Source organism: Lissotriton helveticus, chromosome 6, assembly GCF_964261635.1.
Source record: "Lissotriton helveticus chromosome 6, aLisHel1.1, whole genome shotgun sequence".
Classification (NCBI taxonomy): Eukaryota; Metazoa; Chordata; class Amphibia; order Caudata; family Salamandridae; genus Lissotriton; species Lissotriton helveticus.
The window spans coordinates 499168247-499456604 of record NC_136067.1 but is presented as its reverse complement, the minus strand read 5'-3'; positions in this window follow the sequence as shown (position 1 = coordinate 499456604).

The window sequence follows — 288358 nt, the reverse complement described above, 5'->3', positions numbered from 1 at the left end:
TACAGAAGTGATGACTAGGAAGTAAGAGCATTCAAGATATTGAAATTAAGATAAAGGTGTAGGAGACAAGAATTAGGCTGAAAGACAGTAGAAGAAACAGACAAAAGATGGAGCTGAATACAACTGGGTCAAAGGCCAGACAAGAGAGGAAAACACTTTTCTTAAAGGGTTTTTCAGGAGAAGAGTGGATAGTAAAAATGTGTTAGAGGGAGCTGCAATGGAAGTTATGATATTTCAGACCTCACTTAGAAAGAGAAGCAGTGGTAAGCAAGAAAGGATTGAACCATGATATGCACTTATTTGAAGGCTTCTCTAGTTCAAAAATAAGAGAGTCTGTGCTTCAAAGAAATTGGTTTTCTCCAGACAATGTCATCTTCCTGGTCAGGTAAATAGGAGGCAATGAGTGCAGGGCCTCATGAGTGATGCATGTCCTCATATAAAGAGATCTAGTATCCTTGGGGAGCACCTGGAGCATTCGTTGAACAGCAGTGATGTGATCAAAATATGTGTTTCCCATTACAAAGCAAACGGCTGCATATAGAACAGCCCTCAGTAATGCTAGATGCACTGTTAGAAATCAAGTCTGAAGAGTTTTCGTAATCAAGCCATGAGTGAACAATGGCTTGAATCCACTTCGAAGTGCACACTCTTTGCCATAGCATATAAGATGTGCTTGGAGGTTCAATTTTGTCACAAATGATGTTCAATAATTTTGCACAATTCATGATATCATGATAACAAAGAGGAATACTGCAGAATTCTGTCCAGGATTGGAGAGGAATGGTGAAGTGAATAGGTCAGGTGGGAAGATAAACTCAATTTTAATGGGAATATATAGCTGGTGGGATGTCATTTTGTGGGATAGACAGAAGGGTCTAGACAAGGTGAGAACAATTTTTGTGTAAGGAAATCTTAACATACAGCTGTGCATTAACATTTTGGGGTGAGGAAATCTTAACTACAACTGTGCATCAGCAGCACATCGATGTTACAAGATCCTGAAGTTTTGAGGTCAATGCCAAGAGATTAAAGGTACAGTTTGAAGGGGGATGGGACCAAGGTGGGCCCTCAGGGAGCTCCTAGAAGCACATTGAAGGCATTTGAGCAACAGTCAACATTGATCTACTGAGATTGTTCTCTCAAGTATGATAAACACCAGTTAAAGGCAACACCATCAGTTTTCACCGCACTCTGTGAATGTTAATAAAAATGGCAAGGTTGATTGTATTGAAGGGAACGGAAAAGTAAAGGAAGACATGAAGATAAGAGTTTCCATTATCAAGAATGTGGAGTGCATGATCAACTACTTGAAGCTAGGTGGTCTAGTCCTCCACCCTTTATAAAGACTGAAATCATTTTCAGAGATATGGAGTTCGAATTGAGATTTAGCACAGCTTTCAAGTTCATTTGTGAAAAATTGTAACACAGATATTGGGTGAAAGTTGTTAAGCCCTCCCACATCAGTAGATTCTTTCTTCAAAACGTGGGAAACTTGACTTATTTTAAGTGCATGGCACCGGATTATCATGGCCTAAATATCATAAGACAAACATAGTGTGTAATAAATATTTTTTTACAAATATTTATAACTGAATTGGAGTTATCATCTGTAATCCACACTCAATAGAGCAATAATTTTGTAAACAATATTAAGGCCAAGATATTTGTGTTGACTGATATTTTTGTTGTCAACAACTAGCATACAACTTAATTAAGCCATTTTAAATAGGCAATTTAGGCCATTTTTGGTAGTGTAAATTAGAGCTTAAAAGTGGAAGACTTGCCTTAAAAACGTGCCTCTTGTAAAGTATTTTATCAAGGTTGGAAGAGGAAAGAGGATGTCCCCATCATTCCCATTGAAGCAATGAGAAACTAATGTTATCATATATAGAATGACACAAGGATCAAGGGTCTGATGTCCAAATAGTGGTTGCAAATTGCGCACGGGCTATTTGAGGCCTATTTCCAAATTGTCATTGCAGCCTATGTATGAACAGGTCATATCACAAAATCTGCAGTCACAAGGTTGCACAATGACCATTATAAATAGGTAGGTCACAATTTCAGAACCCCTGTGCTTGATTACAAACAGAGGGATGGTGGTCCACAAGGGACAACAGACCACTATTCCAGTTCTTTCATTCTCAAAATGGGAAACTTTTATTTAAAACTTTCTGGATTCTTGGAGGGGACCATTGTCATTTAAAAAAATAAGATTCTCTTATTAGAGGGATGGAGGCAATACGCTGTTTGAGGATGCTAACACCATTAATAATTGTGAACGTTTCCCAAAGGGACACCTTCCCCTTCCATTGTGAATCAGTTACCTCTTCCTTTAAGGTGTCAGTATCTGACCAATGGTTTGCAACTGTAACTGTGGTCGCAATCCGTTGACACATACAATGCTGAATCGCAATTAGGAACAACGCTTTCACACCCCTTGCTAATTCTGATTCGAGAAGGCTTGGTAGACTAATTTTGTGAGATTGAGATGCTTCTCTGACTCACAAAATGAGTTTCACACATACAAAAAAGCTATTTGCGATCTTAATCCCTGTAATTTTAAGAGTCACAGGGTTTGTGGCTGCAAAATGGCTTTGTACATCTGGTCACTGGTGTTTTAAATTGGGTACAGTAGTTACATTTATTCTGCACACTTAGGGCCTGATGGTGATGTTGTTTGAAAACTGTCCCGAACGAATCAGTTCTGGAATAGTTTACAAATAGAGTCCTGTGAGTCCGGATGACCGATTACGATGCCTCCCAACATTGTTTGGTCGAACTCGCATTGAATTCAATGGGAGCCTGTGTTCTGAACGCGAACACAGGCTACCATTGAAAAAATGGGTCGTTGGGGAAACCCTTGCACCCTGTGGGTGGAACCCCATGGTGCCTACCACATTGGGCACGGTTTGGAAGAGGGTTCCCTTGGGTACCCCATGGGCCCCATTCGGATGACTCCGGGTAAATGGGTACCCTCAATGGGCCCCCAAAGACCAATTCCGAAAGCTGCTTGGCCTCTGCAATGGTGGCTGAAACTTTAGGCTTCACTATCCCTCTTCGTTTCTGTGGGACCGTGGTGCATTTGTATGGTTTTTAACATAATTTATTGCAGGATGGAACTGTTTCAATGCTGGCTCACTCACACTGTTGGATATTCTTCTCTTCAGCAATTTGTAGCTGCCACTACCAGATATGAATTGGATGCTAACCAACAGGTTCAGTCTTAACATTACTGACAGAATCCAGGCGAAACGGCCCAACATTTGTGTCAACCAACTTCAGGCCAAATACCCTTGTCTTGTGCTTTCAAGACATCCAGTACCTATTCCAACAGCAAAATTTGTTAACTATCACTTTGACCAACATATGTGCATGTATAAAGAGGTAGCAGGTGATGTTTGCAACCAGAACAGCATAGAAAGTCACTATTGTTTTCACACAAAACACGACTATCTGATTTTGTGAGCAGCATTGATAACATCCACTTTTCTAGCATCGAAATATATTACTGAACCAGTTTTGAAAATATTAAAATTACATCTACAGCACACTGCCCAAGCACACCCTACAGCAGCAAATATATTTTGAACCTTCGAAGACTAGATTATGATGCCTTCGGGTTTCTGATGATTATTACATCGTGTACTCCAAAGAAGTGTCAAAGCTTTATCTTGTATAGTTCATTATGAAAACATTGTCTATCAGTATCTGAAAGTAAAGGATTAGCATTGATGAAAATGACGAATTTCAATGTACATGAACAGAAAAGCTACTCGTTTACAAGAAAGGAGTGTGGTAACACAGGTTTATATAACCACAGCTAATTTCATTGATTGTCCTGACATTTTTCCTTACAATTTGTTGTAGAACATTAATAATACCAGTATAGCATGCAGTCTTTGTGTTATCAATCCATTATGTAGGGGGTTTGTCACTTTTTCAGACTTCCTCGTCATTGTACTTACCTATAATTTTTTCCAAAAACACATGCATTTAGTTCTTCAGCTAAATACACTTTCATGTAAAACGAAAACCATATATTTATATCAACTGATTTTTAACTCCTGATTATAACTGCAGCATGTTACACGTCAAACAAACAACAGCTTGACAAGTAATGCTTGTGCTAGACTCTTGAAAGCATATTTATCAGACTCAAAAGAGAGAATTTATACCTAGCAACATCCTAGCAATCAACCTTCCAACGCAACAAATCAATAGATATTCCGGTAAAACGTTGTTCGTGATTGCTATCTGTGTATTTTTATCTACCCACCGAACGCGCAACTCCAAAGCAGACTGCTGTAAATTATCACTGCCATTAAAATGTCCTAGGATTTGTGGGGTTTGAATCTTTTTAGTTACGTCATGACATTATGAGAAACTCAAGCTGTAATCTCCCTCTACGGCAGTTATTTTGTAAAATTGATACATTCCAGAGAAGACCGTCTAACTTCCTACGCAGATAGTTTGCCTATACTGCATGTAAAACAGAGCAGCACAATAGTGCACGTTTGCCATTTGAAAGATGTGTATGCTTGTAGTACAGGACGTTAATTTTCAAATCTGCCTTTTAGGATTTTCCAAAGAAGATTTATATCACCCCAAAATGTACGAAATCTGATGAATATTCGTCGTCTACAGATTCTGTTTCCCTCTGTACCTACTGAAGACTTACACCACTTCAGACTATCAACAGGTACACATGTACAAGCATGATTGTCCAGCAGAGGGACACGTTAGATTTAAAAAGTTGAGCAACCAATAATTGATCTGCTGTAGCTCAGACAAGTGGCCCATGGTGATTTAATCTACTTGTTGCAAATATCATAAGCACTCACAACTCGAAGATCACATCAGCACCAACCATCTCCTGCATTACTATCTATCAGTCTCCAGATCACACTGCAGCATGGAGACCGCTATATTAAACATACCCTCCCGACTACTGACAAAGGTGACCCCCTCACTCCTGATATTGCTGGACCTCTCACCTGCCTTAAAGCCTTAAAGACCGTTAATTAAATTACCCTTAATCACACCTTAAAGTCACAATTGAGCTTCACTGGCTGTGCTATTCACTGGATATCTCCACATCTATCATATTAACATCAGTCTGTTCTCATGGCATCCAAAGGTCCTAAAACATCAGTATCACCTGTGGAGTCCCTCAAGGTTTCATCTTGTGCCCCATCATCTTCAGCCACTACATGGAGCTGTTTAGAAGTCTGCTTACAGATAACATCAAAATTCACCAATATGCAGAGGACACACAATTCTTCTTGAATGTTTACTACATTCCAGACAGCCAGTCTCTCCAACACTTCGAGCCTCTTCTAGATCAGGAAGCTCAACCTATCCAAGACAGAATTCTAGCTATTCACCAAGAACACCAAGCAACTTCTGGGACAAATCTTGCTCAGCAATATAAACCTGTTGGACTTGGCCCTTTTTGCAGGGTCATCCCTGAACTTTTTGCCTTCCTCCTGTACTTTCTCTGACCTGTTTTTGTTGGTTTTATGACTCTGGGCACTTTACCACTGCTGATCAGTGATAAAGTGCATATACCCTCCCTATTGTAAAATTGATGTATGGATTAGTGGCTCCATGATTGGCTGCTTGGTGTACCTGTCAGACACTAGTACAGTGCACCAGGAGTGCCCAGGACTGGTAATCTAAATGCTGTTTGTGGGCTTGCAGCACTGGTTGTGCCACCCAGAGAAGAAGCCTGTAAAAGTGTGTCTAAGGATTGCCATTGCAGCGCCTGTGTGCAGTCTGGTACTGCCATTTTGACTGGGCAAGTGCACCCACTTGCCAGTCCCTTACCCTTCCCTTTTCTTCATAGCAGACACCCCTATGGTAGGCCCAAGGGCAGGGTGCATTGTAAGTATCAGGTAGGACAAACCCTGATGTGTGTGGCATGTCCTAATAGTGAATTACAGACATTTTCGTTTTACACTATTGCAAGGCTATCTGTTCCCCATAGGCCAGAATTGGCAGTTTGATTATTACATCTTATAATCCTAACTGACTCAGGGAACTAGGTAGAAATTCGAGTTTAGTACGCCTGAACTCAGAATGATAAAATACATCTTTTAGTGAAGTTGGTTTTAACATCCTGTGTTTGAAAATACCACTTTTAGAAAGTAGGTATTCTCTTGTCTATCTATCCAAGCCTGCCTCTGCTAGGTTGTGTATTCCTTGTCTGGAGTATAGGCGCATGTGCAGAGGGCGGAGCTCGCAGTCCTTCGCCGTTCACGAAGTTTGTGTCCGAGTCGACCGCGGCCGCCGTTGCTTCGCTGTGACCCCTGGTAGCTGCAGTTAATCATTGGCGGATTTCCTGGTGCAGCTCTGGGTCCGTGGCGGCGGTGTGTTTAGCACCCTTGCAGAGACACCGACAGCGAGAACAGCCCGACGGCGGCGGGAGCCACCGCAAGCAATCTTGCGGGTTATCCTGTCGGTCCCCCCCCCCGGTAAACATCCGGTAAATATCTGACAAACCTTCCCGAAACTGTTGTCTGTGGAGGAGCCTCTAATCGCACCTTGGGGAGTAGGTGAACAGGCGAACAGGCGCCAGCAAAGTAAGAGGCAGTGGCTGGAGGGGAAAGACGAAAGCATGCGCGGCAGCCGTTAGAGGCGGCTGCAAAGTAAGAGCCGGGGGTGGGACCCCGGGAGGCTGGTCGACTAGGTCTTCACAGCCTGTGGCCCCCCATGTGCTCCGCTTGCCTGCTCACCACTGGCTGATTGCCACCTGCCGCTTGCGGCCATTCCCTGACATTTTTTCACTCTCTGCCACTCTCATCACAAGCGGCAAAACAAAATAGTTGCAAATCAGCAAACAAACCAAATAAACCAGCAGACAATCCCGCAATATTACTCACTACAAACTCACAACAAAAGTTAACAGAGTTAAAAAGTTACAAAGAAGGTGAGCACTGTTTCACCAACGCAGCCTGCACACATTGCCACCTTATTATTAACCAAAGGGTCAATTAACACCGCTCACCTCGAACCAGCATGAGGTCGGGGAAATTACGAGGCGAGGACGCCCTAGCAGCTAGACCACAGGGGAAGATCAAGAAGGTCAAGGGGGCCCCCCATCCATGTCCAACGAGGTGGAGGAAGAGGTGGAGGAGGAGGAAGCCGAAGGGACAGCCGTGGGCAGGGGCAAGACCCCCACAAAGTCAACCCAGGAAGATCAAGGCTTTAGCATAACTGACCCTGCTACTGACTCTGTAGACCTTGCAAAAAACCCCCAAGGCACAATACAACAATTCGACAATCCTGGTTTACTAAGCTTGGACGAGGGAGCCAAGAGGATCAACAAGGACAGCATAACCAGCAGCCCAGTAGTGAGGAATGAGGAAAATATTTTGAGAGACGAAACACCACTGCCGGCACACAGTGAACAGGCCCCGCATTTAAAAGCAAGCAAAAGGGCTTTGATCACAGATTTCCTCAAAGTCTGTCAAAGACTTTCCACTGGGAGTGGGAGCGGGAGCGGGAAGGCAACTCCACCATATGATTTCCAGCCCCAAACGTAATAGCATACAATACAATGCTTACATGGAGGGTATAAATAAGGGAGTCCTACGGTCCGCATCACCACCACACCATCCAAGGTGTTATAGCGAATCCTGCAAAGCCCTCACCTCAAAATCAAGAAGGAACGCCGGGAGTAAGGGGTCAGGCCCTCTCAGGTCAAAAGATCCAACAGCTTTAAAGCTACAACAAACAACTCGCATATTACCGGCGCGTGCCCTAGTACACTGGGCCCCGGATGCAATTGATGACTTGGTTTTCCTAGAGCAGAGTGCACACCTAATTCAGAATATGTCCCCGACCACTATTGAGGAATCCCCTCTGCAGTCTCAGGTGCAATCCTGCGCGGAAAAGCCGTGTTCATCGCTACAGGCAAACTGCCACAATCCAACGCCCAGTCAGCTCACGCCGGGTTGGGAAAAAAATTACCGCCCTCCTTCCACCGGACGAGCTACTGAAGATACTGATACTATCAAAGATAGTCAGACACTAAAACCTCAGGAACTAAATTTAACAGCAATTGAGACAGCAAAACTCGAACGAAGCACACGCGAGTTATCAGCTCAACACCATCAACGTTCTGGGAAGGAAGAGAGCACCGACAGAAGGCCAGGGAGCGACCAATTGCGTGCGCATCTCACCCAATCAGACCCCTTTGCCCACTCCGCTATCTCACCCATTCCCATCCACAGTCACCCTCAGGGGGAAACTCCAGAGAACAGTCAATCGGTTTCCATTTGGCCGCAATTATTAAAGACAATGGAAACCATAGGAGCCGCCATGTCCTATCACGCTGACAAATTGGACACACAAGTCGATCTCCTCAACCTCCTGGCATTTCACGTCCAGGGGATTGAAGCAAACCTACAAGATTTAAACAACATGATCACCAAGGTTCAATTAAATAAGGATCATACTTTTTACACCTGTCACTGCTCTGACATAATAGACAAATTGGCTACAGTACCCAGTCTGATGACCCAGATACTGGGGGCCGTTAAGTATTCGTCAAAAGACTCTTCTACGGAAACATCCACAACAACAAGTGAAACAACCGTCAATAAGCATTCCAACGAGGGCCCAGGCAGGCTGACCAGGCCGACCAACGTTAGCAGGGGTGAAGACAGCCTGGAATTCCAAGATCATCTACACTCTCCCCCAGCAAAGGAAACAACGATGCCAGGAAGCCCAGACGAGCACAATCCGGTTAACCGCATAGAGGTAGCCGAGCTAATTCAGGGGCCAACTGCTAATGTCGCGCCAATCTGTAATTACATCAAACAGGCTTCAACGCTCACAAAGAGAGAACGGAAGCGACTAAGGAAAGCCAGAAATGTAAAAGCACATAACCGATGGGTCCCACAATCCTCTGCGGAAAACTCCGTAAACAATCTTGAGATCAATAAAGTCAAACAGCACCCAGCGAGCGTCTCACTCGAAACTATAACCACGTCATTGCAAGGGTCCAAGCCGACTGTTCACGTACCCACTAAGGTACCCTCAATTTCAAAAGGAGCAACAGATCATACAAAGACAAATCAGAACGTAGTAAAAATGTTTAGCATCTTCAAACCTGTGGGAGAAAAACCAGATTGTAATGCACCAATTCAAGAGCCAGGAACAAACATAAATACCAATCATAGGAAGGATTTGAGCAATAGTAACTCACCCAGTCAAGCCCCAAACATCAAAAGTCAAGCCAACCCAGATAATGCCGCGAAGATCAAGGGAAACAACTCACGAGACACACAGGGCGGAGAATCTCATATACCATCAGTTCCAGTCCCCAACGGGCAAGATTTCACAAACAGTACACAGATGGCTAACTCGCACACATCAGAGCTAGAGGTGGACCGGGCAGGAACGGCCACTCAACTTAATGAAGAGTGCAGACGACCAAAAATCCTAAAGTGGCCCACATTAAGCAAAAAAATCGAGTTCACTCCACATTACTGCTCAAGAGGGTCCTATGACATCTTGAACAGAGGGGCCATTTTAAGACTTCTAGAAGAGCTACCAGGCCTGCGACACTTAAAATCAAGTGATCTTGAATTAATAGAGTTCAAACCAAACCCTCTTCAATTAGGCTCCGACTCGACGATCACAACGTGGACTAATCATACCATCACAGATTTATTCCTGTCTCACAGGGAGGTTTTTGCCGCATGGGGCATTGAATTAAAAAAGGTGGAGCCCGCACGATATCCCAGCCCGCTGCGGAAACAAAACGCTAAAACAAGCCTTTTAAAAAATGCCAAAGGGCCAGATTCAAGAAGCAGCATTGAAGTAGAAGTACAGTAATTAAGGCAATTTACAATCACATTCACTCATCAGGAGGCAGACACGCCCGAAAGGCCCCAACACGCTACTCTGGCACAATCCCTCAGGAATGCAGCTTGAACAGAAAGCAGACCAACGACGGGGGAAACGCAGGGCTGTATGATCTGTTCATGGAACATCAACGGTTTAAACGCGAAGCTGGAGGAAGACGATTTTATTGAGTTTATAACCCAATTTAAAATTCTATTGTTTCAAGAAACATGGCAGACCAAAAACTCGCCGCTAGTGGGATACAAAGAATTCTTCGTCCCAGCCCAGAAGGACGGATGCTCTGGCAGGGCCAAAGGGGGCCTATCCATCTTCACATCAACAGATCTCACCTGGTCACCAACCTGCATCAACTTAGTCTCTTCATGGATGCAATGTATTAAAGTGGAAATTTCCCCTAACTTGGGTCTCCTGATCGTGAATCTCTACATGCACCCCTGCGGAAAACTTAAAGGGAAAAGGATAAAACAACTAGTCACCACAATCAAGTCATTGAAATCAACCTACCCAAGCGAAAACATGATTATAACGGGAGATTTTAACCTGAACCTAATTCGTGGACAAGAGGGGATCCTCCACACCCACATTGAGCCACGGCAGGGGAATCAATGCAGACAAAGTGCATTGGGAAGGAAATGTGCTTTAGAACTGGAAGCTCTTCATCTGTACACTTTAAATGGGAGAGGCCATCTGGACAGACCAGCCGCTTTAACGAGGGTATCTAAGAACTCAGGTTCTACCTTAGATTATACCCTGGCCGACCCCTACCTATTCCATCATATCAGCGATTTCCAGATTCAGGAACGTGGAGAAAGTGACCACTTTCCACAGACCCTCATCCTGACCATTCAACCAACAAAGTCGGAGAAGGCCCGCCTTTGTCCTTGAACACAAAAATCTTTAACCTACAACGGCTAAACTGGAACGAGGGTAATCTCTCTATCCTAATGGCGTCATGCCACGCGTTGTTCCAATCATTTGAAACATCGAGGGACATAGTAAAAAATTGGGAAAACCTCGTAATGGAGATCAATAAGACACACCAATCTAATAACAGAGGACACAAATCCATAAGAAATAGAGGGGGGGAATGGTATACACCAAAACTGCGTCAACTAAAAAGGCAAATAAATGCATTCCTCAGGGCCGAACGTAAAAAAGATTCCCAGTTATCACAACCCACGCTGATCACAATTGAATCTCTAAAAAAAGAACTAAAAAGAGAAATCAATCTGGCCAAGCGAATGCACAGGGAAAAACTAGCGTGCTTCATACTCCATGCAAGCAAATGCCAGAATTCAAAAGAATTTTGGGCAAAAATAAACTTTATGCTCAATGGCAAACACCGCCAGTTTAACTTAGACATGACGGACCAGCTCTGGAGTAGTCACATCGACTTATTATATAATTCTTCGCATAATTCACTCACGGATAACAACGCTGAGCGCCCTGAAGAGCTTCCCCGGTCTAGCCTGAGCACAAAGCCAGTTTTAAAAATCACTGGCAACCTACTGACATCAAAGAACACAGGAGACATGGAATTATTCTCACTAAAGCAGGTCTAAACCACCATAAAATCATTGAGAGCAGATGGAGCGCCCGGGCCAAACGGGCTTCCCAATGCCTTATTTAGGAAAGACCCAACGTTCTGGGCCAGCCAATTAACACCCTTATTTTGTCACAGTCTAAAGACCGGGAACATCCCCGAATCATGGAGAGGTAGCATTCTTCATCCAATCCACAAATCCGAGTCCCGCTCAGACCCTAACAACTATAGGCTAATTGCCTTACTAGACGTGGAGGCCAAGATTTACGCTTCCAACCTGTTGGCAGAATTGGAATCTTGAGTGAGCAGCACAGGGATAATTCCCCGGACACAAACAGGCTTTCGGCCAGGACTGGGCACCCTGACCAATCTATCTGCCTTAACCCTCCTTGTTAATAAAGCAATTAACAACTCCACCCCGCTGTATACTCAGACACCTGGGTTCAAGTGAAAAAAGGAGATGGCAGACGCCTGACAAGGAAATTCCATACAACTGACGGCTTAAAACAAGGCCCCAGCCTTTTCAACATCTACACAGCGGATCTAGAAAGCGACCTACGTACCATTCAGGGAGATCCACCAAAACTGGCCCACTCACCTATAATAAGTCTACAATACGCAGACGACATTGTGCTGCTCTCATAAACCCCCATCGGTCTACAATGTTTGATCTCCAAACTGTCGCAGTACCTCTCGAACGCACAACTGACTATAAATCTAAAAAAAAAAAAACATCGTATGCTTCTGCGGCTCTCGAAAGAGAAAACAAAAATTTGTCTGGAAGATAAGTTCAACTTCACTAACCCAGGTAGACCAATACAAATACCTTGGAATCTTACTGAACTATCAATTAAAGTTTAAACAACACCTGGAACAGGGGAAATCTAAAGCCAAACAGCTTCAATTTGCTTTTAAAACTGTTCAAAAGCAACTAAGCGGACACTCCACCGGCCACATTCTTAAGATTGTAGCCGCTAAATTTTTGCCATCACTAACATACGGCTCCGAACTACTGGCATCCCGGGATTCTGCAGCGTTAAATCTTGCCCAATCCAGGCTGTTCAAAAATCTTTTTTCAATCCCACGTCATATCTCTCAAGCTCAAATTCGTTTGGAGTTTGGTCTCACTAACCAGCTCCCGGCAAGACAAGGAGCACTCGTCAAATATTATTGGCGTATGAGGGACGCAGCTGACGAATCCCTGGCCCACCTTTGCTGGTCAGAAGTTGAAAAACAGGCCGGGCTATCAGACTCAACATACAAGACTTTGAGGCAAGCACTTGAAGCACTAAAACTGGAAGAATCCTGGCTTTTGCCCATGACATATTTTGCTTTCAAGCTGATAACCAAGAAAGCAATTAAACAAGCATCATTACTCATGGATAAAGCAGCTGTGGCTGGCAAAAGTCATGCCTGGATCGTTTTGCCGTCATACACCTATTTAAAACCACAGGAATATTTGAAAGACTGCTTCAGGGACCACTATAAAAGGAAACTGAGCCTTCTAAGGCTGGGCTGCGTCTCGTCTAAAGATCTCACTCCCAAATGGCTACGGTCGTGGGCAACACCCGACTGTCGCCTCTGCGGCAACGGCGCAGAGTCTTTACTGCACCTCATATGCATATGCCCAGCATTTCAGAATTTTAGAAAAACGCTCCTTCTACCACTCTTAAGAGAAACCCAGGTGAGAACTTGCAGGGCGGCGGTGATAAGATGCTTAAGTGGATCTTGGATAGAACTTTCATGTAAAACCATAACATTTTTGAATCTCGCCGCCATAGAGCTGGAAAACAGGGCAGGAACTAAAGAGGTATCCGGACAATAGGCCAGGCTCTGGCCGGACACTCACACTATTTCCTTTATTCTTTTTCCTTAGACCTTTACCTGCAAACTGTGCACATTTTATGATATCAGTTTTTTATCTGATTTAAAGTCGATTTTGTGTTGTTTTTATGATGTAAATGTTGTTTGCATGGTGGTAAGTCCACCCTTTTATGATTTTTTTAAAATCAAATAAAGTATCTATATTTATTTATCCTTGTCTGGAGTTTGAGTGACAGCGGCTGGGGGATTCCAGGAGACAGGGTGAGTCAGCACGGTACTGAATAGAGAGATTTGCATATAGATGGGTGGGAGGAGTTGCACCTGGGACCCGAATAGGGCTGTGCCTGTCTTCCACAATGCCGGCTCCACCCCCTGTGGTGTATCTGATGTCCCTGGCCCACACTGTCGAAGGAAAGAAGGAGTCATGTAAACAGAGTGCTCCAGGACTGACCTGAACTGGTTTGGACTAGGCAAAGACCTCTCTGACTTCAGAGAACAAAGAGAAACTGTGTATAAAAGAGGGGACCCAGACCCCGGAATTTTAGATCACTTTGGGAAACAAGAAGAAACCTTTGCTGAGGAGCGCAAACCAGAAAGACTGAGGAGAGACTATCCCTAGGCTGAAGTGCTGCTTGGGGGATTGGCCTGCAATGGTTGCCTGACTGCCAAAGAAAGGAACTTTGTGTGCTTTATTGATCTTGTAAAGGATCTCCAAGGGCTTGAGAGAAGAGCTTGCCTCCTGCTGAAGTCTCAGAGACAACAGACTTCAACCACCAGCTCCCCAAGAGTTCTTTGTAAATGCCTGCAGATGTTTTGGGCTTCTGAGGGACTGCGTGTCACAAGGAGCTTGAAGCGCGACTCATGAAGAAGAAGCGTGTCACCGTCGCAGCCGCTGCCGTCGCATCACTGAATAAGGATGTCGCCGCTGTAGGTGTCGCATTGCATCGCATCACAGGAAATGTCTCGCAACATCGAAGAATCGTGTCGCCATCGCAGGCGCTGCCGTCACATCACTTAGTAAGGGTGTCGCCGCTGTAGCTGTCGCATTGTACCGCAGAAGCGCCTCGCATCCTCGGAGCCGTCGCAACCGCTGTTATCGCATCACTGATCAAGGGTGTCGCCGCTGCATCTGTCGCATCGAGTCGAGAGATCTCGCAACATCGGAGGAGCGTGTTGCATCAAGAAGAAAACGCCATCTTTGTTTCTTTGCACCAGATCTTCAACGCATCACCGTCTTTGCGTGTAAGGAACTACTGCATCACCATCCCTGCAACACTTTCGTTGTAGAAGCGTTACGCATCTTAAGGTACATTGACTCAAAGTGTCACATTTTAAGATCTAAAGAGAACTAAGCTATTCTACCCTTTTAACTACAGTATTGTGGATTTTTGTTGTTTGTGGTCTTGTGTTAAATTTATATAAAAGAATACTTATTTTTAATATACAACTTGTGTGGTGTCCATCTGTAGTGTTGTCACTTGATTACTGTATGCGTTCACGAATGCTTTACACACTGCCTCTGAGATAAGCCTGTCTGCTCATGCCAAGCTACCAAGGGGGTGAGCAGGGGTTATTTTAGGAGTGTACCCCCTTACTCTGAGTAGACGCAAGGGTCCCTATTTGTCACAGGTACCTACCTATGCCAACTAGAGACCCCCAAATCTAACATTGGTGGTCAGCGGTGAGGATTCTAGACTTGCACTTGTCTCATTTACAGTGATTGGTGAACACTACTAGTGAGTGCAGACCAAAACACAACCACATACTTTTGGTATATATCTTTTCCTGGGATTTTCTATTATTGCCAAGTTTAACCATCATGGAGAAAGCAGAATCAATAGCATCTGTTGATTTTGATTGGGAAGAGGAGAAACTAGAATGCTACAATGTAAGGCAACTGGAAGGGTCATTGGGCCCAGGAGGGAGGAACGCACCTTCCCCAGCAGGTAGCAGTGTTTCTGTCCAAAGTCCAAAGGGAAAGGCGTGGTGCCAGGGCGACTGGGGCTGGAATCTGGGGATCACTGTTCGATCCCTGGCACCGGCGGTAGATTAGCCCAGCACCGTGTGACTCTGGGCAATAGCTTGCTTAATCTTCTCAATGGCCCTCAGCGCCTGGAGACCCTTAGGGGTGATTGTTTGCGCTTTACAAATGTGGATTATAAAGTCTGTCCCCAGAGGAGCTGGAGGACAGAGAGAGATGTAAGATGCACGAAATGAAGCTGGCCAAGCTCAAGTTGAGTGGACAACTAGAGTTAGAGAATTGGAAATTTGCCCTCGAGGAAAAGAGAATGCAAATGGAGCATGAGTTGAGAATGAGGGAACTTGATTTAGAGCTTGAGAGGCTTGAGGCCTTGAGTGTCTCAGCATAGCAACAAGAAATGTGTGTAGCTCAGAGATTGAGGTTTGCTGAGTTTGAGGGGGAGTCCAGCTCATATAGTGGCAGCAAAATTGAATTTTCTAGTGCTGAGGGACCAGTACATACACCCAGAGATGTGACACCTGACTTGAAGGAGGGGTTAACATACACCAGGAGGTTCTCCAGTGGTGCGCAGTGTCCCCTAGGAGAATGGGGAAACTGAAGCAGGGGTTCATGGTCCTAGTGGTGGGAGGGACACTCTACTGACTCTAGATGAGAGGTGCAAGGGGAGGGGTTCCCCCATGGTTGAAGTCCTGGTATGTGAGTGTGAAGACCGCCCAGAAGAGTATGGGTTTAATGACGGAGACAGTCAGATACTGTCTTGCCAATCTCAGGAGAGTGGTGTGGAGTACGTGTGCGAGACACTAGATGTTGAGGTGAAGGATAGTTTGGTTAACCCCTGTAGGGGGCGGTGTGATCGAATTGTGGGAGAGCATATTGTAAGTCCCTGTTTTCCAGAGCTATGCCAACACCTGTGGGAGAGTGAGTTCTCTGACCCCAAGGAGCTCACATTGGAGGCAGACCTTTTGGTGGATTCCAGAGGGTCTGGAGAGGCATTGGGGAATGACTCTGTGGGGAGTGGCTCAGGTATCTTCCAACCCAGAGGGGTGGAAGTGGTGCAGAGTAGCCCAGCTAGGTCCCATGGTAGTGGGAGGGGTGTAGGGGCTCACGTCCTGTCTCAGTGGAGAAGGAGTGAGTGTGGGGCTTTGTGTCCCCAGGTGCCCAAAACCCAGTCTCAGAGCCTGGATGGTTCTTTAAGGGAGCACCAGGTGGGAAGCCTAGGCTGTCCTGATGGGCCGCCCGTTGAGGGGGATCTCCTAGTGTCTGGGGACTGGGAGTGTCTGTTCTGGTATCTGGCAGTGCCACTCCTAAGTGGAGGGTGCAGAAATCCAGATTGAGGGGTGAGAGGAGAAAGAGTCCCCAGTGGAAGAACGGAAGGGTCAGGGGCCAGCCAGAATGGCTGAGTCACCAAGGAATGACCATGGTGACACCACGTCTGTAATGGGGGATCTTCACGTGCTGTCAGATGGACAGGGGTCGGGAGATTTGCACCGGGCAGACTGTCACATGATACATGAGCTATGTGTCACCCTCGGGAAGGGTATATGCACTCCCCAGAAAGTCCTGGTCTGCCAGGCAAGTGCTCAACCACAGGGTTTGGTCCCTGGGTTGGGAATCCAGGTTCAGGTGTTGTCTGACCTGGAGGAAGGAGAAACTGTAACCAGTGTCCTGACCGATGTAGCTTCTAGGGGTACCACTCCAGTTGGAAGGGTGCAGTGCTCTGTAAAGGAGTGCAGAGGGAGGGAGTCGTCACCTCTGACCCCGGTGACGCCTGAGGGTTTAGACCCTAGGTTGGAGGGCCAGGTTTAGGGTGTCCCCCCTGACCTGGAAGTCCAGTTGTACGGTAGAACCCCTGAACTGGTGGTCGAATTGTGCAGGACACCTGCTACAGGCACCCTGATAATTCTGGAAGGGGGTACCACCCCAGGTGGGAGGGTACAGAGCCCCAAGGAGGAGGACGGGATGTGGAAGAGCTCACCCCATTCTCTTGTCCAGCTGCCGGGTACAGGCCTGGGGCTGGTGAGTCAGTGTCAGAGTGTCAGGATGTCATACCTCACCTGACAGGAGGGAGAGTGGACAAAGGGTGCCAAGCACCTGGGGCTACTGTCCCACACTCTCTGATGCCACAGAGGTTTGAGAGCTCTGAGAGCCATAAGGCCTGGGTCTCATCACTGACTACTGTCTGTGGCCACTGTGGCATGCTCTCTGTTTGTAGGGACACACATGTGAGCAAGCTAAGGTTAGGTGCTGCACAGAGGGTGTTCACAGGTGGGGAGAAGGGTTCCCCATGGGTTAGCAAGTTGGGCCCTGAGAGTATAGACAGAGGGATCCAAAAAGGTTCAGATTGGCGCAGAACTGGAATATGCCCCGGCTGTTGCGGGCCAGGGTCCATGTTCTATCGCCCAAAGCAGAGAAGCCCATCAGGGTAGTGATTGGTCTCCTCTGCGTTTTGGCTGGAAGGGGGTTGTGTTGGACTTGGCACTTTTTGCAGGGTCATCCCTGAACTTATTGCCTTCCTCCTGTACTTTCCCTGACCTGTTTTTGTGGGTTTTATGACTCTGGGCTCTTTACCACTGCTGATGAGTGCTAACGTGCATATGCTCTCCCTATTGTAAAATTGATGTATAGATTAATGATTCCATGATTGGCTGGTTTGGTTTACCTGTCAGACTCTAGTTCACTACACCAGGAGTGCCCAGGGCTGGTTATCCAAATGCTGCTGGTGGGCTTGCAGCACTGGTTTTGCCATCCAGAGAAGCAGCCTGTAAAAGTGTGTCTAAGGCTTGCCATTGCAGAGCCTGTGTGCAGTCTGGTACTGCCATGCTCAGTGGGCAAGTGCACCCACTTGCCAGACCCTAAACCTTCCCTTTTCTTCATATCAGATACCCCTATGGTAGGTCCAAGGGCAAGGAGCATTATAAGTATAAGGTAGGACAAGCCCTGATGTGTGTGGTATGTCCTAATAGTGAATTACAGCCATTTTCGTTTTTAACTATTGCAAGCTCCCTATTCCCCATAGGCCAGAATAGGCAGTTTGATCATTACAATTTATAATCCTAACTGACTCAGGGAACTAGGTAGAAATTCTAGTTTAGAATGACTGAACTCAGAATGATAAAATATATCTTTTAGTTAAGTTGGTTTTAACATTCTGTGTTTGAAAATACCACTTTTAGAAAGAAGGTATTTTCTTGTCTAACTATCCAAGCCTGCCTCTGCTATGTTGTGTATTCCTTGTCTGGAGTTTGAGTGACAGGGGCTAGGGGATTCCAGTAGACAGGGTGAGTCAGCACAGGGCTGAATAGAGAGATCTGCATGTAGATGGGTGGGAGGAGTTGCACCTGGGACCAGAATAGGGATGTGCCTGCCTTCCACAATGCCGACTCCACCCCCTGTGGTGCGTCTGATGTCCCTGGCTAACACTATCAAAGGAAAGAAGGAGTCATGTAAACAGAGTTCTCCAGGACTGACCAGAACTGATTTGGACTAGGCAAAGGCCTCTCTGCCGTCAGAGAACAAAGAGAAACTGTGTATAAAATAGGGGACCCAACCCCAGAACTTTAGATCACTTTAAGAAACAAGAAGAAACCTTTGCTGAGGAGCGGAACCAGAGAGACTGAGGAGAGACTATCCCTAAGCTGAAGTGCTGCTTGGGGCATTGGCCTGCAGTGGTTGCCCGACTGCCAAAGAAAGGAGAAAAGAACTTTGTGTGCCTTATTCAACTTGTAAAGGATCTCTAAGGGCTTGAGAGAAGAGCTTGCCTCCTGCTAAAGCCTCAGGGACAACAAACATCAACCACCAGCTCCACAAGAGTTCTTTGGAAGTGCCTGCAGATGTTTTGTGCCTTCTGAGGGACTGCGTGTCACAAGGAGCTGGAAGCATGACTCATAAAGAAGAAGCGTGTCGCCGACGCAGCCGCTGCCGTCGCATCACTGAACAAGGATGTCGCCGCCGTAGTTGTCGCACTGCACCAAATCACAGGAAACGTCTCACAACATCGAAGAAGCGTGTCGCCGTCGCAGCCGCTGCCGTTGCATCACTGAGCAAGGGTGTCGCCACTGTAGCTGTCGCTTTGCACCGCAGAAGTGCCTCGCATTCACGGAGAAGCATGCCGCCGTCGCACCCGCTGTCGTCGCATCACTGAACAAGGGTGTCGCTGCTGCAGTTGTCGCATCGAGCGGAAGCGTCTCGCATCGTCGGAGAAGAGTGTCGCCGCCAAATCCGATGTCGTCGCATCGTTGAACAAGGGTGTCGGCGCTGCAGCTGTCGCATCGAGTCGAGACATCTCGCAACATCGGAGGAGCGTGTTGCATAAGAAGAAGATGCCAACTTTGTTTCTTTGCTCCGGATCTTCAACGCATCACTGTCTTTGCGTGTAAGGAACTACAACATCACCATCCCTGCAACACTTTCATTGTAGAAGCGTTACGCATCTTAAGGTACATTGACTCAAAGTGTCGCATTTTAAGATCAAAAGAGAACTAAGCTAAATCTACCATTTTAAGTACAGTATTGTGGATTTTTGTCATTTGTGGTCTTGTGTTAAATCGATGTAAAAGAATACTTATTTTAGTGTACAACTTGTGTGGTGTCCATCTGTATTGTTGTCACTTGATTACTGTATGTGTTCACAAATGCTTTACACACTGCCTCTGAGATAAGCCTGTCTGCTCCTGCCAAGCTACCAAGGGGGTGAGCAGGCGTTATTTTAGGAGTGTACGCCCTTACCATAACTAGACGCAAGCTTCCCTATTTGTCACAGGTACCTACCTATGTCAACTAGAGACCCCCAAATCTAACAGAACCTTTCACCCAAGGCCAAGTCACTTGGGGCCATTTGTATGAAGCGAAAATCCTGTCGCAAACACTGTGAATTGCTAAAAATAGCGTTTGTGCCAAAACAAATCGCTAATCCCAATGTATGAAGGCAAAAATGAATGCAAAAGAAGGAATCGCTATTTAGCGAGTTCCAAACCTTGCGAAAGTGTTAAATAGCGATTTCCATAGCGAATTTCAAATTTGCGCTGAAACCGGATAGCGAAATTCGCTATTCTGGAAATCGCAATTAAGAATTCGCAATGGTATGTATCAACCATTCGCTAATAGCGATTTCAGGGAAATCGCGAATTAAGGAATCGCAATTACCATCAAGTGGGAGCAGGTGGTAACCAGGTGCAAAGTATAAAATGAAGCCCAGAATGCAACACACTCTTTTCCACAATGTCTGGCCTCTACATGATACTGAGGAGGCGAAGACTGAGAGCTGTGGCGCAGAGGAGGAGATGGCAGGAGAGGATATTCCGTTTGCGCACCACCATCTTCCAGCGCACTGAGGAGGACATCTACACCCATTACAGACTGGAGGAAGAGAGCATACTTGATTTAATTGAGGAACTCATCAGGCCCCACCTAGAACACCCCACCTGCAGGACACAAGCCATACCCACACACATCCAGGTCCTGTGTTCACTACACCTGCTGGCCTCAGGTAGTTTTCAGGGGGTCATAGCCTCAGCAGGAGGGGTGTCACAAAGTGCCCTGTCGCGCTTCTTTCATGCGTTCCTCGACGCCATGACACATAGGATGCAACACCACATCCACTTCCCCAGCACCCCACAGGAACTAGCACAGACCAAGCAGGGCTTTTACAACATTGCCCAATTCCCCCACGTAAAAAGATGTATAGATGGGACACATGTTGCCATTTCACCCCCCTCAAACATAGAGTATGTATTCCGGAACAGGAAATGCTACCACTCGATTAACATACAGATGGTGTGTGATGCCAAAAACATAATCACCGACATAGTGGCAAAGTATCCTGGAAGCACACATGACTCCTTTATATTCCGTCACAGTGGCCTATACCGTAGACTCTCAAGAGGTGAATTTGGAGAGGGATACCTACTAGGTAAAAGCACACAATGACAGGCCACATGTCTAAAGACTAGCATGTGCATTACAGTGACTGACCTTTAAACCTTTCCACCCACGGGGGACAGTGCCTATGCAGTCCGGGATTTCATCCTGACACCCTACCTAAATCCTGCCACTGCTGGGGAGCGGCGCTACAACCGGGCACACATTTCAACAAGAGGAACCATCGAGAGAACATTCGGCATATTGAAGAGCAGATTCAGAAGCATTCATAAAAGTGGAGGAGCCCTCCAATACAGCCCTGAAACGTGCTGCAAAATTGTAGTAGCTTGTGCCATGCTGCACAACATTTCAACCAGGAAAGGGACACCAATGGAGCTGAGTGACTCAGAATCCTCCGACGTGGAGGGACCTGGACCTGTACACATGGAAGCTGGCGTAGCTGTTGCTGCAGCTGGGTGACAGAGGCGTGATGAGATCATGCACAACTACTTCTAGGTGAGTAATAATGATACAATGACAACTTAAGCCTTTGCTAATGTGTTTAATTCCCAATAGCAACAATGTCACACATCCAAATAAACAAAAAAGAACTCTCCCAATCCAATGCACATGTTGAAATCACAGTGCAACAATTTTCGTGTGATAACAGCAAAATCTACACTGTTGCTGGCCCTATTCCTCCCCTGTGAGTTATTGTCATTTGGCAGCAGTTCCTATTGGTGTGTGGGAGGCCTGTTGCTCCTGCCACTACGGCGCCTCTCAACAGTGGGTGGTGGGGTGTTGGAGCTCCGCACTGACTGGGAGTCCTCCTCACTGGGGGGGTCAGAACCCCTGGACCAGCAGTATGCAGGGCGCGCAGTTCATCCAGGGCAGCAGTTGACTGCACTACCACAGTGGTAATATCCTGACTTCCGTGAGAGAACTCACGCTGTGTCTCTATGGTACGCCTTGCCAGCATATTGGTGGAGGAGGCCAGCCGGTTCATTGCGCGAGTGTAGTGGTCCATGCGGGCCATCTCTTTGCGCCTGGCTGCACGTTCTGCACGCAGCTCGGCAGTCATCTCCTGCACAGCCCCCCTGATTTCTTGGCAAATTGCCCTGTTCCCTGCCCTGATCTCTTGCTTGCTGAATTGCCTTCATATGTTTTGCTTGTAGGCGGTGTACCTGAAGCATGTGCAGTTCGAGTCCAGCAAAAACAGAATCATTCTGATGCTCCCTGGAGCTGAAGCCCGTGCGGGGTCTACGCCTGCCTGTGCCCTGTGGTCTTGACTCCTGCTGCTGGGACACTGGTGCTTAAGACTGCACTAACTCATTGTTGTCCTCATCCTCTTCTTCCATGATTCGCAATGGCCTCACGATCCTCCTTCTGTGTCCCTGTGGTGGGGTGAAAGGACTGTCCTCCCCATCTGTGTCCTGGCCCTGGCTAGCTTCTCCAGAGGCTTGGGGTCCTGTGTCACTTGCACTGGCTGTTGCCTTTCCACTTGCAGGTGCTGTGGATAGAGGAGCAGACATCAATTTTTTGTTCCTGTCATATGATTTTCAAATAAATTATTTCACAGTGTTCCCTAACTTTACTTGTGTCATTCACCTTCCCTGACCTGCACATGTGAAAATTGCATTAGATGGATGCTACTTCCGACATTACTGACTATTGTGACTACATCTCCCATAATGCATTGCTGTGACTGCCTGTGTACTTGCTCTAGGCTGACATGTGGTTCCCCTTATCTCTAGGTTGCAGCAGGGGGTTGCTGGGGGTGGTTTAGGATGGGAAGGCATGCTTCTTACCTGGTCTTGCAGCTGGTGGGGCTGAGCAGTCTAGCACGGACACGCCCGCAACACTCTGTAGAGGCAGTGTGCCCTCTACCAGTTCCTCCAGTGGTGTTGAGTCTGTGACATTGGAGGTTCCCCCACCGGTGAGCTGGGACTGCTCCAGCCTGGCAGCCAATTTCTCCTTGGAGCGCTGGCGCAGGTCGTACCAGCGCTTGCGCAACACTTCTACAGTCCTGTGTGTCACTCCAAGGGCATTTACTTTAGCTTGAATTCCTTCCCAGATCCGTCTCTTCCTGGTTTCAGGCACCTTGTGGGAGCTCTTCCCAAATAAAATGTCATGGTTTGGCACCATATCTGTAATGAGGGTTTCAAGTTCTGCCTCAGAGAACTTCAGCTTTCTCTTCCTGGCTGCTTCCCCTTCTTGCTGCTCCTGCTGGGTTGCTGGAACATCCTTATTTCCACCTTCTGCCATGGCTCCTGAGTAGCAAACAACACTCTCCCACTCTCTCCCAATCAACACTGCAGACTCATGGGAAATCACTCACTTCCTGGATGGTGATGTCATCAAAAACCATCCAGATTGCGATTGGAAGTTTCCCGAAAATTGCAATTTAGCGAATTTCACGCTGCGATCTCGCTATTTTGCGATTTTCACGGTGCGATCTCGCAATTTAGCGATATTTTACATATTAGGGATTCGCTATTGTCCATCGCGCAAATATTTAGCGATTACGGGCGAATCGCTAATTATTTGCGATTGTCTTGATACATGCCGATTTGCGATTCTGATTTTGCGATTCGGTAAAAATCGCAATTTTAGAATCGCAAATCGTGTTCTTGATACATATGGCCCTTGGATTCATGCTTGGCAGGTCACCTGCAATGAGCACATCATCAAGAAAACCAAGATATCCTGGTACCAGCTCTCGCTGCTGAGGAAAGTGAACAATTCCTTCCAGAAAGATACTTCACATCTATGGTTCTAGCCTACTTACCCTCATCAAGATAGTGTCACTGACATGCTATAAGGCCTCACAACAATCCCATCTTACAAGGTGTTGCCTCATAAAGAACCTAAGGAAATATGAGAACATCGTCCCTAACTTGAAGAAATTCTTCTGGCCCCCTTCACCACTACACATATCATCAAAACCAGCTGCATAGTAATTTACGAAGCCATCACAGTCAGCACCACTGCCTGTCCAGCTAACAAACACACTGCCTGCAGTGCACACCCAGAGCCACAATACTGTCAGACAAGAGACAAAGAAGTGAAGGAAAAAAACATAAGGACATAAGATCATGAGCGTCATCCATTTATCCATCAAAACTTCCCCAAACCTGCTCCACATAACGAAAGAACTGAAGACATGCCGCTTTAAAAAACAGTGCACCATAACGAAGTTGCAATCTACCTCCACCCTTAGAAACCAGCTTCTGCTCCAGTCACTCGTTGACTGTATGTTTGCCCATAGCCTTTTACAACGCCTTGCTACCTTTGGCTAAGTTTATACAATGTAAACACAACCTACATACATTCATACACAGTAATTCTGCCTTTCTTTCTCTGTTTTCCTAAGTTCTCAAAACACACAAAGTTACCTAAGGGAGTACAGAAATACCATGTTACCTGTATAAATAGGATGCTTTACTGTGTTAGCCTTGCTTCATTATACTTGAGAACCAAAAGGGATTTTCATGGTATTTCCCTGCATTTCAACGATAATATGAAGGCATGCTACCTTTGCCTCTTTCTCTTTGTTTTCCTTTTTACAAGGGTATCTATTACAAAATCTTACTTTGGCTTTCAGGGACAACAATCAAGCTTACATCTTTGTAAACCATGTCAGACATTTATTTTACTTTTTGGTTGAATTTTATTTTTGTTAAACTAGAACATTTCTTAATGAGGCCCACATGGTGAGTTTGCACTTTGTCATGGTTAAACCCATTCCACACCTAACTCACTAACATCTGCACTAGTGTGGATGAAGTTCTCCTTCTCTGAACTAGTTTCCAATCTACACGTTAATGGCGTTAACCCCAGCTCCTAATTTGCCAACATCTGCTTTATCAACCCATTTAGGTTAAGTAAAGGTATATAGCCTGTCATATCCTACTAATGAGCCACTACATCTTCTCTGATGGCACTCAGCTATTTCAAAAGATGCAAGTCGATCTATGAATTGATGCCCTCACCCACAACAAATCAAATTACATCAGATTTTCAATAATAGGAAGTTGCAGCTGGTGCTCGCCTGTGATAGCCGCCTTCTAACAAGACTCTCATGCTGGTTTCTTACAGGATAAGTCTCTTTGATGATCCTGCCTCCTAGTATGCCTCCAAATTATTTTGCCTGATTACTGATGGTGGCAGTCCTTTTAAAGTGATATTTTATTAAGACCCCTGACCTGCATTGAATAGCCATTACCGGAAGCACTGATCTGCCCGACGAGAGATTAACTGGATGGGCCATCACTGCTGGGAGGTGGAGGCTGCCGTCTGCGGGGACGGTGAGCCAAGTGTGTGTTGGTGCTGCAACAATCCCAGACTAGTTAGCGGTAAGCCCCTCCTCAGCATTGCTCTGCCATCACAATCTCCCATGACTTGTCTGTGCTGCACCCTACTGTGGCCTCCAGAGGAATTTCAATTACTGTGAGAGGGCTGCATTGAGACCATGGGGGCATTGTATCCATGCTCTGAAGAAAGCCATTTTGGCTTAGGCTTGGCACAAACTGATGACATAACTCAAAATACTGAGAGCTGCCATCTTCTCTGTAATCAGAGGATCTCCTCCCACTGATTTGCATTGGTGATACTCATCACATTGGGCACTCTACAATTATCTACTGCCTCCATTATTAGAGCACTGCTTTTTGATGTATTTATTGTAGAAAGATGACCACTACAATGCTACCCTGATTTCAGAGTCTGTTGAAATGCATTCTGAATGATGACTAGAGACCAACATCATATCAGACAAATATACATTCCTGGAACAAGTGTTTTCTCTGACACTCTTACTAACTAATCTTCTCTGATGTAGTATATTGGGCAGTAAATCCTCACTCTATTATTTTCTGATACCGTCTCTGGCAGGAAGCAAAATATTCATACTGAACCCTCTGACACTATGACTACAGTCACACTGAGTACCCTGATGGCTGAACTAAAGTCTATCAAGGTCTCAAAATCTGCAATGGAGACATCAACTGTGGATGCTAGTAGGAAATTAAAATCCATGCACTCTGAGGTGTTCTCACTTGAGACAAAACTGTAAGTATCTGATAGACTTTTGGATGACTTGGAACAAAATGTAATGTCCAAACCAGATTGGAGTTCTGACCTCTAGGACCTTTAAAGGAAAATCATCAAATCAGAAGGCATGAGTACAAGAGACAGTATTCGAATTTCCAGTTTTTCTTTTATAAAAGAAGAAGGGGAACATAGGATATCCTTCCAGACCTCATTCTAACTGACAGTTATTAAACTAGATTTCAATCCTCCATTTGAATTTCAGGAGTTGCATAGATTTTTGTGGAAGATGCATGGAGTCCAAGTTGAGTGAACAAAACTGATGCACAGAGACAAATTATTGCACACTTGCAGCCCCCCCCCCCCACGAGTCACAAGTCAGGCACATTATCCTAGCATCCTAAATCATGCTCATATCAAAACAAAGACCAAAAAACATGATTCTCTGCTGACTTTTGTCAAGAAATTAATATACTTTGTAAGACATTTCTGGTACTGAGGCCTACAATGCAAAAATGAAACGGTTGCAGCCCTACCTGTAATCAACTTCTCCAGGTCCATGAGAGCAAACGATCACATCATAAAGACTATGACATATCAAGATCTCCACTGAAGGATCAATAAACAGCTAAGATAGCCTGGCTGATGAAGGGTGTTACCCAGAAACCGGTCCCAGGATGCTGGTTTCCGGTTCAGGAAAGACCTGGCTTGGCAGTTCGGGCTGGACTGTTCTCATGAGGCACAGGGTCAAGTCTGATTTGCATGTAGCTGGGTCTGAACTGAGGTGGCAAAATGTGCTTCTAAAATACCCCTCATACACTATGAATCCCATAGTGTCATGCTTCATCATCGGGGTCTTCCCGTCCCTCTACAGGGAGGGGCGTGCTGCGACCTACGAGCTACGCGGGAGCACTTTGAGTAATTGACGATAGGCTATGTGTGGTGTAAGGACAGTAATTGGTGATAGGGGTGTAGGGACCTATATACGTGAATGATGTGAAATATTAAAAATAGTTAAAAAATCCCTGGCTAGTCGAAAAAATTGATTTAATGGTTTCGCTGGCTGGAAAAGTTAAAAAGGGGTGGAAGAGTAGAACAAAGAATATTGTCTACTTGGTCGACATGACATGTTTGGTAGGCAGACCCCTTCTGCCTACTCCTCAGGACCTCTGTTAGTCCCTACTGGAAAAATTACTCAATTCTTTGCTAACAATTGTATGCCTATTGTCCTAAAACCTGGCAGCAAAAATCAGTTGCCTGGTTTATTCCCCGGGGCTTGAGTGGGCCCAGTGAAAAAAGTTCATCCTAAATTGCCACGTGTCAACTTGCCACCTGAGTCAGTACCATATACTATTATCCTAACGGGAGTGGTCCCTTTGGAGGAGGGGAAAGTGGAATCACATCGGGATCTATACAATAAAGTAAACTTTTGGCTTAATAAGAATAGAACTCTTCCACCTATGTCCAAAACAGAGATCCTTAATGTTGGGAGAGTAGACTGGGTGGGCCACTGTCAATAGATTTAGAGGGGGACTGCATTATTGTTAATTTCAGGGAGTCTTGGGTGGTGGACTTCATTCGTAGAAAACCAATATTTGGAAAAGTGGGCGAAGTCCAAACGCTATCGTTACATTACTTTTATCCACAACGAGATAGATTTAGTGACCCTCCCTATCAAACACCATCATAGCACAACAGTAGATCGAGAGGGAGACATCTACCTGATTTGGCTATACACCCCCCGTTCTTTCCCCAACTTTTGAATCGGTATGCACCGCTCAGCGGCCTGGAAGGGGTCGACTGACTCTTTTGTGAGTCAGCCGACAATCATAGATTCTCTAATACAGTTAGTTGTTTGGAGGATCTTAACTCTTCCTTTACAAATGGGGAGGATAGTTGTATTCACACATCGTGCAGCACAGAGGAAGTATTGGGGGGGATACACAGGAGATGATCCCAAAGGTTATAATGTGGCAGATGTGCCAGTACGTGGGCAGTTGATAGGTGAGGAAGCGAGGGGGACTATAGACCTAAATCCTAACAAACCATCAAAACAGGAACCAAAAATAACGATAGCTTCATGGAATATTGCGGGGTTGAAGGGGAAATTAGATGGAGCAGAATGGAGAGAATTTATAGATCAGCACGATATTTTAATTTTTCAAGAAAGCTGGGCAATAGATCCTGTCTTTCGTACAGGTTATCTTAATTTTTATAAGCAATCCAATCCAATCCAATCAGAAATTTGTATAGCGCGCTACTCACCCAGAGGGTCTCAAGGTGATTAGGGGAGGGGGGGTCCACTATTGATCGAACAACCAGGTCTTGAGTTTCTTCCTGAAGGAGAGGTGGTCCTGGGTACGACGGAGGTGGGTGGGCAGGGAAATCCAGGTTTTGGCCGCCAGGTAGGAGAAGGATCTTCCTCCCATGGTGGCTTTTCGGATGCGGGGAATCGCGGCGAGGGCTTGGTTGGATGATCGCAGTTGGCGGGTGGGGGTGTAGAAGGTCAGGCGGTTGTTAAGGTAGCTGGGTCCTTGGTCGTGGAAGGCCTTGTGTGCGTGGGTGAGGAGACAGAATGTGATTCTCTTGCTGACGGGGAGCCAGTGCAGGTCTCTCAGGTGTCCGGAAATGTGGTTGTGTCGAGGTATGTCCAGGATGAGTCGTGCGGAGGCGTTCTGAATACGTTGGAGTCTTTTTTGCAGTTTGGCTGTGGTTCCGGTGTAAAGGGTGTTTTCGTAGTCTAGCCGGCTGGTGACGAGTGCCTGGGTGACCGTTTTCCTGGTTTCGGTGGGGATCCATCGGAAAATCTTTCGGTGCATGCGTAGGATGTTAAAACATGATGATGAGACGGCCTTGACTTGTCTGGTCATCGAGAGGGAGGAGTCAAGGATGAAGCCCAGGTTGCGTGCATGATCCATTGGTTTGGGTGCGCTGCCTAGGGCCGGAGGCCGCCAGGAGTCATCCCAGGCAGAGGGGGATGATACCAGGATGAGGACTTCTGTCTTGTCTGAGTTAAGTTTTAGGCGGCTGTTCTTCATCCACTCTGCTATTTCTTTCATCCCTTCGTGTAGGTTGTTTCTGGCGGTGGTTGGGTCTTTGGTGAGGGCGAGGATCAACTGGGTGTCGTCGGCGTAGGAGATGATGTTGAGGTTGTGTTGGCGCGCGATGGCTGCGAGGGGGCTCATGTAGACGTTGAAGAGGGTGGGGCTGAGTGATGAACCTTGTGGTACGCTGCAGATGACTTCGGTGGCCTCTGATCTGAACGGGGGGAGGCGGACTCTCTGGGTTCTTCCGGCGAGGAACGAGGTGATCCACTCCAATGCCTTATCTTGTATTCCGATGTTGCTAAGGCGTTGTACTAGGGTGCGGTGGCAGACAGTGTCGAACGCTGCGGAGAGGTCCAGGAGGATGAGGGCTGTTGTTTTCCCGTTGTCGAGCAGGGTCCGGATGTCGTCTGTGGCTGCGATGAGGGCGGTCTCGGTGCTGTGGTTGGCTCGGAAGCCGGACTGTGAGGGGTCAAGGGAACCGTTGGATTCGAGGAAGGCGGCAAGCTGACTGTTGACGGTTTTTTCGATGACTTTGGCGGGGAATGGGAGGAGAGAGATGGGGCGGTTGTTCTTGAGTTCGGTGGGGTCTGCTGACGGTTTTTTCAGGAGGGCGCTGAGCTCTGCATGCTTCCAGCTTTCTGGGAAGATAGCGGTGTTGAAGGAGCAGTTGATGATGTCCCGGAGTTGGGGTGCGATGACGGAGTCGGCCATGTTGAAGATGTGGTGGGGGCATGGGTCGGTTGGTGATCCGGAGTGGATGGTGTTCATCATGCGTATGGTGTCTTCGGTGCTGACCGGGGTCCAGGCGCGGAGGGTGGTGGTGGGGGGCTTCGGATCTGTGGTTGGGGGTGAGGTCGGGTCGCCGAAGCTGTTGTGTATGTCTGCGATCTTGCTGTGGAAGAACGAGGCGAGAGAGTCGCAGAGTTCTTGTGAGGGAGTGATGTCGTTGTTGCCGGCACTGGGGTTGGTGAGCTCTTTAACCCCTTCAGCGCTAATGACAAGGGTAACTCGTCATGGAGTTTCCATTGATTTCAATGGAAAGTCAATGGGCATGATCGGCATGCCTTAGCATCCAAGTGGTTAATGATGCTGAAGAGTTCCTTGCTGTTGTGGGCATCGTTGTCTAGTCGATCCTTGAATGCAGACTTTTTGGTGGTGCGAATCAGCTGGTGGTGTTTGCGGGTGGCGTGCTTGAGGGCGGTCATGTTGTCTGTGGTCGGGTTTTTTCGCCAGGCTTTCTCGAGGGTGCGGCAGTTCTTCTTGGAGATCTTGAGGTCGTCGTTGAACCAAGAGGCTTTTTTGCTTCCTGGCTTGCTGGGATTGTTTTTCAGGGGTGCGAGGTCGTCAGCGCAGGTAGAGATCCACTGTGCGAGGTTGTTGGCTGCTTGATTGGGGTCCGTTGATCTGGCAGGAGGGTTCTGGTTTAGTGATGAGGTGATCTGGTCGGTGGTAATCTTGTTCCAACTTCTGCGGGGAACCTGTTGCGGGTGGTGGTGTGTCGTGGCCTTTTTGAAGCTGAAGTGGACGCAGCTGTGGTCTGTCCAGTGGAGTCCCGTGAAGTGGTTGAAGGAGATGTGCTTGCTGGAGGAGAAGATTGGGTCGAGCGTGTGTCCGGCATAGTGGGTGGAGGTGTTTACCAGTTGTTTGAGTCCGAGATTGGAGATGTTGTCCAGCAGGGTGGTGGTGTTGTTGTCATTGTTGTTCTCCAAGTGGAAGTTGAGGTCCCCTAGGAGGATATAGTCATCGGAGCGGAGGGCGTGTGGGCTGACAAAGTCAGCGATGTCTTCGCTGAATTGTGTGCGGGGTCCTGGGGGTCTGTAAATGAGTGCGCCTCTGAGTGTGGTCGTGGGGTCGGTGTGTATCTGGAAGTGAAGATGTTCGGCGGCTGTGAGGGTGTCGTCGGAGCTGGTCGTGATGGGGATGGTGTTACTGTGGACGATGGCGATGCCTCCTCCTATTTGGTTGATGCGGTCCCTTCGGATGATCTTGTATCTGTCCGGGATGGCTATGGCGATGTCGGGCGCTGATGAGGCGTTCATCCAGGTTTCCGTGAGGAAGGCGACGTCTGGAGTTGTGGTGTCGAGTAGGTTCCATAGTTCCACGGCGTGTCTGTGGACGGAGCGGGTGTTGAGCAGGATGAACTTCAGGTGGTTGAAGTTGGTGCTCTGCTTGGCGTCTGCGGGTGCAGTGTAGGTCCTGATGCAGCAGAACTTGCAGGATTGGCAGGTGAAGGGTCCGTGGGTGTGTCCTAGGGCGGCTCGGTGGCAGTCAGGGAGTCGGCCGGTATTGAGTGCGGTGAGGGTGGCGGCGTCGTACGTCCGGCGGGTGGGATGGCCTCGGCGGGGGCCAGGGGGTCTGGTGCTGGGCGCGGTCCAGGCGCGGATGGGCGTAGACCGGCTTGCCTTTGGCGTGCCTTCGGCGCTCATGGGGCGCACCCGCTGCGCGTGAACGCGGCGCGTTTGCCACTCTGCCATAGTGGAGAGTGGAGGGGGGCGGAGCGAGGGAGGAGCAGCTGGGAGGCGGGAGCGGGGTGGCGAGTGGGGAGGGGAAGGTAGATGCTGGAGGGAATGGGGGTGGGGCCGCGGAGGAGCAGCAGCAGGGAGCGGGGTGGGTCAGCAATAGAGACGGCGGTGGGGGCGCAGGGCGAGCAGGGGCACAACGATGAAAAAATAAATAAACAGAGCACAGGCACAATGCAGGGGGCAGAAACAAACAGGGTCCAAGAGACAATAACGGGCACAATGCAGGGGGCAAAGCAAGCTACAGCAGGGGCAGGGGCACAACAGAGGATAACACAGCACAATAAATTACCGGCACAATTCTGGGGCAGATACCCACTTGGCAGCGGTGGTGGAAAGCGGAACCGGGCACACTCGAGGCGGGAGGAGCGACCGGCTCTGACCAGCCAGCAATCAAGGGAAAAAGGGGAAGACCGTCAGGTGGGCTAATAATCTGGATTAGACGATCCTTAGGATACAGGCCACTGGAATTGATAGCCCAAAATAATGACATCCTTGGTTTAAAACTTAGCAGAGATAAACAACAGGATAATTAATATCTACGCTAGGGGCTTACCAGGAGGGCGGAGCCCAGTAATTATAGATGATCTAGATCTTCTATTGGACTCAATTGGGAGGGATAAGTGCATAGTAGTGGCAGGAGACTAAAACTGTACTTTTGAACCCCTGCCTAGTGTTTATGTTTATGTTTATGTTTATTGATTTCTATAGCGCTGAATCACCCATGAGGGTATCTCGGCGCTTGGGACTAAACAGCATAACAGGACCAGAAGTTAGAAGAGGTAAGTTTTTAGCATCTTTCTGAATTGGGTCAGATTGGAACAGGCCCGTAGATATAACGGCAAATGATTCCAAAACACTGGAGCCAAATAGGAGAATGCTTTGCCTCCACTGCGCTCCTTTTTGATCCTAGGAATGGTGATCAACAGATCCGAGCTGGATCTGAGTGAGCGCATGGGGGTGTAAGGGGCTAATTAACAGGTCAAATATATTGGCCCTAGCCCTCTGAGAGCTTTATGAATGATACATCCTATTTTGAATTGTATTCTTTTTATTATAGGGAGCCAGTGGAGTTGATTCAGAAGAGGTGCTGAGGGCGTTCTGGATGGTGCGTCAACCGTAAGGCGAGCAGCAGTGTTCTGGACTACCTGTAGTCTCTTTATGGCAACTTTGTTGGCTGAGAATAGTAGGGCATTGCAGTAATCTATTCTGCTAAGTACCAAGGCCTGCATCAGCGTTTTCGTGGTTGAGGTGGGAAGGAGGGGGAAGATCCTGCGCAAGAGGCCAAGTATGTAGTAGCAGGACCCCGCCGTGGTGTTAGCATGTGTCTCTAGAGTTAATTTACGGTCGATTCTGACCCTAAGATTTTTACCGCGTCTTTGGGGGTGGGGGCAGTACCTAGTTCCTCCGGCCACCAGGTAGTTGTCCAGCAGATTTCAGCTCCTCCAAACAACATGATCTCCGATTTGCCTGCATTAAGTTGCAAGACGTTGGTCTGCATCCAGGCAGCAATAGATTTCATGCCTTCAGAGAATCTGAGTTGGATGTTGAGATTCTTTTTATCAAATGTCAGGAGGAGCTGAGTATCATCTGTGTACGAGATCGGGGTGAAACCTAGTGCTCTCATCAGTTTGGCCAAGGGGGAAACATAAATATTAAAAAGGGTTGGGCTTAAGCATGAGCCCTGGGGGACCCCCTTACTGACTTTAGTTGTGCCAGATTTAAAAGTGCCCATGGTGACGGTCTGTGTCCTATCTGTTAGAAAGCTAGTAAGCCATTGTAAGGCCAATCCTCTGACGCCTATCCCCTCTAGTCTCTCCAATAAGATCCGATGGGAGATCGTATCGAATGCCGCTGAAAGATCAAGCAGCACAAGAAGTGCCGCTTGACCTTTGTCCAAGGCCATCCGGATATTATCCGTGACTTCAATGAGGGCGGATTCGGTACTATGTTTGAGGGAGGGAGAAGATTGTTATGGAGAGGTTGACCTACTATGGAATGTCCCCTACCTTGCCATAAAACCTATTAAAAAGGTCACTGAGGCGGCACTACAGTGGCTGGGTCTGTGCCTGGAGTGGGGCTTTAGGGCAGCCAACGGACGAGCAAATTCAGACAGGGCAGGTCAGGTTACATTCGATAATGGTTTTAGCACTAGTAGAATAGATTATTTTTTAATTAAGCTAGAGTTCTGGGCCCTACTAGAGGATATGGTAATCTTAGCGAGGCCAGAGAGTGACCATAATCCCCTGGTATTAAAGCTGAAAGTTGATAGGGAATTTGTTAGATCCAACGCTACAAATTGTATTACAGCAGAGGCCATCCTCCCAAATGATTGTCGTAGGGTTCATTGGTGCAGGGTCCTGGATGACCCAGTCACCCTCGATAAAATTTCCCATGAAGTGTCATCTTCGGTTAAGCAGGCCATGTCAGTGATTGGAAACTCAGGATCACCCGAGCAGATTTGCACTTTACATGAGCAATTGTTTGATAAATTAAAAACTCTTTTTACGAAGCCAGGGACGTCTGGGAAAACAGGTGGAGATTTTTCTGGTACTAAATGGTACGACAAAACCTGTCGTCAGGCCATAAGCTCCCTGATTAACGCCATTAAATCTAGAATGACTTCAGTTATCAAAGCGAAGCGGTCAAATTATAAGAAGGTCCAAAAGATTGCAAAGCAATCATGGGACGACTGCCGCTGGCTGGATTTGTACGAGGCCAGCTTGTCTTCCAACCAGATTAAATTCTGGCAGGTCGTGAAATGGGGTGGGCCTAAGGACTCGCAAACGCCAGTCAATCATGTTTCTGCTAAGGATTGGGTGGAGCACTACTCAACACAGTTTTGTGGTCTGGTGATGGCAACGAACGAAGTGGAGAGAGGCTTGTTGTCGCCAATACCTAAACCCATAAGTAAGCTTTTAGTGTTTGAAAGCACTGAGGCTGAGATGGCGTTAAGTTTGGTCCAAGCGGGTAAAGCGCCCGGCATGGACTGCATTCCAGACGATCTTTTCAAGTGTGATCAGCAAAATTGGGTACAATATTTAACGACTTTATCTAATGCCATTGCCAATGGGGCTAGGGTTCCAGAGTCATGGAAAGGGGCTGAAATCCTACCTGTTTTTGAAAAAGGAGATCGGTCTCTTCCAGGGAATTATCGCCCTATAAGCCTTAAAGACGCCCTGCAGAAAGTTATAGCAAGAATGCTTCTGGCTAAAATCCAGGCATGGATGAGTGAGGAAAATATTCTATCCCCGATGCAAGCAGGCTTTAGGTCAAGTACTAGCACAGTCGACCAAGTGTTCAGATTTAATCTGATATATTGGAAGGTTGTGCTTTTAGGTGGGGGTACTATCTATGCAGCATTCGTGGACCTCAAATCTGCGTTCGACCTTGTCCCTAGAGAAAAGCTGTGGGTTGCTCTGAGTAAAATGGGAATGCCACCAGAACTTTGGAGTTAACTATAAGGCTGCATGAGAACAACTTTCCTAGAGTAAGATGGGGTAGGCAGGGGCAGGTGACAGAGCCTTTCCCAGTGACCCGTGGTGTAAGGCAGGGTTGCGTCCTGGCACCAACCCTGTTTCTCCTATTTATAAATCAAGTAGTGCAGTTTCTAGCAGATACTCCAACAGATGCACCAGTTTTAGGCGGGAGAAAGTTTCCCCTTCTTATTTTCGCTGGCGACACGTTGATCTTGGCAAAAACACAAATGGGACTACAGACCGCAATTAACAAATTTGTGGATTTTTGCAAAATTAACGATCTCGAGATCAACGTGTCCAAAACTAAATTTATGGTCCTAACGAAAAACAAACCACAACGGAGTCAAGTTAGTATGAATGGCACCAACTTAGAACAGGTGGGTGTCATGACCTACTTAAGGGGGGTTATAGATTATAGGCTGCGATGGAAGAAACAGATTGAGGCCCTCTGTTTAAAATTTGCTCGTTTAACAGGGTGTCTTATAAAGGAGCAACGATGTTCGCAAACTAAAAGGATATTGCCAGCATTAAAAATTTACAATGCAAAAATAAGCTCTGCTATCCTTTATGGAGTGGATTTATGGAGTTTTGTGGATCTTGCACCTTTGGTAAAAATTCAAAACAAGTTTTTGCGCAGTTTGGTTAGTCTTCCACAATCTACGCCTATCATCCCCCTTCTATTAGATATGGGCTGTCACTCCATTAGAGATCTAGCTCGATATAGGATGGTTGCCCTGTGGAGATGTATATGGTCCACCCCAGAATTGATCTTATTTGCAAACGAAATTTTGGATCTGAGATCAATCATAGGGTCAGGAGACCTTCCGTGGTTTCGAGACGTGAAGTCCATCCTTGAAAATATGGGCTTGAGTTTATTGTGGTCAGACCCGGCAAACAATGAATTCCCGTCGAAAAAATAATTTAAGCTTTTATATTGGGCAACTGTAAAGGAACAACATGTTCAGTTGTCACAGTCTACAAATCTGACAGGTCTTTTTTTGCTTCACAAGGTTGACATCCGCTTAGAGCCTTATTGGGATAGCATTACCAAAAGTCTAGACAGAAAACTCTATCATCAGTTTAGAGTTGGTACGCTACCTGTAAGGGCGTTTACATACAAATGGCGTGCTCAACAAAATGAGTCCTGTCCTTGGTGTAACGGGCAAAGGGAATCCATTGGCCACCTCTTTTTTGTCTGCCCTGCCTACTCTGCCCCGCGGCGCAAATGGCTTAAACCCATTTGCAGGAGGATTAACTCACGGGTGTGTATGGCAGCCCTCTGGGTCTTAAGATCCAATACCTCAGAGTGTGTGACCATAGGCGTGGCCAAATTCTTAGGGTGGGCATGGATCATCAGAGCTAGGCACCCATTTGTCATTTAATCAGATGAAGATTAACATGTGTTATTTTATTCAATTAGATGAAGATTAACATTTCTTATTCTTGAATGAATTTCTAAACGTCTTTTCGAATATATTTAATCCAGTTTTAGTGGACCCTTGATGTTTCAGAGGACATTACGGGAAATTTCTTAAAATTGTTAAATTAATTATGTTGTGAACTGAACTTTTATGAAGTATGTATTTTATATGATGTCTTTTATGTGTAATAATCGATATAAAGATGTATGAAACTGAAACGTAACTCATCCTACCTCCTAGAAAGCTTGAGCAGCATTGAACTCATATAACTAGTCATCAACCCCACATGCAGCGCTGGCAACACCCTGGACCTGATCTTCACTGCCAGTAAAAGAGTCAAATACAGTCATGTCACTGAACTCAGCTGGACTGACCGCAGCATTGTTTACTTCACAATCACATGACCCTCCTGTACTACCCACATGCCCCCAGCTCTTCTCACCATTGCTGGAACAAAGTAACCAAGAACCAATGGTTGACACCCTCAACATTATCTAGCCCGAGTCTACACCAAACCTCAAACAGGCTGTCCAAAATTTCTCCCTCTGGATTACCAACAGCGCCAACAGAGTCACCCCATCAAGCCAGCCAGGACCAGCAAAAAAAAACAAACAAGGCAGTAGGTATACAACAGTATGATGCACAAGGTATAGTTGTATACTTGTAACTTCAGTTCTCAAGTAGGGGTATTTCCATGATGGAGTCTGGCAGATGACATACACACACAACTAACATACCACAAGGAGCAGCTACTCTGCCCTCACTTTACTGATAGGATAGGGACCTCCCATCATGTTAGTTCCCTCACATAGGGGATCAACTTTGCCCTGAAGAAAGTCCTGGACCTTTACGGCCACCACGGACAGAAACATGTCGGCACTAAGGTCTTAGGACCATAATACTCTGATCAAGACCCTTTTTTACTTATTTTAATTACCCAGACAGACCCAAGAATAAAGGGAAACCGGGGATCTGCCTGAGGTATTTTATCTTTAACCCCCCTTGTCTTGCAACTATTCAAAGAGCTCCCAACACTCTGGTCGAGCCCACCCCGACTTGTAGGGGGCAGGGTGACCCGATGATGAAGCATGACACCACTAGGGTGTGTGAGGGTAATTAAAACAAAAATAGTATTTTTCCCACATTCATTGTTGGGTTAGGTACAATCTTTCACTAGAGAGTTCTTCCCCCACTTCCCCCTTTTTGGTTCCCCTAGTTCGGGCATGGCTAGTTCTCTAGCACCACCGACCATTACATGGTCAATTGGAGTATTTTTTGTGAATCATAGACTACATAGGGAGGACATACTCCAGTATTAACCCTCTCGAACCCCCTTAGGTGTTGGGATTTTCCTAGCACCTTAGTGTGTTTACAGTATTTCAATGATAGTCATAGGCTTAGAATATTCCCGCCCACTTTTGGTGGACCGCGGAGCACTTTTTCTAATATGTCTTCTTAAGTGCTGAAGTTCTCCTTTCTCCAGGAAGGCCTTGAATAGTCACTTAAGACATTTAATATGCAGACTAACAGATAAGCTTACAGCAGTCAAAATTCGTCATCTTTACATAACAAAAGGGAGATAGTCCAAGGAAGAATGCAAAATGCATGTGAATTTTGAAGAATAATTGGTAAAATGTTTCACAAACCCTTTTGTAATGTCCTAGAAGTATGAAGAAGTGCATAGCAGTTTAGCCAATAGGCTGCCATTATAAAGTAAAAAAGGAGAATGTACCTTTAAGAATCCTAGGACATCCAGTATATCAACATGCTCAGGCAGGGGCAGTTACCTCAGGTTTTTTTTCTGGCTCCTGCTGACCGGACCCTTGGAGCATTGATTGTACCTTTCCTTAGGTTTTTCTTCATAAAATTACTTCAGATATCAGTGACAACTGTTTCACTCAATGTCGTTTGTCTTTTAGTGTCAGCTTTTGATTTTTTCTGACAGAACACAGGCATTTTTTTACTTTAAAATGCCTTCTCTTGTTGATAAATGTCCTCACTGTGGTAGGAAAAAGGCCAAGACAACAAGAAGCCAGTGGGACCTCTGAGCAAGGGAAGGCAATTCTTCTACCAGTCTTCTTCTCTCAGCCTCCAGTGGTCGTGGAAGGTCTGAGAGGTGTTTTTTAGGACAAAAACACTATTGGTCCCGGTCAATGTCAAGGAGATCAATGTCAAGAGGTAGCATGGCGCCGACACGCTCATCATCTTGGACTGGCTCAACGTCGCACAAACGCTGTCGCTCTACGTCTAACCATACAAAAGTTACGTTGAGATGTACTGCACCTCTTCTGGAACCCCATCAGGATGGGGAGAAATCTTTTGATAACTCTCCAAATGCCTGCTGAAATTGCTGTGGTTAAATTTGCAGCACACCAGAGTGGCAATGGTTACTTTGCAGTCAGAAATAGTTATGCCAACAAGATTCCACGGTATTGTGTACTAGTGCCCAGGAAACTTAACTGAACTTTTGTATGTGATTCTGAGGAGGACACTGTTTTTTCTATGTTGATATCAATAGTTGACACATGGGAAGAATACAAAAAGGGTGCTATAAAATGTTTGAGAAGCAGAACAGCAAGGTTGGCTCAGAGCAGGATTTGAGAAAACATGATATTTTAATGTCAGCTGATGGGAAACCTGTGTTTCCTGATAGTTATTTCCTGATAGTTTGCTGATTCCAATGACACCACAGTTCCACAGGCCCACACATTTAGCAACTGATGCCATAACAAGGTTATTCAGGCACAATTGATTCAATCCCAAGTTTAGGATGCTTGCAGAAGAGTTGTGCCATAATTGCATGACATGTCAACTAATGAATGTAGGGAAAAGAACTCACATAGGGAGGGCAGGTGATCTCGTCAACAGAATGCAGGTGGACTTTATTTAGATGCCTGCTTGAAACAGGTTGAGATATATCCTGGTCATTGTAGTTATCTTCTCGCAATGGGCAGAAGCCTACCCACCCAGAAGAACTGACTGCCTCTGTTTAGCAAAACACAATACGGTATGACGGTTTCTCTTGAATCAGATCGAGGAACGCACTTTAATAATGAGGTCGTAAGGATGAAATGTACTGCACAACAAATTGAACAAAGATTGCACTGTAGCTATTGACCTGAAGGTTCTGGCATTGTAGTGCAACTAAATGGCACCATTAAGCCCCGCTTGGTCAAGGTTTGTGCCTCATCCTCACTAAAGTGGCTTGATGCTTTGCCTTTGGTACTGATGAATATTTGAAGTATCCAGGATTGAAGAACTGGTTTATTGCCACATGAGATTCTCATGGGATGAACCATAAGACTGCCTGCTGGACCTGCAAATGTGCTTGTGAGCATCACACATGATATGGTTGATGATATTAGCTGATGTGGTACGTTCTGTCTCTCACCAGGTTGCAGCTGCTACACAAGCTTCACACTGAGAACAGTGCCACAACCTAAATCCAGGGGTCTGGGTCGTGATCAAGAAGAACGTTTGGAAGAATTGTTTGAAACCGAGATGGAAAGGCCCCTTCCAAGTAATGTTGTTCATTAACACTGCTATCAATTGCACCATACTTCTAACCTGGGTGCATGCATCGCACACCAGAAGAGTGGGAAATCCATATGAATACACAGTTGGCCCGATGCACAAAGGTAACGTTAAACACAAGTCTAACATTTTGACTTTCGGTATTCACAAAGCACATTTACTACTCGTAAATGCCCTTTGTGAATACTGAAAGTCGTAAAGTTAGATTTTCGGTATTCACAAAGGACATTTATGAGTAGTAAATGGGCTCTGTGAATATAGAACGTTGTAAAGTCAGACTATCGTCTAACTTTACCTTAGTGAATCAGGCCCTCTGTTCTTTGAGACTGAACAAAGAGCACTGGTGGTTGCACCACCACAACCTAAACATCAACAAAGAACAGAGTATTCCAAGATCACAACAGCAACAGGGTGAAGAAAGGGGTGAAGAACTGCAAAATGCTACACTGAATCAAGTACCAGTTGTCTCACAAAACGGCATAGAGGTCTCCGATGACAATAGTACAGACAGGAAAATAAAAGCAAGTGCATCAGTTGATCATTTATTCATTTATTGTTTCGGCTCACAGCCTTATAATATTTTTTTTAACAAATGCAATTTAAGAGAAATTCAATAAGGACATGAGCGCAGCAATCTATCAATAAATTCATTAAGAAAACTCTAAATACAAAGAAAAGAAAATGCTAGAAATGTGTTTTTTCATCGAAGTCATACAACTTGAGAAGAAGAGCATGTTTTGAATTCTAAGGATACAGTAAAGTTCAAGTGCAATGGGAAAGGTAGATATTACCGTCAGAGGCTGCCTCCTGAACAAAAAACATGTGTATCACTATTAATTAAAAAACATAAAAACTGTTGGGAATTTTCTTCTTTTCAGTTGTAAAAAGTTTGTCAACCAACCTAGGATGTCAAAGTGCAGTGCATAGAAGTTGTGCAAAAGTGTTCAACTTATGCTTACAATAACATTGTGTTCCGTAATAGGAAACAACCAGGTTCATAAACTTACCTACTTAAAATTAATCCTATGGTGGAGGGCAATTCTTTCAGGCATGGCCATGTAACCCATAAATATGACGCTTCAGAGGTAACCACATTCATATCATCTGCTGTAATACATAGCACTATTGCTGGTTTAACACATCCGACCCCATAATTATTTAAAAGGGGATGAGTCATCTCTGCCACCACATATTTATCACAAAACAGCATAAAATGGGTTAGATTATCCAGACCACCAGAGCTACAATCACAGCACTCTGATCGGCCAACAAACATATGTATACATATAAGGAAATCCCTGGTTGGGAGGATACCTAGCCGGAATCTTTAGTACAATGTCAGCTCTAATTCAGGGTATAGCATGTCCAGGTATTCTGGAAACGAAAGGTCATAGGTGTTATTGAAGTAATTACTCATTAGCGCCCAGCATGTTTCTATCTGTATACATTCATGATACCATTCTTTAATCAGAGCTGGAGTATCCTGTCTAACACTTCCAGGAGCTTCCCACAAAGATATTAACTGTAATTCCTTTAAAAAATGTTGTACATGTGATGACCTTATATGGCCTCGATGGGAACAACTTGCTGTGACTTCCTCAAGGGTTTCTAAAAAAAACTGTGGTCTTAGGGTTTCCTATCAGTCTTACCCAAAAAGAATTGGCCTGAGAGCAATATTTTCTGATATAGGAATAAAATTAAGCACTGCGTACAGTGCTGCCAGAGGGGTACCTGGCCCGAGACCCAGCAAATTACGAAGGACATTATTCTCAACTACTTGGAGTGGGCGGGCTTTCCCATACCCCCATAGTTCTACACCATACGGAGCATGTATGGCCATTACTAACGAGGAGTCAACACCCAAATACATCAGTGATCTCCACGACTTCTCTCTGTCTACTAAATCAAAGGTTGCTTTTAAGTCCACAAATATCAGGTACAGCAATATCTTCCTCACCACCGACAACTTGTAGGAGATCATATACAACCGGAGAGCCTGATCAATGGTCCCAATGCAAGGCCTACATCCAGCTTGCACTTCAGTCAAGATGTTGTGAGCATCAACCCATCCCTGAAAGCTGTTGAGCAGAACATTCCCCAGTATTTTCCTGTACCGTTTAGAAGAGAGATCAGGGTAGTTGGATGGGCTGGATCATTTGCCTTTCTTATGGATCAGCACAATAATGACTGAAAACCATTAAGGGGGTATTGCATTTCTAGCAAGTGCCGAATTAGACACTTTAGTAAGGATGATGCCCTACAAGTATGGCTCTTCACACTATATATCGATGGGCACAATATCAGGGCCTGGGGCTTTGTGTTTTTTTGTATCAGTCAGGGCTCTCACCACTCCTGGTAGTAAGATTTCAATAACACAAGGCCCGGAGCAAATGTTCTCTAGGGATGACAGGGGGATGATGGGGTTGACACTATATAAGTTCCTAAAGTGACCAGTCAAGACAGATGGCCCAATAGGGGATTTTATAATGAGCACTGAGCCCCTCTCAGCCCGTGATCCCAATTCCCAGAGTTGATTGAATCTCATTGACTATCAATGAGGAGACAGAGTCGAGGGGTGGAAGTGACACAGAGTAAGATCAACAAAGATTGAGGAGATCAGAAAGGGTAAGAATGCTCACTCGAAGGTGTTCTGCACCTGAATGGTCATACTACGTGAACAAGGTACAGAATCTATCATTGGATGAACTGTGTGATGTGAAATTTTTTTAAACCTCCATGACATCACTTCGAATACATTTGGGTAGAATCTGCTGGAGAATACTGAGAGTCTTTCAAAAGATGAAAACTGCTAGAGAAGTGCTAATGGATTGAATTACATTTTCATTTGTTATTTTAAGAAGGCTTACCTTGGCCCAAGGTTGCAGTAGAAGTGTAGGTATACAATTTTAGAAGAATACAGAGTGGGCTAAGGATTGTCCATACACAGATTCTGGATTAAAAGAATTTTGGAAAAAGAAACTCTTTGGAAAACCTGCATTTGGAGAAAACTCTGAATTGAACTTTTGAGCTGTTGCTGAATACTTTTCTGTAAATTATCTGATTTTACACAAACAATTGTTACCTTAGAAATAGACGTAATATTATTATGTGCTCAATTTTCAAAATATCAGTACAAAGTACTATAATAATGCTTGTAGGGTTCTATTTAAACCCCAGGAAAGACGGTGGATCTACTAATGCAGCTACCACATTTGCACATACAACAGATAAAGAGCAATTGAAAGCATCATTTGCAGGATACATGAGGGATGATTATACTACAAATGTTTTTCAAGATTAGTGCAAGAATACTCACAAGCTATGGATGCAAAACATTGCTATATTTGCTCCCACCTACCTTCATCAGAAGCAGAAGTCACATGTCATCAGAATCCAATATCTTATGCAGTTTCATGTAGTATATTGCTCACATTGTATATAGTCAAACACATTTAGAATATTTTTATTCTAATTATGATATAATACTTTCAAGAGTAACCTTAGTATAAAGCATAAATATACACCCACAAGCAAAAGAAATGGACACAGCTTGGCAATATTTTAGACTGTCCTTGTCCGTAGATAGTGTGAAGGCTTATCAGAATAATCCAACCTGTTTGACGAGACCACTAGAGGAAGTCTTTATTAGGACATTTGAAGATAAAAACACTACATGTCATAAGGATAGAGACAAAGATGTTTTGAAAAGTGTTTGGAGGAAAGGGAAAGATGATTTTAAAAAGAAAATGGTTTACCCAAGGCAAAAATTAGACAGATGACAAAAAGGAAAAAATTTTGTTTTTGAAAGGAGAACACACAAGAAAACCAGCCAAGTGGGAATCAGTAGCTGTGGACATACATTTTAATTAATTCGAGGAACACAGCAAATTTTACAAGGGGAAGAAACCGCATTTCCAAGGATTTATTTTGTTTATGGAAAAGAGCTTACTTCAGGTTCCCTGCTGATTGGGTGAATATTTGCTACTTTGCTATGTTTTTTCCAAAGAAATATCATGTAATCAATCAATAAATCATAGCGTTTGTAAAGCGCAATACTTACCCGTGGGGGTCTCAAGGCGCCGGGGGGTGAGGAATGCTGCTATTGCTCAAAAAGCCAGGTCTTGAGGAGTCTTCTGAAGGTCAGCAGGTCTTGGGTCTGCCGTAGGTGGATGGTGAGGGTGTTCCAGGTCTTGGCAGCGAGGTGGGAGAATGATCTGCCACCGGAGGTTGCTCTTCGGATGCGGTGGACTGTGGCGAGGGTGAGGTCGGCTTGCAGGAGGGGATGTAGAAGTTGAGTCGGCTGTTGAGGTTCGCTGGTCCGGTGTTGTGGCGTGCCTTGTGTGCGTGGGTGAGGAGCTTGAAGGTTATCCTCTTGTTGACGGGGAGCCAGTGCAGGTCTCTCAGGTGGGGTGTGATGTGCCTGTGGTGAGGGGTGTCAAGGACGAGGCAAGCTGAGTCGTCTGGATGCGTTGAAGCCGTTTCAGGAGTTTGTCCGAGGCTCCTGCGTAGAGGGCATTTCCATAGTCCAACCTGCTACTGATGAGGGCCTGGGTGACCGTTCTTCTCGTTTTTGATCCACGTGTAGATCTTGCCGAGCATGCGGAGGGTGTTGAAGCAGGAGAAAGAGACGGCGTTGACCTGCTTAGTCATGGAAAGGGTAGAGTCGAGGATAACCCCTAGGTTGCGTGTGTGGTCGGTGGGTGTTTGAGCTGTTCCCAGTGTGGTCAGCCGCCAAGTGTCATTCCAGACCGAGGGGGTGGATCCGAGGATAAGGACCTCCATCTTGTCCGAGTTCAGCTTCAGCCGGCTGTTCCTCATCCATTCAGCGACGGCCTTCATTCCTTCGTGGAGGTTGGTTTTGGCGGTGTGGGGGTTCTTAGTGAGAGGATCAGCTGGGTGTCATCAGGGTAGGAGATGATGTTGAGGTCGTGCATTCGGGCGACGTTGGCGAGTGGTGCCATGTAGATGTTGAACAGCGTTGGGGTGAGGGATGAGCCCTGGGGTATGCCGCTGATGATCTTGGTGGCTTTGGAGTGGAAGTGGGGGAGGCGGATGCTCTGTGTTCTGCCGGAGAGGAGGAAGGTGGTCCAGTCCAGGACCTTCTCTTGGATCCCGGTATCGTGGAGATGTGTTCGTAGTGTGCGGTGGCAGACCGTGTCGAAGGCGGCTGACAGGTCCAGGAGGATGAGTGCCACAGTTTGTCATTGTCTAGCAGGGTCCTGATGTCATCGATGGCAGTGATGAGGGCAGTCTCGGTACTGTGGTTTCTGCTGAACCTTGACTGGGACGGGTCCAGGATGCTGTTCTCCTCAAGGTAGTGGGTCAGTTGTTTGTTGAGGGTCTTTTCAATTACTTTCGCCGGAAGCAGGGCCGGAAGTTCTTGAGGTCCTTGGGGTCCGCCGTGCATTTCTTGAGTAAGGCGTTGATCTCGGTGTGCTTCCAGCTATCCAGGAAGGTTGCTGTCTCGAAGGAGATGTTGATGGCTTTCTGGAGGTGGGGTGCAATGGCGGTGCTGGCTTTGTTGAAGATGTGCTGTGGGCATGGGCTCGACGGAGATCTGGAGTGGATGGTGTTCATGGTCTTGATAGTGTCATCGTCGTTGATATTGGTCCAGGAGATCAGGCGGTTGGTGTGGATTGTGGTCATGGGGTTTGCGGTCTCAGTGGTTGTCGGGCAGTGGTGGCATTGAAGCTGTTGTGGATGTCTGAGATCTTGCAATGGAAGAAGGTGGCGAGCGAGTCGCACAGGTCTTGCGAAGGTGGGATGTCGGTGTTGAGGTTGGAGAGTTCCTTCACGATGTTGAAGAGCTCTTTGCTTTTGTGTGCATTGTCTAGTTGGTCTTTGAAGGAGGCCCTTTTGGCTGATCTGATGAGGTGATGGTGTCTGTGGGTGGCGTTCTTGTGGGCTGCGTAGCTGTCCAGTATTCGGTTGCGGAGCCACTTCTTCTCCAGCTTTCAGCAGGTTTGCTTGGAGGTCTTCAGTGAAGCAGCTGGCTTTCTTGTATATGTATATGTTATAGATGCATTATCATTGACACCAGCACACAGACACACTTGTAATGCAGAAAATGGAAATCACTTATTGGGAGATATTTTTGGCACAAACATTCTACCTGTAGGAATCATACTGAATGATGAGAAGATTAGAAAACTGTTGACAGTTGTCGAAAAGCTGGCAACTAGTACTTCTGGAGCTTTATTAGTTGTGAACACTGAGCTTGTAGCAATTAGATCCCTAGGTTTACAAAACCACTTGTCAGTAGGCATTTTACTTGCAGAAAAAGATGGAATATGCTAAATGCTAAAAAATTAGCATTGCTGCTCGTACATACCTGATGAGAGCAAGAAAATTCAAGAATTTGCAAAGAACATTTTAGACCTAAAACCTGAATTAGAATAATTAGAAACATCTAGTTTTTTGGAAAACTTTGGAAAGGGAATATACACAACTGTAAACTGGTTTGCACCTCCAGAGGGAGGAATCCTGAAAGCAATTTTGATGCCAATAGTAATTTAGGCTTTGTTTGCCTTTTCTATTAGCATTTTTCAAAGGCTGTAGATCCTGCATTAATAAAAGAAGGAGTAGAAAAATTAGCAAAGGAGTGGAAAAAGAATTAGCATTAAAATATTGTCTTAATGACAAATATAGAAAATCATTACAATTCAAAAGTTTGAAAAGAAAAGACTTAAGTGATGATGAAAGTGCCCTCTGAGCAGAAGACACATGCAAAATTGTGATGCTTAAGATAACCATCAGATTGGGGACAGAGAGAACTTTTTATGAAAATGCAAAATAACATAGTTAAAGAGGCATGTGCAATATTAACATGCAAATTGATATATTGATATTGAAATGACATATAGTTAGGGATTAGCATTTAAAAAACCTTAGAAATTCACTGAAAAAACCATAGGTTTTAGGGGTGTTATAGTTAGCTGGACATTTCACTTGTACAAAACCATTGAAATTCCTCCGTTATAGTTAGTTGTACTAACTATAACTCGCGCGCCCGCAATCCACTGCTGATGATGTCATATATTACATCATTCATGACATGGTCAGTGACATCACTGATGACTTCTCAAATGACATCACTGATGACATCACCAATGACATCATCGGGTGAATGTGGTATGCTTCCATATTTAAATAAGTATTATATATATATAGCAATCTGTATTGAAGACTCAGTGGACGTATAAGTGTGTAGATGGAGAGTTTAGTACCACTACGATTGACTTTGTAAGTACCTAATATAAAGTGTGTCACTGAACATATGGCATAGTGATTAAACTGTCTGAATATATGTATCACTTTCTCTCTTGTTCTGTAAACTACTGCATAAGTTGGTTGCTTCCTCTGTGAAACGCTATATTAGTTTTTTATTAGTTAAGTGAGTATTTGTATGAGAGCATGAATGTGTGTGGTTGGGTGGAAGGTGTGTGACTGTCCAAAGATGTGTTAATAGTTGTTTTAGTAGGTATATGATGTTAAGACTGCATGTCGAAACTGTTGTTTGGGTGAGTAAATCTCTTTATGGGTGTGGTGAAGAGTAAATATATTTCTTAATGATACATGTCCAAGAATATTCAAATATAAAAGGCACTGTATGTTATAGTTAGTGCACATAAATAAGTAAATATAAGAATCAGTGGTTATCTGCTTAACTGTATGGTAAACTGTATACTTATAATAGTGATTTTATAGCTCACTAAGTATGAGTTACTTTCTATACCAATAAATAAAGTTATGTTTATTTAAGTGTGTTGTTTAGTAAATGTATGTATGATCAATTGTTTGCATAAGTAAGTAGAATGACTGCATAAGTGAGTAAGATATGTCCTGCTGTGTAATGTTGATATATGTGTACAAGTATATTTAATATTGTTCTATTGATCTTTGTCAGCATATATGAGTGAATGTAGAGGTAAGTGTATAGATGTGTGTGTAGATGTACAAATTAGTGAGTGGGTTTTAGAAACTTGGGTTTGTGTGTGAGTGGTTTTAAAAATGGCAGTATATATTTTATAGTGAGTGATGAAAGGTTATACTAGTGTATGATGAGGTGTATCTAATTGTCACGTGGATGATGTCATCAGTGATGTCATTTGAGATGTCATCAGTGATGTCACTGACCATGTCATGAATGATGTAATATGTGACATCATCAGCAGTGGATAAGGGCGCGCGAGGTATAGTTAGTACAACTAACTATAACAGAGGAATTTCAATGGTTTTGTAAGAGTGAAATGTCCAGCTAACTATAGCACCCCTAAAACCTATGGTTTTTTCAGTGAATTTCTAAGGTTTTTTAAATGCTAATCCCTAACTATAACATGTCTGAAACCTATGGTTTCTTCAGTGAATTTTAAAGGTTTTTTAAATGATAATTCCTAACTGTAACAGGCCTCAAAACTATGGTTTTTTCAGTGAGTTTCAAAGGTATTTTTAAATGTTAATTTTTAAATATATTTATTGTTCTTTTTGTATATTCTTTTACTACATTTTTTTAATCTATTTATTTTTAGATATCTTTTTTATATAACATTACACATATTTTTTTTTTAATTAAAAAAATAAAAAATATATATTTTTAAAATTATTTTATATTCTTTTAAATATATTTATATATATTTTTTCTTTTTTTTTTTGGAGTCGCGCACCCAAAGCGCACCCTTCTCGATTATTGCGTGGAACCTATCCACCATTTTAGGATTGCTGTGTAGGATCCACGTAGGGTGTGCGATGGATACGGCTTTCCCTACGCGAGCGCTATCCGACTGGTACGCGACTCCTGGCGCATACGTGACATGTACGTATTACGTTACGCGACACTCGCGCGGTTCCGCGTGACATCATATATGTGTTGGACTCGTGTGTGCGCGACTTCCGCGAAATGTCTAAAAACACAAATATATATTTAATATAAATATTAAGGCAAGGCATTATCTGAACTAATCATAAAAATAATATTCTTTTAGTTTTAATAAACTTATATTACTTTTAAATGTAATTTTGCGCTGGGTGCGTGCTGCCTGTGCTCTCCCTACGCGGATCCCATGTGACCAGAAAAAAAGAGATTTGATTGGTTTATAACACTTCCTATTCTAACTATTGAAGGACCGCACCCATTTCAATCATTCTTCTTAGAGCTTCTTTGGAGCAACAACGCTGCTAGGAAGAACCTGATTTTTTGGTGAGTGAAGACTTGATTTTGATATTGATTAAAGAAGAATGACTTCTGGACAGCTTAAATCATCTGATTCTGAAGATTCAAACAATGAAGGATTTGTACAGGAGCCTGCACGTCCTGGGAGGTACTCTTCCATTGTGTGGAAATATTTTACATTTCCTGCTGGCCAGAAAAAAATGAACGCAACCTAGGTGACTTGTAAAGATCTGCAAATCAGTACTCTCACGTGGAGATCCGAATAAAAAGTATTCTTGGGGGACCGCAAGCATGCTTGAACATTTCAAATTTTTACATCCAATAAATCTAGCACACGAGGAGTGCCGAAGAATCTGAGAAAACCCACCACCACCACCGGCAGTAGCAGGCACTTCGGGGACGTCTCCGTCAAGCCAACATCTGGATATACGCCCCCAATTCGCTAATGCAAAAATACACTGCATTAAGTGTAATCGTTTGCTGTGCTATGGAGAGCAATCTGTGGACTTGGTTTGCCGGGCTTTAGACAATCATCAGTGCTAGAGTTTTTTTCCCCATTGATTTGTTGGTCCAGTTCTGTTTTTTTTTTTTTTTAAATACAAAAAAATCACAAAATCGTTCAGTAAAACACAAAAAAATATAAAAAACCAAAACCAAAAAAAAAAGTTCTTTTCAGAACTAACTTCTCTGGTTAAAAAAAGAGCTATATTTGAATGATAGTGTGTGAAAGTTTAGTTGAGTGTATGAGTAGTACATAATTGACTGAAAGAATGCATTAGTACTGTATGATGAATGTGCAGAATTATAAGGAAGTGCTGCAGCATGACACTGTAAGCTCTTTAGCTGCAGTCTGCTTTGGTACTTCCGAAGCATAGGGATGCAACATATGTACGTAAATATGTTGCAAGTCAATGCTTCTCGCTGCACTGCTGCTTAAATTGCAGCAATGTGGTGACACAGGCACCCTTGCACCATGGTGCAAGGATATCTGTGTCGTGTGGAGTTTGTTTTTGTGCAGGAAGATACAACTTCCTGCACAAAAATAATCAGTGAAGGCGTTTTTCTCCTTCAATGTATGCTGTGCATTATAGCATACATTGAAAGAGAAAAAATGAGGATGAATGAAAACAATTCTCTCTGTTTTGCCTTGCTACACCAATTGGAAAATGGTGCAGCATTCACACACATGTCCAGATTTATGATTTATGATGAATCTGGAGATGGGTCTTGTTCTATGAGCGTTCTATGAAAACACGCACAGCAACACCTATAGAACGCCCTTTCAACGCAAAGTGGTGTGTATGATGAGGTCATATTTACATGGAGAAAAAAAGGTACACAGAGTACCTTTTCCTCTCTTTGTAAATATGAAAGAGTGTCTTGGGCTATGATACAAAAAGTGACATATTGTTGGCACAGGATGTTTATAAATTTGCCCCATAAGTGCTTAGGTATTGGCCGACTGTTACAATAAGAACATATTGCTAGTTGATTCATTGAAAAATTGCATGAGAGTGATAGGAGGAAAGCACAGACTTATGTCTGGAAAGATACTCAAAGAAGAATGATTGAAATGGTTGCATTCCTTCAATAGGTACAATGGGAAATGTTATGAACCAATCAAATCTTTTTTTATCAGGTCACACAATATCCTATGACAGTGAGATTCCAAAACTACAAAGATATAAACTTGGTGTTTTCAAGACTGTATTAATACTTTGTAGCTTCTTCCAGATCTGTTTGCATAGTATATAAAGAAATTAATTTGTACTAGGATTAATGGTTAGGCCAATCCTTAACTATACGAATAATAGGTACAATAATTTCAGTACTGCAAACAGAAAACAAGATACATTTAAAAGTACTTACATTTTGACAAACTGATAGGACACGTTTATAGATTAGAGAAGAGAAGGGATGGGGCCTGATGTAACATGTGCAAACACACTCTCTGATGTGTTTTAAGTTAAGGAATTTTGTCTATTTTAATCCTGAAAGTCCCTCGGCCCTCGTAGCCCACCATTTCTTCCTATTAAATACCATACAGGTGCGTTGCAGAGAGGTGCTCTGAAGCCGTGTCCTATTTTATACCTCTCTGCAATGCAACTCTCTGGCAATTTCTGCACATATCTGGTGGGTTAGTTGGCCCCCAGTGACACTCAGTATTCATGTTAAGTTTATCCTGTAACTTAAAACTAAGCATGGGCGGATTTTGCGAATTGGCAATCCGCGAACTTGCGTATTTACGGATTCGCAATCCGCAAAATCCGCGAACTCTCGCGAATTTGCGGATTTATTTTTTTTGTGTTCGCAAGGGTTTCTGCCAGTTCGTGAGGTTTGTGTACCAGTTCGCAATTGCGAACTTACTTGTCGGCTCGCAACGGCCGCGACTATGTTGTTTCTACGTCTGGTTCATCATCACAGGTTCACAGCACCCTCTGTTTCACCACTGCCACCCTCTGGTACACCCGTGCCACCCTCTGGTACATCACTGCCACCCTCTGGTTGGTTTATCACTGTAGATTATGGGGGTGAAAAAAAGCAAGCACACCTGCCCTGCTTCAACTGACATGAATTAATTTGGGGTTGATTAATGTGTCACTGAATTTAAACTTCCAGTCTGTCTGGCACCTGCTTCCTTATCTGTAATTTGCTTTCTGTTGCAGTGCAATTTTTTTTCACAGGACCTTTGTGGCCTACTTGTAGCTATTCTATGAGCCTGCTGTGAGGGTCAGAGCAGGGTCATAGAATAGTTGCAAATAGGCAACGGAACTCTGGAGGGGCCCCTCAGGAAGCACTAGAGTGAATGGTTACTAATGTTAAGAATGAACTTTTGCACCTGCTTAGTGCTTTCAGTTTTGCAAAAATCGTTTTTCTGCAATTTCGCACGATTCGCGGGGCGCGAATTCGTGCGAGATCGATTTCGGAAGGCGCGAATTTGTGCAAATACACAATTAGTTTTTTTTGCGGCGTGTTTGTTTGCGTGATTTTGTGTGTGTTCGCAAGCCGCTTGTAGCGCAACTTTTGCGAAGTTACCCTAGCGGTCGTACATGGGCGCGGCCATCTTGTTTGCGTGACGTAATTACGTTTCCGGGCGCTATGTGTAATCTCGCAAAGTGTGCGGCTCGCTAGTACAATTTCGCGTGTGATCGCGAGAAAATTCTCGTGCGAACTTACCCACGCGGTCGTGAACGGGCGCGGCCATCTTGTTTCTCATTCATTGCTATGGTTCTGGGCATGCTTTCTGTATCCTCTCTGCATCTCTGCCATCCTTTGCTTGTTTGAAGTTTTTTTTGATCTATTTTACTTATTATCTATCCCTCTATTTTTCTAGCTCTATATTTTTGTGTTTTCTGCTACTTTTGGTTAATTTTAAACTACTTTTTTAAACTCTTTTCTTTTCTTCTTCCCTATTCTATTTCTTCTTTATTATTTAGCTTCCTTTCTGCCCAGACCATGGTAAAGGGAGCCGGGAAGCATCCTGAGAAGGGGAAGGGTCCCGCACCCCGTGCCCGGCTCCCGTGGGGGCGTTTTAGGGGGGAGAATGTCCAACCCTGGGAGATCTTCAGCACGGAGGAAGTGGGCGCACTAGTTTTTTATGTTCAGCGCCGCCTCCCCAGGACCATCATGGCAGGCGGCAGGATCGCTAGCGGGTACGGGATCCGGGAGTGCCGGAAGCGGTGGGAGAAGGTGTGCCGGGCCATGTACCAACACTCTCGGGTCCGGCGCACCTACAACCAGGTCACCCACCGTTGGACGGATATCCTGGGCCAGGAACACGATCTGCTGGACCTTCTCGGCCTTGAGATCCCCGGGCTTGGTGAGTAGTAGTAGCTATTTCTTTACTACTCTGTTTTCTCCTGCTCTGTGTGTTATTATCTTGCAAATTTTTGTTTTTTACCAAGAGCAATATTGCTGCTGATTACATTGTAGGTAAATTATATTTCAAAATCTTCTGCGCATTTCAGGTGCACTGCTCTCCTTCTCAGTAGCGCTGCTACTATGCTTATTTGTTTTCGATTTTGTGTTCATTTCATTGGCCTGTGAAATTATGCATGAGTGTAGTTTAAAGAACTGCGTAATGCTAGACACTAAGGGTCAGATTTTTAATTACCGGCGCATCCCTGCAAAGTAGCAGGGATGCGCAAGTAATTGTACGCCACGCCACCACCACCCATGGTGCGCCGTATTTACAATGCGATACAAAAGGGGATGATGGACGGAGCATTTGAGCAAATCAAACACTCACCCCCAGTCAACTGATCTGGGTTTAATCCATCACCATTCTTTAGCCCACTCAGCCACCCCATTTCAGACATGGCTATATGCAAATCAGTCTGACCCTGTGCCTCATTGGAACAGTCCAGCTCGAACTGCCAAGCCATGTCTTCCATGGACCGGAAACAAGCATCCTGGGACCGGTTTTGGATTCATAATCCTCATCAGCCAATTTACAATGCGGCGCACCATGTGCCCAAAACGTCACCGAAGGCGGCGCATTGCTGGAGTTGCGTCACAACGATGGTGCAGCTCCAGCAATGCTCTGGGGTGCCCTATCTCCCCAATGCTGCGTCAAGCCGTACGTCTGCTTCAAGCAGGCGCAGGGTTTGAGTCACGCATCATTGTCCTCAAAGTGACTGATTGAAATCTTGTAGATGTCCCTCAGCCACTTTTAGGATGCGTTCCTGCGCAGGAACGCCCTCCCTTGCGCCGGAATGCCCCCTGATGGCGCAGGGCTTTACAACGTGATGCATCTCCCATATGCGTCACGTTGTTAATATACGCCGCACCATGGCGCCTCTTTTGTTCTGCCGCTGTGTCACAAAAGTCACGCAACAATGGAGCAAAAGAGCCGCAAGGGGCTTCTAAATCAGCCCCTACAGACTCAAGTCCAGTCCTTCCTTTGTACACATGGCGATAAGAAGAAATAGTGGTGGTGGATTGATAGTTTGAGTATTTTAATGACTGGTTAATGTAGTAGGAAACTTTTTAGTGTTGTCGCTGATCTGCAATCATGATGGACTTTGTCTGTCACTTCGCGTGCTGCGGACTGCTGCCTGCCAGTCCTAGGCGAACCTTTTTAGTAGTTTGTTTAGTGAGTTACATAAGAACTTTCCAAGTCGACGGTCCGCAAATCAAGCAATACTAATAACGTATTAGACCACATGAGATCGGTCAATGTATCCCGTGGAATAGTTGTCTATTTGCTATTTCGCCAAAATATTTTGTTATTGTTCTTTTGAAATGTTTGATTTTGTTGACAAATATCATCCATGTTTTCTGGTCTTTCTTTCTTTCATGTTGTACATCAGCTCCCCCCAGGGGCAAGAGGGCATTGGAGAAGGCTGCTGCTGAACAGGACCGGTCAGTCGAGGGCTCCTTTGCTGGCCCCGGTAAGTTTTAATTTTAATATAGAGTACCTATTTTTTCCTAGCGTTCCTCATTCGATTTTTTCTAAATCGTCTTTGATCTTCTTGTAGACTGTATCTAAATTCTTATCCTGCCTCGACTATGACTCCCTGTGGTATAACTAGATTATTCTTATTAGTCTGTCTGTGTAGCTAACTAAGATTGCACATTTGGCAATTCCATTGGACTCCCATTCTAGTCAGCAATAGCTCTATGCACTGAGATTGTCCATAATGTCTTTTCAAGTCTTCTAAATGTTTATGCTTTGACAATTGCCAACAATAAAAAGGTGAATGACCACCAAGAAAGAATAAGATACTACTTTACTTTTGGTTTGGATAGGAGGACAATCCATTCTACTACTGTTGCAACTGTTGCAGGGACAAATCTGCACAAACAGAACTATGGACACTAAATAATGAATAATGCATTGCTTAGCTTATCAATTATAATAGGCGCTGTTAGACTTTCCACATACCTCAGTGATAACAGACTTTGTAGTTGAACCCCCAATCTCCTTACTGACTAGATAGTGTGGCAGAGTCATTTAGCTCCCAAAGTCACCGATGATTGATCCCCAATGATGATTATCCAACGCAGGACAAGAGTACGGAGTCAGAGTCAAGAAGTGTCAGAGGCACGGACTCATGCTTGCAAAAATTGCAAAACCTTTAGCTCAGCCACTCTAGTCTGGAGGACTAAAAACCACTATTTAAGTTTAAAAGCTTTATTAAAAATAAACACATTTATTAAAATCAAGTTTGTCATAAAAGTAAACGTTTAACTGAAAATGGAAAAGTGCTTAGTGCTGACGATTAATTGAACACATTTCTTGTGGTCGAGCCGAGCTCTCACCCGGTTTGAACTTGATCTTGCTCGTGTTCTTAGAAGTCAAGCTTCTGTCTGTTAGGAGAAAAAGTGGTGCGTGTTAAAAATAAAAAGCAAGCGTTCATCAGTTGTGCCAAAAGTGCAGCAAGACAACAGCCTTCCCTGGAAAAAGGGACATTTTTACTTTAAAGTAGACAGTCACAAATTATTACATTGTTTTCTGTTTTTTTTTCACATTTCTTTATTCCTAGACCAAATATTATATAGTAGTGAGTGGTGTATTCTAACATTCTTAAATGTACTTTGAAGGTGGAACATCTGGTGGCGGGGCCAGCGCGGAGGTGGTGGTGCTGGATGAGGACAACACTTCTGGGGAGGAGGCGGTGCAAGTGCCGGACGACACCAATGTGCCTGTGAGGGTTCACACGGTGGTGGCGGGCAGAGGAAAGCTATATATTCCTTACTTATTGAGATTGAAGACTGCAGAGTGTGCTTTCTGCACGGGTGTATTATAAATCAACCAGGTAGTAGCCTCCTCTAAATGTACTTCGACTTAGCTGTGAAGTTTTTGGCGAGAAGAATCCCAATCAGATCTGAGATGAACTTGATGGATGGGATGAACGAAAAGCGAAAGAAGGGTGTAAGTAAGTGTGGAAGGACGAGAAATTTAATGATGACTGGCAAAGAAGAATGATATGTGTTTGCTTGGTCCCCGAGGTGGCTGGGAAGGAAAGAATATGGTATGGTGCATGGCTCGGTGAATGATGAAGCAAGGATGGGTGGAAGGAAAACAGCCTGGTTGGGTGAAACAGAAACTGTAGGTGTGCATATACTTTGAATGGATGGATGCCTGGATCATGGTACTATCTCACTCTTAGATAGCATATGTGTATCTAGAGAGAGTAGACGGTCACTGGATGAACTAAGTGTTACTTTGAAGAGCATGTAACATCGCACCCGCACGTCCGTTCCAGTGTAGGAAAGGCAAGGAAAAGAAGTTGTAATTTTGTCCAAATACTACCATGAATAGTAGCAGTAGTTTGTATTGCAACTGCAAGCACAGAATATATCCGGTTACTACGGTGGACACTCCCTACCTCTCTTAATAAGTTTAGTTTAGTAGTAGTACGTCATTCATGTGTGGGTGTATCACTGTTCACTCAATAAAAAGCAAAGCACCTAAAGTCATCCCATATGTAATCAAATACATCCCATGTGAAGTGATAAATAATCAGATTATTTAGCTTCTTCATTTTCCTTTTCTAGTACTCATTTGCACTGTAGGGTGAAAGTTAAATTAATTAAGCAGTAGCCCTTTTAACAGAGTATTCTCAGTGCCACCCGTAATAGAAAAGTAAGAGCTTCACAACCTGCATGTACTGTACCGGTACAGTAACGCAAGTCTGTCTCACTCATCATGGTGTGCGTCTGTTTTTCTCGGGTGCAAGTTCACTGCGCTGGCATTATGCCGGCTTGCATTAGATAACGTACCAATTTTCCTAGACAAGAGAGAAGAAGAAGAATAAGACTGGTGTACTGTCATAGTCGACTGTAATGGAAGTCCATAGTGCTCGTAGAATTTGTTCCTTAAACTCCCACTAATGTTAGAGCAAGGATGAAGAAGTGGGAGGTTAGATAGATACTGGCCTCAATAGTTATGTACTGTGCTTAGTTTCAAGTTGCTAGTTGTACTGTGACACAACTTTCTGCTCAATCATTTTGTGTTAATCTTAAGGAGCGTTGGTTACAGACTATGTCTTTCTTTCTTCATATAGTTGCTCCTTCCAAATCAAAAAAACCAACAAGGAAGGAGCTGGCTCGAATGGCCCGGCAATGGAGGCTGGATGCCACTGTCGCCGAATATCGGCGGCTGCTGGCCCTGGAGGAGGAGGACACGCAGTCTACTGGCACATCCACTGCGACAGCTGCATCCTCCTCCGTGCCCCCACGGGCTGCCAGCCAGCGCAGTGCTCCAGCGGTACGGAGCCGGGCTACCAAAGCCAACCGCCACCGCCGAGCAGCAAAGACAACAGCTGCCCCCCACAGGAGTTGCAAGGCACGCCAGCGCTGCTTATGCCTCAGAGTGTCCTACCTGGAGCAGGAGGTCCTAACATATAAGACCTTGGTGGAGGGCCTCCTCTCCGACCATGCCACCCTCCGCAAGGAGTATGATGCCCTGGCCGCTAAAGTGAACAGCATCCTGCCGTAGTGTCCCTTGCCCCTTTTTTAGAGACTTTTGGGGGGTGGGAATTGGGAGTTGGGTTGTTTTTGGGACTTTTGAAGGACAATCGTTGGGGTTAGGGAGGGTCTTGCGGGAGATTATTTTGTTAGGGCTACACAAATATACTTTTTGAAACTTTATCTGAGCATACCTGGTTTTTACTGCTTTTGAGTCTGGTGGGTGGGGGTTTAACAGTAAGTTTGTTTTCCTGAAACTTAAGTCTGTGTCATTTTCTTCCTTTAAGTGTAAATGGCTAAATGTTTTCAACACTAAGGGCCTCATTAGGATGGCGGTTTTTCCGCATCCTCCGGGCCGGCGGAAGTGTCCGCCGGCCTGGAGGATGCGGAAAAACCGCGGCGGAGACTCCAAAGACCCACCGCCAAATTAGGATGGCTGGTGGGTCTGGAACTCCGTCCGCCACTTTTCCGCCGCGGTCGGCTTCCGACCGCGGCGGAAAAGCTATAACATGGCAGGCGGTGTCTATGAGACACCGTTCGCCATATTATGATGTTTGTGTAAATATGCTTTTCCACGGCGGCTTTTCCGCCATGGAAAAGCATACAGACATTCACTTTGGGGGCCCGTTGCGGGCCCCCTGGGTGAATGGGGGGTGGGGGGTGCACATGGGGGGTACCTATGGTACCCCCCTGCATTTGCGTACACAAAGCAGCAGGCACCGTGCGGTGCCTGCCGCTTTGTGCATGTAAATGCAACACATGCATTTTTAACATTGCGGCGGGTGCAGCTTGAAGCTGCACCCGCCGCAATGTTAAAAATAGAGGATATGACCGCCACCCTGGCGGTCGCATCCTAATTGCCATGGAGGGACCGCCGCTGCCCATGCGGACGGTCCCTCCTACTCAGGGGTGGCGGCCGGACGCAAGTCCGTCCGCCATCCTAATCGGCCCCTAAGTGCCTCTCACAGAGTAAGTGAATTCAAGAGTCCTAGGACTTTAGTAGTACTACCGTCAATCTCTCGTCTCTCCTAATACTCCATTATACTACCTCCCACCAAACGCTTATCTTACCTGTAATTTGTGTTTGAAAGTAGGGCTAGGCCCATGGCTGGCTCCACGGGAAATGGCGATTAAGGTTGGCAATCCTGGGCGGATGAAATGTCCTTATTGCGGTGGTAATAGTGGTGTGACACAGTGGCAGTTGCATGCCTATGCAAAAAAAGAAAATGAAACCTGCTTTGTCCTTAGTGGAGCATTACAACGGTACGATAGAGAATATAGCAGGTGACAGTACACTAGAACAGTGCCACAATGTAGCCTAACAAATGGTAAAGTATTGAAAGTATAACTAGTACTTGCGTTGATTTTCTTTGACATTGGCTACTACTACAAGAAATAGTACTGAAGCTGAGTAAGTCTAGAATATATCCTCGGATTCCTTCACCAGCCTGTTGCTATGACCTTATCCTCCCCAGCAAGTGTGTGGAATTATTGCTGTCATTTAGTCACACATCAATCAAAACCACACAGCCCGGGGAAGAGGGTTAGGGTTTGGAAAATGGATGGGAATGGGGTTTTCTTTTTGGGTAAGTTTTGTTGAGAGAAGAAAAAAAAAAGCATGGACAAACAATAATTGCAGATAAAGAAATCTTTGGGTACAAAGCTAACCATAAATCTTTTAAGTGACATAAAGGAAGTGCATGCACGAGTGCATGCATGGTTACTAAAAAGTAAGTACTATTTTCGACAACCGTGAATGACAGAATGCGACAGTACAGGGCTGCAGCGTTTTCACTTGCCTATCTCTGCACTCATAGCAGAAGTAAAACCTATAGAATGGCTGTAGGGATGAATTTAGAAGCAGAGAATGGAGATCCAAGAAATGCAGAGTCACACTCATAGAAGTTCACAGCAATAACATTACTTTAAAGATAATTAGAAAAGAACGGATACTGTATCTGTATGTTGTTGTAGTTGTCCTGTTGAATTTGGTAACTTGCATGCATCAAACCATTCCTCTTATTAGCGGGACTCCTCCATTCCAGCTGACGCTCCGTCCATCAATGTTGGTGACCAGAAGACACCCTGTCCACTGCCTGCCTGGCGGATGCTGAATTGCGGCTCGCTAATGTGAAGCCTGACTTCATCCTTTTTTTCCCATTGCACAGACTGAAACCCGGCCTGTAATTATTGATGGAAAAACAGGAAGTGATATTAGAACACCACTGACAAATAAATATAAGGTTTGTAAGCTGTGTAGTGCAAAAAGTCACACTTTGAGTTTCCTAATAGACAGTACAATATTTTTGAAAGTGCATATTCTGTCTGAGTCTCCTTTTGAAGGATAAATAAGTATGGGCAAATTAATTTAGCGGATCTTTCCCCTCAAGCTAGGTGTACTGTAAACTGTGTTTTAGAACAAAATTAGACCTTCCCAGCAGTGCTCCCACCCAGACCCTTACTAAAGCCAGTCGCAAAAATGTAGAAGACCCCCAATCAGATCTCAAAAAACGAGGCCTAGTAGAAAACTGGTGACAAAACGTACTTTGAAAGTAAAAGTAGGCCCAAATCCCCCCTTACCCACCGTGGATTGTATTCAAAGCACTTACAAGCAAGCAAAAGTATCCATACCCAGCATCGCTCCAAGACTCGCAAACCCCCCACAAACAGGCCCCCAACCAAACACATGCAATACAAATACTGCTAACCCTAACGAGCCCTAAGTTAAGAATAGTGGCAAACGCTTTCTTTAACTATGCCAAATCCCACCTTTCCCACCATGGATTTTCTTCAAATCACTTGCAACCAAGTTTACACATTCCCACGAGTGCTCTAAGACCCCAGAACTCAGTTGCAAAAATCAAAAACACCCCGAAACACATGCAATCCTGCTGCTAGGGCTAACCCTAACGAACCCTAAGTTACAAAAAGTACCAAAAGGCTTTTCCACATGGATTTTGTCCAAACCAGTTTTATCCGGTATTAGACCTTCCCAGCAATGCCCCAAGACCCGCCAACCCACCCGCAAAAAAGCAAATGCAATCAAAACTAGAAAGTGCCAGCAGTGCTCCCAGACCCCAAAACCCACCCACAAACACCCGGAACCCCCCCAAAGAGCACCTCAAAGACAAGCAAGTCAGCAAAAACACAAAAAAAATGTTGTCTCCGGTTTGGTCCAAACCAGTTTTATCCGGTATTAGAGCTTCCCAGCAAAGGCCCCAAAGCCGTCAACCCAGGAGAAAACAAGTAGAAGACCCCCAAACAGCCAAAAAGAAAAAAGTACAAAAATGGGGACTTTGTCACTTTTGGTGAAATTTCCAAAATCACTCAGCGCGCGCTCTGCAGCTAGGCCCTAACTCCCCTCTGCCTCCATGGATTTCCTTCAAACCTCTTGCTATCAAAACTATCCATACCCAGCAGTGCTCCCAGACCCCGAAACCCACCCACAAACACCAGGAAGCCCCCCAAACAGGCCCCCGAAAACGCTACATTGAGCGAAATGTCAGAAATGCAAAAACCTTTTCCTCATGGATTTTGTCCAAACCAGTTTTATCCGGTATTAGAGCTTCCCAGCAATGGCCCCAGAGCCGTCAACCCAGGCGGAAACAAGTCGAAGCCCCCTAAACAGGCAAAAAGCAAATATACAAAAGTGGGGACTTAGAAATTTTCAGGAAAATTTCCAAAATCACTCAGCGCGCGCTCTGCAGCTAGGCCCTAACTCCCCTCTGCCTCCATGGATTTCCTTCAAACCTCTTGCTATCAAAACTATCCATACCCAGCAGTTCTCCCAGACCCCGAAACCCACCCACAAACACCAGGAAGCCCCCCAAACAGGCCCCCAAAAAACGCTGTAGTGAGCGAAATGTCAGAAAATGCAAAAACACTTTTCCTCATGGATTTTCTCCAAAACACTTTTATCCGGTATTACACCTTCCCAGCAATGCCCCAAGACCCGCCAACCCACCCGCAAAAAAGCACAACACCCCCAAACAGGCAAAAAGCAAAAATGGAAAATCTCATACTTAGAATATTTTTCGGTCTTCTTTCAATTCTGTCCAAACGCGCTGTGCAGCAAGGTCATAACTCTACTTTTCCACCATGGATGTCCTGGAAAACAAATGCAATCAAAACTAGACTGTGCCAGCAGTGCTCCCAGACCCCAAAACCCACCCACAAACACCCGGAACCCCCCCAAAGAGCACCTCAAAGACAAGCAAGTCAGCAAAAACCCAAAAAAAGTTTGTCTCCGGTTTGGTCCAAACCAGTTGTATCCGGTATTAGAGCTTCCCAGCAATGGCCCCAGAGCCGTCAACCCAGGCGAAAACAAGTAGAAGACCCCCAAACAGCCAAAAAGCTAAAGTACAAAAATGGGGACGTTGTCACTTTTGGTGAGATTTCCAAAATCACTCAGCGCGCGCTCTGCAGCTAGGCCCTAACTCCCCTCTGCCTCCATGGATTTCCTTCAAACCTCTTGCTATCAAAACTATCCATACCCAGCAGTGCTCCCAGACCCCGAAACCCACCCACAAACACCAGGAAGCCCCCCAAACAGGCCCCCGAAAACGCTACATTGAGCGAAATGTCAGAAAATGCAAAAACCTTTTCCTCATGGATTTTGTCCAAACCAGTTTTATCCGGTATTAGAGCTTCCCAGCAATGGCCCCAGAGCCGTCAACCCAGACGGAAACAAGTAGAAGCCCCCCAAACAGGCAAAAAGCAAATATACAAAAGTGGGGACTTAGAAATTTTCAGGGAAAATTTCCAAAATCACTCAGCGCGCGCTCTGCAGCTAGGCCCTAACTCCCCTCTGCCTCCATGGATTTTCTTCAAACCTCTTGCCATCAAAACTATCCATACCCAGCAGTGCTCCCAAACCCCGAAACCCACCCACAAACACCAGGGAGCCCCCCAAACAGGCCCCCAAAAACGCTGTAGTGAGCGAAATGTCAGAAAATGCAAAAACACTTTTCCTCATGGATTTTCTCCAAAACACTTTTATCCGGTATTACACCTTCCCAGCAATGCCCCAAGACCCGCCAACCCACCCGCAAAAAAGCACAACACCCCCAAACAGGCAAAAAGCAAAAATGGAAAATCTCATACTTAGAATATTTTTCGGTCTTCTTTCAATTCTGTCCAAACGCGCTGTGCAGCAAGGTCATAACTCTACTTTTCCACCATGGATGTCCTGGAAAACAAATGCAATCAAAACTAGACTGTGCCAGCAGTGCTCCCAGACCCCAAAACCCACCCACAAACACCCGGAACCCCCCCAAAGAGCACCTCAAAGACAAGCAAGTCAGCAAAAACCCAAAAAAAGTTCGTCTCTGGTTTGGTCCAAACCAGTTGTATCCGGTATTAGAGCTTCCCAGCAATTGCCCCAGAGCGGTCAACCCAGGCGAAAACAAGTAGAAGACCCCCAAACAGCCAAAAAGCTAAAGTACAAAAATGGGGACGTTGTCACTTTTGGTGAGATTTCCAAAATCACTCAGCGCGCGCTCTGCAGCTAGGCCCTAACTCCCCTCTGCCTCCATGGATTTCCTTCAAACCTCTTGCTATCAAAACTATCCATACCCAGCAGTGCTCCCAGACCCCGAAACCCACCCACAAACACCAGGAAGCCCCCCAAACAGGCCCCCAAAAACGCTACATTGAGCGAAATGTCAGAAAATGCAAAAACCTTTTCCTCATGGATTTTGTCCAAACCAGTTTTATCCGGTATTAGAGCTTCCCAGCAATGGCCCCAGAGCCGTCAACCCAGACGGAAACAAGTAGAAGCCCCCCAAACAGGCAAAAAGCAAATATACAAAAGTGGGGACTTGGAAATTTTCAGGAAAATTTCCAAAATCACTCAGCGCGCGCTCTGCAGCTAGGCCCTAACTCCCCTCTGCCTCCATGGATTTTCTTCAAACCTCTTGCCATCAAAACTATCCATACCCAGCAGTGCTCCCAAACCCCGAAACCCACCCACAAACACCAGGGAGCCCCCCAAACAGGCCCCCAAAAACGCTGTAGTGAGCGAAATGTCAGAAAATGCAAAAACACTTTTCCTCATGGATTTTCTCCAAAAGACTTTTATCCGGTATTACACCTTCCCAGCAATGCCCCAAGACCCGCCAACCCAGCCGCAAAAAAGCACAACACCCCCAAACAGGCAAAAAGCAAAAATGGAAAATCTCATTCTTAGAATATTTTTCGGCCTTCTTTCAATTCTGTCCAAACGCGCTGTGCAGCAAGGTCATAACTCTACTTTTCCACCATGGATGTCCTGGAAAACAACTGCAATCAAAACTAGAGTGTGCCAGCAGTGCTCCCAGACCCCAAAACCCACCCACAAACACCCGGAACCCCCCAAGGAGCACCTCAAAGACAAGCAAGTCAGCAAAAAAAAATTATAATTTGTCTCCGGTTTGGTCCAAACCAGTTTTATCCGGTATTAGAGCTTCCCAGCAATGGCCCCAGAGCCGTCAACCCAGGCGAAAACAAGTAGAAGACGCCCAAACAGCCAAAAAGCAAAAGTACAAAAATGGGGACTTTGTCACTTTTGGTGAAATTTCCAAAATCACTCAGCGCGCGCTCTGCAGCGAGGCCCTCCCTCCCCTCTGCCTCCATGGATTTCCTTCAAACCTCTTGCTATCAAAACTATCCATACCCAGCAGTGCTCCCAGACCCCGAACCCACCCACAAACACCAGGAAGCCCCCCAAACAGGCCCCCGAAAACGCTACATTGAGCGAAATGTCAGAAAATGCAAAAACCTTTTCCTCATGGATTTTGTCCAAACCAGTTTTATCCGGTATTAGAGCTTCCCAGCAATGGCCCCAGAGCCGTCAACCCAGACGGAAACAAGTAGAAGCCCCCCAAACAGGCAAAAAGCAAATATACAAAAGTGGGGACTTAGAAATTTTCAGGGAAAATTTCCAAAATCACTCAGCGCGCGCTCTGCAGCTAGGCCCTAACTCCCCTCTGCCTCCATGGATTTTCTTCAAACCTCTTGCCATCAAAACTATCCATACCCAGCAGTGCTCCCAAACCCCGAAACCCACCCACAAACACCAGGGAGCCCCCCAAACAGGCCCCCAAAAACGCTGTAGTGAGCGAAATGTCAGAAAATGCAAAAACACTTTTCCTCATGGATTTTCTCCAAAACACTTTTATCCGGTATTACACCTTCCCAGCAATGCCCCAAGACCCGCCAACCCACCCGCAAAAAAGCACAACACCCCCAAACAGGCAAAAAGCAAAAATGGAAAATCTCATACTTAGAATATTTTTCGGTCTTCTTTCAATTCTGTCCAAACGCGCTGTGCAGCAAGGTCATAACTCTACTTTTCCACCATGGATGTCCTGGAAAACAAATGCAATCAAAACTAGACTGTGCCAGCAGTGCTCCCAGACCCCAAAACCCACCCACAAACACCCGGAACCCCCCCAAAGAGCACCTCAAAGACAAGCAAGTCAGCAAAAACCCAAAAAAAGTTCGTCTCTGGTTTGGTCCAAACCAGTTGTATCCGGTATTAGAGCTTCCCAGCAATTGCCCCAGAGCGGTCAACCCAGGCGAAAACAAGTAGAAGACCCCCAAACAGCCAAAAAGCTAAAGTACAAAAATGGGGACGTTGTCACTTTTGGTGAGATTTCCAAAATCACTCAGCGCGCGCTCTGCAGCTAGGCCCTAACTCCCCTCTGCCTCCATGGATTTCCTTCAAACCTCTTGCTATCAAAACTATCCATACCCAGCAGTGCTCCCAGACCCCGAAACCCACCCACAAACACCAGGAAGCCCCCCAAACAGGCCCCCAAAAACGCTACATTGAGCGAAATGTCAGAAAATGCAAAAACCTTTTCCTCATGGATTTTGTCCAAACCAGTTTTATCCGGTATTAGAGCTTCCCAGCAATGGCCCCAGAGCCGTCAACCCAGACGGAAACAAGTAGAAGCCCCCCAAACAGGCAAAAAGCAAATATACAAAAGTGGGGACTTGGAAATTTTCAGGAAAATTTCCAAAATCACTCAGCGCGCGCTCTGCAGCTAGGCCCTAACTCCCCTCTGCCTCCATGGATTTTCTTCAAACCTCTTGCCATCAAAACTATCCATACCCAGCAGTGCTCCCAAACCCCGAAACCCACCCACAAACACCAGGGAGCCCCCCAAACAGGCCCCCAAAAACGCTGTAGTGAGCGAAATGTCAGAAAATGCAAAAACACTTTTCCTCATGGATTTTCTCCAAAAGACTTTTATCCGGTATTACACCTTCCCAGCAATGCCCCAAGACCCGCCAACCCAGCCGCAAAAAAGCACAACACCCCCAAACAGGCAAAAAGCAAAAATGGAAAATCTCATTCTTAGAATATTTTTCGGCCTTCTTTCAATTCTGTCCAAACGCGCTGTGCAGCAAGGTCATAACTCTACTTTTCCACCATGGATGTCCTGGAAAACAACTGCAATCAAAACTAGAGTGTGCCAGCAGTGCTCCCAGACCCCAAAACCCACCCACAAACACCCGGAACCCCCCAAGGAGCACCTCAAAGACAAGCAAGTCAGCAAAAAAAAATTATAATTTGTCTCCGGTTTGGTCCAAACCAGTTTTATCCGGTATTAGAGCTTCCCAGCAATGGCCCCAGAGCCGTCAACCCAGGCGAAAACAAGTAGAAGACGCCCAAACAGCCAAAAAGCAAAAGTACAAAAATGGGGACTTTGTCACTTTTGGTGAAATTTCCAAAATCACTCAGCGCGCGCTCTGCAGCGAGGCCCTCCCTCCCCTCTGCCTCCATGGATTTCCTTCAAACCTCTTGCTATCAAAACTATCCATACCCAGCAGTGCTCCCAGACCCCGAACCCACCCACAAACACCAGGAAGCCCCCCAAACAGGCCCCCGAAAACGCTACATTGAGCGAAATGTCAGAAAATGCAAAAACATTTTCCTCATGGATTTTGTCCAAACCAGTTTTATCCGGTATTAGAGCTTCCCAGCAATGGCCCCAGAGCCGTCAACCCAGGCGGAAACAAGTCGAAGCCCCATAAACAGGCAAAAAGCAAATATACAAAAGTGGGGACTTAGAAATTTTCAGGAAAATTTCCAAAATCACTCAGCGCGCGCTCTGCAGCTAGGCCCTAACTCCCCTCTGCCTCCATGGATTTCCTTCAAACCTCTTGCTATCAAAACTATCCATACCCAGCAGTGCTCCCAGACCCCGAAACCCACCCACAAACACCAGGGAGCCCCCCAAACAGGCCCCCAAAAACGCTGTAGGGAGCGAAATGTCAGAAAATGCAAAAACACTTTTCCTCATGGATTTTCTCCAAAAGACTTTTATCCGGTATTACACCTTCCCAGCAATGCCCCAAGACCCGCCAACCCACCCACAAAAAAGCACAACACCCCCAAACAGGCAAAAAGCAAAAATGGAAAATCTCATACTTAGAATATTTTTCGGTCTTCTTTCAATTCTGTCCAAACGCGCTGTGCAGCAAGGTCATAACTCTACTTTTCCACCATGGATGTCCTGGAAAACAAATGCAATCAAAACTAGAGTGTCCCAGCAGTGCTCCCAGACCCCAAAACCCACCCACAAACCACCGGAACCCCCCCAAAGAGCACCTCAAAGACAAGCAAGTCAGCAAAAACCCCAAAAAATTTCGTCTCCGGTTTGGTCCAAACCAGTTGTATCCGGTATTAGAGCTTCCCAGCAATGGCCCCAGAGCCGTCAACCCAGGCGAAAACAAGTAGAAGACGCCCAAACAGCCAAAAAGCAAAAGTACAAAAATGGGGACTTTGTCACTTTTGGTGAAATTTCCAAAATCACTCAGCGCGCGCTCTGCAGCTAGGCCCTAACTCCCCTCTGCCTCCATGGATTTCCTTCAAACCTCTTGCTATCAAAACTATCCATACCCAGCAGTGCTCCCAGACCCCGAAACCCACCCACAAACACCAGGAAGCCCCCCAAACAGGCCCCCGAAAACGCTACATTGAGCAAAATGTCAGAAAATGCAAAAACCTTTTCCTCATGGATTTTGTCCAAACCAGTTTCATCCGGCATTAGAGCTTCCCAGCAATGGCCCCAGAGCCGTCAACCCTGGCGGAAACAAGTCGAAGCCCCATAAACAGGCAAAAAGCAAATATACAAAAGTGGGGACTTAGAAATTTTCAGGAAAATTTCCAAAATCACTCAGCGCGCGCTCTGCAGCTAGGCCCTAACTCCCCTCTGCCTCCATGGATTTCCTTCAAACCTCTTGCTATCAAAACTATCCATACCCAGCAGTGCTCCCAGACCCCGAAACCCACCCACAAACACCAGGGAGCCCCCCAAACAGGCCCCCAAAAACGCTGTAGGAAGCGAAATGTCAGAAAATGCAAAAACACTTTTCCTCATGGATTTTCTCCAAAACACTTTTATCCGGTATTACACCTTCCCAGCAATGCCCCAAGACCCGCCAACCCACCCGCAAAAAAGCACAACACCCCCAAACAGGCAAAAAGCAAAAATGGAAAATCTCATACTTAGAATATTTTTCGGTCTTCTTTCAATTCTGTCCAAACGCGCTGTGCAGCAAGGTCATAACTCTACTTTTCCACCATGGATGTCCTGGAAAACAAATGCAATCAAAACTAGACTGTGCCAGCAGTGCTCCCAGACCCCAAAACCCACCCACAAACACCCGGAACCCCCCCAAAGAGCACCTCAAAGACAAGCAAGTCAGCAAAAACCCAAAAAAATTTTGTCTCCGGTTTGGTCCAAACCAGTTGTATCCGGTATTAGAGCTTCCCAGCAATGGCCCCAGAGCCGTCAACCCAGGCGAAAACAAGTAGAAGACCCCCAAACAGCCAAAAAGCTAAAGTACAAAAATGGGGACGTTGTCACTTTTGGTGAGATTTCCAAAATCACTCAGCGCGCGCTCTGCAGCTAGGCCCTAACTCCCCTCTGCCTCCATGGATTTCCTTCAAACCTCTTGCTATCAAAACTATCCATACCCAGCAGTGCTCCCAGACCCCGAAACCCACCCACAAACACCAGGAAGCCCCCCAAACAGGCCCCCGAAAACGCTACATTGAGCGAAATGTCAGAAAATGCAAAAACCTTTTCCTCATGGATTTTGTCCAAACCAGTTTTATCCGGTATTAGAGCTTCCCAGCAATGGCCCCAGAGCCGTCAATCCAGACGGAAACAAGTAGAAGCCCCCCAAACAGGCAAAAAGCAAATATACAAAAGTGGGGACTTAGAAATTTTCAGGAAAATTTCCAAAATCACTCAGCGCGCGCTCTGCAGCTAGGCCCTAACTCCCCTCTGCCTCCATGGATTTTCTTCAAACCTCTTGCCATCAAAACTATCCATACCCAGCAGTGCTCCCAAACCCCGAAACCCACCCACAAACACCAGGGAGCCCCCCAAACAGGCCCCCAAGAACGCTGTAGTGAGCGAAATGTCAGAAAATGCAAAAACACTTTTCCTCATGGATTTTCTCCAAAAGACTTTTATCCGGTATTACACCTTCCCAGCAATGCCCCAAGACCCGCCAACCCAGCCGCAAAAAAGCACAACACCCCCAAACAGGCAAAAAGCAAAAATGGAAAATCTCATTCTTAGAATATTTTTCGGCCTTCTTTCAATTCTGTCCAAACGCGCTGTGCAGCAAGGTCATAACTCTACTTTTCCACCATGGATGTCCTGGAAAACAAATGCAATCAAAACTAGAGTGTGCCAGCAGTGCTCCCAGACCCCAAAACCCACCCACAAACACCCGGAACCCCCCAAGGAGCACCTCAAAGACAAGCAAGTCAGCAAAAAAAAATTATAATTTGTCTCCGGTTTGGTCCAAACCAGTTTTATCCGGTATTAGAGCTTCCCAGCAATGGCCCCAGAGCCGTCAACCCAGGCGAAAACAAGTAGAAGACGCCCAAACAGCCAAAAAGCAAAAGTACAAAAATGGGGACTTTGTCACTTTTGGTGAAATTTCCAAAATCACTCAGCGCGCGCTCTGCAGCGAGGCCCTCCCTCCCCTCTGCCTCCATGGATTTCCTTCAAACCTCTTGCTATCAAAACTATCCATACCCAGCAGTGCTCCCAGACCCCGAAACCCACCCACAAACACCAGGAAGCCCCCCAAACAGGCCCCCGAAAACGCTACATTGAGCGAAATGTCAGAAAATGCAAAAACATTTTCCTCATGGATTTTGTCCAAACCAGTTTTATCCGGTATTAGAGCTTCCCAGCAATGGCCCCAGAGCCGTCAACCCAGGCGGAAACAAGTCGAAGCCCCATAAACAGGCAAAAAGCAAATATACAAAAGTGGGGACTTAGAAATTTTCAGGAAAATTTCCAAAATCACTCAGCGCGCGCTCTGCAGCTAGGCCCTAACTCCCCTCTGCCTCCATGGATTTCCTTCAAACCTCTTGCTATCAAAAGTATCCATACCCAGCAGTGCTCCCAGACCCCGAAACCCACCCACAAACACCAGGGAGCCCCCAAACAGGCCCCCAAAAACGCTGTAGGGAGCGAAATGTCAGAAAATGCAAAAACACTTTTCCTCATGGATTTTCTCCAAACGACTTTTATCCGGTATTACACCTTCCCAGCAATGCCCCAAGACCCGCCAACCCACCCACAATAAAGCACAACACCCCCAAACAGGCAAAAAGCAAAAATGGAAAATCTCATACTTAGAATATTTTCCGGTCTTCTTTCAATTCTGTCCAAACGCGCTGTGCAGCAAGGTCATAACTCTACTTTTCCACCATGGATGTCCTGGAAAACAAATGCAATCAAAACTAGAGTGTCCCAGCAGTGCTCCCAGACCCCAAAACCCACCCACAAACCACCGGAACCCCCCCAAAGAGCACCTCAAAGACAAGCAAGTCAGCAAAAACCCAAAAAAATGTCGTCTCCGGTTTGGTCCAAACCAGTTGTATCCGGTATTAGAGCTTCCCAGCAATGGCCCCAGAGCCGTCAACCCAGGCGAAAACAAGTAGAAGACGCCCAAACAGCCAAAAAGCAAAAGTACAAAAATGGGGACTTTGTCACTTTTGGTGAAATTTCCAAAATCACTCAGCGCGCGCTCTGCAGCTAGGCCCTAACTCCCCTCTGCCTCCATGGATTTCCTTCAAACCTCTTGCTATCAAAACTATCCATATCCAGCAGTGCTCCCAGACCCCGAAACCCACCCACAAACACCAGGAAGCCCCCCAAACAGGCCCCCGAAAACGCTACATTGAGCAAAATGTCAGAAAATGCAAAAACCTTTTCCTCATGGATTTTGTCCAAACCAGTTTCATCCGGCATTAGAGCTTCCCAGCAATGGCCCCAGAGCCGTCAACCCAGGCGAAAACAAGTCGAAGCCCCATAAACAGGCAAAAAGCAAATATACAAAAGTGGGGACTTAGAAATTTTCAGGAAAATTTCCAAAATCACTCAGCGCGCGCTCTGCAGCTAGGCCCTAACTCCCCTCTGCCTCCATGGATTTCCTTCAAACCTCTTGCTATCAAAACTATCCATACCCAGCAGTGCTCCCAGACCCCGAAACCCACCCACAAACACCAGGGAGCCCCCCAAACAGGCCCCCAAAAACGCTGTAGGAAGCGAAATGTCAGAAAATGCAAAAACACTTTTCCTCATGGATTTTCTCCAAAACACTTTTATCCGGTATTACACCTTCCCAGCAATGCCCCAAGACCCGCCAACCCACCCGCAAAAAAGCACAACACCCCCAAACAGGCAAAAAGCAAAAATGGAAAATCTCATACTTAGAATATTTTTCGGTCTTCTTTCAATTCTGTCCAAACGCGCTGTGCAGCAAGGTCATAACTCTACTTTTCCACCATGGATGTCCTGGAAAACAAATGCAATCAAAACTAGACTGTGCCAGCAGTGCTCCCAGACCCCAAAACCCACCCACAAACACCCGGAACCCCCCCAAAGAGCACCTCAAAGACAAGCAAGTCAGCAAAAACCCAAAAAAATTTCGTCTCCGGTTTGGTCCAAACCAGTTGTATCCGGTATTAGAGCTTCCCAGCAATGGCCCCAGAGCCGTCAACCCAGGCGAAAACAAGTAGAAGACCCCCAAACAGCCAAAAAGCTAAAGTACAAAAATGGGGACGTTGTCACTTTTGGTGAGATTTCCAAAATCACTCAGCGCGCGCTCTGCAGCTAGGCCCTAACTCCCCTCTGCCTCCATGGATTTCCTTCAAACCTCTTGCTATCAAAACTATCCATACCCAGCAGTGCTCCCAGACCCCGAAACCCACCCACAAACACCAGGAAGCCCCCCAAACAGGCCCCCGAAAACGCTACATTGAGCGAAATGTCAGAAAATGCAAAAACCTTTTCCTCATGGATTTTGTCCAAACCAGTTTTATCCGGTATTAGAGCTTCCCAGCAATGGCCCCAGAGCCGTCAACCCAGACGGAAACAAGTAGAAGCCCCCCAAACAGGCAAAAAGCAAATATACAAAAGTGGGGACTTAGAAATTTTCAGGAAAATTTCCAAAATCACTCAGCGCGCGCTCTGCAGCTAGGCCCTAACTCCCCTCTGCCTCCATGGATTTTCTTCAAACCTCTTGCCATCAAAACTATCCATACCCAGCAGTGCTCCCAAACCCCGAAACCCACCCACAAACACCAGGGAGCCCCCCAAACAGGCCCCCAAAAACGCTGTAGTGAGCGAAATATCAGAAAATGCAAAAACACTTTTCCTCATGGATTTTCTCCAAAAGACTTTTATCCGGTATTACACCTTCCCAGCAATGCCCCAAGACCCGCCAACCCAGCCGCAAAAAAGCACAACACCCCCAAACAGGCAAAAAGCAAAAATGGAAAATCTCATTCTTAGAATATTTTTCGGCCTTCTTTCAATTCTGTTCAAACGCGCTGTGCAGCAAGGTCATAACTCTACTTTTCCACCATGGATGTCCTGGAAAACAAATGCAATCAAAACTAGAGTGTGCCAGCAGTGCTCCCAGACCCCAAAACCCACCCACAAACACCCGGAACCCCCCAAGGAGCACCTCAAAGACAAGCAAGTCAGCAAAAAAAAATTATAATTTGTCTCCGGTTTGGTCCAAACCAGTTTTATCCGGTATTAGAGCTTCCCAGCAATGGCCCCAGAGCCGTCAACCCAGGCGAAAACAAGTAGAAGACGCCCAAACAGCCAAAAAGCAAAAGTACAAAAATGGGGACTTTGTCACTTTTGGTGAAATTTCCAAAATCACTCAGCGCGCGCTCTGCAGCGAGGCCCTCCCTCCCCTCTGCCTCCATGGATTTCCTTCAAACCTCTTGCTATCAAAACTATCCATACCCAGCAGTGCTCCCAGACCCCGAAACCCACCCACAAACACCAGGAAGCCCCCCAAACAGGCCCCCGAAAACGCTACATTGAGCGAAATGTCAGAAAATGCAAAAACATTTTCCTCATGGATTTTGTCCAAACCAGTTTTATCCGGTATTAGAGCTTCCCAGCAATGGCCCCAGAGCCGTCAACCCAGGCGGAAACAAGTCGAAGCCCCATAAACAGGCAAAAAGCAAATATACAAAAGTGGGGACTTAGAAATTTTCAGGAAAATTTCCAAAATCACTCAGCGCGCGCTCTGCAGCTAGGCCCTAACTCCCCTCTGCCTCCATGGATTTCCTTCAAACCTCTTGCTATCAAAACTATCCATACCCAGCAGTGCTCCCAGACCCCGAAACCCACCCACAAACACCAGGGAGCCCCCCAAACAGGCCCCCAAAAACGCTGTAGGGAGCGAAATGTCAGAAAATGCAAAAACACTTTTCCTCATGGATTTTCTCCAAAAGACTTTTATCCGGTATTACACCTTCCCAGCAATGCCCCAAGACCCGCCAACCCACCCACAAAAAAGCACAACACCCCCAAACAGGCAAAAAGCAAAAATGGAAAATCTCATACTTAGAATATTTTTCGGTCTTCTTTCAATTCTGTCCAAACGCGCTGTGCAGCAAGGTCATAACTCTACTTTTCCACCATGGATGTCCTGGAAAACAAATGCAATCAAAACTAGAGTGTCCCAGCAGTGCTCCCAGACCCCAAAACCCACCCACAAACCACCGGAACCCCCCCAAAGAGCACCTCAAAGACAAGCAAGTCAGCAAAAACCCCAAAAAATGTCGTCTCCGGTTTGGTCCAAACCAGTTGTATCCGGTATTAGAGCTTCCCAGCAATGGCCCCAGAGCCGTCAACCCAGGCGAAAACAAGTAGAAGACGCCCAAACAGCCAAAAAGCAAAAGTACAAAAATGGGGACTTTGTCACTTTTGGTGAAATTTCCAAAATCACTCAGCGCGCGCTCTGCAGCTAGGCCCTAACTCCCCTCTGCCTCCATGGATTTCCTTCAAACCTCTTGCTATCAAAACTATCCATACCCAGCAGTGCTCCCAGACCCCGAAACCCACCCACAAACACCAGGAAGCCCCCCAAACAGGCCCCCGAAAACGCTACATTGAGCAAAATGTCAGAAAATGCAAAAACCTTTTCCTCATGGATTTTGTCCAAACCAGTTTCATCCGGCATTAGAGCTTCCCAGCAATGGCCCCAGAGCCGTCAACCCAGGCGGAAACAAGTCGAAGCCCCATAAACAGGCAAAAAGCAAATATACAAAAGTGGGGACTTAGAAATTTTCAGGAAAATTTCCAAAATCACTCAGCGCGCGCTCTGCAGCTAGGCCCTAACTCCCCTCTGCCTCCATGGATTTCCTTCAAACCTCTTGCTATCAAAACTATCCATACCCAGCAGTGCTCCCAGACCCCGAATCCCACCCACAAACACCAGGGAGCCCCCCAAACAGGCCCCCAAAAACGCTGTAGGGAGCGAAATGTCAGAAAATGCAAAAACACTTTTCCTCATGGATTTTCTCCAAAAGACTTTTATCCGGTATTACACCTTCCCAGCAATGCCCCAAGACCCGCCAACCCACCCACAAAAAAGCACAACACCCCCAAACAGGCAAAAAGCAAAAATGGAAAATCTCATACTTAGAATATTTTTCGGTCTTCTTTCAATTCTGTCCAAACGCGCTGTGCAGCAAGGTCATAACTCTACTTTTCCACCATGGATGTCCTGGAAAACAAATGCAATCAAAACTAGAGTGTGCCAGCAGTGCTCCCAGACCCCAAAACCCACCCACAAACCACCGGAACCCCCCCAAAGAGCACCTCAAAGACAAGCAAGTCAGCAAAAAACCCCCAAAAATTTGTCTCCGGTTTGGTCCAAACCAGTTGTATCCGGTATTAGAGCTTCCCAGCAATGGCCCCAGAGCCGTCAACCCAGGCGAAAACAAGTAGAAGACGCCCAAACAGCCAAAAAGCAAAAGTACAAAAATGGGGACTTTGTCACTTTTGGTGAAATTTCCAAAATCACTCAGCGCGCACTCTGCAGCTAGGCCCTAACTCCCCTCTGCCTCCATGGATTTCCTTCAAACCTCTTGCTATCAAAACTATCCATACCCAGCAGTGCTCCCAGACCCCGAAACCCACCCACAAAGTCAAGTCAAGTCAAGTCATAGAATTTATATAGCGCACTACATACCCAGAGGGTTTCAAGGCGCTTAGGGAGGGGAGGAGGATTATTTGTCAAATATCCACGTTTTAAGTTGCTTTCTGAATGCCAGGTGGTTCTGGGTAAGGCGAAGGTAAGCGGGGAGTGAGTTCCATGTTTTAGCAGCCAGGTATGAAAAGGATCTGCCTCCCATGGTGGTCTTGTTGATGCGAGGTACAGTGGCGAGGGCTTGGCTGGAGGATCGTAGTTGGCGGGAGGGGGTGTAGAAGGACAGTCGTGAGTTGAGGCAATCTGGTCCGATGTCGTAGAGTGATTTGTGTGCGTGGGTAAGCAGTCGGAAAGTGATCCTCTTATTGACGGGTAGCCAGTGGAGGTCTTTAAGGTGACCAGAGATGTGTTCGTTGCGAGGGATGTCTAATATGAGCCTGGCTGAGGCGTTTTGGATTCGTTGGAGTTTCTTCTGGAGTTTTGCGGTAGTACCTGCGTAGAGGGTGTTTCCGTAGTCCAGTCGGCTCGTGACCAGAGCGTGGGTGACTGTTTTCCTTGTATCGGAGGGGATCCAGCGAAATGTCTTTTTGAGCATGCGAAGAATGTTGAAGCAGGAAGAGGATACGGCATTGACTTGTCTGTTCATTGAGAGTGAAGAATCCAGGATGACGCCTAGGTTCCGTGCGTGGTCTGTCGGGGTGGGTGCTTTTCCGAGGGCTTCCGGCCACCATGAGTCGTCCCATGCAGAGGGGGATGTACCTAAGATGAGGACTTCTGTTTTGTCTGAGTTCAGTTTCAAACGGCTTTGTTTCATCCATTCGGCAACTTCTTTCATTCCTTCGTGTAGGTTAGTTTTGGCGGTGCTGGGGTCATTGGTGAGAGAAAGGATCAGTTGAGTGTCATCAGCGTAGGAGATGATGTTGAGGTTGTGTTGGCGTGCGATGGCTGCGAGGGGGCTCATGTATACGTTGAAGAGGGTGGGACTGAGTGAGGATCCTTGTGGTACGCCGCAGATGACTCCAGAGGCCTTGGACTTGAATGGTGGAAGGCGGACTCTCTGGGTTCTTCCGGTGAGGAACGAGGTGATCCATTCAAGTGCTTTTCCTTGGATTCCGATGTTATTGAGGCGTTGTAAAAGGGTGCTGTGGCAGACTGTGTCGAAAGCTGCAGAGAGGTCAAGGAGGATGAGGGCGACTGTGTCTCCTTTGTCCAGTAGAGTTCGAATGTCGTCTGTTGCTGCGATGAGGGCGGTCTCAGTGCTGTGTTTTGCTCGGAAGCCAGATTGTGAGGGGTCGAGGGATTTGTTGGCTTCGAGGAAGGCGGCGAGCTGGTTGTTGACAGCTTTCTCGATGACTTTGGCCGGGAATGGAAGAAGTGAGATGGGGCGGTAATTTTTGAGTTCGGTTGGGTCCGCTGTTGGTTTTTTCAGAAGGGCGGTGAGTTCAGCGTGTTTCCAGTCTTCCGGGAAGGTGGCGGAGTTGAGGGAGCAATTGATGACGTCTCGGAGGTGCGGTGCTATGACGGAGTCTGCTTTGTTGAAGATGTGGTGAGGACATGGGTCTGTGGGGGATCCTGAGTGGATGGAATTCATCAGGCGGATGGTGTCCTCAGTGGAGATTGGGTTCCAGTCGTTAAGGGTGTTCACGGGAGGAAGATGCTCAGCAAATGGTAGGATGGGTTGGTTTCCGGGTTGGTTGTCGAAGCTGTTGTGGATGTCTGCAATTTTGTTGTGGAAAAATGAGGCTAGGGAGTCGCAGAGGGTTTGAGAGGGGGTGATGTCGTTGGAGTTGGCCGAGGGATTGGAAAATTCCTTGACGATGTTGAAAAGTTCCTTGCTATTGTGGGCGTTGTTGTCAAGTCGATCCTTGAATGCTGTTTTCTTGGCTTTTCGGATCAGTTGGTGGTGAGTGCGGGTGGCGCTTTTGAAGGCGTCCTTGGTGCTGGTGGTTGGGTCTTTTTTCCAGGCCTTTTCAAGGGAGCGGCAGAGTTTCTTGGATTTCTTGAGATCATCGTTGAACCATGAGGTCTTCTTGCTGCCAGGTTTGCTTTGACGTTTTTTCAGTGGTGCTAAGGTGTCGGCGGTGTTGGATAACCATAGGGTGAGGTTGGCGGCGGCTTCGTCAGCGTTAGAAGAGAGGGCTGGGGGGTTTAGAAGAAGCGATGAGGAGATCTGGTCGAAGGTGATTTTGTTCCAGTTTCTTTGCAGAGTTGGTTGGGGGTGGTTGATGGGTTTCGGCTTGTTGTAGGTGAAGTGAACGCAGCTGTGGTCAGTCCAGAGGAGATCCGTAGTGTGGCTGAAGGAGACATGGTTGCTGGAGGTGAAGATGGGGTCGAGTGTGTGACCTGCGATGTGGGTGGGGGAAGTGACTAGTTGTTTAAGTCCGAGGTTGGCGAGGTTGTCCACGAGGGTGGCGGTGTTGCGGTCGTTAGTCTTTTCAAGGTGAAAGTTGAGGTCTCCCAGAAGGATGTAGTCTTTGGAGGGGAGCGCGTGAGGAGTGATGAAGTCCGTGATGTCTTCACTGAATTTTGCGCGGGGACCTGGTGGTCTGTAGAGGAGGGTGCCTCTGAGTGTGGTTTTGGGGTCGATGTGGATCTGGAAGTGAAGGTGTTCGGAGTTAGCGAGGTTGGCGTCAGAGCTGGTTGAGATGCGGATTGATTTCTTATGGACGATAGCGATTCCTCCTCCTGTGTGGCTGGTACGGTCTTTGCGAGTGATCTTATAGTCTTCGGGGATGGCAATGGTGATGTCTGGTGCGGAGGAAGCATTCATCCATGTTTCCGTAAGGAAGGCGATGTCCGGAGAAATGGTGTCTAGTAGATTCCATAGGTCAATGGCGTGCCTGTGGACTGATCGGGTGTTGAGGAGGATGCATTGTAGGTGAATGGGGTCGGGAGACTGTGGTGTGGTCGTGGCGGAGATGCTGTCGGTGCCGCTAAATTTGCAGGAGTAGCAAGAGAAAGGTCCATGGGTGTGTCCAGGTGCGGCTTGGACGCAGTTGGGGGCGCGACCGGGGTTAAGGGCTAGTAGGGAGGCGGCATCGTAGGTGATGCGAATGGGCTGGGCAGCGCGAGGGGCAGGGGGTCTGGCGCTGGGCGCGGTCCAGGCGCGGACGGGCGTAGACGGGCTTACCTTTGGCGCACCTTCGGCGCGGATTGGGCGCGGTCGCTGCGCGTAAACGCTGCGCGCGGGAACTCCTGTCATATATTGAGGGTGGGGGGGAGGGGCGAGGGCGTCTCAGCTGGGAGGCGGGGCGGGCTTCTGACGACGACAAACAACAAACAAAATGGAGGCGGAGGGGGGAGCACAGCAAACACGCAAAGCAGAGTTAAATAAGTCCTAAATGCAGAATTACAATGCAGGTAAGCGTAGCGCCGATCAAGCAGGTAGTAGGCACAAACAATACTGCAATTCTGTGATTCAAAGCGGCACAGCGCGCAAACAGTCTCAATTCGGCAAAATAAACAATTCAAAATGCAAGTGAGCTTAGCGGCGATCAGGCAGGCAGCAGGCACAGATAGGAAGCAGTTTTGAAAAGCAAAGCGCTATAACGATACCAGGTATCACAGGGGACACTGGGGAGCGACCACTCAGCTCGAGGGAGGGGAGCAAGTCACGGCGTCTTCAGGTAGTGAAGCGCTGTTCTACTAAGTGGGAGGGCGTCTCAGCTGGGAGGCGGGGCGGGCTTCTGACGACGACAAACAACAAACAAAATGGAGGCGGAGGGGGGAGCACAGCAAACACGCAAAGCAGAGTTAAATAAGTCCTAAATGCAGAATTACAATGCAGGTAAGCGTAGCGCCGATCAGGCAGGTAGTAGGCACAAACAATACTGCAATTCTGTGATTCAAAGCGGCACAGCGCGCAAACAGTCTCAATTCGGCAAAATAAACAATTCAAAATGCAAGTGAGCTTAGCGGCGATCAGGCAGGCAGCAGGCACAGATAGGAAGCAGTTTTGAAAAGCAAAGCGCTATAACGATACCAGGTATCACAGGGGACACTGGGGAGCGACCACTCAGCTCGAGGGAGGGGAGCAAGTCACCAACACCAGGAAGCCCCCCAAACAGGCCCCCGAAAACGCTACATTGAGCAAAATGTCAGAAAATGCAAAAACCTTTTCCTCATGGATTTTGTCCAAACCAGTTTCATCCGGCATTAGAGCTTCCCAGCAATGGCCCCAGAGCCGTCAACCCAGGCGGAAACAAGTCGAAGCCCCATAAACAGGCAAAAAGCAAATATACAAAAGTGGGGACTTAGAAATTTTCAGGAAAATTTCCAAAATCACTCAGCGCGCGCTCTGCAGCTAGGCCCTAACTCCCCTCTGCCTCCATGGATTTCCTTCAAACCCCTTGCTATCAAAACTATCCATACCCAGCAGTTCTCCCAGACCCCGAAACCCACCCACAAACACCAGGAAGCCCCCCAAACAGGCCCCCAAAAAACACTGTAGTGAGCGAAATGTCAGAAAATGCAAAAACACTTTTCCTCATGGATTTTCTCCAAAAGACTTTTATCCAGTATTACACCTTCCCAGCAATGCCCCAAGACCCGCCAACCCACCCGCAAAAAAACACAACACCCCCAAACAGGCAAAAAGCAAAAATGGAAAATCTCATACTTAGAATATTTTTCGGTCTTCTTTCAATTCTGTCCAAACGCGCTGTGCAGCAAGGTCATAACTCTACTTTTCCACCATGGATGTCCTGGAAAACAAATGCAATCAAAACTAGACTGTGCCAGCAGTACTCCCAGACCCCAAAACCCACCCACAAACACCCGGAACCCCCCCAAAGAGCACCTCAAAGAAAAGCAAGTCAGCAAAAACCCAAAAAAAATTCGTCTCCGGTTTGGTCCAAACCAGATGTATCCGGTATTAGAGCTTCCCAGCAATGGCCCCAGAGCCGTCAACCCAGGCGAAAACAAGTAGAAGACCCTGTTGACGCGGGATTTCTGGTCTATTGTTGTTAATCCAGATCCCAATTCAGGTCGACTAAATCGTTGGTACCTGTCATTGAGTAAAAGGCAATCCACTACTAGGTTAATCAAGAAAGAACTTACACCACTCTAAAGAACCACTTACCACTGGAACAGGTTTAAAAGTTTATTATAAAGCCAAAGCTATCTGGAGATACAAACATCTCAGAATGAGATTCAAAAGGTATACAGGAATCAATACAAACAAGAATTCTCTAAATGCTCTTAGTCGGCAAAAGGATATAACTAAAACAAATTCAAAGAGCATTAAAGTTGCTAATATGGACACAAGCTGTAGCTTATGCGTCATTTACAGAAAGGAAAAGTTCAGGTTAGACTGTCCCTACACTAGACTAAGTGACATCCCTACTTAACAAGATCTTTACCTAAAAAGGTGTCAGCTGTGGTGACTTCCAAAGAAGATCACACTTCCCTTAGTCTTTGTCTCAAAGTCGAAGTCTTGCAGTTCCCTATCTGCCTACCCATCCGCTCTCTTAGGTTCCTCAGATCATCTGCTCTAACTCCACCCCGGGGTGCTGTCCCTAATACAAAATCACATTTCCAATAGGAACGCCCCTGGAGACGCCTCTCACGTGGTGTAGTTTCTGGCGGTAACTTCCATGCTGGTACTCCTCGGGACCCTTCGTTAAAGTTGACCTTGCTTCCCAGGCTTCTCTCCGGCAAGACGGTACCCCCTAGAAATTCCTGAAGACTCCTACAGGCCTGTGCCAGGCGTCTCTGAACAAAAGTCTATTCATCATTTTCTGATTAAGCCCCCTCGCACCTGCAAAAGACACTTTTTCTCTGTAGGCCCCAAATTCCGGCCTCCACTATATCTTAGGGTCGTAAACTATTTTGAACAGGCTTTACATTCGTGCTCTGTGCGACCTCTCCTTAACGAGCACATGCAGATCAAAGAAGCAACTTTATCTATTTAGGCCTACTAGAATTACATGAAACGGGCCTCTGCAATATGCACATTTAATTTCTTTGTTTAAACAGTATTCTAACTAACACACATTACTATAATGTAACACATCTATTTAAAACATTATTTCAATTCTATGGTTAATAATACTTTGCAGTAAAATGACATTAGAATCCAAGTTACTTAAAAGTGTAGCAGCATCTTTCGTTTCTTGTGAAATGCCATGTGGCCTACACATTTCCATGGTTTGCAGAATTACATTTCTTTTTCACTTAGCCACATAACGTGAGACTCCAACATCATACTAACACTTCTATAAAGCTCTACATTAGTTTTCACACTGATATATGTATCTCTATTCTAATTAAACACTCCTGTATATATTTTCACTCTATAAGTTGACACTCTTGTATGTTCTGTACTAAACTAATATAACGTGCTTGTAAATATGGTGCACTTCTACATTTTTCGGATTTGTGCTCTCTCAATCCCCCCTTTGATGACTTACAGTAGTCATCATCATCACAACACCCTCTCTAAGGTATTGTATCAAACTGAAGTCGTTGCAAGATTCCCTCGTTTCATCTCCTCTAGAGCCCTCAGACTCTTGTACTGATTCTCCTGCATCGCAGCTAATCTCCTCCCCTGCTCTCGCATGGATCTCTGCAACCTGTTTGCTCTATACCATTTGTACAGCTTCACCAACCCCCACAAAGCGATTACACAAATCACTATTATGATGATAGGTTTCAATATTTACCAAATGATATTCTTTCCCAGGTTGGCAAACCAACCTCCAACTTTACCCATTCCTTGACCTACTTTTTCCCACACTGTTACCTTTGTCAAATCCTCTATCTCATGGTGTATTTCAGTAATGTTTTGAATGTACTTTTCTAGAGGTTTTGAATTGTCTGGAATGTAAGTGCAACATTTCTGGACCTTCAAAGCCTTACAGACTCCGCCCTCTTTGGCTAACAGAACGTCTAGAGCAAGTCGGTTTTGAAGAACCATTGCCCTTATCGATTGCATCTCTCCCTCCACCAGCATTAAAGATCTAGCAGTACTGGCGGATAGTCTATCTACAACTGTTGCCAATCTTCTAATCTTAACATCATTTAGTGCTATCCCCAAAATAGGAAACATAGCACCAAATACATCTCCAACTACCTCCTCAGCGCTTACACCCCTTCTTCTTCTAGTTTGTTTTCCCCTCTTTTTGGTTTCCAAGTCCTCAGCATGGTATATTTTGGGGAAGACAATTGCTAAGTAACATGATCCATACCAATTATCTGGTAGTTTCACGTATGCATTTCTTCCACAAACAAAATACACATTCGGGATCGCCTGCATTTCCCTTAGGAAATCCTTGGAGTAATACTCCAATTGGAAAGCATGTTCACAACTGACTGCTCCCACAAACACATTCTCATAATATGTTTGACTTCTGTGTATACATAGCTTTCCCCTTTTCTCTCGGTCTAAAGCTATTGGACCACTGCTACCCTTTCTTTGGTGTTCTCTTTCTTCCTGGGTCCAATCTGTTTTCCATTGTCCTGAAGCTTTTAGGATCTTTTGTCTTCTATATCGATCATCCACCTGCCCTATAAACTTTTTCTCAATTTCGGATACTTTACAAGTCAAATTATTTCTTGGGGCATGTGAAGTATCTAATGTTCTCCATGGAAGGAAAAATTTCTGTAACCTGTCTTCACTCTTGTAATAATCCCATTTATTGAGGTGTTTATAATTTGGCACCTCTGGTAATACCGAGTCAAAGTTCGAGAAGTAATACTCAAACCCCTCTCGTTCATAAAATATGCTCAGCAACAAACTACATGAGATTCCATAGGTCAATGGAAGATGATGATACCTGATGCCTTCATCTACAGAAGCTGGCAACTGCATGCAAACATAGCAGTTCTTCGCCTCCATGACATCAATATATTCATAAAGCAATTTGGCGAAAGCATTCGATTTAAAATTCCCCTGTGATTCGTCTGCATGTAATCTCTTAATCTCAGCATCTAACAAAGCTTTCTCTTTCGCTGTGTTTTCCCCCTGTTTACCAATCGTAGGAGGCTTCTGTGTTGGTACACTTTTTGCTTCTTTTTCTGCTTTCACATCATTTTCATGTCCCACTATATAAGATACAGTAACTACTAAAACTATAAGAGAAATCACTACCCCTAAAAGTGTGCCTACTATGCATTTTGCCCTGCGGTTCGGGTTGCCAGCCTCCATGGTCTCAAGACAGTGTAGCTCTGGTTCTCTTTCACAGTACGAGTCTCTTTTCTTTTGCTTCTCCAATCTTTCGAACCACACCTGGAAGCTGAAAAATCCCCTCCGCAAAAACAGTCTCTGAGTTCTGTAGCAATAGGCAACCCTAGTCCTTCTCCATCCCCTAAAATGGAAATCCCCAATTTCTCCTTCTTCTTGGCGCTAGGTTATCTTTCAATCTGTATTTACAAAGTTCTTTACAAAGTCTTTAGTAATCCGAAACTATGCGTGTTCCAAGAACTTCCACTACTCGCTCAAATATTTCCAAACGAAGAAGGATTCCCTCAAGTATTGGACACCTTGAACAACAACACGGAAATTCAACTGTCTCTTGAATCAATTTTCTTATTCCGCTCAGGAGAGGAGGATAGACGATGTTGAGTGTCAGCAGCCCTTCGACCTCCACTCCTGGTATCAGCAACTCTACTTCCACTGTTATGAAGGGGTCAGTTCTGGTCAGAGTCACTTTCCTCAGCCTCCCAGTTCTGCGTCCCTCGGACATCGGTAGCGAGGTAGGTCCACTCAGGAGTAGCGTATCTTCTGCAAGGCACTCGCACCCTCCTTGATCTTCTTGGACCTTCCTGTTCTTGTCCTGGTGCACTTTCTTCTGGATCTGAGTCTTCGGATATAGGAGCAAGAGTTTCCTCTCGAGCTGGCTTCAAGCTTGGCCCTACTTTTTCTTTCAGGCCAGGTAGCCGCTCCACTCCTAGTTCTCCTGTTTTTTGTCCGTTCACTCAGTTCTTGATCACTCTGGACTTGTTCTGTCTCTTGAGTTGTTTTCACAGGAGCTTTCTCCTTCAGTGGCAACTTCAGTTTCACTGCCGTTTTGTCTTTCTTCTTCTTCTGGATCTGTGACACTCCCAACTTCTTCAGACACCCCCACAACTTGACTGATCCCCTCCTGTGATTCTTCTTCCACAACTGGATTTTCGTCTGTGAGAGGAGCTGTTTCTTCCAGGGGTGCTGGAACTCTTCGAGTATGGGAAGCGTGGATCCAATTTGGCAATCCTCCGCACTTCACGGCAGTGTTCGTCGTTAAGATTATCTGGTAGGGTCCTTTCCAGCGCACGTCTAAGCAGTTCTTCCAGACGTGCTTCTTCACCACTATCCAGTCACCTGGACACAGGTCGTGGCATTGATCTCTTGAAGATGGAACTTCTGCGGCCTGTACCTGAAGAGACACAGAATGAATGGCGTAAGACAACCCCTTGCAATAATCCAGGATCAGGTCATCTGTAATGTTCAGTAATGCAGTTGTTGGGACAGTTGGAAGTCTCATTGCCCTCCCCATCAGCACCTCGTGTGGAGAGAGACCTGTCCTCCTGTCGGGTGTGCTACGCATGCTCATAAGGACCAAAGGAAGAGCATCAGGCCAACTTAAGGAAGTTGATGAACACACTTTAGCAATTCGACATTTCAACGTCCCATTTATCTGCTCCACGATACCTGAAGCCTCTGGTCGATAGCTACAATGCAATTTCTGATCAATGTTCAATGCAGAGCAAAGCATCTTCACAACTTCGCTGTTAAAATGTGTCCCTCTGTCCGATTCCAGAGAGGCAGGCACCCCGAAGCGCGGTATCAACTCTCTAAGCAACAACTTTGCTACTGTGAGTGTATCGCACCTGCGTGTAGGGTATGCTTCAACCCATCTGGAAAATATGCATACTACCACCAGAACATACCTGAGGCGGTTGACTTTTGGCATTTTGATAAAATCCAATTGCATTCTGTTGAAAGGCCCCCCAGACCTCCCAATGTGACTCAGTGTAACTGGTGTTCTTTTCCCAATATTCAACTGCTGACAAGTAACACATCGTTTACACACTGCTTCTGCTGCAGTCCTAAATTTCGGGCAATACCAAGTCTGCCTGAACACCCTCAGCATGGCATCTCTTCCTAAATGCACTGGACCATGTATCTGTCGTGCCATTGGGCTCGCTAACTCCTCAGGTAACACTGCCCTTCCATCTGCTGAAACCCAAAAGTCCATTTCGCTTCTCACACAACCCGCTGTTTCCCATGCCTGCTTCTCAGATTCAGGTGCATTGTCTTGCATTTGTTTCAAATCTTCCCAAGTATCAACAGTTTCTAACATCATGCTTAGTTCTGTCCTTTCCTGAGCCCCACCTACTTCCACCTCCGTGAAAGAATAACCATGCTCCGCACAATAGCGGGCAACTTCGTCTGCATATCTATTTCCTTGTGACACAAAATCTGTATTTTTCGTATGAGCTACACATTTCACAACCGCAATTGCGGCTGGACCCTGTAATGCTTCTAACAGGAGTCGAACAAATTCTCCGTTTCTGATTGGCGAACCAGATGAGGTCATGTAACCCCTCTGAGACCACAATTGCCCGAAATCATGAACTACACCGAAACCATATTGGCTATCAGTATATATGGTGACTCTGATTTTGCTACCTGCTATACAGGCACGGGTCAATGCAATAATTTCTGCTACCTGAGCGGAGTGTACTCCTTCCAGGCAAGCGGCTTCCACAACTCCAGTAATGGTGCAAACAGCATAAGCTGCTCTCAACCGACCAGTATCATCTCTTAAACATGAACCATCGACAAAGTAAATTTCATCGGGGTCGACCAATGGTTCATCCACAATATCTGGTCTTGGCTTCGTACATAGTTCAGTCCCATCAAGGCAATCGTGATCTTCACAGTCTTCGCTTTCAATGTCATTAGGAAGTGGCATCAGTGTAGCAGGATTCAAGACAGAGCACCTCTTAAGGGTCACGTTCTCTGCAGCAAGAATAACTTGCTCATAGCGCGTGAGCCTACTGTTAGTCAAATGCTGGGTCTTGGTCATTAACAGTTCCACAGAATGAGGTACATACACCACTAACTGGTGTCCCATCACAATGCTTTCACAACGCTCAATGCTGACACCTGTTGCAGCAACGGATTTGAGACATCCGGGCAACGCTGCGGCTACTGGATCTAAGGTAGCCGAAAAGTAAGCAACTGGTCTGCGGGCATTTCCATTGTGATGTATTCCTATAGGTTCTGTATCGATTCCCCTATTCCCGGCCCTGTTCTGGTTAATACTTAACTAGCAGCCGACCCACGGTGCAAAACCGTTATCTGATTAAGCCACACCATGGCACAGAAACGTGTTATCTGATTAGGTAATAACGCATGCCATCTAATTAGACAAGCACTATTCCTCAAGCCCCTGATAAGGCATACGGAGTTCTCAAAACAAATCAAACCTATGACAACCTGGGAAAATCCCTGCGGCCATTGTTTTGATTTCACCGAGAACTTCAGCAAAAGAATGTGCGAACAAGCCCGTTCGTATGACATCCTTATTGACGTATCCATGTCCATCCTTACGTCAATCTCGACACCTTACAGGTATAAATATTACCGACATTGCCTTAAGCAAACACACGCGGTGGTGACGAGATCGGAGCAGCGAGACGCGCTGAGGAGCCCAGCAGAGAGCGAAGCCCACACGCGCTGCCCCGCCTTCCTGACGCGCTGAGAACGAGACGCTGCTTTTCTCCTGCCGAGAAATCCAGCTCCGGCGCTTCCAAGCAGCCCTCGCAGGCAGCTGGAATATCAAGACCAGAGAAGAGAGATACCAGCCCTCAACTATTCTAGATCTCAGGTACAGAACTGAACAACCCCTTGCAGAGAATTCTTGAGTCAGTCACTTGGCAAAACAAACTTAACTTAAACTGCTACTTATCTACTCCTGCCCACGTATTAGGCTTAGGTCAGGTACACTGGGGTAGGCGTGGTTAGAAGCACCAGTTGAGTACGGTTAGTCAAATGTATATATGTATGTATCTAGTTTATCAATTTTAACTATCATCTGGCTTAGAAACCATATCAATGCTTCTGCAGTATTATTTTATACTTCTGCTTTTATTGTATGCACTTTACTTAACCATAAGTATCGCAATAATATCGATTCATTTCTCTTGTACGAGAAAAGAGACTGATCAATAAATAACATCTTTTATTGAACACGCCCGTCTCTTCCTTTTCTCTACAAACTGGTGAAACTAAGAATGCACGTACTGACTGAGTAAAATAAGTTGTCTTTTGTTTTCACACGACTCTAGAGATACACTCTTGATTGGGGGAGAGCAAAGTTGTCATGTTCTATGGTTGTCAGAAACTAAATCCCTTCTTGTCTATCCAGGGAAGTTAAACTCCTCCTTGTCTATTCGAGAAAGTTTCTAGTGAACTCTGAGCTAGCTGGCAAAACCAAAAACTTTAAGTCTAATATCGTCAGTAGAAGACCTAGTTAACCTCTGCCCTAGATCTATACTATTGAAGATATTATTCCAATGCGCAGAGCCTATTGGGATAATAGGAACTACACTACATGGCGACCAACGTTTGGATAGGCGATAAAACTAACGCAAGACATTAGAGTAACTCAGTCGTGCTTTTTCACACAGAACCCCTTTTTTCCCATAATACTCCAAAGACGTCTGGAGTGGGTAAAAGGTCATATCCGCCAAACCTCGCAGGAGGAGACTCCTATGTATGGTTCTTGGTTTATTCAACGTTGAAGGATACACTGTTCCAAAATATTGTGCATCTAATCTTTGTTTCCATAGAAACCTGATCTGCAAACAAACAGAATAACCTTCCTGTCGGTAAAATGATAGACAGTGATGAAGAAAGGGAGACAGTTAGAATAGCAGCTGAACTCCTAGTAGCAGACAATACTCTGCTGCAAAATGACCCGGAGGCAAAACTCATCCCGGTCAACATAAGAAAATCTATAACTTTAAAACTTATAGAAAATGGACTGACATCGAGAGGTGGTACAGTCATATTCTTAATTGAGGCACACGAATATCGGCAGACAGAGGTATTCTATTCATGGATAAACTTTCCAGCAGCAAACGCTGTAACAAAAGAGTTCCACTATTATAAAATAGAGGAACCACCGGATACCTACACTCCTTTTGAGGAGGTGGAAGTACCACTCAAATTCCAAGAGCACATGCTCTTGTTTAATGGCGCCCTAAAACATAATAATCACATCACCAGGCTCGGTCCACTAGGTAGACCAGGAGCAACGTGGCCGGTCCTAGCCGGATATACACCACATCCAGACATTGAAGAAATGTCTGCACCAGATCTTTTAGCACAGCTAAAACAAATAATCAAAATACATAGACAATTAGTCCAATATGTAATGCGGACTTCAACAATCCAACCAGCAAATAAAATTCCACAGCTGACCCCTCATCAGGGTAACACAAATAAAATTACACCACAGAACATACAGTCCTGTCTGGGTAAAGTACCCGCAAAACGGGAACAAATACCTTTCTGGCTAGCACAAAAAATCACTCAAATAGAGGCGGTGTTTCCAGACACCACCCCGGTAGAAAAACACAGGATTCTGACTATCTGTCTTCCAATGGGAATCGCACCACACGTGGAGGACTGTGACACCTGGGGTACAGTCTTTGCTTCCATATACACAAAAACACATGGGGTACCATCCATGTCAGTAATACCAGATGTGCTAAAACAAATTCAAGATGAATATGGTCCAGAACCTGCTTTAACTCTGGATATGAAACTACTGAAAGATTTCAAGCAGGTCTCTGCAATATTATTAGCCAACATAAAGGGAGAAGCAGCAAACGTGGCGATCCGCCAAAGGTTAAAAGAGACAGATATAGCAGACCAACCAACTGAAATTGCCAGAATCATAGAGAAATCCTATGAAGAACTAGGAAGAGATAGTCTGGGTGGAATACCGGTAAAACCTCAACTGATTGAAAGTCCTGAAAAGATATTTATTAAAAATAATTTAAACACTCAAAAAAAGAGCTGGGATGGAAACAAACAATCCAATCCTAAAGAAAAAAGATTCCAGTCCAGAGGAAGGTCTCCTCGGCGGAGAGAAAGATCTCCGAACCAAGGAGGCAGGTCTCCCCAAAGTGAGCCCTCTGGGAAAAAATACAACCTTAGAAATAGGGATAATATAAAGAAACCTGATAGATATCAAGATAATGATACACGTCCCTCTCAATCTTTTCAGACTTCCTCGCAGAAATCGGAAAGAAGAGGACGATCAGAACACAGGGAAGAGCACGTCAAGTCCAAAAACAAGGAACCTGCTCATCCGAATAAAAAGTTACAATTTCCAAAAAAGAAGGTAGCCAGTATTAAAGTAATCAAAGATGCCGAGAATACTGAGGACACAGCTGAAAAACGGAGAATGGGCTCAGACAATGCTAGACAGCGCAGCAGAAGTGAGCATAGCTCGCAAAGCCCTTATGAATCATCTGGAGACAGTGGACATTAATGAATATATTCAAGTGGAAACTGCCGACACCAGAGTTAGCAAACCTTACAAAATATATGAAATTACATTGCGTATAGAGGGGGATAAGACTAGAAAAATAAGGTGACTATTTTGGGATAATCTCTCCCAGGGCTATGACATCCTTCTAGCTGAAAAAGACTGGCCACCCGAGTTCGTCAGAGAGTGCCCTCATGGCGAAGAAATAATTATGCCTGCCTTCTCAAATCACATTCCAATTCATAAAAAATATACACTTGCTAGAAAGTGGGCAGTAGCTCAAGCTCCTGCTTTATATAAAAATCATGTAGGATGGGATGAGGACTCTCCTCCTCACAAAATCCAGTTAAAATCACAACCTACTGCACAGAGGCAGTACCCAATTAAGCAAGAAGCTAAAAAACAGGTAAAAGAGATCCTAGATCAACTTGAATACCAGGGGGTGATTGAAACTTGCACCTCACAAATGAACAATCCTTTGTTTCCTGTCTCCAAACCAGACAACTCATATCGTCTAGTTTTGGATTACAGACACCTTAACTCATGTTGCAAAACTTTTGCAGTGCAAAACTCACATAGTGCTGCACTAATGAATAACATAGTACGCAAAAAATACAAAACAACATTAGACATCTCTAATGGATTCTTTTGTCAAAATATAGCACCAGAAAGCAGATATTTGACTGCGTTCTCGGTATTGGCTCACAAAAAAGTTTCTGCCGTTTACCCCAGGGGCACAAGAATAGCCCAGGATTATTCTCAAAGAGAGTAACAGAATTACTACAAACATACGATGACGAGGCATTATCATATGTCGACGACATTTACCTAACAGATGATGACTTGGATACTCACTTGAAGAGAGTGAACACCATAATACTTGGGTTCGCAGCAGAGGGTTACAAATTCAACTTTAAAAAATCAAGAATTGCCCATCTAACAGTCCTGTTTTTAGGATATGAATTATCAAGTGAAGGCAAAAGCCTGGCTGACAATTTCCTAGAGAAATGTGCAGTACTCCAAGCTCCTAGAACACAAAAAAACTTACAATCAATTCTAGGCTTCCTAAATTTCGGAAGAACATACATTGCAAATTACGCAGAAAGGATCAAACCCCTTTATGATCTAATAAAACCAGATTTTAAAAGAATCAATTGGACTCAAAAACACACAGAAATTTTGAGATCTTTACAAACAGACATGCTAATTAAAACAAAATTAGAAACACGTGATAACTCACGCAATCTTGTGATTCGAGTCATCCCAGGAAGATGCGGATTCACATACCTGACCTCTAATGAGGGAGAAAAGGTACCAATTGCATACAAATCACACTTGTACGCAGAAGCTGAAAAGAAGTTCAGTATTAAAGACAACATTGTTCATGCAGTTCAAACGGCTATAGCAAGAGAAAAAGACAACGCCGATGGTAGACATATCACAGTCAGAACAGCGGAGTCAGCCTTTGAGGCATTAACAACCCCATGTAATTTACCAAAAACAGAATTGAATCCAGAATGGATACAATGGGTGAATTCAATTGCAACGGACAAAGTAAAATACTACTTTGATCCAGAATTAAAGGAATTAAAATATCTAGAATATGAAATAAAATACCCTCTGCCAATCGACATTCTGCCTTTACGACAGTACGCCTGTGTAATACATACAGACGGGCATGCTCAACCCTCAGTTTGGGGAGAGCTGGCTTACAAGGCCACATGCGAAATTGTAAAAGAAGTGTGGCGCGGAGGTAAATTAAGACCTCTACTTACAAAAACACACTCAGTGGAAAATAATTCAGAACAACAAACTGAAATAATAGCGTTAAAAATGGCGCTAGATAATGCCGATCGCGAATTCCCGACACTTATTGTGTGCGATTCGTATTACTGCGTCAAATCATACAATAACGATTTACAGAAATGGATTCAAAACGGTTACAAAGATGACACAGGTGCAACAATAAAGCAAAAAGTGCTTTGGGAACAAGTAGCTCTTTTACAGAAAGAACTACCAAAAACTCACATGATACATTCAGTGAGTCATCAGCGTGATGGCGTTCACGTTGGAGGGAATTCATTGGCTGAGAAAGCCACAACGGCAGCAACTGAATCGGCTTCCGTAGTCAAGAAAAAGCGTACAGTAAAACACATTGACGGTGAAACTATGCTGGCGGTGAAAACGTCATCAAAAGGCGACTGCTCAGCACTACCGATCTACTATCCACTCAATTATACATACATAATCGATGCAAACTCCGTTCCTTTTGCTCGAATCCCTGGAGTGGGGGACAGAGTGATTCCAAACATGGACAGGAGAGGTTTGTTAATAGCAGACGCACCTATGGGTAAGGGTCTCAGACACCTTAAACAAAAAGATTCTCTGGAAGAATTACAATCAGTGTACTGGTGGCCAGGTATGAGCCTGCATCATCACATCTTTGTAAAGAACTGCCCAGACTGCAATAGAGATCGCAGTGGCGAGAGAAACGGTATATTAGCATGGCGTTTCACTCCAGAATTGATCAACAATAAAAACTAAAGCGTCCAATTAACATATAAAGACTAGTTTCCACTTGTGATGTAGACCCCAGCACTCGGCTGACGTCTGGACTGTTAGAAAAAGGCGTCCAATTAACATATAAAGACTAGTTTCCACTTGTGATGTAGACCCCAGCACTCGGCTGACGTCTGGACTGTTAGAAAAAGATTTGCGAGTCTATAACGGCATATACGCTAGAAGCATACTACGTTTGGCTGAATGTTTTTTCTTCTTGCCCTAAAGCGTATGAAAAACATTGCCAAATGAGCATAGCATAGCGGGACTCTTCTCACTTCCTACCTGAGGGAACGGGATGGTGTAAAGAAAAAACCAAAGGCATAAAGCAATCTATGACAGCGAAGGTATTAGGTTCGGGAGCTGGGTGGGTCAAACATCTAATAAGTGTCCAACGTAGTCTAAATAACCTGCCAAGAAATTCTCTGAGGGGATTCAGTCCGTACGAACTATTGTTTGGAACTAGAATGATGGTCTTAGATCTTGACAGTCAGACTTCAGTGGTTAAAGAAAAAAAGCTTTGATATCAAAGATCGTTTGGCTATTTTACAGGACTTAAACGAAACAAGGAAAGACCTGAGCAACATAACGTTGAAACAACAGCCAACGACCACTGAAGAAAAACCACCTGTCCCAGCAAGACCTGTCTGGATTCCAAAAGTCGGGGATCTAGTGAGAGAAAACATCGCGGTAAAGAAGGAATTTGGGCCTTCTTACAGAAAAGCAGTTCCTGTCTTGTCTATCAACGGGACAATATCAGTAGTACTACCGCCCCTTGCTGGTAAAAAGGAGAACCGAGTTGTATCCATCGACCTGGTTAAACCACAATCATGTGGCCAATAACAAACAGTAGGCCAAGTGGACTCCCGATAAGTAGTAGAAAACCAAGGTTTGCTACAAACACAGAGGTTCAATCTAAGAGGCTACTCACGTTTGAAATGCCAAAAGAACAACAACAAGGTCTATGCAACAATGCTATGGAACTTAAACCTCTACAAACCCAAATAAAAACATTTAGCAAAGACACACCAATCTACAATGAAGTAATAAATGACTATGCTGCTGCAACAAAACACACGGATAAAGCAAATATCAATCCTGAAACTATTGGAACAATAGACAGAACGGCATCCGGTTACTTCATCAACTTCAGCGATTCATCTGAAAACCTGAGTGAATCAAAGGAACAAACATCAACAAAAACCTTTAAAGACAAAGCTAAGGAACTTTTTCAACAACTGAAAGAAACCTATCTGATTTCTCCATGGATTGAATTCTGGGTGGCCTTAGGTGCACTTATCCTCATACTTTGGCTCATCACGATACTATGTTTGGGACACTTCATTGAGGGAAAATATGCTAAAATGGACACAGCAAGCCAGAAAATCAACTTGGTCCTCAAACCACACACGTCTTCACACGTCGAGAAAAGAGAACTTTCTTCAGTCAACTTCACAGCCAATCCTATACCCGGTGGGGTAGCATGGGACAATACTGATTATGAAATCTATGGTCCGGTTGAAATCCTGAAATATCCACACCAAATCAAGATCTCATTGAGTGACTTTGTAAAACCAAGCTCAGTTGCTGATGATTGGGACGTGGAAAGCATTAATAATATGATGTCTGACCTAGTGATGTCTGCTAAATTTACAAAACATGATTATTTGCAGGGTTCATCTAATTATGATAAAATGTTCTGCTATAATCACTATAGTAATCATTATCTGCATAAATCTGCACAACCTAGAAATGTTCTAAATTATAATCAATGGGAACACTGTGCAACCCCTCCAAAAGGTAGCTCAAGAACCTTTTAGGACAAATATTCATATTTTTCAGGGTTCAACACAAGTAATGCAGAAACGTTTTATTTCAAATTATCAAACAAGACAGGTACAAAAACCATGCTTACAAACACTAAATTGATATATTCAGACTCGTTTTTTGAACAAATGAGTACGTTTGGTTTTGAATACTGGGACAAAAATGTTGAAGTAAAAAGTGTTTGGGGTACAAAGGAATGGCAAGTACAAGGTATCGAATCATTGTTTAGAGCCTGCATGATCCCAGAACAAATGATATTTTTGAATGACACTATTCAACAAACTACCTGTCTTGGCCTAGCCAAAATCAAAGATTTAAACAAACCGTCTATTCCAAAGCCAACGATAAACAGTAATAGCTTGACAGATGAGGAGATATACGTAAACCATATATTAAGCCAAAACAGAACACATCCAGATTGGAAAAAGTGGTTGATCTGGCCCACAGATACTAATAACTGTCAAGACAGATTCCTGAACAAAATCCAGGGGTTCAAATTGACCAGGCCAGACCCTAGATATTCCCAAAGACAACACCCAGGGATAATTACCACGTACAGTGTGGGCAAGCTCTGCCTTCAATGGCTACAAACATCCACACTGGCAGAAATTAAGCAACACCTAACTTTACTTACTGATGGTGCTGACTTGCGTGATTTCATTATGGGACCACGCAAACAGCGTCAAAAACGCTTCATAGCAGCCTCTGTATATGCAGCTTATAACGAAGCCTGGAAAATAACTCAAATTGAAACATCAGAGAGAATACGGGAAATTGACCGTATTAATTTGGAAAAATCACTTTCTGTAGTGGACAATGGGTTAATGACTCTGTCCTCCAGAATATACTCTTTGGACAGCATTGTGTCTTCAGCAATCGACATAATATCGCAAGACTTACTGTTGTTACAACACGGTCAGTCCCAATTGCGTTCTATTGTACAACTTGGCTGGACGTTACAAAATCTGCGTTCAGGCTATGTGCCTTGGCGTTTAATCAACACAACGTCACTGTTCAATATCTTTAACCTTACTGATAAACAAATCAGTATGGCACAGAAGGGTGCTGATTATACAATCCTGAGCATTGAGAAACTCGAGAGATTACCATTGACAATGTCAGAACGACCTGTCAGTGAGTGGATAATACATGGAATAATTAATATTCCAATATCTACTTTCAGGTTTCAATACTGCCAAAAATATATACAGGCTGGCATGTACGAAAAATTGGGTAAAGGGTACATTAAGTCAACATGGAACTTGCCCTATTCACATGCTTGTGTCAGTAATAAAGGCCGGAAAGTGTTTCTTAGTGGCAATAATTGTGCCATGTCACTAAGCGGTACACTTCTGTGTAATGGTATTAGTTTACACGGAGCCTGTGAAGGGTCCTCAAATAACCTTTCATGTCACCAGCTAGGCACACCTGCGACACAAATAGAACCATTCTTTAGGAGACTATCGAACGGGAGTTACATTATAATCGTAGACCGCAGATGTTGTAGCTTGGTGCCCGGAGTAGCTTATCTCATAAGTACGACTGCGAAGGTCATGTGCTGTGAACGAGTATTGTTCCCCAGCGCAATGCCAGACAGGGAGGCAAGGTTATGGCCGAATTTGAAAATTTCTTCCATTAGAGTCGATACTTTAAGCAGAATGAAAACAGTGCTCCTTCAGACGCCGACCAGGCTCACGTCATCAAAAGAAACGTATGATCTCCAAGTTGCAAGGACAACGGCAGAGATTCATTCATTGTTATCAACTAATTCCCCCATACATTTCGCAGAAATCCTGAACGAAATCTTAAATATTTCTGATACCAGTGGAGTCTCAAATGTATTTAAGACAGTGTTTTCGGGGGCTTTAACACAATTTAAAGCCATTCTGGGTATTTTTCCAGACTTTGTCCATTCCGTCTTTGGTGGACTTCCTCTCCTTTTGGGACTAGTGGCAGGAATCCTATTTTTGATCCTGTTATTTCGCTATGGCAATCCGTGTCACAGACAAAACACCTGCGACAAGGGAAGAAACAATCCTAGCCATTGGATACCGGGACCAGATATCTAAAATCCTTGGACTATCCCAGCTTAGAGACCTTAACATGACTTGGTTTCTTTCATTTAGACCAATGTGGCAAAGCTGTGTTTTACCTGTATTAAGGTGCTTGCTATGCGGAGAAGAATGCGTGTTGGACACCTGTCTGACGCTACAATCGGATGCGCCAATGGATGCAGAAACTTTGTTGGGTCCGGTCACGGCTCATGCATTGTGCTGTCCCCAGCGGCTACCAATCCTGATGACGGCATTCGTGGAGACTTCACCACTACGATTAAGGGGTAGTGAGGTTCAAGATGAAAGCAGCATCGATCAGGTACGACCTTCTGTCAGCTATGCTGATCCAAACATCAATGAAGGCAATCATGCTCACGAATGCATGGTAACATCTTTTTCCGAGTTAATGGAACTTTCACAGGAAGCTGTTGACAGCTTTTTCGAGAGTCTAAATGATATGATGTTCTCACCAGAGCAGAAATAATGGCTTTTGAGCAGGCTAGCACACGGCGTTCCCAACACCATGAATTTGGCCTTCAACTTTGATAATAAAGTATCGTGAACAATTTTCTCCAGTTTACGGACAGCGGAACATTATTTTTCAGAGGCCCCAAAAATTATTTACAATTTTTCGGGACACTCATCTTCTGCTTAAAGTAGAGACTATTCTTAGAGAACTATATTTCTATTTTAGGAACTTTAGAATCATTAGCCGCCCTCTAGCCTGTTCATAAATATTTTATTTTGTGATGAAATGGTCTCGCATTTTTTTTTCTTCTGTCTTAAGAGCCATTTCATGTGTAATTTTCATATTTTATTAGTTATGATGTATGAATATGCGTGATATTTAGCATTAATATACTGCTTGAGTGCATATAATGTATATATATATCGTTTCGTATATTTCATGTTTCAAAATGCATATGGATGTATTTTGGGGTGGTACGGTATACACATGCTCTACTAGTGTATTTTCTATGCCTAGATCTTGTAAATATGGACATAGTCAGCGTGGAGTGGGTGTGATGTATTCCTATAGGTTCTGTATCGATTCCCCTATTCCCGGCCCTGTTCTGGTTAATACTTAACTAGCAGCCGACCCACGGTGCAAAACCGTTATCTGATTAAGCCACACCACGGCACAGAAACGTGTGATCTGATTAGGTAATAACGCATGCCATCTAATTAGACAAGCACTATTCCTCCAGCCCCTGATAAGGCATACGGAGTTCTCAAAACAAATCAAACCTATGACAACCTGGGAAAATCCCTGCGGCCATTGTTTTGATTTCACCGAGAACTTCAGCAAAAGAATGTGCGAACAAGCCCGTTTGTATGACATCCTTATTGACGTATCCATGTCCATCCTTACGTCAATCTCGACACCTTACAGGTATAAATATTACCGACATTGCCTTAAGCAAACACACGCGGTGGTGACGAGATCGGAGCAGCGAGACGCGCTGAGGAGCCCAGCAGAGAGCGAAGCCCACACGCGCTGCCCCGCCTTCCTGACGCGCTGAGAACGAGACGCTGCTTTTCTCCTGCCGAGAAATCCAGCTCCGGCGCTTCCAAGCAGCCCTCGCAGGCAGCTGGAATATCAAGACCAGAGACGAGAGATACCAGCCCTCAACCATTCTAGATCTCAGGTACAGAACTGAACAACCCCTTGCAGAGAATTCTTGAGTCAGTCACTTGGCAAAACAAACTTAACTTAAACTGCTACTTATCTACTCCCGCCCACGTATTAGGCTTAGGTCAGGTACACTGGGGTAGGCGTGGTTAGAAGCACCAGTTGAGTACGGTTAGTCAAATGTATATATGTATGTATCTAGTTTATCAATTTTAACTATCATATGGCTTAGAAACCATATCAATGCTTCTGCAGTATTATTTTATACTTCTGCTTTTATTGTATGCACTTTACTTAACCATAAGTATCGCAATAATAGTCGATTCATTTCTCTTGTACGAGAAAAGAGACTGATCAATAAATAACATCTTTTATTGAACACGCCTGTCTCTTCCTTTTCTCTACAAACTGGTGAAACTAAGAATGCACGTACTGACTGAGTAAAATAAGTTGTCTTTTGTTTTCACACGACTCTAGAGATACACTCTTGATTGGGAGAGAGCAAAGTTGTCATGTTCTATGGTTGTCAGAAACTAAATCCCTTCTTGTCTATCCAGGGAAGTTAAACTCCTCCTTGTCTATTCGAGAAAGTTTCTAGTGAACTCTGAGCTAGCTGGCAAAACCAAAAACTTTAAGTCTAATATCGTCAGTAGAAGACCTAGTTAACCTCTGCCCTAGATCTATACTATTGAAGATATTATTCCAATGAGCAGAGCCTATTGGGATAATAGGAACTACACTACACCATGGACTTGCACTAAAACTGACAAAGCACAGCCCTCCCTTTCGCAGCAATAGAGGGAAAATGGCTTCTCATAATCCGGCATCCCCAGAGCCGGAACACGACACAAGTCATCTCTCAGCTGTAGGAACGCCATCAAGCACTCATTGTCCCATGGTACCGGATCACTCACCTCCTTGTGCGTCAGTTTCTGTAAGGGTTTTGCTTTCAGTGAAAAGTTAGCTATCCACTGTCGGCAATAACCAACCATTCCTAGAAACATCCTGACTTCTCTCTGTGTTGTAGGCGAGTTCATCTTCATGATTGCTTCTATCCTATCTGGTGACACCTTGCGCTTTCCTTTTTCTATCCGGTGACCCAAGTACTGTACTTCTGTCAGACAGTACTGCAATTTGCTCGGGGATACCTTGTGTCCATTTTCAGCTAAATGGTTCAGCAAGGCAATGGTATCTGTCTTGCAAGCCTCTTCTGTTTCTGACGCAACAAGTAGGTCGTCTATGTACTGGACCAGAACCGAATTCTGTCGCAGCACTAGACTTTCAAGGTTCTTTTTCAACAGCTGGTTGAAGATTGAAGGGCTATCTGTGAACCCTTGTGGGATTCTACACCATGTTAAGACGCGACTCTCCATTTTAAAAGCGGAGAGATACTGGCTCTCTTCGTCTAATGGGATTGAAAAGAAAGCCTGACAAAGATCTATCACTGTGAACCACTCAGCTTGGAATGGTATCTGAAACAGTATCACTGATGGATTCGGTACCACTGGACAACATGAAACAACAATGTTATTAATTTTTAGAAGGTCCTGTACTATCCTAAATTTCCCACTAGGTTTCTGCAAACCCATAATCGGGGAGTTGCATGGACTTCCCACGATTTCCTTCAGTATTCCCTGTTTAATCATAGAGTCGATCACGGGTTTTATTCCTGCAATCGTCTCTTGGGACAGCTTGTATTGTGGCGTTCTTGGATAATCGATATTTGGTTTCACTATAATCTTCACCGGCTCTACCCCTTTAACCAATCCTATCTCTTCTCCTGTAAAATCACATACTTCTGATGATACTGCCTCGCGTAAGTCCCAAGGGAGGTCCTCCACAGTCAGAGTAGGATACAGTTCTATGCATGTTCTTGAATTTACTATTTTGAAGGTAGCGTCATCATCTGTCGTCTCTACCTCTACTCCCTGTGGTGTGCAGTATATGGTACAGTTCAGCTTGCACAATAAGTCTCTTCCTAACAGACACACAGAACTAGAATCGCACACCACAAACTGATGTTCATTCATGTAGTTTCCGATTTTCACTGACACTGGTTCCGTCAAAGGGCTAGTCATTCTCTTGTTTGCGACTCCTACCACCTGAATTGTTTCCCCCGACATTGGTAGATCCGGAACCACTGCTGATCTCAAAGTTGATCGAGTAGCTCCGGTATCCACCAAGAATGTTGTGGGACACCCTGCCACTTCTGCCTCTACAAAGGGTCCTCTTTGATCCACTTCCAGAACTGCCCCGAGGGTGCAGTCCTCTTCTTTGCTTACACGTTGTCCTGTCAATGGATCAATGTAGTAACATTTTTCTTCATCTACGAAAAGAGGCATTTGTCTAAAAACCTTTCCCCCTGTCGAAATCTTTGGTGGCTGCGGAAACTGAGCTCGTGGAGCCGAAGTCCCCCCTTTGGCCACCTTGATTCTCGGCACTGGCACCCCTTGCACTGGAACCTCTGGAACCTCCTCCTCTACCTCTAGTTCTCCGTTTTCAGGGTTATAGGGACACTCGCGTCTCCAATGTCCCACCTGATGACACTGGTGGCACTTTGTCGTTTTCTTCAACGTAGCAAGGTCTATTCTAGGTCTCGGGTTTTCCTCACTGTCTCTATTCTGTCCGTTTGGTTTTCGTCCCATTGTCCCTGTTCCCTGTTGGCGCTGTCCACCCTTTCCAGCTGACTGCATCTGTACTACCATCAGCTTCTCTTTTAGCTTCTTTGCTTTGGAATCTATTTCGTCACTGCAGTACCTTGCATACCTCAAAATCTCATCTAATGGTCTGTTTTGCCAACAAATCAAATGTTGCTGAATCATCAAACAAATATCAGGTCTCAACCCCAAAACAAACTTTGACACAAACTGCCCTATGTCCTTGGGGTCCATTACATCGAGTCCACTGTATTGTTTGAATGTTTTCAGCAATCTCTCATAAAACTCATGAACTGTCTCCTTCGGTTCCTGTCTTGTTCGGTCTATTTTTATCCAATCTATGTCTTGTGGTGGGACCATTTCCTTCAGCCAAGTTATTACTCTTTCATATTTCAACATTACAGTTTCAGACGGTCCATTTGTTGCAGCATTCCTTTCTGGTTCTACAGTTGGCCACTCGACACTAGTCTTGCATGCTGTCCACAAATCTCCTGGCACCACAATGTCAAACAAGGTGTTCAAATCAATCCACAATACCTTTGAGATTTTCACAAACCTTTCTACCTGCTTGTACCACTCAACGGGATTGTCCCTTAACTTCGGAAATGAATTGGTAAATGCAGCCAAATCTCCTCTACTCCAGGGCACATGTACATAGTTCCCATTCGATATTTCTCTCAAAGGAAATGCCTCCATCTGCATTACCCCTCCTTCCGGAGACATCACACTCGTGCTCCTCCTGACAGTACCCCTTTTGGACCACCACTCTTCCCATTTGTCCAGATCTCTCCACGCTCTTGTTCCTGTTATCAGCTCCCTTATGTGTGTCTTTAATCCTGTAGTTCTCTTCTCATCTAAGTCTTGGTCTGAATACTGCAACCTATGGTTACTCTGTAATGTCTTTGTTCTGGACAAATCCACCATATACTCCTCTGCCAGTTCAGACAGTTTCTCATGAATTGCTCTTGCCTTTCGGGTAATATCCTTTGCTATAAACAGTAACTCATCTTGTTCGTATAGGTCAATCCTTTCTAAGGCTAACGTCCCATCTATTATCTCGTCCAGATCATGTTTTAAACTAGTGACGTCAAGTCTTCTGGCCTTTACTGCAGCTTTCAGTATGCTAGCTCTAGGGGGTCCATTCACATCTCTCCCATCCCAGCTCCGAGTCCTACGTCTAGGCTCAGGCGAGTTATGGGGAGTCCTCCCATGTTCCCATCTCTCCAGGTCCCATGCAGTTCCATCCTCTCTGGGTGTATGGTGAAACACTTTCCCATTTCTCATAATCCCACAAGTCCCATCCCGCATGGTTTCCCTAGATGCATGGTAAGACATTCCGTTATTCCCCCTTTTTCATCATTTGCCGGTGGTCCCTGATCTCCCGACCCATGGCAAGATCCTTCACTGTTCCCTATGCTCCCACGACACCAGTGCTGTACATTATCATTAGGTGCATGGTGAGTACATCTAAACCTATCCCTGTATTCTTGTGTCCTTCGGTCTCCCTCACTTGTTATGAGACGGGACGTCTCTCCACATCCTGTACTTCTCTCACGTCTCTCTTGCTCATTCCCACCGTCAGTATGACGTATAACTCCTCTACTCTCCGGACTGTTACCATCCCACTCCTGACTACTTGCGCTAGCCCCGCAGTGAGACAGTGTTCCGTTGCCTCGACTTCCCCACTCAGCCCCTGTCCTTGACCTGTTGGCTGGTGCTCCTGTGGACCCATCCCATTCTCTCAGGTCAGCTCTCAGCTCCTTAAAGGATTTCGGCCATGGTCCCCTCAGGTCCATCGGTCCTCTCTGGCCCCCCTGTTCTGCTGCGGGACCCTCTGCTGAATCAAATGGGGTGCTCCACGTCACTGGTCCCGGCAATTGCCTCCAGGCATTTGTCATGTTATTTTTCCTTTCCATTTCAGCTCTCTCTCTGTCTAACCGTATCTGTTCTTCCTCTCTGTCTCTCTCGGGGTTGTAAATCGATACTATAGGACCTATGGTAACGGGTACCTGAAGAGCGTCTGGCAACCCATAAGACTCAACCCTCTCAGTTTCGGGTACCTTCTGCACCACAAACCTTCCGACTACACTTTGTACTGTACTAGGTTGAGGTGTCTCCTCACCTTTGGTAGGTGTCCACTCCAATATAGGGAGTGGTACATATCCCTCTATGGCAGCCCCATCATCCCTTGCGAGTCCCCTACTTTCTATTCCCCCAACATTCGGAGGCGGTCTATCTATCAGCAACCTATTTATCAAGTTGTCCTCCGACTCGCTCTCCTCATCCTCTTCCATGAGCCTCTGTTCTCCTGTCACCTCTCTCACTGGGTACAACTTATCCACCTCAATAGCCTGTACCCTCCATCTCTTGGCGTCCGCATCCCATTGGGCATCTCGCACTGCCCTTACTGATCGCTTCAACCTTTCTTGGCGCCTGTTCAGATTTCTGTCGTGTGCCGCCCTAAGCCACGCATTAAGGGCTTCAAACTGTGTTGGTCTAGGCGGAGGATTCAATGAGGACATAATTGATTTCAGCCGATGTAACGCCTCTAACCTGAACGTTCCATACTTAGGAAACGTCAGTTCCTCATTCCCTTCCGAAATCTTACTCCATTCCCTAATCCATAGTATCGTATGCAAGCCAACATTCGTTGCCATATAGTAAGCTGGTGTACCCTCTGGCGGTGCCTCTTCCCCGTAATAAGACTCTCTTCTTTTTCTCTTAAAAATCCCCCTCAAACATTTAAAACACTTCATGTTCAAAACCTACAGAATTTCTATTTTCTCCGCGTTTGTTTACTTCCTAATGACAATCCACCAATCTCAGCACGGTTCTCGCTAACTGCCCTATCACAACACGGCTTTTCACTGACGTCACACCAACTGCCCTATCACAGCACGGCTTCTCACTAACCGGCCTATCTCAGCGCGGCTCTTGCTGACGTCACTCGTCCCCCTTCGCAGCAGTTCCCCTGCTTTCTCAGCTCGTCTCCGCGGTCATGCATGCGTCCCATTCATACTCCGAAACATGATTACTTCCGTCCAAGCGATCACTTTTCTTTGACTGTACGCCCACAGACTATCTGTAATTGTCACCTTAACTGACGAAATGTCTTTCCGTTTACGTCCAGACAATCGCCTTCTCTGATAGGTTACTTACACACAGTAACTTTCGACCAGCGTCCGTTACTCACACACTCACTCTTGCATTCCCCCTATCTCGGTCCTGCGGCGGTCAATGGTACCTCATGACCTCCTTACTCTGGTCGACAATTACTCTGAATGTTCGATACACCCGAACCACTTAAGCTCTACCCCGAACTTAAGATTTTACCAGGTTGCGCGCGCTCACAACCTTCTCACAATCACACTACAGGCATTCAACTCCGCACGACATTACAATACAAATACAACACAAAACACCGCAATCTGTCCACGCATGACCCTTGTTATACTCACTCTCATCCGATACTGCTGCTTTTCTCTCTCCGTCAGCACCTTCTTCGGCAGGCCACCTCTCGATCTCTAGGGACCTTGGGGTAAACTAACCTAGTCTAGATCACCTTCCTCAAGAAGGTAACCATCCTCACTCTGCTACCAACTGCTGACGCGGGATTTCTGGTCTATTGTTGTTAATCCAGATCCCAATTCAGGTCGACTAAATCGTTGGTACCTGTCATTGAGTAAAAGGCAATCCACTACTAGGTTAATCAAGAAAGAACTTACACCACTCTAAAGAACCACTTACCACTGGAAAAGGTTTAAAAGTTTATTATAAAGCCAAAGCTATCTGGAGATACAAACATATCAGAATGAGATTCAAAAGGTATACAGGAATCAATACAAACAAGAATTCTCTAAATGCTCTTAGTCGGCAAAAGGATATAACTAAAACAAATTCAAAGAGCATTAAAGTTGCTAATATGGACACAAGCTGTAGCTTATGCATCATTTACAGAAAGGAAAAGTTCAGGTTAGACTGTCCCTACACTAGACTAAGTGACATCCCTACTGAACAAGATCTTTACCTAAAAAGGTGTCAGCCGTGGTGACTTCCAAAGAAGATCACACTTCCCTTAGTCTTTGTCTCAAAGTCGAAGTCTTGCAGTTCCCTATCTGCCTACCCATCCGCTCTCTTAGGTTCCTCAGATCATCTGCTCTAACTCCACCCCGGGGTGCTGTCCCTAATACAAAATCACATTTCCAATAGGAACGCCCCTGGAGACGCCTCTCACGTGGTGTAGTTTCTGGCGGCAACTTCCATGCTGGTACTCCTCGGGACCCTTCGTTAAAGTTGACCTTGCTTCCCAGGCTTCTCTCCGGCAAGACGGTACCCCCTAGAAATTCCTGAAGACTCCCACAGGCCTGTGCCAGGCGTCTCTGAACAAAAGTCTATTCATCATTTTCTGATTAAGCCCCCTCGCACCTGCAAAAGACACTTTTTCTCTGTAGGCCCCAAATTCCGGCCTCCACCATATCTTAGGGTCGTAAACTATTTTGAACAGGCTTTACATTCGTGCTCTGTGCGACCTCTCCTTAACGAGCACATGCAGATCAAAGAAGCAACTTTATCTATTTAGGCCTACTAGAATTACATGAAATGGGCCTCTGCAATATGCACATTTAATTTCTTTGTTTAAACAGTATTCTAACTAACACACATTACTATAATGTAACACATCTATTTAAAACATTATTTCAATTCTATGGTTAATAATACTTTGCAGTAAAATGACATTAGAATCCAAGTTACTTAAAAGTGTAGCAGCATCTTTCGTTTCTTGTGAAATGCCATGTGGCCTACACATTTCCATGGTTTGCAGAATTACATTTCTTTTTCACTTAGCCACATAACGTGAGACTCCAACATCATACTAACACTTCTACAAAGCTCTACATTAGTTTTCACACTGATATATGTATCTCAATTCTAATTAAACACTCCTGTATATATTTTCACTCTATAAGTTGAGACTCTTGTATGTTCTGTACTAAACTAATATAACGTGCTTGTAAATATGGTGCACTTCTACATTTTTCGGATTTGTGCTCTCTCAACCCCCAAACAGCCAAAAAGCTAAAGTACAAAAATGGGGACTTTGTCACTTTTGGTGAGATTTCCAAAATCACTCAGCGCGCGCTCTGCAGCTAGGCCCTAACTCCCCTCTGCCTCCATGGATTTCCTTCAAACCTCTTGCTATCAAAACTATCCATACCCAGCAGTGCTCCCAGACCCCGAAACCCACCCACAAACACCAGGAAGCCCCCCAAACAGGCCCCCGAAAACGCTACATTGAGCAAAATGTCAGAAAATGCAAAAACTTTTTCCTCATGGATTTTGTCCAAACCAGTTTTATCCGGTATTAGAGCTTCCCAGCAATGGCCCCAGAGCCGTCAACCCAGGCGGAAACAAGTCGAAGCCCCCCAAACAGGCAAAAAGCAAATATACAAAAGTGGGGACTTTTCAGGAAAATTTCCAAAATCACTCAGCGCGCGCTCTGCAGCTAGGCCCTAACTCCCCTCAGCCTCCATGGATTTTCTTCAAACCTCTTGCCATCAAAACTATCCATACCCAGCAGTGCTCCCAAACCCCGAAACCCACCCACAAACACCAGGAAGCCCCCCAAACAGGCCCCCCAAAACGCTGTAGTGAGCGAAATGTCAGAAAATGCAAAAACACTTTTCCTCATGGATTTTCTCCAAAACACTTTTATCCGGTATTACACCTTCCCAGCAATGCCCCAGGACCCGCCAACTCACCCGCAAAAAAGCACAACACCCCCAAACAGGCAAAAAGCAAAAATGGAAAATCTCATACTTAGAATATTTTTCGGCCTTCTTTCAATTCTGTCCAAACGCGCTGTGCAGCAAGGTCATAACTTTACTTTTCCACCATGGATGTCCTGGAAAACAAATGCAATCAAAACTAGACTGTGCCAGCGTTGCTACCAGACCACAAAACCCACCCACAAACACCAGGAACCCCCCCAAACAGGCCACCGAAAACATGATAGTGAGCAAAAAGGCAAAAACTTTTTTTGCTCAGATTTTCTCCAAACCACTTTTATCCGGTATTAGACCTTCCCAGCAATGGCCCCAGAGCCGTCAACTCACCCGCAAAGAAGTATAACACCCCCACAAGTGCAGAGTCTTTCTTAATTGGGCGTAATCCAGCCATCTGCTTTGAGGGAAATAGGAGTCTGGAGGAGGAGGATAGAGGAGCATGTTCTTGTTAACTTGTGAACCTGAGGAATGCAGACTGCGGCACCTTCAAATCAATAAGCAAATAAGAGAAGACAGTTCTGCTGTTGGGCTTCTTGTTGTGATTGATTAGGTGATTACATTTTTTATTTATATTGACTTTGCAAAACAAAGAAAGACATACACACAGGAATAAAAGTGAATGAGGACGAAAAAGAAAGTTATTGATTCATTGGCTCATTTTCAGGGCTCTGTGTCAGGGAAGCAGAGTTCATCCTCATACTCTGTGAATTCAGGCAGGAGTAGGTCACCTAACAGAGAAGAAATTCCCTCATCTAAGTTGGTGTCCTCCTCATCTTCTTCCGGCGTGTATTCTCGTAATTTGTAATCTGGTGGTATGAGGTGCTGATTCATCTTGATCATTGTTAACCTCACCACATTTTTCGGCGAGAGGCGGGTCCTTTTGCAAGTTACAATGCCACCAGCAGCACTGAAAACACGTTCAGAAGACACGCTTGCGAGTGGGCAAGACAAGTAATTTATAGCCAGGTTGGTGATCTCTGGCCACAATTCTCTTTTCCCATGCCAATACGCCAATGGGTCATCATGAATATAGACCTCTGTTGGGTCATTCAGATAGTCCTGCACCATCGACTCAAGGTTCTGCAGGGTTCCTCCACTTTGCTTACTTTTTGCTGGGACCTTTCCAGAAGCAAACCCAAGCTTAGTTAGCCAATTGTCTTCTTCACACAATGTTACTGTTGTGTCTGGTGCAGATGATCCGGTTGCTGGTGTCTTTAACGGCTGAGAGGTCACTTCTGCCACAGCCACAGGTGCAGGAGTGGATTCTTTGGGCTCCGGATGGCCTTCTGATGCTGATGTACTGCCTTTTCCTTCAATTTCCTGGCGTTCTCTTTCAAACCTCATGGCTGACAGACCTAGCCAACGTTTGTACTTTGAAACTTCTTCGTCACCAAAAGCAAACAATGCTCTGGCTGCCAGTGCCTTTTTGTAGCGTGGATACAGAATAGTAGCACAAATGTAATGCTGTTCTGTGTTTATCTTTTGAAGACGTTCATCGCAAAGTAGGTGCTGTAATAATTTCTCCGACAAAGCAAAAGCTTCTTGCTTTTCTTCATCTTTTTGAAACGTAGAAGACACCTCCTTCAGTTCGTGCTCTAGCATCCGCAACAATGGGATAGCTTTTCCCAAACTACAGTCCTCCCTGCTGACTGCACGCGTGAAGACCTCAAAAGGACGAAGCATGTCTGTCAGGCTTTTAACTAGCTCCCATTGCTCCGCATGTAACCTCAGGTCCTTCGCAGCTGTACCCAGTGTAAGGAAATACTGATCGAGTACCATAAACTGCTCATACAGACGCTCAAGCATGTAGAAGGTTGAGTTCCAACGTGTTGCCACCTCCTGGATGAGTGCTTTCACTGGCAGTCGATGTTCATGTAGCAGGCCCCTCAGATGCTTCCGGGCCTTAAAAGAATGGCTGAAATGTGTGCACATTCTTCGGCAGGTGGTCAGTACCCCGCACACTGGACTTTCTTCACTCAAGAATTTTTTAACAACCAGGTTTATACAGTGCGCCAAACACGGCACTCTGAAATAGTCACCCTTATCCATGGCCTTAACTACAATGGCGCCATTATCCGTGGAAACATAACCAATCATGCGTTTTTTGGGGGACAGCCATTTCAAGACCTTTGTTTTAAACTCCTGCAAAATGTTTTGTGCAGTATGACTTGTCTCCATGCCAAACAGGGCTAATGTTGCATGTTTCCGAGCAGCTTTAAAAACGTTGTCCGTGTCAACACCTGCCCTTAGCTTTGCTGTAACTCCTGAAAAAGAGACCCAGTGTCCAGTGATGCACATGTAATCAGTGCCTGCGTCACTGGTCCACATGTCAGTTGTCAGATGTATAATGTGAACAGCACTCTTCTTCAAAGCTGCCCGATTCCCCTCCAGCACATCTGCATGTAGTGCTGGAACCGCAACTCTGTCAAAATAGTACCGGCTAGGAACCTTCCATTTAGGGCAGAGCGTTGCCACTAATTCAAGAAAACCAACCCCTTCCACAAAAGAAAAAGGGAGAAGGTCCAGCGCTAGCATTTTAGCCAGCTTAGTGTTATACAGACGCACCATTGGGTGGTTGCGTTCAAATGGCGCATCTGATAACAACATGCTTCTAATGGTGGGCTGGACCATTTTTTTACGGGAAGATGATGACTTCCTCGACCCAGTTATGCTCGGTGAAGATGAAATTTTTCGCATTGGTGTCTCACTCTCTCCCAGGGGTACTGGGTGTAGGTGAAGAAATGTTTGACGCTTCTGCCTCCTCGTCATCATCAGATGAAACATCAACGGATACAGTTTGTTGACTTCCAATTCGGGCTTCCTTGATCTCCTTTAGGTGCGCAAGCCATTGGACAAGGTGCTGTCTCTTAAGATGACCTCTCTGGCCTCCGGTACCATAGTTAGTACCAAGCTTACCACGATTAACTGCAAGCTTACAAATACTACAAATGGCTATGTTTTCCCTTTTTGGGCAAACACTAAAGAAGTCTCAAACTGAGGACTTGAAATGTCTGTGGGGGGCGGAGGAGGCGATACTGCTGGTCATGCTGCTAATGCCAGAGGAAGTGGAGGATGTGTGTTGCCGAACTTTACTACGTTGTGCACTTGCATCACCACTAATTGAGGTGGAGGTGGATGGAGGTACCTTCTGGCGAGAAAATATGGAAGCCTTAGGTGGTGGTGTACTAGTTAACTGCATTTGTGGTGGTCCCGTTGTCACGTCGCCATCATCACGCTCAGCAGCATTTCGGGATAGGGTAAAAATGTCTGTTTGCTGCATGCCCGCTGAGGCTGGAGTGAAGCCTATGATGACTGCGTCGTCGTCAGGAGAGTCTTCATCAGCAGGAGTATACGCCACTTCTTCTTCTGCGTCATCATCACACTCCATAACTCTGAGACTTTCGGGAACCTTCCTTTTACGCTTAGCTACCTTTGTCAGATCATGGTGTGCCTCACTCTCAGGCAGCACTGGTGGTTCCCAATTTTCATCCATATCATCAGAAAGAAGGGGGCTTGAAGTAGAAGTAGACACCATCCTTGATCTTTTCCTTGTTGGGTATCTGGAAGACAATGAATCATCAGGAGGAGTGGCTTCCTCATGTGATACCTCGGCTTGAATGTCGATTTCCTGATGTGCCCCTACTTCGGGAGGAACAACTATTGTGGGCACTTGTGCCGCTCCATGCACCTCTGCTGGCGCATCTCCTTGCGCTGCCTCTCCTTCCACATGTACTTGGGCTTGTACTACTTGCACAGGTGGTTGTTGTTGCGGCTGTGTTTGTTGAACACTCGTCAGATCAGTTACAACAACCTGTGTTGATTGAGGGACATTGCTGCTACTTTCTTGCGATGAGCCAACATCACTGGTCGATGGTGATTGAACAACTATACTGGCGTCCTCTAAAGCACTCAAGGGCTTGGACCTAAGTTGGCGTGGTGGTGGTGGCACTGAGCCCAATGGAGCGGGGGTGCTGCTCCCGGCAGCTTGGTCCCCATCAGACCCCGCTGCTGCTGCAGGCGCACTTTTTGTTTTCCCAAAAAATGTCGCGGTCGGCACACCAGTCTCCTTGGTATGTGGCGCCACTTGCTTCTTCTGCTCCTTACTGCCAACTTTCTTGCTAGAGGAGCTACGGGGAACTTTTTTTGGGGCCATCTTCTTCAGAGGTCAGAACAGTAGGCCACAGTTGCACGAGTTGCAGAGTTGTCTTGTCTGTGGCCACACGTGACGTCGCATGACGTTATGCTGCACACACACCGCTGCAGGACTTCTTCCTGGCACTGGTGGTTCTCTTGTGCACCTAAAAGGAATGGAAGACAGAGGAACATGAGTTATACACCCCAAAAAGTCGAAAAACACACAAAAATCAGCACAATCCCAGGCCATCCATGCCCTGAATGATGTTTAAATTCAAGAAGACACCCCACAGAAAGACTAGGCCCATGCACCACTCAGTACCCCTGGGCATAATGGACGAAAGCTAGGCAAAATGGGTGCAGGCCTCAGAACACTGCCTGTCTTCAAAATGGCCCCTTGCACCCCAAACACATGGCCAGGGCCTGCCTGTACCAGCACTCAAAATGGCCACCACCCACATGGCCAGTCCCCATCAACAGTACACCCCCAAAAAACCCAAAAAAACCCACAAAATTCACCACAATCCAATGCCATCCATGCCCTCCATGATGTTTACATTAAAGAGACTCCACAGACAGACTCAGTCAATGCACCACTCACTACCCCTGGGCAAAAGGCCTCAACAGCATCCCCAAATATCGAAAAACACACAAAAATCAGCACAATCCCAGGCCATCCATGCCCTGAATGATGTTTAAATTCAAGAAGACACCCCACAGAAAGACTAGGCCCATGCACCACTCCCTACCCCTGGGCATAATGGATGAAAGCTAGGCAAAATGGGTGCAGGCCTCAGAACACTGCCTGTCTTCAAAATGGCCCCTTGCACCCCAAACACATGGCCAGGGCCTGCCTGTACCAGCACTCAAAATGGCCACCACCCACATGGCCAGTCCCCATCAACAGTACACCCCAAAAAAACGAAAAAAACACAAAAATCACCACAATCCAATGCCATCCATGCCCTCCATGATGTTTACATTAAAGAGACCCCACAGACAGACTCAGTCAATGCACCACTCACTACCCCTGGGCAAAAGGCCTCAACAGCAGCCCCAAAAATCGAAAAACACACAAAAATCAGCACAATCCCAGGCCATCCATGCCCTGAATGATGTTTAAATTCAAGAAGACACCCCACAGAAAGACTAGGCCAATGCACCACTCACTACCCCTGGGCATAATGGATGAAAGTTAGGCAAAATGGGTGCAGGCCTCAGAGCACTGCCTGTCTTCAAAATGGCCCCATGCACCCCAAACACATGGCCAGGGCCTGCCTGTACCAGCACTCAAAATGGCCACCACCCACATGGCCAGTCCACATCAACAGTACACCTCAAAAAAAAAGAAAAAAACACAAAAATCACCACAATCCAATGCCATCCATGCCCTCCATGATGTTTACATTAAAGAGACCCCACAGACAGACTCAGTCAATGCACCACTCACTACCCCTGGGCATAATGGATGAAAGCTAGGCAAAATGGGTGCAGGCCTCAGAACACTGCCTGTCTTCAAAATGGCCCCTTGCACCCCAAACACATGGCCAGGGCCTGCCTGTGCCAGCACTCAAAATGGCCACCACCCACATGGCCAGTCCACATCAACAGTACACCCCAAAAAACCCGAAAAAAACACAAAAATCACCACAATCCAATGCCATCCATGCCCTCCATGATGTTTACATTAAAGAGACCCCACAGAAAGACTAGGCCAATGCACCACTCACTACCCCTGGGCATAATGGATGAAAGCTAGGCAAAATGGGTGCATCCTCAGAACACTGCCTGTCTTCAAAATGGCCCCTTGCACCCCAAACACATGGCCAGGGCCGGCCTGTACCAGCACTCAAAATGGCCACCACCCACATGGCCAGTCCACATCAACAGTACACCCCAAAAAAACCGAAAAAAACACAAAAATCACCACAATCCAATGCCATCCATGCCCTCCATGATGTTTACATTAAAGAGACCCCACAGACAGACTCAGTCAATGCACCACTCACTACCCCTGGGCAAAAGGCCTCAACAGCAGCCCCAAAAATCGAAAAACACACAAAAATCAGCACAATCCCAGGCCATCCATGCCCTGAATGATGTTTAAATTCAAGAAGACACCCCACAGAAAGACTAGGCCCATGCACCACTCCCTACCCCTGGGCATAATGGATGAAAGCTAGGCAAAATGGGTGCAGGCCTCAGAACACTGCCTGTCTTCAAAATGGCCCCTTGCACCCCAAACACATGGCCAGGGCCTGCCTGTACCAGCACTCAAAATGGCCACCACCCACATGGCCAGTCCCCATCAACAGTACACCCCAAAAAAACGAAAAAAACACAAAAATCACCACAATCCAATGCCATCCATGCCCTCCATGATGTTTACATTAAAGAGACACCACAGACAGACTCAGTCAATGCACCACTCACTACCCCTGGGCAAAAGGCCTCAACAGCAGCCCCAAAAATCGAAAAACACACAAAAATCAGCACAATCCCAGGCCATCCATGCCCTGAATGATGTTTAAATTCAAGAAGACACCCCACAGAAAGACTAGGCCAATGCACCACTCACTACCCCTGGGCATAATGGATGAAAGTTAGGCAAAATGGGTGCAGGCCTCAGAGCACTGCCTGTCTTCAAAATGGCCCCATGCACCCCAAACACATGGCCAGGGCCTGCCTGTACCAGCACTCAAAATGGCCACCACCCACATGGCCAGTCCACATCAACAGTACACCTCAAAAAAAATGAAAAAAACACAAAAATCACCACAATCCAATGCCATCCATGCCCTCCATGATGTTTACATTAAAGAGACCCCACAGACAGACTCAGTCAATGCACCACTCACTACCCCTGGGCATAATGGATGAAAGCTAGGCAAAATGGGTGCAGGCCTCAGAACACTGCCTGTCTTCAAAATGGCCCCTTGCACCCCAAACACATGGCCAGGGCCTGCCTGTGCCAGCACTCAAAATGGCCACCACCCACATGGCCAGTCCACATCAACAGTACACCCCCAAAAAACCGAAAAAAACACAAAAATCACCACAATCCAATGCCATCCATGCCCTCCATGATGTTTACATTAAAGAGACCCCACAGAAAGACTAGGCCAATGCACCACTCACTACCCCTGGGCATAATGGATGAAAGCTAGGCAAAATGGGTGCAGGCCTCAGAACACTGCCTGTCTTCAAAATGGCCCCCTGCACCCCAAACACATGGCCAGGGCCGGCCTGTACCAGCACTCAAAATGGCCACCACCCACATGGCCAGTCCACATCAACAGTACACCCCAAAAAAAATGAAAAAAACACAAAAATCACCACAATCCAATGCCATCCATGCCCTCCATGATGTTTACATTAAAGAGACCCCACAGACAGACTCAGTCAATGCACCACTCACTACCCCTGGGCATAATGGATGAAAGCTAGGCAAAATGGGTGCAGGCCTCAGAACACTGCCTGTCTTCAAAATGGCCCCTTGCACCCCAAACACATGGCCAGGGCCTGCCTGTGCCAGCACTCAAAATGGCCACCACCCACCTGGCCAGTCCACATCAACAGTACACCCCAAAAAAACCGAAAAAAACACAAAAATCACCACAATCCAATGCCATCCATGCCCTCCATGATGTTTACATTAAAGAGACCCCACAGAAAGACTAGGCCAATGCGCCACTCACTACCCCTGGGCATAATGGATGAAAGCTAGGCAAAATGGGTGCAGGCCTCAGAACACTGCCTGTCTTCAAAATGGCCCCTTGCACCCCAAACACATGGCCAGGGCCGGCCTGTACCAGCACTCAAAATGGCCACCACCCACATGGCCAGTCCACATCAACAGTACACCCCAAAAAAAACGAAAAAAACACAAAAATCACCACAATCCAATGCCATCCATGCCCTCCATGATGTTTACATTAAAGAGACCCCACAGACAGACTCAGACAATGCACCACTCACTACCCCTGGGCAAAAGGCCTCAACAGCAGCCCCAAAAATCGAAAAACACACAAAAATCAGCACAATCCCAGGCCATCCATGCCCTGAATGATGTTTAAATTCAAGAAGACACCCCACAGAAAGACTAGGCCCATGCACCACTCACTACCCCTGGGCATAATGGATGAAAGCTAGGCAAAATGGGTGCAGGCCTCAGACACTGCCTGTCTTCAAAATGGCCCCTTGCACCCCAAGCACATGTGGAGGGCCTGCCTGTACAAGCACTCAAGATGGCCACCATCACCCACATGGCCAATCCACATCAACAGTACACCCCAAAAAACACTCAAAAATCACCACACTCCAATGCCATCCAGGATGTTTACATTAAAGAGACCCCACAGGCAGACTCAGTCCATGCACCACTCACTACCCCTGGGCAAAAGGCCCCAACAGCAGCCCAAAAACATCGAAAAAACACACAAAATTCAGCACAATCCCAGGCCATCTATGCCCTCAATGATGTTTAAATTCAACAAAACAGTTGTATCATGCACCCATAACTAACCCTGGTCCTACTGGATACTGTGGCTACCCACAATATATTTTATTTAATGTTCTGAAAAAGTTCCAAAATTGTAGTTGCAGCAACTGTAATGCCCCAAACAAACTTACTTGTGAAAGTTGATTTCTAATCCAAAAGTGATCCAAAGAAAGTCAAAAAGGCCTCAAATCCAAATATCCAGCAGCATCCACAAAAAGTCATCCTTCCAGGTCAAGATCCAAATGAAAGTGACCAGCACATGAAGAAAGCACTGGGAGGAGCCTGCTGGACAGGAACAGGAAGTTGGAGACTGTGGGGCACTTCCTCCCCCCCCCGCCCCCCAAAATGGACTCCTTGCAAAAAAAAGTGCAGGCAAATGTCAACCTGAGGAGATATTCTGATAAAAATCATCTTTTCCAGAAGGTTTATGCTGCTTGCTGGTGGATTTCTTGTGCAGAATTGCAAATTTTGCAATTTCGCGAGTGCGAGATTGTTGCTGCCCGCCGCATCTACGTGTTCGCAATTGCGAACTCTCGCGATGCGTGCTGTGCAAGGTGGCAAGCCGCAATGACGTAATCGCGGTCGCCAAGAAAAATTTCTAAGTTACATTTATAAACACTTTAAATGTTGTTGCTTAAAAATATATGCTGAGACAATGTGCAAGAAAAAGTCCGTAATTCAAAGATACACCTTTCCTTGAGGCCAAATGCTATTATTGCAATCCTTTGTATTTAAATTGTCCAATAGTAATCATTTTAAATCATATTAATAAATTCCTCAGAGGCCGAATTATGTTCCTAAAACTTTGGCTTTAAAAATATTAGGTAGGAATTTTGTAATTCGCTTAGCAAACATTGTTTAAAAACCAACTGAGCATCAGCCTTTATCACATTTTAAATAGGCAATGTAATGTCCAAATGTTGTGGAAGGACCATCATGGAAAATTATTGCTACTGCTACAAAAGTCCTTCCTGATATTGATAGTTGACTTGCTACCAAATGTTTTATTAAAGTGTCCAATTTCCTTCCATCAGCTGTACAATGTTGCATCATTAAAATGATATATTGTCCGTATCTTTGTATAAATAATGTTGATAACATTTCTGATTGCAATGGCTACACTCCATGTTTTGATTTGTTGCTTTAACTAGTTTGTTGAAAGACACTGATTTACAGTCTGGTAATGTCAAATATATAAATCTTTCTGTGTCTATGTTGTGGGCCTGAAATACAAGTGTGAAAGTGCTTAGCTCACTACATGCATAGTCCTTACGAGTTTGAAGCACTGTGTGCCCTAAAGCCTGGCTCACTACATGAGTACATGTACTTATGTGTCTGCAAACACATTAAGCAAGCAAATATGTCTCTCTCAATTTTCCCAAATGCACACTGACTCACAGTGTGATTCTAGACAAATAACAGTATTCCTTGCACTTTACTAAAAGGATTACTACATACTACTGAAAGAGTCACTATGGGTTTCCAAGAGCAGTCACAGGGTGTTTCCTGTAGTGTATGGATACTAACTGGGGAATTGTAGGCCTGAAATACAAGTGAGAAGGTGGTTAGAGCACTGCATGCATAGTCCTTAGGAGTTTGAAGCACTGTATGCCCTAAAGCCTGGCTCACTGCATGAGTACATGTACTTATGTGTCTACAAACACATCAAGCAAGCATATGATTCTCTCTCAATTTTCCCACATAAACAAATAACAGTATCCCTTCCACTTTACCGAAAAGATTACTACAACCATACATACCAAATGCTTCTCTCACAATGCATTACAAATGAACACACACTCACAGTGTGATTCTACAGAAGCGACACTATTCACTAGTCTACAAGAGTTAAGATGACTGCACACATTTCAAATATTTCATTAGTACATTTGAGAGTAGAAAGCCTGACACATTTCAAAATACATAAGCAATGGCTGCTTTAAGTTCTACCAAAACTTCGCAACAGCATACGTTTTTAACCAGTACTAAACCTGCAAGTACATGAAATACGCACAAGCTTCTCTCACAGCAGTTCCTAAATTTACATAGAGACACAGTGTGATTCAAGACAACCATGACTATCTCTTAGACTTTATCAAAACACATTTGCTGATCTACAAAAACAAAAGTGTCAACACACATTTCACATATTTCCTTACTGCATTTCAATGTTAAAGCCTAACTCATTTTCAAAATGCATAAGCAATGTCTATTTTCTAATTCTACCAAAACTTAGCATCAAGAAAAGTTTTTAATCACTTATGTGTCTGCAAACACATCAAGCAACCAAATGCTTCTCTCACAATTTTCCCAAATTCACACTGATTCACAGTGCGATTCTAGGCAAATAACAGTACCCCTTGCACAGTCTCACAAACTGAATCTAGATATGCAACACTACTCCCTGCAGTACCCTACCCCCAATCTGCTCACTGCCTGTCACCATAGAAACAGTTCATGGAACACTTAACTGAACTCATAGGTCGGAAGTTCAACACACAATGTTGCAACTCCAAACAGCAAGTGTGCTTGACTATTCAAAATATCAGCGTATCGTATGTAATGTACCTTTGAAATACTTTTTGTAAACCAATAAAAAACATGCTTAAAAAAAAAACAGAAACATGCACCCTACTTTTAAGACTAAGATGATCTCAAACACCCAATCATTTCTTTTCTTTTTTCAAAACTGCATCTTATCCACCATTTTAGAAAAATCTCACTTCCCAAACTGCCATTTCGCATACAGAGACCATCTGAGTGAATCCAGACCTCCCTTCAAGATGCTTAGAGTGTGGATTGTGGGACACAGCTATATTTTCTGGAGGCAAAGGTATGCAGAAAACAGAAACGCGCACAAAGACCTAGGTTTACCAAATGTAGACATTAAATGGATAAGACAAAGAGGGTTAAAGTGGCTCCAATTGATGCCATTGCTTAAATCCTTTTTGCATCTCCAACACCCTGATCTCATAATTGTGCACTGAGGTGGCAATTTAATTTAATTTAATTTAATTGCGGGTTTATAGAGCACTAGGAATCGACTCCTGGAGGAGTATCTCCACGCTTCGACCGCTGGGGAACCCGTCCTGGCTCACCCTGAGAGATGGACCCTGATGGGTATCTCTAAGGTGCGACCAAGCATCCCCGGCGGTCTGGGGGGGCCATTGTGAAGATGAGGCAAGCTGATGCCCAGAGTTGCCGAGTGTGGTTTCTGCCTAGAGTAGGTACCGAGCCGAGAATTATCGAGTCCGCTGACCCTGGTCCACGACCCTGCCGCGTCGGGAATCGAACCCTGGTCCCGGGCCGTTCTCTGCTTACGGGTCTGCCGCCTCTAACCAGTGAGCCACACAATGACCTAGGCACTTTCACTGGGGTAGGTCTGGAAATGCTTATAAAGGACACCTTTACAGAATTGATGTCACTTTTCCCCCAAACTGCTTTTGTCTATTCTAACATATGCCAAAGGCAGAAATGGAACTGGTCCCATCAATTTTGTCCACAGATTGAGAAAGCTAGGAAACATGTCAATAAATCTATTTCTGCTTTTCTCCAAGATTATAGAATGGGGTCCATTTACTACAAAAATCTGTGTTTCAATATGGACGGCATCTATAGGAGAGATGGTGTACATTTTACAGATGAGGGTAACAGTCTTCCTCTTGAACTTTAGAATCTGCAGAGGTACTTACTTGTAGGTACCAAAATCTCTGAATAAACACAAGGGCTCTTTTTAGAGCCACCTAAGAACTAAACACAAAAGCTTGATTTATATCTAAAAAAAAATTTGTGATTTCTTGTTTGGAGTCACGCACCCAACGCGCCAGAGTTGTGCACCGAACGCTTAGAAGTCGTGTACCAAACGCGCTGGAGTCGCGTACCCTACAGACTAGTAGTCGTGCTTCCAACGCGTGCACACCAGGTGGCCGCACTGAGCGCCGCGCTGGATGCGCAACTCCTAATTATATCGTAAAAAAAAATAGCCCCTATCACTAATTGTTATTATCCCCAGGGACCCCATCCCCGGGCTTATAAAAAACATTGGGGACCATGGAGGGAGCCCCAACGCCCCCACTGTCCCAGCCGGCTCCCCTCGTCCTTCGGGAGCCGGCATTGCTTTTCCACATGGGGAGCTGCTAACATGCACTCCTCGTGTAGAAAAGCAATATGGTTTGGATTTTGAAAGAGAGAGCAGGTTTCCCTGCTCTCTCTTTCAAAATCCAAACCATGTTTGCTATGGGAGGGTGGGAGACTCCCGCCCTCCCATAGCAAACAACAGTGTCCTGGGGGTAGGCACCCAAGGATACTGCTGGAGCCGGCCGTGGGAAGTGGCGGTCCCCAGGGCCCTCGTGGGCTCCAAGAGGGGGCCACACAGCCCGCCTCCCACAAGACAGAAAGCCCCAGGGGGTGGTGGTCCCCAGGGCTTGGAGGGCCACACAGCCCCCCCACAAATTATACTGAAAGGGGTTTATGAGCCCCTCCCAACAACAGGATTTGGCCCCCCCGGGGGCTAATTATAAAAGAAGCTCCGTTCTATTTATTATTATTTTTTACGGCAGGATCCGCGCACCCTGCGCGCACTTTGTAGTTTTAAAAAATAATACTAATAAATTAGGGGGGCCTGGGAGTCCTTCTCGGACCCCCTAAGCAGGTCTAGAGGGTCAGGGTATTTCTACCCTGCTCCTTTATACATTTTGCACACTTATTCCACAGACTTCTTCAGCTTCGCTTCTACCCAGGCACAAAATGTCTTCCAACAGTTCCCGGTTTCGAATGTTGACAACCACTTTCAGCGCGTGATCGGGAGGGTGCGCGCAGGGTGCGCGTATCCACAGCGCCAATAGATATATATGTACTTTTAACTGTGATTTTCTCAGTAATTAATGAACAGATTGACACCATTTATGCAAAAGGCATGAGTCTGAACTGAGGACTACCTCCTTGCCAAATTTGGAGTAATTCGGTTCAGCAGTTCTGGCTGTAGCTCCGGCTAAAGGTCCTATGAGAAATTGCATGGGGAAAACACGTTTTGTGAACCCTTTTTTTTCTCAGCCCCCGCTACACTAATCATCCCGAGACTTTCAGGATAAGAGTTGACCGGAGCTGACCGTAAGTTTTAAAAATTTCGCGAACATTCGTCAATCGGTGTCAAAGTTATTGGGAATAGAATGTTGCGTATTTCCTATGGAAAAAAGATCCTAACTAAAACTACCTACCGGCGACCGCCAGTAGGTAATATATACACCCATACACCCACCACTACACTTACTTTTACAGGATCGTACACATATTTACTCTCTTAAACAATCACTTATAGAAACACATACCTATTTATACAGGAACTCTTACAATCTCTCGCTCTCACAAATACTCACTTATATACAACTATACTCACATATACTAGTTTAACACATATGTTGTTACTAATAAAGATACTATTGAGACAGTGATTCACTCACTAACACACCTATACACACACTCATCCACCCATACAGTCCTGCACACATGCTGTCTTCAAAACACATACAAACAGTGAGTCACCCATTCATGCATCTGTGGGGTAAGTAATACCTTCCACCAAACCATACAGACACTCCGGGCCCGATTCACAGAATGAACTTAAGACTAAATCCTAAACTTACTACTATTTGGTATTCACAGAATGCACTTACTACTTTCGGGATTCACAGAGTGAACTTACTACTTTCGGGATTCACAGAATAAACGTACTACTTTCGGTATTCAGATTCGTCCACCAGCGCCAAAGTTATTCCCAATAGAATGTTGCGGATTTCCTATGGAAACTAGGTTTTAACTAGAACTACCTACTGGCGGCCGCCAGTATGTACTATATATATAGATATAGATATATATATATATAATTTCTATGAGTATGTGAGTACTAGGCCTCAAAATGTTTAGAGCAAGCTTCACTTTCCAGCAGCAAAGTTAAATGTGTGAGACATGCACAGAGTGCTTAAAATTGACCTTACCCTGGCATGTTTTTCTTAAAAGCTTCACATCACATGGCAAGAATGTTTTTGAATAATATAGCATTTTGAGATGCTAGAAACACTTTATCATTAAATAGAATTACTATATATTATTTCACACAATAAATACAATGCATGAATAGAAAATGTTGGTCTTATAACTGAATTTTCCTCATATGATGATGATGAAATGTGTTGAAAAATATTCTTCTCAGCAGATGTTTCTAATTTACAAAGCTTATTGTTTAGCCTAGCATTCAGTTGTTTCAGTAGAAGGTTAAGAATGTTCTTCTACCATGGGAAAGAAGGTCTAAGAATCGAAAAACATACGTTGGCATAGCTTAATAACTAAATAAGGAATAAAAAGAAAAGAAAACTTCCTTAACCATTTTATATGAAAATAAAACCCTTAAAATGTACACCTAACCCTCATAATTAACTGAACTTATAAACAGGATTGTATTTTAATTTATGTGATGTATAGTTCCTGATCTTCTCATAAACAACGCCAAAGTTCTGTCACCGAGAAGTAAAGCAAAACACCACAAGTGAGGATCAACCCTGTGGGTGTGAGACAGAGATGTTAAACAGTCTTATTTACATTGATTCCCACTCCAGCAATATTTAATCCTCTAATGATGCATTTGATGATCTTTTCTCAGATTAATTAGAATTCAGCTAGACCATACATACTCATTGTACACTTGCAGGCTCTCGTATAGAGCTAGTCCTTTCTGCACTCCTCAGTGAGTTGGGCCTTGATTTTGTCGCTCTCAGTCGAGGCCGCTTCTCTTTACACTACAGTTCAGCTCCTTGTGTTTCATTTGGTTATAGTTCTATCCCTAGCTTTGTTGAAAGCAGCAACAAGGTAGCCTCTCTCGTTCTTGCAGGACTTCTTTTAAAGTCCAAATCCTCACTTATGGGGCATAGCAGCCTTTGGCACAAAGCTATGTACCAATCAGGAACTGTGACAATTTCGACAATAAAACATACAAAAGAAGCAAATTTATTTTTTCAACATTTGATATTGGTTTTTGTTCAGATAACTACAAGTAGATGGTAAAATAATTCAGATAAAGTGGGATAAATCGTCATCACTTAGCAACTGAAGGCACAATGCAGACAAAATGCAAGCATAAGAAGCATTTTAACCGAAAAATTAGAAGGCTTTCTTCAATTAAATAAGAGGGAGCGGGATAAGAGTGGAGGTCACATTTCCAACTTCTTTTAGCTATTAGATTGAGTTTACATGTGTTCAAACCCCTCCGTCCCCACCTCCTTCCTAGCTTCCTCTCCTCAGCTCCTTAAATGCCTTCCTTCCTCCTTCTATCCTCTCCCCTACACTTCCTCCCTTAATACTCGGTCCAAATTTTGGGATATCTGAGGCATATGTCTTTTCCTACTAACCGTGGAACACAATATTTGTTTTAAAAAGGGATGGGTAAGATAGGGGCTGACCAAATTCCTTCATCCTAAACAGTCCTAAACATTCATCCCACCTCTTTATATCTACTTTCCACAATCATCACAATACACCTGGGGCCAGATGTATGAAGACTTTTGGTCGTCTCAAATGGCTTGTTGCAACCGTAAATGGCTTTTACTAATGTATCAAACCCAAATACCAATTCAGTAACATGTTTCCGAATCGGAATTGTGGTTTGTACCCAAATACCAATTCGGTATTTGGGAGGGGTGGTTTTAGGGTATCCTTTCCCAAAAATGAATTAGGAGGGTATATATTAATGTTCTGCAAACTAATTCTGGTCTTGAAACATAATTATTTTACAAGCTCCTCAAAGAAAGTGGTAAGCCATTCGCAGGGACCCCTTCCAATTTGTGAATGTTGAGAAAACGTGTTGCATTTTTAAAAAGAAATTAAAAGATTGCTTTAATTAAAAGCATTCACAGGCATGGTGGTTGGCTAACCCCCATCCCACCATCTCTGTGAAGGCTATAATTCCTTAAGGAGATTGCAAACTGTGACCTACTGCATTAATATTCATGAGTTAGGCCAATTTGCAGCCACTAAAAATCAGTCGTTAAAAAATTAAAGTTTCATACATTACTTATAGCAATTTCCTAATTGCGATTAGTAGAATATCAGTTAGAAAATTGCTATTCCCAGTGTTAGTATGGATCACTGACAAAATATCGACAGTCATAATATCGACTTGCCAAAATATCGAGGTAAAAAAATAGAATGCCAGAATATCGACTTCCTATCTACAAACAGGTAAGTACAAAAAAATCGACTCCAAAATATCGATAGGAAAAAATATAGACAGTCAAAATATCGAATTTTTTAAATATCTTAAAAGTAATTTTAAAGTAATATAATAATAAATATAATTAATTTAAACATACTTAAATAAACTTAAAATTAATAAATAATTAATGTAACTTAAAAAAAAAAACTTTAAAAACACATATATATATATATATGTATATATTACCTACTGGCGGTCGCCAGTAGGTATATATAGTTAGGATTGATTTCCATAGGGAAATCGCAACATTCTATTGGGAATAACTTTGGCGCCGGTTAAGGAATCTGCCTGAATTTTTCAGCAACTTTGCCTCGCGGCGCTCCGGTCCTTCCCTGAAAGTTTGGGGGGGATTTGTCAAGCGGGGGCCGAGATAAAAGGGGGGTCCCAAAACGTGTTTTCCCCATGTTCATTTCCATAGGGCGGTTTGTCGCACTTTTAGCTCGAACGGCTGAATGGATTTTCACCAAACTTGGCAAAATTGTAGGGACTGGTACCCCGATGTGCCTTTGCTATGTCTCAAGATATATGCTCCAGTGGTTTTTACGAAAATTAACTTTGAAAAAATATATATTGGGCTACATTGGGCTATATATATGTTAGAGCCCAAATGTAGCCCAATGTAGCCCAATGTAGCCCAATGTAGCCCAAAGATGGCCACCAGAGACAAAAAAAAACAAATGTAGCCCAAATATCAGCCAGATGTAGCCCAACTATAGCCCAATGACAGAATGTCCCAGAGTGTTCTAAAGAACAACTAGAGCGCTAACAGTCTTACTTATGACAAAAGTATGGCACACCTGAAGTCATCTTGATTGGAATAAAGTGTTAACACTTAAAACATTTAATTTGCCAAGGAACAAAATGAGGGGGTTCATTTTGCCATAGAAATTATGATTAGTGCTGAAGAAAGAAAAATTAGGGCACATTTTGAGTGACTTCTCAAATCCTCTTATATTTCATTAAAAAAATTCTGATATGCAGTCTCCCAAGATGGCCACCAGAGACAAAAGAGCCCAAATGTAGCCCAAATATCAGCCAGATGTAGCCCAACTATAGCCCAATGACAGAATGTCCCAGAGTGTTCTAAAGAACAACTAGAACGCTAACAGTCTTACTTATGACAAAAGTATGGCACACCTGAAGTCATCTTGATTGGAATAAAGTGGTAACACTTAATACATTTAATTTGAAAAGGAACAAAATGAGGGGTTTCATTTTGCCATAGAAATTTTATATATATATATATATATATATATATATATATATATATATATATATATATATATATATATATATATATATATATATATATATATATATATATATATATATATATATATATATATATATATATATATATCCTACTGGCGGTCGCCAGTGGGTATATATAGTTAGGATTGATTTCCATAGGGAAATCGCAACATTCTATTGGGAATAACTTTGGCGCCGGTTGAGGAATCTGCGGGAATTTTTCAGCAACTTTGCCTCGCGGCGCTCCGGTCCTTCCCTGAAAGTTTGGGGGGGATTCGTCAAGCGGGGCCGAGAGAAAAGGGGTGTTCCAAAACGTGTTTTCCCCATGTTAATTTCCATAGGGCGGTCTGTCGCACTTTTAGCTCGAACGGCTGAATGGATTTTCACCAAACTTGGCAAAATTGTAGGGACTGGTAGCCCGATGTGCCTTTGCTATGTCTCAAGATATGTGCTCCAGAGGATTTTGAGTAATTTAGGTTCAAATTTTTTTTTATATCTATGGCCGCACCCCGGTACGCGCACCGGGGAGCGCTCCGGGCGCGCCACGCGACTTGCGCACGGGAAGCTGATTGGTTCTCGGGTGTCTGTAAACATTCGAAACAGTCCGCAGCGGCCGCCATCTTGTGTCTCGGTAGGATTGAGACACAAGAGGTGGCAAAAATCAAAGGGGGAAATGACCAAAAGGGGGCAGGGTAGACCCCCCCTGACCCCCTAGGTTTGATGTGGGGGCCATTAAAGGGTTCGTTTTTTGCGGGCGGAGCGCCCGGTACGCGCACCGGGGAGCGTACCGGGGAGCGTACCATGGGGAAAAATAGTGAAACAAATTATATAATCATAATAATAAATAATAAAATAATAATTTTGAGTGATTACAGGTAGGGTAGCTCTGAAAAGAGCTTTTGGTTCTGTGGCTGTTTTAGGTACCTACAAGTACGTCCCACACACACCCACACGCACACAACCCCACACCTCCACAACCACACTCTCCCCACACACACCTCACACACACACACCTCAACCCACACCCAAACACCCCACACCCCCACACCGACACCTTACACATCCACACCCACACCCACACATCCCACACACACTCACTCACACACACACCTCACCCCCCCCAACACACACACACGCGCACACAGATACCTCACAGACACACCTCACACATCCCACACACACACTTCCCCCCCCAAACACACACACACGCACACCTCACAGACACAGCCACACGTCCCACACATATACACACATCCTACACACATACCCCCCACACCCACACACACCCCACACGCACCTCAAACCCCCACCTACACCCAAACACCCCACACACCCACACCCACACACACACCTTACACATCCACATCCCCACCCACACCCACATACCCCACACACCTACACACACCTATACACCTCATTCCCCCTCAGACACACACACACCTCACAGACACACCCCACACATCCCCCACACACACCTCACCCCTTCCCCCCACACACACACCTCTGACACACACCTCACACACACACACACACACAAACACACACACACACACACCACACATACCTCACACACACCCACACACCCCCCACACACACACACCCACACACACACACCCCACACACACACCCACACATCCTACACACACACACCCCACACACATACCCCCCCACACACACCCCACACCCACCCCCACCCCCCCACACACCACACACAAACTCATTATTTTTTTGAGGGGGTGCCCCACACACATACCCCAACCCCCACCCCCCCACACCCACACCCCCCACACACACCCCCCACACACACCCCCCACCATACCTCATACACCCACACCTCCACCCACACCCAAACACCCCACACACCCCCACACACACACACACCATACACCCCCACACCCCCACCTACACCCACACACCCCACACACCCCCACCCACACACACCTCACTCCCCCCACACACACACACCTCACAGACACACCCCACACATCCCCCCCACACCTCACCCCCCCACACACACACACCTCTGACACACCCCCCCCCCACACACACACACACCCCACACACACACCTCACACACACACACACCCACACACACATTCCTCACCCCCACACACACCCACACACCCCCCCCACACACACACCCCCACACACACACCCACACACACCCACACACACACCCCCCACACACACACCCACACATCCTACACACACACACCCCACACACATACCCCCCCACACATATACACCACTCACACACACACTCATTATTATTTTTTTTTTTTGAGGGGGTGCGCGCCCCGGTACACGTATCGGTACACGTACCGGTACGCGTACCCTGGAGAAAAAAAGAAAGATGGAGTTTTTTTAAAATGTAGCATTTTTATATAAATTGGAAGTAGTTTTTATTCTTATTGTTGTTTTATATTTTTTTATTGTTTTTTTGTACCCCGCGACTTTAAAAAAAAAAATATATATATATTTATTTTGCCTTGGGGGTCCTTGTGGGACCCCCTGAGCAGGCCTAGGGGGTCAGGGTGTTTCTACTCTGGCCCCTTTGCGAGTTTCACACCTTTGTTTCACTGCTTTCTTGTGCCTTGGTTCGAACAAGGCACAAGATGGCTGCCAGGGACACCCAGTATGCAAGGGGAATCAGTTCCCCCCCTTCAAACATGCACGGGGGCTGCGTTGCAGAGAGGTGTAAAAAAGGGTGTGGCCTCATTACACCTCTATGCAATGCAGCCATCTGGCGCATACTGGAGGCTCCTGGTGGGCTAGTTGGCCCCCAGGGACCCCCATTATGCAAGGGGAATTAGTTCCCCCTCTGCAAACGCACCAGGCGGCTGCATTGCAGAGAGGTGTCACAAGGGGCATAGTGTTAGGATGCGATGCAAGGGCAGGGATAGTCCTTTTTTAGTGTTCATGGACTGCCACCACATGATCAAACAGGAACTGGATATAAGTCTGTCCTACCTTCATTTCCTTGCTAGTTATTGCTTCCTGTGAGGTTCCTGGTTCCTGGTTGCTGTTGGAGTACTCCTTGCTTTCATTGGATATTCCTCACGGGCTCGTGAGGTGTAGATCTAGTACTCTCCCTTAGAGTACATTGCCTTTTTTTGTCTTCTGACTTACTGTCCTCCTCTTCCCTCCTTGTTATTCCGCCCCTCCTAGCTAGTCAGTCTTGTCCCTGCCCCTTCGTTTTGCTTTTCCTTTAATTGCACTCGTTTTCGGAGGTCAGCCAAAGAGATAGGGGCTGCTATCTGCCTCCGCTTATTTTTCGTGGTCTGGCCTGTTTACATTGAAGGCGAGGAGGCGCGATTTATTGCGGGGCTTCGGCTTCGTGACGCGCCCCTTGTTCTGTAGCCGCTCCACATCGTTATGCGGAAGTGACCCGTTTTTCGGGTCATTCCGCGAGTGCATAGGAAGCTGATTGCTTTTCTTTTCCCTGGCCTGTCCTAGTCCATTGCCTTCGTTACGGCATTTAAGATAGGTTTTTTTTTAGGTGTGCTCTTACGATCTATTGAGCACTTCTTGCCTTTTTTCCCCTAAAATCCAGTCTTCGTTTTACCATACTGACAACATAAAACGTCTTTTGTTTGGGTCTCTGAGGATTGATACAGACTCGATCCCAACTACTGCCAAGTGTACTCTTCGTGGCAAAGCCTGCATTGTACATAGGTAAGCTGTGTGACTGTGGTGGCAGGGAATGTTCACTGGCATTAGAGGGGGGTTTGGGTTTCTCTTGTGTGTTTTACAGTCAGTGATGTGTACTTCCTCTTGTGTTTGTACATAGGTGCGGAGGTGAGGAGACGGGAGCAGTCTCCTTTTACCTATCATAGGGTGGAAGACTGGGTGTCACTACAATACCACCCTCTTTTCAGGTCCATTGGCGCACTCACAGTTGTTTTGTCTATGAAGTGGCACTTGGGCAGGGAGAGGGGATTGGTGCATTCTTCACTTCGTTCCTGCAGTGCACGGGCTGAGTGGGCGGAACCTCAACAGAATAACTAGCCCAAGTGTTACAGCACTGCCCGGACGAAGATGAATGAGGATTCAGGGAATCCCTTGGGTGGAGGTACGGGTGTGCCCACCATGCAGGACGTTATGGGGGCTTTGACAGCGTTACAGGCTCAGGTGCAGGATTTACGACAAGAGAACATGGGGCTGAAACAAGAGTTAGTGGCAGTGAGAGCCAGGGAACAGTTACAACAGAGGGGGCAGGCAACAGTCATTCAGCCAGCGACTTTCCAGTACAGTGGTGGGTCAGGTTCAAGTGGAGCGGGAGGAGGGGTTCCTCTCGCTGTTACGGTGAATACCCCGGTTGCGGTGCCCTTGGCTCCCCCTGAGAGGTTTTCTGGGGATAGTGAGAAGTATGCCACTTATATGAACCAGTGCCAGTTGCATTTTATGTGCAAGCCTGGTGCCTTTCTGGATGATTCGGTTAAGGTTGCCTTTACCATCTCATATTTGGCTGGCACTGCTGCTCAATGGTCCATTCCCCTGATTGACAGCGATGATCGTGTGTTGTATGATTATGCAAACACAACAGTGATGGACAGAATGTGGATCAATGTCACACATTCACCCCAGTCCAAAGATCTGGGCCCAAATCCATCGTTTTTCCACTCCACACCACCCTGGGTTAGACAATGGCGATATGCAAATCAGCGCTGACCCTGTGCCCCATGGGAACAGTCCAGTCCGAACTACAAAAGCCATGTCCTTCCCAGAACGGAAACAAGCATCCGAGGACCGGCCCGGTTTCGAGGTAACACCTCTCATCAGCCCGGCTAGCTTGATTCCAGTGGTGTGGAGTGCCTGGGACTCACGTCTGAGCATCCCCAGTACACTTAGAGCGGTAATATGATTATGCGCATTCAAGGAGTTGATGCGGGGCTTGTTTGCGAAGCATGCATTCATGCAGGCGAGTGACGCAGAACTCCTAAAGTTACGGCAGGGCAGGCAGGATCTATTGTCCTATATAGCCTTGTTCAATCGGTTGGTATCTGAAACCCATTGGCCAACAGAGAAAAGAACTTCCTTGTTTTACCAAGGCCTTTGTGAGGAACTTAAGGATGTGGTGTCTCAGGTGGTAGATCCACCAGGGGATTGTGCAGCGTTCATTGATCTGGTGGTCAAACTAAACCATCGGTTGGCGGAGAGACGTGGGGAACGTAGTCGTTTTCAGGTCTCGCGGGGAGGTTACGTTAAGCCAGAGGTAAAATCAATAGGGGATAGCAAAACAGCGCCCGAACCTATGGAAATAGGAGGGATGCGTGGGCCTTTGACTCCTGAAGAGAAAAAGAGGAGAAGGGAGTTAAATCTGTGTCTGTATTGCGGACAGGGAGGCCATTTTGCCAGGGAATGTCCTGTGAAACCATCAGGTATGGGGTATGGCAAGAAGGTAGCTTTTGTGCACGTAGAGGGACACAACTGCCAACAGAAGGAACGAATGAGACAGTATGACGTGTTGGGAGCAGTAGATCAGGCGCCAAGGCATTTTATCATCAATGCCCATCTTTTGCTTTCTGTGTCCGAACGGGTCCCTGTGCCAGTCTTGTTGGATTCGGGTGCAACCGGTAATTTTATTGATATATCATTGGCTGAGAAATTACGGATCTCATGTCATCAGAAGGAACAGCCAGAACCGGTGAGAGCCATAGATGGGACTGAATTGACGTCTGGATGTATTACCCGCCAAACCGTTCCTGTACAGTTGTTGTGCGAGAACGGGCGTTCGGAAGCTGTGGTCTTTGATTTGATCGATGCACCTTCTTTTGGCCTGGTGTTAGGGGTTCCTTGGTTGCAGGAACACAACCCAAAGATTGATTGGGTGCAGCGGTTGGTGACGTTGGATTCCGCTCATTGCCTGAGACATTGTTATCGTGAGGCTAGGGAGCAGATTCATCCTTTGTCGTGTGCGGTGACTGAAGTGAGCTCCGTTCCTTCACAGTATTCGGAGTTTAAGGGGGTCTTTGACAAAGGATGTGCTCAGGGTCTTCCCCCGCATCGGTCATTTGACTGTAAGATCGATCTGGTGCCGGGTGTTCCGTTACCTTGTAGCCGTATTTATGCCTTGTCGGAACCTGAGGAAGTGCATCTCAAGGAATACATCGAGGAGATGCTGCATTTGGGCTACATCCGTCCCTCCGCTTCGCCTGTGTCATCGGCGATCTTCTTTATTCCGAAAAAGGAGGGGTCTTCGAGGGCCTGTGTAGATTATAGGGCCTTGAATAAAGCAACAGTAAAGAACAAGTACCCTCTTCCACTCATCCCCGTGTTATTGGACCAGCTTCGCAAAGCCACTGTATTTACTAAACTGGATTTGCGGGGCGCCTACCACTTGATACGAGCTCGACCCGGGGATGAGTGGAAGACGGCTTTTAAGACCAAACAGGGACTGTTCGAATATTGCGTAATGCCGTTTGGTTTATGCAATGCGCCGGCAGCGTTCCAGTTCTTTATTAATGAGGTCCTTAGGGAACATCTGGATAGGACTGTCATCGTCTATCTGGATGACATACTCATTTATTCAGAAACGGGTGCTGAACATCAAGATCACGTGACACAAGTGTTAAGGAAGTTGCAGGAACACCATCTGTATGCAAAATTGGAGAAGTGTCAGTTCAGCTCCCCTGAAGTGGAGTTCCTGGGGTTTATTATCTCGGCGGCAGGAGTTCGGATTGACCCTAAAAAGATCCAGGCAATAGTATCCTGGCCCATACCGTCTACTGTGAAGCAAATCCAGGTGCTCTTGGGTTTCGCCAATTTTTATCAGCGGTTTATTTCCCACTTTTCTGATATAGTGGCTCCTATGACCAGTTTGTTGCGGAAAGGGGTTCCCTTTGTATGGTCTACTGAGGCACAGGAGGCTTTCCAACTGTTACTCGAACATTTTACAACAGCACCTGTGTTGGTGCACCCTGATCCTGCCCTACCGTTCTTTGTTGAAACCGACGCTTCTATGTGTGCGGTGGGTGGGGTGTTGTCCCAACGGGATGAAGACACTGGCCATATGCATCCCATCGCTTTCTTTTCCAAAACATTGTTACCAGCAGAACGTAATTATACGGTGGCGGAGAGGGAATTGTTGGCTGTGAAGTTGGCTTTTGAGGAGTGGCGTCACTATTTATGGGGTGCACGGCATGTTATTACTATCTATACTGACCATAAAAATCGGGAGTTCTTTAGGTCTGCTAGGGCGTTAACACCTCGTCAGATGAGGTGGGTTCTATTTTTTAATGAATATGACTTTGTCATTACTTATAGACCCGCAGCACAGCAGATTAAGTCTGACGCCCTATCCCGGATTCATGTCGGTCCTGGTGATATGGGTTCCTTGAGTGACATCAGACCAATGATTGATGGTCAAAGGATCATTGGGGCCGTCACAGCTAGCGATTTTCCTAATCAGGTGAAGGAGCGATTGGGTCAGATGGATATGGTTCCGTGGTTGTCATTGCCCCAGGTCATCACGCGGGATGGATTGTTATACCATGAGGGGAGGTTGTTTATTCCGCCTGTCTTGAGGGAGGAGGTGTTGGAATGGTGTCATTCCTCTGCATTGGTGGCACATCCTGGGATAGGGAAAACAAAGGAATTATGCATGAGATGGTTTTGGTGGGAATCAATGGCGAAGGATATCCAGAACCATGTGACAGCTTGTCCTATATGTGCCATCAACAAACCATCACATTGCAAACCCTCTGGCCTTTTGCAGCCCTTAGATGTCCCTCCTTCCCCTTGGCATACCATCAGCATGGACTTTGTGACCGATTTACCATCAGTGAATGGGTTCACCGCCATTTTGGTGGTGGTGGATCTATTCACTAAAGTGGCGCATTTTGTTCCATTGCCCAAGATCCCTACGGCTAAGGAGATGGCAGTGGTGTTTATGTCCGAGATTGTGAGGCTACATGGCATGTCGTCGGCGATCGTTTCCGATAGGGGGGCTCAGTTTGTGTCTCATTTTTGGACTGAGCTTTGTTTGGTGCTGAAGACTGAGATACGGTTATCGTCAGCGTATCATCTTCAGTCGGATGGGCAGACTGAGCGCACTAATCAAACCATGGAGCAGTATTTGAGGTGTCTGGTTTAATCTTTGTCTTGCGATTGGCTGACTGCTTTGCCCATTGCGGAGTTTGCATATAATAACAGCTTGCAAACTCCGCATTGGGTATGACACCCTTCTATTGCTCCTTGGGGTACCATCCTAGGGCCATCGCTATCCAACCCACTGGGCATGTGCCGGCCATTGATGAAGTATGCAAGAGGCTGAGTGATATCTGGGGCTTGGCTCGAGTGAGGTTGTTGGAAGCCAAGGCTAAGATGAAGAGGCAGGCAGATAGACATCGGGCCCCGGCCCCTTTGTATAAGGTGGGCGATATGGTTTGGTTGGCCTCCCGTAATTTGAGGTTGCAGGGTTCCCGTAAATTGCAACCCAGATTCCTGGGCCCTTTCCCGGTAGTACAGATCGTTAATTCAGTAGCCATGAAGCTTCAGTTACCTCAGGATTATAAGATACATCCCGTGTTTCATACTTCGTTGCTGAAGCCATATGTAACCTCGGCTCAGGTGTTGCCCCCGCCCCCGCCTTTTGTTATTGATGGGGAGGTTGAGTTTGAGGTTCAGGCTATCCTAGACTCAAGGCGTAGGAGGGGCCGCCTATATTACCTGGTTGATTGGAAGGGATATTCCCCTGAGGACAGGACCTGGGAGCCTGCCGGGGGGGTGCATGCACCACGCTTGGTTCGTATGTTCCACAGGAGGCATCCTGCTAAACCCCGCCCTGTAGAGAGGGTCATTGGGGGGTACTGTTAGGATGCGATGCAAGGGCAGGGATAATCCTTTTTTAGTGTTCATGGACTGCCACCACATGATCAAACAGGAACTGGATATAAGTCTGTCCTACCTTCATTTCCTGCTAGTTATTGCTTCCTGTGAGGTTCCTGGTTCCTGGTTGCTGTTGGAGTACTCCTTGCTTTCATTGGATATTCCTCACGGGCTCGTGAGGTGTAGATCTAGTACTCTCCCTTAGAGTACATTGCCTTTTTTTGTCTTCTGACTTACTGTCCTCCTCTTCCCTCCTTGTTATTCCGCCCCTCCTAGCTAGTCAGTCTTGTCCCTGCCCCTTCGTTTTGCTTTTCCTTTAATTGCACTCGTTTTCGGAGGTCAGCCAAAGAGATAGGGGTTCCTATCTGGCTCTGCTTATTTTTCATGGTCTGGCCTGTTTACATTGAAGGCGAGGAGGCTCGGTTTATTGCGGGGCTTCGGCTTCGTGACGCGCCCCTTGTTCTGTAGCCGCTCCACATCGTTATGCGGAAGTGACCCGTTTTTCGGGTCATTCCCCGAGTGCATAGGAAGCTGATTGCTTTTCTTTTCCCTGGCCTGTCCTAGTCCATTGCCTTCGTTACGGCATTTAAGATAGGGTTTTTTTTAGGTGTGCTCTTACGATCTATTGAGCACTTCTTGCCTTTTTTCCCCTAAAATCCAGTCTTCGTTTTACCATACTGACAACATAAAACGTCTTTTGTTTGGGTCTCTGAGGATTGATACAGACTCGATCCCAACTACTGCCAAGTGTACTCTTCGTGGCAAAGCCTACATTGTACATAGGTAAGCTGTGTGACTGTGGTGGCAGGGCATGTTCACTGGCATTAGAGGGGGTTTTGGGTTTCTCTTGTCTGTTTTACAGTCAGTGATGTGTACTTCCTCTTGTGTTTGTACATAGGTGCAGAGGCGAGGAGACGGGAGCAGTGTCCTTTTACCTATCATAGGGTGGAAGACTGGGTGTCACTACAATACCACCCTCTTTTCAGGTCCATTGGCGCACTCACAGTTGTTTTGTCTGTGAAGTGGCACTTGGGCAGGGAGAGGGGATTGGTGCATTCTTCACTTCGTTCCTGCAGTGCACGGGCTGAGTGGGCGGAACCTCAACAGAATAACTAGCCCAAGTGTTACAGCACTGCCCGGATGAAGATGAATGAGGATTCAGGGAATCCCTTGGGTGGAGGTACGAGTGTGCCCACCATGCAGGACGTTATGGGGGCTTTGACAGCGTTACAGGCTCAGGTGCAGGATTTACGACAAGAGAACATGGGGCTGAAACAAGAGTTAGTGGCAGTGAGAGCCAGGGAACAGTTACAACAGAGGGGGCAGGCAACAGTCATTCAGCCAGCGACTTTCCAGTACAGTGGTGGGTCAGGTTCAAGTGGAGCGGGAGGAGGGGTTCCTCTCGCTGTTACGGTGAATACCCCGGTTGCGGTGCCCTTGGCTCCCCCTGAGAGGTTTTCTGGGGATAGTGAGAAGTATGCCACTTTTATGAACCAGTGCCAGTTGCATTTTATGTGCAAGCCTGGTGCCTTTCCGGATGATTCCGTTAAGGTTGCCTTTACCATCTCATATTTGGCTGGCACTGCTGCTCAATGGTCCATTCCCCTGATTGACAGTGATGATCGTGTGTTGTATGATTATGCGGCATTCAAGGAGTTGATGCGGGGCTTGTTTGCGAAGCATGCATTCATGCAGGCGAGTGACGCAGAACTCCTAAAGTTACGGCAGGGCAGGCAGGATCTATTGTCCTAATTTTTAAGCATAATCTATTACAATCACTAAAGCAAAGAGAGTTCAATTTCACGAGCAAGCCGATGTTTTTCAATTTCAAACGTTCTTTATTGTTCAATCTTTAAAAGTGTTGTCAATTGTTTGAAGGTTAGGTTCACTGAATCAGCCTTTAAATTAAGGGAGTATAGGGAATTGTGCTCCCAGCCCTTTGTTTGCACCTTTCTGTTCACCATAACCAATAGGGATCGTTTTAGACTGGCGCTGGCATCCTATGCTTTAATTCCCTTCGTTTGTTTGCAGGATCTATTGTCCTATATAGCCTTGTTCAATCGGTTGGTATCTGAAACCCATTGGCCAACAGAGAAAAGAACTTCCTTGTTTTACCAAGGCCTTTGTGAGGAACTTAAGGATGTGGTGTCTCAGGTGGTAGATCCACCAGGGGATTGTGCAGCGTTCATTGATCTGGTGGTCAAACTAAACCATCGGTTGGCGGAGAGACGTGGGGAACGTAGTCGTTTTCAGGTCTCGCGGGGAGGTTACGTTAAGCCAGAGGTAAAATCAATAGGGGATAGCAAAACAGCGCCCGAACCTATGGAAATAGGAGGGATGCGTGGGCCTTTGACTCCTGAAGAGAAAAAGAGGAGAAGGGAGTTAAATCTGTGTCTGTATTGCGGACAGGGAGGCCATTTTGCCAGGGAATGTCCTGTGAAACCATCGGGTATGGGGTATGGCAAGAAGGTAGCTTTTGTGCACGTAGAGGGACACAACTGCCAACAGAAGGAACGAATGAGACAGTATGATGTGTTGGGAGCAGTAGATCAGGCGCCAAGGCATTTTATCATCAATGCCCATCTTTTGCTTTCTGTGTCCGAACGGGTCCCTGTGCCAGTCTTGTTGGATTCGGGTGCAACCGGTAATTTTATTGATATATCATTGGCTGAGAAATTACGGATCTCATGTCATCAGAAGGAACAGCCAGAACCGGTGAGAGCCATAGATGGGACTGAATTGACGTCAGGATGTATTACCCGCCAAACCGTTCCTTTACAGTTGTTGTGCGAGAACGGGCGTTCGGAAGCTGTGGTCTTTGATTTGATCGATGCACCTTCTTTTGGCCTGGTGTTAGGGGTTCCTTGGTTGCAGGAACACAACCCAAAGATTGATTGGGTGCAGCGGTTGGTGACGTTGGATTCCGCTCATTGCCTGAGACATTGTTATCGTGAGGCTAGGGAGCAGATTCATCCTTTGTCGTGTGCGGTGACTGAAGTGAGCTCCGTTTCTTCACAGTATTCGGAGTTTAAGGGGGTCTTTGACAAAGGATGTGCTCAGGGTCTTCCCCCGCATCGGTCATTTGACTGTAAGATCGATCTGGTGCCGGGTGTTCCGTTACCTTGTAGCCGTATTTATGCCTTGTCGGAACCTGAGGAAGTGCATCTCAAGGAATACATCGAGGAGATGCTGCATTTGGGCTACATCCGTCCCTCCGCTTCGCCTGTGTCATCGGCGATCTTCTTTATTCCGAAAAAGGAGGGGTCCTTGAGGGCCTGTGTAGATTATAGGGCCTTGAATAAAGCAACAGTAAAGAACAAGTACCCTCTTCCACTCATCCCTGTGTTATTGGACCAGCTTCGCAAAGCCACTGTATTTACTAAACTGGTTTTGCGGGGCGCCTACCACTTGATACGAGCTCGACCCGGGGATGAGTGGAAGACGGCTTTTAAGACCAAACAGGGACTGTTCGAATATTGCGTAATGCCGTTTGGTTTATGCAATGCGCCGGCAGCGTTCCAGTTCTTTATTAATGAGGTCCTTAGGGAACATCTGGATAGGACTGTCATCGCCTATCTGGATGACATACTCATTTATTCAGAAACGGGTGCTGAACATCAAGATCACGTGACACAAGTGTTAAGGAAGTTGCAGGAACACCATCTGTATGCAAAATTGGAGAAGTGTCAGTTCATCTCCCCTGAAGTGGAGTTCCTGGGGTTTATTATCTCGGCGGCAGGAGTTCGGATGGACCCTAAAAAGATCCAGGCAATAGTATCCTGGCCCATACAGTCTACTGTGAAGCAAATCCAGGTGCTCTTGGGTTTCGCCAATTTTTATCAGCGGTTTATTTCCCACTTTTCTGATATAGTGGCTCCTATGACCCGTTTGTTGCGGAAAGGGGTTCCCTTTGTATGGTCTACTGAGGCACAGGAGGCTTTCCAACTGTTACTCGAACATTTTACAACAGCACCTGTGTTGGTGCACCCTGATCCTGCCCTACCGTTCTTTGTTGAAACCGACGCTTCTATGTGTGCGGTGGGTGGGGTGTTGTCCCAACGGGATGAAGACACTGGCCATATGCATCCCATCGCTTTCTTTTCCAAAACATTGTTACCAGCGGAACGTAATTATACGGTGGCGGAGAGGGAATTGTTGGCTGTGAAGTTGGCTTTTGAGGAGTGGCGTCACTATTTATGGGGTGCACGGCATGTTATTACTATCTATACTGACCATAAAAATCTGGAGTTCTTTAGGTCTGCTAGGGCGTTAACACCTCGTCAGATGAGGTGGGTTCTATTTTTTAATGAATATGACTTTGTCATTACTTATAGACCCGCAGCACAGCAGATTAAGTTTGACGCCCTATCCCGGATTCATGTCGGTCCTGGTGATATGGGTTCCTTGAGTGACATCAGACCAATGATTGATGGTCAAAGGATCATTGGGGCCGTCACAGCTAGCGATTTTCCTAATCAGGTGAAGGAGCGATTGGGTCAGATGGATATGGTTCCGTGGTTGTCATTGCCCCAGGTCATCACGCGGGATGGATTGTTATACCATGAGGGGAGGTTGTTTATTCCGCCTGTCTTGAGGGAGGAGGTGTTGGATTGGTGCCATTCCTCTGCATTGGTGGCACATCCTGGGATAGGGAAAACAAAGGAATTATGCATGAGATGGTTTTGGTGGGAATCAATGGCGAAGGATATCCAGAACCATGTGACAGCTTGTCCTATATGTGCCATCAACAAACCATCACATTGCAAACCCTCTGGCCTTTTGCAGCCCTTAGATGTCCCTCCTTCCCCTTGGCATACCATCAGCATGGACTTTGTGACCGATTTACCATCAGTGAATGGGTTCACTGCCATTTTGGTGGTGGTGGATCTATTCACTAAAGTGGCGCATTTTGTTCCATTGCCCAAGATCCCTACGGCTAAGGAGATGGCAGTGGTGTTTATGTCCGAGATTGTGAGGCTACATGGCATGCCGTCGGCGATCGTTTCCGATAGGGGGGCTCAGTTTGTGTCTCATTTTTGGACTGAGCTTTGTTTGGTGCTGAAGACTGAGATAAGGTTATCGTCAGCGTATCATCCTCAGTCGGATGGGCAGACTGAGCGCACTAATCAAACCATGGAGCAGTATTTGAGGTGTCTGGTTTCATCTTTGTCGTGCAATTGGCTGACTGCTTTGCCCATTGCGGAGTTTGCATATAATAACAGCTTGCACTCCGCATTGGGTATGACACCCTTCTATTGCTCCTTGGGGTACCATCCTAGGGCCATCGCTATCCAACCCACTGGGCATGTGCCGGCCATTGATGAAGTATGCAAGAGGCTGAGTGATATCTGGGGTTTGGCTCGAGTGAGGTTGTTGGAAGCCAAGGCTGAGATGAAGAGGCAGGCAGATAGACATCGGGCCCCGGCCCCTTTGTATAAGGTGGGCGATATGGTTTGGTTGGCCTCCCGTAATTTGAGGATGCAGGGTTCCCGTAAATTGCAACACAGATTCGTGGGCCCTTTCCCGGTAGTACAGGTCGTTAATTCAGTAGCCATGAAGCTTCAGTTACCTCAGGATTATAAGATACATCCCCTGTTTCATACTTCATTGCTGAAGCCATATGTACCCTCGGCTCAGGTGTTGCCCCCGCCCCCGCCTTTGGTTATTGATGGGGAGGTTGAGTTTGAGGTTCAGGCTATCCTAGACTCAAGGCGTAGGAGGGGCCGCCTATATTACCTGGTTGATTGGAAGGGATATGCCCCGGAGGACAGGACGTGGGAGCCTGCCGGGGGGGTGCATGCACCACGCTTGGTTTGTATGTTCCACAGGAGGCATCCTGCTAAACCCCGCCCTGTAGAGAGGGTCATTGGGGGGGGGTACTGTTAGGATGCGATGCAAGGGCAGGGATAGTCATTTTTTAGTGTTCATGGACTGCCACCACATGATCAAACAGGAACTGGATATAAGTCTGTCCTACCTTCATTTCCTTGCTAGTTATTGCTTCCTGTGAGGTTCCTGGTTCCTGGTTGCTGTTGGAGTACTCCTTGCTTTCATTGGATATTCCTCACGGGCTCGTGAGGTGTAGATCTAGTGCTCTCCCTTAGAGTACATTGCCTTTTTTTGTCTTCGGACTTACTGTCCTCCTCTTCCCTCCTTGTTATTCCGCCCCTCCTAGCTAGTCAGTCTTGTCCCTGCCCATTCGTTTTGCTTTTCCTTTAATTGCACTCGTTTTCCAAGGTCAGCCAAAGAGATAGGGGCTCCTATCTGCCTCCGCTTATTTTTCGTAGTCTGGCCTGTTTACATTGAAGGCGAGGAGGCGCAGTTTATTGCGGGGCTTCGGCTTCGTGACACGCCCCTTGTTCTGTAGCCGCTCCACATCGTTATGCGGAAGTGACCCGTTTTTCGGGTCATTCCGCGAGTGCATAGGAAGCTGATTGCTTTTCTTTTCCCTGGCCTGTCCTAGTCCATTGCCTTTGTTACGGCATTTAAGATAGGGTTTTTTTTAGGTGTGCTCTTACGATCTATTGAGCACTTCTTGCCTTTTTTCCCCTAAAATCCAGTCTTCGTTTTACCATACTGACAACATAAAACGTCTTTTGTTTGGGTCTCTGAGGATTGATACAGACTCGATCCCAACTACTGCCAAGTGTACTCTTCGTGGCAAAACCTGCATTGTACATAGGTAAGCTGTGTGACTGTGGTGGCAGGGCATGTTCACTGGCATTAGAGGGAGTTTTGGGTTTCTCTTGTCTGTTTTACAGTCAGTGATGTGTACTTCCTCTTGTGTTTGTACATAGGTGCAGAGGCGAGGAGACGGGAGCAGTGTCCTTTTACCTATCATAGGGTGGAAGACTGGGTGTCACTACAATACCACCCTCTTTTCAGGTCCATTGGCGCACTCACAGTTGTTTTGTCTGTGAAGTGGCACTTGGGCAGGGAGAGGGAATTGGTGCATTCTTCACTTCGTTCCTGCAGTGCACGGGCTGAGTGGGTGGAACCTCAACACATAGCCTCATTACACCTCTGCAATTCAGCCCCCTGGCGCATACTGGAGGTTCCAGGTGGGCTAGTTGGCCCCCAGGGGCCCCCAGTATGCAGGGGGAATGAGTTCCCCCTCTTCAAACATGCACGGGGGCTACGTTGCAGAGAGTTGTAAAAAGGGCCGTGGCCTAATTACACCTCTCTGCAATGCAGTCCCCTGGTGCATACTGGAGATTCCTGGTGGGCTTTCAGGTCTTATATAGTTAGGAATTAGCATTAAAAAAAACTTTGAAATTCACTGAAAAAAACATAGGTTTCAGGCCTTATATAGTTAGGAATTAGCATTTAAAAAACCTTTGAAATTCACTGAAAAAACCATAGGTTTCAGGCCGTATATAGTTAGGAATTAGCATTTAAAAAACCTTTGAAATTCACTGAAAAAACCATAGGTTTCAGGCCTTATATAGTTAGGAATTAGCATTTAAAAAACCTTTGAAATTCACTGAAAAAACCATAGGTTTCAGGCCTTATATAGTTAGGAATTAGCATTTAAAAAAACCTGGCAAATTCACTGAAAAACACCATAGGTTTCAGGCCTTATATAGTTAGGAATTAGCATTTAAAAAACCTTGCAAATTCAATGAAAAAACCATAGGTTTCAGGCCTTATATAGTTAGGAATTAGCATTTAAAAAACCTTGCAAATTCACTGAAAAAAACATAGGTTTCAGGCCTTATATAGTTAGGAATTAGGCACAAGAAAGCAGAAAAACAAACGTGTAGAACACAAAAAGGGGGCAGGGTAGGAACACCCTGACCCCCTAGGGCTGCTCAGGTGGTCCCACTAGGATATTATTATATTTAAACGTTATCCGCTAATAGAATTAGCATTTAAAAAACCTTTGAAATTCACTGAAAAAACCATAGGTTTCAGGCCTTATATAGTTAGGAATTAGCATTTAAAAAACCTTTGAAATTCACTGAAAAAACCATAGGTTTCAGGAGTTATATTGTTAGGAATTAGCTTTTACAAAACCTTTGAAATTCACTCAAAAAACTATAAGTTTTAGTGGTGTTATAGTTAGCTGGACATTTTACTCATACAAAACCATTGAAATTGCTCCTATATAGTTAGTTGTACTAAGTATATATCGCGCACCCGCAATCCACTGCTGATGATGTCACATATTACATCATTCATGACATGGTCAGTGACATCACTGATGACATCTCAAATGACATCACTGATGACATCACTGATGACATCATCCACGTGACAATCACATACACCTTTTCATACACTATTACAATTTTTCATAACTCTTTGTAAAATACAGAGTATCATATTTTAATCCATTGTCACAGCAATACAAGTATCTAAAAATCCACTCAGTGATTCATACATGTATACACACATCTAATCCCTTACCTATGGATTCACTCATACATGCTGTCAATTAACAATAGAACACTATCAAAAATACTTATACATCTATATCGACATTAAACAACAGCACGCATCCTATTCACATATGAAGTCATCCTACTCACTTATGCAAACAATGGATCATACTTACATATTTACTTAGCAAAACACTTATGCAAACACCACTTCTTCTATTCATTTAGATAGTAAGTCATACTTAGTGAATTATAAAATCATTATTACAAGTATACAGTTATCCATACAGTCACTCACACAATCATTGTGTCTTATGTATACTTATTTATATACAACAACTGACACATACACTGCCTTTTATTTTTCTAGTTTGTTGGACCTGTACCTTTGAGAAATATATTTGCTCATCACCAAACCCATAAAGAGATTCCCTCACCCAAACTGTTAGAACATGTAGTTTTAACTTCATATATCTACTGAATAAACTATTCACACGGATGTATGACGTTATAACGCATACTATTACTCCGCAGACCATTACAACGCGACTTTTACTCCGCATACCGTTACAACGCATAGCGCCTTGGGGCGCTGGATAGTGGTAAGTATAATTTACTATTCTAACTCCAGTCCCCGTGGACCCTAGGGAAGGTGTTGGATAGTAAATTATACTTATTCCCTATCCTAGAGCGCCCCCCAGCGCAATGCGTTGTAATGGTATGCGGAGTAAAAGTCGCGTTGTAATGGTAGTGCGGAGTAAAAGATGCGTTGTAACGGGTGTATACCATTCACACATCTCTGGACAGTCACACACCCTCCACCGAACCACGCACACTTTCACACTCCCATACAAATACTCAGTTAACTAATCAATAACTAATATAGACTTTCACATAGCTAGTAACCAACTGTAGAATCAGTTTACACAACAACTGACAAAGTGATACAGATATTCACACAGTTTAGTCACTATCCACTATATTTAGTGAGACATTATAAATTGGTGAAGTAAACAGTCAATTACACTGCTACTAAATACTCCATCCAAATATGTATTTATATATCCACTCATTCTTCAATGCAAATTGCTATATATATAATGCATATTTAAATAACGAAGCAAACCACATTCACTGGATGATGTCATCAGTGATGTCATCAGTGATGTCATTTGAGATGTCATCAGTGATGTCACTGACCATGTCATGAATGATGTAATATGTGACATCCTCAGCAGTGGATTGCGGGTGCGCGATATATACTTAGTACAACTAACTATATAGGAGCAATTTCAATGGTTTTGTATGAGTAAAATGTCCAGCTAACTATAACACCACTAAAACTTATAGTTTTTTGAGTGAATTTCAAAGGTTTTGTAAAAGCTAATTCCTAACAATATAACTCCTGAAACCTATGGTTTTTTCAGTGAATTTCAAAGGTTTTTTTAAATGCTAATTCCTAACTATATAAGGCCTGAAACCTATGGTTTTTTCAGTGAATATATATATGAACCAAACGCCCACTCAATGAGGAATGAGCCCGACATGTGCTGACTTGCCAAAAGGATTTATTCGAGCAAAAAATGAAGAGTTCAGGAAACGCCAGCAGACGCGTTTCAAGCGAAGGTGTGCGCTTTCATCAGTGCCGGTTCCCGTTTCCTTTTTTCCAGAGCCTTGCACCTGGGGGTAATTAAAGTGTCCTGAGCAGTCTCTGGCCACTACTTCGTTGGTTCCTCCCCACCTCTGTTCGATGTTGTACTGCCTCCTGTGCATGTGATGGGGCCAGAGGAATGCTGGTACAGCGAGTCCGATGTGTCAGCCCATCCAGTGAATGGCTGACAAATGCACAGTGGCTTGTCTCACTGTATTGCAACCCTCCGTTTCCATCACACAAGGAGAGTGATTTGCCGTACCTGATGGGGCCCCTGCAGACACGCTGCAGCCTCCTTCCCCGAAATGAAAGTCCCAGTAAAATAGCATGAGACCTCTCGAGGGGGTGAGAGCGCTGTATTTTCATACCGAGTCCAAAGTTTTGCTGACTTGGCGCCTCACACCAGACCACGAGGGCATGTCGGTAAAGCCAGTGAAACAGCATACTGGCTATTTACATGAACCAAACGCCCACTCAATGAGGAATGAGCCCGACATGTGCTGACTTGCCAAAAGGATTTATTAGAGCAAAAAATGCAGAGTTCAGGAAACGCCAGGCAGACGCGTTTCTAGAGAAGGTGTGCGCTTTCATCAGTGCCGGTTCCCGTTTCCTTTTTTCCAGAGCCTTGCACCTGGGGGTAATTAAATTGTCCTGAGCAGTCTCTGGCCACTCCTTCGTTGGTTCCTCCCCGCCTCTGTTCGATGTTGTACTGCCTCCTGTGCATGTGATGGGGCCAGAGGAATGCTGGTACAGCGACTCCGATGTTTCAGCCCATCCAGTGAATGGCTGGCAAATGCACAGTGGCTTGTCTCACTGTATTGCAACCCTCCGTTTCCATCACACAAGGAGAGTGATTTGCCGTACCTGATGGGGCCCCTGCAGACACGCTGCAGCCTCCTTCCCCGAAATGAAAGTCCCAGTAAAATAGCATGAGACCTCTCGAGGGGGTGAGAGCGCTGTATTTTCATACCGAGTCCAAAGTTTTGCTGACTTGGCACCTCACACCAGACCAGGAGGGCATGTCGGTAAAGCCAGTGAAACAGCATACTGGCTATTTACATGAACTAAACGCCCACTCAATGAGGAATGAGCCCGACATGTGCTGACTTGCCAAAAGGATTTATTCGAGCAAAAAATGCAGAGTTCAGGAAACGCCAGGCAGACGCGTTTCTAGCGAAGGTGTGCGCTTTCATCAGTGCCGGTTCCCGTTTCCTTTTTTCCAGAGCCTTGCACCTGGGGGTAATTAATGTGTCCTGAGCAGTCTCTGGCCACTACTTTGTTGGTTCCTCCCCGCCTCTGTTCGATGTTGTACTGCCTCCTGTGCATGTGATGGGGCCAGAGGAATGCTGGTACAGCGAGTCCGATGTGTCAGCCCATCCAGTGAATGGCTGGCAAATGCACAGTGGCTTGTCTCACTGTATTGCAACCCTCCGTTTCCATCACACAAGGAGAGTGATTTGCCGTACCTGATGGGGCCCCTGCAGACACGCTGCAGCCTCCTTCCCCGAAATGAAAGTCCCAGTAAAATAGCATGAGACCTCTCGAGGGGGTGAGAGCGCTGTATTTTCATACCGAGTCCAAAGTTTTGCTGACTTGGCGCCTCACATCAGACCAGGAGGGCATGTCGGTAAAGCCAGTGAAACAGCATACTGGCTATTTAAAATACTTAAATAAACTTAAAATTAATAAATAATTAATGTAACTTAAAAAAAAAAAAACATTTAAAACACACACATATATATATATATATATATATATTACCTACTGGCGGTCGCCAGTAGGTATATATAGTTAGGATTTTTTCCCTATGGGATTTTTGAAAATTCTATGTCTAATAACTTTGGCGTTTGTGGACGGAATTGGCTGAAATTTTCAGCAAAATGGAACATTTTGTTTCTGAGCAGCCACTGGAAATTTGGGGGGAGTTGGTCCAGGGGGGGCCGAGAAAAAAGGGGGGTCCCAAAACGTGTTTTTAACATTGAGTTTTCCATAGGGCGGTTAGCCTCATTTTTAGCCCGAACGGCTGAATGGATTTGCACGAAACTTGGCAAATTTGTAGGGACTGGTAGCCCGATGTGCCTTTTGTAGGTCTCAATATATGTGCTCCAGTGGATTTTGAGAAATTAACGTTCAAAAAAAGATATATATCTAGAGCCGCGCCTGGAGCGCTCCCACGTACGCGTACAGGGGAGCGCTCCAGGCGCGCCACGCGATCTGCGCACGGCAAGCTGATTGGTTCTCGGGTGTCTATAAACATTCGAAACAGTCCGCAGCGGCCGCCATCTTGTGTCTCGGTAGGATTGAGACACAAGAGGTGGCAAAAATCAAAGGGGGAAATGAGCAAGAGGGGGCAGGGTACACACCCCCTGACCCCCTAGGTTACATGTGGGGGCCATAAAAGGCTCCCGCGGGTGAAAAAAAAAATAAAAAAAAATTCGATTTTCGCGGGGGTGAGCGCCCGGTACGCGCACCGGGGAGCGTACGGGGGAGCGTACCATGGAGATTAAAAATGACAGACTTTAAAAAAAATAAAGCTTCTTTTTAAAAATTGGAGGTAGTTCTGAAAAGAACTTTTTTTTTCATTTTGTTGTTTTATATATATTTTTTTTTTGTTTTTTTTGTTTTATATTTTTTTAGACTTTTTAAAACAATTTTATATTTTTTTTGTATTTTTTTCAAGGGAAAAACAAAAACAAGGATTCCAAAACTGCTCAACAGGAGCAAAAAAAATTGAAAATTTAGGGACTGGAAGAGCAGCGGTGTTGCTGTTTCTTTAGGGCAATCAGTTCAACACTCTGCTCCCCATAGCAGAGCAGTTCGTCACACTCTGCGCACAAAAATTTGATGCCCGCAAACACCGGCTGAATGTTAGGGATCATTCTTCCACGGGGTGGTCCCGAAGGTGTTGCTCCACCAGTGGAGGTGCTGCCGCCATCTGTTGGTACATTCCGTGCCAGCTCTCTGACACTCTCCCTGGCAAAGTTGTTAGGGTGTCTTCTTTTGACATGCCGGATCAAATTGGCATTGCCAAAACTATATTTTTTCAGAGGATTGCCTCTGGATAAACTACTCCCACATATTTTGCATGTTACTTTGGGAGCGTTCACTTTTTTCTGTCCTTCTGGGATGTCGTAAAATTTCCAAATGAAATGGGTTTTTTTCTTTTGCTGAGGAGGGTCCTCATCCAAAAATCCCTCTGAATCACTGCTGGATGACTCTCTTGCAGCCATTGCTGGAGATCAGAAAAGTAGGAGATAGAGTAGACACAACAGCTCTTGCTCTCTCCAAGTACAAAGCAATAGTGAGAGAAATGGGTGGGTTTCACACAATTTGGAAAAAAAAAAGTTCTGAACCAATGAAAAGTGTTATTTTAAAGTCACATGGTTTGACGCGCTTACGCTACGCGCCCGGGGCGCGTCCCGGGCGTGTATCGTAAGCGCATCGGGGCGCTTACGTTGCGCGATCGTATGCGCTTCCGGGTGCGCTTACGCGGTGCGTCATAAGACGCATCTCGCGGCTACGCGATACGTGTCTTATGACGCAAGGCGTGGCGGCTACGCGATACGTCACGATGTTGTTTTCGTTCTCGACAATAGCGCTTCCGGGACGCGCATTAGTACGCGCCTCGGGGCGCGCCGCCAGATTGCGCTTACCCGTGCGTTCACCTGTCCGCGCCCCGGGAGCGCACTAAAAATAATATTAAAAAAAAATAAAAAAATTATAAAATATAAAATTAGATTTAAAATGTATTATTTTTATAAAGATTTGCTATTAAAAAACCTATGAAATTCACTGAAAAAACCATAGGTTATAGACCATATATAGTTAGGAATTAGCATTTACAAAACCTTGAAAATTCACTGAAAAAACCATAGGTTATAGACCATATATAGTTAGGAATTAGCATTTAAAAAACCTTATTTTACTCACACAAAACCATTGAAATTCCATATATAGTTAGTTGCAGTAACTATATATCGCGCACCCGCAATCCACTGCTGATCATGTCACATATTACATCATTCATGACATGGTCAGTGACATCACTGATGACATCACTGATGACATCTCAAATGACATCACTGATGACATCACTGATGACATCTCAAATGACATCAGTGATGACATCATGACACACCAATACCAGTTACTACATACGCACTCACTGATTCCTACGTCTACACACACATTCACTCATTCACCCATACAATCACTCATAAATACAGTCACTCATTATTACAACACTATCATATGCACTCATACACCTAGTCAGTCCTGTGAAGAATCAATCACACTTCGATTTCCTCATCTATACAGTTAAACACAGAACACCATACTTTTCACACATAAACTAACACATACTTACTCTCTTATACAATCACTGATACAAGTACACATTGATATGCACAGTCACACACCTCCCAGCCAGCCACACACACACTCAGTCTTCCATACATCCACTCATTCTTCAATATGTAAAACATATTTAAACTTTACAAAAACACACAGACACTAGATGATGTCATCAGTGATGTCACTGACCATGTCATGAATGATGTAATATGTGACATGATCAGCAGTGGATTGCGGGTGCGCGATATATAGTTACTGCAACTAACTATATATGGAATTTCAATGGTTTTGTGTGAGTAAAATAAGGTTTTTTAAATGCTAATTCCTAACTATATATGGTCTATAACCTATGGTTTTTTCAGTGAATTTTCAAGGTTTTGTAAATGCTAATTCCTAACTATATATGGTCTATAACCTATGGTTTTTTCAGTGAATATATATATATATATATATATATATATATACATATTATAAACAAAACATATGCAATATTATTTTCCGTAGGATAGTGAGAGGGTTAAATTTACTATTCACACTCCAGAGAATGCAACAGTAGGGAAAGCGTTGGACAGCGTAGGGATAAAAATTACTATTCCCACTCCAGAGAGCGCAACAGTAGGGAAAGCGTTGGATAGCGTATGGGTAAAAATTACTATTCCCACTCCAGAGAGTGCAACAGTAGGGAAAGTGTTGGGTAGCGTAGGGGTAAAAATAACTATTCCTACTCCAGAGAGCGCAACAGTAGGGAAAGTGTTGGATAGCGTAGGAGTAAAAATTATTATTCCCACTTCACTGAGTGCAACCGTAGAGAAAGCGTTGGATAGCATAGGGATAAAAATTACTATTCCCACTCTAGAGAGCGCAACAGTAGGGAAAGTGTTGGATAGCGTAAGGATAAAAATTACTATTCCCACTCCAGTGAGTGCAACAGTAGGGAAAGCGTTGGATAGCGTAGGGATAAAAATTACTATTCCCACTCTAGAGAGCGCAACAGTAGGGAAAGTGTTGGATAGCGTAAGGATAAAAATTACTATTCCCACTCCAGTGAGTGCAACAGTAGGGAAAGCGTTGGATAGCGTAGGGGTAAAAATTACTATTCAAACTCCAGAGAGTGCATCAGTAGGGAAAGCGTTGGATAGCGTAGGGCTAAAACTTACTATTCCCACTCCAGTGAGTGCAACAGTAGGGAAAATGTTGGATAGCGTAGGAGTAAACATTACTATTCCCACTCCAGTGAGTTCAACAGTAGGGAAAGCGTTGGATAGCGTAGGGATAAAAATTACTATTCCTACTCCAAAGAGTGCAACAGTAAGGAAAGCGTTGGATAGCGTAGATATAAAAATTACTATTCCCACTCCAGTGAGAGCAACAGTAGGGAAAGCGTTGGATAGCGTAGGGGTAAAAATTACTATTCCAACTCCAGAGAGTGCAACAGTAGGGAAAGCGTTGGATAGCGTAGGGGTAAAAATTACTATTCCCACTCCAGTGAGTGCAACAGTAGGGAAAGCGTTGGATAGCGTAGGGGTAAAAATTACTATTCCTGCTCCAGAGAGTGCAACAGTAGGGAAAGGGTTGGATAGCGTAGGGGTAAAAATTACTATTCCAATTCCAGAGAGTGCAACAGTAGGGAAAACGTTGGATAGCGTAGGGGTAAAAATTACTATTCCCACTCCAGTGAGTGCAACAGTAGGGAAAGCATTGGATAGCGTAGGGGTAAAAATTACTATTCCAATTCCAGAGAGTGCAACAGTAGGGAAAGCGTTGGATAGCGTAGGGGTTAAAATTACTATTCCAACTCCAGAGAGTGCAACAGTAGGGAAAGAGTTGGATAGCGTAGGGGTAAAAATTACTATTCCCACTCCAGAGAGTGCAACAGTAGGGATGGTGTTGGATAGCGTAGGGGTAAAAATTACTAGTCCCACTCCAGAGAGTGCAACAGTAGGGAAAGCGTTGGATAGCGTAGGGGTTAGAATTACTATTCCAACTCCAGTGATTGCAACAGTAGGGAAAGACTTGGATAACGTAGGGGTTAAAATTACTATTCCAACTCCAGAGAGTGCAACAGTAGGGAAAGAGTTGGATAGCGTAGGGGTAAAAATTACTATTCCCACTCCAGAGAGTACAACAGTAGGGAAAGCGTTGGATAGCGTAGGGGTAAAAATTACTATTCCCACTCCAGAGAGTGCAACAGTAGGGAAAGCGTAGGATAGCGTAGGGGTTAAAATTACTATTCCAACTCCAGAGAGTGCAACAGTGGGGAAAGAGTTGGATAGCGTAGGGGTAAAAATTGCTATTCCCACTCCAGCGAGTGCAACAGTAGGGAAAGCGTTGGATAGCGTAGGGGTAAAAATTACTATTTCCACTCCAGAGATTACAACAGTAGGGAAAGTGTTGGATAGCGTAGGGGTAAAAATTACTATTCCCACTCCAGAGAGTGCAACAGTAAGGAAAGCGTTGGATAGAGAAGGGGTAAAAATTACTATTCCCACTCCAGAGAGTGCAACAGTAGGGAAAGCGTTGGATAGCGAAGGGGTAAAAATTACTATTCCCACTCCATAGAGTGCAACAGTAGGGAAAGTGTTGGATAGTGTAGGGGTAAAAATTACTATTCCAACTCCAGTGAGTGCAATAGTAGGGAAAGTAAATACTTCATATATAAATATAAATAACATAAATATTAATACCAATTACAAAATAATTAAAATATTTTAACATTTTATAAAATATATTAATTAATCAATTAAAATTACAAATAAAAATTAACTAATAATAAAAATGACCCACTAATAATAATTATTTACCAATTACCAATAAATTAATTTACAATATAAAAATAAATAAAAATTAGACACAAAAAACATTTAAAAAATATAATTACTTACAATTAAATTACTTCCCAAGCTTTTCCCCTATAAACACACAACCCACTACAGAAAATAATGTAATAAAAGTAACATAATTATCAATTAATCAATTACAATACATTACAAATTATATTTTAATTAATTACCAATTATTAATTAATTAACTATTAATTCTACATAAATAACAATAAATAAAATTTCCCGGGAAGATATTCCGCCCTGAGGGAAATTTTGTGTTCCAGACAGAACATCCAAAGTTTCCTGGCAAGATTGGAGAGATCTGCAGATCTCGTTCCTCCAAGACGATTGATATAGGCCACAGTAGAAATGTTGTCCATTTTCAGAACAACGGACCTCCCTTGAAGGGAGTGTTTGAAGCTCATAAGAGCGTATAAACCAGCTGTTAATTCCAGAAAATGTATGTGTTGAGAAGATTCCGTCAGGGTCCAAACCCCGCCGGTGTTCTGGTCTTGCAAACGTGCTTCCCAGCCATGAAGGCTGGCATCTGATTCTAGGATGAAATCCGGGGATGAACCGAAGATAGCCTTGCGGTTCCAGGCATCTAAGTTCTCCAGCCACCAAAAAAGCTCTGCTCCGGCATCTGGGTCCAGAGTGACAAGATCTCAATACCAGAGACCTGAATTGAGCGCTTTCCTCTTTATTCTCTGAAGTGCGCGGTAATTCAGAGGACCAGGGAAGATGGTCTGGATAGAAGAAGAAAGAAGACCAAGAAGTCTGGCTAGTTCGCGGAGGGTTAAAGATTCTTGTTTCAAGACGGATCTGATCTCCTTCCGGATCTTGGCAATCTTCTTGGCAGGAAGAAGGAGAAGACATTTCAAGGTGTCTAGAGTGAAACCAAGGAATTCTATGGTCTTGCAGGGATATAGAATGGACTTTTACTCTGTTGATGATGAATCCTAGACTCTCTATTAAATTCATGGAAGTTTTTAGATCTCTTAGGAGGTCTGAATGGGATTGGGACATGATAAGAATATTGTCTAGGTAGATGATGAGACGTATACCCCTTTCTCTTAGAATTGTAACGATACACTTCATAATCTTGGTGAAACACCAAGGGGCAGAGGACGTTCCTTCCAAGCAAATTGAAGGAAAGCTTGGTGGTCTTTGTACATAGGGATGGTGAAGTAGGCATCCTTCAAGTCTAACTTGACTAGCCAATCTCCTTTGAGAAGGAGATCCCTTAGAAGGTGGATACCCTCCATTTTGAAGTGACGATAAACCAGAAATTTGTTGACTTCTCGAAGGTTTATTATGGGTCTCCACTCTTTGTCCTTTTTCTGAACAAGAAACAGTGTGCTTATGAATCTTGCATCGAACCAGGGAACCTCCACTACTGGGCCCTTTTTGAGCATAGAAATAATTTCTTCCTCCATGATCTTTTCTTGTTCCTCTGAAAGGACAAAGGGTTGGGGTAAACACGTTTGGAAGGGGACCTGTAAAAAGTCTATCTTGAAGCCCATAACGGTTTCTAGAACCCATGGATCCTGGGTGATTGAATCCCAAACATGATAAAACTGCTTTAGTCTGCCGCCTACTATGGGAGGGAAAGAAGAAGAAAGAGTAGTACTTACTTGTAGTATTGGAGGTGTTGGGAGTACCACGACCTCTTGAACCTCGGTTTCTCGGACCTCTTCCTCTTTGGGGGAAGAAGGGTTGTCTAGGGGGGTAGAAGCCTCTTTCAGTTCCTCTGAATGACGAGTAGGGCTGTTGGTTGCCTCGGCCAGAAGAGCGACCCCTTCTCCCGGCCTGACCAAAAAGGTTTGTGTTAAACACCCATCTTAGGTTGTTTTGTGCCCTGTCGAGAGCAGTGAAGGTTGACACATATTTTCCAATCTCCTTGATTATATCCTCCCCGAAAAGAAGACCTTTAGGATTTATAGAGGGTTCCCTCTCTGCTATGTCTCCTAATTTCGGGTTAATTTTGTTTAAAATGGATCTCCTCCTTTCAACATTCAAACTTGAATTAGCGTTGCCAAGGAGAACGACGGCCCTTTGGCTCCATCCTCGAATGAGATCAACATTTAAGGGGGTAGAGGAGAGGTGAGACTGTTCAGCCATGTCCAAGATTCTGACAAGTGGTCCTAGGACATCTAAAAGGCGGTCTTGACAGCCCTTAAAAGCTCTCTCCAGGCCTTTTCTAGGGTCTCGTCCTAACTTGAATAGAAATTTGATAAGGTCTGGATCTAGGTTTGGAGTCTGACAAACCTTCTCCTCGATAGTAGGTCTGGGAGATTCAGATCTCATGGTGTTTCTAGTATGTCTATCAAGAAGGTTCCTTAACCAACATGAAACGAATTGGGAAACATGTTCCTGCGGGAACCACTTAGAACTATTAGGGCGTGAGATATTTAGGGGAGAGAACATCTCTTCTCCAATAGGGTTGAGAATAGTATTTTTAGAGGCTGGCTCCGGATCAGGTTATGAGTTAAAGTCATGCTCGACCTCATCTAGGTCGAAGACGAATTCGTCATTGGGATCCCTAGAGGAGTCGCCATCATAAGAAGAAGAAGAGGAGTCAAAATCAAAATTCTTTTTTTTGGTTAGCACTAATGCAAAGCGTGCCGCGAGGGACACCGTTCATATTTGTGCCGCCATGGGCACCGATCAAGGGAGTGTCCCGAGGGACATCATGTTCAAGTGAGGCACGGTGGCCTCCCATCCAAACTGAGGTGCTAGGACCTCCCGTTCCAAAAGAGGGGCTAGGGCCATCCGTAGTGGTTTTGCAGTGTTTTGTCTTTTTAGACCTCTTACCGCGTTTGGTAGGGGAATTTTCAGGTTCACAGGGTCTCTTAGAGGACATAACTTTCTTCAGGGATGACATCATACAGGATTTAATCTCCTGTTGAAGGAATTTTTTAAGGGATTGGTTAACGGGGCCAGGTGAGCTAGCAGTAGCATCATCAGAGTCCATGTCAGACATGGTGGGTCTTAAGAAAACCCTGAGAATGACTTAAGAAACTAAATAAATTCGATTAAAACTGATGTAACACAGTTAAAGAGAATAACAAATTTTAAAATTAATATAACACAGTATAGTGAATTAAAATTATTACAAGAATAAATATTAAAACCCCTCTTTTTTTATATATATATATATTTTTTTTTATTAATTCAATGACTGAATATTCTAAACTCTTTTTTTTGTGATTTAAGGGAAGGTTTAGGGCAAGGGTAAAACAAGTTGAACTAGGAATAAGGTTAAAAATGAGTGAATTTAATCTATATAGTATTCTCCTAATTATATATGACTAGATAATTTGTTAAAAATGAGGAGGAAGCGAAGCTCAAAGGAAAGGGCATGCAAAGGCTCACCGGCAGCGGCTGAAGCGATGAAACCGTCAAAAAAACAAATCGCTCGAGCTCAGCCGCTGCCGAAGATCAGAGGAAAGGCATAGGGGAACGAGGCACGCAACGCGGGTGTTGCTAATGCCCGTTCTTCTATTTTTACTCGATCTCACACGGAAGCGTTTTTGAAGGAATGAGGTTAAGGAAGAGAAAACCTTTCCCTAAAAAGGCTGAGAATCGCGGAAATGTGCGTGAGGACACGCACGCGATGAGTGGTCATCAGTGGGAATGGGGTATGGTTGGAGAATCAGACAACCATAAATTGGAAGTCTTCTGGGAGGGAGGGGGGGAGGGGGAAGCCTGCACCACCCCTGCGAGACTCGGCAATGAAAGGTGCGAAAAAGCAATTAATAACAAAGGCATAGGTTGAAAAGGCAAGCAAGATGTAAAAATATATAAACCAATATAATCAAAACAGTATAAAAGTAGAATTATAAAGGACAAAATATACAAAACTAAGCTTAAGCACCATAACGAAGGTAAATTAGAGAGGAGTAGGAAGTAGTGACTTATCTGCTGGCGAGCCGCTTTTAAAAGAGGCAGATCATCTCCTGGATACATCCTTTGTCCACTGTTGTGTAAACTCTAGAGCTTTTCATTTATGATGTAGTGCGGCTGCTGTGAGTTGCTATTAAAGGATAATGCATAATGTAGCCTCCGGTCTTGTAATGAAATCTTCATTCCATCATATGTACCAAAACAAAACTCAAACAGTAGTACATCTTCCTCCCAAGTATAGATTAATTAAAACCTAGACTACATGGCACAAGCTCCCCAATCAAGACATTTTAGGATTATGTGATTACAGAGTACCAAACACCACTCATGCCATCTGTATACAACTTTAAATTTCCTTTATGATTTAAAGGCCCTAGTGCTCTGCCTATCTATTACCTTTGCCGTAAAACTTTAACATAACTGGTCTCATAAGCTTTTCTTAATACACAACAGCAACATGATGAAAAGCTTGAGGGACACCGAAAGTGCCAACGGAATTAAACCCTTCAACAGATTATTATGAACAGTAGAAGACAGCTCTGGCTCCTCTTAATTGGCTCATGGGCTGCACCCTCTATGTTTTCTGGCCCATTTGTTATGTCATGCTTCGATCAACCTATTATAGCTCTTCTGTGGGCAGCGGTGGCCAGCACAGGTATGCACAATGGGGCAGGGCGGGGCGCAGTGAGTGGGGGGTCGACAGATGACAGAATATGTAATATTTATTTGTTTCTACCAATTCCATCGTCTATCGACTTCCGCCGACCCACTCCGCCCGCCCCATCTCATTTACCTGTGCCTGCCACCGCTGTCTGTGGGGTATGGCACACCCACCGATTGCCATTCGTTGTTATCTATGGCATTCAGAAATGCTGGCTTGGTATTGGTGCATTTCTGTAAACATCCCTCCTTTGTGTTCTTAGCTCTGTCCCTGGCGATTTCACTCGGAGAGCATTTTAGTTGGTCATAACACTGTAAAGCGTGTCATGGCCCCTCCTCCTTGCTGTGTAACTTCTTTTAGTTTGCCTGCCTCTGCTCGTGTTTTTGCAGACCTCTAACTTCCAAGCTCTCGGCACCGGCTTCCCCCACACCACACACACACACACACACACTGAGGAATTCTGACTAGATTTAAAGTTGTAAATTGAAATAATGGCAGAGCCAAGTCACAAGTTATCTCTTCACTACGCAGCAGATGATCTGCCATCCCAGTGCTCCATGGCTCAACTCTGTCATCATTTAAATGTATAGTACTTTAAGATTTAGATGACCGGTGCACAGCCTTGAGGTTAATTAAGTTTTCGGTGTAGGTATTGTAATTAGGTAGGTGCTCCTGAGGTGTCGTCTTTCACCCAAAGACGAGTAAAGCTAAATGTCAAGGAAAGTGCCGTCAATTGAAAACTGATGGCATCCCTCGGGGCACACTGATCACTGATGTTTGGTGAAATCCTCCTCTGTTCAACAAAACAAGATTTACACTTGTGGGTATTTCACATGAATTAATCAAGTTTTATTTTTATTTTTGTTCATTAGTTCATTGTTGACAAATAAAGTTTTCGTTGTTGAACATTATTTAATCCAGCTCCAATGCATTTCGGCCTACCGCCCTTCATCGGGGAGCATCTATATACAAGCGACATATGATGTAACAAATATCATATCAAATCTATGTTGTCAAATGTCATAATACAATTGTGGGTGAGGCTTGCTAACTATTCCGGTGATAGTGCTAGGAGATGAGTGATTGTCGAGTGAAGAGGTTAAATTTGTGATTACCATTTGTGATTATCATTTCATGCTATTTCAAATGTGGGCTGAATGTGAGTTAATGTGATCCAGGTTGTGCATCTCAGTTGTCGATACGTATGAATGTATGACAACACCGAGTTTGTGTTTGTTAGGTCGAGCCTATAGTGGCAGCTCGCATGCGCTGCTCGCTTTGCGAGGCATGCCGTATTCAGTGTGAATTGGAAGCTCAGTGGAAGCACCGCCCACTCTCCGCCCATCTTTTTCATTGGCTTAGTTCCTAAATACTGACTTCCGATTGGTTTAAGTCTTGTTAGTCCCTCCTTATGACGGGCATGTCGTCATTTGTATCCTTCTATGGCTACTGGCCCCTTTACTTCGAGTGTTGCACAGTATGTTTTATTTATACCGTGAGCACTTTTTTCTTTCTGTGCCTCCCCCTCCCACAGTCCCTGTCTTCTTGATTTTGATATTATGCGGATGATGCTTTCTTTAGGAATTTTCCCCTTTTAGTGAACGGTAAAATATGTTATAATTTGCAATTGTGTTTAGGAAGCTTTTTCTCCTTTTAGTGTACTGTGCTGAAATATTTGATAATTTGCAATTGTGTTTAGGACCTTTTTTCCCTTTGTAGCCTTACAGTGATGCTTTGATGTGTTAATCTGAGTAGTTGTCCATTAGAATTTTTTCCCATAGGTCGTCGTATTTATTAGGTATGGGGCATGCGGTAAGGTCATGACCGGTGAGCAGCTATTTTAAGGTCTGAGGGGGCGGGCATCATCCAATGGAGGTTCCCGCCCAGGGGGAGGAGGCCATTGGCCCCTCCTAGAACTTCAGGGGCAAGGTAATTGGTGCTTCAAAGGGGCGCGGGTTGGAGGAGTCACGCTTTCCTTAGGCTGGTAGCCACCCCGCGCGCGCATACTTATGACGTCACCGGATGACGCAGAGTAAGGGCCCTACTTAAGTGAGTAAATGGAGTTCACGGCGTGGACCGGGTAATTACCAGGCCCGGCTGCGCATGCGCACATCTCTAGGTGAGGCGCAGCTAGTAGGACCTGACACCGGTTAGCGACCTTGCCATATGGCCAGAAATGTAGGATACAAAAATCAAGATGAGGATGTTAGATTCGGTTAGGAAACAACCTGTATTAGAGTTTTGTTAAGGTTAGCCTCTCAAACTTGTTGATGATATTGTATCTAATGTCCTGCTGATTTTTGTATAAATTGTTGACCATGCAATTAAAAACCTTTTAATTTCATATCTTAATAAATACGGCCGGGGGACTAGCCCCCGCCTTCCAAAGATAACCAGGCCTCATGTTCATGTTTCTGGGGTTGGTGTGGTCGGATGGGGGGGGGGGGCGGCAGCCAGTCGCTGACCATGTTAGTTGTTTGTGTTTAGCCTGTTTGAGGATGTTCTGAGCACTCCATCACTAAAATGGCCTACTTTGGCAAATGTCAAAACCTCTGCCACTGATTTCATTTTTTATTATTTGTTTAAAAAGTGATTGTATATCATTTAAGGCTTCTCTGATGCTTTGGAGTTCGTCAGTTCCTCATCCTTCTGGCATGAGAGCGAGTTAATAGCTCAATGTCGCATAGTGTGAGCTGCATTGCATAAGTTAGAATCCCAGCTCGGCTGACAAAGTCCATTTACCACTCTTTTAATGATGCACTGTTACATTAGGTGGCAGTCCCCTGTTATTTACTACGTTTACAAAACGGTAAAAGAGCAGTATGTCCTTTAAAATATATACGAGGTGAAGCCGTAAATAGCGCAGGCCTTCTTCTCAGCACTTATCACTCACTGTTGCCTTCTACCTTGTCCTGTGCTCCTAGGCCTTTCAGCTAGGTTCTTGCAATATAAATATCGCAACCTGTATTTATTGGAGAAACATAATGTGGTTGTTGTGAATTCTTCCTACATCAAATGTTAAGTAAATGTCTATTAAGTACAAAAAAAATCATGATGCCACAGACAGTAATTTGTTTATTTAGTTAAGGGCGTATTTAGTGCTTGACTATACAAACCAACTAATGGCATCCATTAGTCACTATTAGAAAGGGTGAATTAGAGCAAGGTTGCTTCCATCAGTGTCCTGCTACTGGTGTATATGCTGCCCCCGTTCCTTTCTGCTTTCCCTCCAAAGTTTAGACAGGGCTAGAACACAACCCACAATGGGTAGCAAAGAGCCTGAAGAATGCAGAGCCTGCAGACAAGAAGTGCCTGATCTTGAGCATTGCTTGCACTTGTGCAAGAATGGATTTTGCAACAGATAGTGAAAAGTCTGCAGACAGTAAGTGCCTCCCGTTCACAGCAGTTCTTCTCCCCCACCCAGTTGCCAGTTTTAAAAGCACCTTGGCAATTTTAGAGTAATCAAAAGATGAGGCAGTTTGCAGTTGTTTTTAAAGCCCTTTACAAAACCAACTCCTTATAGTAAAAAGCAGCCTCCAATATATTGATGTTGCTATAGGCAACAGGTACGCACTGAGGGCACCGCAGTTCCTTACATTGCACTTTATACTTGCTACTTTGCACTAGCACCTTGTGTTTTTAATAATTCAAACTGTACTCGCCTCAATTGCATTTACTTTTAAAATAATTATTTTAGCCTCGCTCTTGCTCACCTAATCTTCTGTTGTCCCGCTGTAATTCTTTCTTGCCCCTCCTCCCCGTTCCGCCGCGGGTGTACCCGTTTATGCAGAGGGAGACCCGGGCTACATCGCTAGTCGGCGTGGACGCCATCTTGGGGGTGAGGGTCAGCGTTCTAGTCGCTCGCCCCACTCGAGTGCATAAAAGACTCTTAACCCGGACGTGACACTGTTAGTCAGAGGTACGCACTGAGGGCACCGCAGTTCCTTACATTGCACTTTATACTTGCTACTTTGCACTAGCACCTTGTGTTTTTAATAATTCAACCTGTACTCGCCTCAATTGCATTTGCTTTTAAAAATAATTATTTTAGCCTCGCTCTTGCTCACATAATCTTCTGTTGTCCCGCTGTAATTCTTGCTTGCCCCTCCTCCCCATTCCGCCGCGGGTGTTCCAGTTTGGGCGGAAGGAGACCCGGGCTACATCGCTAGTCGGCGTGGACGCCATCTTAGGGGTGAAGGTCAGCGTTCTAGTCGTTCGCCCCACTCGAGTGCATAAAAGACTCTTGACCCGGACACGACACTGTTAGTCAGAGGTACGTGCTGAGGGCACCGCAGTTCCTTACATTGCACTTTATACTTGTTACTTTGCACTAGCACCTTGTGTTTTTAATAATTCAACCTCTACTCGCCTCAATTGCATTTGCTTTTAAAAATAATTATTTTAGCCTCGCTCTTGCTCACCTAATCTTCTGTTGTCCCGCTGTAATTCTTGCTTGCCCCTCCTCCCCATTCCGCCGCGGGTGTTCCAGTTTGGGCGGAGGGAGACCCGGGCTACATCGCTAGTCGGCGTGGACGCCATCTTAGGGGTGAGGGTCAGCGTTCTAGTCATTCGCCCCACTCAAGTGCATAAAAGACTCTTGACCCGGACACGACACTGTTAGTCAGAGGTACGTGCTGAGGGCACTGCAGTTCCTTACATTGCACTTTATACTTGTTACTTTGCACTAGCACCTTGTGTTTTTAATAATTCAACCTGTACTCGCATCAATTGCATTTGCTTTTAAAAATAATTATTTTAGCCTCGCTCTTGCTCACCTAATCTTCTGTTGTCCCGCTGTAATTCTTGCTTGCCCCTCCTCCCCATTCCGCCGCGGGTGTTCCAGTTTGGGCGGAGGGAGACCCGGGCTACATCGCTAGTCGGCGTGGACGCCATCTTAGGGGTGAGGGTCAGCGTTCTAGTCATTCGCCCCACTCAAGTGCATAAAAGACTCTTGACCCGGACACGACACTGTTAGTCAGAGGTACGTGCTGAGGGCACCGCAGTTCCTTACATTGCACTTTATACTTGTTACTTTGCACTAGCACCTTGTGTTTTTAATAATTCAACCTGTACTCGCATCAATTGCATTTGCTTTTAAAAATAATTATTTTAGCCTCGCTCTTGCTCACCTAATCTTCTGTTGTCCCGCTGTAATTCTTGCTTGCCCCTCCTCCCCGTTCCACCGCGGGTGTTCCCGTTTGTGCGGAGGGAGACCTGAGCTACATCGCTAGTTGGCGTGGACGTGATCTTGGGGGTGAGGGTCAGTGTTCTAGTCACTCGCCCCACTCGAGTGCATAAAAAGCAATGATTACCCGGACGTGCAGCGCCAAAGGCAAGGCCGTCTGTGCCCGTCGGCGGCCGGTCGGGGCCAGGGGCCACAGACCCTGCTCCCCTGGCCAGCCAGCGTCTATACTACAGCCCAGAGGCTCTTCGCCTCCTGGACTCCCCTTTGATGGGAGCATGCAAACACACCATCTCACCACACAACTCACCTCCACTATGCCCACATTGCAGTTATCAGCTAGGAAACTACCTGCCCCCCCTCCCATTAACAACTTGAATTTTAAGATGTTTTTAATAAATTGCAGATCCCTGCCATGTCACGCCACCGAAATCTCTATTTTATTGAAGAAGAAACGCCGGAGGCGGTTTTTCTAACAGAAACTTGGCTCTCCCCTTGTTAAAATCTAGATTGCGACGTTGTCCCCTTTTAGCTCAAATGTGCGCGTAAGTAGCAGCCATTTTGAACACCATGGCCTCTCTGCCCACTGCCGATAGCCAGCGCGTCTCTCTCTCTCCCTCTCTGACCCCGCCAGCATCCCCCGCGCGCTGACAGCCCACGTTCTCACATGCTTGGACCATAAACCACCCCTTCAGCGCGGCCCTGCCTCGGAGCCACATCCCGTACCCGACTAACACCCCCCCTCCGTCCCTCTAATGATCACGCATCCTTTGATGAACCCCCTTCCTCTGTGCCCGATTGTCCCGCCCGATCCCAGGCCATCACCCAGCCCTGCGGATACAGTTTATTGCCCCTTACAGTAGGAAGCTGTCCCTCTTCAAAGAATCTATGACTGATAAAAGCCCCCACCCCATGAGATCCGATCAGCCGCACACATTCCGGGAGCCGGCGGGATATCCAGCTGCGCGATAGTCATCACCTACTGAGATCAGGGTGGGGACTTTTGCTGTAAATATGTGTGGGAACGGGTTTGGAGCGGGGATTCCGAGGATGCCTTTCCGTACATCAAAGTATTGACAAGAATGTGTTTTATGTAATAAAGCAATAAACCTGTGTATAAGAGGCCAGGCCTCAAGGATGCGTCTAGAGCACCTCGAGAAGATACCCTGTTATCTGATTTGACGTGTTCTGCTCCGTCGGAATAAACTCCTGTTTCCTGCCTTCTGTCTCCAGCGCCTGCCTCTTTGTTTGGTAATCTCGAATGGTATGAGAGGCGGCCAATGCCGGGCAAATACTGAGGGGTTCTTGGTCGAATTCGGCCCTACCTTTCGACAATTGGCGTCCCAAACGTGGGGCCCATCAGCGATGCGTGGATCCAGTGGGAGAGGTCCCAACGACAGAGTGAACGACTGCAACGATCGGGAAGAGCTCCTGCCCGATAGACCCTCGTCTGGCAGCCGATCATCCGAACTTCACCGGTTCCGAGCAGACCCCTCTCGAGTGATCTACTTTCCTGACTGGGAACCATCAGGAGTGCCACAGCAATTACGGAGAACAGAGGACGATCAGGCGCTGGAAGCGGAAGACGAGAAACTGTCCATGCGGTTCGGGTAAGGTCGTGTAACACGACGAATTGCGAATTGATTGTTTGATTGTTTGAAAATACTAGTATTACTCATTTGATTGTTTCTGAGAGATTCTCTATTTGCAAACAAGCACAGAGTCGCCATACTCTGTTTAGTCTTTGCAGATAGTGAAGGGTAGGTAACGCAGGCCTTTGCCCCCTTTGTAATCCGTCGTGCCTACTTCCCTCTCCATTTGATTGATTGTTATCCAAGCATTTACTGTTTTGGAATTGGTTCTCTTTGGATCATTCTCTATTTACAAATAAGCACAGAGTCGCAATACTCTGTTTAGTCCTTGTGAATAGTGAAGGATAGGTAGTGCAGACTTTTGTCCCCTTTGTAACCCGTCATGCCTATTTTTGCCCCGTTTGTTGGTAGTTGGTTCAGCCCGGACCGCTTATTAGAGGTGAACCATCCGGCTCCACTGGAAGGCACCCCTAATAAGTACATGTTTACTAAATATGGACTAGTCACCGTGGCTTATAGTAAGCTGTGGCATAAATACACGAGAAAGGATCGGGGAAGTCAGTGGCCACTGATAGGATCCTTCGATAACGACAAAATAAACGCGCTGGAAACAGCCCTTTATAACAATAAGACAACACCCACTATGCTCGATAGCTTCGGCATGTGGCGCAAAGAAACAGAACAGCGAAAGAAGAGAAATGAGGTCAGGTTTGAAAAGGAATTACGCAAGGCAGCTCACCTGGCCGCTAACAAATTAAAGGAAGAAATAAAAGAGAGAGAGGAAACCAAGCTAAAACAAGATTCCGAATCATCAGGCCAGTGTCCCGTCAGGACACCCTCTACACTTTACCCCGAGCTACCTTCGAAACAGCGAACGAACGATGATTTACTATTAGGTCCCCCGATCATCTACATGCCCCCTCCATACGCCCCTTCCCAACCCTTAGCGCAGCACCCGCAGCCCCCACCCACAGGCGAGAGTAGTGCTGGAGCCTCGGTCCCCATGGCCTCTGCGCCGACCTAACCTCTCGTACCCAGCGCAGCACGAGCAGCAACTTCAGATGATCCCGAAGCTGGGAGGAAAGACCCTGCGAGATCGAATAGATTAAGTAAGGATGAACGAGCTGGGATCGATAAGATTGTAAAGACACTGGTGGTGCGAACGGAAAGTGAGGATTATATAACGGATATGTACCATACATATGCCAATAGCCACAGGCGACACTTTGTCGTACGCCTTTGTTACCATACCCTTAATGCCTATGAAGACCGCTACCAAGGAAAAGGCCCTGAAAACCTAACGACTCTGTATAGAAAAGTTGATGTCGGAGATGGGGACGAGTGTAATGTGACGAACCTCTTCACGCGTACGCTTGAAATTTTCCGCCACCTCACGGAACAGAAACCAGAGACTAACACCACGACTCCTGCGGTAACTCAGGCCGGAGTAGAAAAAATTGAGACGATGATGCCCATAAAGGAGGCCGCTCCCTATTGGGTTCCCCCACGAGGACAGGGAACACACGACGATATTAACCACCAAGATGCGAGAGGGAGGGTAGTTTACAACTGGGTTTACCAACCATGGGATCGGCAAGACATCCTGACTTTCCGAAAGTCCTTGCCTGATCTGCGAAAGAACCCCACAGCCTTCTATACAGAATTAGCCACCGCTCTGGGTTCAACGATTATTTCCCTAGCGGATATCGATTTGTTTTTCGGGCTATGTCTGCCAGCTGATGTGTGGAAGCAAATCCGGAAAGTCGACCACCTTGAGCTGTTCGGACATACCTGGATACAACTCGGTAATGTTGACAAACAACGGGAACCGGGACAGAAACCTTTGAAGGCCATTCTAGACTTACCAGATAAGATTGTGCAGAAATTAAAAACCCTAGTTCCAGAAAGGACTGGTCGATAGTAACGGCCTGTCGCCAGAAACCCCAGGAAGACGTATCAGAATACTTCTCTCGGTTTGAAACGGTGTTCTCCGATTACAGCGGCCAGGATATGACCACTGCGACCGGACATCACTTGTTTGTCCAGAACTATGTGAAAGGCCTGACGCCAGAAGTCTCGCAGAAACTACAGACTAGCGAGAGTAGTTTGGCGGCCTCCAAGCCCGCAGCTATCCTTCAGATGGCTCAATACTATGAGCGACAAAAGAACGAGAACGATCAAGCGACTGAGAAGAAGAAAAAGGACTTGAAAGAGAGGGTGATGATTGCTCAGTTGCAATGGGTGACTATAGGAAGGGAACAGTATAGAGGAAACTACCAGTCGAATGCTCCTAGAAATCCACCCCCTAGAGACCGCACACCCGCACCCGGCGCTCCACGAACAGACCTCGATGAGGACCAGTGTGCGTTTTGCAAAAGATTTGGCCACTGGAAGTCTCAATGTCCAGTTCTGCAAGAAGCACTCAGAAATAAAGACACGAGAGACGTAGCGGGCGGGCGGGCCGAGAAATAGAGGACAGGGACGAGGGCACACGAGCGACACCAACGATGACAGACCTGGTAGACCGAACACGTTTGACCGTCCCCGACAGAATCAGTGCCAACAGTCTGACTGCGACAATTCCCACGACTTCGCATAGGACTGCCAAGGGCAAGGAAGGGATCCAGTCGAGCTCTATGTTGACCAGCAAGGCCCTTACGTCACCGCTAAGGTCCTAGGTACGAAGTCTCCATTTCTGGTAGATACTGGTGCAACACGTAGTGCGTTGTCTAAACGATTGATTCCCAGGGCACCCTTGTCTGGCTCACATGTGACATCAATAGGTTTTGATGGAACGCCCTCCACTAATCCCTTGTCCACACCGATCTCTTTTAACTTGGACAATAACACCACTGACACGACGTTTTTGCTCTCCTCCAACACCCCCGACGCCATTATGGGACTTGACTTATTGAAACATTTTCGAGCTACTATTAGGTGTTCACAAGACGGAGTTCGAGTCATTCGGTACGACAACCCAACACTGCTCAGATCTTGTCGCACACAACACATGTTTTCTATCACTGACACTGACTTGTCCTTACTCGACACCCTACCTCTGTACCTATGGGCAAAGACTGACTCGGACGTAAGACGCATGATGATAGACCCTGTACACATAACTGTTCGACAGGACGCAGTACTCCCCAAACTCCCACAGTATCGGATATCGCCCGAAGGCGAGAAGGCGTTGGTAAAAATCATCCAGTCCCTGGTAGATGCAGGAGTGGTAGAAGAAGTAGTTAGCAATGTTTGCAACAGCCCTATCCTACCCCTTGTGAAGAAGCAGGGTGAGGGAGATGAAAAAGCGTACCGCTTCATCATCGACCTACGAGAAGTCAACAAAGTGGTTGTACCCCAGTACCCTGTAGTCTCAGACATCACCACCATTCTGACCCTGATTCCTTCCACTGCCACCACCTTCACGGTAATCGACCTCAAGAACGCATTCTTCTCCATCCCCATTCACTCGGACAGCCGCTACCTTTTCGGCTTCACTTTAAAATCCCGCTCATACAGATTTTGCAGAGCACCTCAGGGCTATACTGAAAGTCCAAGCATCTACAGCCAGGCCCTCAAGAGACAGCTGGATGCAGTCCAATTGCTGGATGGAGTGGTGTTGATACAGTACGTCGATGATATCCTTTTGGCGGCCGACACCACTCCACTTGCAGTCACAGACACCATCCAACTCCTGCACTTCCTCGCGGAAAATGGCCACAAGGTCTCCAAGAAGAAGTTGCAATTCTGCCAACCTCAAGTCACTTACCTAGGCCACCTCTTGTCCAAAGACGGGAGAAAGCTCACACCCGATCGAATACAGGCTATTCTAGAGACCCCTATCCCTAAAACCCCGAAGCAAGTCCGCTCTTTGGTAGGCCTCACCTCCTTCTGTCGACAATGGTTGCCAAATTTCAGCCTCATTGTTAAACCACTACTTTCCCTCCTGGCTAAAGATGTCCCCTTCCCGCTCCCTTGGACCCCTGAATGTCAATCCTCCTTCAAGGAACTACGAGACGCCCTTTGTTCAGCGCCCGTCCTAGGAACCCCTGATTATACGAAGCCCTTCTCTCTCTACACTCACGAAAGGGAGGGATGCGCTTTGTCTGTCCTGACTCAGTCCATTGGCCCCAAACAACGACCATGTGCCTATTTCTCTGCCACTCTTGACCCTGTAGCAAGAGCTTTGCCTGCCTGCCTTCGAGCAGTCGCCGCTGCTGCTGTCTCTATCCGACAAAGTGAGGGAATCGTACTCTCGAATTCCCTCACGGTACTAGTACCTCATGCTGTTGACACCCTCCTAAACCAGACCAAGACACAACACCTGACCAGCGCGCGACTGACTGGGTACGAACTGACACTGCTCGCACCTCACATCACGCTGAAACGATGCACCACACTGAACCCAGCCACCTTGCTGCCTCTGCCTGAAAACGATCCCGATGTGCCCCCAATACATGACTGTGTGACCCTCACAGATGAACAGACTAGGAGTAGAGTTGACCTCCGAGACACTGCCTTCCCACACCCTGACGGAGAGCTATGGGTAGACGGCTCTTGCATTAAACTCCCCGACGGCACCACCTCAGCTGCCAATGCAGTTACCACAGCCCGAACTGTAGTTGAAACCGCCCGCATCACGCAACGATCCGCCCAGGCGGCAGAACTGATTGCCCTCACACGAGCATGTATCCTAGCCAAGGGGACGACAGCAAACATTTACACGGACAGCCAGTATGCCTTCGGGGTGGTTCATCATTGTGGGCTCTTACGGAAGGAGAGGGGATTTCTGACATCTCATGGCACGCCCATCCTGCACGGAGATCTAGTCTCCGCTCTGACTGAAGCGGTTCTCCTCCCCAAACGACTTGCCGTAATCAAATGCAATGCACACAAAAAGGTGACAGACATCATTGGGCAGGGAAATGCACTGGCCGACATCACTGCCCGAACCACAGCCGAGAACAGGACGACGACTCGCATGTACGTGAGTAGGTCACAAGCAGAAAAATGGACGGACCCTAGGGAAACTATTAGGGACATCCAAATGGCCAGCTCACCACAAGAATTGACTGAATGGGCACGGGTGGGATTAAAAGATGATGAAGGCTGCTGGCGGACAAAAGACACGAACAAATGGTTGCTACCCAACTCGTACCTGATCCCCATACTGACGATGGCCCATTCCCCTGCACACATAGGATCTGCCCCTATGGCCGAACTTGTCTCCCGAGTTTGGCATAACGAGAAAATTACAGACTCAGCCAAACGATTAGTCCAGCAATGTCTAGTCTGCCTGCAACACAACCCTGGGAAAGGAACTGTCGTACCCCGGGGAGCGTTTGGGGTCCCCAACCATCCATTTGAAGTCCTACAGATGGACTATATCCAGTTAGAGAGATGTCAAGGACTGAAGTATGTACTTGTTGTTGTGTGCGCTTTTAGCAAATAGGTGGAAGCCTACCCGACGCGTGACAACACTGCTATTGCCACTGCAAAAGTACTACTGAAAGAGTTCTTCCCTCGCTACGGCCTTTGCCGTATTTTATGGAGTGACAATGGCCCCCATTTTGTAGCCGAGGTTATCCAGCTCATCCTGAAAGGACTGGGGGTACGACAGAAATTCCACGCAGTTTTTCACCCCCAATCTGCTGGACTGGTCGAGCGGCACAATGCCACATTGAAACTAAAACTGGCAAAAATAGTGACTACCACAGGACTAAAATGGCCAGACGCTCTCCCCCTAGCATTGCTGTCAATGCGTTCCACCCCCACCAAACACCACTTGACCCCTTACGAAGTTGTTTTCGGCCGGCCCATGAGTATTTGGTCCGCACCCAAACCGACATCTATTCACGACGTCCCGGACGTCCTAATGTCTGACTACCTGTATAACCTAACTAAAACACTGTCTGTTATTCATCATCAGGTGCTGCAGGCCATCCCCGATGCTTCCAGGGGCCCCGGACATACCATCCAGCCTGGAGATTTCGTCCTGATTCGGAACTTCCAGCGGGAGAAGAGTCTGGAAACCCGCTGGACGGGCCCCTGGCAAGTCTTGATCACCACCCGAACAGCTCTTCGAGTGGAGGGGAAGCGAAATTGGCTGCATGCACATCATTGCAAGAAAATCTCTCCGGCCCTGACGGCGACCGAAGACGTGAGCACCCAGGAAGAGCTCCTGAACAAAGACAGACCATCCCTGAGCTGCTACCCTGAAACAGAGACACTCGAATTGGCGAAATTCCCTGATCCCACTGTGCCATCCAGAGAAGGGTATAACCTGCGACGAAAGGAGGGAGCTTCGGTTAAGTAGACCACTGACTAAGTTATCATTCTCAGAGTGGCGGCCTAACACTACAAAGGCTGCCAGGAGAGAAACCAAACAAAGTCTGTGGTTCTGCCCACTACTGAGCACCTTGAAGATGATGGAAGCACCCGATACGAAGATGATGGAAGCGACCGGACATCTGAAGACCCGCTACAGGAACCCGAAAACTGACAGTTTGCACAGCTCAAAGACTATTGCTCTTCTTATCACTCTTCTCTTTTGCCTCCTCCTCATGACTACCTTCTGGATCGTGGAAGAGAACACACCGGCTCATAAGACATTTCTAACGACTGCACAGCCTACCACCATGAAAGAACACTACCTGGTCTCTCTTTCACCTCAAATCCAAGAAAGGCGTAAGGAGTTCTGGAACAACTCCTTCGTACAGTTGCTGCACCAACACAACCTTGATGCAAATGCCACGAATTGCTGGATCTGTGGGTTGATACCACATGCCACCGGACATTCCATCCCCTTCATCCCTTCACCTTTCTCTGTTCATGGCTCCTGCCTTGCCTGGCTGATCCTCTTGCAAGAGAGCTACAGAGACAATGCCACTTCCAGCGAAACTATGTCACACTTTTACCATGGAGTCTGGCTGAACAAAACCGGGAGAGCTGCTGTTCCTTTTTGCCCTCTATCCTCCAATGCCTCTGTTCACCTGGACATCCCCGCTAAAGAAATGGTGGAGATGCAAATATTCAACAATCCAGCCAGACCCACCTTCTCCTACCTCCGAAAACGAACAGCTGCCACCCTGACTGTGGCCCTATCTGTCGTCAATGTCTTGGGCCTCGTATGCATCACAGGCCATGGGACACAAATGGTGGGCCACAGCACTTGCCGCATCACCAAAACTTTGTACTCAACCGACCCACCCTCTTTTGTCACCTCCTCCTTCGTCTGTGGTACAAAAGCCTACACCTGGCTCCCAAAGGGCTGGGGAGGTACCTGCTACATAGCCTTCATCCTTCCTCCAACCTATGTGGCTCCGGCAAACCATCACCGACAGAGACGAGCAAAGGACATCGAGCAGGCCGACTCCACTGGAGCACAATTCTTGGATGCAATGAAAGGACTTGTTCCACTCTGGGGTCCGATGGCGAACAGTCGGCATTTATCCCAGGCAGTCGAGACAACGATGAACATTACAGCTGGTATCCTCACAAACAATACAGCCGAGCTTCAGGTGGTCCGTCTGGTGGCTCTTCAAAACCGCCTTGTTCTAGATGTGGTTCTGGCGGACCGTGGAGGAGCGTGTCGTATCATCGGGTCCAGCTGTTGTACCTACATACCAGACAATTCACCCTCCGTTTACAAGGCCATCGAACACCTCCACAGACTCTCCTCAGAAGTTCATCAGGAACAAGAAGGATGGTCGCTCGGGAGTTGGTTCTGGAGTGCTGTAAAGGACTGGGGATGGAGATTGCTCATGATTGTACTGATACCAATCGTCGTAATATGCGTACTCTGCCTGGGTATTCAATGCTTGCCACCTCTGTGTTCTCTATTTGCTAACTGTGTTTGCCCTAAGTCTCCGAACTTTGAAGCTGAACGCATGAAAGCTTTGTATGATGTAGAAATCCGTAATATGATGTGGATAGACATAAATTGACAAGCTGGCTAGATATGTTGAAAAGGGAGGACTGTTAAAATCTAGATTGCGACGTAAACAATATCGGCGCCATCTTGTCCCCTTTTAGCTCAAATGCGCGCGTAAGTAGCAGCCATTTTGAACGCCATGGCCTCTCTGCCCACTGCCGATAGCCAGCGCGTCTCTCTCTCTCACTCTCTGACCTCGCCAGCATCCCTCGCGCGCTGACAGCCCACGTTCTCACATGCTTGGACCATAAACCACCCCTTCAGCGCGGCCCTGCCTCTGAGCCACATCCCGTACCCGACTAACACCCCCCCCCTCCGTCCCTCTAATGATCACGCATCCTTTGATGAACCCCCTTCCTCTGTGCCCGATTGTCCTTCCCGATCCCAGGCCATCACCCAGCCCTGCGGATACAGTTTATTGCCCCTTACAGTAGGAAGCTGTCCCTCTTCAAAGAATCTATGACTGATAAAAGCCCCCACCCCATGAGATCCGATCAGCCGCACACATTCCGGGAGCCGGCGGGATATCCAGCTGCGCGATAGTCATCACCTACTGAGATCAGGGTGGGGACTTTTGCTGTTAATATGTGTGGGAACGGGTTTGGAGCGGGGATTCCGAGGATGCCTTTCCGTACATCAAAGTATTGACAAGAATGTGTTTTATGTAATAAAGCAATAAACCTGTGTGTAAGAGGCCAGGCCTCAAGGATGCGTCTAGAGCACCTCGAGAAGATACCCTGTTGTCTGATTTGACGTGTTCTGCTCCGTCGGAATAAACTCCTGTTTCGTGCCTTCTGTCTCCAGCGCCTGCCTCTTTGTTTGGTAATCTCGAATGGTATGAGAGGCGGCTAACGCCGGGCAAATACTGAGGGGTTCTTGGTCGAATTCGGCCCTACCTTTCGACACCCTTATTCCGGTCCTGACCGCGTTCAAGCCTTGCCCTTGGGCTATATCATCACGAGGATGGACCGCCCGGTTGGGAAAGGTGGCGGGATCGTCACTATCTATAAACATGAACTAACCTGCAGAATACTGGGCAGTCCTGCCATAGACTGCAAGAATGTTGTATTCACCATGGAGTTCAGACCAGTTCTCACTCTCTCAGGAATGTAAATCTACAGACCCCCCGGGCCCTATCTGAACTTCTGCAAATCCCTTCCTGACCTGGTTGCTAACCTAGCCAGATCATCCGCCAATTTCTCAATACTTGGGGACTTCAATCTCCACTTTGACGACCCCTTACAGACTCCTTCGGTAGAACTAATCAAAGACCTAGCGGTCTTCCAACTTTCGCAAAAAGTCTCTAAACCCAACCATACAAAGGGCCACTCACTAGATGCAATCGTCTCGAACCTGGATACTCTGGTTGGGGAAAACCCTATACCGGTCCCTTGGTTGGACCACTTTCTCATACCATTTACATGGTCCCCACCAGGCAAAACAATGAATAGAGCCCCCCATTCTTAAAATCCAGGCCCTGGAACAATCTTTCATCTGAACAATGGGCTTCTACTCTGAAAGCCACAAAACCTGCAACTTCGGCAGATACAGCCACCGCAAACGAAAATTTTAACCGCTGTATTACAAAATCCCTGGATACCCTCATTCCTGAAAAAGACTTAAAAGTGAAGGCCAAAAACCCCAAAAAGCTGTGGTACACATATGCTCTCCAAGTCTTAAAACAGAACTGTAAAAAAATGGAGAGAGCTTGGAGGAAAAACTTTTCCCCCCGACTCAAAAGAAAAATACAGAAAAAGCATCAACCTCTACAAAACCGATATTAGAACCGCTCAGGCTAGCTTCTACGAGGGAAAAATCTTAGCTGCATCCAACTCCACGCGCGAGATCTTTAATGTTGTGAAAACCCTCTCAAAACTCCCTCCCAATGCTGCCCACCCCGACAAATCAGGAGCCCAGTGTGACAAACTTGCTGAATTCTTTTCCACAAAAATTGACACAATTTTTTCCTCTTTTCCCCCCATAAACAAAGACATCACACTCCTTCCCCCCGGTAGTAGGCAGCCCGGCCTCGACTACATCCCGCCCTTGGAAATGCCAGAGTTAGAAAAACTGTTTTCCAAAGTTAAAAGTGGTTCCCCCAAAGACCCCGTTCCCCTACGAAGCCTCACACAGGTAGCAGATGTAGTATTTCCGATTATCTTAGAGTTAGTCAACACCTCACTCTCCCATCAGGAGTGGTCCCTCCCATGTGGAAGGAAGCCATGGTGAATGCCCTGCTGAAGAAACCCTCCCTGGACCCGTCTGATCTAGGAAACTACCGGCCCATCTCTCTTCTGCCCGGGATAAGTAAAATTACTGAAAAATACTTCAATACGATTCTTTCCTCTTTCCTAGAGACCCACAATCTTCTCCACCAGACACAGACGGGTTTCTGCCCACTTCAGGGAACAGAAATAGCCCTGATCTCTGTAGTGGAGGAAACCAGAAAGATAATCAACTCGGGTGGCACAGCGGTAGTCCTGCTTCTCGATCTCAGCGCGGCTTTCGATACCGTCAATCAACGCATTCTAATCCAGAGGCTTAACAACATAGGTATCTCCGGCAACTCCCTGGCTTGGCTCCAGTTGTTTCTTGACAATAGATCTTTCCAAGTGTTCCACAATGAAGTAACCTCCAAAAAAACTCCCCTTCATTGCGGAGTGCCTCAGGGCTCCTCCCTAAGCCCCACTCTTTTCAACGTATATACTCACACACTCGCAGAAGCAGTTCTCCCCTTCAGAGTCCACATAATCACCTATACCGATGACACACAGCTGGTGATTGGATTCAACAAAAAGGACAGTAACCCCCTAGGCCTATACACTTGTCTTCAAGAGATAGCCTCCTGGATGAGGGACTCCTTTCTGAAACTAAATGGGGACAAGAGCGAAATCATGGTCCTGGGAAATCGCTCCCCACTTGACATGAGAGAAATCTGGCCCGCTGTCCTGGGCCCGGCCCCCTTTCCCAAAACCCAGCTAAAGAGTCTGGGTGTCTGGCTGGACCAGGACCTGTCCTTCAAGTCCCAGGCTCGGAAGACTGCCTCTACTTGTTACGGTCTCCTCCAAACCTCTCGCAAAATCCTCCCAATCCTGCAATTCAGGGCTAGAAAGATCATGGTACAGGCCCTCGTTCTGTCCAGGCTAGACTATGCAAACGCGCTTTATCTGGGGACCCCGGTGGCCACCATCTCCAGGCTTCAGACCGTCCAGAATCGAGCTGCGAAATTGCTGCTTAACATTCCCAAAATGCAATCTGCCAGGCCAGCGCTGAAATCCATTCATTGGCTCCCCGTTGAGGCAAGAAACACATTTAAATCACTATGTATCACCCATAAATCATTCCACACGTAGGCCCCCCAATCCTCAATAACATCATCCAGCGCTATGAGCCCAACAGAGTCCTCCGATCTCAATCTCTTAACCTGGCATCCATCCCTAAAATCAAAAAAGGCAGAAGTGGAGGCCGTCAATTCTCCCTGCACACTGCCAAACTCTGGAACTCCCTCCCGCCCTACCTTCGAGCCGAACCCAGTCATCTCTCCTTCCGCAGGTCCCTAAAGACACTGCTGTTCCCTTAACTCGCTCTGGTCATCTGCCTCTGTCTCCTTAAAGCGCTGGGATGCCTCCGGGTAGCCATGCGCTATATAAATACCACTCAATTTCAATTTCAATATATTGTTTATATGTAACTACAATGGTATGATCTTAAGAATGTAGTCAAGCCCCTAAAACAATTGGTTTGTTTTATATGATAGATCTATTGCATTTATGTATGCAACCATGTTTTTGTGGATTCATATGTGTATGCAACTAATGCTGACCACACAATCTGAACATTAGTTCTGTAAATGTATGGTGTTAAAGTGCACGGGTGACTGAAGACCATCTTGCTCCACCCCCTCCCAACACACAAACCACTACCAGGTCTATTCACAAGAGGTTTTCAGAGTACATAAATTAGCACTTCTGTGGTACTCTTTTATATGGCTTTTGAGTTGGTGGAAAAACATAACATTTGGCATAAAATGGAAATCTTTATGGATAGTCATATACACTTAGTACACATTGATGGTACTGTGCCCTATTTTTACCCGGATCACCCTCCCTAGCCCTCCCAATCTGTAAATACTTAATGTTATATTTCCTCCTCTCTCCACTATTCTTCCTACTAAATTCTAATACTATAATCCACTCTATAGCACTATATGCCCTAAAAAACAGTGTAGAACCCTTTAACCTATTTCCTAAGATTACTCTTCAATAAGCTCCATGGACTAAACTCCACTATACAGCGAGACTGAATTGGCATTGCCAATGTTTGTTTTTATTATGCCAACAGTGGCTGGGACAAGAGCACAAGGGCACCTGCACCAGCCTTCAGAGAGAGATTTACCTGGGCTGGAGAAATGCCATCCCTGGCCTTAGGGCCTAAGCACCTCTCTATGCCTAACCCAATTCTAACATGCTAAGTGTCACGCACAAAGGTAGAAATAGGTGCTGCAGGCTTAAGGCCTGCAATGCCTGTGGCTACACACCAATCAGCCTGTCACCACATCCTTTTCCAACTACCCACAGAGTTAGGAAAGGGTGTAGTGGAAAAACAGAGACTGAAACCTGGTCCCTGGAACTGTGCAGGATAAAGGTTCATCCATCACTCAGTCCGAGTCAAAGAATGAGTGAGACAATGAGTGGGTAGCAACCGCAGCACCGAAACAGCCCTCATCGCCGCCACCAACGACATCAGGATCCTGCTCGACAACGGAGAAACCACAGTCCTCATCCTCCTGGACCTGTCAGCCGCTTTAGACACAGTCTGCCATCACATGCTAGAAACACGCCTACACAACGCCGGAATCCAAGAAAAGGCCCTGGACTGGACCACCTCCTTCCTCACCGGGAGAACCAAGAGTGTCTGCCCCCCCCTTCCGCTCTAAAGCCACCGAGATCATCTGTGGCGTACCCTAAGGATCATCCCTCAGCCCAATGTTGTTCAACGTATACATGGCACCGCTCGCTCACGTTGCCCGACAACACGACCTAAACATCATCTCCTATGCTGACACCCAGCTGATCCTCTCGCTCACCAAGGACCCCCACACCACCAAAACCAACCTCCACGAAGGAATGAATGGCGTCGCCGACTGGATGAGGAACAGCCGTCCTAAGCTGAACTCAGACAAGACGGAGGTCCTCATCCTCGGTTCCACCCCCTCAGCCTGGGACGACTCCTGGTGGCCAACGGCACTAGGAGCACCCCCTACACCCACGACCACGCACAAAACCTGGGGTCATCCTCGACTCCACACTCTCCATTATTATCACAAAGATGGGTAGTAGTGTTCCCTTATAGGGAAGCATCCTCACATTCGTAAAAAGTACTGTGATATATACGAGTAATATATCAATTTTATCCAAGAAGTCTAGCTTTGGGTGCTCAATTTGCCCTCACTACAACAACTACCCAGTGGTTTTCTTTACACTCAAAGTGTGCAATAATATATAAAACAAAGAAAGGGCTTGGACAGCACATCTTTTGTCACCTGCTAGTTATGTAAACATCAATGATATTAGTGGGCATATGTAACCCCATTTAACTTAGGCATGAGGACATCAACAACAGCTGTGATCAAACATAGGGATCCAAGACGTATGGTATTCTTTGAATTCCAAAAAATCACTTGAATAAAAGTTCCCAGCACACGGCTTGCCGACACGTGTTTCATCTTATAAAGACTTATTCAAGGCAATGAGATATGTAAATCTTAGTCATGCGGACGACTAAAGAACACTAAATCCCGGTCTCCAATAATAGCAAGAACTTCACAAGAGATCTCCCTGGTATTTCAGTCTAGAGTGCTCAGTGGCGAACCATCAATCAGTAGGTAGTGAGGTCCATTGACATCCAAAAAGGTCATAAAAGCCTGCACAAAATCTCCATTCTCCGACTCCGGATGCCGAGACTAGTCGGATCGTGGAGATTCGATGCAGGCTGGACTACCTTAAAGGTCGGGACTTACCATGGTCAAGACTGATTTCTGAAATATTCATCAACTGGGAGGCTGCGGTGGTTACACATTATGCCACAATACTAGTACGTTTTTTCCAGTGTGCAACTCTGGTGAATTTCGTTATCATTGATATATATAAAGGATTTTAGGACCATTTTGGATCTCAGTAGACCTCAGTGCCTACTGATTGATGGCTCGCCACTGAGCACTCTAGACCGAAATACCAGGGTGATCTCTTGTGAAGTTCTTACTATTTTTAGAGACCGGAATTTTGTGTTCTTCAATCGTCCGGATGACAAAGATTTACATATCTCATTGCCTTGAAAAAATCTTTGTAAGACGAAATACGTGTCGGCAAGCCGTGTGCTGGGAACTTTTATTGAAGTGATTTTTTGGAATAAAGGAATTCAAAGAATACCATACGTCTTGGATCCCTATGTTTGATCACAGCTGTTGTTGATGTCCTCATGCCTAAGTTAAATGGAGTTACATATACCCACTAATATCATTGTTGATTGCATAACTAGCAGGTGACAAAAGGTGTGCTGTCCAAGCCCTTTCTTTGTTTTATCCACACTCTCCATGACAAAGCAGGTCAACGCCGTCTCCTCCTCCTGCTTCAACACCCTCCGCATGCTTAGCAGGATCCTCAAGTGGATCCCCAGCACAACTAGAAGGACCGTCACCCAGGCCCTCGTCAGCAGTAGACTGGACTACCGCAACGCACTCTACGCAGGAGCCCCGGCCAAACTCCTGAAACGGCTCCAACGCATCCAGAACGCCTCCGCACACCTGATCCTCGACATCCCCGCCGCAGCCACATCACACCCCACCTGAGAGACCTGCACTGGCATACCTCAACAACCGACTCAGACTCTACACTCCATCACGCCAGTTCCGCTCTGCAGACCGCGCCCTCGCCACCGTCCCCCGCATCCGAAGAGTGACCGCCGGTGGCAGATCATTCTTCCACCTCGCCACCAAGATGTGGAACACCCTCCCCACCAACCTACGGCAGACCGAAGACCTCCCGACCTTCAGGAGACTCCTCGAGGCCTGGCACTTAGAACAGTAGCAGCGTTCCCCCCCGCGCCTTGAGACCCTCACGGGTATGTGGTGCGCTTTACAAATGCTATGATTGATTGATTGATGGCTCCCCTAACAGGACTTCCCAAGGCGCTTAAGGCCTAGCAAGGAGAGACACTCAGTTTCAAGCTACAATAGCCAGGTTTTAAGATGTTTCCTGAAAATGAAGTGGTTGATATTGCTGTGCAGGCTGATCAGGAGTTTATTCCACAAACTTGGACCCAGAACACAGAAAGAGCTTCCTCCCTGCCTCACTAACTTAAACCACTGTATCATAGCCAGGTTGATCTCAGACGATCTTAGACTGAGATTGACTAGGATGACCTTAGAGTGAGATAGATTGAATGAGACTGAGTGGGACTGAGCGAGAATAAATGAGATTGAGTGAGAGAGCTTTAAATTGACTGAGAATTAATGAGGCTGAGTGAGGGAGTAATTCAGAGCAGGACAGAGTGAGCCCCTTCCCTCCCAAACCCACCGGGGAGTCAGTCTTGCTTAATGGAATATAAACCAACGATTACACTTCACCACTTTTAAAGGTCACCAGCTGCCTGCCACTAGTGTAATATGCTCCAGAACCCTCAAACAAACAGAAGGTACCATCATTTGTGGGGCTGTGCCAAGTTTACTTGCAGTCTGTAAAAACGCTTTCATAGGGCCAAACCTTTTACCAGATTACTCAAGGGGAGAACGTTTGTATGGAAACAGGAATAAGAAACAACATTACTGGCTTCAAGGGTGGTGTGATGAGTGTGCCTATTCTTCAGCCTTTTAATCCTGGATAGTTTGTTGTCATACCTGTTGAAGTAAGTGCTTACAATGTTGAGGTGGTAGAGTCGCAAACGAGGAGAGCAGAAGTGAATGGACCAAAGGCAGTTTAGTTAAAGATGAGATTTTTGAAAAGTCATCAAAATGTTAAGTCTAGGTGGCCTTAGGCGAGGTGTTTAGCCACAGAGATCCAGACAGTTGCCAAGGTTTCTACTGGATTTTCTCGATCAGATATAAAAAGTGGGTTGCATCTGAAAGTGTTAGGGGTAGACTGAAAGGGTAAATGGCACTCCGCAATAGGCGACTCAACAAGTGTCTCAGAGAGACCTATTGATGTCCATTTATGGATTGGAAGTTTTGGTTCAAAGTACTCCTTTATGTATTCTTACATGCCTTTTTGAATAGGCCATAAAATATCTAAACGAGGAATAAAATGGGAATATTCCGGGAACATTCATACATAGTGAAGAGATAAAGGAATGTCCCCTCTTTACACTTTTACTTACAGGGAGTTGGACATTTAGGACCAACTCACAAAGTTGTAAAATATTATTTTAGTGGCACTACTTCCTATACTCATAACTGCTTTTGTGATTCAGCCCCACTAGGTTCATCTGCGTTTTACAATAAACTTTGCGTTCATATACAGTGAGTTTGCCATATATCATTATCTGTGCCAGTTTACTAGGATTGTGTGGTGTTCTTGTAGCTTTCTTTTATGTTATGTGTCTATTTCAAAGGACGTTGTGCTATTGCTGGTGTTGACTAATTGTGAACCACATGTGTCCTTTACAAGTTCTTTGTCACAGCACAGTAAAATTAGTTAATAGAATTGTAGAAGCTCTGTAAGACCCAGGATTTGTTGGGGCTATTTGGTTGCCTTGCAAGCTTGGTGAGCTTGTTGCAGGCTAAAGTTTTACAGAAACAAATTCTAAAAGTGGGAATTTATTTGTGATAAACTAAAACCAAGTAACCCCACACCCTGTGAGCTTTCTCTAAGTGTGAGTGGGGTCGTTAATTTTTCTTCTATCTCTCAACACCAGGTTTTTCCTGGGGCCAACAGGGGCTCTATTGACAGAATACTTAACCTCTTAAATGAGGCTGTCGGGCAATGGGGACGGCTGCATTGCCTCCCCAGTGCTGCCATTGGCCGACACTGAAGGTGTACAGAGGCCCCTCTTTTTAACTTGGGCTGCTCAGAAAGAGCTTTCTGAGCAGCCCAAGGCGTTTTTTATTTTACTGTAATGATGATCAGCATTGACAATATTACAGTAAAGTAGAAATAAACGAGCCAATGGGCTGTGTTTTACTTCCACTGCATCAGTGCTCTGGGGTATATCTCAGCCCCGCGCACTGATTTTCTTGGGATATATGTCGTAAGAAAGGGAAGAATCTCCCCTTTTTAATGGCATCTTTGCTCAGTGTATCCTTGCCTGGGGATCGTCACAGGAGAGCAATCCCAAAGAAAGGATTCATCCACTAGGCACAAGGGATATTGGGGAATGGCCCCTTAGACTGGGGTTCGGGCTCCCCCAGGCCCTTAACATTTTCAGTCTTTCTACCCCCCGGGGGGCATATGTGAGTGATTACCCTCGATCTACCCCCCTGGAGGGGCAGAAAGCTCATTAGACACTAGAGATTTACATAAATATATATATTGACAGGGGTTGCCCACCATGGGTATGGCCATGCCCCTTCTCCACATATACGAACCAACTGTATTTCCGCACCTCCGGGTGGGTGAATGACACAATAGCCCCAATATGCCCTCCGAGGGGGTGGGTAGAATGCCTACTAGATACCAGTGGCTTCATTTATGCAGTATGTTTTTGAAGGGGGGTGCGGGCCCTCCAGGCATAGGTCAGTACTCTCTCCCACCCCAGGGCCCGATAGGTGTTCTGTCCACATGGGGAGTGGACATGGTTATTCATCCCCAATATCCCTTCCCCCCTTTCCCCTGGGGGCAGAAAGCTTCCTTGACACTCTGGATTTCAAAATGGCAGCAAAAACAAAAAAAAAGGATGGGTGCCCTACCGTGGCATTAAGCTATATACCTGCCCCTGTAGAGGCAGTAGTGTCTTTCTGCCCCCGTAGGCAGAATAATAATGTAATATTTTTCACTATTTGTAGTGGAGACCCAGCCGACGTTCTTAAGAACGAGCTGGCTGTGTTTCAGGCACTGGTTGTGCAACCCTTGAAGCCAGGGGTCACAAAGCCAGTGCTAGGAGTGGCAAGGGTCAAGCTGGGGCTTTCAGCTACATTACATCCATGGCTTGTTGATCCTGTGCTCCAAGGGTAGGGGTTTCACTCCAAATTACTCTTAATCACTGAAGCTGGAGTAATTGTACAATTTTGGTAATTTCACATTATATGAATAATGCTCAATTATTGAAATGACTGTTTATTCTGGCATAATTAACATTTGGCGCAGACCAAATATGTACCATAAAGACTCTGTATGTGGAAGAGATGCCCTTTTCACCCTTCTTTGAAATTGTGATACCTAATGGCTTTCTAAACTCATTTAACGGTTGGTAAAGCCATTCGAAAAGAGATTTTAGCATTGATTTACTGAATCAGAAAGTTTTTGAACGCAAAAACCCTTTCCCCCCCTGTGTTACAAGGTCCAGATTATAGAAAGTGGAAGCTCCACCATAAATAAGATCACATGAATTTGCAACTTGGATTTTTTGCAAACACATTTTATTGTTTTTTAATGGAAGTTAATATTGAAGTTATTTTTTTGGTTTGGAACGTGTGGTAGCATACAGATAGTTTATTGTTTATTAGTGAAATCTGGTTTGCCAATGGCTACGCGTGAAAATAAAAGAAGAGAGAGCTGTGGAGGGAGTTGTAAAGTTGCACTAGAGATACCATGAAACCAAGTGCTGCAGGCACTGGGGACGAATGTCATCATTTATACTGGGAAATACATACATGTACAGTACAAAACATATTTATGTGACTTTTTAAACAAAACACCAACCTATGCCCTAGTTCGACTTTAAAGACCTTTGTACTTTGGAACGACTTTCTTTTTACTACCTCAATACACCTGAAGGCCACCTGCCATGTCTTCCTCTTGTCTCCCATAAGGCTACATAAAAAGAGGCAAACGTGTCTAACTGATTCCGAGCTACAGTATCGGTTAATAAAGCACTTGCTGTTGTACATATCAGTTAAATGAATTCACTTTATGCCTTGCAGATTCATAAATCAGGTGCTCCCGGCGCTAGGTGCACGTCGCTATTTTTCTCTCACCCTTTGATGCATCGTAGCACAACTCTGATCAAGCAACAGTTAGTAAATGTGCACCTTTAAATGTTCGTTTTGCACAGTGGGTGATAATTCTGTACACAAAAAGTCAAGAGTTACTGCTGCAGTGTGCGTTTGGAATTTTCATGCTGTAAATAGATCTATCTGAACGAAGGTTTCTTTTTTTTAATATTTTCTGCAAACATCTTAGCATGGCATATGTTACAGTGCTGAGCTTTCTGCCAATACTTTGAACGTCTAGTAAATAATCCGCCTGCACCGCATTAAGATCAGAGAACTGACAACCGTGATAATCAATAACACAGAAGGGGTTTTGTTCTCTGAAATCTCACTAATGGAAAGCGAGGCTGCGAGTGCGAGACGTGTCAGACAGGCGCCAATATTAGAAACTGGTGTGGGAAGGGCTCCCAGCCTACAGTCCCAGTGCTGTACATTCCAATGCAATACCACACCCACGGTTGCCACATCAACTAGGGCAATGTTTATTGCATGGTGCATCGCGGAGTTAGTTAACACGCAGGCCTGCTTTTTATAGAACCATGTTAGTTACAGCTTGGTAAAGGCAATGTGATGGAAGGAGAAAATCATTTGGATACAATTTTAAACGTGTCTTTCTTGATTCGAGTGTCTCTGTTGTAGCACACCAAAAAATGACACTACTGCTCAGTCGTGGAATATCTTCTTGTTTTATTATATTTTCAAGCGTTATGTTCAATGTGCTGGGACCCTGACGTCATCTGAAGCATAGCTGGCAGGGGAGGTGCAGGAGGGCCTGGTCTATGGGGAGATGCAGGAGGGCCTGGTCTATGGCAGGTCTTCCAGTTAAGCACTGCCCACGCAAATGAGTTCCATTTCGAGTTATTGTTTACCTATCATAGGTGAATGTTCTCCAAATCTGGCATTGCTCTACCCCACTGGACCTACGTTAGGCACCCATGGTCCAGTGACCTACTTAGCATCATCCTACTCGATAAGGCCACCCTATTAAAAAATAATGAAACTCTCGGTTCATTGATGGACAAAGAATGATGCAATACAAATGTCTCATTTGGTGGCAGCAGTTTAGTCAGCAAAGTGGCTCTATGTCTTACACAATGTGTTACGACTCTGTGCTTCCCCGTGCTGTTCTACAAAGACCGGAAGTAGGATTCCTCCAACAATTAGCCAGGCTTCCTACATCAGTAAGTTGAGTACTTTTACGTTTGGTAATAACAGTGCTCGTTACTTACAGCACTTAGTAAAGGCACACACGAGGTATGATTCAAGCATGCGTTCAGAAGAAGGCCTTTATACAGGCACACGGAGCATCAGTATATGCATATAAGTATCCATCGGCACACATTGAGATACCTGTGAGCACAGAGCGATATAGACACAGACTACCACAGAACAGCAGACAAACGTCCTCGCAGCTGAGAAGGCTTTTTTAATAATATCGAAAAATTAGCATAGTTTATTTTAATGTGCAGAATTAACGTGTAAGCATTAATGACAATAACACGTTTAAAAATGTAATATTGTTCCAAGCAGCCACATTTATTTGTAATAGGCCTTAAAAGTCGAAAGCTATATTGCTTAACGTGCCCACTTAACTAAAACAAGCATTTGCAACGCAATCTGTCTCTACTATGTGACCTTATATTTATTTAGCTATGCAACACATTAGCCTGGGTGCTGAAACATCTACTGTTCTGTAACATGGAGGGAAAGTAAGAACCCTACTGCGTGACACACCAGGTATGGGAACACATGGAGAGAAATATTGCCTTTCAGCGGGAAATGGTATAGTTCAAAGCTCTGGGCCCGATTCACAGAAGTAACTTAAGACAAAATTCTAAACTTACTACCATTTTGGTATTCAAAGAAGGCACTTACAGCCTGATTCATGTAGGTAAATTGCACTCGCAAAGGGCCAGATTCTGAGAATCTGGCCCTTTGCGAGTGCGATTTTTGCATTTGGTATTCATGATACCAAATGCAAAAATCGCTATTTAAGAAGTCGCAAATATGCGAGGAATAGCATTTAAGGAATCTCTAATAGAGATTCCTCAAATGCTATTCATGAAACATAAAGAAATAGCGATTTTGAACTTTTGGGGCCGCTATTTACCGACAGGTCAGACCTGTCGGTAAATAGCAAAAACTCAGAAAAATGCTTTTAAAAGCATTTTTCAAAGTTGCATGTAGCACACACACATGTCCTTTGGACATGTGTGTGCGCAACACCTGTCCAAAAGTGCATTTTAGGGGTGCTACAGGGCGTCCTTTGGACTCCCCTGGCACCCTTAAAATCGCTATCTTAGTTGCGAGTAGCAAATTGCTACTCGCAAATCCCCATTCATTCCTATGGGCCTCTTGGCCCATAGGAATGAATGGGGAGTATTTGCGAGTAGCAAATTGCTACTCGCAAATAAAGAACATGTAGGAATCGCTATTTAAGTAGCAATTCCTACATGAATGCCGTTTTGCGTGTCCTCAATAGCGAATCGCTATGATTCGCTATTAGGGACACGCAAAACGGCATGTACATGAATCAGGCTGTTACTCATTTTGTTGTTCACAGAAGGCACTTACAGCCTGATTCATGTACATGCCGTTTTGCGTGTCCCTAATAGCGAATCATAGCGATTCGCTATTGAGGACACGCAAAACGGCATTCATGTAGGAATTGCTACTTAAATAGCGATTCCTACATGTTCTTTATTTGCGAGTAGCAATTTGCTACTCGCAAATACTCCCCATTCATTCCTATGGGCCAAGAGGCCCATAGGAATGAATGGGGATTTGCGAGTAGCAATTTGCTACTCGCAACTAAGATAGCGATTTTAAGGGTGCCAGGGGTGTCCAAAGGACGCCCTGTAGCACCCCTAAAATGCACTTTTGGACAGGTGTTGCGCACACACATGTCCAAAGGACATGTGTGTGTGCTACATGCAACTTTGAAAAATGCTTTTAAAAGCATTTTTCTGAGTTTTTGCTATTTACCGACAGGTCTGACCTGTCGGTAAATAGCGGCCCCAAAAGTTCAAAATCGCTATTTCTTTATGTTTCATGAATAGCATTTGAGGAATCTCTATTAGAGATTCCTTAAATGCTATTCCTCGCATATTTGCGACTTCTTAAATAGCGATTTTTGCATTTGGTATCATGAATACCAAATGCAAAAATCGCACTCGCAAAGGGCCAGATTCTCAGAATCTGGCCCTTTGCGAGTGCAATTTACCTACATGAATCAGGCTGTTACTCATTTTGATATTCACAAAAGTTAGGAGTCCTAACTTTAGGACTCCTAAATCCCTTCTGTGAATACCGAAAGTCTTAAAGTTAGGATTTTTCTCAGTTTAGGAGTAATAAAGTTAGGAAACCTAACTTTAGGACTCCTAAATGCCTTCTGTGAATACCGAAAGTCTTAAAGTTAGGATTTTTCTCAGTTTAGGAGTCCTACTACTCATAAACTGAGAGAAATCCTAACTTTAACTTTAAGACTTTCTGGAGTGAATGTATGACATTGTTCTGCATTCTGTCCATCAATTGTTGTTTTTGCCTTTGTCACCCCGAGTGGGACGTGTATGCTCAGATGTGAGTCCTGTGCTCTCCATGCCACTGGAATCAAGCTACCATGGCTGAAGAGGGCTGAAAGCCCGAAACCGGTCCTAGGATGCTTGTTTCCAGTCCAGGGAGGACCTAGCTTGGCAGTTCGGGCTGGACTGTTCCCATGGGGCACAGGTTCAAGACTGATTTGCATATGGCTGGGTTCAAACTGGAATGGCATGGTGAGCAAAAAACGATGGATTTACGCCCAGATCTCTGTACTGGGGTGAATGTATGACATTGTTCTGCATTCTGTCCATCAATTGTTGTTTTTGCATTTAACAACACAGATTGCCTGATGTGGAGGGGCAAAGTGTTCCAGGTCTTGGCGGCAAGGTAGGAGAAGGACCTCCCTCCGGTTCTGGTGATGTGGATCCGTGGGACTGAGGCCAGGGAGAGTTGGGTGGAGCGGAGTTGTCTCGCGGGTATGAGAAAGGCAAGGTGGTGGTTCAGATATTCTGGTCCTGCATCGTGGAGAGCTTTGTAGGCATGTGTGAAGATTTGATTATTTTTATCATTTAATGGGGCAATGCAGATTTCATACATAGAGAAGCAGAATTTAAAATGTAAACTTGACTTTTACCTTGTTTTTTCCAATTAATGGTGGTTCCTCAAAATGTTTTCTTTTCATTAATATAGATGTTTCAACTTCTACACAGACAATTGTTAGAAATGTGATATTGGAATGTTAGAGATGTATTTAAATATGTGGGGAAGTAGACTTGAACAAGACAAAACCCACATGTACTCATATTTGCTATAATTTAGCAGCAAACTTGACACTGCTTTCTGTGGACTGTTTTCCTGTGAGAAGAAAAGGAGTGATTCTGTTCCCCAGAGAGCATCCAAATATGATTGGCTGATGGAAGACAGAATGAGAAACATGTGACAAAGCTTCAGAATGTGATGTCTATATTAGTGTGTGTCTCTAAAGTAGGTTTCCACTTACCCCCACTTAGCACTCTTTTGTAGACACTTGTCTAGATCCTTACCCAGGAAATTCGGTTTTATTGATTTATTTCGTAGCTGACTTTGATGCTAAAGCTTTATGCTTTCCTCTCACTCTCTCTCGAGCAAGAGCCCTTTATGGGTACTGAATTACACAATTTTTTCTCACCATTCCTAGAATAGTGATTCTTGATTCATGGAACACGCTTTATGCATTCATTATATTTCATTAACCAATTCTGATTTTATATTTCTGTCACATATTGATAATTGAGATGAATACAAATGTTACTTGTAATATGTCAATAAAGATAAACTACAAAATCCTTTGATCACTAAAATTCTCTAACTCCCCACAAACTCTCATTATTGACTGAAAATAGATTGGTAAATTGTGATAAATATTTTTTAATATGGTGTACTGTCTCTGATCTTCTCCAATACAACAGCAAAGATCTATTTGGACCTCAAGAGGCTCAGGAAGTGGGATCAACCCAGATGATGGTAAACCTAAATATTTTAATTTAAACCAAATGCCCGCTCCATCACAGCTAACACACAAACAAACACTCAGGACACAGTAAACACACAGAAGCATATGTACCAAGGCTGACTGAAAATCCAAATTGTTTTATTAAGTCTAGACAATAACTAAGAATGATGAAAGTCACTACAAATATCAGTCATATCACATCTTCCCTTCAATGATTGGGGTACATGTACATTTCTCATATAAATTGACTAACATGGGTCCTATTCTATTACAAAGGAGCAACTTTATGAGTTAAAATGTTATTGATATATTTTAAAAATGTATACAATGCATCACAGATAGCAAATGAAGTGAAATAAAGTGTTCAATGATGCAACTAGGTTGTGGATTGGAAGACACTGAAAGAAACATATTAATGAGTATAAGAAATGGTATTATTGGTTGAACAGGATGAGAACCCACTTCAAATATTAATCACAATCCTTTTCAAGGTGAATCACAAGAGTAACTAAATAAATGTTTGCGTAATCCTCAGGCAGTTTGCACAATAGCAGTCAGGCTTAACCTAGGAGTACCATATCAAGTATTGATGCAGCACCCACACAGTAACAAAGTGGTAAACACAATGCAAGGAAAATCTTAAACCTATTATGAGAGAGTGAATTATAATGAATAAAGTGATACCAAAAGAATGATACCATACCAAAAAAACAAAACTCCAATCAGTAGAAGTGGAGTTATGAGTTTTTAAAATTTTAGGTAAAAGTAGAGCCAAAAGATTCGAAGTGCCAACAAAAGGTATCTAGTCATGCCAACCTGCCACTTTTATGCCTAGTGTCAGTCTGTAGGTAGAAGACACCTCTTTGTCTAACTCTAAAACTTGCTCTTGTCAGTTCTTGTCTGCCCCTTAGGTTTGGATCCAGCCTAGCTAGTGAAACAAAGGGCAGGCAGGCAGAGCGGCAGTGGGACTTTGCAGCAAAGATGTCCAATTTGAAGAGGACCTTGTCAGATACAGCTTCAGGCTTTAACACTTGATGACTCTGAGTGCCATTAGAAAGACTACATCTGAAAACAAAAACCTTGACCTGGTGAAGGCACGAAAGGTAACTAACTGACAAGGGGACTTCAGCAGGCGCACAATTCGAATTTTCCTTTATTTTTTAGAAATTGGATGTTGGATTTTTGTTGTTCTGTGCTGTGAATTTGTAATTGTTTTGGTACTGCTAAATAATTTACACTCTATTCCTGAAGTTAAGCCTGTCTGCTCTGGGCAATAGATATCAGGGCTTAAGCCCAGGTTTATTTATTTAACTCTTGTGATAGGATTTTGAACATATTTCTTGGGATTGTTAGAGGGTGGTTTTTAGGGTGCACTACACCACCTTAATTTGAGCCGGGGTGCTCTATCTAAAATAATGAAATGCACGTGTGAGATGCAGGAATTGAATCAGGAGTAGCACAATTTATTTGAAGAACAGCTTTAAATAATAAATGTCATGATACACATCATTATGTAATAATAAAGCTACATAGTAAAGGCAAAATGTCAGAGACACATTTTGAGATGCAGAGCAAAAATATGCATTCTAATAAAGCTTAAAATCACTGCAAATCAGAGGAGAGGGAAAGAGACAATTGCAAAATATATCAATGCATTTGCAACCTTAATCAAGAATGCTAAATGAAACAACGGTTAACTGGGGAGCACACAAGCATGTCATGACCCAAGAGTTTCACGGTGCAAGGTAGTCCATCGAATGAAATGTGGGCAGCTCTTTTAAACTATTTCAATAAGGAACTGCTAACCACAAGTCTTGATCATGATGCATGTTTGACTGTCAATCATAACAAAATTGGAAAATGATTTGCTTCACTTCTTGGAAACTTTTATTAAAAGGCGGAAGATTACAAAGGGTTAGAGGTCATTTTCCCACGCCATGTTGCTTGTCTTGATTACTTGAAGCTAGCAGAAAAGCAATAATATAAAGAAATTGAAATATTGCAACAGACCCCCACCCGAATCTTACCCCATTGTATTCCTCTTAATGAGAGATTTTCCCTGTTCTTTGGCATTGCGATATCTCAGTGATTGCGAGAAGAGAAGTACACATCAAGGACAACGTGGGAGTGGGGGGGGGGGTCAGTGACTTGTTTACCAAAAGACAGTGAGGTGGAGGTCCTGTCCTTCGCAGGAAGATGTCTTTGTGAGTTTATCAGGCAGACATAGGTACTACCGTGTTCAGCAAATGTTTAAGACAGCATGGTCAATTTAACAAATTTCTATATTCTGATTGATGGGGCCATGTGAGGGTCTCTTGCTTCAGGTGTGGGGCAGAAATGGCCAAAGGTATTTATATGGTAAAACGGGACCCTGCTTCAGAAGGACTCACACCCTCCCTAACTAATAACCAATTTCATACAGAAGCTAATTGGACAATCACAAAAGCACCCAGGGGAGAACTGTGAGTAAAAACTCATATTGGTTTGACAGGAAATTTTGGGAGATAAAATAGGAACTCGCAATCACACTGACAAAACAGTGACTTTCATCCAGTACTGCAGAATATTTTGAGGACTGAGGACCAGCTAAAAGAAACTACTAAGTAAAAAAAATATACTAAACACCAAATCAGAATAATGAGCGAGCTCTGACGCTGTCAAAGTGAAAGACATTCATAGATTTTGTGAGTTGGTATCTTGAGCTATAGCAGGGGGTGGGAAGCAAGATATATTATTACATTGAAGCAATTGACTCAATAGCTCACTTAAAAATAATTATATGCTGTAAATTACGAAGTAAACCTGCTGCTTTATATGGTAATTCATATAGGGAGGCAATGCCGTATCCCAAAAACAACATGGTTCTGTTATTCCACAAGGGAGCGAAAGCAATTAAAATTCAGGAGGCCAAGAAAGCACTCAGATAAGACCTAGTCACTGAAGACATATTTAAAGTAAATTCCAACGTATGGGCACAGATCTGTAATGCAACACTAGCATACAATTTCACCCCTTATCCTGCAAATGGGCTAGGATAGTCCTGTATACAATCAAAGCAGTCACAGGGATCCAGCAAACTAAAGGTATGTTTCCTTTTTGGAAGAAAGTTGGAAAAATCTTGGACAAGTGTTACTCAAATGCCTGCAAGACTGAGCTTATGCAAGCTATGTACTTGGAGATGTCCAAGCTGGTTTTAGGAAAGACCAAACTAGTGTCTCTCAGGTGCTCTGATGCATGCCACCTGTGCAAAATATGTTCATAAAAATAAATTCCCATTACACATGACTTTTGTTGATTTAAATTCAGCCATCTATTGTGTTAATAAACCAAACTCTGGATTACATTACGACACTTGGCAATCAACCAGTGTTCACTCATCGCCAAAGAAGTCCACCATATTGCCACAACAGCCCGTGTTCTTTGTGGGCTGGTGGGAGAATGTAATGATATCTTGGCAATTCCATCAGGCGTGCATCAAGGTTGTGTATACATCCCTTATGTTGTGACATTCCTGGAGAAATCCAACATGGACATCTCAAAATATCTTTGTTCAAAAGTACCTATTTTACTTTACCCTGATGAGTCAGTAATGATATCCTTAACTGAGGAAATTGATACAAAAGGTTACTGAAAAAGGCGGTACTTTTCTGGAGGAAAGGAGCTAACTGTTAACATTTCTACTATAAAGGTTACACCAATGAAATCTGATCACCCCCTCTGTAGTAATGGGCTGGCCCTTCGAAGACTTTGATTAAGTATGTATTCGTTTTCATCATAACCTCTACTGGCTCTTACATATAGGAAAAACAGCAGCCGTACTCAAATAATCTAATGCCGTTTTGATATTTGAAAAAAAAATGTTCATTTTGCAAGTGTGCAGACTAAATGTGGACGAAGAAGCATTGTATGGCACAGAGATTTGGGCCTGCACAAAATTAAATGAACTGCAAGTAATACAGAACAACTTATTGTGCTCTTTGCTAAAGTTGGATGCTGGTACACCCTTGACCTCTCTGTATTTGGAGCTAGGTGTTAAAACACTTTCAGACATATATGCTCTGTATCCTTTATTATACCTCATATGATTGAATAGAAACCATCTTGCTTGTTCATATCTTTGATCTCTACAAGAAGCAATCTCCTTAAAAAGAAACAATGACATCCATTGAGCAAGGTGTGTGACGGATCTACTCTCAAAAATCAATCAACCCAAAAAGCCAGTACATGAGGTCCTTCCTGAACTGGGGCAATGTGGGAGATTTCCGGTAGTGGAGGGAGAGGATGTTCCAGGCTTTAAGGTAGAAGAAGGACTTTCCACCTGTTCTAGTCTTGCTGATACATGGGACGGTGACCAGGCAGAGCTGGGCTGATTGTAGGTGTCTTTTGGATATGTGGAATGGGAGGCGGCTGTTCAGGTATGCGGGTCCGATGTTGTGAAAGGCCTTATATGCATAGGTGAGGAGTTTGAAGGTTTTCCTTCTTTCAACTGGAAGCCAGTGGAGATCTTGAGGTGTAGTGTGATGTGACTCCGACAGGGATTGTAGAGGATCAGTCTGGCTGTGGTGTTCTGGACAGTCCGGAGTTTGTGAAGGAGTTTCTTGTTGAATCTGGCATAGAGAGAGTTGCCGTAGTCCAGTATGCTGATGATGAGTGAGTGACAGTTTCTGAATTAGGTTGGGAACATTTTTAAGGTCTTTCGAAGCATGCGGAGGGGGATTGAAGCACGTTGAGGAGACGGCATTCATCTGGCGGTTCATTGTCAGCGATTAATCTAGTAATTTGCCGAGCTTACGTGCGTGGTCCGTCAGGGTGGGAGGATTTGTGAGGGTGGAGGGCCACCGGGAGTTGTTCCATGCAGAGAGGGGGGAGCCAAGGCTGAGGACTTCTATCTTTTCTGAGTTGAGTTTTAGTCAGATGTTTTTCATCCAGGTGACGACTGCTTTCATTCCTTCTTGAAAGTTATGTCTGGTGATGTGGGGTTTGTTGGTCAGTGAGAGGATTAACTGGGCGTGGTTGGCGTATGAGACAATGTTGCACCCATGGTTCCTGACGATGGTTGCGAGAGGGGCCATGTAGACATTGAAGAGGGCGGGGCTGAGGGAGGAGCCCTGGAGCATTCCACTTTTGGTCTCTGTCGGTTCCCAGAGGTAGGGAGGGAGTCTGACCCGCTGAGTTCTGCCGGTGAGGAAGGAGAGGATCCAGTCGAGGGCCTTTCCACTGATGCCGGCATCGTGGAGTCTGGTGGCTAGGGTGCAGTGGGAGATAGTTTTGAATTCAGCCAAGAGGTCCAGGAGGATAAGAGCTGCCATTTTGTCCTGGTTGAGGAGAGAGCGGATGTTGTCGCTGGTGGCGAGCATGGCAGTTTCGGTGCTGTGAATGCTTCAGAATCCTGATTAGGAGATGAGGATGAGTAGTCTAAAGTGCAATATCTCCTCAGGCAGGCCCAATCCCACTAGAACAGTCAACAAGGTATATTGGTCCCACGAGTTAGTAGCATAACTGAAACCAAAAGTGGTTCCCTATCTGGTAATGCAAACTTTTCCATGTGCAAGCCTTACCTCAACAAATTGATGCCATTTGCACAGTGCACTTCATACATACAATTTTGACTTGCATCTTGTAAGTAATGACTTTTGTAACTGTAGTTCGTGAAGCAAAAATACTGCATTGCATTCTATGCTTTTTTGCACCAAAACTCAAGTGTGAAGCCGTAACGGCTGCAGAAATTAGAAAGTAGTAGGGGGTAAACACCTTCATCAGGTTTATGACTGGATGTAGTTAACATTACCAATCTGCTTTTTGGTGATAGGAAATGTTCCTACCACAGAAAATACACTAGATGATACAAAATGTGAATTCATATATGTGTGAATTCGTTTTGACAGTTGTCAGACATGTTTCACTCCAGCTTTCACACAGCAGCACATTTGCTTTATTTTTGTCATTGTTAAAATTTGTTAACTCCTAACCATCAATGAGATCAACTTTACAGTCGGAACAATCTCATATGGGATGTACTGAGCAGTAATATTTAGATAGAGTTAATTGCTCTCCAGGGCCAGGTATGGTTTGATCCTTTTGTTTCAATGCCTGTGGATGACTCTGAAACAGTAATCTGCATCTGTTCTTTGTCAGAGAGAAATGGGAGTGAATGGGGTCAGAGCTTTGGAAACACTAGAGCGTATCTTCATGAAGCATAAACAAGCCCTCCCCTCACTGACCTGAATGGCGGAGGTTCAAGAGGCTGCAATGCTGCGCTCAGGCCAGCTAGGTAGGCTCACAATAGCATTGCACCAGCATTGGTAAGACAGCCTGTAGTCCTTGCTGGTATGACCTCTTTCTGCCAGCTGAATCCTCTATCAGAAGGCAGGCTACAGGTTCCTTGAACCCTCTTCGCTCAAAGTGCATACTGCTGCCTTAGCTTTGGAAGAAGAACGAAGCTGCAGCAGTATACCTAGAGGCCATGAAGGGGGGATTAATGGATTACTATCAAATGTGCTGCACGTGCAAAGCACTCACTGAAGAAGGAAGTGGGTTGAAGCCTGTATGTTGTAATGTTATGTTCTTGCTTCTTTAACTATGATGTAACTGTTGAAGTGTGATGGATCCAATAAACACACTGTAGTAGGTAAATCCAATACTTACTTATTTAAGTGAAGAGCCCATCCACAAGCATCCGCCAAGTTCTGCTGTTCCAAAGTTGACCGCCTAATAGACAACTGTCCTACAGGGCTGGAACACAGAACATGGGACCCCGCTTGTAAGATCCACTTACAGGTTACATGACACTTAAGAATGTAGAAAGATGAATGCAGAACAATAAATGACCTCATAGTGAGGATATCACACCCCCCTTTAAGAAAAACAAAACAACCAAACAAAAAAAGGAAAAATCAAAAGATACATACATGTTAAAAAAAGGTTAAAAAAAAGCCTAATATATATGCACTACATATCAAATTATTTCAGGTAACTTGTATTTTTTAGATAGTTTACCACTTTTGGTTGCCGACAATCATCCGAATTTTCAAGAACATTAGAACCTTACTATAACCTACTATTGGTGAAACTTCCTCCTGATGTGTCACAAAGGTTGTCAATGACAGTAAAGGACTGAGTGTGACCAGCAGATACATTTCCATCAAAAATGATCTTTGCTGGGGTAGCAAGAAGTTACACTGAGGTGATGGATCCAATAAACACACTGTAGTAGGTAAATCCAATACTTACTTATTTAAGTATTTGTGATCCAAAGTGAAGAGCCCATCCACAAGCATCCGCCAAGTTCTGCTGTTCCAAAGTTGACCGCCTAATAGACAACTGTCCTACAAGGCTGGAACACAGAACATGGGACCCCGCTTGTAAGATCCACTTACAGGTTACATGACACTTAAGAATATAGAAAGATGAATGCAGAACAATACATTACCTCATAGTGAGGATATCACACCCCCTTTAAGAAAAACAAAACAACCAAACAAAAAAAGGAAAAATCAAAAAATACATACATGTTCAAAAAAGGTTAAAAAAAGCCTAATATATATGCATTACATATCAAATTATTTCAGGTAACTTGTATTTTTTAGATAGTTTACCACTTTTGGTTGCCGACAATCATCCGAATTTTCAAGAACATTAGAACCTTACTATAACCTACTATTGGTGAAACTTCCTCCTGATGTGTCACAAAGGTTGTCAATGACAGTAAAGTACTGAGTGTGACCAGCAGATACATTTCCATCAAAAATTATCTTTGCTGGGGTAGCAAGAAGTTAGAAGTTATGCACTAATATCGGTTTGTTATTAATTATTTGTTAACTTCAACTTTTACTCAGGAGCGTATCCTCTGCTCCTGTGCTGTGGAGGGGTTGAGAGAGTTTTTGCCCAGAGGGGTGTTGCTTTTGGTACTGGTTTTAAAATGATGAGTTCTTCTCTGCAGACAGATTATTTGGACAAGGGCTTTATTCATTAATATAACGTAGAATGGAATAGATAACTTCTTCCTTCCGTTTCTAAAAGCCCCGTCATGTTTGCCTTTACAGAGCGGGGTCTCACAGTTCCTGAGTTAGGTCCAGGAGAGGTGAGGTCTGTTCCCCGGATTAACTGGGTGAGTGAATATTATCTCAGAGGGCGCTGATAGATGCCACTGATGATGATAATCTTTAGTAAGCACAACGAGTTTTCTAATTATGTATTTAACCTCTTTGTTATTATAGATGTGTGAAACACCAGTTGACACGGAGAAGTACTTAACAGATGACGGACACTATATCCTTTTTTGTTATCTTGATTTATTCTCACCAGTATCCTATCACATGCAGTAGCATCTATTAGTTAGAACAGAGGCCCTGAAGAAAGCCTATGGTCCTATACCCAAGAGGCTGAAACATGTTGGCCCCCATGCAGGTATTTGGTTAAACTGCATTTAGTTGTTGCACTGTTCTTGTTTTTAACAGGAAGAGGCTGTATCATTAATTAAATATTCCTTCATCGGTTCTCTATCCTATTTTATAATCACCACTTTTACACTGGTTTTTTGTTTGCACTGCACTTATTCTCATAAGGTCCATACCATTTGGTCTAAGAGTGATTGTGGTTTTGAAACCCTTCTTCCTGATATGGGTACGATCTTTGTCTCAATGATCTAGAGACATATGACCCTGGAAGGACTACCAAATGATAACATTGATCATACAATTCTTTTGATGGGAATCCTGAATGAGTTTCCAACACAATCACTATTAGTTCACTCTTGTGCCTTTCATGTCTGAACTAGTGAGTCTTGACTTAACCTGTTTGTACTAATCCAGACATCCAGTCAATTGTTTGTTTGTTTTATAGAGAGGCCCCTTTTCCTCTTGTTAGACCCCTAGGTTCTTGTGTTATGAATATAATGATTATGATGAGTTCTACCTAGGCGGGTCTCTAAATACTCCTTAGACCCCTCCCTACCAGATTTGTTATTTATATGTAGCAAGAAGTTACACTGAGGTAGCAATTTACTCTTCACCACAGAGCTTTGAAATTCATTCAGAGTTACAAGATTTCTTATTGCACACCAACGTCTATCTTCCAATTGAATGAATAACGTGCAACCGTAGAAAGTTTGAAGGGCGCAAGAACTTGAAATGTAATCTCAGATTTTCTTGGTCTCATATCATTTAACATGACCCAGACCTGTTGTAATTTGGCAGCGATTAGGTTAGCATTAGCAGAAGCCATCCTGTATATGGAGGCTATCTTGTCTGTTTTGTAGAATCCATTTTGTATTTCTGGCAGCCATTTTGTTTGCCATGTGCTACCGTGTGCTCACCATGTGCTCTGTCCTCCCTCAGTGTTGACTGCTCTTGTAATCTGCCTAGAAACTAACTATATTTAGCATCTTCCACCTTCGCACATGCTCAGTTGAGCTTGCTCTGTCCATGCAGCTGCTGTTAGTCTGTAACTGTCAGGATGTGTTCACCAGAATTAGCAACTGTTAGCTCCTCCCACATGTTGACTGTGCATTTTCTGTATGACCTTATATGTACCTAAAACCTTCTCCTTGTACTTGTACCACCTTCTTTTGAGCCCCTGTGTGGGTATAAAAGGACCAAACTCCTTCCATTCAGTGTGCTACTTCATACGTTACCGAAGGGTGTTGTGTGAATGTACTTCCACCTCATGAGGTTTAATAAACTCTGTATTTTCTATTCCAGTTTCTGTGCCAACTTCTTCCTATTGGTCTGAGGACTCTGTGCAGAGAAGGGCAAATCCCTTGCACTGGTAGGCCTTGCTGAGGCTCACCACCTCAGGCCCACTATTGATTTCTTTACAAAGCACACGTTTGTTGGAATCGTGATAGATTTTCATCCTTTCCTGAGCAGCTTTTGCCCTAGATCTAACCCTATCGAGATCCACATATTCCTGAACATATGTGTCAGATTTGTTCCCCAACTATGCTGGAAGCAAACCAGTGCGAGATTACCTGCCACGCAAAATAAAAAAACCTCCAGTAGTAGTATATGGGGTGTTATGATATGCTCATACTTTCCTTTGGGCAAAATCCTTCATGTACTCACCATAAGAAAAAGCCGTTTTCTGACCCGCTCAACATCACCATTAACTAGTGGCATGTACAATGCAATGTTTTGATGTTTGATGCCCCTCTGTTTTTTTTAAAAAACTCCATCATTTCAGAAGTAAACTGGACACTGTTGTCAATAGACAATTCTTCAGCATAGCCTTCCAGAGTAAAGTTTTTTATTTTTTTTAATTGAATAACATTGCTAGTGGTGGTTTTTGCCACAACAAAATCATAGCAAATCGACTTTGAAAAGTAGTCTATGAGCACTATTAATTACTTAGACCCATCAAGAAAAAAACCACTATAGGTCCAGCGAAATCTAGAGCAACTTTAGACCATGGGGCCAGTGGCAAAGGCATGGAAAGGAGCGGGTTATCACTCAATTTACAATGCATGTTGGACATGATACATTCTTGACACGCATCCACAAATTTGCTCAAATCTCTGTTCATGTATGGCCACCAAAAACAGATTCTTAAGGATATCTTCACGGCAGAAGATTCTAAATGTCCTCTATGTGCTAAATCTATAATTTTTCCCTCAAAGCCGAAGTAATCAGTACTACCAAATTTGCAGCACTTAATAATGTACTCGACTCCACAGTAAGCTGATCAGACAGTTGACCAAAACAATACATATCACCCTGAAGATGTTTTACACTTGACCATCCTTGTTGCATAAATTGGTTAACTTCCACCATACTCCTGAATGGGAAAACGGATAAACAATCTACTCTAGCATTGGTGCTACGAGGAATTTATCTAACAAGAAAATTATAGTCTTGTAATTTTTACAATATTCTAATAAACCGTGACAATGCTGAGGATGTAGCTTTGTCTCCTAAATGGTAAATAAGGGGTTTGTGATCAGTGCATTGAACAAATTGGGTGGCCCACACTTAAGTCCTACATTTTTCAATTGCCCAAGCGCATGCAAGGGCCTTTCTTTCAATAGTACTGTACCATCTTTCCACATCAAATAACACCCTGGAGGAAAAGCCAGTAGTGGTCTCTAGACATAGAGACAAAGTGGCCCAAAGACTCACCGCACTAGCATCCACTGTTATAATGCATTGCTGACCACTAATGTAGGATTACAGAGCCGGGACTTTAGTAAATAAATCCTTAATCTCCAATAGACTTGTTATCGTCCAGATCTCACACTAATAATTTTTTTTCTAAGGATTCTTTTCAGTGGTTCCACAGGGGTGGCATATCTACAAACAAATCTGGAACAATAATCACTTATTCCTAAAAAGGATTTCAATTCCTCTTTACTGCTAGAAGGAGAAACTTCCCTAAGTGCTTTAAGAAAGTCTTCCTTGGGTTCAACACCATCAGGAGTTATGCAGTGTCCTAAGTACATAACACTGCTGGTGATAAATTTACACTTATCCTTTAACAAAACCTCAAAGACACCAGCAGGAGAGACAACTAGTTCACCCGGGAACTCCTTGCGTCAAAGCGCACTGCCGGAAGTTGGAGAACATATGGCACAGCGAGAAGTCGCTGAGCAGCCGCGCAGCCCACAAAGATGCCATCCGCAACCACCACCACCTCATCAGGACCTCCAAGAAAACCTCCTTCAAAGACCGCCTCAACAACAATGCACACAACAGCAAGAAGGGCTTAAAAGTTGTGAAGGAACTCTCCAACCCCAGCTCCAACACCAACGACATCCCGCCGTCGCAAGCCCTGTGCGACTCCCTCGCCACCTTCTTCCACCGCAAGATCGACGACATCCACCACAGCTTTAACCCCCGGATGACCCTAACAGGCCTCAACCTATCGGAACCACCACACCCCACCCACCACGACCCCCTGCAAACTGGGCCAACGTGAGCATCAAGTACACAATCAAGACCATGGACACAATCCTCTCCGGCTCACCGTCTGACCCTTATCCACACCACATCTTCAACAAAGCAGCGACCTTCCCTGAGAGCTGGAAGCACGCCGAGATCAACGCCCTACTGAAGAAACCCAAGGCGGACCCAAGCAATCTCAAAAACCTCCGGCCCATGTCCCTGCTGCCGTTCCCAGCGACCTTTGACACCGTCTGCCACCGCACCCTACGCACATGTCTTTACGATGCAGGGATCGGAGACAAAGCTCTCGACTGGACCTCCTCCTTTTTCTCCGGCAGAACCCAGAGAGTCCGCCTCCCTTTGTTCCGATCCAAAGCCTCCGAGATCATGTGCGGCATTCCGCAGCGATCCTCCCTCAGCCCGACACTGTTCAACATCTACATGACGCCCCTCGCACGCACCGCCTCACATCATGACCTCAACATAATCTCCTATGCCGACGACACACAACTGATCCTCTCCCTCACCAAGGACCCCCTCACCGCCAAATCCAACCTCCACCAGGGAATGAAGGCCGTCGCCGAATGGATGGAGGATAGCCGCCTCAAGCTGAACACAGACAAGACAGAGATCCTCATCCTCTAGCCCAACCCCTCAGCATGGGACGACTCCTGGTGGCCCGCATTACTAGGGGCACCCACTAACCACGCAGGCAACCTGGGAGTCATCCTCGACTCGAAACTCACCATGACCAAACAAGCCAGCGTTGTCTCCTCCACCTGCTTCAACACCCTCCGTATGCTCCGAAAGATCTACAAATGGATCCTGACAGACACAAGGAAAACAGTCACCCAGGCCCTAGTCAGCAGCAGACTCGACTACAGAAATGCCCTCTACGCCGTCGCCCCAACCAAGCTCATCAACAGACTGCAAAGAATCCAGAATGCCTCTGCACGCCTGATCCTCGACATCCCACTCCGCGACCACATCTCCCCCAACCTGAGGAACCTGCACTGGCTCCCTGTTGACATAAGAATCTCCTTCAAGCTCCTGGTCCACACACACAAGGCACTCCACAAGACCGGCCCAGCCAACCTCACCAGCCGACTCTCCTTATATGAACCCAACAGGAAATTCCGCCCCGCAGACCTCTCCCTGGCTACCGTCCCACGCATCCTTAGAACCACAGCCGGAGGCAGATCCTTCTCCCACCGCGCCGGCAGGACCTGGAACACCCTCCCCCTTATCCTACGACAAACCAAAGACCTTCTAAACTTCAGGAGACAACTCAAGACCTGGCTGTATGGCCTGTAGCAACAGCACCCCCCTCTCCCCTCCCTCAGCGCCTTGGAACCCTTGCGGGTATGTAGTGTGCTCTACAAATTATTTGATTGATTGATTAATTAAAACTGTCATACCATGTTTGCGTAATATTTCTAACACTGTTTAAAATGCGATTATATTCAGACACAGTTATTGCAAATATAGGAATATCGTCTTGAAAGGCTAACATGCCAGGTACTTCCTTGAAGAGGGTAGACATAAGAATTCAAACTACACTAGTCGCACTGGACAAACCAAATGGCAAATGCAAGTATTTGTAGTCCCCAAATGGTGTAACAAATTAAGTGAGTGTCTGTGACTCTTCTTTAAGAGGTAACTCATGGTAAGCTGCCTTGAGATTGAAGTTACTAAAGATTTCAGCCACCTCCGAGGTAGATAGCAGTTAATTTATTTTTGGTAAAGTGTAGCAAGTGTAGCAATCAACCATGATATTCTTATTATCGGTTCAATAATCTTTTCCTTTCACAAATGATCAAGATTTTTCCTCAAATCCCCCCTAACGGATAAAGGAACATCACTCACTTTGTGCTTCCCCGGTACTGCATCAGGTTTCAAAATAATCTCATGCTCAAATTCCTTTACAGTGCAGTCATCCAAAAAAAAAGAAACAGTTGAATATTTAGAAATAATATGTTCAATATTATTTTCATTGGTTTCATGAGACATGACTGGAACATTTGTGCCTGGTCTTAAAACAATCCCCAGTGTCCCTTGATCAATCCTGCTCATGATGTCCCACCATTCACGTATATTATTTGTAAATAACTCCCTGCGAGAGAAATGTAATATATCTTCAAAAAACCTAATTGTCTCTATTTCAGACTCACCATTAGCAATGGCTCTTGTGTTAGCTTTTGTAAGTAAGGTATTGCGCCAATGTAACTTGAAAGAACATTCTGATAACATAGTGACAGGTGAAACGGGACCATCATGACTCTGACATTGACCTTACCTATTTTAACACTTCTATATGGCCCATTGCTCCTAACTACTAAAGCCACTTCATCTACACAAGGGGGTCGATTCCGATCCGGTAAAAAGCTCTCCAAATCTTCGTACGGAGCGTTTTTTCCCCGTACGAATCGTACCTGTAAACGTCCCGTACGTACGACGAAGTACAATTCGTACCAGGAGCCGTACTCCGTACGAGTCGTACAAGACACCGTACGACTCTACTCTCTGTACGATTCTCCCTCGGAACCCGCTGTACGCGACATCTGTACAGTTCGCGGCTGTTTTTTACGACTCAGCAAGTACGATACGTGTCGGGTACGCACCGTACGACCCTTTTTCTACGGGAGCTGAACACAGCCGTAAAAGCAGAGTTCGTGCCGAAACAGGTACGGAACGGCCCCCCCGGGTACGGTGCGTATCCCCCATGATCGCAGGGGTACGCACTGTACCCCTGCGATCATGGGGGATACGCACCGTACCCCCATTGTACGATCGGTGTACGAGCCGTCCCCCCATTGTACGATCGGTGTTCGAGCCATACCCCCATTGTACGATCGGTGTGCAAGCCGTACCCCCATTGTACGATCGGTGTACGAGCCGTACCCCCATTGTACGATCGGTGTACAAGCCGTACCCCCATTGTACGATCGGTGTACGAGTCGTAACCCCATTGTACGATCGGTGTACAAGCCGTACCCCCATTGTACGATCGGTGTATGAGCCGTACCCCCATTGTACGATCGGTGTACAAGCCGTACCCCCATTGTAAGATCGGTGTATGAGTCGTACCCCCATTGTACGATCAGTGTACAAGCCGTACCCCCATTGTACGATCGGTGTACGAGCCGTACCCCCATTGTAGATCGGTGTACGAGCCGTACACCCATTGTACAATGGGGGTACGGCTCGTACACCGATCGTGTAATCGTGTAGAATTACAGTTTAAAACACTTTGGTCTCTAAAATATTGAACTTTGGAATTCTCAATTTTGCATCTGCTAGCTAAGAGCAGCCACACACTGATCAAGGCTTTCTTCATCCGCTTGCTTTTGTGAGTAAACTTGTAATCTCTATAATACAATGCTAGGTTCATCTGAGAAATGTAAGACCTGTCTTCATTCTGCTTCCACAAACACATTCTAACCACAGCATCTCCTAAATCTTTTTCTGGGAATTGAATTTCCGGCAAATTATCAAATATTTTCTGTACCTCAGTTCCAAAGCAATTGTACAAGATAGCAGAATTCCTGGCAGCGCTGTAATTATTCCCATCAATAGCAGCTAAATAGATTCTGAATATGTGCACCTAATGTTCCCACTCCGTTTTAGGCTTCCCTGGCACAACCAAAAAATTAGGAGATTACTGCACATTACTACTTCCAGACATAGCACAACTACAAACGAAAAAAATCAGCAAAGAAAAGAAGCAAGAAAATAGTGAAGAAGAGGGAAAGAAGAATGTTAACATTGAGTACTGGCATATGATTTGAAAGCAAAAAGCAGCTCCTTAAAGTGAGGCAGGCACAGTTATTTGATAAAAAAGAAATAATGAACAAAACACTTCCTCCACCGGTCAATTTGTACACAACATCCGTGCTGGTCCATACAAAGCGTCTTGGTTGCCTGGAAACAAAAAAGCCAAAATGTGTGCAGCAGAGCAGGCAAAGGTTGATTGTGAATGTGCAGGCACATGCAAATGGAGCGTCTTGGTTGCCAGTGAAGCAGGGTGTGCATGCTGGCTTACATGCTTACATGTTGCCTATAGACAGGCGAAGTCCAGTTGCGGCACATCTCCTCAACAATGTACAAGACTCAGTCATGGCGCATCTCACAAAAGAATCACTGACATAATATCAACAGACACAAAATATATTATAAATACACTATTAATTACTATTCAACGATTACAAATTAATAATATGCACACATTATTTACCATCAAATAAAATGTAATGCACATTTAATGAACGAACTCTGTTAAACATTAAAAAAGCTATAACTGATTCTTATTAGCGTTTCCATATATGGAAAACAATGATCAAAACAATTAAAACAATAAATAACAACCAATGAAATACACACACTATTAAAATAAACCAATAAAATTAAACAAACAAATAATTAAACACTATATAGAGGCAAGAAAATGAATCGTTATTTTACACCTCAAACCAAAAAGAAACAAAAAGTCAAAACTCTGCCGGGTTGCTGCCAGAACACAGGACTTCATTAAAGAAAATTATATTTCCTACTTCAGAAAGTAAGTAAAATAGCATTTATAATCTAACACTATTGCTAGTCTTTAAAAACAACTATTTATAATGATTAAATAATTAACATATATATTTTAAAGTTATGTATCCTCTACAGATAATTCAGAAAACATCCAAACGGATACAGAACAGTGTGAAAATTCGACCGAGAAATAAAGTAAGTATTAAAGGAAATTAAAGTAAAACAATTATCTAAAATACCCAACCAAACCTCAACTTTAACCCAACTTCCCCCCACCTCATCACAATTATACAAAAATAAAACAATTATCTTTTTTTGTAGCAACAGAAATATCTTCAACAATACTGAAATTAAAGAACAAAGAAAGTGCTTTAGAATTGAAACGACCTCAAATTCAAAATTGTAAGCATATAAGGAACAATGTATCTGTATTACTTAAAAAATACTGTACAGTATTATTTTTTGCCATTTTTTTATACATTATTCTTAACATTATTCTTAACATTTGAATCATCAAAATGACTGAAGGCGCCCATTCATTACTCCAGAAAAAGGAAAGTTTTTACTATGTTACATGGGGTATGTGTATACCCAAGAAAAGCAAACTCAACTGAAAGTAAACTGGAAATGTAGTAAATACTATTCTAATAAGTGTTATGGGAGGGCTACAATTAAGGAAACAACTGTTCTGTGTGTTAGGGAGCATAACCACCCACCTAATGTTACTGAAATACAGGCTACAAATGCTCTAGATGATATAAAAGAAGCTAGCACTAGCTCAGAAAAATCTACCACTGAAATACTGAAGGAAATGCTGCCCAAAATACCCCAACATGCTACTGGCCAAATTCCCTAAATTTCTTCCTTGAAAAGAACTATAGCTCAAACAAAAAAAGCTACTACCACCACCACACCTGCCCCAAAAACATTTGAAGAAGTAGAGATTCCCCCAGAACTATCAATTACACATAATGAAGACTAATTGCTAATAATGTAGGAACATTCCAACGGTCTGAAACTTGGATGATGGACTGGACTTTTAAAAAATGTCCCAAACCATTCTATCAATAATATACAGTCCATGCACTATATCAAAATACTAACATCCCTTTTCTCTACGCCTTACTACCAAATAAACAGAACTCCACCTATATGGAACCACTGTCTAAAATTAAACAAGAAACCAATTATTATTTTCCCCCAAAAATAATTATTGATTTTGAGCAGGCAATGATAAATGCAATACTAAAACATTCCCACACACAGCAATTCAGGGTTGCTGCTATCATTTTAATCAATGTATCTGGAGAGACCTCGAGAAATCCAGAAATCCAGAAATTAGGATGGCGGCCATTGGCACATCCACAGTCCTGGCGGTGGCAGAAAATGTCCTTTTCCGCACTCCATCAGCAGTCCTCGCGTCCGCCATATTTCAATGAGAAAAGATAGCCCATTTTCCATCCACTGCGGAGTCTCAAGATCCGCCAGAAAGTTCCTTCCGCAGTGTGGTGGAGGGAGCCAATGGAGAAACACCACTGTGCGTAATGACATCCTGACCGCCGGACAAATCTCAATGCCTCAAACAGCCCATCACAACGCAGTGTAGAAACCAGTGACTCGTGGATGGCGGAACACTACTGCGGAGAGTGAAACCCGAATCCAAGTCAACTCCACGCGTTCCTGACCGCTATGGATCCAGCTCTTCAAGCCCTTCCGCCGCTGTACCTCATCCACTACCAGCAAATAAGGCGTTGCCTAGGTCAACACAGCAGGTACGTAAAAATACAACTCTGCATACAACCACAACACACAACTCCTGTGCTGAAATACGGTTCCTGTCCACATTAGACACTCTGGTGGGGACAGGAACATCTCTCCCAGTATACTCACACATGTCTTGCCTGCTAGAAATCCATACCCCTGCATCCAGGTCACCCATCAACGGCGAAATCACTGCAATGTCTCAGGCAAGTCACCGCAGCGTTGAAGAAGCGGGAAAACCTGCGCACAATGTAGCAGGCAGGGCCAGTGCCAGGCATGGGCATTCTGGGCAACTTCCCACGGCTCCACCTTCACCCTACCCACAGTATGCATCCCACAACCATTTGTGCACATGCTGTGTGCCCTTCCTGTGCCCCCTGCACAATTTATCAGCCAGGTATGGCTAGACCTCAAACATAAAAGGGACTGGGAAAGTGAGGGTGAAGATGAACACCCTAGACAAAAGGTCAGGGGATGGACAACCCTCCTCACACCTTCCTTCCACTCATGTGAATCAAACAGAGTATAATTAAGAAATAGACTTACACTGCATATGAACAACCACTGAACTGTTCACACTGCTTTTCAAGTTCCTCAGAAAGATCTCACGCTCTGCCACATACACATACCATAGGTCAGCAGCAATTTAGGACAATAAATGGGATAGCCCAAAGTGAAGTGCACAGTGCTTGAAAACCATGGAGCAACCCACATAGCATGTGTACATCACATGATAGAGGAGGAACATATCACACTACCCTTAGGCCCTCAAATCAGACATGGGTAGCACAGTGAGTGAAATTAAACCATCGTAACCTCTGTACAACAACTCGGGGATACATCAATGCAAGCTATGCATAGGCACAGGAATGATAGGGGGTGTCAGAAGACTTACAGTGACCAGCCACACATCTGTGTCAATCTACTTGACATGTGTATGCCACCAGCACAACACACATGGCTCATTGTTACACTCCCTGACTGCTAAACCTAAGTAGGACCTTCATACATACCCCTCATCTACCCATCTCACCTGCAACACTCAACACCTGTGAGAAACACACATCAAGTTACAAATGATGCCATGTGAGTTTACCGACAACCACTCACACACCCTGGGGTGCATCTACAAATGTAAGACTCACACTCAGAGATGCCTCAACCAATGCTTACCCAAAAACAATGTCCACAGTGTTGGACATCCACAGAAGTCCAACACGCCCAGACATGTGCAGCCAAACAGTGGAAAGGCAATGTGACCCTAGACAGCACAGGAATAGACAACATTGTCTCTCTGGACCAATGCACAGACACCATATGCCAACACAAACAAGAATTGCATCATCAAAAGACAATCATGAACACTAACTGGGATGAAGGGGACAAAATGCTAACACAGACATAGGCACCACACCAGTCATCAAGTGAACATGGTGTCATAGTGTACCACAAGCATGCACATGCACCATCCTGACAAGTGACAGGTCGAAAATAGGACAAGCCACTATTGTGCACTCAAAACAAGCTCATGAACAAGAATCCACCTTGCTGCATGTGACGTACACACAAGAAATGCAGACTACACAGGCAACACACATCTGAATGTATAACAATGCACAAACTACTAACACGTAATGTCATGCAAATAGAAAATCACACACACATTGCCCCTGTCAGTAGAAAGAAGCAACACGGGACAAACAGTGCCTCCATCTACAACAAAAACACAACAGATGCACATACCAATCCATCACACAGCAAACTCAGCTGGACATCAGGGGGATGCACACCAAGCACATACAAGGCAGCATACACTGACAACACTGCATGCACACCAAGCAGTGAGTGCACACCAACCAAACCAGTAGCACACATATCTGAGGGCTCCACTATGAACGCCCACAACACAAATCATCACAGCACAGATATTACATCACACTCAGGAAGGGTAGCAGTACCACAGCAAACACACATACAGCTTAGCCATCACCCACATATGCACAACTCAGGGAAACTCAGATGCAAACAACATGACTAGAGGTCTGTGCTGCTCAAATATATGCACCGCACATGAGCAACGATGACTGCAAACCAGGAGAAGAAAATAACATATAACTAATTGTGAAACTGTCCTGAGTGGCACATTGGTCCTGTTCACAGATCATCCTCACACAGTATAGTGTCACACTATAAAGTGGAGGGAGGCTCAGACACTGGCAAGCCATGGGGTGGAAGACATGAGATTGTAGTGGTGTGTACACCAGTAGTGGATAGGTGAGGAGTGTACAGTCCACAAACACATAGAGGAGTAACTCACAATGTGAAGGCATTAGATGCACCTATAGGGGATGGTATGACACCTCATATCACATACCGTACTGCAGAAAAAATGTGTCAAGTAACAGCAATGCATGAGAATACTCATAAATAATGTCAGTGTGGCTGAGCAGGTCAGCACAGTAAGCACAAACTTCAACAATACACATGGCTGACCAACAAAAAACAACACAGACCTTGCAGTGACACACTCTGCATACTCACAACTGACAGCAACAACAAGTAGGTGTCCCCCAGGAGTGCAAGGACAAACCAACACACTGCACAGTGCTCAACCTACAACTCCTACATGTGCCCACAATCTGAAGCACGTCTGACAATGCAAACACACATCTTTCAATCAAGTGTGGGGGGAGGTGGAATGCTGATCCATTCAGTTTCCAAGGTTCATATAACAATCAAAAATGAGAATGGATCACTTGTCCTGTACAACCTTAGGTATGCAGGCAAAATACAGGAGGGGGGGGGGGTGTCCCGATCTAAAAGACCCTCATGCACGTGATGGGTAAGTTGGCATCTAAAGCGGTATATCTTGATTCTCCGCTTTTGGATCAGGTGTGTTCATAATCATCAGGTCGATCAAGTTATGCAGCCTCCACCAGGAGGTTCTTACGCAAGGTTGGTGCAGTAGTGAGCCAGTGATGAGGAGTAAAAAAAGTTTTAAAAGGACAGAAAGACCAGAAGGTATTTTATTGGTCTGGTTTTAGGGTCTAGTAACTCTTGATATAGTGCACCTTGGAACTAGGTTATGAGTAGTAGGTGCACTTAGAGTGTAGGAATCATAAATAGTGGGGGAGAAGGTTTAAAATGGTCGACAACATGTTTCTGCCTTATTGCCTAGATTAGGACTTACGGGCATTCATCAGGACCGTTAAGTGAATAACGTGAAAAGGATATAAATATAGTGCTCAAAAAAGTGACAAGAAAAGGGTTGTTGACCTGTTTCTCTGTTATGTAGGTCTCAGTGTACCTGCGAAGAATAAACACAATGATTTTGCAACACACACAGGGGAGAGGGGTACAGGGGACACACACCAAGCAGAAATCTGCTTAATAAGTCTATCCATTGATAGAATCTTAAACAACTAAAAAATGGCAATACTTCGTTAACCGGTTAGCAATCATGGCAGTGTCAACTCTCTCTTCCAACACTCCATACTCATGCAGAGGACTATAGCATGCTTGCATTTGGTGATGCATGCAAATCTTTATAACGTATTTAAAGGTGCACAATCGATCTTACGCGTGTTTTGCTGTCTCTCTTGATCGCTGGTTGTGCAAAAAAAAAACAGTTCGTTATGTGTATTCTAAAGAACACTAACCAAGGCACCGTCTAATTGGTAACACGTGAAATTCCGCAACGTGAGGTAAATATTGCTGTGTGTGCGGTTTCGCAAGTGTGGCCCTAACGGATTGTGATCTACTGTGGAACGCCAATGCAAAGTTGTTACCTTGCGCATATAACTATTGCGCTCCAATCGAATGGTAGAGCTTCAGGGGGACTGAGGAAAGGAAACAGTCTGGTTAACATTGTATTTCCCAATATACTTGCGGTTATTTGTGATCTTGTACCGCCTTCTCCGCTACCTATTGCGCCCGTTCCTGGCGTCTACTGTGTGCGCTGCTCATGCCGATCCGGAAACACTTCTCTCTGTTTCCGGGTTGTCATAAAGGGCGGGGTAATCTCGTGTGGTGATCCTATTGGTCTACCCATACGTTGTCATGGTAATCTGGAGTATCTTCTTGTAAGTGAGTCGGGACGCCGCTATTGCAAAGGACAAAATACTGCTAGATTTCGTATAAGGCTACCTGAGCCGAAATTACAGCATTAGTCAAATCAATGACAATAGTTAAGTAGTTACCGGAGTTTGTTAGGATATAGATCGTTGGTGTCTACTCATGTGTCGAGGCTAGAATGGACCACAGGGGAGAGTTGTTGTGACTATACCGTGTGTGCTACGTAAATGCCATCCTCTTGAATATTTTACGGCAAATGGTTTTAGAGGCGTAGCAGGTGGATGATCATCGACTTGGACAATAGTGCAATAGTAGGGAGGTTTTATCGGTGGGGCTCGATGTTCAGTACACCATTGATTGCTCTCATAAATAATGATTACTGTCTCGTGGGTACATTGTGAGTCAGTTTTTTCATCATCTGGATCCTCAAGATGGTGTTTAATGAAAAAAACAGTTTTTAGAAAAAAATGTTTTTAGAAAAAGTTTTTCTTACAAGTGAAGAGGGTTGCAGGTTTTCAGACTCAGTGTGGTTGCTTTATCTCCTAGCAAGGCTGAGCCACGGTATGTTATCATTCAACCCCTCGCTGTCAGTTCTGAGCCTGTGTACCCATCTTTGCTCTTTCTCGAAGAGGATTTTTTCTGCGTTGCTGTCTTTTGTTGCCAAGGTCTCAAGAATAACCCATTGTAAATCTTGTACGGTATGGCCCTGTTCCAAATAATGGGTGGCCATTTTTGTAGTGCTTTTCTTGCATTTTACCTTGCTCCGGTGTTCACATAGTCTTTGTTTTGCCTTCCTACATGTCATGCCGATGTATTTCAGTCTGCATGGGCAAGTGATCATGTAGATCACGTGGGTGGTGTTGCAATTCGTGTGGCTTCTCAGGGTCCATTTGAAGTCAGGTAACAGCTGTAATTCTTTTGTCGGTTTTGTGAGGTTGCATACAGAGCATGTGCCGCACGGGTAGTGTCCTGTCACTTGTGGGTTTCCCCAGAGATTGGTCTGCTCTCTGGGTGTTCTGGGGGCGGGTCTTGTGTGGACCAGCATGTCCTTCAGATACCTCGTTCTTTTATTCCCAAACCTTGGTTTTGGCCATGAGAGGTTGCCTGATGTTATTATTCTCCATTTTTTTATTGATGATCTTCTTTATGATGTTCGTTATTGGGCTGTACGTGGTCACACATGTGATGACTTCTTCCAGCGGTTTTTTGGGTACAGTTTCAAGTAGTGATGCTCTGTTCTGATTTCTGGCACGTTTTTTACATTTATCAATGACCTTCCTTGGATAGTCTCGAGCTTCCAGTTTTTTGCAGAGATCGTTTGCTTGTGATTTATATTCAGAGGTATCGCTACAGTTTCGTCGCAATCTCAGAAACTGGCTGTATGGTAGATTCTCTCTTAAAGACCTAGGGTGGAAGCTTTTGAAAGAGAGGAGGCTGTTCTTTGCGGTGGTCTTAAAGAAGGTTCGGGTTTGGAGAGTGTCAGCCTCGGCATAGATGGTTACATCTAGGAAATCAATGCTCTTGTTGTCTGCACAGTATGTGAATTTAAGGCAATCGTCTCTCTGGTTGAGCCAGGTGTGGAAATCCAGTAAGTTATTTCAGTCTCCTTGCCAGATGACGAAAATGTCATCTATGTAACGCTTCCAAAACAGTATCCGGTGATGAAAGGGGTTGTCCTCATTAAGGATGTGTTGGTCTTCGAAGGCGCTGACATAGAGTCCTGCCACGCTTGGGGCAAATGTGCTGCCCATCGACGTGCCGTGGCATTGCAAGTACAGTGTGTCTCTGTATTGAAAAAAGTTTTCCACGAGTGCCATCCGGCAGCATTCCAAAACGAAATGTCTGGGAGTTTTGTAAGTCCACGTGGAGTTGAAGAGTATACTTTCAAGGGTTTCCATGGTCTTGCCTTGTGGAAGGCTAGTGTATAAGCTCTCCACATCGAATCCAACCAGGAGCATGGTGGTAGGGGAGTATTCGATGTTTTGTAGTTGGTTAAGGAGGTCCCTGGTGTCCTTCAGATAGATGGGAGTCTTCTGGTCCAGTGGTCTGAGATATTGGTCTGCAAACTGGGAAAGCGGTTCCAGAATTGAGCCGATTCCTGACACAATTGGTCGTCCCGGTGGTGGTACTCGCCCTTTATGTATCTTTGGAAGGGAATAGAAGTAGGGAGTTTTTGGTGTAGTGGTCCCTAAGTATTCTCCTTTTTTTTTGGAGATCCAATTGTTGGTCTCTCCCTCTTCTATCATCATTGAGATAGTCCTCTGTAGTCTTGGAGTCAGGTCTGTTGTCAAAATTTTATAAAATTTTTGATTCAATAGGAGATTCATACATTGTTGGTTGTACCCTTCAGCTGTCAGGAGAACCACTGCTCCGCCTTTGTCGGCGGGTTTTACGACTATGCTCCGGTCGTTTTTCAGAGCATCCAATGCTTGTTGTTTTAACCTGGTGATATTCTGAAAGGGTTTCTGGACTGTACTCGCCAGTTCATCAATACCTTTAAAAATAGCCTGTTCGAAAGTTTGTATTTCAATCGGAATTTGTGAGTTGAGTGGGCAGAAAGATGATTTATTCTTTAAGGTTGTGTCTCCTTCTCTAGTCGGTGGATGCTCTCCTGCAAAGAAGGCCTTCAATTTCAACTTCCGGCAGAATTCTGCCACTTCACATTTTGTTTTGAATACATCTGGCTTTGGTGTGGGAACATATCTCAATCCTTTATTAAGCACACTTTCTTCATCTTTAGTCAGAATTTTGTCAGTAAGGTTCACGATGAGGGATTCGCGGTGGACCCGGTTTTGGCTTTGGTCACACTTCTCGTTTGTACCTGCCTGGTTTGGTCGGACCAGGTTACTCCTCTCTCCGTGTTCTTTGTGATGTTTGGCCATTCCCTAAAAAAGGCATGCGTTGTTGGAAATTATGGCCTGCTTGTTGTTGCATCTGATGGTTCATCATCTGGGGACCTTGAAAATAAGGGTTCATCCAGCCTTGAAAATGGGCATTAAAAGGTTGGAAGGGTATCCCTTGATTGCCTGTTTGGAAAAAAGGGGGGCGCCAGTGATTGCGTCCTCGTCGGTTCCCTCTTTTATTCTAGTAATAGTTTTTATTGGGATTGTTGAGATCATCTCCTCCTTGGTCCGATCCTGTACTTGATGTACTGCTGTTCGATCCATAATTGGAGGCATTGTCATCAGTCTTGTAGTCTTTGATGCTGTGGGGGTGTACTTTTTCAATGGAACATTTTTTAAGTTCTTTTGCTAGTTTTTGCAGTTTGGTCTGTGTCAGGTATTCATGGGTGTCGCTCATTTCTTTATTGATTTCATCTAGTCTGTTTTTATATATTGTAATATTCACAGTGTTATTCAATTTTGTTTCTAGAATCTCAATTTTCACTGCGAGTTCGTCTGTCAGTCTTGTAGCGGTTTTTATAATTAAGACCAAATAATCTCTAGTGCATTTCCATGAAATCGCAGACCAACCTTTTCTAAAAGGTAGGTCCTTCAGGAAGATCCTCGGTGCATTTGTAACCCAGAGTCCTCTGGGTGCTGCATTCACTCTCAAATATTCCGTCATTATAATACCGTGAACGGCGGTTCTGACTTGTTCCTTCTTTGTTTCCGTAAGTTCGTCCCATTCTGTACAGCTGGAGAGGGTCTGAGTGAGGTCACTGTTCATAAAAGGTACCGGTCTTGCGAGTATTGCATCGATCTCTTCTATGGAATAGCTCAATCCCATATTTTCCGCCATAGTTAAGGCGGTGTTCTGATCAGTGATCACGTGGGTGGTGTTGCAATTCGTGTGGCTTCTCAGGGTCCATTTGAAGTCAGGTAACAGCTGTAATTCTTTTGTCGGTTTTGTGAGGTTGCATAAAAGTCGATGATCATCCACCTGCTATGCCTCTAAAACCATTTGCCGTAAAATATTCAAGAGGATGGCATTTACGTAGCACACACGGTATAATCACAACAACTCTCCCCTGTGGTCCATTCTAGCCTCGACACATGAGTAGACACTAACGATCTATATCCTAACAAACTCCGGTAACTACTTAACTATTGTCATTGATTTGACTAATGCTGTAATTTCGGCTCAGGTAGCCTTATACGAAATCTCGCAGTATTTTGTCCTTTGCAATAGCGGCGTCCCGTCTCACTTACAAGAAGATACGCCAGATTACCATGACAACGTATGGGTAGACCAATAGGATCACCACACGGGATTACCCCCGCCCTTTATGACAACCCGGAAACAAAGAGAAGTGTTTCCGGATCGGCATGAGCAGCGCACACAGTAGACGCCAGGAACGGGCGCAATAGGTAGCGGAGAAGGCGGAACGAGATCACAAATAACCGCAAGTATATTGGGAAATACAATGTTAACCAGACTGTTTCCTTTCCTCAGTCCCCCTGAAGCTCTACCATTCGATTGGAGCGCAATAGTTATATGCGCAAGGTAACAACTTTGCATTGGCGTTCCACAGTAGATCACAATCGGTTAGGGCCACACTTGCGAAACCGCACACACAGCAATATTTACCTCACGTTGCGGAATTTCACGTGTTACCAATTAGACGGTGCCTTGGTTAGTGTTCTTTAGAATACACATAACGAACTGATCTTTTTTTGCACAGCCAGCGATTAAGAGAGACAGCAAAACACGTAAGATCGATTGTGCACCTTTAAATACGTTATGAAGATTTGCATGCATCACCAAATGCAAGCATGCTATAGTCCTCTGCATGAGTATGGAGTGTTGGAAGAGAGAGTTGACACTGCCATGATTGCTAACCGGTTAACGAAGTATTGCCATTTTTTAGTTGTTTAAGATTCTATCAATGGATAGACTTATTAAGCAGATTTCTGCTTGGTGTGTGTCCCCTGTACCCCTCTCCCCTGTGTGTGTTGCAAAATCATTGTGTTTATTCTTCGCAGGTACACTGAGACCTACATGACAGAGAAACAGGTCAACAACCCTTTTCTTGTCACTTTTTTGAGCACTATATTTATATCCTTTTCACGTTATTCACTTAACGGTCCTGATCAATGCCCGTAAGTCCTAATCTAGGCAATAAGGCAGAAACATGTCGACCATTTTAGACCTTCTCCCCCACTATTTAAGATTCCTACACTCTAAGTGCACCTACTACTCATAACCTAGTTCCAAGGTGCACTATATCAAGAGCAAGCATGGGCGGATTTTGCGGATCCACGATTCACGGATTTGCGTATTCACGGATCGTGGATCCGCAAAATCCGCGTATTTGCGGATTAGCGGATTTGCGGATTTGGGGCGGGGCTTACATGCGAGTGCACCTGCCTCTTGTGTGTATAAAAGGTCAGAGACCGATCAGAGCAGCGGATGAAGAAGATACAGAAGCTCCTGGCCACAGGAACAGCACAAGGATTGCGCTCGTGAAAGTCAAGGATGCAAAGGCCTCTGTCCAGTATCACAGCCGATTTTCGATGGTATATTTGGGAAGAGGGCACAGCTGCCCAGCCTTGACAACGCTCACGATTCTTTTTTTGGGCCGATGAAAAAGTCACTGAATTTAAGCTTCAACTAGGGCCATATTTATTCAAGAAGACGCCACCGTTTTGTGCCATACCTCGTTGGCTAAATGTATAGTGCTTTCACTACACTACACTACAGCTGCCTAAAGGGCCAGAGAGTTGTCTACAGCGACCAGGTGTGTGTTACTATGCAATAGCGCCGAAGGGCTCAGGGGTCCCTTGAGTGAGCTATAAAAGCTCCTGTCCCCAGGAACAGCACGAGGATTGCGCTCGTGACAGTCAAGGATGCAAAGGCCTCTGTCCAGCATCACAGCCGATTTTCGATGGTATATTTGGGAAGAGGGCACAGCTGCCCAGCCTTGACAACGCTCACGATTCTTTTTTTGGGCCGATGAATGAGTCACTGAATTTAAGCTTCAACTAGGGCCATATTTATTCAAGAAGACGCCACCGTTTTGTGCCATACCTCGTTGGCTAAATGTATAGTGCTTTCACTACACTACACTACAGCTGCCTAAAGTGCCAGAGAGTTGTCTACAGCGACCAGGTGTGTGTTACTATGCAATAGCGCCGAAGAGCGCAGGGGTCCCTTGAGTGAGCTATAAAAGCTCCTGTCCCCAGGAACAGCACGAGGATTGCGCTCGTGACAGTCAAGGATGCAAAGGCCTCTGTCCAGCATCACAGCCGATTTTCGATGGTATATTTGGGAAGAGGGCACAGCTGCCTGGCCTGTTAACTATTTTACGATGGCGCCGGCAAGCTGCCAGCGTCATCCTAAAATAGTTACTAAATTAGCTTCAACAGGAAGCTCGAATAGATAAAATAAAGCAGATGCACGAGCGCCTGCTTGATTTTATCTATAAGTGCTTCCTGTTGAAGCTAATTTAGTAACTATTTTACGATGGCGCTGGCAGCTTGCCGGCGCCATCATAAATTAGTTACAACAACAGGCCAGGAAGGCTTGAACTTTTGGCCTCGGAATCTGCCGCTCACAGATTGCGAATTTTCGCTAAATTCGCCAGAGTTCGCGGATCGCGGATTTACCGAAAATTCGCAAAATCCGCGAGCGTAGCGGATTTTGCGCTCATGCTTAATCAAGAGTTACCAGACCCTAAAACCAGACCAATAAAATACCTTCTGGTCTTTCGGTCCTATTAAAACTTTTTTTACTCCTCATCACTGGCTCACTACTGCATCAACCTTGGGTAAGAACCTCCTGGTGGAGGCTGCATAACTTGATCGACCTGATGATTATGCACACACGTGATCCAAAAGCGGAGAATCAAGATATACCGCTTTAGATGCCAACATACCCATCACGTGCATGAGGGTATTTTAGATCGGGACACCCCCCCTCCTGTATTTTGCCTGCATACCTAAGGTAGTACAGGACAAGTGATCCATTCTCATTTTTGATTGTTAAATGCAAACACACAGACACTCATTACCTGGATCATACATGTGTGTAGTTGGCATGTGCAGGGGCACATACACATCAACACTACTGACAATGACAGGCCTATCACACTGTATGACTACACAAGTGCACACATTCTAATGTACCCATGTGACTATCAAGACAGGCCCTTACAACATGACTACACACCAACACTGCTGTGCACATATCAAAAAAGAGCCCACAGAAATGCCGGACCATGGCCACCCTGCAAGTATCCCTGTGGATAACATTCACCTCTGTTCTGATATTGCGTCCTAACATGACATGTGTACAATTTATCAAACCTGAGCACAGAATGATTAGGAGAAGAGTAGATTATCACAAACAACCATCATTGTACCCTCAAACCTCAGACTCAAGAAGAACAAAGGTGCCTGTTACCTCTGGAAAGCTCTGAAAAAGTACAACAAGCAATTGGAAATGTTAAAGTGGCATACAGAGCATACATAAAACCTTTTATTTAGCAAGGACATTGACAAAGCAGACAACAGGAGTAACAGTCTTTATTACGGAATACCCAGATAGGCATCAAAAGTACAAAACAGCAAGGCCATTGGCCAGTACAAATTAAAAGTATGCACATGTGGGCATGAGAAACTGCACAGAGAATGGGCATCCAAAATGAAAAACAGCAAGGCCATTGGCCAGTACAAATTCAAAGTATGCACATGTATGCATTAGAAACTGTCTAGGGAGAGCTAGGAACTTTTTGTAAGCCAAAATGTGATGGTTCACAAGGAACTTATTGAAGGCACCGGGGAAAACCAAATGTCCATAATTAAGAGAGGGCACTAGTTTTGCCTTAAGAACTTTCAAAATGGGTTCCGCGATTGGACTGTGAAGTCGTTGGTTAAGGCTTTTTAAAGAGAAAATGATGGCAGCCGCTATCATCTCAGATCTTTCAGATGGGCTGTAGGTTTTTCCCCTTCCGATAGCCAGAAGCCCAAGTAGTTGTAGCTCGTACTTGTTTTAATTTGCAGGGCCCCAAGTCGCCAATGTGTGGTCTTCTTACGAGGGTACCTCCCGAATAAAAGTATCCTAGTCTTCTCCTGGTTCACCAGGAGTTTGTTCTGTTGGTTATATCCGTGCAAAGCTTTTAGGGCCTTTTATAAGCCAGTTCTCGTGTGGTCTATAATTACGATGTCGTCCGCATACTGGAGTATTTGAAGCCGTGTTTTTCCCAGTCTAGGGGGCCAGGAGAGCAAGAGTAAGGCTGGAGCTGGGTCTCACCAGTCCGGACATCACTTGCTCACGTGATTTAATAAAATAATATATTAGGACTACGCGAGCACCAGAATTGGCATTAAAAAGACAAATTAAAACGCTCTACGAAGAGGAGGGTTGCCCATGGCAGGTGCACTTGACAGCAGGCACTAGATTATTGGACATTAACATCCAAAATCTTCACAATCCTGACATCCCACTAACAGCCTGGAGGAAAACAGTATCAGTCAGTCAATCAAAACACTTTTATTCGATTATTTAAAATCATAAAAAGACACAGGTAAAAACATTTCATATCAAATCTACAATAAACAATGTACATCAACATTTTAAAATCCTATAAATTCATCTAGTGCGAGGGGACAGATCAAAAAATTACACATAAAAACTCATTTTATAAAAATAAAATCAGACAAGAATGTTTGGGGCACATAAACTTTAGTCTTGATCCGCACAGCAGCCACTAAAAAGCTTGCAACATGAAATATATCACGGGCACTACTTATAAACCTGGCTGGCCTAACCTGTATAAACCCCACCTCCCTCAAAATAGGTATCACATTTTTAATGCTCGCAGAACGTAATAAAATGTAAAGTGTCTTGTGCAGAAAAGTTATCACACTTACATGGGTTAGAGTTTTCTGGTTTGCCCCATGCCTAAGTGGATTAAATTAAAACGAAATCTGATCAGGAGATGCCGATGAAAGGGTCTGGTTCCTAATTTCAGATAAGGCTCAAGTGTAGGAGAGGTAACTAATACATAATTATCTTTTACAAGGGTTTTTTTCAGTTCCTGCTCCTCCCTTTCCAATACTAACATGTTTAATAAACTAATTTTAGTCCAGCCCTCGTCCTCTCGCTTGATACAGTCCGGGGAAGAATAAAGCTCCGGGCCCCTAATCTTGTAAACATTGTTTTAATGTAGGCCAGCCAAGGAATCTTACAGGCTTTATCCAAGGCTAAACAGTCATCTAGGATCAGGTGATTCAGCGAGATTTCCTGGTTAAGCCAGGTCTTTAGCCTTTAAGTCAAAGGGGCAATTTTCAATAGGTCTGTGACATATCCCAGCCCCAGTTCAGTGTGAATCGAAAAAGTCGGTGTAGACTGTGGCACGGATAAAAGAGATCTTAAAAATGTATTTTCCGCCACCTGAATCCTATCTTGCGGTGTGCAGTCCCAAATTACGGAGCCATATGTAGCAATTGCTAAGCATTTGGATTTATAAACTTTTATAATGGCCTCCATTGGGCTAGCCCCCTAGCATTTTGTGAAACCCATAAGAGCCAATGTAGATCTAGCTACCACATTACTTTTGTACTTCTGCTGGGGGCCCCACGTACCTCTTTCGTCAAAGAGGACCCCTAAATATGTAAAAATGGGGACCCTCTTAACCTCAGCACCACAGCAAAAGAAGGATTTCGTTTTATGTTTTCTACTTTTCTCCCTACAATCATGACATGAGACTTTTTTATATTTATTTTTAGGTCCAATGAAGTCATAAAATTAGCAAAGGAGTCCAGGAGCTTTTGCAATCCTACCCCAGTATGGGCCAATAGGACCGCATCGTCAGCATATAGGAAATACGGAATTACAGTATCTCCTATACACGGGACGTCCAAGGAAGCCTCACCTAAAGATGTCTCCAGTGCATTTATGTATAGTGTAAAGAGAAGGGGCGCCAAAATACACCCTTGCCTGACCCCCCTCTCTCAACTAAAGTGACTGGTGCATCTACCCTCCTGTGTGACCCTAACTGATGCTAAAAGACCACAATGTAGGTCGGCTAAAAAATTAACCAAAGACGGATCAATACCCAAATCCAATAAAATTTGCCACAACTTTGATCTGTTCACCAGGTCAAAGGCTGTGGAGAGGTCCATAAAACCCATGTAAAGGGACCCCTCCTTGGCAATTGTGTATTTGCTTATTAAAAGCTGTAGGTTCAGGCACTGATCAAGAGTACTTCTCTTTGGTCTAAAACCATATTGAAGGTTTGAGAGGACCCCTCTGCCATCCAACCAATCCGTACGTTTGTGCAAGATGACTCTGCCCAAGATTTTAACTGCAGAGTCTATCAGAGAGATTGGTCTATAGCAAGAGGTGTCCCCTCTCTGTCCCTTTTTAAAAACCAGAATAATGGTTGATGTAGCCCATGATACGGGAAACCCGTTTGATCCTGACACGTTAAGCACATTTGTCAGAATCTTAGCCCAGAGTTTAGGAGCACTCTTATAGAGATCTACCGGCACCCCATGAGGGCCAGGCGCTTTGTTCTTTGACATCTCTAGGATTGCTCTCTATACTTCATGGACCTCAAACACTAAGGGGGAGACTGACTGCATGAGGGGGTATGTCAACTAAGGGAGTTACCTGACCCTGATAGCCATATATACTCCTAAATTGTGCTAGCCACTGTTCATCCGGAATATTGCATTCCAGAGGAGTATTATCTGAACCAGGAAAAAAATGATGGTTAACAGTTGTCCCGAATTTTTCGCTATCCCTCAGGACTTCAACTGATAAAAGTTTATTCCAGGCTTCATCTTTAATCTGTTCTTTATGATGTAAGATAGCCTGTTTATACGATTTTCTTAAACTTGCAATCTGTTCCCTGTTTCTTGGTCTTATTTTCAGAGCTTGAAGCACGGAGGAATGAGCCCAGGAACAGCTACTGTCAAACCATTTTTTGCCATAACAAGTTGTAGATTTAGTTTTAACCTTCAGATCATTTATTATCTGGCTACATATGGCAACAAAAGCATCCAATATCTCCAACCTTGGTGCAGAATTATCCAGGCATGTGGCTACTCCAATTTCAACCTTGGGCAGCAGTTCTTGTAGGAAGAGTTCCGCAACCATTTAAGCCTCCTCCCTTGCTCTTTTGTGGTCAAGTGACTAACTCCCAAGGTCGCGCATTCCTTGAAACCCAAAACAATCCCTGAGTCCACCTCTAAAATCAGAGGATTATGATCATTAAAAACAGACACTACTACTTTATAAGACTAAAGCAAAAGATGACAAAGAAATATAATCAATAACAGTACCCGTGTCTTTCCCTTTAAATGGGGGGCCCTCGGCCCTCCGTCATCACATCCTGACTCAAAAAAGTTCATAATAGCCAGGAAATTCTCCAGGGCCTCCCTTTGTTTTGTGTGTTCAAAATGTGGGGTCACAGAATAGGGGAGGCCTTGCTGATCTTCTGTATTACAATTCAAGCTACAGGGATGTATATTAAAATCGCCCATTAGAATAACATCGATTATAGTGTTTTGTTTGGATCTATATTCCAATAAAAAATCCTCCAGGGAAACTGAGTGTTGATTAATAAAATCACTCTCCCCTGAATTATAGAAATTAATAAACAACGTTTTTGGTATTGTGGACACAGACAGCTCACCTATTAGACAATTCGAAGATCCTGACTCCAGCTGCTTCAAAGTACCATTCAATTTAAGTGAGAAAAGGAGAACTAAACCTCCCTTTGCCCTACCAGCCAACCCTGGGACTGCCGGTATGCCAAATTGACTATACCCGTCTATGAAAACATTATTTGTTATGTCTCATGTTTCCTGTATGGCTATTATATCATGCAATTTTAAAAAAAGCCACCCAGTTCTCATCATCTTTCTTTGACCTTATTCCTGCAATATTCAAACTTATAATCTTACAGGAGGTAACTTGGTTCTGTTCAATGGCTCCCATCTCTGTAGACTGAGTTGTTTCTTCTAGTCAATCATTCTCCTCCAATTGAGATAAAGGAGAAAAATTATTAGACATGGCTATATCCATAACCTGTAAATTTTGGGATCTTGACTGCATTCGTGGAACCACTTCTATGCCATTAGAGCTCTGACGTGGCTGAACCACCATTTGGGAAAAAACAGAACTTTGGGCAGTACTTGGAGTTGGCTTCCTCCTCCACGCTAGTGGAGATGGGAATGTAGGATGTGCATTTATCTGTACGTCTAGGGGAGGATAGAAGAAGCCCAGAGGCATTGGTCTAATTCCGATATCCATAAGATCAGATGCATTGTCTATCTGCTACATCACGTTTGTTAAAATTTACGATAATACAGTCCCCTTCCATACACTTAGGGCGATGTCCGACCCAACCTACCCTTCTAGCCATGATGATTCTTGTGTAAATATCTGTGTCCCCGCTGGAGTACTCCCTGCACCAATTTCTAGAATGTCTTAAAAGCTCCTCTGTAGACTCTATACAGTTTTCTTCGAGTGGGGGTACTCCTATGAGTACGGCCACCAAAGGGGCTGCTGCAGGGGGGAGATGCAGCTTAATCTCACAGGTCTTTAATGACTTATTATCAGGGTTAGGCCTCCTTGTCAGATTCTTTTGTTCGACTTTGCTGCCAGCTACAGGGACGACACAAGAGGAAAGAATACCAGAATCATGTTGTTTGGCAATCTCATTCAGGCCACTATTATTTGGTGTCAGGATAGCTTGAACCTGCGTTGGGGTTGGCCTAGCATTGAGGGAATAACTCTCCTTACACCCTGCATTAGCTGTATGTACTTGCTGGACTTGTGTAGATAGGCCCTGCTGCCCTCTATAATCCTTAACAAAGGAATCAATAAGATCGCAACTCTTTAGAAGACCTGCCACACATGTGTTAAGAGTGTCCACGATGTCTTTAGCTATTCCAACAAGAACAGACTCTAAATGTGAACTAAACATAGCCTCTACCAAGTCACTCCGTTTTTTTAGTATGACAGAGTCACTAGTGCTGGGTAAGTCAGTTACATGTTTTGTCTTCCTTGAGCATTTCTTAGTGCTTCGTTTTCCTACGTTCTGTTGTACATTTAGACCTGGGCAATCTTCAGGCGGAGACTGGGCATCCACAGACCCCACACCAGCCAACTCCACTATGGTATTTTGTACCTCGATATCATCCATAGGGTTAATTAACACTGGGCCAATTTCCAGGTTTTCTCCTGGTGTAGGCTTAACAGTCATTGCAGCCCCTTCAGTCGCAGTTGACATTAAAGGGGGGCTTAATACCAGCTCTTTCTCTGCATTAGTGATCTCTTTACTTATAACACTCACAGCTGAGGTCAGATAAGAAATAATAGAGTCCACCTTCCTAGGTACTTTTGCCTTCTGGCCCCCTGCCCCCCATTACACGCTTGTTTGTGCTTACCCATTTGCAGAAGTTAGGGGGGTGGCCCGTTCCGGCCTCTGACAGCCTCTGAGGACCACAGACGGCCTGCCCTTTGCCCGGGCTTAGCCCGGCATCCGCCCGCGCGCGTCCCGCGGGGCTGGAAAGGGCTATTGGTTAAATCACCCCCGGTGACAGGGGGAGGGGCCGCTTGTCCGTTCCTCACCCCACGGCCTCCTGGGGCTTGCAGTCCTGGGTCAGCATCCTTGCCCCCAACCAGCACCGATGCGATGCGTCTCCCCCTGTAAATACAAGAGAATATCTTGTGAAAGGGACTTGGAAAGCCTGTATCACCAATTCAACCTTTCCTCGCGGGACTCCTCATACACATTGGGAAAACCGCAGCCCTACCTGGAGCAAACTCTGACAGTCCTGGCTCGGGTCAGAATCACCTACATGAGACTTCTTGCTTTGCCCATCACAGACTTCAACCAAACTTGGGCCCGGCAGGACAATTCAGCGACTTGCCGACTCTGCAATTACCACCGTGAATCCTGGCTCCATCTGTTGTGCTGTTGCCTAAAAATAGTCAGTGAGCGGCAGTGCTTGGTTCTCACCATTTGTAGGTTGCTTGGCCTACAAAGTTGCAGGGAAGTTTCCAACCTGTGCTTTTCTATTAAAACACCTCAAATTGCGGCCCGACTAGGGAAATTCACAGACGCAATCCAAACCACGCTGAAACTGAAAACTGAATCATAACAGTACTCAGTCAGCCATCAAGCAAGAGAGACTATGATAAACCTTTCCTTAAGTCCATTGTACAACACCTTACTGCTAGATCGGACAATAATTCTAACAATAGTCATTTGAATTATTTTAAATCTTTTTAACCCCTCCCATGCTCATGACGAGCTGAGCTCGCCATGACCGTTGGAACGCTCACACACGGGGATAATTCCCCTGCTGTGATGAGCGTGCCATTAAACTGGCGTGGTCATGACGAGCTCAGCTCGTCATGAGCACGCGAGAACGGTGGCTCAGGACGAGCTGAGCTCGTCATGAGCACCGGGGCGCTGGGCGCGCCCTCCCTCCCCCAGCACAGCAGGGGAATGTGGCCTGCAGCCAAGGGGTTAAACAACTTATCATTCTTAATTCATTCTGTGAGATTTTAAACAATTCTTTGTTTCATTGATAGAATATTGTAACAATTTTAATTAATTGATCAATAAAGATTCATTCATTCATTCATTAGGGCATTAGAAACTGCACAGGGAATGGGCATCCAAAGTGACAAACAACATGCCCATTGGCCAGTCCTTAGTCCCAGTCCGTACATGTGTGCATGAGAAACTGCACAGGGAATGGGAATCAAAAGTAACAAACAGCAAGGCCATTGGCCAGCACAAATTCAAAGTATGCACATTTGTGCATGAGAAACTGCACAGAGAATGGGCATCCAAAGTGACAAACAGCAAGGCCATTGGTCAGTCCATAGTTCCAGTCCACACATGTGTGCATGAGAAACCTTCACAGGGAATGGGCATCTAAAGTAACAAATAGCAAGGCCATTGGTCAGTCCATGGTTCCAGTGCACACATGTGTGAACGAGAAACTGCACAAGGAATGGGCATCAAAAGTAACAAACAGCAAGGCCATTGGCCAGTCCATAGTTCCAGTATGCACATGTGTGCATGTGAAACTGCACAGGGAATGGGTAACACCATCCACTGCCATTGGAATCTCCCCAGCTCAGGGGCTACCAATGGGCAGTCCAGGCACCGCAGTGGGAGAAATGGCGTGGGAAGGGGGACTTTACCTCAACTTTGGCTTTCAGTTGAACTGAGAGGTGGCTGATGGGGCCAGTTGGAGGACTGGGCCTGGGAGAGAGAGGACCAGCTGAGGTAGAGGCATCAGTGGCTGTGGGAGCCTGAGCGCTGCTTGGACCAGGTATTGTGGTGGCACGGAGAGGTGGAGACATTCTTCCGGATTCGATAGCCCACAAGTGTCTTGGCCGAAGTGGGAAGTGAGGTGGGCACAACAGCCTTACTCTCCACCAAAGGTATATCAGGTGCAGGTGGCTCACCCGGTGGGGATTTGCTGGATCTGGTGGTACGCTTGGGGTGGCCTTGCCTTTTCCCCTGCATCCCCTATTGTCTAGGTAAACCCCCCACTTTGCTCTCCTGTCCCAGCTTCATTGGGGTGTGAGTGGGAGTTGACATTGTGGGTGAATCTGCCTTAGAGAAGTGTTTGTGCGTAGTCGTTGCAGGCACCAGGCTCACAGCAAATAGGGCAACTGTTTGTTTGTCTTTGGGAACAGATGTGGGTATGGGAGTGCCATTGGATGGGGGTGATTTGGATGAATGTAATGTTGATGCATGCTTCTTGGCCTGATGCCCATGAGTGTCATGTGATGGGTTTTTGCGGTCCTTTGTGCCTGTTTTGTGTTGTGGGGATGGTGTCTGCGGTCAGGTCTGCTTGGAGTGCTGCTGTTGTGTGCTACGTGTGGAGGTTTTGGTGCCTGAGGGCTGTGGCGTGTGGGCACTCTCGTCAGGTGGTGCAACTGGCAGGGCGGCTGCTGAAGGGACAGGAGCTGGACTGGGAGCCTGTGACTGCTGAATGGCTGCCATCACTGTGGAGTAAAAAGACTGGACAGTTCGGTGTAGGCCTCCTACGTCAGAATGAATCCCCTTCATGAAGGCAACTACCTGTGCCAACTTCTTGTAATGATCCTGGAAGGCATTCAGGAGAGCAGTCTGACTTACACACAGCTGGCGCAAAAGGTCCACCGCCTCCACCCTGAGGGCAGCAGGGGAGACAGGGGCAAGGGCATCATTGCCTGGGGAAGGAGACTCTACCCTTCCTAGGGCTGCTGGCATGGACAGCTCATGCGGTTGCAACTGGGAGGGTGGGCACTGGATAATGTGTGGTGGAAGAACAGACACATTTCAAACTTCCTTTGCCCGCCAACATCGAGGAGTCACCGCTGGAGTTTGATGATGTGGAAGTTGGTGTTTCCGGGTGTGAGTCATCCAGGGCACTCCTGTCCCCCTCCGTGGCGCTGGTCACAACAGTGTCAGTGAGCTCATGTGTAGCAGTCATGCCAGAAGCTTCCCCACTGGTGTCGGTCACCTGTCCTTCCGTGCCCTCTGTAGATGCTGCAAGAGACAGAGACAGAGGTTAAGTATAGTGCTATATTCACAAACATCATATGCAAGCAAAGCACAAAACTTGAAAATTATACTCCATGTTGCCCTCCTCCATGTGCACTAAGCATGTACAACCTTTATGCAATCATCAGAAGATGCATGTAAAAATGCATAGCTGATATTAATGCCCCATGTTTATGTTGACACAGCCAAATAGCTGGCACGTGCCTCCTTGTAACCTAACATACTATTCTTTGTAAGCATACTTACGTGCCTGTAGGTGGGAGAGATATACATCTAAACATGTTGTCTCTGTTACATATGGAGTCACTTAAAGGGAACACCACAGATACAGACTCCCAAATGTCCTTTTGCAATCGCCACAAGCTCCTCCTATCCACCGTGTTCTGCTTTGAAGCACAACTACAGTTGCACAGAGAAATATCCTTTACCGTGAAACCATTACAACGTGGTATGGTTACAACATGGTTTTAACAACACAAGTTGATACATCGACTTGCACTGGAGGGAGCTCTAGACTAAGGAATAGTGTGAATTACTATTCGAACACCTTCCCAAATGTACGTAGACTGGAGTTGGAATAGTAATTCACACTATTCCTGAGTCCAGCGCCCTCGAGCGCAAGTCGATGTAACGACTTGCGTTGTCAAAACCGTGATGTAACATACCGTGTTGTGATGGTGCTCGTTGTATCATCATACATCCGTTGCACATTGGTGTCAGCTGTGTAGTTGTCACAAATTTTAAGTTGGGCACAGCACACATCTATAAATGCACACTAACATGATGCTCACTGAAGTTCACTTACAGGTAATGTCTATGACACTCATACTGCTGCATATGTGGGGGTGTGTGGTGTAGTGTAGTTCCTATTATCCCAATAGGCTCTGCGCATTGGAATAATACCTTCAATAGTATAGGCCTAGACCAGACGTTAACTAGGTCTACTACTGTCGATATTAGACTTAAAGTTTTGGGTTTGCCAGCTAGCTCAGAGTTCACTAGAAACTTTCTTGAATAGGCAAGGAGGAGTTGAACCTCCCTGGATAGACAAGAAGGGATTTCGTTTCTGACAACCATAGAACATGACAACTTTGCTCTCCCCTAATCAAGAGTGTATCTCGAGAGTCGTGTGAAAACAAAAGGCAATTTATTTTACTCAGTCAGTACGTGCATTCTTAGTCTCATCAGATTGTAGAGAAAAGGAAGAGACGGGCGTGTTCAATAAAAGATGTTATTTATTGATCAGTCTCTTTTCTCGTACAAGAGAAATGGATCGATATTATTGCAATACTTATGATTAAGTAAAGTGCATACATTAAAAGCAGAAGTATAAAATAATACTGTAAAAACATTGATATGGTTTCTAAGCCATATGAAGGTTTAAAATGAATAAAATATATTACATACACATATACATTTGACTAATCGTACTCAACTGGTGTTTCTAGCTAAGCCTACCCCGTGTACCTGACCTAAGTCTGATACGTGGGCGGGAATAGAAAGTTACAGTTTAAGTTAAGTTTGTTTTTGCCAAGTGACTGACTAAAGAATTCTCTGTGAGGGGTTATTCAGTTCTGTACCTGGAATCTAGGATGGATGAGGGATGGTATCTCTCGTCTCTGGTCTCGATATTCCAGGCTGCCTGCGAGGGCTACCCGGAAGCGCCGGAGCTGGATTTCTCGGCAGGAGAAAAACGGCTTCTCGTTCTCAGCGCGTCAGGAAGGCGGGGTCTGCTCTGCTCTGGGCTTCGGCAAGTCTGGCTGCTCCGTCCTCGTCACCACCGCGTGTGTTTGCATAGGGCAATATCGGTAATATTTATACCTTTAAGGTGCCGAGATTGACGTAAGGATGGACATAGATACGTCAATAAGGATGTCATACGACCAGGTCGTTAGCACATTCTTTTGCTGAAGTTCTCGGTGAAATCAAAACAATGGCCGCAGGGTTTTTCCCAAGGTGTCATAGGTTTGATTTGTTATGAGAACTCCGTATGCCTTATCAGGGGCTGGAGGAATATCGCTTGTCTAATTAGATGGCAAGCGTTATGACCTAATCAGATAACACGCTCCTGTGCCGTAGTGTGGCTTTATCAGATAACGGTTCCTGCATCATGGGGGTTTTCTGCCTCATGGGATGGCTGCTAGTTAACTTGTTAGTTTGTTAACCAGAATAGGGTCAGGAATAGGGGGATCGATACAGAACCTATAGGAATACATCACACCCCCTCCACGCTAACTATGGACATATTTACTAATCTATGCATAGTAAAACATACTGTAGAGTATCGTGTATACCTTACCACCCAAAAATACATAAATGCATTTTGAATTTATCAAATATAGCACTTACATGTATTGTATGCACTCAAGCTGTGAAATAATGCTAAAGTAATCACGCATATGTATACATTATTGCTAAATGGTATATGAGAATTTACACATGAAATGGCTCTTAATACAGAAAATTTTTTCGAGACCATTCCATCACAGAATACAATAATTACGAACATACCAGCGGGCAGCTAATGTCTATAAGCTATCTAAAAGTAGAAATCTTAGTTCTCTAAGAATAGTCCTTACTTTAAGCAGAAGATAGTGTCCCGAAAAATATGCAAAAATATTTTGGGGCTGCTGAAAAAATTTGCTGTCCGTGAACTGGAGGGAAAATTGTTCATGGTATTTTGCTATTCTAGTTGAAGGTCAAATTCAGGGAACGCCGTGTACGAGCTTGCTCAAAAGTCTCTATTTCTGCTCTGGAGAGAACATCATATCATTTAGACTCTCGAAAAAGTTGTCAACAGCTTCCTGGGAGAGTTCCACTAACTCGGAAATAGGTGTAACCATGCATTCGTGCGCATGATTGTCTCCATTGACATTTTGATTTGGATTGCTGACAGAAGGTCGTACCTGATCGATGCTGCTTTCATTTTGAACCTCACTACCCCTTAATCGTAGTGGTGAAGCTTCCACGAATGCCGTCATCAGGATTGGTAGCCGTTGAGGGCAGCACAAAGCATGAGCCTTTGTTGGACTCAACAATGTTTCTGCATCCATTGGTGCATCCGATTGTAGCGTCAGACAGGTGTCTAACACGCATTCTTCTCCGCATAGCAGGCACCTTAATACAGTTAAAACACATCGTTGCCACATTGGTCGAAATGATAGAAACCAAGTCATGTTCAGGTCTCTAAGCCGGGATAGTCCCAGGATTTTTGATATCCGGTCCCGGTATCCAATGGCTAGGATTGTTTCTTCCCTTGTCGCAGGTGTTTTGTCTGTGACATGGTTTGCCATAACGAAATATGAGGACTAAGAATAGGATTCCTGCAATTAGTCCCAAAATGAGGGGAAGTCCGCCAAAAATCGAGTGGACGAAATCTGGAAAAATACCCAGTATGGCTTTGAATGGTGTTAATGCCATCGAAAATACTGTCTTAAATACTTTTGAGACTCCACTGGTATCAGAAATATTTAAGATTTCATTCAGGATTTCTGCGAAATGTATGGGGGAATTAGTCGATAACAATGAATGTATCTCTGCAGTCGTCCTTGCGACTAGGAGATCATACGTTTCTTTTGATGACGTGAGTCTGGTCGGCGTCTGAAGAAGCACTGTTTTCATTCTGCTTAAAGTATCTATTCGAATAGAAGTAATTTTCAAGTTGGGCCATGCCCTTGCCTCCCTGTCTGGAAAGGAGCTGGGGAACAAAAGGCGTCCACAGCACTTGACCTTCGCAGTCGTAGTTACGAGATAAGGAGTCCCGGGCATAAGACTACAGCATCTGCGGTCCACAATTAGAATGTAACCCCCATTGTAGAGTCTTTGAAAGAATGGTTCTATCTCTGTAGCAGGTGTGCCTAGCTGGTGACATGAAAGGTTATTTGAGTTCCCTTCACAGGCTCCATGCAACCTAATTCCGTTACACAGAAGTGTACCGCTTAGTGACATTGCACAATTATTGCCACTAAGAAACACTTTCTGTCCTCTATTACTGACACATGCATGTGAATAGGGCAGGTTCCATGTTGTTTTAATGTACCCTTTTCCCAATTTTTCATACATGCCAGCCTGTATATATTTCTGGCAGTATTGAAACCTGAAGGTTGAGATTGGAATATTAATTATCCCATGTATTATCCATTCACTGACAGGTCGTTCTGACATTGTCACTGGTAATCTTTCGAGTTTTTCAATGCTCAGGATTGTATAATCAGCACCCTTCTGGGCCATACTGATTTGTTTATCAGTAAGGTTAAAGATATTGAAAAGTGACGTTGTGTTGAATAAACGCCAAGGCACATAGCCTGAACGCAGATTTTGTAACGTCTAGCCAAGCTGTACAATAGAACGCAATTGAGACTGACCGTGTTGTAACAACAGTAAGTCTTGCGATATTATGTCGATTGCTGAAGACACAATGCTGTCCAAAGAAAAAATTCTGGAGGACAGAGTCATTAACCCATTGTCCACTACAGAAAGTGATTTTTCCAAATTAATACGGTCAATTTCCCGTATTCTTTCTGCTGTCTCAATTTGAGTAACCTTCCAGGCCTCGTTATATGCTGCATATACAGAGGCTGCTATGAAACGTTTCTGACGCTGTTTGCGCGGTCCCATAATGAAATCACGCAAGTCAGCACCATCAGTAAGTAAAGTTAGGTGTTGCTTAATTTCTGCCAGTGTGGAAGTCTGTAGCCACTGAAGGCATAATTTGCCCACACTGTAGGTGGTTATAATTCCTGGGTGTTGTCTTTGGGAATATCTAGGGTCTGGCCTGGTCATTTTGAACCCCTGTGTTTTGTTCAGGAATCTGTCTTGACAGTTATTAGTATCTGTGGGCCAGATCAACCACTGTTTCCAATCAGGATGTGTTCTGTTTTGGTTTAGTACATAATTTACGTCTATCTCTTCATCTGTGGAGCTATTGCTGTTCATTGTTAGTTTTGCAATAGACGGTTTATTTAAGTCTTTGATTTTGGCTAAGCCAAGACAGGTAGTTTGTTGAACAGTGTCATTTAAAAATATAATTTGTTCTGGGATCATGCAGGCTCTAAACAAAGATTCTATACCCTGTACTTGCCATTCTTTTGTACCCCAAACACTTTTTACTTCAACATTTTTGTCCCAATAATCAAAACCAAAAGTATTCATTTGTTCAAAGAATGAGTCTGAATATATCAATTTCGTGTTTGTTATCATGGTCTTTGTCCCTGTCTTATTTGACAATTTGAAATAAAATGTTTCGGCATTACTTGCGTTAAAACCTGAAAAGTATGAATATTTGTCATAAACGGTTCTTGAGCTTCCTTTTGGAGGGGTTGCACAATGTTCCCATTGATTATAATTTAAAACATTTCTAGGTTGTGCAGATCTATGTAGAAAATGGTTACCATAGTGGTTATAACAGTACATACTATCATAATTTGTCGAACCCTGCAAATAATCATGTTTGGTAAATTTAGCAGACATCACTAAGTCAGACATCATATTGTTTATACTTTCAAAGTCCCAATCATCAGCAAATGTGCTTGGTTTTTCGAAGTCACTCAATGAGATTTTAATTTGGTGTGGATATTTCAGGATTTCAACCGGACCATAGATTTCGTAGTCAGTGTTGTCCCATGCTACCCCACCCGGTATAGGATTGGCTGTGAAGTTGACTGAAGAAAGTTCTCTTTTCTCGACGTGTGAAGATGTGTGTGGTTTGAGGATCAAGTTGATTTTCTGACTTGCTGTGTCCATTTTAGCATATTTTCCCTCAATGAAGCGTCCCAATGTTAGTATCATGATGAGCCAAAGTATGAGGATAAATGCACCAAAACCCACCCAAAATTCAATCCATGGAGAAATTAGGTATGTTTCTTTCAGTTGTTTCAAAAGTACTTTAACTTTATCTTTAAAGGTTTTTGTTGATGGCTGTGTCTTTGATTCAGTGAAGCCTTCAGAGGAATCATCGAAGTTTATGAAGTAGCCGGATGCAGTTCTGTCTATTGTTCCAATTGTTTCAGGATTACTGTTTCTTGCATAGTCGTTTGTTACTTCATTATAGATTGGTGTGTCTCTGCTAAATGTTTTTATTTGGGTTTTCAGAGGTCTAAGTTCCATTGCATTGTTGCATAGTCCTTGTTGTTCTTCTGTAGGCGTTTCGAATGTGATTTGCCTCTTTGTTAGGACCTCTGTACTGGTAGCAAACCTCGGTGTTCTGCTACTCATGGGGAGTCCACTTGGCCTACTGTTTGTTATCGGCCACATGATTGCGGTTTTACCAGGTCGATGGATACAACTCGGTTCTCCTTTTTACCAGCAAGCGGCGGTAGTACAACTGATCTTGTCCCGTTGATAGACAAGACAGGAACTGCTTTTCTGTAAGAAGGCCCAAATTCCTTCTTTACCGCGATCTTTTCTCTGACTAGATCCCCGGCTTTTGGAATCCAGACAGGTCTTGCTGGGACAGGTGGTGGTTCTTCAGTGGTTGTTGGCTGTTGTTTCAACTTTATGTTGCTCAGGTCTTTTCTTGTTTCGTTTAAGTCCTGTAAAATAGCCAAACGATCTTTGATATCAAAGCTTTTTTCCTTTACCACTGAAGTCTGACTGTCAAGGTCAGAGATTAACATCCTAGTTTCAAATAATAATTCGTACGGACTGAATCCCTTCAGAGAATTTCTTGGCAAGTTATTTAGACTACGTTGGACACTTATTAGATGTTTGACCCACCCAGCTCCCGAACCTAATATCCTTTCCATTATAGATTGCTTTATGCCTTGGTTTTTTCTTTACACCATCCCGTATCCCTCAGGAAGGAAGTGAGAAGATTCCCGCTGTGCTATGCTCATTTGGCCATGTTTCCCCTCAGGCTGGAGGGCTTGAGTGAAAACAATGGTCAAACGTAGCATGCTCTTAGCATATATGCCATTTAGACTCGCAAATCTTTGTATAACAGTCCAGACGTCAGCCGAGTGCTGGTGATCTACATTATAAGTGGAAACTAGCCTGTATATGTTAATCGGACGCTTTGCTTTTTACTGTTGATCTTTTCTGGAGTGAAGCGACACGGTATTACACCGTTTCTCTCACCACTGCGATTCCTGTTGCAGTTTGGGCACTTTTTTACAAACATGGTGTGATGCAGGCTCATGCCTGGCCACCAGTACCTTGATTGTAATTCTTCCAGAGAATCTTTTAGTTTGAGGTGTCTGAGACCCTCGCCCATATGTGCGTCTGCGATTAACAAGTTTCTCCTGTCCATGTTTGGAATCACTCTATCCCCCACTCCAGGGATTCGAGCAAAAGGGACAGAGTTTGCATCGATTATGTATGTATAATTGAGTGGATAGTTGATCGGTAGCGCTGAGCAGTCGCCTTTTGATGACGTTTTCATCGCCAGCACTGTTTCACCGTCAATATACTTCACTGTACGCTTTTTTCGAACTACGGAAGCCGATTTATTTGCTACCGCTGTGGCTGTTTCAGCCAATGAATTCCCTGCAACGTGAACGCCATCACGCTGATGACTCAGTGAGTGTGTCACGTGAGTCTTTGGTAGTTCTTTTTGTAAAAGAGCTATTTGTTCCCAGAGCAGTTTCTGCTTTATTGTTGCACCTGTGTCATATTTGTAACCGTTTTGAATCCATGTCTGCAAATCCTTGTTATATGATTTGACGCAGTAATATGAATCGGACACTATAAGTGTCGGGAATTCGCGATCCGCATTATCTAGCGCCATTTTCAATGCTATTATTTCAGTCTGTTGTTCTGAATTAGTTTCTACTGAGTGTGTTTTTCTTAATAGAGGTCTTAGCTTACCTCCGCGCCACACTTCTTTTGTAATCTCACATGTGGGGTTGTATGCTTGTTCTCCCCAAACGGAGGGTTGGGCATGTCCGTCTGTGTAGATTACACAAGCGTATTGTCGTAAGGGCAGAATGTCGATTGGCAGAGGGAATGTTATTTCATATTCTAGATTTTTCAATTCCTTTAGTTCTGGATCAAAGTAGTAGTATACTTTGTCCGTTGTAATTAAATTCACCCATTGTATCCATTCCGGATTCAATGTTGTTGTTGGTAAATTACCCGGGGTTGTTAATGCCTCAAAGGCTGATTCTGCTGTTCTGACTGTGATATGTCTACCGTCCGCTTGATCTTTTTCTCTAGCTATTGCGGTTTGAACTGCATGAACAATGTTTTCTTTAATGCTGAATTTCTTTTCAGCCTCTGTGTACAAGTGTGATTTGAATGCAATTGGTACCTTTTCTCCCTCATTAGAGGTCAGGTATGTGAATCCGCATCTTCCTGGGATGACTCGAATCACAAGATTGCGTGTGTTATCACGTGTTTCTAATTTTGTTTTAATTAGCATGTCTGTTTGTAAGGATCTCAGAATTTCTGTGTGTATTTGAGTCCAATTGGTTCTTTTAAAATCTGGTTTTATTAGATCATAAAGGGGTTTGACCCTTTCTGCGTAATTTGCAATGTATGTTCTTCCGAAATTTAGGAAGCCTAGAATTGACTGTAGGTTTTTTAGTGTTCTAGGTGCTTGGAGTACGGCACATTTCTCTAGGAAATTGTCAGCCAGGCTTTTGCCTTCACTTGATAATTCGTATCCTAAGAACAGGACTGTTAGATGGGCAATTCTGGATTTTTTAAAGTTGGATTTGTAACCCTCTGCTGCGAACCCAAGTATTATGGTGTTCACTCTCTTCAAGTGAGTCTCCAAGTCATCATCTGTTAAGTATATGTCGTCGACATAAGATAATGCTTCGTCGTCATATGTTTGTAGTAATTCTGTTACTCTCGCTGAGAATACCCCTGGGCTATTCTTGTACCCCTGGGCTAACCGACAGAATTGTTTCTGAGTGCCATTTATTGAGAATGCAGACAAATATCTGCTCTCTGGTGCTATGTTTTGACAAAAGAATCCATTAGAGATGTCTAATGTTGTTTTGTATTTTTTTGCGCACTATGTTATTCATTAGTGCAGCACTATGCGAGTTTTGTACTGCAAAAGTTTTGCAACATGAGTTAAGGTGTCGGTAATCCAAAACTAGACGATATGAATTGTCTGGTTTGGAGACCGGAAACAAAGGGTTGTTCATTTGTGAGGTGCAAGTTTCAATCACCCCCTGGTACTCTAATTGATCTAGGATTTCTTTTACCTGTTTTTTAGCTTCTTGCTTAATTGGGTACTGCCTTTGTGCAGTAGGTTGAGATTTTAACTGGATTTTGTGAGGAGGAGAGTCCTCATCCCATCCCACGTGATTTTTATATAAAGCAGGAGCTAGGGCTACTGCCCACTTTCTAGCAAGTGTGTATTTTTTATGAATTGGGATGTGATTTGAGAAGGCAGGCATAATTATTTCTTCGCCATGAGGGCACTCCCTGACAAACTCTGGTGGCCAGTCTTTTTCAGCTAGAAGGATGTCATAACCCTTGGAGAGATTATCCCAAAATAGTCCCCTTATTTTTCTAGTCTTATCCCCCTCTATACGTAAAGTTATTTCATATATTTTGTGAGGTTTGCTAACTCTGGTGTCTGCAGTTTCCACTTGAAGATATTCATTCGTGTCCACTGTCTCCAGATGATTCATAAGGACTTTGCGAGCTATGCTCACTTCTGCTGCGCTGTCTAGCATTGTCTGAGCCCATTCTCCGTTTTTCAGTTGTGTTCTCAGTATTCTCGGCATTGTTAACTACCTTGATACTGGCTACCTTCTTTTTTGGAAATTGTAATTTCTTTTTTAGATGAGCAGGTTCCTTGTCTTTGGACTTGGCGTGCTCTTCTCTTTGTTCTGATCGTCCTCTTCTTTCCGATTTCTGCGAGGAAGTCTGAAAAGATTGAGAGGGACGTGTATCAATGTCTTGATATCTATCAGGCTTCTTAATATTATCCCTATTTCTAAGGTTATATCTTTTCCCAGAGGGGTCACTTTGGGGTGACCTGTGTCTCTGGTTCGGAGATTTTTCTCTCCGCCGAGGAGACCTTCCTCTGGACTGGAATTTCTTTTCTTTAGGATTGGATTGTTTGTTTCCATCCCAGCTCTTTTTTTGTGATGTTGAATTATTATTAAAAAATATTTTTTCAGGACTTTCAATCAGTTGTGGTTTTACTGGTATTCCACCTAAACTATCTCTACCTAGTTCCTCATAGGATTTTTCTTTGATTCTGGCAATTTCAGCTGGTTGGTCTGCTATATCTGTCTCTTTTAACCTCTGGCGAATCGCCACGTTTGCTGCTTCTCCCTTTATGTTGGCTAATAATATAGCCGAGACCTGCTTGAAGTCTTTTAGTAATTTCATACCAAGAGTTAAAGCGGGCTCTGGACCATATTCGTCTTGAATTTGTTTTAGCACATCTGGTATTACCGAAATGGATAGAACACCGTCCTTTTTTGTGTAGATGGAAGCAAAGACTGTACCCCAAGTGTCACAGTCCTCAATGTGTGGTGCGATTCCCATTGGAAGACAGATAGTCAGAATCCTGTGTTTTTCTAACGGGGTGGTGTCTGGAAACACAGCCTCTATTTGGGTGATTTTTTGTGTTAACCAGAATGGTATTTGTTCCCGTTTAGCTGGAACTTTACCTAGGCAGGATTGTATGTTCTGTGGTGTAATTTTATTTGTGTTCCCCTGGTGAGGGGTCAGCTGTGGAATTTTAATTGCTGGCTGAATTGTTGAAGTCCGCATCACATATTGGACTAATTGTCTATGTAGTTTTATTAATTGTTTTAGCTGTGTTAAAAGCTCTGCTTGAGACATCCCATTGATGTCTGGATGTGGTGTGTATCCGGCTAGGACCGGCCACGTTGCTCCTGGTCTCCCTAAGGGACCGAGCCTGGTGATGTGATTATTATGTTTTAGGGCGCCATTAAATAAGAGCAAATGCTCTTGAAATTTAAGTGGTACTTCCACCTCCTCGAAAGGAGTGTACTCTCCAGGAGGTTCCTCTGTTTTGTAATAGTGGAAGTACTTTGTTACAGCATTTGCTGCTGGAAAATGTATCCATGAATAGTATACCTCTGTCTGCCGATATTCGTGTGCCTCAATTACGAATATGACTGTACCACCTCTAGGTGTCAGTCCATTTTCTATAAGTTTTAAGGTTATAGATTTCCTTTTAATGACCGGGATGAGTATTATATCCTGGTCTGCGTCTAGCAGTGCAGCATCAGCTGCTGCGAGTTCAGTTGCTAATCTAACTGCCTCTCTTTCATCATCACTGTCTACCATTTTACCGACAGGATGGTTACTTTGTTTGTTTGCAGATCAGGTTTCTTATGGAAACAAAGATTAGATGCACAATATTTTGGAACGGTGTATCCTTCAACGTTGACTAAACCAAGTACCATACATAGGAGTTTCCTCCTGCGAGGTTTGGCGGATATTTACCTTTTACCCACTCCAGACGTCTTTGGAGTATTATGGGAGAAAGGGGTCTGAGTGAGAAAGCACGACTGAGTTACTCTAAATGTCTTACATTAGTTTTATCGCCCTTCCAAACGCGTTGGGCGCCATGTAGTGTAGTTCCTATTATCCCAATAGGCTCTGCGCATTGGAATAATACCTTCAATAGTATAGGCCTAGACCAGACGTTAACTAGGTCTACTACTGTCGATATTAGACTTAAAGTTTTGGGTTTGCCAGCTAGCTCAGAGTTCACTAGAAACTTTCTCGAATAGGCAAGGAGGAGTTGAACCTCCCTGGATAGACAAGAAGGGATTTAGTTTCTGACAACCATAGAACATGACAACTTTGCTCTCCCCTAATCAAGAGTGTATCTCGAGAGTCGTGTGAAAACAAAAGGCAATTTATTTTACTCAATCAGCACGTGCATTCTTAGTCTCATCAGATTGTAGAGAAAAGGAAGAGACGGGCGTGTTCAATAAAAGATGTTATTTATTGATCAGTCTCTTTTCTCGTACAAGAGAAATGGATCGATATTATTGCAATACTTATGATTAAGTAAAGTGCATACATTAAAAGCAGAAGTATAAAATAATACTGTAAAAACATTGATATGGTTTCTAAGCCATATGAAGGTTTAAAATGAATAAAATATATTACATACACATATACATTTGACTAATCGTACTCAACTGGTGTTTCTAGCTAAGCCTACCCCGTGTACCTGTAAATGTAAATGTATTGCGACTTATATAGCGCACGTATCACCCGAAGGCATCAAGGCGCTTGCTTAGGGAACCCGTCCTGGTATTCCCCTGTGAGATACCCCGGCAGGGTATCCACAAGGTGAAAGCCAGGCATCCCGCCGCGAGGGGCCGTAGTGGAGATTAAGCAAGCTATTGCCCAGAGTCGCAGAGTGTGACCCCGTGAGTTGAGTAGGCACCGGAGCGAGAATTGTCGAGTCCGTGGAATTTTTGAGCCCGAGACCCGCCGAGGCGGGGAATCGAACCCTGGTCCACGGCTGATCTCAGCTTCCGGGTCTGCCGCCTCTAACCACTGAGCCACGCTTCTCCACTACCTGACCTAAGTCTGATACGTGGGCGGGAATAGAAAGTTACAGTTTAAGTTAAGTTTGTTTTTGCCAAGTGACTGACTAAAGAATTCTCTGTGAGGGGTTATTCAGTTCTGTACCTGGAATCTAGGATGGATGAGGGATGGTATCTCTCGTCTCTGGTCTCGATATTCCAGGCTGCCTGCGAGGGCTACCCGGAAGCGCCGGAGCTGGATTTCTCGGCAGGAGAAAAACGGCTTCTCGTTCTCAGCGCGTCAGGAAGGCGGGGCTGCGCCAGCGGGGTCTGCTCTGCTCTGGGCTTCGGCAAGTCTGGCTGCTCCATCCTCGTCACCACCGCGTGTGTTTGCATAGGGCAATATCGGTAATATTTATACCTTTAAGGTGCCGAGATTGACGTAAGGATGGACATAGATACGTCAATAAGGATGCCATACGACCAGGTCGTTAGCACATTCTTTTGCTGAAGTTCTCGGTGAAATCAAAACAATGGCCGCAGGGTTTTTCCCAAGGTGTCATAGGTTTGATTTGTTATGAGAACTCTGTATGCCTTATGAGGGGCTGGAGGAATATCGCTTGTCTAATTAGATGGCAAGCGTTATGACCTAATCAGATAACAGGCTCCTGTGCCGTAGTGTGGCTTTATCAGATAACGGTTCCTGCATCATGGGGGTTTTCTGCCTCATGGGATGGCTGCTAGTTAACTTGTTAGTTTGTTAACCAGAATAGGGTCAGGAATAGGGGGATCGATACAGAACCTATAGGAATACATCACAGTGGCTTAGCCGGCTGCAAGATGGCCGCACTTTAAGTGGGCTGTGCCGGCCAAGCCTAAAATCTGTCACCATCCTGTGGTTTTCATCAGAGCTGGCTCTCCTACCTGCAAGCCAGTGATTCCCTGCCCCGTGGGGTGACGAGCGATCCCTCTGCTGGCTCCAAACTCCGCTGAGACTCCAATTCCTGCTGCGCTCCTCCGGCCTGAATACGGCTGCCGGGCCTGCCTGGCGGGGTGTGGCTGGAGGCAGTTTTGGGACACTGCGCTGCAGTGAGACCACTGGTGAGGCCTCGCTGGCTTCGTGACTGCCTACTGCTGCTCCCCGGGGTCGGGCTGACTACGTATCCGGTAAGGGGGCTCCATGTGTGGGATAAATTGCGGCAGGGTTGGGGGCATGCAGGCCATACCGCGAGGCCAAGGCTGCCTCTCTTGCTGTTGTGCGCCTCCTGGCGCTTTCTTAATTCTGCACCACCTGCCTTGAATCGGTACACAGCTCTGGGCCCCACGATGTGGGTGGCGCGCTCCCCGTGGCTTCCCGTCATTCACTGCTCCCCTGATCGCGGGCCTCCCAAGACGGCTCCGCCGTGTTGCCTCTCCAACCCCGGGTTCACCTGCTTCTGCCGCCTGTAACTGCTGCATCACCAGTGCCCACCTCCGTGGCCCTGCCGGACTGCTGGGCTGCCTGTGCGACTCCTTTTCCATCACGCCCCGCACTTACTAGGGGCCCACTGCACATTGGAAGGCCTTAACGGGGAGGGCCAACTGTTTTATCACTCGCCTGGGCCTGGTCTGTGAGTCATTTTGCATTTTATATCCGTCGCACGTTGGGTGGCCCTGCCTGCACTTAGCATATACCGCACTACCTGGGCCATGCTGTAACTGTTCCCGGAGGTGGGGCCGATGCTGCCCCCCCTACTTACACAGACAAGAACTACAGACTTGCTCCTTCATAGTCTCACCGTCTGTTTGTGGGCACTTACCTTCGGCACCGTTCAGCACGTGTCTTGTGGACACCACAAAGCCTTTTGGGCCCCTGCCTTCCCCCCAGTGCGTCCTGCCGTGCCTCCGCTCTTGGCGTGCTGGTGGTGCATCTGTGTGCCTGTGGAGGGCTGAGAATGGGGAAGGTGGACCCAAACAGCCCAAGCTGGCCTTCAACCGGCGTAGACTAACTCGGCAGGACAGGTCCCTTCCAGATACGGGCGACCTTGCCACACAGACTGAGACTGCCCCAACCGGTGAGTACGACCTCAAAGCCATTATGCTGGATTTAAAGGCCAAGGTTTCTGGCATTGCTACCCAACTTGACCTACTGTCTGCTCACCTGGATACTTTCAAGGCCCGGGTAGACTCACATGACTCGCGGCTTGCTCAGGTGGAAGTGAGGGTTTCTGATGATGAGAACGCTGCGACAGGTGACCGCCAAAAGCTTCTCCAGATGGACAAAGTGCTGGAAATCTTTAGTAATAAGATTGAGGATTTGGAGGCGCGCTCCCTGCGAGGTAACTTCCGCATTATTATTATTATTATTATGCGTTCTTATATAGCGCTCGATTACCCGTAGGCATCTCGGCGCTTGCCTTGGGAACCCGTCCTGGCTTTTCCCTGTGAGATACCCGTACTGGGCAGCCCCAAGGTGAAAGCCAGGCATCCCGCCGCGGGGGGCCGTAGTGGAGATTAAGCAAGCTATTGCCCAGAGTTGCAGAGTGTGAACCCGTGACTCGAGTAGGCACCGAAGCGAGAATTACCAAGTCCGTGGATATTTGGGCTCAAGACCCTGCCGCGTCGGGAATTGAACCCTGGTCCCGGGTCTGACCTCAGCTTCAGGGTCTGCCTCCTCTAACCAGTGAGCCACACTTCTCCGGGCGTGCCGGAATCCTCCAACCTTTCCAAAACGGAGGACTTTGCCGAGCAACTTCTGCATGACCAATTTGGTGAGGTGCTATCCCGTGTCTTGATTTTCGAATGGGCTCACCACTCCTTGGGCCTACGGCCAGCTCCCAGCTTGCCAGCACATCCAATCATCGCCAAGCTGTTAAACCTTCGGGACTGGGACACAGTCCTCCGTGCTGCCATGGAGAAGGGTGCGATCTGCCACCAAGGCAACTCCCTTGCCTTTTATCCTGACTACATGCTAGCGGTGCAGGCTGCCCGTTGTGAGTTTCTCCCGGCTATAGGACTCCTCCAGAAACACAACGTCTCTTACTCCCTGGCCTACCCGGCCAAGTTGCGTGTCAAACAAGGGTCCCACATGCACATCTTCACTGAGCCTAAGGAGGCCCTGGCTTACGCTTGAAAAAACAGCACTGCTCCACCCAGCCCAGCTCCCAGCCTGCCAACGAAGGTGGTTTAAGTGACAATGACTGACACCTGTCCTCTTGACCAGAACTTTGTTCCTTTGCTGATCACATGCTCTCCTGTTCTCTAATTCCACGGTATGGTTGCTCACTGTTATAATTGCTCTTGCTGTTTCTGGTATACGTGAGTCAGTTGTTGCAGTGATATCGGGTATATGTTAACTTGTGGTGGACCCCCTACAGTCCCTTTATTCTTGCTTTGTCTTGTTTTCTCAGCGCTAGCACCAAACTGAAACTCGTCTCTTAATTGTATTGCTATGTTGCCTCCCTGATGCGGGGACGTTTTTCCATTGTTTTAGCTCTTGTTCACCTCCACTATATTTGGCTTGGCACCCTGCCCTAGCGGCAAGGGTGTATGCTCGGCAGAGCCATGCCTCCTTGGGTGGATTCCCTTTTGCTCATGACTCTTCCCTTACCAGTAGGGGTGGCCCAGGGGGTTGGGTACAGTAGCTCAACCTAATTGGGGGGTTGGAGTGTGTCGGGGGTTGGGGGAGGGGTTCTGGGATGGGATGTTACCTCCTCTTGGAGTCCTATGTTTCTTATTGCTTTGTTCTGTTTTTTATTATTGGTCACATTCGGTGCCTTCTTGCACCTCATGTATCTCGGCACTTGCTATTTTTAACACCCTGGCATTCCCGCCACACCTAATTTTTTATCCCAATCTCACCACCAATGGCTGACTCTAGAGTCTGGACTTGGAACATCAGAGGTCTGAATGACCACCGAAAGGCTCATCTCTTGCATGCACACCTCCCACATCACCAGGTCGATATCTGTTTCCTCCAGGAAACCCATCTTCTCACTGCTATCTACTCCAGGTTACATTCGCATTACTGGGACGAGACACATTCATCTTTCTATTCTAAATATTTATTTATTTATTTATTTTTGAGATTTATACAGCGCGTACAATTGCCCGTAGGCGTCTCGGCGCTAGAAACTTTGAATGTATTCCCGAGGTTAGGCCGGTAACTATTCTTGATCAAACAGCCAGGTCTTTATCTTTCTGCAGAAATGCATCAGGGATGGGCTGTCTTTGATGGAAGCTGGCAGGGAATTCCATAATCTGGGAGCTGCCACAAGGAAGCGTCTATCGCCCCAGTTAACTGTTTTTGTTCGTGGTATTTGTAGGATTTTAAGGTTGTTAGATCGGAGCGATCTTGTGGAGGATTAGTATCTGAGTTGGGATTTCAGGAAATGTGGGCCACAGTTGTGCAATGCTTTATAGAGTATGCACAGCGCTTTAAACTTGATCCTGTTTCGAATCTTGAGCCAATGCAGGTCCCTTATGGTCTCGGAGATTGGTGAGAACTTTGGGATTCCAGACAGGAGACGGGCTGCAGCATTCTGGATGGTCTGCATTTTGTTGGTCACTCTTGCTTGGGCGTTAATGAATAAGCCGTTACAGTAGTCAAGAGATGACAACACGAGGGCGTTTACCAGCGTCTTACCTGCTGAGGTTGGTAGAAACGGAATGATTTTCTTGATCAGCCTGAGTTTATGATGGGCTGTTGCTGCTATTTTATTTGAGTGGGCCATGAAATTTAATTTATCGTCAAAAATCACCCCCAGATTTCTGACGGTGACGGCTGGTGTAGGTGGTGTTCCGTGCGTAGGGGGCCACCAGGTGTTTGACCATCCGGGGGAGAGATGTCCAAATATGACGACCTCCGTTTTTTCAGCATTTAACTTTAGGCAGTTAGAGGCCATCCACTCACCGATCGCCCGCATGCCCTCTTGGAAGTTTTCGGCTACCTTGTCTCCATTCCCGTTGATGGCCAACACAAGCTGGGTGTCATCCGCGTATGAGGTAAGGCTCATCCCATAGGCCTTGATGACAGAGGCCAGGTCCGACATGTAGATATTGAATAGTGTCGGACTGAGGGATGAGCCTTGAGGAACCCCACACGGTAGTGACAGCTTGTGCGATTGGAAGGGCCCCAGTGTGACCACCTGTGATCTACCGGCCAGGAAGGAGGAAAGCAGATTTCTAGCCATGTGGCGGATGCCCAGGTTTTCGGCACGGTCGACCAGGATCTTGTGGTCGACCGTGTCGAAGGCTGCCGACAGATCGAGCAATACGAGTATTGCTGTACCTCCTTGGTCCCGTATCACTCTTATGTCCTCTGTAGCTTTTATTAAGGCAGTTTCGGTTCCATGGAACTTGCGGAAACCAAATTGAGTGTTGACCAATCGTTGATGTTTTTCTATGAACTCCGAGAGTTGTAAGTTCATAGCCTTTTCCACTACCTTGGCTAAAAAGGGAAGACTGGCTATGGGGCGGTAGTTTTTTGGTTGGTCCTTGTCCAGATTAGCTTTCTTAAGTAAGGATTTGACCAAGGTGTTTTTAAGGGAGTCTGGGTATATCCCAGTTCTGAACATTGTGTTGCAGATTGATACAATGTCAGAGGAGAGATAGTCCATGATCGTACGACTGACTTTTAGAGGACAGGGATCTAATGCTGAGCCTGATTTGATTGTGGCCGTTATTTCCTTGATTTGTGTTTCTCCAAGGTCTGAGAACTGAGATAGTTCGATATTATTGATCCCGTTGTTAGATGTGGGGGAGCTGATTACTGTTTTTGTGGAGAATGCTTGATATATATCATTCACCTTTGTGAAAAAGAAATCAGCCAGAGAATCACAAAAGACTTGGGATTGTGGAGGATTCAGGTCCGGTGCGTTTCCCGTTAAGACCTTAGTTATCTCAAAAAGTTTTTTACTTGAGTTTTTAGCAGAATTGATTTGTTCAGTGAAATAGGATTTTTTTGTCTCGACAATAAGGGCTTTGTATTGTCCGAGTGCTTCCTTATAACTGGTCTTGCTTTCAGCGCTGTAGGATCTGCGCCAGTGTCTCTCCCTGTTTCTACAGAATTGCCTCTTAATACGGAGCTCCTCTGTAAACCATGGGGCTGATGGCGTTGCTCTATTTCTAGAGAGTTTTTTTAGTTGGGGCTAAGGAGTGGGTGACGGTACCTATCCACTCCTGAAATTGTCGGGTGGCCAAGTTTGGATCAAGTGTTGAATCAGGACGGGTTTTTTCAAGTAAGGTCGTTAGCTCAGCGTGATCGATGTCCTTCCAAACTTTGATGGTTTGTGGTTTCAGTACAGAGTGGGATCTGAGTCTATTTAATGTGACTGATATTTTTATTAAAATGGCGAAGTGGTCGGTCCATGGCATTGGTAAGGTATCTATTATATAAACGCCTTGCATATTAGTAAATATGCCATCTAACGTGTGACCAGCTATATGGGTGGGGGTGGTTACCAATTGCCGAAGACTCATGGTGTGCATGTCTGATATCAAGGAACAGGTGTCTTTGTCAGATGTATTCTCAAGATGGAAGTTCAAGTCGCCCAATAATGTAAATGAGTCTTCCAGCGATGGAGCTTCTAGTATTGCACCCAGATTTGCTAGAAAGTTGGTGCGAGGGCCTGGTGGTCGGTATAGGAGGATGCCTTTAAAATGAAACGTTGGGGTGAGTTTAAGATCGAAAAGAAGGGCTTCGCAGGAGGTGGAGTGGATGTGAGATATTCTGACCGTTATGTGGTCGCGGGCGATGATGGCTAGTCCTCCTCTGCGCTGCCCCACTCTATCTAGGCGATAGGCGTTATAGGCTGGGGGGTCGCAACTGCCATGTCAGGATCGGATGCTCCATCCGTCCATGTCTCCGTGAGAAAAAGACAATCAAGGTTGTTATTGATAATAAGATCGTGTATTTCTTGCCGGTGCTTGACAAGGGATCGTGCATTAATTAGTGCAGCGGTGATGTCGGTAGACATAGATGCAGTGACAGCATGCGTTTTGATTTTTTCATTAGTTATCTGTAACTTAACGCTGCAGTGAGGACATGTAAATTTTGTGGTATCTGACCATAGGTGTGGATTGTATTGAGCGCAGTCGGTGTTAGGCGTGCGTAATGCCATCAATGTGGATTTGGGGTAGATGTGGGGAGCCAGTCGCGGGGATTGATCAGGGGTTCTGGCCCTTGGCCCGGTCTCGGCACGGACGAGCACAGACGAGCTTGCCTTATGCGCGCCTTCGGCGCGCAATCGTCGCGCCCGCTGCGCTCGTCCGCTGCGCTTTCGGAACATGCACATATTTGTAGGGAGGGAACAATGCAAGGGGCGTGTCCCAGTCAGGGAGAGGGGAATTAAGTTGGCGGGAAAATGGCGATTTTGCCCTTACCAGTGCTCGTTTTTCAGCAGGAAGGGGTGCCTGCACACTGTAGTTGTGTGACAGGGAAGGTGAGTGATTTAAAAAACAAAGTGAAATGTTACAGTTTTTAAAAAAAAGTTATGCTCAGTTTTCCTTGCTACTCCCGGCTGTGCCTCAGGAGGGTTCAAAAGTTATCTAAAGAACTAGTAGTCAGCGCGTCTTTTATAACTTTGAAGGGGGGGCGTGGCCTCGAAGTGGGCGTGTCCCAGTCAGGGAGAGGGGAATGAAGTTGGCGGGAAAATGGCGATTTTGCCCTTACCAGTGCTCGTTTTTCAGCAGGAAGGGGTGCCTGCACACTGTAGTTGTGTGACAGGGAAGGTGAGTGATTTAAAAAACAAAGTGAAATGTTACAGTTTTAAAAAAAAAGTTATGCTCAGTTTTCCTTGCTACTCCCGGCTGTGCCTCAGGAGGGTTCAAAAGTTATCTAAAGAACTAGTAGTCAGCGCGTCTTTTATAACTTTGAAGGGGGGGCGTGGCCTCGAAGTGGGCGTGTCCCAGTCAGGGAGAGGGGAATGAAGTTGGCGGGAAAACTGCGATTTTGCCCTTACCAGTGCTCGTTTTTCAGCAGGAAGGGGTGCCTGCACACTGTAGTTGTGTGACAGGGAAGGTGAGTGATTTAAAAAACAAAGTAAAATTTTACAGTTTTTAAAACAAAGTTATGCTCAGTTTTCCTTGCTACTCCCGGCTGTGCCTCAGGAGCGTTCAAAAGTTATCTAACGCACTAGTAGTCAGCGCGTCTTTTATAACTTTGAAGGGGGGGCGTGGCCTCGAAGTGGGCGTGTCCCAGTCAGGGAGAGGGGAATGAAGTTGGCAGGAAAACGGCGATTTTGCCCTTACCAGTGCTCGTTTTTCAGCAGGAAGGGGTGCCTGCACACTGTAGTTGTGTGACAGGGAAGGTGAGTGATTTAAAAAACAAAGTGAAATTTTACAGTTTTTAAAACAAAGTTATGCTCAGTTTTCCTTGCTACTCCCGGCTGTGCCTCAGGAGGGTTCAAAAGTTATCTAAAGCACTAGTAGTCAGCGCGTCTTTTATAACTTTGAAGGGGGGGCGTGGCCTCGAAGTGGGCGTGTCCCAGTCAGGGAGAGGGGAATGAAGTTGGCGGGAAAATGGCGATTTTGCCCTTACCAGTGCTCGTTTTTCAGCAGGAAGGGGTGCCTGCACACTGTAGTTGTGTGACAGGGAAGGTGAGTGATTTAAAAAACAAAGTGAAATGTTACAGTTTTTAAAAAAAAGTTATGCTCAGTTTTCCTTGCTACTCCCGGCTGTGCCTCAGGAGGGTTCAAAAGTTATCTAAAGAACTAGTAGTCAGCGCGTCTTTTATAACTTTGAAGGGGGGGCGTGGCCTCGAAGTGGGCGTGTCCCAGTCAGGGAGAGGGGAATGAAGTTGGCGGGAAAACTGCGATTTTGCCCTTACCAGTGCTCGTTTTTCAGCAGGAAGGGGTGCCTGCACACTGTAGTTGTGTGACAGGGAAGGTGAGTGATTTAAAAAACAAAGTGAAATTTTACAGTTTTTAAAACAAAGTTATGCTCAGTTTTCCTTGCTACTCCCGGCTGTGCCTCAGGAGCGTTCAAAAGTTATCTAACGCACTAGTAGTCAGCGCGTCTTTTATAACTTTGAAGGGGGGGCGTGGCCTCGAAGTGGGCGTGTCCCAGTCAGGGAGAGGGGAATGAAGTTGGCAGGAAAATGGCGATTTTGCCCTTACCAGTGCTCGTTTTTCAGCAGGAAGGGGTGCCTGCACACTGTAGTTGTGTGACAGGGAAGGTGAGTGATTTAAAAAAAAAGTGAAATTTTACAGTTTTTATAACAAAGTTATGCTCAGTTTTCCTTGCTACTCCCGGCTGTGCCTCAGGAGGGTTCAAAAGTTATCTAAAGCACTAGTAGTCAGCGCGTCTTTTATAACTTTGAAGGGGGGGGCGTGGCCTTGAAGTGGGCGTGTCCCAGTCAGGGAGAGGGGAATGAAGTTGGCGGGAAAACTGTGATTTTGCCCTTACCAGTGCTCGTTTTTCAGCAGGGAGGGGTGCCTGCACACTGTAGTTGTGTGACAGGGAAGGTGAGTGATTTAAAAAACAAAGTGAAATTTACAGTTTTTTAAACAAAGTTATGCTCAGTTTTCCTTGCTACTCCCAGCTGTGCCTCAGGAGGGTTCAAAAGTTATCTGGGGTGTCTCCATTCTGTTATGCAGTTTGCTCCCTTGGCGCACCACCCACTCTCTTATTGACCTCAAGGGCCGCTATATCATTTTAAAAGGGACACTTATTACACAACCCCTCATACTTGCCGCAATTTATGGTCCCAATACCGTTACCCCTGCATTTTTTAGTAACGATTGGCGGCTTATCACCTCTCTAGGTCCCTGCCCTCTCCTTGGGGGGGGGGGGCGACTTCAATATTGCTCCTTCCCAGACATTGGACCGCTCTGGTCTGTGCGTGCAGCAGCCCCAATCCACAACCCTCCTCAATACGTTAATTTCCGACTACTCCTTGCTTGACATGTGGAGATTCACCAATCCAGATTGGTGCGAAGGTGCCTGTATGACTGTATGGTGCTGGTCTCGGCTAGACCTTTGGCTTGCCACCCGTGTTAAGGCCTCTTGAGGCACATCTGTAGACCACATGACCCGCACCGTCTCCGATCACGCTCGGGTGCAGATACGCCCACAGCTTCCACTCCGCGAGCAGTATGTTTGCTTGGAGCCTGCCTCCGAACGCCCTACGTGATGCAGCTTTCCAGGAAGAAATCCACACTGCCATTGTTAACTATTTTGACCTAAATGTTGATTTGATTGAGTCCCCCTTCACTCTCTCGGAGGGCTTTAAGGTGGTAATTCCGGGGGGGGTGTATATCCAAACAATCTGGAGTGCTGCGCTCCCTTCGGCACACCCTTGCGCGCCTTGAAACGAAGATCAAAGCCCTGAAACTTCAACAATCGCCTGATCCACGGCCTGAAACTCTGGCCCAGACTCGGAGCAAACTTTCTGAATTCCATGAGGAGGCGGACAGAGATCTGTCTTTGAGATCTGGCGTTTCAGGGCAAATTGGCGAAAGCCCGCCGTTATGGAGAAGGCTATCGGCCCAGCAAGACCCTTGCTAACCTACTTTGGCATCCCCAAGCTTCCTCCTATGTCACAGCTCCACAAACTGGGTTCACTGATAGAATCATCACCCCGTTGGATATTATCACCAATTTTTCCGTATTTTATGCCCACCTTTAATCTGCAGGTGCAATGCCAACCCATGAGCTTTTTGACCAATACTTCGACACCCTCAAACTCCTATGGCTGGGCAATGCACACCAGGAGTATTTGGATGAACCATTCACCTAGGAAGAGATATCCGCTGTAATTTTTGGTCTTCCCGGGGACAAAGCCCCTCCTGGCTCTTCACTTTGCTGCCATGTATAATGATTCCTTGGAAAGCGGGTGTCTCCCTCCTTCTCTTTGGGAAGACCTGTTAATCTTTCTCCTTAAGCCAGCAAATCCTCCCCCGAGCTGTGCGACTTCTTTGTCCCTCATTAATATTGACAACAAAATCAATACTAAACTACTGGCCCCTCGCCTTCTACTTCTAATGTTGCTGATCGTGCATCCTGACAAGTCTGGATTTATCCCCGGGCAAGCCACGTCGCATAACCACCGGACCATTTTCACTGTGCTGCACCAGACAAACTCGTCTCTTCCAGCGGTAGCTGCACTTTTGGATGCCACTAAAGCTTTTGACGCCCTTGAATGGCCTTTCATCTTCTATCTTCTACCTCGGCTTGGCTACAGTCCGGGCTTTGTGCGCAAGATCCACCTTCTCTACGCCCTACCCATGCCCGCATCCGCATCAATGGTCACATTACTGAGCCTTTCTCCATCTTGAGGGGCACTAGACCGGGGTACCCCCTCTCCCCTTTGCTTTTTGCTATCGCTGTGGAGCCTCTCGCTGTGTGACTCCGTCAACACCATACGCAGCGTGGCCTCGGCTTCGCTGCCTGGGCCCTGGTTGTATCCAGGTACTCTGACAATGTTACCCTTTACATCTGCAATCTGCAAGAAATTTTTAGCCCTATGAGAAGAGAGATTGTGCAATTTGGGGGCCTTTCCGGCATCCAGGTTACCTGGAGTAAATCTATTCTTTTCCCACTTACCGATGCCACCACACCCTTCACCCCTGATTATCCTTTTGTCTGGGCATCCGGCCCCACCAGACACCTTGGTATCTGGCTTAGCCATGACGTTGACGAACTCTGGCACTCCAAATTTGGACACGCTTTGGATTGGCTGGAATCCAAACTGCCGGTTTGGCACAAACTCCCTGCATCACAATAGCTAAAATGGTCGTCCTCCCGAAATTCTTATATCTCTTTTCAAATGTTCTGCTTCCGCTCACCTCGCACTTTTTACGTAAACTAAATTCACACATCATCGAGCTCATATGGGCTGTCCGGCAACCTATGATTGCATACAGTATTCTCACACTCCCTCTGTCACTTGGGGAATGGATGCTCCTGACTTCCGCCTATATGCGCTCTGCGCCCAAGCCAACTTCCTACATTTCTGTCTACACCCCACCCCCTTTCAACCCCACGTTGCTGTTGAAGCTAACCTTGCTGCTCCCTGGCGGCTCCAGACCACTTTATTTATTGCACATACACCTCCGCAAGGTGAGGTGGACACGGTGGAGTGTTTGCGCTGGGCCTGAAATAGACTTCGGTCGGAGACTTGCTGGCCTCTCTATTCTTTATGCTCCTTCGATACCGCTTGCTTGTCACCCTGTATTTCCTCTTCTCCTAACCTCCGGTAGGTTTACACATGCTGCGTCCTTAGGCCGTACTACTTTTGCTGACCTGTACCCTACTGATACCTTCCTTACCCTTCCTGACGACATCAGGCCATTACATTGGCTCCTGTTCTTCCAATTTTGTGCCACTTGCAGAGAGCTCCACCATACATTTCCAAAGCCTCCGCCTAAACTCGCTACCCTTGAGTGGGTATTCTCCTCTAGTTCTGCCCGGAAATTAGTCACTAGGCTTTATGCTATGTCGCTAGTCTACTGCCCCGTTACTACTGACAGGGCTCGAGCGGCATGGAGTGTGGACCATGGCAGGCTATCTTGCTGAAATGAGATAAAATGCCTATCGCCTAACTATCGTTTGCGGTTAATCCATTTTAAATATATGCACAGACTATAGCACACTCCTGCTTGACTGCATGGAATAGGGCTCCCAGCCAGAGATAGGTGTTTGCGCTGCTCTGCTCCCGCTGCTGACTTTTCGCACCTGGCTCGGCTGTGCCCAAAGGTCTCTACCTACTGGCAGGCTGTCTGAGTGACCATCAGCACTATCCTCCCTGTGAGAATAGACCCTGACCCGTTGGTGTGTCTCCTTGGATATGGCAAGCATATACCAGGCGCTAGTCGTAAAGTGACCACCATGCTCCTAGTACTGGTTAAACACAAGGTGTTGCTCCACTGGGGGCGCAGACCAGTGCCAACTGTTGCTGGTTGGTTGAATGACGCTGCCCATTGCCAAACATTGTTGAGTGAATTTTGGGACCTGATGCCTGCGACCAGGTGCCCTCCTGGCATATGGGACCCCCTCATCTCATACTTACAGACCTTAACTGCCGTGGCCAATTCATTAGCGGGCTCCCCAGGCAGTGACACTCGGGGCTCCCCTGCTATTATTATGGCTGACCCGTCTACCCCTGCTATAGACCCTCCGCTCCCCATGTAACATTGCTCATGCCACAGTTCAGATCATCGCACCTTTACTGTACCTTCTTTACCTTTCCTATTTTATATAAGACTTCCTAGACACTTACAATGTTTTATGCCACCTGATTGCTAAATTCAATGCTATTGTGACATTGAACTCACTGATGACTGTACATGCCATGTCAGAGCACATGATTACATGCATTGGCATCTACTTCCTCACATGTCACATATGATATTTGTGTGCATGTTCACAGATTTGGTGTGTAATAGACTCTCATATTTGTGAACATGTCAATGTGTGAGATGGCTAATCAACCCACAGTAATGATGGACTGACTACATAATGTGCCTATTTCACTGTGTAGATTGCTGAATTCATTTTGATAGTTGATCAGCTTACACACACTGTGTTCATTGTGTAGAAAGGTTGTGCTCTGTGCAACTTAAACAAGAAGGTGTGGCAGGTACAGCAGGTACGTAGAAGTCAGCAATGTTGGTGTTTCAAACATGTACTGTGTCAACTGCTCCCAGGGCTGGTGACACAAGATGTAGGAATGTACCATTTTCCATTCACAGAGTCAGATTCTGTTTTGGTGGTAGTCAGTTTATACATACTGACCAGATGTTCGACTACATGACATCAAGGTGTCTCGGCATACGACTAGTGCATGAAGCTGTTGTTTCATTCCAGTCATTGTTGGTGCTGTGTCAGTCCAGATGATAGATGTTTGACACATTTCATAGGGCAATAAAATTGACCTGTGTCCCCTTCCATTTTATGTAGGAGACAACCAAATGTGCATCGTCCATCCCCAGTGCTGGAAAACATGGAGGATGAGGACATCATAAGGTAATTCCATCTTGATCGCCTTACCCTTCAAGACCTATGTGCTCAGTTTCAGCCACATCTGAGGCTTCACAGAACATATCCGACTGCTTTGACACCAACAGTTGAGGTGATGGCGGCCCTGCAATACTTTGCAAATAGTTTGTTCCAGTACATGGTGGCTATCGCTGTTGTGGGATGTCTCAACTGATGTTCAGCATGGTGCTACGTGATGTCCCGTCCCCAATGATGACATACAAGGACCGCTACATCCATTTTCCTAGGAGACATGAATTGGCAGCTGTGAAAGGTGATTTTTATCACCTTGGCCACATCCCTAATGTTGTGGGCGCCATTGACTGCACACATGATGGCCTGGTTCCACCACAGGCACATGAGCACATATACAGGAATAGGAAGCATTTCCATTCCATTAATGTGCAAGTAGTATGTCAAACGGCTTTGATAATCTCACATGTTTGTGTCAGATTTCCTGGATCAGCACATGACTCCTACATACTGCATAACAGCTTCATACCACAACTGATGGCAAGTCTGCATCCGGGGCGTACATGGCTTGTTGGTGAGTATGCAGAGTCAAGTAGTGTGCTGTATGTGTGACATGTTGTTCTCAGCTCTTTTTTATGTAAGTAAATTGCTCCCTGTATGTCACACCTAGGTGGCTCTGCATATCCCAACCGGCTTTGGTTGCTGAGCCCACTGAGGAATCCAAGGACCCCAGTGGAAGTTTGCTACAATGATGCACATGAGAGGACATGTTGTGTGGTGGAGCGTCATTTTGGGATTCTGAAGTCTAGATTCCGTTGTCTGGACAAGAGCGGAGGTGCAGAACTCAACTCTCCCCAAAAGGTGTGTCAGATCATAGTTGCATGCTGCATGCTCCACAACCTGGCATTGCACAAAGAGATTCCTCTGCTCCTGGATGATGATGAGCAGCAGATGCCCCCCTGCGAACTCACACATGCCCAGTGACGGCAATAGTGGAGAAGAGGAAGGTGTTGACCTGCGTCAACAGCTCATCGACAACTACTTCCCTTGAGTGCAAGTGACATTGTACACAGTGACGTTGTCTGTTGTCTTTGATGGTAGTGGCAAGGCATAGATATTTTTTTTTACTGCTGCCTGTTGTTGGCTCTGTGCAAATTGCTGATGTGTGTGGCACAGGGTATATTTATCCAGGTACCTCATGTCTATGTTGAAGTAGTTGCGCATTGTTATGTGTGGTGGTTTGTGTATGTTGATGACTAGTGGTGTGTTCTAGCTGTGATGGCATCACTGACAAGTACATCTCATTCTCTTGTATCTTTCTAGGCCCCTTCACCCTCTCAATGCCTCAACACAATCAGAGCTTGTGGTGCATTGGAATTTGAGTTCACATTGTACATACTGTGATAAACATGGAGCTAACACAAAGACATAGGTGTGTAAAGAGTGTTTATATACAATAATTATTTGTGACAGAGAAGTGATTATTTACGAAATTGTGGAAAGTGAATTTCTGAGTTGTCAGTGATGGTAAATGAGACCAATTGCATAGACACCACATTGATCTAGTCACACAGTCCAACAACATCAACATGGCAATGTGGTTAAGGATAGTCAACAAAGTCAATGTCAAGGGGAGCAGAGGTAAAATCATGGCTGGCTCGGTAACAAGCTTTTGTATGGTGCATTTCCACATGGTACTCATCTGGCATTTCTCGGATGGCCCCTTGTGCGTTTGGCAGGGGGGCCTCTACTGCGGGCTCAGTGGTGTCTGAGGAGTCATTTTGCCACAGCTCACCCCTCTCTGTGGCTGCAGCTGAGGTGGTGGGAGTATCATCCTCTGGGCCACTAGAGAGGGGTTGAGCTGTCATTTGGGCCACAAGTCTGTCCTTCAGAACACCCACAAGCTGGCCCATGAGGTCCACAAGTTGGCTCATACGTGTGTCCATTGACCTCAGCAGCAGGCAGAGCTCAGTCACTTCTTCCACAACCTGGCCCATCTGTTCCTAGGAATGCTCATGTGCCCCAAGGACTCTGGCAATGGTGGCTAGGGCTTTGGTCCCAGTGTCCTCCTGTATTTGTCCCCCAGTTGCCCTCCCAACTGCCCTGCTGACCCAGGCCTGTGGTGTTGGCACTTGACGCACCCGAAAACTCACCCTGCCCTCCTCTGATTATGTGGGAGTGTTAGTAAACACTGAGGCAGGGAGGATGTTGCAGGCAGCAGTGGTGGTGGTTGAGGCTGCACAGGTCATTCCAGCAGGGGTCAGTGCTGCCGTTGTTGCTGTGGTGGTAGGGACAATGAGGGCCTGAGTCATGGTATGCCTTGGCAGTCCGGATGGGGTAGGTTGTTGCTCCTCATCCGAGAAACATAGGGAGGCTGCATCCGAGAGTTCATGTTCCGGGGGTGGGGTGGAGACTAGCTCTACAGGTTGGTGTTGTCTTCTGCGGCATTTTCTTGTAGATCTCCTGTTGAACATAAGTTAAATGGTCATTAAAGTGCACTCCACAAGCTTGGTGTTAAACGTTTTGATGTTACATGTGATACACCCCACACTTTACACTGCACTCACTTGGTATGGCTGCAAGATACTGGGCATCAGGACATGATGTTGAGGTACAAACATTACTTGTCCATGGTGTGACATCTAAAAGGGAAGCATGTGCCATGTACAGATTGTGTGATTACAAGGACATGCCGTCATCTAACTTGCGGCACAACAACTTTATGTGATGCATCTTCGTGGTTTGACCTGCATGGAATCACTTTCAGCTCAGCAAGTTTTAGCCATTAAAATGCTATGCATAACTTTTTTATATCATGTACTTTACTTTCTTTGTCTAATTGACCATGCATGGTTTGTATTCATACGGGCCTTCATGCTCTGACACCATGGCAGTTACACATTGCATTCAGTTGTGTGCATGATTGGGCCCTGAATTTCTTCCAGATGTGACTTGGTGAGTCAAAGTTTAATTTCAGTGACATTTACGTACGCTTAGCTGTCTGCACACTGGATGTGGCTTTTGGATATATGCCGAGTTAGATGACATGTGAGTGCTCCTGTGGTCATATTGCTACATGTATTTTGAGAAGGTTGGCAGGGTGCATGCACTGTTTACTTACCTGTTTTGTGGCACAGTCTAGGGATAGCTGCCACATGACTATGAGTGGGAGGAGTGTACCATCCTGCTCAACTTTCTGACAAGGGTGCCTGGTGGGAGTTGTAGTGCTGGCATCCCACCCACAAACACCCCTCCCTGTTAAGATGGCTACCTACCTGTAAGTTTGAAGAGGGCAATGCTATGGCTTCCACATGGTGTGGGTGGGGGGTGGGTGTTCCATCACGCTGAGCTGTGGGACAAGGGGGCCTGTTGGGAGTTGGAGTGCTGGCTTCCTACCCACAAAAATCCCTTGTCCCACAGCTCAGCATGATGGAACACCCCCCCCACCCACAACCATGTGGAAGCCATAGCATTGCCCTCTTCAAACGTACAGGTAGGCAGCCATCTTAACAGGGAGGGGTGTAAAGATGGCTACCTACCTTTGAGTTTGAATGGAGGAATGCTGTGGCTGCCACATGGTTGTGGGTGGGGGAAGGTTCCATCCTGCTGAGCTGTGGGACAAGGGGGCCTGTTGGGAGTTGTAGTGCTGGTTTCTCACCCACAAACACCCCTCCTTAGTAAGATGGTAACCTACCTGTAAGTTTGAAGAGTGCAATGCTATGGCTTCCACATGGTTGTGGGTGGGGGGAGTGTTCCATCCTGCAGAGCTGTGAGTCGAGGGGACCTGGTAGGTGTTGGAATGCTCGCTTCCCACCCACAAACACCCCTCAGTGTAAAGATGGCTACCTACCTGTAACTTTGAATGGAGGAATGCTGTGGCTGCCACATGCTTTTGGGTGGGAGGAGTGTTCCATCATGCAGAGCTGTGAGTCAAGGGGGCCTGGTGGGTGTTGGGGTACTGGCTTCAAACCCACAAAGACCCATCCCTGTTAAGACGATAACCTACCTGTAAGTTTGAAGGGAGCAATCCTATGGCTTCCACATGGTTGTGGGTGGGAGGAGTGTACCATCAAGCAGAGCTGTGAGTCAAGGGGGCCTCGTGGGTGTTGGGGTGCTGGCTTCAAACCCACAAACACCCCTCAGTGTAAAGATGGCTATCTACATGTAGGTTTGAATAGAGCAATGCTGTGGCTTCCACAAGGTTGTGGGTGAGGGGACTGTTCCATCCTGCTGAGCTGTGGGACAACATGGCCTGGTGGGAGTTGGAGTGCTGGCTTCCCACCCACGAACACCTCTCCCTGTTAAAATGGCTACCTATCTGTAAGTTTGTAAAGAGCAATGCTATGGCTTCCGCATGGTTGTGGGTGGGGGGGAGTCTTCCATCCTTCTATGCTGTGGGACATGGGGGCCTGGTGGGAGCTGGTGTGTTGGCTTCCCACCCACAAACACCCCTCACTGTTGAGATGGCACCTACCTGTAAGTTTGAATAGAGGTATGCCATGACTTCCACATGGTTGTGGGTGGGGGGGTGTTCCATCCTGCTGAGCTATGGGACAAGGGGGGCTGGTGGGAGCTGTAGTGCTGGTTTCCCACCAACAAACACCCCTCCCTGTTAAGATGGCTAAGTACCTATATGTTTGAAGAGAGCAATGCTTTGGCTTCCATATTGTTGTGGGTGGGGGAGTGTTCCATCCTGCTAAGCTATGGGACAAGGGGGCCTGGTGGAAGTTGGAGTGTTGGCTTCCCACCCACTAACACCCCTCACTGTTAAGATGGCTATCTACCTGTAAGTTGAAATGGAGGAATGCTATGGCTACCACATGATTGTGGGTGAGGGGAGGGTTCCATCCTGTTGAGCTGTGGGACAAGGGTACCTGATGGGAGTTGAAGTGCTGGCCTTCTTCCCACAAACACCCCTCCCTGTTAAGATGGCTACCTATCTGTAAGTTTGAATTGACAAATGCTATGGTTGCCACATGGTTGTGGGTGAGGGGAGTGTTCCATCCTGCTGAGCTATAGGACAGGGGTCCCTGGTGGGAGTTGGAGTACTGGCTTCCCTCCTACAAACACCCCTCCCTGTTAAGATGGCTACCTACCTGTAAGTTGGAATGGAGGAATGCTGTGGCTGCCACATGGTTGTGGGTGGGGGAGTGTTCCATCCTGCTGAGCTGTGGGACAAGGGGGCCTGGTGGGAGTTGGAGTACTGGCTGCCTACCCACAAATACACCTCACTGTTAAGATGGCTACTTCCCTGTGAATTGGAGCAGAGGAAGGGAATAGGTTACACTTAGCTCTTGGGTGAAAGAGTCTTCCATCCTGCTCAGGGGTGAAACAAGAGAGCACGAGAAGGCTAACTATCTGTAGGATTGATGTGCATAATGAAACGGATGCCACATGGCTGTGGGTATGGGAGGTTGGCTTCTTCCTGAGCTGTGGGAAAAGGGTGCCTGGTGGGAGTTGTAGTGCTGGCTGCATGTACACATGCCAACATTGAAATATTGCTAGCTACCATAGGGGTTATTCAGAGGAAGGAAATATTGGTTCTGTGAGACATGTGTTGGTGAGTGTGTGGTGCAAATGAATGGAATTTGGCCTAGGAGGTGTAGCTTTGTACTTGAGCAAGACAGTACATAGCAGTGTGAGGGTAGACATTTGTTTGTACTTACCAGTCTCCACTCCCCCGGGTATTCCTGTGAGACTCTCTGGATCCTGTATGCCAAGATCCTTCTCCTTTCATGCAGAGAATGTTCTTGGTGGAATGGGAGGGCCACCGCCAGTCATCTGAGCCAGCTGACGGTTCTTATTGTTCCTCTCTTTCACCTGCCTCTTGACGTCATGCCACTGCTTCATGATCTACCTCTTGGTGCGCGGGATGGTCCCTACTGAATTGACTTTGTTTTTTATCTCTTCCCACATTTGTGTTCCCGTGGCTAATGGTGTTTGTTGGACCAGGTTACCAAACACTTGTGGTTCTACTCTGATTATCTCATCTACCATGACTGACAACTCATTGTCAGTGAATTTGGGCATCTTCTTCTGTGACATGATGTGTGATGTGCAAATGAGGGAACAGTGTAGGTGAGAAGGTGGTGGTGGTGATATGTGTGGTGTGTGTATGGTTGTGATGGTGTGATGTGTGCTGCTTTGCCTCTCCTTTGTGCTGTATGGTTGGGCCCTTCAGTTGTGTTGTGCAAGGGATTCTGGTCAGGGAAGGGGCTGGTTTTCTACTCAGCTATATAGGTGGGTCAAAATGGAGGATTCATGTGAGGTGTTTTGTTTGGGTTGACCTGGGATTTGTATTTTCTACTTGCTATGGGAATGTATCATTGGGGTGTGTTAGGTGTTTTTTGAGGCTGAGCCAGATTTATAGCCACACTTGGTAGCCTTGTTGTGTGGTTGCTTTCGACCTCCATTACACTTCCGGGGCGACGCGCCAGTCCGAATACAACAGCCCTTCCGCCGGCTCTCCCATTCATCAATTGGTGTGGTTGCGCAGTCGGAAACAACTGTTTGTTCCGCTGGCACAGCAATCGTATCCTAATTTCATCTGCGGTCAATCCGCTGGTCGAAAGGCAGTTTTGAGTCTTTCCGCAGCAAATCAAACCGCTGTGGATGGATTTTCCCCTGCTCTGGATGGTCCCGGTTGAGTTTCGTGGAATCCGTCTGCGGCGGTAGAATTTTTTGGGCGGTTCATCCTCATCTGACCGCTGGCTTTCCTGTGGTACATGCAGACAGTTAATTTACGCTACCATGGCGGTCGAAATGGCTTTCCGACCGCCATTGTAATCAACCCTTAAGTGTTGAATATGCAACAAATAGCTCCTTCGCATATCAAATAAAAAACTTATAGCACTGGCCTATGTCCCAGTTACTGATGTGGCTGCACACCATAACTTATTGATAAAAGTCAATACTATCAACAAAACAAACAAAAACTAAGGGGCTCATAAGGATGGCGGAAGGCCTGGCACCACCGTCCATGCGGTTGCGGGCCCTCCGCCAACTGAATGCCTATTTCCCCTGCCACATTAGGATGGGGGGAATCATTCCACAAGCGTGGCAGGCACAAAGACCACCTGTCACGTTTCCGCCACAGGCAATCGTTACGATTGCCTGGCGGAGCGGTCAAGACTGGGGATATGGTGGCAGTTCATAGCAGGCACCGCACGCCAGATTACAATGCTGGAATCAGCCATCCTTTCCATGGTGGTTCGAGGCTGGTGGAGGCTTGATTCAGGGGCCTGTTGCGGGCCCCCTCTTTGTTGGGGAGGTGTTGCTGCACTGGGATGATACCCATGTTACCCCCTGCATTTCCCTGCACTGCGTGGCAGGCATCGCCATGGGGCCACGTTCAGCGCGATATTCATCGAACTGGCATTGTGGGGCATTGTTATGTATTAAGGACAGGTCTTGGTTTCGAGGCTCATAAGAGGCTTCTTATGTGCAGGAATTGGGTGTGCAACCATTTGGAAGCTAATCTGCAACTACGTGACCCAGCATGCACGGCACAGGTTCCATTTGGACTGCCCAGTCAGGGAGTGCCACTACACATGATAAATTTGGGATGTGCCGCAGCTGCACACTGTCGACCCTCCGCGCCTCTAATGAAGAAATAATTTTCAAAACGCGTCAACCAGAGGGAGAAACTGCTGTTTAAAAAATCGAAACCTGGACTCTGCCCATACCAGTAAAAGGCTTGCAACTTTAAAGGTGGTCCGAGTGCTTCCTATGTATGGGTAACCATGGAGCTTGAATATTATAATACCAAGTGAACCAAAAAAATCCCCCAAAAAATTGCAAAATCCAACTTTTCAATCCTCCGTCCGTAACTCCACAAACGATAAAACATAAAAATCCTGAAAAATGTATTTAAAAAAAGAAATGCTCCATGAAAACCCAACAAATTATGGAAGTGTAAAATAATTATTAGTTCATTAAGCTAATACACAATTCCTTAACCAAAAAAATGCAATCTTCTCGTAACCGCCACTTCTCATGACTCAAACCAGCAAAAAAACACGAACAATCCCACCCACACAAACATACACATAGACTATAACAAAATACTATTGCAAACATTATTCACACCACATTCAAACATATTCAAACATATTGGAACATGTCTAACCTAGACCTCAACATATCCCAGTTGACAAATCTCTAAAAGCTAAGTTACACAAAAAACAACACAACTCCAAAAGCCTAACACTGCACACACTACCTAGCACCTAAGTATCTTCAAATTAAAGTAAACGTATAGTTTAAATAAAGAAAATTAAACTTACCTTCCTCAGTGACACGCAGCTTACAACCGTGAGCTTCTCCCCTCAGAAATAACCCAAAACAAACACGAGCGGTTACAAAATACAAGCTGTAAACAAATATGGCTGCTTTAAACATTAAAAAGAAATGTATTCATTTAAAAACACATTATTACATAATTAATATATTGCTAAAATGTTTTGTAAAAATACAAAATGTATAACTTGTATTTTAAATATTATGTAAAAAAATTCAGCATTGTAAATGTATAATAATAAATATTATAAAACATATAATGATTATTATTATAATTCCACACTTATACATGTTATATACAACGTTTAGTAAAAATATGTACAATGAAATAAATGTTTAAAAAATATATACCTATTGTCAATTTTTTTTATATAAAAGTAAACCATGTAATGATTAATATTATTTTTTATATATATCAATATTATTAATTAAAATTGATTATTATATGTTTAAACATTTTTATACAATTTTAAAAACTGTATTAAAAACATTTGAAAACCTATATAGTAATACAAATTTACAGTATATGTATCAAAATAATAAATGTTCAGAATACAAAATAAAAGTGTATAACTTATTAAAAATTATTTTTTTAAACAAACGTTTCTAAAGCAATGTAAAACTAAATTATTCAATGTAACACAATTTACATATCTGTATTAAAAACTTTAGCCCTGTGCCCTTCAAACCCTAAGGAGGCGTTTTGTGCATGACACTAGATAACAACATTACAGCAGATTGGGCAGATAACATTGCAGGCGATTGGACTACAATGTAGAATATTGTGCTAACTCCTAATACCGAAGCCCAGAGTATTTTACTTCACAAATACACTTTGTTCTTTGGGTCTCTGGCATGTGAACTACAGGATGACGACTAGTGACGTCATCTAGTAGTTCTTGTAACATCACTAGATAACGCTCGCAGAAAAAGCAGGATGTTTTTCTGTGCCTTTTTAACATGATGAAGACAAGTGATGTCATCTAGTAGTTCCTGCAATATCCCGAGATTACGCTCGCAGTGCAAATATGATGTTTCCTTATGCTTTACTAGCTCAAAGGGAGGCCATTGGCTCTTACCTAGTAAGTCAATTTGGATATTGTTCTTAGAGCTGGCAATAGGTGCTTTTCATTTATCGGACTCGGCTATTGGTCAATTCTGTTCTGAGACATGATTGGACTGAATGCCAGAGGATTCACTATTTAAAGCACTTGGAGAGGTCCGTTCCTTGCCTCCCAGAGGCAACGACGGACAGGTAGGCAAGGCTTTTTCCTAGTTTTACCATATACAAGTTCCAGTGGTTGGTACCTAGGATTGGTCCTTTTCTAAACCTTGTTAAGATTTGTCTTGGGGATTCTACATCTACACCCCTGAGATGAAGTGGCTTGCAAGAAACCCTTAGATTTAAGAGTACTCTTTTGACTTCGCAAACCTTTTTAAAGTATTATAGTAGCTTTGGTGTCCATCCTTATGAGGGTGAGCCTTTTTGTCACTAATGGGAGGTCGAATGGGTTACTCAAGGATGTGAGGGAAGCATTTGGTGGATATACAGTAAATTAGAAGGGGCAGTAGTGACAGTTCCCTGGTTTATATTAAGCCACCTTCTTCCTCACTCCTTTAGAGCGGGGCTCCAAATTCCTGAGCCTGGCCCAGGAGAGGTGAGGTCTGGTCCCCGGACTATCTGGGTGAGTGATAATTTTCTTTTATCTAATAACTGTGAATAGCATTCTACCTTGACACAGCATTCTGTATATGGTGTTTTGTTGTTTCAGGTGTGAGACACTTTGGATTGACACGGAGGAATAGTAACTAGTTCCGGTAATATATATCCTTTTTTGTATAGTTAATCACCACTTTTTGAATAAGATCCACATTCTTTTTGAACAACACATGCAGTAGCATTAAAAATTAAAGAACAGAGGCCCTGAAGAAAGCCTAGGGTCCTGCCCTGAAGGCTGAAACATGTTGGCCCCTATACAGTTATTTGTTTGAAACTGTCTTTCATGCACTGTTCCTGGTTTTAATTAGGAAGAGGCCAATTTCTATTAACGTTTCTTTCCTTTTGTCCTCTATCCTATTTTAATTCACCACTTTAACACATAGGGCCCCATTAGGATGTCAGGCGGATTGCCTCCGCCAGGGTGGCGGTGGCCACCGCCACCCTGGCGGAGGCAATCCGCCCGACAAGCACTCACGTTTTCCCCTCTGCCAGATTAGGATGGCGGAGGGGACAGCGGCGGATGGAAAGACCGTCCGCCGCTTTACCGCCGCGGTCGCCTTGCGACCGCGGCGGTAATGGATTAATATGGTGGCGGTGTCCAATGGGCACCGCCAGCCATATTACAATCGCACCAGGTGGAGGCATTGCCACCACGGAAAGGCAGGCGGGGATTGCTGCGGGGGCCCCCTGCAGGGCCCCCAGGTAGCCACCACTGTCGGGGGGCACATGGGGGGTACCTATGGTACCCCCCCACATTTGCATATGCAAAGCGGCAGGCACCAAGCGGTGCCTGCCGCTTTGCATATGCAAATGCAAAAAAGCATTTTTTGCATTGTGGCGGGCGGTGCAGAGTGCACCGCCCGCCACATTGCTAAAACTACAGGATGTGCCCGCCACTGTGGCGGGCACATCCTAATTCCCCCCACGGGACCGCCGCCCTTATGGCGGGCAGTCCCGTTCCCCACTATGGTGACGGGCGGACAAAGTCCGCCCGTCATCATAATGACCCCCTTACTTTTGGTTTTGCACTGCACTTGTTCCCATCATACATCAGGTCTACATGGTCCCGGAGTGATTGTGGGTCGGAACCCAACTTCGACCGTGGGCATGGTATAAATGATCTAGAGACACACCATCCCCGAGGGATTACCAGATGATAGAATTTATCACAACAAGACTTTGATGGGAATCCAATATGTCTTTATAAGTTTCACCCACAATCACTATTGGTTCTGTGTGTTTTGGTTTAATGCTTAATTTGGCGGCAAGATTTTTCCGGTCTTGATAGACTTGATAGATATCATTACCCGTGAATAGAGGCTCCCCAATTCACAACATAACATGTTCAAACTAAAAGCAAGTGTTTGAGCAGCCAAGATTTGTGAGAGACACGACGTATGTTCAAAAATCCACAACCAAAATTCCACAGCTGACACGTGTTTCGTCACAAATGCGACTTCTTCAAGGCTTTATGCTCAAAATCCGTATCTATAAGTCAAATGTACTCTCCGACGTCAAAGGGCGTTCTTTATTTTTATCACAACTGGGTCAAAAATCTTAAGTATTTGACAGCTGAAATCACCAGGTAAAACTCCAAAAAAAGGGATCTCTTGGTTTAGTCAGTCATAAGGAGTGAAACTCAGTCAAATTTTCGAAACACGTGTCGGCTGTGGAATTTTGATTGTGGCTTTTTGAACATATGTCGTGAAAGTGATCGGAAAGGAAATCATGTTTAATGCTGTGCTCTGTTATATATTGTTATAGATTGTATGTGTTCAGAGGCTCTATTTTTGCACAGGGGGACATTGTGGATGGCACATTGTCTTAACATTGAGCACGCAGCAAGATGAATTATCTCAATACTTGCTAAAACTTAAACAGAGGTGCTGACTGTAGTTGTAGTTACCATTGCCATCATTCGTTTTGTAAATATATAATTTACTATTCCCACTCCAGCTACTATTAAATTAAAAAAGGTGCTGGACACTAAACTTATTTAATTTACTGTCTCCAATCCAATTCGTATTAAATCAGGGATGGTGCTGGACACTAAAAATATTTAAATTACTATTCCCACTCCAGTTAGTATTAAATCAGGGAAGGTGCTGGACACTAAACATATATAATTTACTTTTCCCACTCCAGTTAGTATTTTATTTAAAACAATGCTGGACACTAAACATATTTAAATTACTGTTCCCACTCCAGTTAGTATTAAATCAGGAAAGGTACTGGACATTAAATATGTATCATTTACTATTCCCACTCCAGATAGTATTAAATAAAAGGAGGTGCTGGACACTAAACATAAATAATTTACTATTCTCACTCCAGTTAGTATTAAATTCAAAAGGTGCTGGACATTAAACATATATTATTTTCTACTCCTTCTCCAGTTAGTATTAACTCAGGGAAGGTGCTGGACACTAAACATATATTATTTACTATTCCCACTCCAGTTAGTATTAAATTAAAAAAGGTGCTGGACATTAAACATGTATTATTTTCTATTCCTACTACAGTTCGTATAAATCAGGGAAGGTGCTGGACATTAAACATATATAATTTACAGTTTCCACTCCAATTGGTCTTAAATCAGGGAAGGTGCTGGACACTAAACCTGTATAATTTATTCTTCCCACTCCAATTATTATTAAATCAGGTAAGGTGCTGGACACCAAAACTATATCATTTACTATTTCCACTACAGTTAGTATTATATCAGGGAAGGTGCTGGACACTAAACCTATATAATTTACTATTCCCACTCCAGTTAGTATTAAATCAGGGAAGGTGCTGGATACTAAACCTATATAATTTACTATTCCCACTTCAGTTAGTATTAAATCAGGAAAGATGCTAGACATTAAACCTATATAATTTACTATTCTCACTCCAATTAATATACCATCAGGGAATATAGTATATATATAAAACAATTGTCATTTATTAATCACAATTTTCAAAAAAACTACAATATTTAATTTGATTATTCATAAAATGTAAGCGACTAAATGTGTAAATATAAAATTAAACATTTAAAATGACTGTATTTCCCATATAACTTATTTATTCTTTAAATTATTAAAAATAATACATATATTTTTTTTAATTTAAACTAAATAAATATTTTTATTATTTTGTAAATGTATGTACAATATTAAATATTGTTTACAATTTCGAATATATTTCTATTATAAAATACAATTATCATCTCTTAATTATTAAAAATCATAATAATGTTACACCTTAAATATTAATAAATGTTAATAATTAAATGTTTATAATAACAGAATATTTAAACGTATCCACTATTAACAAAGTATTGAACAATGAAAAATAAAATTATAATTTCGTCAAACACATTTTATTTAATTTAATATTTTATTTACAATTTTATAAAAATTGCACACAATTACATACCTTTATTCAAAATAAAAACAACAACACAATCAATATAAAAATCTATTTCTAATTATAAAAATATTTTAAAACACTCCCCACCCTTATCTTCTATAAACCCAACATCCTGCTCCTAGAACAACATTTTTTATTAAATTTACAAATTTCAAATTTATTTAAAATTTGAAAAAAAATTTTTTAAACACTCCTCCACCCTTATTCCCCATAAACTCAAAAACCTGCTCCTAAACAACATTTTTTATTTACATTTTGAAATTATTTAAAATCTGAAAACTATTTTTTTAAAACACTCCACACCTTATCCCCATAAACCCAACATCCCGCTCCTAAAACAACATTTCTAATTAAATTTACAAATCTTCAATTTGTGGAAAATGTATAACCTTTTTTTTAAGACACTCCCCACCCTTATTCCCTATAACCCCAACATCCCACTCTTAAAACAACATTTCTAAATTAAATTTACAAATTTCGAATTTATTAAATATTTGATTACAATTTTTTTAAAACACTCCACACCCTTATCCCCATAATCCCAACATCCAGCTCCTAAAAATTAAAATACAAGTTTTAATTTTAATAACATTAATTATATTGTATTACACCAAAAACAAACATGTAACAAAATAAAACTAACTATAACGATATTTTGACATAACGATATTTTAAAACACTCCGCACCCTTATCTTCTATAAACCCAATATCCTGCTCCTAGAACAACATTTTTTATTAAATTTACAAATTTCTAATTTATTTAAAATTTTAAAACTATTTTTTTAAACACTCCCCCACCCTTATTCCCCATAAACCCAACATCCTGCTCCTAAAACAACATTTTGTATTTACATTTTGAAATTATTTAAAATCTGAAAACTATTTTTTTTAAAACACTCCACACCTTATCCCCATAAACCAAACATCCACCTCCTAAAACAACATTTCTAATTAAATTTACAAATCTTCAATTTGTGGAAAATGTATAACCTTTTTTTAAGACACTCCCCACCCTTATTCCCTATAACCCCAACATCCCACTCCTAAAACAACATTTCTAAATTAAATTTACAAATTTCGAATTTATTATATATTTGAAAACAATTTTTTTAAAACACTCCACACCCTTATCCCCATAATCCCAACATCCAGCTCCTAAAAATTAAAATAAAATTTTTAATTTTAATAACATTAATTATATTGTATTACACCAAAAACAAACATGTAACAAAATTAAATTAACTATAACGATATTTTGACATAACGATATTTTGACAGTCGACATTTCAAACTTCAAACACCAAAAAACGATATTTTTTACATAGATATACTTAACATAGATATTTAGTACTGTCTATATACTAGGCTCGATATTAATGCCTCTCGATATTAAAAAGTCAAGATCATGTCCACTTACCCTTACAAATAGTGCACAAGCCTTAGCACTGTACTGCCTCATATATATTCCGGCATGTGCTGAAGTAAAAGAAAGGCACTGCAGCAAGGAAATGGCCAGCCAAGAACCAATCCTTAGCAGGGATAAATTGCATAAGGGCTCCAAATAGTAAAGAAAAGATCTTACCCTGTTGTGAATATGTTCCCAGTCAGTCCCAAATTATTGAAGTCTGATGGACCCAATAAACACAATGTAGTAGGTAAACCTAATACTACATTTTTTAAGTGTTTGTAATCCAAAATCAAGAGCTCATCTAAAAGCATCTGCCCAGTTCTGCTGTTCTAAAGTCGACCGCCCAATGGCCAATCGTCCTCCAAGGCTGGAACACAGAACATGAGAGCCCGCTTGCAGGATGCACTTACAGGTTAAATGACACATAAGAATTCAGAATGCAGAATAATGAATGACCGCATAGTGAGGATATCACAGTAACTCATTAGATTTTTGTGGGCGTAATATGGAATGTGAGATGTCCTGGGCAATGAGAAGAAGAGTTGCTGAAGAGCTAATCTAATGGTCGCTTTGCGGTTACATGGTGGATGCATTAAAGAGAACTGAACAAGTTAAACTAAATATGTGTTTTCTTAACATTGGCAAAGAGTTGAAGCATCCACCGATGAATCCTGTGTGTGAATGCTGACAAACCTGATATCTCCACCAATAGGAAAAATGATTGCAAATTATGGAAGCGATGAGTGAGCTGCTGTGACCACCATATAGATGGGATCCCTGCATATTAAACTGTCTGTTGCCAAAATCCCCAGGGTAGTGTTGCATATTTTAATGGGAGAGACTGTACGTTGACCCCAGTTGTGCATGAAACAAACCTGCATGCCATTGCCCTTACATGGGATTCAAATGATGCCCTTATGGTAATCCCCGGAACGGGCTCCCGGCATTCGATAGCACCTACCATTGTGCCGCGGATTGCCTGGAACCCCTGAGACGGATACAGCGGGGCTAGTGAGCAACGAATAATCCATTATTGAACCTCATTGGCGTGGTAAGGGAGCGTGAACTCAGCCGCATGCGCAAGCTGCACTGGCTTACGCACCGGATATGTGACCTTTCAAGTAGCAGTTTTCCAGGCATAGTGAACAGCGAGTCCTCTTTGTGATAAGTATGAAAAGGAAAGGATTAGAACGCTGATTAGCGTTGGGTATACGGCCAGGCTATTGATGTGTGAAGGTACATCATGAAGTGACTGCTCGGAATTTAAAACGTGCTTTAGCATTTCTTTGTTCCTGGCCCTATTGGACACATATTTTGGCAGGGAAGGAGTCGTTTTGTACTGCGTTGACCCCTATATGCATGAACAGGTTTCCTAAATCGTGAACGTCAGAACTGAGGGGTAAGCAACCCTCACCTAACTAATTTAAGAACACATAGCCACAATTTATTGTTAACAAATATAACAAGAGACTTGGTGATTATTATTTTTATTCCTTAAGTTAGTCTGTTTTGGAGACATATGAGTTCAACCAGTTGTTTTAGATTGTTATATTATTTAATTGTTTTAGGCAAGTATATTTGATTCTGGATCAATTCTTCCTGAAATATGACAGTAGGAAGATATTTCCACCTCTGCAGTTCCTCTCAGAAGCTAGTGACCCTATTATGCCTTGGTAGAAATGGAAAAACTGTTTGACTCCTACTTAATTGCTATTGAAAGTGAAATATTCTCACCAGCAAGGAAACAGTGCTTTGCTACACAATCTGGGAATTGAGGGCCTTAACGTCTATGAAAGCTTGGATAATATCACAGTAGGAATGTTGAGGGACACCTCTGATACATTATGACATCCTAAAGGATGAAATGGATATTGTCGAGGGAATGGAATACATGACAGAGTGGGTCAAGGAGATGCAGGATAAACCTGCTAACACAGATGAAAGAGTGGCTTGCCTTAACATGAACATTGAAGAAGATGATGAGTACTGCACATCAGTACACATAGTGGGAGCTACCAGTTCCAAGGACAGTGTGGTTATTGCCAAGAGTAAAGGAAATGTGTCTAGACATACTAAAGATGTTCCTAAGTTGAGATGTTACAGACAAGGTAACCCCAATCACCTATCCAACAGACCCAATTGTTATGTCAGGAATCTGAGCAGCGGCTTTGTGTGTCTGCCAAACCGTGGCGGTCGCATTCCGCATTTTCGACATTGTGGCACGGTGCCTGCCACCTTGTGCATAGCAATGAAGGGGGTACCATAGGTACCGCCCAAGTGCAGACCCCCACCCCCTTCCCCAACCCCAAGGGGGCCGCATAGGCCCCTAAAGCATTCCCCCGCCAACCTTTCCCTGGTGAAAGGCTTTCTGAACCCAGCAACATAATATGGCTGGCACCATATCATGCCCCGTCTCTGCCCGGACGGCAATCGTAACGATTGCCATCTTGCAGAAAAGCGGCGGACAGACTTTCGGTCTGCCGCGGTACCCCCACCATGATAATGTGGTGGGGGGTAAATGCAGTTGGGATGGCGGACAGATCACCACCGCCAGCCGGCAGTGGCGATCCACCTGGCAGTGTAATCACCCCCTAAGCCTTTGGTGCAGTGATACCGCCTCAACGCCACCTTCACTGCGTCAAACCCGCTCATGCACCACCGGCCATATTACGAGTTGTAAAAGATCAACTTGTAATACAGTCGGCTGTCCTTTGGCCTTTTCCATTGTGATGCCTTGAAAACAGGCACCGCAATGGGAAGGGCCATAAAGTTCCAGCACGGCATGACGGTGACATCTATTCTGTGCTGGAACTGGGCGCAATACAGACAAGGGGGCACATGTTGTGCCTCCCAAATGTATCTAAATGGCAGGGAGCTTGTGAGTCCTGTAGGGCCCGTTTTATTCCTGCACCACCAGCCTTTTCATGGCAAGGCTCTTCAATTAAAAGACTGGTATACCAGAAACTCAAAAAACTTAGAGCAAGACTGTGCCAGCCCCTTAGCAGCATAATGCGGTGTGGTGCTCCTGCGCAACCTCCAGAGAACAACTGTGCCCTGGCACAGCCAGCTGTCCACCACCTATACGATTTTTAAAGTCGTAATCAGCAAAATAGACTGCCACTCCTGCACCACCGCGAGTGTGCCGGATGCAGACTGCCAGACCCATAATCAAGCCCCTATCTTCACTGATCAAGAGTTTTTGGAGCCCACATCCAGCAGATTCCTTTCAATAGGAAAACTAAATCTGGGAAAAGTTAGTCAACAGAGTAAATGCTGGTGGTACCACCCTGCACACACAGGGCAACATTAGGAAGAGGTGGAATGACCTCAGGCTGAGGGTACATACCAAGTACAATAGCCGAATCACTGACAGAATATCGAAGTCAAAAAAATCGAAGACAAAAATATCGATGTCAAAATATTGATAGTCAAAATATCGACATATTTAAAATGTAAATTACAAAAATATCAAAAAGAAATATATATATATATATTTTTTTAAAGTTCAAAAACCTTTATTAACATTTGGCATAGTATATCATTACAAAGGTTAGATACCCTTAAGACACATTCAATGCCGACCCCAATCCCGTTCACAGTCCTTCACCTATACAGCATATGGAACATCTAGTCCCTCGACCCCCCCCACCTGCATAATATAGTAATAACTTTACCGGAGTCAGTGGCTTCTTGTTAAAGACACATAGCACTACCTCGTGTTCTCAATTGTATTGCACAGTCTGGTAATCCATAGAGCCTCCTAATCTATCACTCAGTACACCGAGTCCCACCCACTCAAATCTAAGGTATTACACCAGTCTATCCTACCCCTCCAGCCTACCACTCTCCCCCTTCCAATATGACCTCACCCCTGTCATGATCTACCTCATTATCCACATCCTGCCTTAAAAGATAGGTAGCTGTTCCTGCCAAGTAGTGAGATCCTGCACCCAGTCCTTGAATTTAGGTGCGCGGCTTCTTCCCCATCTACATGCTACTTGTCGTTTCACTAGTAAAATGCCCATTGCTAAATACTTCTTATGTACAGTGACTACGTTTGTCATCAAACCTAGCAGAGCCACTAGTGGGGACGGGGTTATTTGCACTCCTATCATGTCAGACATAGCTGTAAACACTTCCTCCCAGAAGGTCGCCGCCCTCTGGCACTGCCACACCAGATGCATGAAGTCTGCCCCCTCACTCCCGCATCTCTCACATCTGTCGTTTTCCTTCAGACCGAATTTATATAATCTGGCCGGGGTATGGTATAGCCGGTGCAGAAATTTGAAACGTATTAAGCGCAACCTGCTGCTTCCTGTAACCGCTTCTGACTGCAAGCAACAAGTCTCACAATGTTCTTCCGTCGGGGGGTACCTAATTCCTTATCCCATTCTGTTTTGGTCCTTAAGGGTTACGGGGAAATAGCACTCCGTACATGCTTGTAAAGCATGGATATAACGTGTCTAGGTGCTTCAGTCTGCAATAAAGTGTGTAGAGGCATAAATGTGTCGGGTTCATTTGGACAGGTAGGTGTTATAGTCTTGAGACTTTGCCGAAGTCTGGTGTACATGAATACATCCATGTGCGTAGGTATATGTTCCCCAAAAAATTGCTCTTTAGCGCGGAATTGTCCTGCAATGTTAAGATCCCCCCAAGTTACATATCGCAGTTTGTCCAGTAGCCTGCGACATAGCCCCTCAAATGTAACCTGCAGCAATGGGGCATTCGATAATGTCATTCTAGGGGAGTACATCAATGCTGTTTCCATGTCACGTGCCAACTATTTCTATGCTGCCACTGTGCAATCTACCGTGGATGGGTCTCATTCACGATCTTTCACCGGCATGAAAACGTAGCCCTCTGGGAGTGTCGGGCCATGTACCCATCCTCTACCACCAGATGTGGCATTTAAAGGGGGGGGTGGAACCAATAGACGGCAAAGTGTGCCTGTGAACAGTAGTAATATTGCTCAAAATTAGGGACGTCATACCCTGTTGATGTGGCAGCATCAGCATGGCTAGATTAAGTCTCGCCTGTTTCCCCCCCAGATAATTCGAACCAGTTGCGACCTAAGTGTATTGAAGAACATTTACCTGGATGGTAAGGTATGTTTGTAAACAGATATAAAAATGTTGGCAGTATTATCATCTTGATAAGTGATATTCGACCAGCCATTGACAAGGGTAGTTTTATCCATTTGGTAATGTTATCTGTAACTTTGTCAATGGCTTTGCCATAATTGGTGCGCATTAGTATCTCTTTGTCCCTTGCGATGTGTATGCCTAAATACATAAATTCATCTGAATCCCACGCCAATGGGTAGTCCAGCTGGTTTTGAGGGGTTTTATTAGTTAATGGGATTACCGTAGATTTAGTCCAATTGATATGTATTCCGACAAATAGCCCCAAATTTGGTGATCTCGCGTAATACGGGATTAAGAATATCTTGGAGATTTTTTATGTACAGAGTCATATCGTCCGCGTATAGGGAGATGAGGAGCTGTCTAGTTGGGAAGGCCAGTGCGCTGCTTTTATGATGTTGTCGCAGTTTTGCTGCCAAAGGTTCGATAGCTAGGGCAAATAAAATAGGAGATAACGGGCAGCCTTGTCTCATGCCCCTGGAGATGGAAAAAAAGTCAGATCTAGCCCCATTTATTAGCATTGTGACCTGTGGTTGACTATACAGCTGTTGCACCCAGTTCAGAAAGGAGGGCGGCAACCCCATATATCCCAAGGTTCCCACCAGGTAGTCCCACTCCACTGAGTCGAACGCTTTAGTGGCGTCGAGAAAGACAGCGCTACCACTTTGGGCGCCATCTTGGGTAGGTCAGTGACGCTTTGGCGGCGCCATATTGAGCGTCCTCGTGGGGCGGTCTCTACCTCACCTGGAGGCCCTATTTAATCCTGTCCTCACAGCGCAGCGGGATCGCGCAGCGGGGTTGCCTTCGCTTTGCCTGAGTCTTGCCAGAGTCCTGCCCGTCTGCGCCCGTCAGCGTTCCGGAGGTGTCGGTGTGGCGGGTAGGCCTGGATGCATAGGGCTCTCTGTTGCGGGAAGATGGTTGGTTATTCATCGCAGGAACTTCGCTCTCTGCAAAAATCTTCTTGCGCCTGTCGATCCGTTTTCCCGGGTCGCTACAGGGGAAAAAGGCAATGTCCTGGGAGTGGTTGGACGCCTGGTTATGCCCCTGCCGCCTCACTGCAGAGAGGAGAGGATCGTGTGAAACACCTCTGCTTATTGCTCAACACGAGATCAGTATGTAGACATGCCCTGGAGATCTTTGACCTCCTTGTTAGGGAAAAACCATTATGTCTGATGCTGACTGAAACTTGGCTGGGGGAGTTCTCCAATCCTGACATCATGGCGGCTATTCCACCGGACTATAACATCTTTCGGCAAGATAGAGCGAAGGGAAGGGGAGGTGGGGTGGCTTTGGTGGTGAACAAGCTTGCTTCGTGTTCTATTTTCCCTCTGGAAGCGATCGCAGGTTCTGAATCCCTCGCCTTTACTATTATGCTGGCCCCTCATCAAGCTCTGAAAGGCTTGCTGGTATATAGACCCCCTGGACCAGTGGGTTCCTTCTTTGATGACCTTCAGGCAGCCATTTCTGGATTAGCTCTGAGAGCTCAGCATTGTCTGCTGGCGGGAGATTTTAACTTTCACATGGACGTGTGCGAGGATCCGGATGCAAACAAATTGTTCGATATTACGGCCCCCCTTGGCCTCGTCCCTTTCCTTTTTGGCCCCACACACGACAAGGGGCATACCTTGGATCAGGTTTTTTCCTCGGTCCCTTTAGTGGATATTGAGCTTCTCCCGGTGCTCTGGACCGACCATAGGTTGGCCAGGTTCTCTGTACTGGGCAGGGAGAAATTATCTAGTAATGCCCCTAGACAGCATGGATCTGCCTCGAGGGCGTTTCACCGGGTGACTCCTGAGTTGTTAGCTCAGGCTTCTATGGATCATCCGTGCCCCTTCTCAGGCGACCTAGAGCAGGACGTAGAGTCCATGCAGACGTGGCTGATGGATAGGCTGAATGACCTAGCCCCTGCGATGGCTCCCCGGGCCACGGTAAAGCGGGTTTCTGCCCCGTGGTTCACTGAGGCATTGTATGCCACTCGCCGCCAGTGTAAGGTGGCTGAGAGGGCGTGGCGCCTCCAGTATGACCTGGAGGCCAGACTTGCATATAGGACGGCGGTCAAAGCCTATCATCGCGACATCCTCCGTGAGAAAAAGGACTATCTTGCCAGGAGGATAGAGGCAGCTTCCAATTCATGCAAGGAGATTTTTACTGTGGTGAGGGAGTTTACGGCCCCTAGATCCAATTTGCCTCAAATTGCTCCATCTGAGTCGTGGGTCTGTGATCTGGCCAAGTTCTTTACGGACAAGATTAAATTGATCCAGGACTCCTTCACAGAGAGGTCGGCTGAAGCGCTTTCCAGCACGGTGGTTGCATTAGCTCCTTTGTCCACTCGGGACTCCATTTTGGTGGAGTTTCCTCCCATCTCCACCGATGCATCTCTGGCACTTTTGGCCAATCTCAAATCGGGGTCGCCATTAGACCCCTGCCCGGCCAAATTCCTGGCCAAGATGGCGGCTGTGGTCAACCCATTGGTTAACCCACTCTTGAACCTTTCTTTGAGGGAGGGGATGGTCCCGCAGTCCTGGAAACGGGCAATGGTGATCCCCCTCCTTAAAAAGCCTGGTCTAGACCCGGAGGTTTTGGCCAATTATAGGCCCATTTCCCTCCTTCCGGCGCTGGCTAAAATCACGGAGAAGCATGTGCATGGCGTACTCTCGAGCTTCTTAGAATCCAATGACCTGCTGCACCCTACACAATCCGGTTTCCGCCCTAATTTAAGTACGGAGACGGCACTCTTGGAGGTGTCAGAGGCCATCAGGGAGACGCTGGATTCAGGAGGCAAGGCCATGCTTGTCATGCTTGATCTGTCGGCGGCCTTTGACACCGTCCCCCATGAGGGTCTCCTCGCCAGACTTTATAACATCGGTCTGAGGGGGACGTGCTCAACTGGTTTACATCTTTTCTTGAGGGTCGCCGACAAACAGTCTGGGCCTCCCCGAGCTCCGCTGAGATGCCGCCATTGGGAGTCGGAGTTCCGCAGGGTTCTGTGCTGAGCCCAACTCTTTTCAACATCTTTATGACCCCTTTGGTGGCACTGGTGGAGTCCTTCGGGGCCCAGATTGTTTCCTACGCTGATGATACCCAGCTGCTTTTCACGTGTAGGAAAGATCAGGTTTTTGACGGAGAGAGTATTCGGGGCTGTCTTGGGATGGTCTTCAATTGGTTTCAGCAGAACAGCCTTAAATGTAATTCTAACAAATCGGAGGTGCTGTTCTTTGGTTGTTCCTTAGATCCTGATTGGCTGGCTTGGTGGCCAGTGGGTATGTTCCCCCCTGCACAGGCATCCCAGGTGGCAAAAAATCTGGGAGTCAAGATTGACAATAATCTGACGCTGAGATCCCAGATACTTGGTTTGACGGGCACTTGCTTCGGCATTCTTAAGATGCTTCGGAAGTTTTTGCCTCTGCTCACAGAAGAGCATAGAAAGATCACCGTGCAAGCCTTAATTGGCTCCAGATTGGACAATGCCAACGTCCTCTATTTGGGTCTTCCGGACTATCTTGTACAGCGGCTGCAGGTTGTGCAGAACTCTGCGGCTCGCGTTATCTTTGGCCTCCATGGGCGAGCTAGAGTGTCCGGTTTGGTGCAGTCGCTTCATTGGCTGCCCATCGGAAGCGGATTATGTTCAAAGCGTTGACCCTGGCTCACAAAGCGCTTTTTGGCTCTGGAGCAAAGTACTTGCAGCGCAGGCTTGTCTTCTACCACCCGGCCCGATCTCTGCGGTCTGAATCCTTGTTTTTGGCCGTGGTTCCCCGAGTGATGAAGGCCCGTATCGGGGGGCACTCCTTCAGTCTGAGGGCCCCACAGCTTTGGAATACTTTGCCCCTGGCCTTGCGCGGTACATCTAATCTTCTTTTGTTCAGGAAGGGCCTTAAGACCTGGCTTTTTAACCTCTAGTGTGTCTTTTGTCTCCTGTTTAGTTGTGTTTTTTTTTATGGTGTTATGTTCTTTCTCTCTGAGCTGCCAAATAAAGCACCAGGACACTCTTATTGAGTAGCCGTGCGCTATAGAAATTAAATTTAACATAACATAACATAACATAACAGCCACCACCGAGCATTGAGGGTCAATGTCTTGCAGTACCACCATTAAAGTCCTGAAGTTGTGGGAAGTGGCGCGGTTAGGGACAAACCCCGCCTGGTTTGGCAACACCAGTCGTTCCATCAGGAGGTTGAGTCTGGTAGCCAGGACCTTTGCTAGGATTGTAGTATCACAGTTGAGCAGTGACAAGGGACGGGATGACTCACAACAAGTCGGTTATTTGCCGGTTTTTAGTAGGGAGGTTACTTGGGCCTCTCGCATGGTCTGGGGCAAACTGCCCTCCTTTAGTGCCTCATAGAAAACAGCTTTCAATATGCAGTGTCTGCACATATGCTTTTTAAAAAACATTTTTTTAGGGTGTCTTATATAGCGCACAGATACCCCAACGGGGTGTCCCGGCGCTCCTGTGAGTACTAAAGCTATGTCTGACTCAGATGGAGCTTAACAGAAGAGAAAGGTTTTTAAAGCCCTCCGGAAGGGGAGTTCTTCCTGTATGGACCGAATGGGCATGGGAAGCTTGTTCCAGTGGGTGGAGGCACAGACTTGGAATGTTTTACCCCAAGGACGTACTTTTTTTAATCTGGGGGTGGAGAGAAGGTATTTAGAACTGGAACGAAGAAGTCTGGTGTTGCTGTAGGGACGGAGGCAGGAGGAGAGGTATGCCGAACCCTTTCCCCTGACTGCCCGGTGGGCCAAAGTAAGCGCTTTAAATTCCGCCCTTTTATGAACGGGAAGCCAATGAAGCTTTAGCCGGTGAGGTGTGATATGTTCACGAAGGGGGAGGCCGCAGACCAGACGGACAGCAGCATTCTGGACTGTCTGGAGATGCCGGTGAAGACCCAGGGATAGACCTAGGTACAGGCCATTGGCATAGTCCAGATGGGAGGTAATCAATGCCTGAACAATTGTTTTCCTAGTGTGACTTGGAAGAAAATTGATGAACTTTTTCACCATCCTAATCTTGGCAAAGCAGGCTGCGGATACCGTCTGGACTTGTTTTTGGAATGAAAGGTTGGTATCCCAGATTACCCCGAGGTTTTTAACTGAATATTTAGGCAAAAGGGGCGCACTCAGTTCGAGGGGCCACCAAAAGTTGGAGTCCAGGGGCCCGAGCTGATGGAAAAATAGGACCTCGGTTTTACCGGCATTAAGCCGGAGGGAGTTGTTATCCATCCAACTTGCGATGCTGCGGAGGCAGTTTTTTAGAGGATCAAAGGTAGTTTGAGATGAGAGTCGTACGGAAACAATAGCTGGATGTCGTCAGCGTATGATGTGGCCTTGATTCCTGATTGGGCAATGATCTCGGCCACGGGGGGAAAAATTGTCGTTGAACAGGAGGGGGCTTAGTGAGGAGCCTTGAGGGACTCCCCACCCAAGCGGACGACTGTCAGAAGTAAATGGGGGTGTGAATACCGCCTGTGTCCGATTGGACAGAAAGGAGGTAAACCATTCCAAGGCCTTGACTTGAATGCCTTTAGCCTGAAGACGGTCGAGGAGGATGGAGTGAGAGACGGTGTCGAATGCTGCCGATAAATCAAGCAGCACCAACACCTCTCTCGATCCCTCGTCCAGCTTCCATCGGATGCCATCAGCCATCTCAATAAGTGCGGACTCGGTGCTGTATCCGGGTCTAAATCCGTGCTGGAAGTTATGAAAGGCACCGTGGGTTTCCAAAAACCTGGCCAGTTGCTGTTGTGCAAATTTCTCGAGTACCTTGGCTGGTGCAGGAAGCAGGGAGATGGGTCTGTAGTTAGCTGGTTCGTTAGGATCTGCATTAGCTTTCTTAAGAATGGGAACCAGTCTGGCATGCTTCCAGGAATCGGGGTAAATACCTGTCTGGAGAGAGTCGTTCCATATACCATTTAAGATGGGATTGAGCAAGGACGCCAGGGATTTATACTGTTTAGCCGGCCAAGGGTCCATGGGAGAGCCAGATTTACATTTTAATAATTCTGCCAGGGAGTGCTCTAGGGTGATAGCCTCAAAATTGGAGAAGACATGGGCGGGATTAGGGCTGGCTACACATGTTTCATTATTGCCCGAACTGATCTTATTAGGGAAGGAATTTTGTATGGTGACAATTTTGTCTTCAAAATAGTTAGAGAGGCGATCGCAGAGGGTCTGAGACACCGGGGTTTGACGTTTGAGGACCAGTGGGTCAGTGAAGGTTCTAACAGTATTAAAAATCTCTCTCGACGAGCCTTGTGCTCGTATAATTTTCTCCGTGTATTCTTTTGTAGTCAATGATCATCTCCCTGTAATCTTTAAGGGCGGATTCATATTTAAATTTGCTGTCCGGAGAATATGATTGTCTCCAGCGCCTCTCAAGCTGTTTACAGGCCGATTTACATTTGCGAAGCTCATCCGAGTACCATGGTGCGGAAGGGGTGGCTCGGAAGGATTTAATAGGCCTGATAGGGGCAAGAAGATCGATGGCAGAGGTAATCCAGAAATTAAAGTTGGACAGTCTGGTGTCTAAGTCTATGGCTTCCTCCGGAGCAGCCGAGGAGAGATGGGTGGCTAATTTATCTGGGGAAATCAAGCTCCAGTTACGGCCAACTAGTTTGGTCAGCAGTCTAGATCGACCTTGGTGGCAAAATGACATGGAAAAAGGGATCACATAGTGATCAGACCAAGTTACAGGGAAAGGATCACTCGAGGAAATATCAGTTAAGTTAGTGCAGATCAGGTCCAAGGTGTGTCCTGCCTTATGGGTCGGGCCAGAGATAATTTGATTTAGCCCCCCATCCGATAAGGTGGAAAGAAAGTTTACAACGGTGGGATCATTGACATTGTCTACATGAAGATTGAAGTCCCCAATTAGGGTAAAGTTAGCGTAGAGGGAGGAGGCCTGTAGGACATAATCAAGGAGAACCGGAAGATGGGCAGGTTTGGATTTGGGCGGGCGGTATACTAATAAGCCTGAGCATGTGCAATTAGCTGCAAGCTTAATACAGAAGGGTAGTGCTTCAATACATTCTATTTGGGAGTAGAAAAAGGAGGAGATGGATCATTGTGATCTGTAAACTATGGCCACTCCTCCACCGGGGTGGATGTTCTGTCTATTGGGGCACAAGATGTTGTATTCTGGTGGAATGGCTAGGCAGAGTAGCGGGTTGGTTTCATTTCCTAACCAGGTTTCGGTGAGAAAGAGGAGGTCCCACTTATTGTCCTCTAATAACTGAGCAATGTCTAATGAGTGTTTCACAAGTGAGCGGCAGTTAATCAGTCCTGCACTAATGATAATTTTTTTTGGCGCAGGAGGGTGTTGAGTGGCAGCCTGAGGGAAGTGACATTGTGTCAAGGAGTTGTTATCTACGTTTTGTGCACTACAGGGTTTATAAGGTAGTGACGAGGGATCGGAAGAGGAAGTATGCGCAAAGAAACAGTTTTTTAAATCAAGATGTAAAAGGGCTTCCCTACCGTAAGAGATGATAGGAGGAGAGCAAGGTAGGGCAGAGTTATAACTTGCCGCTGCTGCGTCCTGGACGCGGACGGGTGCAGACGGGCGGACTCTGGCACGACTCCGGCGCGGTTCCGGCACAACCGCCATGCGCGTCCGCTGCGCGGAGGCATGACCGTTCCTTTTTATGCGGCAACTAGACTGCGTCAGAACACTTCCCCCTGTCCAAAATGGCCGCTAAGTTACTTCGTCTGCCCGGGACCTGCCGACTCAGTGTCAATGCTCAGCTGAGGGTGGCCCGGGTAGCGAAGGAAGTGGGGGCGAAGGTGACAAGCTTAGCGAGTCAAGCTGGAGCAACGGGGTACCGTGGAAGAGGGTCAGAGTGATGCGGTACAATAAGGTGAAATGCGGGGAGAATCACACGATAATGGGGCACACAGGTTAAAAAGGTTATTAAATCAAGCTGACAATTTTTAAAAGCTTAGTGAGTCAAGCGGCTAAAAAACACAGAGGTAAACAAAATAGCAACCTCCCGGCTTCCGCCTCAGGAGGGAAATCAGTCACTCAGCTTTATAGAACTCCACTGGTAGCCCGTCCGATCCTGGAGCCCGACCCGATTGCATATGCATTATTGCCTCCGTGACCTCATCTACCTCTAGGTCCAGTCCTAGGAATTTACGCTGGGTATCCCCCAGCCATGCCAGGGCCGTATCTTCGAAGTACAGTTGCAGATCTATGGGGGAACCCGTTTGGGAGGTGTATAGCTTTTTATAGTAGGTTACAAATGCAGTTAACTGGTCCGGTAAATTCATATGCGTTTTGCCCTGCTTATCCTGAATTTCCGCAATATAGTTAGCAAATTTGGGTAGTCGAACAGCATTCGCTAGGGCCCTCCCTGTTCTGTCCCCTTCCCCATAAACTCCGTGTGGTGCTTCCCCCAGAATCTGCATTCTTGGTCAGCTAAGGTCTCATATTCTGACACTTTATTACATACGCCTGCTTTCAGCTCACCATCACCTGTACCGGACGCTATCCGTCTCTCAATATCCCTAATGTCCCCTTCCAATTTATTTAATTCCCTGTGCAGGTCTTTAAGGATGCCTCCCCCTTTTGAGGCGCACCAGTCCCTAACAGTGACTTTGAATGCCTCCCACACTGTTGTTAAAATCGCAACAGAGTTCACATTGCGCTTAAAGAAACCTTAGATGTCCTGCTCTATCTCTGCTCTGAATACAGGGTTCTGCAGGTGCAGGGGGTTGTTTCGCCAGCCAATATATGGGGATTGGGTAACTGGGGTTCAAAGTGTGGCTACTACAGGCGAGTGGTCGGAATATGTACGGGTGAGGTGAATCACTTTATCTAGCCAGTGTGCCATCCACACAGAGACTAACAAATAGTCCAATCTAGCCCAGACCCGTGTACAGCAGAGTGGTGCGTTCCCTCTTGTAACTCGGGATGCTTATTCCTCCATGCGTCCAGTAAGTTATTAGAGTCTATTATATCCTTCAATGTGCTCTGCATGTTTGTGTAATGCATGGGGGTGACTCGGGATCAGTCTAGCCGTGGGTTCACAACTGTATTGAAATCTCCCCCCAGACGACATAGGTAGTGCCGATCGTTTGAAGTTTACTCCACAGCTGAAGCATTGCATGCATATCGTCGGTGTTGGGGCCGTAGTAGTTAGCAAAGGTTACATAATTCGAGTTCAATTTCCCCCAGAGTAGACAGTATGTCCTATCGGGATCAGTATCAGAACCCCCCAGCTGAAAATGTACCCCTCGTTTGATAAGAATGGCTACTCCTCTGGAATAACCTGAGTACGACGCAAAACACCGCTATGATGCCCATTTCGCTGCGAATTGGGGAGTAGCTCTGGGATCTAGATGGGTTTCCTGCAACAGGGCCACCCCAATCTGGTGTCTATGTAGGTACCCTAGAACCTGTCTCTTTTTCCTGGGATTATTTAATCCCCGTACATTCCAAGACAAAACGTTAAGCGCATCTGTGTCTCTCACAGTGTCAGCCATTCCCTTAGTGTATGAATATGTCCTGTACTTATCTGACATTTCTATTCCTTAGCTGCGCATAAAACAGTGATCCCCCAAATCATCCCTTCTTCCCCTACCCACTCCGGCTTCCCCAACTTGCCAAGCATATACCCCTTCCCCCAACAAAATACAAATTACTAAGTCAGTTAGCTATTACCCCTCACTAGAGGAAGGAAAGGGGCTCGCCCACGTGTGAAAAGTCACTAGGGGTCCACTACTTGCCCTCTCCCCTCCTGTACTTCATCTACCCGCCGCCTTGACCAAGCAGTCAGGCAGCATCAGTGGGACAAAGGTGAGTGCCCGGGCGGAGCTGATTGCGCAATCATTGTCAATTGTTATACATCACCAGGTCGGAACCGTGCAAGTGCGATCACCAAACATGTCAGTCTTTCAAACAGCAAATGAGTTCAGTCCCTTCATTCCGGACTCGATGTCGGGGACTGGGATCTGTCGCGTCGTCGTGCATCCGCCTCTCTGGACGCTGCTCGTCGGGACTTTCAGAGATAGTCTTCACCCTGTTGAGGATTGGTAAAGAAATGTTGTTTTCCGAGGTGAGTGATCCTCAATTTTGCAGGATACATCATGGCATACGGTATAGCCTGTGTCTGGAGCTTTTTCTTCACAGCTGCAAATTTGTGTTGAGCCTTTTGGACTGCTTGTGTAAAATCGGGGAAGAACGCCAGGGTAGTGTTCTCGTAGTCCCTGTCCCGATAGTTCAGGAAGCGCATTATAATCGGTTGTGGCGGTGCTCCCGGCGGCGGGCGTGCAGCCAGCGATCTGTGGGCCCGCTCTATCGTCAAATGTGCTGAAAAGGGGTCTCTCCCAAAAACATCTATGATCAGTTTCTCCATGAAGTCCTCCAGTCGGCCTGTGTTGGTGGATTCCGCAAGTCCAAGAACTCGGACGTTGATCCGTCTGGAGCAGGCCCCCAAATCCTCATTCTTATCCACGATTATTTTGAGTAGTTTGTCCATTTGGAGTACATGTTCCCTATTTGCCACCGCTCCATCTTCCAATTCTGACACCCTGGTTTTGGCCTCTTTGATCCGCTGGTCATGGTGTTCCAGTTTATTCACCACCAAATCCATCCTGGCGTTCATGGTGTCCATTTTCACATCGATGGAAGATAGGCTTTGTTTCATTCCCAATAACAGTGACTTCCAATCTTCCTCTGGCCGCTCTGCTGAGGGCGAGCCCGACTGCTCCGCTGAGTGAGAGGGCGGTGGTCTGCGTGAGTCAAACGATATTTTGCTTGCTTGGCATCGGCTCGGCCCATGTTGACTGATTTGTGTCGCCTTTGGTCTATTTATAGGGTTATATGCAGTCTCCGCTGCTTGCCCTTGACAGTGCTTGTCTCACACGGACTGTGAAATCGAGGAGGAGCTCAAGTCAGTTGAGATGTTGTGGCATGGAGGCTCAAACTCTGGAGCTATGAAAGCTGAGACTCTAGTGGCCCAGACACCGTGAGCGGATACCCCAGGCTTCAGGCAGTCGCTGCCGCTGGGCAACGCGGGGCTTGCCGTGGGTCAGGTCCCTGCGTAGGACACCCCTTGCAGAGACTTTCCTCCCTCTCGTAGAGTTAAAGGCGCTGCGTCCGGTAGGGGGTCTATAGTCAGTAGGGCGCCACTGAGAAAGGTGAACCGCTGGCCTCGGATCTGCCTCCTTCCTAGGCCTGATGTATTGTGTCTGAGCGGGACAGCTCTGCTCAGTCCGTCGTGGCTGTCCACTGAAGCAGGTAATGGCAACTCCGCTTTACAACGAGTTACGCCTGTCCCCCTCTGGATTCCTTAGGAGCGCAACCTGTCAGCCAGTCTCGCTCCGTCCATCTAGCCCAGAGGTATGTCGCAGTGTGGGGGTGGTGTACCGCTACAAATGCATTGCATTATGTGCTTAAAACCATCAGAAAAATTCTTCCCTATGTGGAGAGGGAACATAGGACAACCATTGTTACAGGTCTAGTCCTCTCCCGCTTAGACTAAACGCCCAGCAGAGCGTCCTTAATAAACTCCAACTACTACAGAACGCAGCTGCCCGCCTGATCACTGACACTCCCAAATTCGCATCTATCAGTCAGGACTTGGTGACTCTACACTGGCTACCTGTCCGCAAGCGAATTGTCTTTAAGGCACTATGCATGGTTTTTAAAGCCCTACATGAAATGGGCCCCAGATATATGAAACTGCTCTTTCGATGGTATACACCGGCAAGAACTCTGAGATCAGGGGAACAGGCCCTGGTCACGGTCCCCAGAACTAAAAGAGCTCGCTGGGGAGGCAGGAGTTTCTCCCTTGGGGCTGCCGAGGCCTGGAATAAACTTCCGCTCAGGCTTAGACAATCTCAGGACCTGATGGTGTTCAGGAGAGAGCTCAAAACGTGGCTCTTTACCCACTAAGCCCATCTACTCATTCCAGCACCAGCAGTCAGCGCCAGGACACCTCCGGGTAACAGAGCGCTCTAGAAATGTGAAAATAAATAAATAAATACATACAAAACCGTCCCTATACACTCTTGCTTCCACACGTTGCAGACAAGATGGCGGCCCCCCCTTCTAGGTCTCAAGGTTTGTGGTGGGATATACTACGATGTCAGCGTACATGGGCATGCACACTCCTCCACCTACTGGTCTGATCACAGGGTTCTCACTGCTCCCCCCGGCCTTCTCTCGTATGCACTTCGCACCCGTGATGCGCCCCTCAGCTAAACATCAGGTGCGGGGAGCTGCGTGTCTCAGGGTGCAGATCTCAGCCTCTCCCACCTTGTAGCTACGCGCCGTGTCTCAGTGCTTGGTCGCGGCTGTCTTGACCGCCGCCTTTAGTTCCGCAGCTTCCAGTATATGCCTCGACTTCTCACCGGTAATTGCTCAGTTTGCCATCTCGCTTCTACGCCAGTTTATGTGAGGCCCAGTCATCCCCGACCTTGCCCGCCAGCAGCTGCCATCTCTACTCTCCAGCCCGCTGTCTCCATTCACCGCTCCGAGTTCCGACGGCTGTTTCTCCGGCACTCTTTAGTCTTTACAGCATCGTTTCAGTATCGCTGTCATCAGCATACATTCCGAGCATACATTCCGCTCCTCAGTGGGGCGTGAAGGGGATTATTAAAACATTGCATGATGGGGGTTAAGAATAATTTTCCGCCCGGTCTGGCAGGAGCCTTACTGGTGCGCGGCCATCTTGGTTGTGAGCCACCTAGCGCCACCATCGAAAAGCAATATTAATGTAAAAAATATCGATGTCCAAAATATAGTTATTTTTTAATATATAAAAGAAATTTGTTAAAACAATTATAGTACAACATTAACTAAAAATCAATTACTTAGATATAATATACATTAAAAAATATATAATAAATACATTTAATTAAAGAAATGAAACGTACATACATACAATGTAATATATGAATGTGTAATTACTTTAAAATAATTAATTAATAAACTAATAACTTTAATTTATTTTCAAATATTATAAAAATTAACTATAATGTATATATATATATATATATATATATATATATATATATATTCACTCAAAAAACTGTAAGTTTTAGTGGTGTTATAGTTAGCTGGACATTTTACTCATACAAAACCATTGAAATTGCTCCTATATAGTTAGTTGTACTAACTATATTTCACGCACCCGCAATCCACTGCTGATGATGTCACATATTAGATCATTCATGACATGGTCAGTGACATCACTGATGACATCTCAAATGACATCACTGATGACATCACTGATGACATCATCCAGTGAATGTGGTTTGCTTCGTTATTTAAATATGCATTATATATATAGCAATTTGCATTGAAGAATAAGTGGATATATATAAATAAATATTTGGATGGAGGATTTAGTAGCAGTGTAATTGACTGTTTACTTGACCAATTTATAATGTCTCACTAAATATAGTGGATAGTGACTAAACTGTGTGAATATCTGTATCACTTTGTCAGTTGTTGTGTAAACTGATTCTACAGTTGGTTACTAGCTATGTGAAAGTCTATATTAGTTATTGATTAGTTAACTGAGTATTTGTATGGGAGTGTGAAAGTGTGTGTGGTTCGGTGGGGGGTGTGTGACTGTCCAAAGATGTGTGAATAGTTGATTCAGTAGATATATGAAGTTAAAACTACATTTTCTAACAGTTGTTTGGGTGAGTGAATATCTTTATGGGTGTGGTGATGAGCAAATATATTTCTCAATGGTACAGGTCCAACACACTAGAAAAATAAAAGGCAGTGTATGTGTCAGTTGTTGTATATAAATAAGTATACATAAGACACAGTGATTGTGTGAGTGACTGTATGGATAACTGTATACTTGTAATAATGATTTTATAATTCACTAAGTATGACTTACTATCTAAATGAATAGAAGTGGTATTTGTATAAGTGCTTTGCTAAGTAAATATGTAAGTATGATCCATTGTTTGCATAAGTGAGTAGGATGACTTCATATGTGAATAGGATGCGTGCTGTTGTTTAATGTCGATATAGATGTATTAGTATTTTTGATAGTGTTCTATTGTTCATTGACAGCATGTATGAGTGAATCCATAGGTAAGTGATTAGATGTGTGTATACATCTATGAATCACTGAGTGGATTTTTAGATACTTGTATTGCTGTGACAATGGATTTAAATATGATACTCTGTATTTTACAAAGAGTGATGACAAATTGTAAAAGTGTATGAAAAGGTGTATGTGATTGTCACGTGGATGATGTCATCGGTGATGTCATCAGTGATGTCATTTGAGATGTCATCAGTGATGTCACTGACCATGTCATGAATGATCTAATATGTGACATCATCAGCAGTGGATTGCGGGTGCGCGAAATATAGTTAGTACAACTAACTATATAGGAGCAATTTCAATGGTTTTGTATGAGTAAAATGTCCAGCTAACTATAACACCACTAAAACCTATAGTTTTTTGAGTGAATTTCAAAGGTTTTTTAAAAGCTAATTCCTAACTATATAACTCCTGAAACCTATGGTTTTTTCAGTGAATTTCAAAGGTTTTTTAAATGCTAATTCCTAACTATATAAGGCCTGAAACCTATGGTTTTTTCAGTGAATTTGCAAGGTTTTTTAAATGCGAATTCCTAACTATATAAGGCCTGAAACCTATGGTTTTTTCAGTGAATTTCAAAGGTTTTTTAAATGCTAATTCCTAACTATATAAGGCCTGAAACCTATGGTTTTTTCAGTGAATTTGCAAGTTTTTTTTAAATGCTAATTCCTAACTATATAAGGCCTGAAACATATGGTTTTTTCAGTGAATTTCAAAGGTTTTTTAAATGCTAATTCCTAACTATATAAGGCCTGAAACCTATGGTTTTTTCAGTGAATTCGCAAGGTTTTTTAAATGCTAATTCCTAACTATATAAGGCCTGATACCTATGGTTTTTTCATTGAATTCGCAAGGTTTTTTAAATGCTAATTCTATTAGCGGATAACGTTTTTATATATTAAAACGTTTTTTAAATCTCAAATGCCTGCTTTGCTAACAGAGTTTTTAAGCACAGGCTCTTTTGTCTCTGGTGGCCATCTTGGGAGACGGCATATCAGAATTTCTTTAATGAAATATAAGAGGATTTGAGAAGTCACTCAAAATGTGCCCTAATTTTTCTTTCTTCAGCACTAATCATAATTTCTATGGCAAAATGAACCCCCTCATTTTGTTCCTTTGCAAATTAAATGTTAACACTTTATTCCAATCAAGATGACTTCAGGTGTGCCATACTTTTGTCATAAGTAAGACTGTTAGCGCTCTAGTTGTTCTTTAGAACACTCTGGGACATTCTGTCATTGGGCTATAGTTGGGCTACATCTGGCTGATATTTGGGCTACATTTGTTTTTTTTTTGTCTCTGGTGGCCATCTTTGGGCTACATTGGGCTACATTGGGCTATATTGGGCTACATTGGGCTACATTTGGGCTCTAACATATATATAGCTCAATCTAGCCCAATATATATTTTTTCAAAGTTAATTTTCGTAAAAACCACTGGAGCACATATCTTGAGACATAGCAAAGGCACATCGGGCTACCGGTCCCTACAATTTTACCAAGTTTGGTGGAAAACCATTTAGCCGTTCGGGCTAAAAGTGAGTCCAACCGCCCTATGGAAATTAACATGGGGAAAACACGTTTTGGGACCCCCCTTTTATCTTGGCCCCCCGCTTGACGAATCCCCCCAAACTTTCAGGGAAGGACCGGAGCGCCGCGAGGCAAAGTTAAGGAAAATTTCAGGAAGATTCCTCAACCGGCGCCAAAGTTATTCCCAATAGAATGTTGCAATTTCCCTATGGAAAACAATCCTAACTATATATACCTACTGGCTATCGCCAGTAGGTAATATATATATATACACATACACATACAACATTAAGGGGCCGATTCCGATTTTGGCCGAAAGGGCTCCGAACCATGTACGGAGCTCTTCCGACCGAATCGGTCACTGCCGGCCGGATACCTTTCGCCGGATTCCAGACGACAGCCTGTCCGCCATCCGGAAATTCCTCAGTACTCCCCCGGTCGCCTCTTTGCGACCGAGGGAGTACAATGGCAGCTTTTCACTGCCTTTTCGTGCCGGTCTGTCCGGTACGAAAAGGCAGTCGGAAGCTGTCTCTGGGGCCCCCAGCAGGGCCCCATTGGGTGTGAGGCCACCAGATGGCGGCCTTGGGTATGGTGCCCCTCCGTTGATCCCTGCACCCGGTGGCAGGCACCTTGAGGTGCCGGCCACAGGGTGCAGGGATGAGCTGCACCCCTGCTTTCTACAATGCAGGCATGCATTCCGCTCGGAATGCATGCTTGCATTGTAAAGTATACGTCGCATTGTAGTAGCAGGGCTGTAACCGATGACAGCAGGTCTGTCGGTTACAGCTCCTGGCCGATGTTGAACAGACTCTGGTCCGTCCGACATCGGAATAGGCCCCTAAATATCATAATAAACACATTATATTATTAAAATAAAATACTAAAATATTTATACATTTTTAAAGTTAAATATTGCACTCCATTGAGTGCAACAGTAGAAAAATAATTGAATTGCATGAGGGTAAAAATTGACTATTCCCACAGCAATTACTGCAACAGTAGGTCAAGTGTTGGACAGCATAGGGCTAAAAATTACTATTCCCACACCAGTGAGTGCAACAGTAGGGAAAGTGTTGGATAGCGCAAGGGTAAAAATTACTATTCCCACTCCAGTGAGTGCAACAGTAGGGAAAGTGTTGGATAACGGATGGGAACAAGTTAGTATTCCCACTCCAGAGAGTGCAACACTAGAGAAAGTGTTAGCGTAGGTGTGAAAATTACTGCTCACACTCCCGAGAGTGCAACAGTAGGGAAAGTGTTGGATAGTGTAGGTGTAAAAATTACTATTCTGACTCCAGAGAGTGAAACAGTAGGGAAAGTGTTGGATTCCCTCTCCAAAGAGTAGAACAGTAGGGAAAATGTTGGATAGCGTAGGGGTAAAAATTACTATTCCCAATCCAGTGAGTGCAACAGTAGGGAATGTGTTGGAAAGCTTAAGGGTAAAAATTATTATTCCCACTCCAGAGAATGCAACAGTAGTGAAAGTGTTGGCTAGCATACGGGTAATAATAACTATTCCAACTCCAGTGAGTGCAACAGTAGGGAAAGTGTTGGATAGCGGAGAAGAAAAAATTAATATTCCCGCTCCAGTGAGTGCAACAGTAGGGAAAGTGTTGCATAGCAAAGGGGTAAAAAATACTATTCCCACTCCAGAGAGTGCAACAGTAGGGAAAGTGTTGGATAGCAAAATACCACCTACAATACAAAAATTGTTAATAACACGAAAATAAAAAATATAAAAATATATGAAATTACCAAAGCTTGAAAAATATTTTAATGTTAAAAAGTACTAGAAATGTACTGCAAATTTACTACAAACATTAATTTATAAAAGTTTTAAAAACATTTTACAATTAAATGAATAAATATATTAATATAAATATATCATAA